Source organism: Aspergillus homomorphus (assembly GCF_003184865.1).
Source record: "Aspergillus homomorphus CBS 101889 unplaced genomic scaffold BO97scaffold_26, whole genome shotgun sequence".
Classification (NCBI taxonomy): Eukaryota; Fungi; Ascomycota; class Eurotiomycetes; order Eurotiales; family Aspergillaceae; genus Aspergillus; species Aspergillus homomorphus.
The window spans coordinates 1-252839 of NW_020291912.1; the positions used below are offsets into that span (position 1 = coordinate 1).

General features: G+C 52.0%; 86 protein-coding genes and 3 non-coding genes across 89 annotated transcripts; 47 read left to right on the forward strand and 42 right to left on the reverse strand.

Annotated features, from left to right (window-relative positions):
- Nucleotides 1-1111: 1111 nt before the first annotated feature.
- On the reverse strand, nt 1112-3159 carry BO97DRAFT_371601 (threonine synthase THR4). Its single transcript, XM_025692830.1, has 2 exons — nt 2980-3159; nt 1112-2909 (listed from the first exon to the last, which is right to left on the reverse strand). The coding sequence occupies exons 1-2, from the start codon at nt 3031-3033 to the stop codon at nt 1347-1349; spliced, it is 1617 nt and encodes a 538-aa protein (XP_025549941.1). The 5' UTR covers nt 3034-3159; the 3' UTR covers nt 1112-1346.
- A 343-nt stretch (nt 3160-3502) lies between these two features.
- Nucleotides 3503-4773, reverse strand: BO97DRAFT_348504 (NAD(P)-dependent alcohol dehydrogenase; the record flags this gene model as incomplete). The annotated part of the gene is made up of 3 exons (XM_025691889.1): nt 3503-3799; nt 3879-4487; nt 4603-4773. 3 exons carry the CDS (start codon nt 4771-4773, stop codon nt 3503-3505), a joined length of 1077 nt encoding a protein of 358 aa, XP_025549942.1.
- A 796-nt stretch (nt 4774-5569) lies between these two features.
- On the reverse strand, nt 5570-8069 carry BO97DRAFT_371605 (tryptophan synthase beta chain). The gene is made up of 3 exons (XM_025692831.1): nt 7696-8069; nt 7333-7636; nt 5570-7258 (listed from the first exon to the last, which is right to left on the reverse strand). The coding sequence occupies exons 1-3, from the start codon at nt 7829-7831 to the stop codon at nt 5620-5622; spliced, it is 2079 nt and encodes a 692-aa protein (XP_025549943.1). The 5' UTR covers nt 7832-8069; the 3' UTR covers nt 5570-5619.
- Nucleotides 8070-8239: 170 nt separating this feature from the next.
- BO97DRAFT_444287 (putative AP-1 adaptor complex subunit beta) lies at nt 8240-11467 on the reverse strand. The gene is made up of 7 exons (XM_025698440.1): nt 11122-11467; nt 11039-11059; nt 10829-10960; nt 10129-10766; nt 9505-10073; nt 9079-9440; nt 8240-9021 (listed from the first exon to the last, which is right to left on the reverse strand). The coding sequence occupies exons 1-7, from the start codon at nt 11196-11198 to the stop codon at nt 8580-8582; spliced, it is 2241 nt and encodes a 746-aa protein (XP_025549944.1). The 5' UTR covers nt 11199-11467; the 3' UTR covers nt 8240-8579.
- Nucleotides 11468-11621: 154 nt separating this feature from the next.
- Nucleotides 11622-12068, forward strand: BO97DRAFT_112907 (DUF5310 domain-containing protein). The gene is made up of 3 exons (XM_025689916.1): nt 11622-11719; nt 11789-11866; nt 11928-12068. Exons 1-3 carry the CDS (start codon nt 11717-11719, stop codon nt 12012-12014), a joined length of 168 nt encoding a protein of 55 aa, XP_025549945.1. The 5' UTR covers nt 11622-11716; the 3' UTR covers nt 12015-12068.
- A 28-nt stretch (nt 12069-12096) lies between these two features.
- On the reverse strand, nt 12097-13556 carry BO97DRAFT_478925 (putative transcriptional regulator). The gene is made up of 2 exons (XM_025700657.1): nt 13037-13556; nt 12097-12946 (listed from the first exon to the last, which is right to left on the reverse strand). The coding sequence occupies exons 1-2, from the start codon at nt 13292-13294 to the stop codon at nt 12122-12124; spliced, it is 1083 nt and encodes a 360-aa protein (XP_025549946.1). The 5' UTR covers nt 13295-13556; the 3' UTR covers nt 12097-12121.
- Nucleotides 13557-13735: 179 nt separating this feature from the next.
- On the forward strand, nt 13736-14960 carry BO97DRAFT_444289 (flavin-linked sulfhydryl oxidase). Its single transcript, XM_025698441.1, has 2 exons — nt 13736-14094; nt 14217-14960. Exons 1-2 carry the CDS (start codon nt 13886-13888, stop codon nt 14686-14688), a joined length of 681 nt encoding a protein of 226 aa, XP_025549947.1. The 5' UTR covers nt 13736-13885; the 3' UTR covers nt 14689-14960.
- On the reverse strand, nt 14961-19422 carry BO97DRAFT_393211 (coatomer subunit alpha). The gene is made up of 8 exons (XM_025693912.1): nt 19245-19422; nt 19099-19148; nt 18723-19042; nt 18334-18669; nt 17308-18274; nt 16653-17248; nt 15516-16600; nt 14961-15458 (listed from the first exon to the last, which is right to left on the reverse strand). Exons 1-8 carry the CDS (start codon nt 19272-19274, stop codon nt 15204-15206), a joined length of 3639 nt encoding a protein of 1212 aa, XP_025549948.1. The 5' UTR covers nt 19275-19422; the 3' UTR covers nt 14961-15203.
- A 178-nt stretch (nt 19423-19600) lies between these two features.
- On the forward strand, nt 19601-20852 carry BO97DRAFT_112991 (uncharacterized protein). The gene has a single exon (XM_025689917.1). It carries the CDS (start codon nt 20016-20018, stop codon nt 20667-20669), a length of 654 nt encoding a protein of 217 aa, XP_025549949.1. The 5' UTR covers nt 19601-20015; the 3' UTR covers nt 20670-20852.
- Nucleotides 20853-20995: 143 nt separating this feature from the next.
- Nucleotides 20996-24715, forward strand: BO97DRAFT_435677 (uncharacterized protein; the record flags this gene model as incomplete). Its single annotated transcript, XM_025697742.1, has 7 exons — nt 20996-21209; nt 21355-22180; nt 22244-22394; nt 22510-22594; nt 23059-23281; nt 23342-24558; nt 24621-24715. The coding sequence occupies 7 exons, from the start codon at nt 20996-20998 to the stop codon at nt 24713-24715; spliced, it is 2811 nt and encodes a 936-aa protein (XP_025549950.1).
- Nucleotides 24716-25184: 469 nt separating this feature from the next.
- Nucleotides 25185-26672, reverse strand: BO97DRAFT_435678 (MFS general substrate transporter; the record flags this gene model as incomplete). Its single annotated transcript, XM_025697743.1, has 3 exons — nt 25185-25304; nt 25367-25757; nt 25819-26672. 3 exons carry the CDS (start codon nt 26670-26672, stop codon nt 25185-25187), a joined length of 1365 nt encoding a protein of 454 aa, XP_025549951.1.
- An 893-nt stretch (nt 26673-27565) lies between these two features.
- BO97DRAFT_454873 (pyridoxal phosphate-dependent aminotransferase) lies at nt 27566-28928 on the forward strand (the record flags this gene model as incomplete). The annotated part of the gene is made up of 4 exons (XM_025699124.1): nt 27566-27637; nt 27672-27936; nt 27978-28170; nt 28227-28928. 4 exons carry the CDS (start codon nt 27566-27568, stop codon nt 28861-28863), a joined length of 1167 nt encoding a protein of 388 aa, XP_025549952.1. The 3' UTR covers nt 28864-28928.
- Nucleotides 28929-29888: 960 nt separating this feature from the next.
- Nucleotides 29889-31031, forward strand: BO97DRAFT_435680 (DUF1917 domain-containing protein; the record flags this gene model as incomplete). Its single annotated transcript, XM_025697744.1, has 3 exons — nt 29889-29940; nt 30037-30226; nt 30284-31031. The coding sequence occupies 3 exons, from the start codon at nt 29889-29891 to the stop codon at nt 31029-31031; spliced, it is 990 nt and encodes a 329-aa protein (XP_025549953.1).
- A 170-nt stretch (nt 31032-31201) lies between these two features.
- Nucleotides 31202-32443, reverse strand: BO97DRAFT_113006 (uncharacterized protein). Its single transcript, XM_025689918.1, has one exon. It carries the CDS (start codon nt 32260-32262, stop codon nt 31372-31374), a length of 891 nt encoding a protein of 296 aa, XP_025549954.1. The 5' UTR covers nt 32263-32443; the 3' UTR covers nt 31202-31371.
- Nucleotides 32444-32560: 117 nt separating this feature from the next.
- BO97DRAFT_113011 (OB fold domain-containing protein) lies at nt 32561-33546 on the forward strand. Its single transcript, XM_025689919.1, has 2 exons — nt 32561-33465; nt 33541-33546. Exon 1 carries the CDS (start codon nt 32678-32680, stop codon nt 33428-33430), a length of 753 nt encoding a protein of 250 aa, XP_025549955.1. The 5' UTR covers nt 32561-32677; the 3' UTR covers nt 33431-33465; nt 33541-33546.
- On the reverse strand, nt 33519-38043 carry BO97DRAFT_478933 (SKI complex subunit tetratricopeptide repeat protein SKI3). The gene is made up of 3 exons (XM_025700658.1): nt 37889-38043; nt 37626-37826; nt 33519-37562 (listed from the first exon to the last, which is right to left on the reverse strand). The coding sequence occupies exons 1-3, from the start codon at nt 38002-38004 to the stop codon at nt 33587-33589; spliced, it is 4293 nt and encodes a 1430-aa protein (XP_025549956.1). The 5' UTR covers nt 38005-38043; the 3' UTR covers nt 33519-33586.
- A 160-nt stretch (nt 38044-38203) lies between these two features.
- On the forward strand, nt 38204-41209 carry BO97DRAFT_393233 (sterylglucosidase 1). Its single transcript, XM_025693913.1, has 5 exons — nt 38204-38397; nt 38471-39026; nt 39083-40014; nt 40060-40378; nt 40439-41209. The coding sequence occupies exons 2-5, from the start codon at nt 38643-38645 to the stop codon at nt 41090-41092; spliced, it is 2289 nt and encodes a 762-aa protein (XP_025549957.1). The 5' UTR covers nt 38204-38397; nt 38471-38642; the 3' UTR covers nt 41093-41209.
- An 886-nt stretch (nt 41210-42095) lies between these two features.
- BO97DRAFT_393235 (karyopherin MSN5) lies at nt 42096-46010 on the forward strand. The gene is made up of 2 exons (XM_025693914.1): nt 42096-45152; nt 45208-46010. The coding sequence occupies exons 1-2, from the start codon at nt 42134-42136 to the stop codon at nt 45879-45881; spliced, it is 3693 nt and encodes a 1230-aa protein (XP_025549958.1). The 5' UTR covers nt 42096-42133; the 3' UTR covers nt 45882-46010.
- Nucleotides 46011-46023: 13 nt separating this feature from the next.
- On the reverse strand, nt 46024-47256 carry BO97DRAFT_371643 (putative NADH-ubiquinone oxidoreductase subunit GRIM-19). Its single transcript, XM_025692832.1, has 4 exons — nt 47149-47256; nt 46866-46972; nt 46616-46768; nt 46024-46541 (listed from the first exon to the last, which is right to left on the reverse strand). The coding sequence occupies exons 1-4, from the start codon at nt 47197-47199 to the stop codon at nt 46493-46495; spliced, it is 360 nt and encodes a 119-aa protein (XP_025549959.1). The 5' UTR covers nt 47200-47256; the 3' UTR covers nt 46024-46492.
- A 189-nt stretch (nt 47257-47445) lies between these two features.
- Nucleotides 47446-52036, forward strand: BO97DRAFT_478937 (uncharacterized protein). The gene is made up of 4 exons (XM_025700659.1): nt 47446-48769; nt 49122-49232; nt 49399-50960; nt 51017-52036. Exons 1-4 carry the CDS (start codon nt 47542-47544, stop codon nt 51836-51838), a joined length of 3723 nt encoding a protein of 1240 aa, XP_025549960.1. The 5' UTR covers nt 47446-47541; the 3' UTR covers nt 51839-52036.
- Nucleotides 52037-52048: 12 nt separating this feature from the next.
- BO97DRAFT_371652 (putative oxidative stress response protein Oxr1) lies at nt 52049-53843 on the reverse strand. Its single transcript, XM_025692833.1, has 2 exons — nt 52528-53843; nt 52049-52453 (listed from the first exon to the last, which is right to left on the reverse strand). The coding sequence occupies exons 1-2, from the start codon at nt 53691-53693 to the stop codon at nt 52309-52311; spliced, it is 1311 nt and encodes a 436-aa protein (XP_025549961.1). The 5' UTR covers nt 53694-53843; the 3' UTR covers nt 52049-52308.
- A 361-nt stretch (nt 53844-54204) lies between these two features.
- Nucleotides 54205-55514, forward strand: BO97DRAFT_393252 (uncharacterized protein; the record flags this gene model as incomplete). Its single annotated transcript, XM_025693915.1, has 2 exons — nt 54205-54425; nt 54482-55514. The coding sequence occupies 2 exons, from the start codon at nt 54205-54207 to the stop codon at nt 55512-55514; spliced, it is 1254 nt and encodes a 417-aa protein (XP_025549962.1).
- Nucleotides 55515-55729: 215 nt separating this feature from the next.
- BO97DRAFT_435690 (subtilisin-like protein) lies at nt 55730-58963 on the reverse strand (the record flags this gene model as incomplete). The annotated part of the gene is made up of 6 exons (XM_025697745.1): nt 55730-56008; nt 56173-56768; nt 57253-57404; nt 57459-57736; nt 57821-58881; nt 58912-58963. 6 exons carry the CDS (start codon nt 58961-58963, stop codon nt 55730-55732), a joined length of 2418 nt encoding a protein of 805 aa, XP_025549963.1.
- A 1006-nt stretch (nt 58964-59969) lies between these two features.
- Nucleotides 59970-60642, reverse strand: BO97DRAFT_113115 (uncharacterized protein). Its single transcript, XM_025689920.1, has one exon. It carries the CDS (start codon nt 60454-60456, stop codon nt 60031-60033), a length of 426 nt encoding a protein of 141 aa, XP_025549964.1. The 5' UTR covers nt 60457-60642; the 3' UTR covers nt 59970-60030.
- A 178-nt stretch (nt 60643-60820) lies between these two features.
- On the forward strand, nt 60821-62245 carry BO97DRAFT_444307 (NAD(P)-binding protein; the record flags this gene model as incomplete). The annotated part of the gene is made up of 5 exons (XM_025698442.1): nt 60821-61207; nt 61265-61354; nt 61554-61890; nt 61940-62154; nt 62219-62245. Exons 1-5 carry the CDS (start codon nt 61001-61003, stop codon nt 62243-62245), a joined length of 876 nt encoding a protein of 291 aa, XP_025549965.1. The 5' UTR covers nt 60821-61000.
- Nucleotides 62246-64149: 1904 nt separating this feature from the next.
- On the forward strand, nt 64150-67775 carry BO97DRAFT_371666 (uncharacterized protein). The gene is made up of 5 exons (XM_025692834.1): nt 64150-65027; nt 65085-65765; nt 65827-66513; nt 66563-67012; nt 67071-67775. The coding sequence occupies exons 1-5, from the start codon at nt 64410-64412 to the stop codon at nt 67656-67658; spliced, it is 3024 nt and encodes a 1007-aa protein (XP_025549966.1). The 5' UTR covers nt 64150-64409; the 3' UTR covers nt 67659-67775.
- Nucleotides 67776-68501: 726 nt separating this feature from the next.
- Nucleotides 68502-70437, forward strand: BO97DRAFT_406600 (putative tubulin-specific chaperone c). Its single transcript, XM_025695446.1, has 3 exons — nt 68502-68877; nt 68943-69674; nt 69754-70437. The coding sequence occupies exons 1-3, from the start codon at nt 68731-68733 to the stop codon at nt 69958-69960; spliced, it is 1086 nt and encodes a 361-aa protein (XP_025549967.1). The 5' UTR covers nt 68502-68730; the 3' UTR covers nt 69961-70437.
- Nucleotides 70438-70795: 358 nt separating this feature from the next.
- Nucleotides 70796-73233, reverse strand: ace1 (putative C2H2 transcription factor (Ace1); the record flags this gene model as incomplete). Its single annotated transcript, XM_025696399.1, has 4 exons — nt 70796-71756; nt 71810-72070; nt 72122-72327; nt 72385-73233. The coding sequence occupies 4 exons, from the start codon at nt 73231-73233 to the stop codon at nt 70796-70798; spliced, it is 2277 nt and encodes a 758-aa protein (XP_025549968.1).
- Nucleotides 73234-74560: 1327 nt separating this feature from the next.
- BO97DRAFT_113567 (uncharacterized protein) lies at nt 74561-74956 on the reverse strand. The gene has a single exon (XM_025689921.1). The coding sequence runs from the start codon at nt 74852-74854 to the stop codon at nt 74651-74653; it is 204 nt and encodes a 67-aa protein (XP_025549969.1). The 5' UTR covers nt 74855-74956; the 3' UTR covers nt 74561-74650.
- Nucleotides 74957-76098: 1142 nt separating this feature from the next.
- On the forward strand, nt 76099-76659 carry BO97DRAFT_415605 (uncharacterized protein; the record flags this gene model as incomplete). The annotated part of the gene is made up of 2 exons (XM_025696400.1): nt 76099-76198; nt 76232-76659. 2 exons carry the CDS (start codon nt 76099-76101, stop codon nt 76657-76659), a joined length of 528 nt encoding a protein of 175 aa, XP_025549970.1.
- A 702-nt stretch (nt 76660-77361) lies between these two features.
- pex6 (AAA family ATPase peroxin 6) lies at nt 77362-82293 on the forward strand. Its single transcript, XM_025692835.1, has 3 exons — nt 77362-77744; nt 77840-81587; nt 81643-82293. Exons 1-3 carry the CDS (start codon nt 77570-77572, stop codon nt 82166-82168), a joined length of 4449 nt encoding a protein of 1482 aa, XP_025549971.1. The 5' UTR covers nt 77362-77569; the 3' UTR covers nt 82169-82293.
- A 779-nt stretch (nt 82294-83072) lies between these two features.
- BO97DRAFT_406603 (GABA permease GabA) lies at nt 83073-86299 on the forward strand. The gene is made up of 19 exons (XM_025695447.1): nt 83073-83478; nt 83563-83596; nt 83717-83786; nt 83926-83998; nt 84055-84083; nt 84203-84267; nt 84316-84387; nt 84446-84560; nt 84620-84698; nt 84747-84781; nt 84834-84862; nt 84914-84946; nt 85003-85027; nt 85080-85281; nt 85336-85413; nt 85472-85600; nt 85658-85805; nt 85857-85935; nt 85986-86299. Exons 1-19 carry the CDS (start codon nt 83396-83398, stop codon nt 86162-86164), a joined length of 1557 nt encoding a protein of 518 aa, XP_025549972.1. The 5' UTR covers nt 83073-83395; the 3' UTR covers nt 86165-86299.
- Nucleotides 86300-86433: 134 nt separating this feature from the next.
- Nucleotides 86434-88334, forward strand: BO97DRAFT_444314 (questin oxidase family protein). The gene is made up of 4 exons (XM_025698443.1): nt 86434-86907; nt 86965-87110; nt 87166-87293; nt 87357-88334. Exons 1-4 carry the CDS (start codon nt 86701-86703, stop codon nt 88100-88102), a joined length of 1227 nt encoding a protein of 408 aa, XP_025549973.1. The 5' UTR covers nt 86434-86700; the 3' UTR covers nt 88103-88334.
- Nucleotides 88335-88611: 277 nt separating this feature from the next.
- On the forward strand, nt 88612-90934 carry BO97DRAFT_444315 (HECT-type E3 ubiquitin transferase; the record flags this gene model as incomplete). The annotated part of the gene is made up of 3 exons (XM_025698444.1): nt 88612-89675; nt 90287-90571; nt 90638-90934. Exons 1-3 carry the CDS (start codon nt 88746-88748, stop codon nt 90932-90934), a joined length of 1512 nt encoding a protein of 503 aa, XP_025549974.1. The 5' UTR covers nt 88612-88745.
- A 541-nt stretch (nt 90935-91475) lies between these two features.
- On the forward strand, nt 91476-95057 carry dapB (dipeptidyl aminopeptidase dapB). Its single transcript, XM_025692836.1, has 3 exons — nt 91476-94124; nt 94185-94454; nt 94521-95057. The coding sequence occupies exons 1-3, from the start codon at nt 91763-91765 to the stop codon at nt 94637-94639; spliced, it is 2751 nt and encodes a 916-aa protein (XP_025549975.1). The 5' UTR covers nt 91476-91762; the 3' UTR covers nt 94640-95057.
- A 4564-nt stretch (nt 95058-99621) lies between these two features.
- On the reverse strand, nt 99622-102096 carry BO97DRAFT_393282 (putative MFS sugar transporter). The gene is made up of 10 exons (XM_025693916.1): nt 102055-102096; nt 101797-101980; nt 101530-101729; nt 101274-101464; nt 101139-101223; nt 100892-101085; nt 100795-100836; nt 100682-100738; nt 100241-100625; nt 99622-100161 (listed from the first exon to the last, which is right to left on the reverse strand). Exons 2-10 carry the CDS (start codon nt 101879-101881, stop codon nt 99820-99822), a joined length of 1581 nt encoding a protein of 526 aa, XP_025549976.1. The 5' UTR covers nt 101882-101980; nt 102055-102096; the 3' UTR covers nt 99622-99819.
- Nucleotides 102097-102587: 491 nt separating this feature from the next.
- BO97DRAFT_348479 (uncharacterized protein) lies at nt 102588-104249 on the forward strand (the record flags this gene model as incomplete). The annotated part of the gene is made up of 3 exons (XM_025691887.1): nt 102588-103034; nt 103112-103484; nt 103570-104249. 3 exons carry the CDS (start codon nt 102588-102590, stop codon nt 104247-104249), a joined length of 1500 nt encoding a protein of 499 aa, XP_025549977.1.
- A 59-nt stretch (nt 104250-104308) lies between these two features.
- Nucleotides 104309-106613, reverse strand: BO97DRAFT_415613 (Zn(II)2Cys6 transcription factor domain-containing protein; the record flags this gene model as incomplete). The annotated part of the gene is made up of 5 exons (XM_025696401.1): nt 104309-105000; nt 105057-105429; nt 105505-106089; nt 106226-106380; nt 106532-106613. 5 exons carry the CDS (start codon nt 106611-106613, stop codon nt 104309-104311), a joined length of 1887 nt encoding a protein of 628 aa, XP_025549978.1.
- A 677-nt stretch (nt 106614-107290) lies between these two features.
- BO97DRAFT_348493 (putative phosphoinositide-specific phospholipase C) lies at nt 107291-109507 on the reverse strand (the record flags this gene model as incomplete). The annotated part of the gene is made up of 4 exons (XM_025691888.1): nt 107291-107456; nt 107510-108110; nt 108171-109023; nt 109109-109507. 4 exons carry the CDS (start codon nt 109505-109507, stop codon nt 107291-107293), a joined length of 2019 nt encoding a protein of 672 aa, XP_025549979.1.
- Nucleotides 109508-110391: 884 nt separating this feature from the next.
- On the reverse strand, nt 110392-110837 carry BO97DRAFT_348464 (uncharacterized protein; the record flags this gene model as incomplete). Its single annotated transcript, XM_025691886.1, has 2 exons — nt 110392-110611; nt 110725-110837. The coding sequence occupies 2 exons, from the start codon at nt 110835-110837 to the stop codon at nt 110392-110394; spliced, it is 333 nt and encodes a 110-aa protein (XP_025549980.1).
- A 273-nt stretch (nt 110838-111110) lies between these two features.
- On the reverse strand, nt 111111-120558 carry gtb3 (glycosyltransferase family 4 protein). The gene is made up of 3 exons (XM_025698445.1): nt 120159-120558; nt 120003-120092; nt 111111-119941 (listed from the first exon to the last, which is right to left on the reverse strand). Exons 1-3 carry the CDS (start codon nt 120222-120224, stop codon nt 111461-111463), a joined length of 8637 nt encoding a protein of 2878 aa, XP_025549981.1. The 5' UTR covers nt 120225-120558; the 3' UTR covers nt 111111-111460.
- Nucleotides 120559-121736: 1178 nt separating this feature from the next.
- Nucleotides 121737-122498, forward strand: BO97DRAFT_114009 (uncharacterized protein). The gene is made up of 3 exons (XM_025689922.1): nt 121737-121772; nt 121938-122069; nt 122134-122498. The coding sequence occupies exons 2-3, from the start codon at nt 122015-122017 to the stop codon at nt 122343-122345; spliced, it is 267 nt and encodes an 88-aa protein (XP_025549982.1). The 5' UTR covers nt 121737-121772; nt 121938-122014; the 3' UTR covers nt 122346-122498.
- A 518-nt stretch (nt 122499-123016) lies between these two features.
- On the forward strand, nt 123017-125147 carry agd3 (putative extracellular serine-rich protein; the record flags this gene model as incomplete). The annotated part of the gene is made up of 2 exons (XM_025697109.1): nt 123017-124822; nt 124881-125147. 2 exons carry the CDS (start codon nt 123017-123019, stop codon nt 125145-125147), a joined length of 2073 nt encoding a protein of 690 aa, XP_025549983.1.
- Nucleotides 125148-129872: 4725 nt separating this feature from the next.
- On the forward strand, nt 129873-131725 carry BO97DRAFT_406612 (endo alpha-1,4 polygalactosaminidase). The gene has a single exon (XM_025695448.1). It carries the CDS (start codon nt 130310-130312, stop codon nt 131273-131275), a length of 966 nt encoding a protein of 321 aa, XP_025549984.1. The 5' UTR covers nt 129873-130309; the 3' UTR covers nt 131276-131725.
- Nucleotides 131726-138489: 6764 nt separating this feature from the next.
- BO97DRAFT_415618 (spherulation-specific family 4 protein) lies at nt 138490-140171 on the reverse strand (the record flags this gene model as incomplete). The annotated part of the gene is made up of 3 exons (XM_025696402.1): nt 138490-138813; nt 139343-139700; nt 139948-140171. The coding sequence occupies 3 exons, from the start codon at nt 140169-140171 to the stop codon at nt 138490-138492; spliced, it is 906 nt and encodes a 301-aa protein (XP_025549985.1).
- A 1172-nt stretch (nt 140172-141343) lies between these two features.
- BO97DRAFT_114327 (NAD-dependent epimerase/dehydratase family protein) lies at nt 141344-143303 on the forward strand. The gene is made up of 2 exons (XM_025689927.1): nt 141344-141560; nt 141617-143303. Exon 2 carries the CDS (start codon nt 141779-141781, stop codon nt 143063-143065), a length of 1287 nt encoding a protein of 428 aa, XP_025549986.1. The 5' UTR covers nt 141344-141560; nt 141617-141778; the 3' UTR covers nt 143066-143303.
- A 622-nt stretch (nt 143304-143925) lies between these two features.
- Nucleotides 143926-144727, forward strand: BO97DRAFT_114298 (uncharacterized protein). The gene has a single exon (XM_025689925.1). The coding sequence runs from the start codon at nt 144021-144023 to the stop codon at nt 144432-144434; it is 414 nt and encodes a 137-aa protein (XP_025549987.1). The 5' UTR covers nt 143926-144020; the 3' UTR covers nt 144435-144727.
- A 317-nt stretch (nt 144728-145044) lies between these two features.
- On the forward strand, nt 145045-146217 carry BO97DRAFT_393309 (mitochondrial 54S ribosomal protein mL54). The gene is made up of 2 exons (XM_025693917.1): nt 145045-145675; nt 145760-146217. Exons 1-2 carry the CDS (start codon nt 145195-145197, stop codon nt 146011-146013), a joined length of 735 nt encoding a protein of 244 aa, XP_025549988.1. The 5' UTR covers nt 145045-145194; the 3' UTR covers nt 146014-146217.
- Nucleotides 146218-146305: 88 nt separating this feature from the next.
- Nucleotides 146306-147279, reverse strand: BO97DRAFT_444327 (uncharacterized protein; the record flags this gene model as incomplete). The annotated part of the gene is made up of 2 exons (XM_025698446.1): nt 147171-147279; nt 146306-147084 (listed from the first exon to the last, which is right to left on the reverse strand). The coding sequence occupies exons 1-2, from the start codon at nt 147220-147222 to the stop codon at nt 146306-146308; spliced, it is 831 nt and encodes a 276-aa protein (XP_025549989.1). The 5' UTR covers nt 147223-147279.
- A 178-nt stretch (nt 147280-147457) lies between these two features.
- BO97DRAFT_393316 (putative transporter) lies at nt 147458-150055 on the reverse strand. The gene is made up of 6 exons (XM_025693918.1): nt 149309-150055; nt 148923-149251; nt 148030-148870; nt 147855-147973; nt 147712-147801; nt 147458-147656 (listed from the first exon to the last, which is right to left on the reverse strand). Exons 1-6 carry the CDS (start codon nt 149573-149575, stop codon nt 147632-147634), a joined length of 1671 nt encoding a protein of 556 aa, XP_025549990.1. The 5' UTR covers nt 149576-150055; the 3' UTR covers nt 147458-147631.
- Nucleotides 150056-151062: 1007 nt separating this feature from the next.
- On the forward strand, nt 151063-152506 carry BO97DRAFT_348559 (TauD/TfdA dioxygenase family protein; the record flags this gene model as incomplete). Its single annotated transcript, XM_025691891.1, has 6 exons — nt 151063-151268; nt 151325-151530; nt 151603-152057; nt 152116-152152; nt 152207-152340; nt 152393-152506. The coding sequence occupies 6 exons, from the start codon at nt 151063-151065 to the stop codon at nt 152504-152506; spliced, it is 1152 nt and encodes a 383-aa protein (XP_025549991.1).
- Nucleotides 152507-153270: 764 nt separating this feature from the next.
- Nucleotides 153271-153857, forward strand: BO97DRAFT_454960 (uncharacterized protein; the record flags this gene model as incomplete). The annotated part of the gene is made up of 1 exon (XM_025699125.1): nt 153271-153857. One exon carries the CDS (start codon nt 153271-153273, stop codon nt 153646-153648), a length of 378 nt encoding a protein of 125 aa, XP_025549992.1. The 3' UTR covers nt 153649-153857.
- A 3350-nt stretch (nt 153858-157207) lies between these two features.
- BO97DRAFT_454965 (uncharacterized protein) lies at nt 157208-157720 on the reverse strand (the record flags this gene model as incomplete). Its single annotated transcript, XM_025699126.1, has 2 exons — nt 157208-157662; nt 157714-157720. The coding sequence occupies 2 exons, from the start codon at nt 157718-157720 to the stop codon at nt 157286-157288; spliced, it is 384 nt and encodes a 127-aa protein (XP_025549993.1). The 3' UTR covers nt 157208-157285.
- A 1250-nt stretch (nt 157721-158970) lies between these two features.
- BO97DRAFT_t181 lies at nt 158971-159042 on the forward strand. Its single transcript has one exon. It is a non-coding gene; the product is annotated as a tRNA-Glu (tRNA).
- Nucleotides 159043-160276: 1234 nt separating this feature from the next.
- Nucleotides 160277-160348, forward strand: BO97DRAFT_t182. Its single transcript has one exon. It is a non-coding gene; the product is annotated as a tRNA-Arg (tRNA).
- Nucleotides 160349-160810: 462 nt separating this feature from the next.
- On the reverse strand, nt 160811-161560 carry BO97DRAFT_114494 (uncharacterized protein). Its single transcript, XM_025689928.1, has one exon. The coding sequence runs from the start codon at nt 161368-161370 to the stop codon at nt 160957-160959; it is 414 nt and encodes a 137-aa protein (XP_025549994.1). The 5' UTR covers nt 161371-161560; the 3' UTR covers nt 160811-160956.
- Nucleotides 161131-162892, reverse strand: BO97DRAFT_444330 (glycoside hydrolase family 16 protein). Its single transcript, XM_025698447.1, has 2 exons — nt 161755-162892; nt 161131-161691 (listed from the first exon to the last, which is right to left on the reverse strand). The coding sequence occupies exons 1-2, from the start codon at nt 162549-162551 to the stop codon at nt 161394-161396; spliced, it is 1095 nt and encodes a 364-aa protein (XP_025549995.1). The 5' UTR covers nt 162552-162892; the 3' UTR covers nt 161131-161393.
- A 3017-nt stretch (nt 162893-165909) lies between these two features.
- BO97DRAFT_444331 (uncharacterized protein) lies at nt 165910-169264 on the reverse strand. The gene is made up of 11 exons (XM_025698448.1): nt 168820-169264; nt 168635-168756; nt 168429-168575; nt 168246-168366; nt 167676-168194; nt 167533-167623; nt 166921-167462; nt 166780-166868; nt 166662-166732; nt 166514-166606; nt 165910-166460 (listed from the first exon to the last, which is right to left on the reverse strand). The coding sequence occupies exons 1-11, from the start codon at nt 169100-169102 to the stop codon at nt 166091-166093; spliced, it is 2448 nt and encodes an 815-aa protein (XP_025549996.1). The 5' UTR covers nt 169103-169264; the 3' UTR covers nt 165910-166090.
- A 400-nt stretch (nt 169265-169664) lies between these two features.
- On the forward strand, nt 169665-171834 carry BO97DRAFT_393324 (uncharacterized protein; the record flags this gene model as incomplete). The annotated part of the gene is made up of 5 exons (XM_025693919.1): nt 169665-169821; nt 169874-169928; nt 169992-171125; nt 171178-171464; nt 171524-171834. The coding sequence occupies exons 1-5, from the start codon at nt 169752-169754 to the stop codon at nt 171832-171834; spliced, it is 1857 nt and encodes a 618-aa protein (XP_025549997.1). The 5' UTR covers nt 169665-169751.
- A 112-nt stretch (nt 171835-171946) lies between these two features.
- BO97DRAFT_406624 (sterol desaturase family protein) lies at nt 171947-173197 on the reverse strand. Its single transcript, XM_025695449.1, has 3 exons — nt 172797-173197; nt 172215-172720; nt 171947-172150 (listed from the first exon to the last, which is right to left on the reverse strand). The coding sequence occupies exons 1-3, from the start codon at nt 173024-173026 to the stop codon at nt 171981-171983; spliced, it is 906 nt and encodes a 301-aa protein (XP_025549998.1). The 5' UTR covers nt 173027-173197; the 3' UTR covers nt 171947-171980.
- Nucleotides 173198-173744: 547 nt separating this feature from the next.
- BO97DRAFT_t183 lies at nt 173745-173835 on the forward strand. Its single transcript has one exon. It is a non-coding gene; the product is annotated as a tRNA-Leu (tRNA).
- BO97DRAFT_114756 (uncharacterized protein) lies at nt 173791-174308 on the reverse strand. The gene has a single exon (XM_025689931.1). It carries the CDS (start codon nt 174153-174155, stop codon nt 173886-173888), a length of 270 nt encoding a protein of 89 aa, XP_025549999.1. The 5' UTR covers nt 174156-174308; the 3' UTR covers nt 173791-173885.
- Nucleotides 174115-175367, forward strand: BO97DRAFT_114747 (CSN8/PSMD8/EIF3K family protein). The gene is made up of 2 exons (XM_025689929.1): nt 174115-174402; nt 174696-175367. Exons 1-2 carry the CDS (start codon nt 174233-174235, stop codon nt 175267-175269), a joined length of 744 nt encoding a protein of 247 aa, XP_025550000.1. The 5' UTR covers nt 174115-174232; the 3' UTR covers nt 175270-175367.
- Nucleotides 175368-175992, reverse strand: BO97DRAFT_114748 (uncharacterized protein). The gene has a single exon (XM_025689930.1). The coding sequence runs from the start codon at nt 175867-175869 to the stop codon at nt 175465-175467; it is 405 nt and encodes a 134-aa protein (XP_025550001.1). The 5' UTR covers nt 175870-175992; the 3' UTR covers nt 175368-175464.
- Nucleotides 175993-176111: 119 nt separating this feature from the next.
- Nucleotides 176112-177860, reverse strand: BO97DRAFT_371738 (small subunit rRNA maturation protein TSR4). The gene is made up of 2 exons (XM_025692837.1): nt 177606-177860; nt 176112-177532 (listed from the first exon to the last, which is right to left on the reverse strand). The coding sequence occupies exons 1-2, from the start codon at nt 177729-177731 to the stop codon at nt 176255-176257; spliced, it is 1404 nt and encodes a 467-aa protein (XP_025550002.1). The 5' UTR covers nt 177732-177860; the 3' UTR covers nt 176112-176254.
- A 161-nt stretch (nt 177861-178021) lies between these two features.
- On the forward strand, nt 178022-180126 carry BO97DRAFT_444336 (putative prenylcysteine lyase). Its single transcript, XM_025698449.1, has 2 exons — nt 178022-178394; nt 178449-180126. Exons 1-2 carry the CDS (start codon nt 178235-178237, stop codon nt 180050-180052), a joined length of 1764 nt encoding a protein of 587 aa, XP_025550003.1. The 5' UTR covers nt 178022-178234; the 3' UTR covers nt 180053-180126.
- Nucleotides 180127-180218: 92 nt separating this feature from the next.
- Nucleotides 180219-182286, reverse strand: BO97DRAFT_393337 (glycine hydroxymethyltransferase SHM2). The gene is made up of 4 exons (XM_025693920.1): nt 182118-182286; nt 182006-182056; nt 181573-181937; nt 180219-181508 (listed from the first exon to the last, which is right to left on the reverse strand). Exons 1-4 carry the CDS (start codon nt 182151-182153, stop codon nt 180545-180547), a joined length of 1416 nt encoding a protein of 471 aa, XP_025550004.1. The 5' UTR covers nt 182154-182286; the 3' UTR covers nt 180219-180544.
- A 1150-nt stretch (nt 182287-183436) lies between these two features.
- BO97DRAFT_114787 (RNA polymerase II mediator complex middle subunit MED9) lies at nt 183437-184515 on the reverse strand. Its single transcript, XM_025689932.1, has one exon. It carries the CDS (start codon nt 184271-184273, stop codon nt 183653-183655), a length of 621 nt encoding a protein of 206 aa, XP_025550005.1. The 5' UTR covers nt 184274-184515; the 3' UTR covers nt 183437-183652.
- A 46-nt stretch (nt 184516-184561) lies between these two features.
- On the forward strand, nt 184562-186685 carry BO97DRAFT_444339 (2,3-bisphosphoglycerate-independent phosphoglycerate mutase). The gene is made up of 5 exons (XM_025698450.1): nt 184562-184728; nt 184840-184882; nt 184940-185677; nt 185741-186323; nt 186378-186685. The coding sequence occupies exons 2-5, from the start codon at nt 184852-184854 to the stop codon at nt 186586-186588; spliced, it is 1563 nt and encodes a 520-aa protein (XP_025550006.1). The 5' UTR covers nt 184562-184728; nt 184840-184851; the 3' UTR covers nt 186589-186685.
- A 518-nt stretch (nt 186686-187203) lies between these two features.
- Nucleotides 187204-187729, reverse strand: BO97DRAFT_348363 (tubulin-binding prefolding complex subunit YKE2; the record flags this gene model as incomplete). The annotated part of the gene is made up of 3 exons (XM_025691884.1): nt 187204-187303; nt 187368-187563; nt 187669-187729. The coding sequence occupies 3 exons, from the start codon at nt 187727-187729 to the stop codon at nt 187204-187206; spliced, it is 357 nt and encodes a 118-aa protein (XP_025550007.1).
- A 457-nt stretch (nt 187730-188186) lies between these two features.
- Nucleotides 188187-189908, forward strand: BO97DRAFT_444340 (AAA family ATPase VPS4). The gene is made up of 4 exons (XM_025698451.1): nt 188187-188551; nt 188732-189064; nt 189133-189583; nt 189642-189908. Exons 1-4 carry the CDS (start codon nt 188253-188255, stop codon nt 189861-189863), a joined length of 1305 nt encoding a protein of 434 aa, XP_025550008.1. The 5' UTR covers nt 188187-188252; the 3' UTR covers nt 189864-189908.
- Nucleotides 189909-195252: 5344 nt separating this feature from the next.
- Nucleotides 195253-197208, forward strand: BO97DRAFT_435729 (putative regulatory factor Sgt1; the record flags this gene model as incomplete). The annotated part of the gene is made up of 3 exons (XM_025697746.1): nt 195253-195517; nt 195574-195773; nt 195838-197208. 3 exons carry the CDS (start codon nt 195253-195255, stop codon nt 197206-197208), a joined length of 1836 nt encoding a protein of 611 aa, XP_025550009.1.
- Nucleotides 197209-197983: 775 nt separating this feature from the next.
- On the forward strand, nt 197984-199735 carry BO97DRAFT_393357 (AMMECR1 domain-containing protein). Its single transcript, XM_025693921.1, has 2 exons — nt 197984-198858; nt 199017-199735. The coding sequence occupies exons 1-2, from the start codon at nt 198350-198352 to the stop codon at nt 199516-199518; spliced, it is 1011 nt and encodes a 336-aa protein (XP_025550010.1). The 5' UTR covers nt 197984-198349; the 3' UTR covers nt 199519-199735.
- Nucleotides 199736-199830: 95 nt separating this feature from the next.
- Nucleotides 199831-201772, reverse strand: BO97DRAFT_393359 (serine/threonine-protein kinase). The gene is made up of 5 exons (XM_025693922.1): nt 201746-201772; nt 201331-201651; nt 201145-201235; nt 200741-201071; nt 199831-200652 (listed from the first exon to the last, which is right to left on the reverse strand). The coding sequence occupies exons 2-5, from the start codon at nt 201508-201510 to the stop codon at nt 200040-200042; spliced, it is 1215 nt and encodes a 404-aa protein (XP_025550011.1). The 5' UTR covers nt 201511-201651; nt 201746-201772; the 3' UTR covers nt 199831-200039.
- Nucleotides 201773-202238: 466 nt separating this feature from the next.
- Nucleotides 202239-209130, reverse strand: BO97DRAFT_471431 (DNA polymerase epsilon catalytic subunit POL2; the record flags this gene model as incomplete). The annotated part of the gene is made up of 4 exons (XM_025700042.1): nt 202239-208156; nt 208190-208281; nt 208329-208468; nt 208523-209130. The coding sequence occupies 4 exons, from the start codon at nt 209128-209130 to the stop codon at nt 202340-202342; spliced, it is 6657 nt and encodes a 2218-aa protein (XP_025550012.1). The 3' UTR covers nt 202239-202339.
- Nucleotides 209131-209536: 406 nt separating this feature from the next.
- Nucleotides 209537-210336, forward strand: BO97DRAFT_444346 (cytochrome oxidase biogenesis protein, Cox20 subunit). The gene is made up of 2 exons (XM_025698452.1): nt 209537-209963; nt 210035-210336. The coding sequence occupies exons 1-2, from the start codon at nt 209609-209611 to the stop codon at nt 210289-210291; spliced, it is 612 nt and encodes a 203-aa protein (XP_025550013.1). The 5' UTR covers nt 209537-209608; the 3' UTR covers nt 210292-210336.
- A 90-nt stretch (nt 210337-210426) lies between these two features.
- Nucleotides 210427-211638, reverse strand: BO97DRAFT_406637 (uncharacterized protein). Its single transcript, XM_025695450.1, has one exon. The coding sequence runs from the start codon at nt 211394-211396 to the stop codon at nt 210581-210583; it is 816 nt and encodes a 271-aa protein (XP_025550014.1). The 5' UTR covers nt 211397-211638; the 3' UTR covers nt 210427-210580.
- Nucleotides 211639-211898: 260 nt separating this feature from the next.
- Nucleotides 211899-213926, reverse strand: sik1 (snoRNP complex protein NOP56). The gene is made up of 3 exons (XM_025695451.1): nt 213609-213926; nt 212420-213539; nt 211899-212358 (listed from the first exon to the last, which is right to left on the reverse strand). Exons 1-3 carry the CDS (start codon nt 213770-213772, stop codon nt 212080-212082), a joined length of 1563 nt encoding a protein of 520 aa, XP_025550015.1. The 5' UTR covers nt 213773-213926; the 3' UTR covers nt 211899-212079.
- A 107-nt stretch (nt 213927-214033) lies between these two features.
- BO97DRAFT_393373 (chaperonin-containing T-complex subunit CCT6) lies at nt 214034-216234 on the forward strand. Its single transcript, XM_025693923.1, has 7 exons — nt 214034-214203; nt 214273-214367; nt 214424-214445; nt 214504-214545; nt 214597-214617; nt 214671-214844; nt 214902-216234. Exons 1-7 carry the CDS (start codon nt 214162-214164, stop codon nt 216126-216128), a joined length of 1623 nt encoding a protein of 540 aa, XP_025550016.1. The 5' UTR covers nt 214034-214161; the 3' UTR covers nt 216129-216234.
- Nucleotides 216235-216496: 262 nt separating this feature from the next.
- On the reverse strand, nt 216497-217992 carry BO97DRAFT_406640 (putative histone acetyltransferase (MysT1)). The gene has a single exon (XM_025695452.1). It carries the CDS (start codon nt 217670-217672, stop codon nt 216599-216601), a length of 1074 nt encoding a protein of 357 aa, XP_025550017.1. The 5' UTR covers nt 217673-217992; the 3' UTR covers nt 216497-216598.
- Nucleotides 217993-218930: 938 nt separating this feature from the next.
- On the forward strand, nt 218931-221889 carry BO97DRAFT_348624 (RNA recognition motif domain-containing protein; the record flags this gene model as incomplete). The annotated part of the gene is made up of 2 exons (XM_025691893.1): nt 218931-219128; nt 219181-221889. 2 exons carry the CDS (start codon nt 218931-218933, stop codon nt 221887-221889), a joined length of 2907 nt encoding a protein of 968 aa, XP_025550018.1.
- Nucleotides 221890-222342: 453 nt separating this feature from the next.
- Nucleotides 222343-224222, forward strand: BO97DRAFT_471437 (asparagine--tRNA ligase SLM5; the record flags this gene model as incomplete). Its single annotated transcript, XM_025700043.1, has 3 exons — nt 222343-222611; nt 222677-222797; nt 222878-224222. The coding sequence occupies 3 exons, from the start codon at nt 222343-222345 to the stop codon at nt 224126-224128; spliced, it is 1641 nt and encodes a 546-aa protein (XP_025550019.1). The 3' UTR covers nt 224129-224222.
- A 1516-nt stretch (nt 224223-225738) lies between these two features.
- On the reverse strand, nt 225739-227546 carry BO97DRAFT_444353 (transferase family protein; the record flags this gene model as incomplete). Its single annotated transcript, XM_025698453.1, has 1 exon — nt 225739-227546. One exon carries the CDS (start codon nt 227544-227546, stop codon nt 225876-225878), a length of 1671 nt encoding a protein of 556 aa, XP_025550020.1. The 3' UTR covers nt 225739-225875.
- Nucleotides 227547-233839: 6293 nt separating this feature from the next.
- Nucleotides 233840-234450, reverse strand: BO97DRAFT_415650 (uncharacterized protein; the record flags this gene model as incomplete). Its single annotated transcript, XM_025696403.1, has 4 exons — nt 233840-233890; nt 234000-234127; nt 234157-234208; nt 234367-234450. The coding sequence occupies 4 exons, from the start codon at nt 234448-234450 to the stop codon at nt 233840-233842; spliced, it is 315 nt and encodes a 104-aa protein (XP_025550021.1).
- A 3633-nt stretch (nt 234451-238083) lies between these two features.
- Nucleotides 238084-240033, forward strand: BO97DRAFT_115173 (camp independent regulatory protein). The gene is made up of 2 exons (XM_025689933.1): nt 238084-238105; nt 238292-240033. The coding sequence occupies exon 2, from the start codon at nt 238565-238567 to the stop codon at nt 239921-239923; it is 1359 nt and encodes a 452-aa protein (XP_025550022.1). The 5' UTR covers nt 238084-238105; nt 238292-238564; the 3' UTR covers nt 239924-240033.
- A 2668-nt stretch (nt 240034-242701) lies between these two features.
- Nucleotides 242702-244366, forward strand: BO97DRAFT_426113 (uncharacterized protein; the record flags this gene model as incomplete). Its single annotated transcript, XM_025697110.1, has 5 exons — nt 242702-242768; nt 242832-243121; nt 243196-243482; nt 243971-244115; nt 244175-244366. 5 exons carry the CDS (start codon nt 242702-242704, stop codon nt 244364-244366), a joined length of 981 nt encoding a protein of 326 aa, XP_025550023.1.
- An 898-nt stretch (nt 244367-245264) lies between these two features.
- Nucleotides 245265-246608, reverse strand: BO97DRAFT_478987 (Zn(II)2Cys6 transcription factor domain-containing protein; the record flags this gene model as incomplete). Its single annotated transcript, XM_025700660.1, has 3 exons — nt 245265-246232; nt 246322-246403; nt 246500-246608. 3 exons carry the CDS (start codon nt 246606-246608, stop codon nt 245311-245313), a joined length of 1113 nt encoding a protein of 370 aa, XP_025550024.1. The 3' UTR covers nt 245265-245310.
- Nucleotides 246609-247412: 804 nt separating this feature from the next.
- On the forward strand, nt 247413-249176 carry BO97DRAFT_435741 (tubulin beta chain; the record flags this gene model as incomplete). The annotated part of the gene is made up of 9 exons (XM_025697747.1): nt 247413-247424; nt 247494-247517; nt 247576-247601; nt 247653-247694; nt 247749-248259; nt 248310-248542; nt 248578-248643; nt 248703-249047; nt 249140-249176. 9 exons carry the CDS (start codon nt 247413-247415, stop codon nt 249174-249176), a joined length of 1296 nt encoding a protein of 431 aa, XP_025550025.1.
- A 2613-nt stretch (nt 249177-251789) lies between these two features.
- BO97DRAFT_406648 (uncharacterized protein) lies at nt 251790-252306 on the forward strand. Its single transcript, XM_025695453.1, has one exon. The coding sequence runs from the start codon at nt 251839-251841 to the stop codon at nt 252013-252015; it is 177 nt and encodes a 58-aa protein (XP_025550026.1). The 5' UTR covers nt 251790-251838; the 3' UTR covers nt 252016-252306.
- The last annotated feature ends 533 nt before the right edge of the window (nt 252307-252839 follow it).

Here is a 252839-nt window from a genome sequence, read left to right on the forward strand (position 1 = left end):
CTGGTGAAGTCACTCCCGGACAGCCTGGACAGCCCGGTGAAGTTACGCCCGAGCAGCCCACCGGCGTCTCTCCGGCCCAGCCTTCGAGCTCGAGCTTCACCGGTGCTGCCTCGAAGATGCAGCCCATGGCCGGTCTCCTCGCTGCCGTCATGGGTCTGATGGCTCTTCTGTAGATGAGTTCATCATCTCCAGTCTTGACCGGATAGAGCTTTCCATCTTCCCCTTGGCAAAGAAGGAAACAGTCAACAACCCCCCCAAAAACTCAGAACAATTGGTGCTTGGAGTTTGCTTTGCAATGTCTGCTATGTTATCGATTTTCTTTATGTCATGAAAAAGACTGCCTTTTGATATTTGGTCAGGACTACAGCTGGAGATACTCGACGACTAGGACACTGCACCCTGATCTCTCTTCTGGTGCTCCGGTCCAATTGGCGGGAAAGACAAGACATATCTCTGCGCTTAGGCTCTGGCTGGACTCACTGGCGGTCTTTTACATATTACTAGTTTAATAATATATAATGAGTACGGTACGTGGAATAAAATGGCTTTTCTTTTCTTTTTCTTACAGACTTGGAACTTCTTCCCTTCTTTCTCATATTCGATCCAGCTACCTATCCTCTTCACGGGAGAACAACTGCCGCCTGGCCGAAAGACATTCACAATCAAATATTCCGCAAACGGAAAGTCCTGCCAGAGGATGTACTGACTAAGACCCCTCACTAGTTATAAGTCACAAGGAGTAGTGGATGAATGCAACCCAATGATAAAGTACAGTACATACTAAGTGATCACGCAAGCCAGCAATCCCTCAACAGGCAACGATCAGCAAGTGAGTCAAGCAGGCTTCTACTACCATGGCACACGTTGACTGTATGTAACGCTCTGACGACATCCTTAGTCATAACCAGTCATCTTTCCCACGCTACAGCTACGGCTCAGATGTCGACGGTGCGTGAGGTACATACCATCCGCTCATCAGATTCACGTGCAGCAGTTTTTCAAATACGTCGTGGTACTAGGGCCGATCAGGCTGCGCGGGGCTCTATATAAGTATTGATGGGTTGAGTCTGCTGCCACTACCTTGTACTCCTTCTTCTCCAAACTGTACCTAACTTATACAAAGGGAGATGGGAATGGGGAATGGAAAGATACAATACTAAGTTCGGTAGGATTGGACGCAGTCGTCATGTCTATCGACGTGGCTTTTGATATCACAGAGTAGAACAGAACAAGAAGAAATATGAACAGTAAAGGAAATGGGGAAGAGGGGGTTGGTTGTTATGTATATCTAGTGTATAATGCGAAAGTGGGAAAAAGCGCCCGGGGTTGGGAGATCGAGTATCTGTCTACCGCTTACCCTCCAGCTCCTGCTCGACCTCGGCCTTGACGATCTCGCGGACCTGCTGCCACCCGGCGCCGGGGCCGACGGGGGTGACGCGGCTCTCGCGCTGTTCCAGGCCGATGAACTCCTGGGGCAGGACCTCGGTGAAGTCGTAGCCGTCCTCGGCGCGCAGGGCGAGGTCGACGGCGCTGGCGAACTTGGCCGGGTGGGCGGTGGACAGGGCGATGTGGGCGGTGCCCGGGTTGCGGTGGATGGAGCGCAGGGCGGCGGCGACGCCGATGGCGGAGTGCGGGTCGAGGATGTAGCCGCCGGTCTTGGAGCTCTTGGCGCTACCAGGACCCAGGTTGGCGGGGAAGGAGGTGCGGTAGGTTTCACGGATCTGGGCGATGGTCTCGTCGTTGCTGACGCGCTCGGACTCGAACTCGGCCTGCGCGCCCTCGAACACGGCCGGGGACACCTTGAACCCGCCCTCCGTCTTGAGTTGCTGCAGCCAACCGCTGACGCTGTCGCAAGCCTGCTTGCGGCGCGCGTCGGCCGACTCGCCCGCGTCGCTGCTGCTCTGGTAGGCCAGGAACCAGAGGAGGCGCTCGAAGTTGCTGCTGACCAGGATGTCCATGGCCGGGCTGTGCGTCTCCTTGACGCCCGTGCCGTTGGCGTCGTTCTTGGTGTACGCGCCGCCGCTGCGGAAGAACCGGTCCAGGATGTCGTTCTCGTTCGTCGCGATCACCAGCCGCTCCGCGGGGAGCCCCATGCGCTTGGCGAACCAGCCCGCGAGGATGTCACCGAAGTTGCCCGAGGGGACGACGAAGCGCAGCTTGGAGTCCTTGTTAAATGAGGGCGACTTGGTGAGCGAAAGGTAGGAGTAGAAGTAGTAGGAGATCTGGGCGAGGATGCGGGCGAAGTTGATGGAGTTGACGGCCGCCAGGTTGTGGGTGGAGTTGAGCTCGGGGTCGGCGAACAGGGCCTTGACGAAGTCCTGGCAGTCATCGAAGGAGCCCTCAACGGTAAGGTTGTGCACGTTCGCGTCGAGCACGGTCGTCATCTGGGCCTGCTGGATCGGGGATACCTTGCCCTTGGGGAACATAATGAAGATGGAAACGTCCTTCTTGCCGCGCAGACCGTAGATGGCGGCTGAGCCGGTGTCACCGCTGGTGGCTCCGACGACGGTCAGGTGGTGACGGTCCTTGCCCTCCTTGCCCTGGTTCTTGCGCACGAGGAAGTACTCGAACAGGTTACCGAGGAACTGAAGCGCGACATCCTTGAAAGCGAAGGTGGGGCCGTGGAAGAGTTCGAGCAGATGGAGGTTCTGCTTGCCGTCCAGCTCGATGGTGGGAGTGCGTTCGGGGTGACGGAAGGTAGCGTAGGAGCGGCGGATGATGTCTTTGAGGTCGTCGCGGGGGATTTCAGACTCGGAGATGTAGAGAGACATAATACGGAAGGCAATGTCCTCGAAGCTCAGATCGCGCCATTCGGACTCCCAATTAGCGGGGAGGGAGGGGATCTCCTCGGGAATGAAGAGACCACCATCGGATGCCAGACCTTTCAGGACAACCTCCTCGAAGGAGAGCTAGACGAGAGAGTAGCCATATTAGCCATTGGATTGACGAAAGACTGTTTGAGGAAATTTAATGCCATACTCCGTAGGAGGCACCCCGCGTGCTCAGATACTTTTGCGACAAAGTATGCGACATTGTGATTGACTCTAGAGTGAAGGATAACGAAGGAAAACACAGCGAGGACGATCAATCGAAGACCGGAACCCTTTCTGACGAAGATGACACCGACAAAACGACAGATATGGAGAGAGACAAAATGAGGGGGCGAAGACAAGAGGCGATGATTCACTCTCCCAAAGAAGTTCCTGGGAGGGGTTTTGCTGCTTTGGGCTTAGTGCCTCCGATGGCGGAGTCTGCCACGTGATTGCCACATGTCTCCGAATGTACAGTACAGTACAGTACAAATAAGCTTACGATAGACAACAATACACCTCCGTACAATACGAGAAGATAAGTATAATAGTATGGAAATATATGTTGATAGCACGCATATCGGATATCCTTTCGAGAAGGTCCAGGTGCTAGAGAATCTTGTCTAATTTATCATCTATCTCAGTAATATTATACAGTCTATACAGTCATCATAAATCATCGCCAAGCCCTCCTAGTGCGCCTCGTTCACCAACACGTAGCGGTACCTGGCCTTACCAGCGTGCATGTTAACAATCGCCTCGTTAGCGTCCTTCATGGGGATCTCCTCAATCCAAGGCTTGACGCCCTTGTTCAGGACAAGCTGGAACATCTCGCGGATTTCTTCTGGGCTACCGACCAACGAGCTGGTGACCTTCAGGCGACGAATCAGAGGCTTCACAGGCGCCACGAGGGTGCCATCCTCCGGCAATCCAACCTGGCACAGAGTACCATCGACGGCCAGCAGACCGACATACTGTTCCAAGGGCATCTACAGCGAAATATCAGCAAGCCGTCCCCACAAATCTCACTTGATCGCGGCAGGGAAAGCAGCAGAAAAGAAAACATACCTTGGTCGAAGAAACCGTCGAGACAATCAAATCCAACGACTTAGCATACTTGGTCGCCCAATCCGGCTCATCGTCCGTAGCGATGTACAGATCCGCGCCCATCTTCAGCGCATCCTCCGCTTTGCTGCCCTTGCGCGAGATAGCGACGACCTTCTCCGCGCCCATCGCCTTGGCGAACATAACGCCGAAGTGGCCCAGACCACCGACTCCAATGATCCCGACGCGCTTGCCGGGGCCGCAGCCGTTGTGCTTCAGCGGGCTGTAGAGGGTGACACCGCCGCACAGCATCGGGGCGGCCTCGGCGGAGGGGATACCGTCGGGGATCTTGATGGCGAAGTGGGCGGGCACACGGTTGTACAGCGCATAGCCGCCGTAGGACTTGCCGCCGTTCAGGTGGACGCTGTTGTAGGTGCCCACGAACTTATGCGGGCAGTACTGCTCCCAGCCCATGGCGCACTCGGCGCAGTCGCCGAGGCGGCCCTGGCAGGAATCGCTCTGGGCGCCGACTCCGACGCGGTCGCCGAGCTTGATGTCGCGGACCTGGGAGCCGACGCGGACGACGGTACCGACTATCTCGTGCCCGACGCAGCAGGGGTAGAGGGTTGGTTTCTGTTGGGAGTGGATCAGTATATGGACACCGACTCGATGACAGCCAGCCAGCCAGCCAGCCAGCCAACTACAAAGCTAGACCCGAAAACAAAAAGAAGCAAGAAAGCAAACTTACCCAGCCACTGTGCAGAGTGTGCAAATCCGAACCACAGATACCGCAGTGCGAGACCTTAATGTCAACGTCGGTCTCTTCCCAAGGCTTGGGCTCAAACTCCTGCCAAACCATCTTGCCATCGACCGAGTCTCTGTCGAGGCCCATCCATCCTTCGAACTTGTAGTCAGTCATGATGCTTGATATTCTTGGCAATGAAAGAGCCTGTCCCTCCGTAGCGAGTTGTAGACTACAGGACCCCAAAAATTCCTGGGATGTCAACTCCAACTTATATCCATACAAGCCGACAACGGCCCTCTCGCGGGTCCCATCCCTCCTGATCCACTTTTCGAGACAAATTTCCGAGTTGGGCGCCTTTTTCTCTTGAAGCCGATTCAAATCCGGGTGATCCACAGGGACGGAAAAGCCAAGAAGAAGGCAGAAGCATGGAGAGAAGACGGAGCCAAAGTTATGGGTCCTGATGGGCCATCATGCCCGTATGGGGCAATCATCTTTCCCAGCGGAGTCTTTTCCCTTTGCGATTCTAGATGCTTAGAAATGCGCTGTCAATTCGAAGGAGAGTTTCCCTGAAAGACCTTCATGGCATGGTTATCTTTACGAATAGCTTCATGGGGATTTGGGGATTGAATGAAAGAAATCGTCCGATGTTTGTTTCCATCGCGGGATTCGACACGGTTTTTGGCGCAAGGGAATCACTCAATGGCGTCTGAGGACTCCAACTTGCGGTTTCTCCAAATCGTGAATTGAAGGTAAGGTGCTCCATAATCATTAGTCAAGCAGAATCGCCGGATCCACTGCGGCAGACCGAGAGAACGAAAAGTAGGGAAGTAGAGAAAAAGTGGTAGATACGCGGGAAAGCAGATAGGAAAATGCTCTTATCGCCAACCAGTTAACTGGTCGGCACACCCGATCAGATACTCATTGACTACAGCAAGGGAAAGAGAATGGTAGTAGGATTAAATCTTGTTTAATGCCATTTAACTTCTATCTGTTACTCACAAGCATAGACCAGTATACCCATCAGTTCTGTCCACCATACTGCGGCAGCTCGTCCATCACCGTCTGCACATCCTTATCACCACGACCACTCAAGCAAAGCACGACATCCTTCCCTGGGCCCAGCTCGCGAGCCACTTGCATCACCCCCCAGACCGCATGCGACGACTCCAGCGCCGGGATGATGCCCTCCAGTTGACTGAGCAGCTGGAACCCCTCGAGCGCCTGCGCATCGGTGGCCGCAATGAAGGTCGCTCGATTGCTATCCTTCCAAGAGGCCAGCTCCGGCCCGACGCCCGGGTAATCCAGGCCCGCGGAGACAGAATGGGTGTCACTGATCTGACCATGGCGGTCCTGAAGCACATATGTCCGTACACCGTGCAGGACCCCGACGCTGCCGCCGCCGAGCGTAGCCGAGTGCTTCGTCTGGCCATCACCGCCCGCTTCTACGCCCACCAGTTGCACCGACGGATCCTCGACGAAGGGGTGGAACATGCCCACGGCATTTGATCCACCGCCCACACAGGCCACCACGGCGTCAGGCAACTTCCCGATCTGCTGTTGCAGCTGCGCCTTGGTCTCGGTGCCGATCACGGATTGGAACGTGCGCACGATGGTTGGGAAGGGATGCGGCCCGATGGCCGACCCAATGATATAATGCGTCGAGTCCAGCCGAGTGATCCATGCCCGGAAGGCCTCGTTGACCGCATCCCGGAGTGTGCGCGAGCCTGCCTCTACGGGTACGACGGTGGCCCCGAGAAGGCGCATCCGGAAGACGTTCAATGCTTGACGTCGGACATCCTCGGCGCCCATATAGACGGTGCACTTCATCCCGAACTTCGCACAGACTGTTGCAGTGGCTACGCCGTGTTGGCCTGCCCCGGTCTCCGCGATAATCTCGGTCTTACCCAGCCGGCGGGCGATCAGGATCTGACCCAGGGCATTGTTGATCTTGTGAGAACCCGTATGATTCAGGTCCTCACGTTTGAGCCAAATGTTCGCGCCGCCCGCCGACTCAGTCAACCGCGTAGCTCGGTGGAGTGTCGACGGCCGACCCATGTACGGATAATAGGAGCGATACTCTTCCCAAAAGGCCGGGTCGTCCAGCGCAGCCTGGAACCCCGCCTCCAATTCGTTGAGGCAAGTGGTCAGCGCCTCAGGAACATACTGTCCGCCAAAATCACCGAAGCGGCCACGTTGAGATGCTGAACCATTCGTGGTCACGGTCGAGGACTGCGCAGGCTTCTCCTTCGTAGCAGACGTGACTTCCTCCGACGAGATAGAGGATGGCTCAACTGCCGTGCGCGAGACTTTCCGTCCCGTGATCTGAGAGCAAAACTCTTCAATCGTGCGGGCCCCCTGTCCAGCAGGGGCATTAGCCAGCTGATTAATGATTTCGCTCCCGATCACAGCGCCGTCCGCAATCGAGGTAACACCAAGAAAATGTTCTCGAGTGCTGATGCCAAAGCCGACAGCCACCGGGACTCCACCAGAGAGATCCTTGACGCGCTTCATCAAGTCGGGAAGCTGATTATTCAGAGTACCTGTGGCTCCAGTGACACCCATCCGGGAAACCAGATAGATCCAGGTGTCAGCAATCCCACACAGCGTCTTCATGCGGTCTTCAGTAGTGGACGGAGCAATCAGAGGAACATATGAGAGGCTGTCATCCGCGCAGCAAGCATTAGCCAACCTGACCCCAATCCTGACGGCGGACATAACAGAAGACAAACATACCCAGCATGCCGACATTGATCGCGGAATCGTACAGCCTCCTCCGGCGGCAAGTCGACAATGATGAACCCATTCACACCGGCTGCTCTGCATTCAGCGAGTAGGGCGGTTTCACCGAAGCGCAGAACCGGGTTATAGTATCCCATGAAGAGGACAGGAATGCGTAGTCCCTGTTGGCGTGCATCCTTCACCATCTGTAGCATGGAGGTAATCGTGACCCCGTTCTTGAGTGCTTTCAGATTGGATTTTTGGATGGTAGGGCCATCGGCGATGGGGTCTGTGAAGGGAAGGCCTAGCTCAATGACATCTAAGACAGCATTGTCAGTCCATCCGCATCGATTGGCTTGTGTTGGGAGGGTGAAGTACCGGCACCTCCGGCTTGCATGGCCAGCATGATGTCCGGGGTTTCTTGCGCTGTCGGAAAGCCAGCAGTGACATATGTCACTAGGGCTGGGCGGCCCTCTTGTTGGCATTGAGCGAATGTTCTTTTGAGATGATCCATTTTGTTAGCACGGAGTCAATTAGAACATGAATATTAAGATGAATTAAAAACAAAAATCAAAAGTCATCAAGTGAAAAAGAGAAAAAAAGGGGAGGGGTTGTGTAGACATCGGGACTTTATGCAATTTGTGCTGTGACTCACGCAGTCAGCACAATAGCTGAACGAACTAGTGGCAAGCTGGTCTGCAATTAATCCCATTCCAATTCCAGCCATCGGTGCCTTCGGGAATTTCAAATTACTCCGGCTCTCCGGTTACGAACAAACTTTTCATGAGTGAGCTCTCATCCCTTTGTAATTCGGACTGTGGTCGTGGTGTTGCTAGGCTCACGGGTTGTTTCCCCCCGAGCATTGCTTAATTGCCAGATTCCTTGCAACATGTGACATCCTTGTGTGACGAAGCAGCAGAATGGTATAGTACATTACCCAGTCAAGAGACCAGAGGAACGAAGAGAGAAAGGTCAGTTAATTTACAAAGACGCAACCGTGCCCCAAGGTTCAAGTAGGGGGATATACAGACAATTGGGGACATAAATCAACACAGAAAGAGACAACAACCACGAAATGTGAAGATAAGAATAAGAATCAAATCCAGCTTGATCACGCCGGTATAACGAGGCAGAATAATCTATTTGAAAATGCATGGACTAAATTATGTGTGCTTTTGTTAAGCGCTCGCCTCCTTGGTTTCTTTCGCTCCCAGTCCTACAACGTCGTTCGCCATCATGCAGCCATAGCCTTCTCTCCTTTCCTAGAATAATGACATAATATCCTCGTTGGTCTTCTTTGGCTGACTGCCTCCCGGAGGCGGTGATGTCGTGCCATTGCCCGACAAATCCAGGCCAGCAAAACCGTTCATCAAGTCTGCCCCCGCACCACCGCTGCTGCTGGACGGGGCCGTTGCGCCTCCCCCATCGCCGAAGACCCCCAAGAGGTCGTCCAAGTTGTTGCTTCCAGCAGGAGCACCTGCAGCGGGCGATTCCACTCGCACCGGTGTCCCAGCCAGACCTTCGAGGCCGGACATACCACCACTGGGCTCTTTCTGAGCAGAGGCTGGAGCTGTCCCGTCGAAATCGATATCCAACAGATTTTCGACATTGTTCTGGCTTTGGGGGGGAGGCGCGCTGCCAGTGACTGCAGCTGCAGCTGCAGCGGCGGCCAGTGGGTTTTCGCGTGCATTTTGAATTTGTTCCCTAGGAAGATAGTTAGTCGCAGAGTTTAAAAATTGAAGGAACTGGGTTCAAACATACTCAATGGCAGCTCGCTGGACGGCATCGGCGCCGAACCTTCCTTGGCCGACAAATTGCTCTGGGGGCTTGTGGTAGACCGAGGCGAGAGTCGACAGCTCAGTGAGCAGCTGCTCCAGAAGAGCAGGGGGGAGGGAATGGATAGTGGTCACGATGGGCGGCTTCTCGGACAGAACGATATCCTTGGTAGCATTGGGATCACTGGTATTGGATAGCAAGCGCCAGTAGACATAGGCTCGATCGCGCACGTCTGGGTTATCGTTCTCTGCGGTGGCTGCCTGCAGCACTTTCTGGACGAGCCCTTGGGCCTTTTCAGGCCGCTTCAAGAAAAGCTTAACAACAGCCGTCAAAATTTGTAGCTGGGTCTACAGAGGTTGTGGTGTGGTGATCAGTAAACATTGTATCGCCGGTAAACAGAAAGAGCCATACCTGAGAGAATTCTTCATTGAATCCTTCCACAAAGCCAGCCAGAATGTCGCCCGCATTACTGATCTTCTCCGCGTACTGACCCACGATCCAGATGAGAGCCGCACGGGCGTTTGGTTCGTCCAGCTCATCGATGCACTTGCACAAGGTAGGAATGATACCCTCATAGCCAGGGTATTTCCGGAAAATGTCCTTGATGACCACAATAGCTTCTTGCACCACATAGTTCACCTTGGTATTGATGAGATCCAGCAACGTGTTAACACACTTCTCGCTAGCGCTCTCGATCTTGATCGCAACCTGACCGATTGCCCGGACAGCACGACGCACGAAGTCCATATCCACCTCCAGTGCGTACTCCTTCAGCTCGGCCAAAAGCTGGTCGACGTTCCGGTCATTGGCTATTCGCACCATGATCTCTAGTTTCTGGAATTTGACGTATGGGGGATCGTTGTATTTGCAGAAGAAGACGCGCAGCTCTTTGTTCAGAATTTCAGGCTGTTTTTGTAATAGAAGATCAATGTTTCTCAAGGCCACATACTGCACCTCAGGCGCAGAGGACACAAGAGTCACTTATGATTGTCAGCTAAGTTGAGAGCATACCACGCAATGCAGGCACATTCTTACCTAGAGGGGGAGCCATTTTCTTCAAGTAGTTACTAGCCAGCTCAGGCTTGACGTTCTTCATGTGAAGGAAAACGACCTTGACGGCGGCCAATACGACACTGGGGTTGGCATGCTGGAATTGGGGCGCAACACGTTCACAGATGTGCTCCGACTCGGTCACTTCGGTCGTTTTGTATTCCGCAAGGGTCGTAAGGATGGTAACACGACCCCACTCCGTACACTCATTTAGCGCCATGAGAAGCTTCCGCAGTGTATTGGTGGTAACTTTCAAGGCTTGTGTTTCGGGAGCAGCATGGTAGATTTCCGACAGCGCAGTTACCGAATTGGCGACGACCATGGGGTTAGGGTCACCAATCATGTCCTGTAGCATCTCCAAGAATCCATTCTCCAGACACATGGCAGGGTTCAAATCGAAAAGCTTTGCGACACAGATAGCCGCCGTCTTGCGCACATACGGCGACTCGTCCCGGAGAGTCTTCCGCAGCGGCTCCTCCATGTAATCCACCATCTTGTCCACCCGGATGCATCCCATTGTGCGGATGGCCAGCGCTCTGATCAGAGGATTAGGATCTTCGGAATCTTGAACAAAGGTGTTGACGGCGAGAATACAGAGGTCGGGGTGGGACTTGGCGTAGTTCCTGTGAGGCGGGGAAGCAATCAGCGTGAAGCTCGTTTAGCCAGGCAAAGCAGGGGCACTCACATGAGGTAAAGATAGACCAGCTTCTTCTGTTCGAGATCGCTAGTCGCAATGTTCTTGAGAACGTCCGGGAATAGCGAGGAGACATCCTTGCCCAGCGTCATGGCCATGATAGTCTTCTGGATCGATTCCTTGCTAATGGTGTATTAGATTCCTTGCGCCAAACCAGGATATGTTGCTATTCTCCGATGAGCAGGTTTGTGCAGGACATACCGTTCATATGCATATTGGGACCTAACGGATGGTGAGTGTTAGTGATCGTTCAGCAGCTTAGACAGGACAGATAGATCTCATACACAAGACCAGATCGCAACTCAAAAGTCTCTCCCTTTCTGGGGACCGCAAAGGCCCCCCGAATCCTACTCATCGCCATTGTGCCAAGAAAGCTCTAGCGACGACCGGATCGCGCCGTCGCTGGGGGAAACTGAAGTCGGAGGAGTGAATGCAGGGGACTGCGGGGAATGGCGACAGCTTCAGGGTGAGCCGCAGACGGAGGGATTGAGCCGATCAGCGAGGGGCTCTTTTCCCGATAGTAAAGTCCGAAAGGAAACTAGAAGAAATAAGCCAATAGAAGCAATGCAAAAGAAAAGAAGAGAATGGGGTGAAGGGAGAAGACGAAGGGAGAAGAAGCAGTAGTTGATGATCAGGAGGGAGAGGGAGAGAGAGAGAGAGTGGAGGGACGGAGTGTCCCCATCATCATCAACTGCAGCCAATCCGCACCGTGGACAATGCGGCGCCCAACGACTAAGACTACTAAGCCTGCTAAGTCTCTCCCCAGCGGTCTGGACTGTCAACCTTCCTTTCTTCCTATTCAATAACTGTAAAGTGCTTCTGGACTGCGCTATCTTTTCCCTCACTTTCCTTTCGCTAGCTCTCTCAAAGCATAGACTAATGGTAGGCTATTATCACCTCCGCAACCAATATGTAACCATCATGACAGCATGACTTACCTCTTTCCACCAGGCAAACCTCCCCAATCTCCGACGCTTGTTCGTCGAGGCCCGCACCGAGGCCGAAGAGAACGAGCACTCCAGGACTGCGGTATGCTGCCTCCGTCATTGGAGCCCATGGAGGAATCCAAACTCATAACATCTCTACACAGTTCTACAATCTAGTCCTCTTTATCTCCTCGGTCGCTGTCTTCAGCTTGGTGGCTCAACGCATGGGCGGGACAAAATCGGGCAAATGAGGAAATGCTAGTGGTATCTCATATATCTCATACTTCTGAACAACTGGATCACCCGGAGCCTGCTCTGGGGAGAGTTTACACAAATCAGCGACATCAATCCATGACCATCAGTCCGTCTCGTCACCACCCTCATCTTCCAAGAAGGCTAGGCCTCGACGCCCGCGATTCAACCTCCGTTTAGGCCGGCTGTCCTCACTGTCGTCACTGCCACCATCCTTGCCCCATCGCTTGGCGCCTTCCTGCACCAGCTCAAGGTCCGCTTTGAGCTCACGCTCCTCGCGGATGCAGTTGGCTTTTTCCACGGAGTAGCGCCCTTCCATGCCGGCATCCTTCAACATGTCCTTGAGGTGTTTGATTTTGGCCTTGGGGGTGTCAAAAGGAGCCAGCTCCCTCGCCCACATCTTGCGAATCCCGCACTTGATCAGCCAGCCCTGCAGTCGCTTAATCTCAGCTTGGTTGGGATCCTGATCCGCATCTTTGCCCTTGGCCGCAGTCGCCTTTTTCCCTTTCCGTGAGGACGTCTCGGCGCTCTTCTGTCGCTTGCGCACGGGTTTCGGCTCTTCATCAAGGACCACCGACATTTCACTCTCAGAATCGACTTTATCTTCCGACTTGGCTTCTTTCCCCTTGGTAGTGTCAGGAGAATCGCTGAGAGAGGGCTCTTCACTGGACTTGGTCTGCTTTTTGGCGGTGGCCTTTGTTTGCCTCTTGGCGGAAGGCTTTACTTCGTCCCCATCATCTTTCTCCAATGCGTTCGAACTTTCGTCTTCCTCAGCGTCCGACGGACTGGTCTTCTGGCGTTTACGCGATGCAGCGGTATTATTCGATTTTGTTCTTTTCGCGGGCTTCGCGTCTTCCGAGGACAATTCACTTTCCGATTCACTTTCAACCTTCTCTGGGGCTGACCGTTCGGCGGCTCTCTCTTCAATTTCCTATATCGAATGATAAAATGTTAGAGCGCAGTTGTAGAAACAAGGCATGAAGACGTCATAATCCATGGGACACGACGGGAAGAGACAAACCACTTGATCGCGAATGACCTCCTCACTTCTAGCTTTCCAATCTCCCTGGGACTTGAAAAATCCCTCCTCTAGCTTTAGCGCGTTCTCAGCAGCGAGACGGACACGTTTGACGGTCAATTCCTCCAATTTGCCCGATTTGTAGATCTTGGCGACGGTGTCGCGTAAAGCTTGTTCCAGCGCGTCCGACGGGACGGCCGCACGGGCAGACGTCGATTCGGACTCAGACTCGGACTCCGAGAGCGCATATTTCGGCGCCATTGTGCAAGGCTTGTTGACGTGATCGCTCCGAGACAAATGTCCGATACGATTAGGCAACGGTCCGGTGGGAGGTCGCGTGGGGGGTTCGAATAACGCCGCGCCAAACGGGGCGCGACTGATGATAACGGGAAAGCAAGCTTGCGATGGATGATGATATCGATGAATTGTATCACGCTTGTGATTTGTTAGCCGATGCTTGTGCACAGCCACCAAGCCTTTGCTAATCTTGAGCTTGCTTCAACCCCTGCCCTGGGAATAGTAGTACAGAGCAATTGGAATAGTAACTAGGCAAGCTGCCGGGTCGGGGCTCGGTTGGCTTCGGTCGGAGAGTTTCGTGGTTGGTTGCAGGTGCACCGCGACCACCCGCTGACAAAGCGCTTATCGGGGGTTGAACTGTCGATAAACTCGGAGATCGATGTGTTTCATTACCAATCAGCGATTATTATCCCACCTGGGACTCAACTATACATTCTTTTTCACCTGTATAGATTCATTCTTTCTGTTAATCTCTCGGCGTTCTTCCGCATCTTGTACAATAATCTTACAATCCACTCCTTCCTCACCACTCAATCACCTGTTACAACCATAATCATGACGGACAGCCACCCAGACGCAACAGACACAGCGCAAAAGAAGCTCTTCGCGCACCAGTTTCAAACCCCAGCAGCACCAGCAACAGCATCCAGCTCCACGCAATCGCCCAAAGTGCCAGTAAATGAAAAGAGCACAACCGGCGAACACATCCCACCAGGATACACCAAGCTGCCAAACGGCGTGATTCTCGACAGAGAAGGGAAACCGTACGTTCGCCCCCAATCTTATCCTAATTCCCAAACACCAAGCAGCAGCAGCAGCAGCATAGTCCCCTACATATATACCCCCCAAAACCCAAAACTAACACCCGAAACCAAAAAAAAAAAAGATGCCGCCTCTGCACCTCCGCCGCCTCCTGGCGCGCCATAACCCAAAAAGCCAAAGCCCAAAGTCAAACCCAAGCGCCGAACACCACCATGAAACAAGCCCCCACGAACACTCCCGCACAAAAACCCGAATGCCCACCAGACGTGGAAGAACTCGGCCGCTCAACATGGACATTACTGCACTCGCTGACGGCAGCGTACCCGGCGCAAGCGACAGCGGCACAGCAGACGGAGATGCGCACGTTTCTGGGCCTCTTCTCGCGGCTGTACCCGTGCTGGGTGTGCGCGGGCGACTTCCGGGCGTGGATGGGCACGCCCCAGAATGAGCCGCGGCTGGCCACGCGCCAGGAGTTCGGGGACTGGATGTGTCAGGCCCATAACGAGGTGAACCGGAAGCTGGGGAAGAAGGAGTTCGATTGTCGGCTTTGGGAGGAGCGGTGGCGGACGGGTTGGAAGGATGGACGTTGTGATTGAGCTTTTGGATCTCGATTCCTTGGAAGTTGACTTGGTTTGTATGTACAGTACATTATGTGAGGTGTGTGGTTATGGTGGTTGGACTGGACTGTCCTTGTATACTCTCTTGTGGGCTGATCGTGCATAGCATGGCTTTTCCATTCGCCGAAGTCTCTACTCTTTTTTTTTTCTTTTTTTTTGATGAAGTTATTGCCAGGAGGATTTATATAGATACCATCTCTCCTCGTTCCTTCTGCTTGTTCATCTCTTTTTACCATAGTTGGAAAATATGGAACATATAACTCAGAAAAGAAAAGTATGGCGATAAAACCTAACGTCGCTGGACAAACTTATGAGAAACAGAACAGGGTTCCATCCATACATCGAGTGTGGCAAGCACCAACCAATTCACCAAAGGGTTGGTCTTTACCTCCGGCCGTACCAGTAAGAAGAAAAAATGTTTTTCTATCAAATCTGCACATCAAGAGACGGGGAATTACAGTATAAAAAAAAAGAAGAGCTCGTCATCATCATCCTCAATACTGGCCGGGAACAAACAACCGGAGTCCGCTGGCGGGGGCTCCGATCTCCGTCACCTCCGAAACCCGACACACCGTGCCCTTGTACTGTTCGTGGTACTTGGCACCCGTGAAGGGGTCCGACACACTCGGCGAGCCGCCGTAGATGGGAGTGTACGATGCAGCGCAGATATCGAACTCGGCGAACTGGTCGAACTCGATGTCGACCTTGTCTTGCGGACTGCGCTCGCTCTGCAGCTTGATCTTACGAGCCTATCATGGTGGGTTAGTCTTTATGGTCCTTGTTTAAAAGGTTAGAAAGCGTCTTACCTGCTCCAGAAGCTTGGGCGAGCCACCGTTGGCCAGCATGCGGTTGGCGAAGCTGAGGGCGGAAGAGTAGTTCTTGTTGGCAAAGGCGAACTTCATGGCTGCCATCAGCGCTAGCTGGCGGTGGGCCACTTCCAACTTGGGAATAGTGAAGTAAGCCGAGAGCTCAAGACTTCTCTTGAGACCCTCTGGCGTATCGGTGGACAGAGAACGACGTTCCAACTCAATCGACATGGCGAGGATGTACTCCCGCGCGGTGGCGATGATTTTCTTCGCTTGCTCGACTTCGGCCTCGGATGAGACAGTGTTAAGCAGGATTGAGTGCAGGATACCCTTAAAGATCTGAACACCTTCCTCCAGCTTGTTCGCTCTCATAGCGGCATAACCCTCTTGGAGGTCAACATTGGCGATCGTTTCCAGGTCTCTGGGGATGACAGGCAAGACCTTGCGGCTGTCCGTCTCTTCAACGGTGCGGCGCACATAGTTCACCAATGGGGGGAGACTAGCACTTGCCGGGAGGTAAGTCTTAGAGCCCTTGTAGATCTCCAAGAATCGCGGCTTGAGAGGGGCGAAATTGACGGCACCAACTTGCCGGTTCAGAAGCTGCATGGCCGTCTCGAAGGAGCCGGCGGCAACGTGATCTGCTGCCAGAGGCGAGTTGCGAGCCCAAAGGTCGGCTTCCGTGCTACCGGCGCCAGCCTCCGCACTCTCGACATTAACGAACTCTGCATCCTCTTCAACGTTGATCTCGTCTCCCATGTCCCATCCCGCAACATCCTCCTCCTCATCCTCGAAAGTATCGCGTCCGGCAACAGCCTCGTCCTCTTCCTCGGGCTCGAACTCAATCGCAGCCGGCTCATCATCGCCCGCACCAACCTCTCCGAGCAGAGCCTTTTCGAAAGAAGAATGGGCAGCGGCCTTGACGGGCCAGTTGGCCTTGAAGGTAGGGACAATAGGCTGGGGCACCCGCAGGGGTTCGTCAATCGTGGGAAGAGTGATCTGGTCCTCCGTGAGGCCGCAGGCTTCGAGGATCGATTCGGCCTCGTCGGTCAGCCCGTGGGACTTGGCAGTGAGGTAGGCGAGGGGATCTGCACCAGGTTAGACATAACGACTTATTGGCGGCATGAACAGGTGACTTACAAAGGTCGACTTCCTTGAACATCTGGATTCTGTCTTCCACATCACCACGGTAGATCGCGTTCTGGAAGCGCGACGTGAAGTCACCTCGGTGCTCAGCGATCTTAGCCATGCGAGACAACTTCTCCTGATCACCGGTCGACAGGTACAAGAAGGACAGCTTATCGAAGTTTCTCTGCTTCTGGTAAGCCATCTCGACGGTCTGGTGGTTACCATGAGCGAGGGCTTCCGCCCCAAGTCTGTTCCACAAGTTTGGCCGATCCAGCTCCCGAGCCATCTCAATAGCCACCTCAAGGTTGCCGCACTCGAGAGCAAGCTCGAAGCGGGTCTGGGGGTCCTGCACGAACTGCAGCGCAATCTCGGGATAGCCCTTCTTCTGCAGGTACGAGATGATGCTCTGGCCCACCAAGCTGGAAGTCTTGATGATCTGCAGCATCTCATCATAATTCCTCTTCACAAGCGCAAGCTTGAATCGGTATTCAGTAGGGTCGATATCCAGAACACGGGGCTTAGCACTACGATCTAGGCAGTAGACGCTCCTGCCCTTGACCTTGACGAGGTAGACGGTTTGGTCGAGAGTGCGGATGATACCGTTATCACTGTCCATGTCAGAAAGATGATGTTAGAATGTTCAGGGCGCGAGGTACAACAAACATACCCATTCAGAAGAGAATATTTGACGTGGTTCAGGGTAGAGTAGAGAAGGACGCCAGCGTCATCCCAGGCTGCACTCTTGATACGAATCGTCTCATGCAAACTGCTCACCTGCTCCAGAGTCTTGGTCACAATGGTAACGTTGTGTTTGCTGAGCAAAGCGGCGTAGAGACCATCGTTGGACCAGACAACGTACTTGACGCCGCTAACAGCGAGCTCCGCCAATTGCTTCTTCTGTTGAATGTCGAAGAGAACGACCGAGGTAGGAGTAATGAAGAGGAGACAGCCCGTTCCACCGAAGTAGATATCCGTGGTACCAGCCGGAGGCTTGATCGACTTGGTTGTCGCATTGCTGAGGTCTTTGATGTCGACCTGCTGGTTGCCTTGGCTGAAGACGGCGAAGCGATTGCGCGCAACGAAGACCGCGGACGACCCCTGACCACGCTTCACATCGGTAGGCTCCACAGCTCCCGTCGCATCCCGCGGGAGGTGGATCAGTTCGTATACGCCACCATCGGTCGGGGACGTAACCAGGATGGCACGTTCGGCAGGATTGTATGAGAGAGTACGAGGGGGCACCCAGGGTGATCCAAGTTTGCGCAATGAGAGCATGGGAGGCGATTCAGCATTCTTACCGAAGTCATAAGACTTCACATGCTTCTCCTTGGTGATGTAGAAGAGTTGGTTCTGGTACACCGCTGATGCAGGTCGCTCTCTCTCCAGCTTGAAGACCATGACACCGGTATCATGGCCGGCAGCAAACAGGTTAATCTCGGGGTGGGCAGCAATGACCCAGAAGCGGTCCAAGTCACGCTTGAACGATTGCACGGACGTCCTCTTGTTCAAATCCCAACATCTGATAGTCTTGTCTTCGCCGACGGAAAGGATCAGGTCCTGGTGAGGGTGGAACAAACAGGCAGAAGCGTTCTGGAAATGCCCGCGGCAGGTGTCGACCTCCCAAGCTTTCGTGTCTATAGACTCATGTCAGCCACTACCACCATTACGTTCCCGGGCAGTTATGTCAACATACCACTCATCCTCCACAGCTTGATGAGACGATCATCGCCGGCGGAGACGATCAAGGGAAGGGTTGGGTGGAAGGAGACCCAATTGACTCCGCGATCGTGACCCTCGAGGACAAATTTCACCACTGCGTCTGTGTTGCCAAACATATCTGCCTGACTGGGGTTGGCTCGGGCCATCTGATCTTCGAAGGAGATTGTCGTCGGGGCGGAGTGCTTCTTGCGCAAGCCGGAGATATCCCAGATGCGGACCGACTGATCCAACGAGGCAGATGCGATCAGGTCCTCGGTGGGGTGGAATTGTGCGCACATAACGTAGTGGTTGTGGCCGGTCATGGTGCAGACTACAGATCTATTGTCAGCTTCCCTCCGGACAGGTGGCCAGAATCCAACTCACTCAGGGACCGGTTCTGCCAGTTCCAGATTCTGATCGTCTGATCGTCGGAGGCAGAGAGAATCCAGGGCAATTCATGGTGGAAGAAGACCGTCCGCACGTAATCCAAGTGGCCATTGAGGGTGAACATGCACCGGCGGGTCTGGTAGTTCCAGACCTTGATCTTGTAGTCATCACCTCCGGAAACAAACATAGGCTGTGTAGGATGAAAGTCAATGCCACGAACGGGACCATCGTGCTCTTCAAAGCGATCGATCAGTGTTCCCATGCGGTAGTCCCATAGCTGGATGGTGGAGGAGTGAAGGGAGACTAAGATCCATGGCCTATTCCGGGGGTCAGCGTTTGCGACGCGTTGTACAGACGACAGATAACGACGAACCGCTTGGGGTGAAAGGCAATTCCTTTAGCGCGGGAAGATTTGGACTCAAACTAAAGGTTGGATGTGTTGTCAGTTATGGATCTTGAAGGGCCACTCCGTCCCGGTTAAGGGGGGTGGGTGCATTGAGTATGGAGGGGACGGCGGACCTTGGTGAGCATGTTTGGGGAGGACTGCATCTTGAAGGAGGGTTGGCCGGAGCCGCACCATATAGAAGCAAGCTCCGCACTTGAGTATTGAAGAAAGGATCAGAGGAATGACCACCACATCCACTGATTCGGAGGAGGGGGAGGAGGGGGAAGGAGGTGTAGTCGTGGGGAAGCAAGCAACAGCAGCAATAGCAATGAAGCGGGAGTGTCTCGACTCCAGTCTGGTCCGTCTCGATGGCGGTAAACGTGGACTTATTGTGTCGGCAGCCAATAAGCGAGTCCCGCGGGCCAATGATGGGCCCCGGCGGTGAGCAGCTGCCAGGGGAAATGGCTTCAAACAAGCTAACAACACTTCCATTTCTCAGGCCTAATACAATCTTTTCTTTTATGGAAGTTGTATTGGTGAGATCTCAGAAACAAGTATCATGGGTTGATTGATCTCTCGTCGTCGTCGGAGCGGTGGGATCCCATGGCTTGGGGAAACAATACTGCAACCCAATGCGACATCTTCCCCAGCCCCATTACGCCTCTCTCCGACTGGGTCTATTGAGCTCTGTCTGCCTTTTTCTTCTTGGAAATCTTCTTCCTCCACCTCCAGATCTACGGAGTGAAAATACACTATTACGACGAATTCGTCTACATAGTCAGCACCTCAAAGGTCTTTTATGTGCATACCGGCCTTAAAAACGATTTCCAGAGCAAGCATATACACTCCATGACGACAACACCGTTCCGTCTAGACAACTGCTTCGCGACTCGGGTTGAAACACCATGATCAACATTGGAAACGACTCGATCCCTCCTTTTTCTCCGCCCTGGGATGAGCAGGTACGCTTTGATCGAGACATTCCCGCAGCCGTCTCGGCCTCACAGCAATCTGTTGCGCACGACACGCCTTCAACCACCAGCCACGTCGATGATCAGACGAAAGTGATACTGCCATACGCGATTGAAGAACCCGATGATGAGCCTACCGACGGCTGGGAAAATTCAAGTGAACGACCCAGATCGGCTTTACTTCTTGTCGGAGGTTTGGACAATGAGCAAGGTGATCTGGCGGATTCAATTGAGGGCCTTTACTGTGATTCCGACCCTACCAGCCGCCGGTCAAGTTTCGCCGCCAAACGGGGAATGAAGCGGAAGCCGTCGAGTGCGCCAATCGCATCGAACCGTCCGATTCGGCCGCTTTCCACCAACAACGCAACAGTCACTTCAGAAACAGTACCCAGTGGACGTGCTAAACGACAACGTAGGCGAAGCCAGCATTCAAGGAATCAGTTGGGCTTATTCACTGATGTATTCTGGCATGGGGACGGCAGTGAGACCGGATCATCAGGCGATTGCGACTCTCGATCGCCTTCCACCGACTTCAGTAGTCCCCGTCCTCATGAGCCCACCCCCACAGATCAGATGGACATCGACTGAGAGCGCGTAACAATAGCTCCCAGGGATCGTCTATCTAAGCTATACAGCTCGCTTATTGCTTGCTGGCTCTCGCGCATCACAGCATGTGACACGTGACGTAGTGCGGCCGCGCTATGCCGGAAAGGGCTGGACCCTTCGATGACGTCACGAGATTCTCATCGTCGTCACTTAACACTGCTCTCGTCGTGGCTTCTGGCCAACAGCTTACTTCCTACCGTCTCCTTCTGATTCTTATCATACGTTTCGATATATCGAATTTCGTCCTCGTTTTTGCGTCTCAATTGGACTACGGAATCGCTTGCGAGGCCCCATCGCGCATAGTTACAATGGCAACCCGAACCTCCACGCGCCAAGCCGCTCAGAAGGCGAAAGAAGCCATTGCGGCGGCTCCTGACGTGAAAAGCCGAAGCGCTGCTGGCACTAAGCGCAAGGGAAGTGCCGACAAAGGCGTAGACTCTAAGCGTGGCAAAAAAGAAGCCGATAAGAAGCTGGACGATGCCCAACGGCCCGCAATTGGAACTGATGCGCAAGCACCTAAAGGTAGAGTCTTCCTGGCCAATCAGTCTGACTGCTGGCTGACTCCATACAGATCATCCCGAGCAGCTCGACAAACCTGAAGCGAAGCCCGAGCAGCCTAGCGAGAAGCCTGAGGAAGAGCCGGTGGAGAAGCCTCAGGAGGAGCCAGAAAGCAAGGCAGAGGATAAGGCAGAGGACAAGGTAGAAGACAAGGCAGAGGGCAAGCGGGACGAGCAGTCAGAGGCAAAGCCAGATACCAAATCCGAAAATGGAGCGGCAGAGAAAGCGGAAGAAGATCAGACTGAAGGCAAGCCTGAAGAGAAAATGGAGCTGGATGACGAGAAGAAGCCGGAAGATGTTCAGACAGAAAACAAGGATGCCGACACGGCTTCAGCCAAGGGCACTGAAGCTGGTGTGGAAACGTCACAAGCGAGAGAGGAGAAGGTTCCGTCAAACATCCTGGAAAAAGGCATCATCTACTTCTTTTACCGATCCCGAGTCAACGTGACTGACCCGCAGAGCGTCGATGATGTTGCGCGTACTTTCATAGTGTTGCGACCGACCCCCTTGGGAGCTACGTTGGATGCGAATCAGGGCTCAGTTGACACTGGCGCCAAGTGTCGCCTGATGGCTCTTCCCAAGAAAAGGTTCCCAACATCTGGGCGGGAGCGGGTAATGGGATTCGTCGAAAAATCTGGGCAATCCATGAAAGCACTGCAGGAAAGCTTCATCGCTGGAGATCATTACGATACTGCCACTCAGGGCGAACGCACCGTTCCTGAGGCCCGACCGTACGCGGAAGGTGTTTACGCAATCACGTCTACGAAGCGAACTTCCCACTTAGCTTATGTTCTTACCATTCCTGATCATATCGGAACTCTTCAGGAAGACTTTGGTCTCCGGGCCCGCGGCAGCTGGGTTGTGCAGTCGAAGAACCCCAAACACCCTGGGCCTTCGTACGCTCAACTTCCCAAAGGTCCTGAATATCCCGACAGGTAAGGGTTCTCTGGAAAGCTTCTCCACGCAGATGACCTGTATTCGCTGACTGATTACGACAGTGTGCTTGCCAAGTTTGGCGATTACCGCTGGAAGCCTGTGGAACCCGAGTTCATCGATTATCCCAATGCGCAGTTCCTCGTGGTTGGGGAGGCTGTGGACGAGCTTGGAAAGGCTGCAACTGCGGAGGAAGATGGCAAGAAGGCTGATGAAGTGCAGCCTGGAGAAGAACTCGAACATCTTGAACAGGAAAACGAGGAACGGGTAGAAGCCCTGCGAGGTGAGTGTCTTAAGGATGTCCTCAATGCGCGAAGCTGACAATCACTAGGCGACGACACGATCTATGAGGATCTGGGACTCGATGCGAAAAACTATCCTGCCGTTCCGACAACCTGGGAGAGTCAGTAGAGGATGTGTGTGACTGCAATGAAAAGGCAAAAGCGTATTGTGTATGATATGAGCGGCGATGACGCGGAACGATAGATGATGACGACGATGAAAGTCTGTGGAGATCGCAGCTGCTGCTGTCGAATGAAAATAACCTATGAATGATAATTATGATGTTTCTTGGCTATGCTCTATCTTAGTGGTTTCCGCTCTCCAACGAATTGCAGGGCTGAAAGTGCCCACGTTCTCTTCCTTCTCTTGGATGATCCTTACTCATCTCCAGTCAGTCCACTAGTTAACTAATTAACTGACTACACTACACTTCACCCACTCAGCTTTATTTAGTCTCGGTACTTCCCTCTCTCGTCCTCTTACTCTGACTCTGCAATGGATGTGATCTTCTAGTATTACTCCACCAATTGCAAATCACCCTCCATGCGACGCGTACATTCTTGGTTGTATACTCTCACGACTCTGCCCTGGACTGCAGCTGCAGCCGGCGGTGATATTGTGAATCAGACCAGCTGCGGCAGCCATACTTACGCCTACACCGGTCTGGCTGGATATGGCTTCATTCCTTCCAACGCCACCGACAAATACGGCGACACATTAGGGGGCTTTGGCAGCTCGGCCGCCTTTGACTTAGATTCCTGGCGGCGCATTGGGCCTGAGACCTACACGGGGATCCTATACTGTATTCCCGACCGCGGTTGGTATGTTTTCTTGTGCCATGGGTTCTTCTTCTAAACTTCAATCGCTGACTACGGGGACAGGAATACGAATGGCACGCTCAACTACCAAGCCCGTGTTCACACACTCAACGTCACCCTTCACTTGGCCCCCGACAATATCTCCGCTCAGCATCCATCCCCGCCAAATCTACAGCTGACATACCTTGACACCCTTCTGCTAACGGATCCCACCGGTAACCCTCTCACCGGCCTCGACGCCTCGGCCGATTTCAACGACACCCTCAAATTCCCAGGCTTTCCGCCTCTGCCCGCAGCGATCTACAGAGGCAATGGCTTCGACAGCAACAGCACCAGCGGCGGAGGGCACCGCGTCTCCCTAGATGCCGAAGGCCTAGCCCTCACGGCAGACAGCTTCTGGATTTCGGACGAATACGGGCCCTACGTCTACCGATTCGACCGCCGCACCGGCCGAATGAAGACCGCCATCGCACCACCACCCGCCTATATCCCGCACCGCAACCAAACCATCAGCTTCAGCGCCGACAGCGCCCCGATCTACGATCCCAAGCTGACCGCGATCCCGAAAGACCCGGTCACCGGCCGCGCCAACAACCAAGGCTTCGAGGCATTGACGCTCTCCCCAGACGGGAAGACACTCTACACGATGATCCAGTCCGCGCTGGACCAAGAGGGCGGCGGGAGCAAGAAAACCCGCCGTCCCGCGCGGCTCCTGCAGTACGACCTGTCCTCCCCGTCCGGAACGCCGGTCTACGAGCACGAGTATGTCGTCATGTTACCCACGTACTACAATCCCAGCAAGGGCCACGACGTCGTGGCCGCGCAGTCCGAGATCCACCTTCTCCCGCAGTCGGGGAAGACGCAAGACAAGACATTCTTGGTTCTGGCGCGTGACTCTGGGTTCGGGCACGGCCAGGACAAGTCGTTGTCTGTGTATCGGCATGCGGATATCGTGCGCATCACGAGTAATACCACTGACCTTAAGCGCTGGCGCGGCGCGGATGCGGTTAATGGGTCCATTGCCTCGGCTAAGGGCGTGTTGGATGCCGGGATCACGCCTGCCGAATACTGTTCCTTCTTGGATTTCAATGTCAATGAGCAGCTGGCTAAGTTCGGGTTGCATAACGGTGGGGATCAGGATGATCGGCTGCTGAATGAGAAGTGGGAGAGTCTGGCGCTCGTGCCTGTAGAGCCCGGACAGCAGGCGGCCGCGGCTACGGTCCGGGAGAAGGAGTACTTTCTGTTTAGCTTGAGTGATAATGATTTTATCACGCAGGATGGTAAGTAAATTTTTCTCATTTTATTGGGGTCAAATAATCAAATTGCTAATTAGTGATAACAGGCCGCATGAATTTCGGGCGCTTCAGGTACGCGGACGACTCGGGCTATAACCTTGATAATCAGGCGTTGGTCTTCAGGGTGAAGATTCCGGTGTAGGAAGCTGCGTTACTCTGTCTGGCTTCTACAGTAGCCCTGTCATCAGTAGACAGAATTTGGTCCATTACTAAAGAAGAAGCAAAGCCAAGGTGGCATTTATAGGTGTAGACGGTGCCGGACCGCAAAGCCAAGGTGGTGAGCTCTCCCAGCCAATTGGGTAAGTAGACGGTTTCGCTTGAGAAGACAATCGAGGGCTGGAATTTTGAAGAATGAGGTAATATGTTCAATCTGCATAAGGTTGATGAAGCTCTAAGAGTGGATCGAAATCCATGCTTCTTCAATGTATCCTGCACTTACCCGCGACCCGCTGCTGGCTACGCGTGCGGAACATTTATATGTCTAAAAATGATACGTTATCCAACCACCGAGAAAATCAGAGATCTATGCAAATATCCTTGATCAAGAAGTCCTTCTGCAACAACCTCCCTCTTCTCCTTTCATTTACTGTTTATTCCAATTTTCCAATCAATCAATCCCTCTTAACCTCAAGCCTCCCAATCTTCCTCAACCCAACGAAGTTCACAGCAATAGAAGCAAAGCCCAGGGCACAATTATACCACCAACCCGCGCGATACCCCATCAACAGCGCCTGATAATGGGTGTCTGCACTCTCCCACCACCCGCACCCTGCGTAATCCGCTGCGCCAGCACAGCCGACGATGCAATCCAGACACTCTTCCCGATCTGCGCAAGAGTATTAAAGACACCCCCGGCCAAAGCCTCCATATTCGCCGGGAACGCGGCGGTGGTGACGAGGTTAGCGATAGTGTAGATGAGGTCTGCGCCGACGGGGTTCAGAGCCATAGCCTGGAAGACGCCGTGCCAGTACCCGGGGCCGTTGACGCGGCAGAGGCAGGCCAGGAGCAGCGGGGCGAGGCCGCTGATGGAGCACGCGGCTGGGACGAGCCAGGCGGGCCGGAGGTAGGGGAGGAAGACACCGATGGCGATGCTCATGAGCAGACCGGCGACGGGGGCGGGCAGAAAGTAGAATGCGGAGGTTAGGGTCGACAGGCCGCGAACGTCGTGGAAGTAGCGCGGCGGGCTGCTCGCTGGCGTTCAGGGAGCCTCAGACTAGGAATACCGTTAGGCAGATGCTTGTGAACGCTGGATTGCGCCACATGTGGTTCGGGATCAGGGCGGGACGGTTGAGGCGGGTTTGTCGGTGCACCCAGAGGGCGAAGGCGGGGAGGAGGGCGGCACCCAGGGCTAGGAGGGTGATGGTCGCAGAGGGCCCGGAGGCGACGGCTAGGATGAAGGAGAGGAGCGAGAGGGAGGCGCTGATGAGGAGCGCGCCGACCCAGTCGATGGTGCGGGCGAGGCGCGCCAAGGACGACCGGCTGAGGGGCGTATCGATGTCGCGTGGGAGTGCCCATAGGCCCAGCGCGATCACCGCCCCGTTGAGGATCGCTGTCATGTAGAAGGCCCAGCGCCAGCTGGTGGCGCCGGTGAACACGCCCCCTAGCACCAGCCCCAGCCCCAAGCCGATGCACTGGCCGCCGCCCATGGAGGCGAACGCGATGCTGCGCTGGCGCAGGTCGCTGTTGGCGGGGAAGACTAGACCAGCGACGCCGACGGTGCTGGGGAGGCAGAACGATGCGGCTAAGCCGGCCATGGCGCAGAGGGCGATGAGCTCGTCGAGCTCGTGGCGAGCCCCGAGCCCGGTGCCCAGCACGCTTGCTGCTTGGAGGAATCCGCCAAAGAGACTCGCGCGCCGGTAGCCGAGGATTTCTACCGCCGCTCCGAAGGGGATTAGAGTGCAGCCGCATGCGAGGGAGAGGGCTGACGTTGGCCAGAGCTGCTTGTCTGCGGGGATGAGTAGGTCGCGCGCGATCACAGGGATGACCACGGTGAGGAGCCCGGATAGAAGTTTGCCATTGCCCGTGATGCAGGTAATGCAGGTGATGATGAAGAATGCCCGGCTCTTGGAGACCGGCCTGGACGGTGCATCTTCCTCCATGGACAGACGGTGCATCATGCCCTCAGCGGTTGACTCTAACCCTAGGTCGAGGTATTTTGTGGCATAGTAGATGAGATGTCTCCGGCTGAACCGAAAGTTGTGAGGCCATTGACCATTTCTGGGGCTGAGTCCGTGGTAGATAGAGTCGATAGTCTTGACTGTGTGTTTAATGATAGATATAGGCACAATTGAGGACTGATCGAAGGCGTAGAAGCCAGATATTCTTCCCTGGAGCTGTTCTCTAGCCAGCCCTACCGCGCTGGGTATTTTACTGTATTGATGAAAACGGAAACTTTACCTGAACCCTTGGTTAGGCCCAAACGGGCTAGTAAGTCCGATGCTTCGGCCGCCTGTCATTTTAAGCAATCCTGGGACCCATATGGTATAGCTTCTTGGTCCGGCCATGTAGACCCACCTGTTACAACTTCCTAATTCAGTTAGCAGTAGATTGAGCCTGAGGTGGTACCTGCACTGCAGATCTATATTTAGACAAGGTGAGGTTCATTCGAGCCTCATGAACCAGCAAAAGGAAAACAAGAATTTTTGGGCGACATCTCTGTTCAATGTGCTGGAGGGATGTAGAGATGAGCATGTTGTTGGAAGGCGCACGGCGATGCAATCCACTTTACTTGATTTTACCACTTCATTACTACTGTACGATACTATACTCGTCTAGGTAATCAGCTAGCCGCAAAGGGGAGTGACCCCCGAGCCCGCGGGCTTTAGGTTTGATCCAGATACGAAGTATATTCTATAGCGACCTCCAGGATGGATTCAACCGGCATATAAGAGATGGGTTCGTCCATCTGCACTATTCGCTGCTTCGTTCAATGCATTCTATACTCCATTAGACCAGCATCGTGCATCACACATCGCCCCCATTAGACTACGACATGTCACACCACCCTGCGTCTCGTCTATCGCAGAGGGCAACAACGTCGCTGAAAAAACACCAGCAATGCTCTGTGGGACACCTTCAATGATCTCTGGCATCCTAAGACGAGCCCACACGGTTATGTCTCGCTCGGACTTGCCGACAACTCTCTGATGCAGGAGCAGCTCCTACAGCGCATGAACACCAATGCCGATGCTACAGTGCGGTGCCTCTCGTTGGGCGATACCATCACCGGACCTGTCCGATTGAAGACTGCAATCGCACGGTTCTTCAACCACTATTTCCACCCTGCAAAGCATCTCCAGCCCTCGCAACTTATCACCACCAATGGAGTGACCTCAGCAATCGAGCATTGCTCGTGGGCGATCTGTGACCCGGGCGAGGGCATCCTGGTCGCCCATACTACCGAGCATTCGGCAAAGACGTTTCCCTCCGGCCAGCGGCCAAGCTCGTCCCCGTCAGCTTCGAAGGCGGTGACCCTCTCAGCGTCCCCGCAGTGTCCCGATACGAAGACACTATCGTACGCTCCGGGGGGCAGGGCTGCCCTATCCGCGCTATCATGCTCTGCAACTCACACAACCCGCTGGGCCGGTGCTACTCTCGGTCCTATCTGATCGAGCTATAAAGCACTGTCAGGGATATGGAGTTCATTTGATCAGTGACGAGATTTACGCCTTGTCTGTTTGGCGACACGGCCAGGATGAGACCACCTCGGTTCTCTCCATCGAAACTGACGGCATTATCGACCCGAGTCTGGTTCAAGTATTGTGGTGCGTCAGCAAAGAGTTCGGGTCGAACGGATTGCGGCTTGAGGTGGTCATTTCCCCGGGCAATCCAGACTTGCTTGAATCGGTACGGGACGTCGGCCAATATAGCTCGATTTCGGGGTTGACTGACTCTCTCGTAGCGATGGTCCTCGAGGATGAAGAGTTTATGGACGGCTATACCAGAGAGAATGGCCAAAGATTGGCTGAATCTTATGCTTATGTGGTTACATTCCTCGACGCCCATGGGATCCCTTTCGCTCGAGGGTCGAATGCCGCCTTTGACGTCTGGTGTGATCTGTTGACGCCGTATCTGAGGATTCAACCTGGTTATTCACCCGAAACCAGCGACGTTACGACAAGAGAGGCCTCTGGCGAACTGATGCAGAAGTTGAACTCATATAAGCTGCATCTTGGGAACGGCGATGATTTCGGTGGTGAGCAGCCTGGATGGTTCCGCATCACGTTTTCTCAGCACCGCGAGCAGCTCGACGAGGGACTACAGCGGATCGTCCGAGCTCTTCATTCCTAATCCAAGTTGAATTAGGTTATATCTCCGGCTGGAATCTTGGATCTGGTTGATTTACACCAATGATGTTCTTACTATCGATTAGTAGATATAATACGCAGTTATTTGCAAGTTAGGAAGCAGAAGTCTGCATTCAAGCCCAGAGACATCGCCTACCATTATATATACACGACAAAATGTCTTTCCTAGTTACTTTGCTCACTGACAGTGTGCTATTGTTCGGTTGTCCGCATATAACATTATCTCTCTAGTACAATATGCATAGCTGTTATTATCTGTCCCATATTGAACCATGCTCCTATCCAGCCATCCAATGTTATACTTCTAACCAGAATATAAATTATTTTTTCCACATGACTCTTACCATCGCCTTGCCAGGTCTCCAGTGATCCAATACTTCTAACTACAACGAACCTAGATTTCCGTTTACCTAGAGAAATACAGTACAAGCAACAAAGACGCTAACCCAAATCCCAACAGACAGTCACCAAGAGTGCAAGAGAGCAAAAGCAGGAATACGCACATAAACAAACAAACAAACAAACAAACAGCAAATTGTACCACCCTGACTACCTGTACTCGTTCCAATCCCTAAATCTAAGAATACCATATACACCATGTGCGACGAAGAAGCACCAGAGCGCAAACGCCGGCGTGCGCAGATGCATGTATGTATCGCAAGCGTAGCGTGAAGTGGGGAACCCCTGAAAGTCGACGAGTCTAAGTATCATATCACCAAACATCCAACCGGCAAACGACTAAACATCCCATAGAATTGGACAGTACGTAGAGGAATATGAGCCGCAAATTAAGATTGCGTCATGTTTGTGACTAGCCAAGTCCCACTTTTTACTTAGTATCTTCTTGTAAGTCTGTCTGTCTTCTCTTCTCTATTTTCATTCTTCAACCCATTTCCTTGTCTGGATTACAGCGGACCCCCCCCACAGAAACACAGCCACAGTCGTGTTTTGCGTCGCTGTGAACCATCAACAAAGAAGGACGGTTTAGATACGAGAGGTCCGCCCGCTATGGATGGGGACGTGGCGGTTGCTGAGTTGTCGGATGAGTCGAGTTTTTACGGTATGTTGGTGCCTATTCTTTTGCCCGTCGGGTTGGTCGGTTTCTTTGGGAGTCGGTTTCGGAGGGAAGAAGTCTTGATACTGATATTTAGAATAGGTGATGACAGCGACGACGAAGTCGGCCGGCTTGAAGATCTCGTCGCGCGATACAACCCTTATGAGTACTGGGAACTTATCTATCCGTATTCGCTGAACACTATTCGCCGGAAGGCGTTGAATGTAAAGAAAAGAGAAGAAGAAGAAGAGAAGAAAAAAATGACGGATACAAGTGTGCAAGAAGTTGAGATGTCTACTATGATTAAGCAAGAAGAGGAGGCGGGCGACGCCGCTCCAAGGTGTTACAGCTATCCACCACGGGGCAGAATTCCTTCGCATACCAACGACTCGGTGAAAGCGGAGGACGAAGACACAAACATGATGGATATCTCCTCGGAGTGCAATGCGAAACGCACATCCTCCCAAACGGCGACTGGGTTGACACCTTCAAATACCCCCGCTGATGCGGTGGGACCGTGGATTTACGTCTCTGCACCCGGACAAAGGCTCCGCCAGGCTGATACTGCCAGGCTGGTGACTGACGGGACAAGAGCGTTACACAGATTCGAGAACGACAAAGCGGCGTTGCAGTTGCAGCGAGACAGGGCCGCGACGGGTTCGAAGCAAGCGGCAACGCGGGCGTTGCTCCTTCGACGGCAGGAACTGGAGAGAGAGCTTTTTGCCCTGGCGAGGCTGACGGGTGTCGTGTCGGGGAAGTGGATGCTGTTCATCACGGCAGACCGGGTGGATGAGGTCTGGGCTGTGGTGGCTGAGGCAACTGCTCGTGGAGAGTTGGGCTTTGGGGCCAAGGTCGCCACGGATGATGGACAGGGAAGGGCGCGGCTGGTCGCCATTTACACCCACGATCATGAAGATCGGGAGGATGTGGCGCGCGTGCTCAGACAGATGGTGGAGTTGGGGCTGGTGAAAAGGGAAGAAAGCCCCATATATTACAAAATCGATGCGTTCACCCATCTAGAGATTATGGCGAACAATCCCTGGGGATTGAAAGCAAGTCGATTTTCGAGTCGGGATGTGTTGCGAGACGCGAGATGAGATGTGAGTCTGTGTTGCGATGCTGTATGTTTGAGTTGTTGGTACAGAACGTGTACATGAGTGGGTTGTTTCACGATAGTTATGGAAGCATTGGACCATAGCTTGGGCCGGGGGCTGACAGCAGGTTGTAAGGATATGTCCTAATTCCGTAGTATAATCCGGTGACCGATTCACGAAGCCGATAAACAATCCGGCTCAGTTCCGAACAATGTAGGCCAGCTTGTCATTCGTCTCCTCGCAAGCCTGAGGGCCGACACGCTGCCCGCGCCTTTGGCTCCTCAAAGTTGAGCCACAGGGGCGGGCAATCAAGCTTCTAGCGCATCTCGTACTGACGTCCATCTCAAGACGACTCTTCCCTCTCCATCACCTTTTCGCAAGCCTCCCTCACCTGAGCCACACCTTTGACACCCTCCCACTTGGCCAACAACGCCCGCACTTCCTCCCAATCCTTCTCCGCCTCCGCCGTCTTCCCCTCAGCAACCAGCTTCTCCAACCTCTCCGGCGCCCCCAACACCCACTGCACCGTCATCCTCTCAACCTTCCTCCGCTCAGTGCCATCCTCCGCCTTGGCCTCCCGGATCCGACGCTGCTGCTCCTCGCCCTCCTGAATCAACCCGCCGGCCGTCTCCGCCACGAACGCAATCGCCGGCCCCAGAGTCTTGGTCATGGTCAACGGCGCCCCGCGCTCATCCATGCTGCGCCGCATCTTGCCGATGGTCTCCACCGCCCGGATCAACTTGGAGTAGTTATCGTACACGAGGGCCTTCCGCTCACTATCAAGAGTGCGGATGTCGCCCACGAGAGTGTTCTCGGCTTTGAGGACGGTGGACAGCGACGAGGTCGCCAGGAGTTGGTTGACGTAGCGCTGGGGGTCGAAGTCCGGGCTGTCGAGCTCCGTGCCCGTCGCCACGACGGAGGGGTTGTGCGCCGCAGGCGCATCGCCGCCTTCGCTCTGACGTGGAATACTGCGTGAACGGCGCCCCGCGCCGGCGGCGCCGGCGGCATCGGAGGGCCGGAGATTGTAATAGTCGCGGAGGGCGGCGCGGTTGCGGCGCAGGTGGAGTGAGGGCGAGACGGCTCGGGCTGTGGATGGGGTTGATGAGGCGCTGAGGCCCCCGTTGCCGAGGTTGGTGTTCAGTGTATCTAGGGAGGGACGGTGGGAGGAGGTCGGGGTGGGAGAGTGTGCCCGCGAGGATGCAATTGATGGCCGGGGGGAGGAGAGGGTCGACATGGTGGGTGGGCGTATGGTAGTAGAACTGTACAGTCGTGACGCTATGCGAGCAATGAGAATACTTGAAGCTCACAAACCCGCTATCAGAAAAAAAAGGAGATACGGAATCGACAAGGGAAAGGCAAGAGAGTTCCAAGGCTATAGTAGTAGTAGTTGTTGTTCTTATTGAATTGTCGATAAGGAGAAGTTAAGGTTGAGAGTCCCGCCCGCCGCCGTACGTCCAGGCGGTCAATCTCCCCGGATTCCCCCTCCGCATCACCGCAAACCAACCAATTTTCTCCAAATTTACTTCCCCTCCCCTGTTTCTTCCCCTCACTCAGCACAAACACACAATTCCAAGCCAGCCATGCTCCTCGCCTCTACCTAAACCGCCTCCCCACTACCTTATACAACCATTCCTTGTCACACCGTGAAAATGGCCGACGCGCAAACCCAAATCGCCGCGCAGCTCCAAACCACCAAGGCCCTCCCGGTCTCCCCAACCTGGCTGCACAGCTTCATGTCCTCCTCCTCGACAGCGCTGCAGCGCAACGTCCCCGTCTCAGCCTTGATCCAAACCGCGCTCTTCCGCGTCCTGGCTTCCGACTTCCGCGACTCGCTCCAGACCACGAACCCCTCGACGCTGCTCCCAACCGATATCTTCGACCCCACCGTGCAGGAAAGACGGCTGCAGGGCCCCATCCCTGTCCAGGTGCTGGATATCGAGGACATCGGTACGAGTCTCTGGGGCCAGGTTGAGGCGATGGAGCGCGTGGAGCGCGGGGAAGCGGTCCGCGGCCGGGAGATTGTGCGCGCGGTGAATGTTGGCGACGACGATAATGAGGACGGAGGGGGCGGTGGTGGCCCGGCGAATGATGCTGCTGGCCCTGCATCCGAGAATGAGAGCCATGGGCCGCATCGGTTGATTGTTCAGGATGCGGCTGGGACAAGGGCCGTGGGGATTGAGTTAAAGCGCGTGCAGGGGATATCTGTGGCTAAGCTGGCGATTGGGGCGAAGATGGTCATACGTAATGCCACCGTGGCTAGAGGGATGATCCTCCTCTCGCCGGACTGTGTGAAGCTGCTCGGCGGGAAGATTGAGGGGATGGACCTGGCGTGGAAAGAGGGACGGAAAGCTAGGTTGTTGGCGAGGATTACGGAGATGCAAGGTGAGGGTCAGACAGGGTGAAATGCCGCTGTTTCGGGCGGAATTGTTGCATTGTGGTATGCTTCTTCTTTACTCTCTGTCGTGTCTTTTTTTGTCTCATCATTCGTTTCTATCTAATACGCTTGAGCCAGGTCTTCATCTAATCACAGCTTGTATGTGGAGTAAACGCAGCAGCTACTACTCGATCGTCGACACTGCATGATCCAGCTCTTCCCATCCGCCTTGTTGCCACGGTGCGACCATAATGGCCCGCAATGCGTCGCTCGCTTTTCCGGTCTGTGCGTATGCAGCAGCGAGATCCACAGCTTCCAGGTTGCTGTGCGGAGGGATGCTCCGCAAGGCCCTCTTGACGGCCATCTCAGCCGGGTACAGCTCATGTGTAGCCGATGACAACTCTACCCAGCCTTGTGGTTCGGCGGGCGATCTCATCACTGCCGCTGTGGCCTCTCCAATCCGCCTGATATCTTCCGGAATATCTGCGTTTTCCGCGTATCCCAGAGTAGACACCGCAGTGAGGAGCTTGATCAGCCTACCCCGCTCGTGGATCTCGATATCATCACGAGTGATCATATTGCGGAGATCGGATTCGACAGCTTCGACAGCATCCTTATCATCGTCCAGTAGCGCAATAGCTCCGAGAAGGGTGACGGCGCCGATGTGGTCAGGGTACTCTTCAACACAGGCAAACAGCTGCTGGCGAGCGACGCCTCGTTCCTCTTCTCCGCCCTTGGCCCACAGTACTTGCGCCAGGAGACAAACCACCTCGGGAGCGTTGTCCGCCTCTCCAAGCGCATCGCGGAACATATCGATAGCATTATCCATGGACTTCAAGTAGTAGTGTGCCAATCCAGCCGTCAAATGAGCGGACAGGCGCAGTCTCTTGTTTGTCTCGGGATCAAACTTCTCTGCATCTTCTTCACCAGAAAGCATCAGTGCTGTTTCTGCCTTCTCGGCAGCTTCTTCGTACTCGTGACGAGCGAGAAGGACACGAGCGATATCTGCGTTGGCCTGCGCATATCGAGAGAGGGATGCCGCTGACTCCGAAACTTCATATTCGGCCTCCATGCCTGCACACACAGTCCGCAAGCTCACTTCAGCATCAGAAAACTCGCCAATTCGCTCCGCCAGAAGGGAAGAAAGGTGGACGAAAGGCAGATCGGAAGGCTCTTGGCTGGAGAGCTGGTGGAGGGCGAAGAATGGCTGGATAAGTTGCGAGATCTCGTTGGAAATAGAAGAATCGGACAGTAGATGGTCGAACAAGCTCATTGTATAATGCTTCTTGGGCAAACGGGATGACGAGCTGGAAATGTCGAAGGCGTGCTCGAATAAACCTCTTGCTTCCCGCCTATCGCCGAACAAAAGAGCAAGCAAGCCCTGGCCAACCCAGGCCGGAGCGTAATCAGGATCGGTAGACTGCGCCCGGGTGAAGGCCTCGTTGGCTAGCTGAATATCATTATGAAGGAGATATAGCGTTCCGAGGTTCGTCCAAACCTGAGCACTGCGGTCGTTCAGGTGCAGACTTCGTACAAACGCATGCTGAGCAACCTTGGGACTCATGTTTGTCGTCACCACACCAAGTGCATTCCAGAATTCGGAGTTTCCGGCTTCCAGTTCAATGGCACGCTTGAAGCAACGCATGGCCGCCTTGGCGAATTTGCGAGTTTGTTTCTTGTTCTCGGAGGTCGAGCTGAGCATCAAACTCCTGTAGGCTCTGTATTCCGCCCAACCTAGGTTGTACCAAGCAACGGCCTGAGCATGAGTATCGCGGAGTGAGACCTGGATGGCACGCTTGTAGGCTAGGATTGCGGCATATAGGCATTTATTTGACGGGCTAGTGCTTTCATCCTCGGCTGTTAGCGACACAAGGGACTCCGCACCCACTTGGTCAACATCAGTCATGATGTCCAGGGCCGATGGCTCCAGTTGGGCTGTGAGTAGATTCTGCAGCTCGTCGATCGGTAGTCTGTCTGCCTTTGATTTCACGTATGAGAACAGGCTGCATGCGTCTCCAATGCCCTTCCAGAGGTTGAATATGTCGACTCTCTCCATAGCGAGTGACTTTGCTATCATAACCCCTTGCCGTGCAAGTTCGATGCAGTCATTGTACCGTCCCAGTTCCAGACTCTTCCAGGAACTTTCGGTAAGCGTCTGAAGCAAGGCAATCAAAACTCCGATCTCGGTTGGCCTGACTTTCAACACATCCTCGTACCTAGCAATGGCGTCCTCATACTCACCCAGCTCCCGTTTGACGTTTGCAAGCATGTACCTCGCAAACCAGATCTGCTCTTTGTCAGAGTTCGAGAGCGTCTCCTCCAAAGCCTGTGCGTGCTCGAATGCTTTGGTCGCAGCGATATACCGTCCAGAGTGATGGTAGCTCTCGCCCAAGCCGACCCACGAATGGTAATCATTAGGCGAGATTCTCAACGCTGCCTGGAACGACACGATGCTCTTGGGATATTGTTGTTTGTTGATCTGAACAGTGCCCAAAGCTGCGTAGGGCCAACTGTAGCCTTTCCGCTTCGAGCCCGGAGCTGGTTTGGCTTTGCCTGAATCCACCACGCGCTGAGCAACGGCTTCGACGAGATCCCAATCCCGCTGGTTGGCAAAAGTGCGTGCCAGCCTCTCTGCGGCTTCGATCTCTGACGGAGACAGTTCAAAGGCTTTGTGGAAACATCTCTTGGCTCGCGTCCTGTCTTTCTTGTAATCTGCAAAGTACAATCCAAGGCTGGTATAGGCAGGAGCGAAGTTCATGTTAGTCTTGATCGAAGCAAGGAAACTGGCATAAGCACCGTCGCGATCCTTGCGGGCCGCCGGCGAGGGATCGATCTCCCACTGACAGTATCCTATCCGATAGTAGATCTCGGCCTTAAAGTCTCGGTTTTCCGATTGCGCCTCCTGGAGATCTGAGAGCACCTCCCGGAGACCCTCGAGACCAGATTCAAGGTCACCGTTGAGCGCCCTGCACCAGGAAAGCTCTCCGCGAACCTTGATATTTGATGGATCCCGCGCCAGTGCACGTTCCAGAAAGTTCACAGCCTCTGGGTAATCCTCATCAACCTCGAGAATGAGGCCGATGCCAAGCAGACAGCTCGTCGAGGTCGGTTTCCGTTTCAAGATCCCTTCAAAGATGGCTTTCGCCTCCGGGTGATGACGCGGGGACTGATAATAGATGAGGGAATTGGCAAGCATGATATTGATCGCATCGGTGGTGTTTACGAGATCAAGTCCCGCCCGTTTGATTACATCCTGCACATTTCGGAGACCCTTGCGGCAGATATCTGCGGCGCTTTCGTACTCTTCAAGCGCGAGATAGAGCTCCCCCACGATCCGATGGGCCACGATGGATGTGGATGATGTCTCAAGACCTTCGACCATCAAAAGGAGATGATCTTGTACAGCCAGTTCATTGGCCTCGCCATTGTTGTCGTCGGACTCGTGTTCTTCCGCTTTGGGATCTTTGCTACCCTTGGCTTGCTTAGACTCTTCTTCTTCTTCTTCCTTGGTTTCCTTTGGAAATGGCGAGATATCGCTAGCAAGGAATCCCTTGAGAACTTTAGAGAGCCCATCTTCGGGAAAGAACTCAATGAAGTCGTCGAGAAAGTTACGATCCCATTCCCGGAAATCCTGAATGTCATGCCACTCGAGCACGATCTTCCAGGCTAATTCGAAAGGATGTTTGATGATAACCATGTCACGAGCAGCCTGTACGACCTCCACTCGCTTGGCATCCTTTTCATTTGCTGGAAGAACTGCAAGGAAGTCATATGCGCGCTGTAGAGACTTCTCCTCGTAGGTGCGTCGGACCTGGTCGTCGTGAGACCAGTCTACAATCCCACGATAGAGCTGTTCGAGCTCGCTACGCTTGAACGCCTCCCTCTTGACCTCTAATGTAACCTGGTCGATTTTCGCGCCGAGACGAGTACGTCTCTCGCCTATTTCCCGGTTTATGAACTCCTTCTCTTCCGCTTCGGTGATCTCGATCAAACGGAGGTAGGTATGGGAAGGGTGAGGGATTCTTCCTTGGAGGTAATCGTAGAGCGGGGATGAGGGGAGGTGTAGTTCAAGAGCTTTCTTGTATTGCGATCGGGAGCCGTTCTTCTTCGCGAAACCGACATACTTGTCTAGAAGGTCTTGACAGCGATGTTTGTCGTCACTAAATTCAATCAGCAACTAGCTCCAAAAACAAGCCCGGCAAAGGGCAAATTTGTACACGTACACTTCAGCGAATAGCAAGCCAAGCTTTATCACCGCCTCGCGATATTGATCAAGCTTATGCGCGCCTTGTTTTTCGTACAGGTTGATGAGACCTTGCCAGGCTGTCTTGTCATTGTCCTTCACACGGATGGCTGAAAGATAGGCTGCCTCTGCTTCACCATTTTTATTGAGTTTGTCGAGCGCGAGGCCCAAGAAAACGTTTCTATCCAGCACATGAGGTTAGAAGGCGCAGCTGCCGGAGTGAGGGGATGAGGTAATTCGCACGCATGGTAGATTTGAGGGTCTTTCTTCACAATCTCTTGGGCTTTTTCGGCTGCAAGCTCGAAATCCTTCGAGTCCAGCGCTGCGCGCACTGCTTTAAGAGCCGATTTGCTTGCCATTCTGAGGCAATCGCTTCATGGCCTTGCCGGACTCAGGCAATTTGCTAGGATGAGGTGTGAACAGCAGATTGGAGCAGGTTGAGAAAAGGCCGGGCGGGCTTGTGTGGGGAAACCCAAGCGGGAAAAGGTACGTCAGAGCTTCCGGCCGGCTTTCGTTATCGCTCTAGTGCCAGCTGCCTCCGTACTTCATAGTGATGTTTCGATGTTGTCGCTGTCGCTGCCTGTTTGCGTGTTTCATTTAGAGCAAAACAAATAGATCCAGCGTGGTGCGGAATTCTACGAACCAGGATAAGGAGGGACTTCTCTATTCACTTGACCCCTCAGACGCCAAGTCCAGTGCCGTTTGCTCTTAACTGGCGCCGCCGCCAGCCATTAACCAGCTGTTCCTGCAAGGTTAGCGCGGATGTGATCGATACCTCACTTGGTCCAGCTGTGTCTGCTGTCGATACTGATATTTGCCTCCTAGTCATTCAAGTTGTTTGGGTACTGCTTGGTTCGGTTCGCAACCCTCATTCTCCCAGTTTCACCATCTTGACGCTCCCTTATTACGCCTTGTTCTGCCCTTGCGGACGTCCGCAATCACCTAGCTATCTACTTCCGTTTCCTTGCCAGGAATTGTGTTTTGGAGCTGAGAGCAAATGGGTCCTCTTCGGCTTCGAATCGATGGCCAAACCCTGAAAGATGCGAACAATCGGGAGATAACCCTGAGAGGAATCAACGTCGCCGGAGAGTCGAAATACCCGAAGAATCCGGACACACCTTCCTACGTCTCCGATAGCTTCTTCGACGCCGATAATGTCTCATTCGTTGGTCGGCCCTTTTCTATTGACGAAGCACACACCCACTTCGCCAGACTACGCAAGTGGGGCTACAACACGATAAGATATATATACACATGGGAAGCGATTGAGCATGAAGGGCCCGGGAAGTATGATGATGAATGGATTGCATTTACCATCGAGGTGCTCCGCGTTGCGAAGCAATACAACTTCTTCATCTTCCTTGACCCGCATCAGGATGTGGTAGGTTTCTATGACCCTTTCGGGCTACCAGGGTCGTCGTGGCTGATAGCTTGAAGTGGTCCAGACTATCGGGAGGATCTGGTGCGCCCGCCTGGACTCTCTATGCGGCGGGGTTCAATCCCCGATCTTTTAAGAAGACAGAGGCAGCTCTGGTGCAGAACACATATGACGACCCAGCTGAATTCCCGAAGATGATATGGAGCACGAACTATACGCGTCTGGTCTGCCAAACCATGTTTACATTGTTCTGGGGTGGTCGAGACTTCGCCCCCAAAGCAATCATAGATGGTATGAACATTCAGGATTATCTTCAGGGTCACTTCATCGCGGCATGCAGGTACTTTGCTCAGAAGATTCATGAGGCCGGGGATATCGAAAACGAAGTAGTCATCGGGTGGGAGAGCATGAACGAACCTCATCGAGGTCTTATCGGGTTCCAGGATATTTCCGTGATCCCACCCGATCAACAACTGCAACTGGGCACATCACCTACCGCTTTCCAGGCTATGCTCACCGGGTCGGGACGGGCTTGTGAGGAGACAACTTGGGCTTTTGGCGGCTTTGGCCCTCATCAGACCGGCAGAGAACTGGTAGACCCGGAGGGTGAGTCTGCTTGGCTGCCGGAAGACTACGATGATGAGAAGTATGGCTGGAAAAGAGACCCGGGTTGGAAGCTAGGAGAATGTCTTTGGGCTCAGCATGGCGTCTGGGATCCGTCATCCGACCAACTACTGCAGAAGGACTATTTCGCCAAACACCCCCGCACGGGCGAACCCTTGAACTACGACGTATTTACCAATACATACTTTATGGAACACTATCGGGCTTATAGGGACGCTCTCAGGAGCGTTTGGCCCGGCGCAATCCTGTTCTGCCAACCTCCTGTCATGGAGGTCCCGCCTGACTTGAAGGGGACGGTGGACGATGACCCCAACATGATCCATGCGGCTCACTACTACGATGGTCTCACGTTGCTGACGAAACACTGGTAAGTGATCTGGCCTCAGTCTCTAAACGCCGCTGACCCCTATAGGAATCGACTGTATAATGTGGACGTGATTGGGGTCCTTCGTGGCAAATATCTCACACCCGCCTTTGCGATCAAGATCGGAGAAACGGCCATCCGCAACTGTTTGCGTGATCAGCTGAAGTTCTTGAGAGATGAGAGTTTGAAATACATGGGCAACCATCCCATGATCTTCACGGAAATTGGCATCCCTTACGACATGGACGACAAACATGCGTACAAGACTGGTGACTACAGCAGCCAAGTCAGTGCTATGGACGCGAACCACTTCGCGCTGGAGGGCAGCACGGCGAACGGTTTCACGTTGTGGCTTTATACCACCACGGTAAGCGAGCAATACTGCCACCAAGATAGCTGAATCTATTTCTGACTAGAAGTAACGCAGAACAATCATGAGTGGGGCGACAATTGGAATGGGGAGGACCTATCGATCTTTTCGATCGATGATTTTGAGCTACCAAGTGGCAAATACTCTGACCTGGAGACTGACTCTCAGGTGGAAACCGACCCTCACTCACCGGCCTATTCCGAAAGTCAAGGCAATCTTCAACATCAGTCGATAGGCCCCGACAATCTGAAGAGTGCACTGTCGGCTCCCTCTATCAGTTCGGAGTTTAGTCAGTCCAACGAGGACAAGCTCGGGTTCCGTGCGGCGGAAGCCTTCGTTCGACCGAGTCCAATCTATACCAATGGGTTGGTTTCGAAATATATGTTCGACCTTCGAAACTGCACATTCACGTTGTCGTTGATCGGAAACGAAAGAACACTGGGTGAGGAGACTGCGACCGAGATCTACATCCCTGAGTTTCATTTCCCCGCAGGGCACACCGTGGTTTCTGTCAGTAGCGGAGAATGGACCCTTGACTCAAATGAGATCAACTCGGTCAAGGTCCAAAGGTTGCGTTGGTGGCATCCAGTGGGGAATCAGGATATTAAAATCCAAGGGGTCAAGCGTAAGCCAGGTGAGTCTGTCACCTCGTCGAGTGATGAGTTGTCGTACCTGGAGCAATGTCAGAGTAGCGGGTGCAGTATGATGTGATGAGATGATGCCCATCTGCCACGGGTTCTTGGACCCTATCTTTTGTATGCAAGCGTGTTCTGGGTGACTTCAATTTCTTTTTCTTTTCTCTAATGATGAGATGCGTGTTCATGATGGTTTCATGTCTTGATTATAAAGTAAGTGAATATTAAGATCATTTGAATACCCGTGAGGGGAAATACTTATCCTCGTACAATCATGGATAAATACTCAATGATCTCTTATCGATAAGAACCTCAAACCCCCAGGAAGCGGTGAAGACCGGGTAGCGGGGGTGGTGATTGGAGCGGGAGCGCGTGGAAAATTCTCCTGGGAAGGCGGGCCTGATTCAGTGATGATTATCTATCATTTCTCGCCGTTGTTGCTGCTGCTTGCTTTCTCTTTCCCTCTTCCGTACTTCCTTCTTCTCCTCTTTCTCCGAACTTCTTCAACAAGCATCAGTGTGGTAGATTGTCCCTCTTTCTAATTCTTTGCATCTACTTCTCTCACTCCCCCTTAAACCCCTTTAACCAACTTACAAATCATCACAAAGAAAGCAGGCAAAGAAAACAAAGCAAAAACACCCCAACACCAAGTATAAGCAAGCACTCCACTTCAGTTTTAGGCAGAAGATCGGGAGCCTCACCAGGAACCATTCACCGAGCCGCAACTGCTTTCCTCCCCCCCATTCCCCCCGGACGGCGGTTGCCGTGAGTACTTTGCGTGTTCTGCGTGTGTTGCCCACCTTTTGGACCGTGGCTGAAAGTTAAGGCGGGTCGGATTCTTCTATTATTACCTTCCCCTTAGTTCTTTCCCCTGTGGTCCCAAAAAAAAAAAGAACGTTGCCCAACTCATCCCGCTTCCACCACGGAAGATTGAGGAACCCAGAGAAGAAGAAGATAGCACAAGCCTGGAGAGGCATCTGCAAGCGATTGAAGACCATGAAAATACAGCTATCACTGCTTGTCACTTCATCAAGGTAACCATAACTTTTTATTTTTCCTTTGCACATCTATTCGTTCGGAGCAGGGAGGGAGCTATACCTCTCATTTCAAATCACCCATGGCGGCCGAAGGAGATCTATCGGAGGGTCGTATGGCCGACATCATTCGCGCCCTGGAGCTTATCCACAACCCATCCTCTACCAATGAACTCCGCAGAGAAGCTTTGACCTTTGTGGAAGCTCAGAAGGAGAGCAAGTCGGCTGCTCATAATGGTTTCTTACTTGCTTCGCCCGAACAGACCAACCCGCTGGTCCGCTATTTCGGTTTGGGTTTATTGGATCATGTGTTGCGCCACACTTCTTTTGAGGCCCAGGACCAGATCCTGGCTATCCGGGACCTCGTTCTGAAGTTGGCGGAGTCGATTCGACCTGAAGATCCAGCTTACATTCGCAACAAGATCCCGCAACTGTGGGCCGAAGTTGCGAAGAGGAGCTGGGGTCTGGACTGGAATACGATGGACGAGACCCTACTCCAATTCTGGAATGCAAGCCTCGTGCATAAAGAGTTGGTCCTTGCAATTCTTGAGACCCTGTCGGAAGACATCTTCTATCGCGAAGATACGGTTTCATCCTTGCGTGGCACAGATCTCAACCGGGCCCTAGTCGAAATCTGTACGCCGCTGACAGTCTTCGAGGAGATTCATCCCAAGAAGGAGTATGTTGAATTGCGTTGCGGGCCGGAGGGGTGGATGTCCCGGATCTGTGCATTTCTGCATGAATGTATTGGAAACATTCAAAACTCAAAACAGGCACGGGATTCTGCGCTGAAAGCCTTGGCCCTTCTCAAATCTGTTTTGACTTGGGCCATTCCCAAAGCTGTTCTCTCTTCCAACTGCGTCCCCTGTATTGCCAGTGCCTTCACCTGCAATGATGAGCTGGTGCTCCTGGCTGCTGTTGAAGCTCTGCATGCGTTGTACAGCAGGTCTCATGTCGATATTGACGGATTCCAGCCCTTGGTTCACCTTATGTACGAGACCCAGGCCCTCAGTGTGCTCCAGAAGCTGTACGAATGGTCTGTCGTGGGGCCGGACGATGTGGACGACACCAAGTATACTATTTGCAAAAAGCTCTCTGAGATGATATCATACATCGCTGGGTTCCTTGAAGAGAAGGCCTTCTCACTGGAAAGCACACAGGGCATGGACCTTCCTTTCTTCTTCCATCTTACCATTACTGTCATTCAAAATCAAAGTCTCACTATCTCGATCCCTGTTCTTCATGTGTGGTCTAAATTGATAGCTTCCGAGAGGATTGGGAACACAGACCTGGTCACCGGTCTGATCCCTTCGCTGCTGAGCATTTGTACTGAGCGGCTCATTCGCTGGGAGTCGCTCCCCACAGACTCCGAAAATTCTACAGTGTTGTTCCTCAACGAGGATATTGACACAGTCCCCGAGAGACATGCCTTCGTTGGAAATTATCGGCGATACTGTTCCTCCATCATCGAGACCATCGTCCAAAAACGGCCTCAGGAGGCGATCCCTCATATTCTTGCAGGGGTCGACGCCAATCTGGACAACCTGTACAGCGGCGTGGAGCCTTTTACCATCAAATCATTTTCCAAATCCTCCGTCCCCCTTATGCGAGCCGACACGCAGTTTGCAGTCGTTGAAGCGACGCTGAAGGGATACAACAAGTGGGTATCGGCTCACGGAAAAATGCCGCAGCAGGATGAACAGAAACGCAGCGAACTAGAGCAGATATTGGAGGCATGGGCTTTCAAACTAATGCAGCGCAATTTTGAGGATCCGATTTTGAAACAAAGAGTCATCAAGCTCGTCGTCGATATTTCTGCTAGAGCGCTTGATAAGACCCCGAGCTTTGCACTTAAGGCACTAGAGTACATCTTGATGACCCGCTTACCTGATCAGTCCGAGTTTCCAGTATATTCGGAGTCGGTCAAGGAGCTCCACGGTCTTGCCAGCCATGAGCTCCGGCGGTTGGCCATGCGCTACGCGGATTACTTCTCTACATTCTACGACATACTGGAGCCCAAGATCAAGGAGATTTCCATGGCTAACCGCGTGGATGATAAGCTTCATATGGAGCTTACTTCCATACTGCTCATTATAATGCAACGTGCGAACAATGTCGAGCCGTACCTTCGCCAATCTCGTCTTCTGTCTTTCGTGGAGCCGATCAAACAAGCATGGCAGGAAGAAGAATTCCGAACTGTGAGCTCAACATTCGAGGGCTTCTGTGCTATGCTCGGAATGCAGAACGTGGGGGCATATATGCAATCCCGACAGGCTCAAAAGCTTGAAGACTGGTCATCTGTCCCTCTGGATAACGAGGGCAAACTCATCCAGGAAGAGATGACTAAGAAATTCCAGCTACTACCTCTGAGAGGTACCAAGACAATGCTGGCCGTTTCCACAGACAAGCTGAAAAGGTCGGAACCAGCATATGAGCTTGCTTACAATGTTTGGCACGACCTTATTCCCATCATACTGCCGACACTGCTCCATTTAGTCAGTAATGCTCATGCATTCCACAACCCTGGTAATTGGAACGGCTTGCCCGCGGACATGGGGGTGGTTGTGGAGCGCATCTTGACTGATAGATTCTGGCAAGCGGGGATTTCCACCGGCAGCCGTGACGAATTTTACGCTAAAATCACTGCCTCACGGGGCTCACTTGAGGGCTTTGCCTCGTCTGTGAGAGGCAAGATTCGAGCTGTGCGTGAAGCGTGCTACTCGATGCTGTTCAGCATGAGCCGGCTACGGGAGGTCTTCTATGGTTTTACGGAACTTCCAGGTCCGCTCTCACAGGCTCTCTTCAAGGACTCTGTGCACCTATCCTCGCATCAGTTCTCTGTTCTCCTAAACATCTCAAGGTGCTTGATCGACGACTGTCCGGTTCGCTTCCGAAGCAGTTTCTTGCCTCCGATGCTGGCTGCTCTCTTCACCAGCATCGACAAGAAGGTCACTTCGGAATGGGAGCTGATTGAACAGAGAAAAGAGGGACTTGCCGAGTCCGAGGATCTAACTGACGAGATGAAGTCGGAAAGTATCCTGCGGCAGTTGACATACTCTGCGGTGATCATGGTAGCAAGTCTGCTTGATCCCCAACGTGGTGGTAAGTTATGGAGGGTTGGCTAGGAAGTCTGGAACATGCTAATCTTGAAACCTAGATCCTGACGAGGAGCTAGCAGATCCGAGCGCACTGCAGCCCGCACCAGCACTCTCCGACTCGATCCGACACTTTATTCTCTCCTCGCCCGAAATCTTTGAGCCAGTCATGCTTTTCTGCACACATGCTCTTCGTATGCGGGATACCCGTTGCTGCAGTATCATCACCCGAGTCATCCGTTCCATCCTGCAAGACTTTGCCCCTCCTAACAACACGCCTACCACGATCACTATCCGCGAGTTTATCTCTTCTGAAGTTCTGAAGGCCTGCATCACGTCCGTGCATGAGCCCTATTTTGTTGACATGCAGAAAGACCTTGCTCAACTCATTGCATCCATCTGGGTTCTCTACGGCTCGAGCAGTCCCACCCCCCGCGCAGTGATCATGAGCCTTCCTGGTATGACCGAGCAGCGTGTTGCTAATGCAGAGGCCGCTTTGGTCAGATCAACTGCTGCAAGACAGCAAAGAGCCCTCATCTTGGATCTCTTGGAGAGCCTGAGAGGTGTGAGCATAGCCGAGCAAGGCAAGATCTTGGGGTCGCGCGAGGAACGCCGGAAAGCCCGGAGTGCCCTGCAGGAAAGGTACATGACGAGCGAAATGGAAGGCCAGCAAAACCAGAAAGTCGATATCAACGACGGACCGGATTTGGCCGGAGTAGCGGACTTGTTTGGTTAGCAACAGCACTTTATAGATTTCCGGAGCGGTGGTCGCTTCACGGCCTACTCCTGTGTATAGTATGGTGGTGCTCCACAGCCGTTCGTGTCACGACGACCTCTCTCTTGATTTGCATAATTATCACTCAAGAATATAGACAGGGCATCGATGTTCCCTAAAAATTTAAAGGGAAAATTTGATCAAAGATCGAGGCATGACTTACACAGACGAATGACCCTGAAATCATGTAGTATTACTGCCCATAGACTATCGCCTCAATATACAATCCCATGGCAGCTCGGTGCTGAGTTGATTCTCATATCCCGGTGAAGGATGCCGCAACTCACGCGTTCCCCCCGGTCATCCCAGCCAGAAGGCGATTGCACACCATACGATAATTGACCGAGACTCGGGTCATATTATTTCGAATACCACCACCAATGAACTCGATGAAATGAATGAGAACTTCCTTCTTGAGGTAAAAGCTTGAAGAAAATGGCAAACATTTAACGAGATAAAAGTACACACGCACAATACAAGAGCAGAGAAACTAAGCGCGAAGATCACAGAAAAGCAAAAAGCTATATCGATTTACGGAAAACTTTCAAACTTTCAATTCAATTGGAGAAGATTTATTCAGTAACCTTGGCAGGGGTATAGGCGAAAGTAGGGCGGACGAAGCTAGAGTATCCGAATTAGTTATGTCATGTCCTCCAATCTGGAGCAATTCACAGCCAGGAAGGTGGAAAACGTACCGATCAGAGTTATAGACCTTGATTTCCGCTCCCAGGAGCGACTGCTCACGGGCCTTGTCGGCGTAGTACCGACGGACCTGATCCCGATCTTCTTCCGCCTGGAGGAGGGGGAGGATGTGCAGGCGAGCCCACATCTTTTCGCGGCCGATTTCACTGCAATGGGGTATTTGTGGTTAACTTTGTGGTTGTTCGAGCTAGAACTGGAGCTGGAGCTGGAGCTGGGGATTGTAAGGGGCGAGGTGGCACGTACTACTGCTCGCGCGCGGCGTAGTATTGCTTGTAGAGACCGTAGGCTACGCAGCCGACCATGCCGGCGACGTAGACGATGGGTCTGAAGCCGCGGACGGGGATGTTGCGCTTTTTGTTCGTGTTAGCTTGATTCAAATTCTGCGTACTGTGTGCAGTGACTGGGGAGGTGGTGGGTTGATTGTGGTCATTGATTCGATTGCACTGTGCTGAGGTGTAGGATAGGTTCATTCGCATTCGGATTGCGCTGGTTCTGCTGGATTGGGGCTGGAGAAGGGCCTTCCCACCTTGTATTGCACCTGGTGGTAGCCCCCTGCGGGGGGCATGTCCTGAGGCATTTTGACCGGTGTAAAAGAGGAATTGACGCTGAATCGTAGTACCTTGACGGCCGGGCCGGGCTTCGATTTGGAGATATGATGCCGTTTGGCTGAAGTTCCCGGGCTCGGTCACGTGCGGAATATCGCTGTGGTCATGCGGGCTGGGTGCGCTGTGATTGGCTGAACCACACCCTCTGGGGGTCCGAATTCTGGGTTGATTGATTGCTGCGCCGGGTGGATTTTGTTGCTTACCCTGAGGTGTGCTGCGACGATTACCACTACTTCTACTCCTTGAGGGGTGTTCTTGAGGAATCTATCTGGGAGTGTTTGTCTTGAATTGACTGTGGTTTTTGAGCGAAAAAAATGGAGGAAGAAGGTCGTCCCAGGAAATTGGTCAAGCTTGATCACGACGATTCAGCTCCTACAACTACGATGGCCGAGCCAGTTCAACCATCCCCCCACGACTCGGCTGCTCCTGCGGAGGAGCCCCGCGACGATACCGTGACGTCCGCAACGGAGAAAACTGGCGCCCCCAACAACGACGAAGCGACCGACGAGACCGCCGCCGATGCCCCCGCCCTATCGAAGCGCGCCATGAAGCGCCAGCGCCGCCGCGAGCAATGGGAAGACGGGCGCGAGCAGCGCAAAGTCAAGCGGAAGGAGCGGATCCAAGCGCGCAAGGAGCGGCGGCGGGCAGAGTTGGAGGTCGCGAAGCAAGAGGGCCGGGAGGCAGAATTCCGGCGCGAGCACGAGCGCACGCCCGCACGGTTCCGGAAGGGCACGCTGTTGCCGCTGACGTTGATCCTTGACTGCGGGTTTGACGAGCTGATGATCGAGAAGGAGCGCATCTCGCTCGGCTCGCAGTTGACCCGGTCGTACTCGGACAACAGCCGCTCGCCGTTCCGGTCGCACCTGGTCGTCTCCTCGTTCAACAAGCTGCTCAAGCAGCGCTTCGATACCGTGCTGGCTAAGACCTACGAGAACTGGAAGGGCATCCGGTTCCTCGAGGAGGACTTTGTCCAGGCCGCGGAGAAGGCTAAGGAGTGGATGGTTGTGCCTGAGGGAGGTCGCTTCGAGGGCGTCTTCGCCGACAAGACGGATGCGAAGCCTGAGGATGGCGAGATCGTCTACTTGAGCAGCGATAGTCCGCATACCCTCACCGAGCTGAAGCCGTTCAGTACCTACATTATCGGCGGTTTGGTCGACAAGAATCGCCACAAGGGCATCTGCTACAAACAGGCCGTGGAGCGGGGCATCAAGACTGCTAAGCTGCCCATTGGCGACTACATCCAGATGGCTTCGCGCCAGGTGTTGGCTACGAACCATGTCGTGGAAATTATGCTCAAGTGGCTGGAGGTCGGCGATTGGGGTAAGGCTTTCATGGAGGTCATCCCTCAGCGCAAGGGCGGCATGTTGAGGGAAGCGGCCAGTGAGTCGGGGGAGCAGGATGCAGAGGCAGAGCAAGGGGAGGATGGTGACGAAGGGGAGGAAGAGGCTGCAGAGGAAGAGGCTATTGCGAGTGCGAATGCTGCTGCGCAAGAGCAGGAACAGGAGGAACCCAAAGATGCAGCCGAAGGCAACCCAGAAAAGAGTAATTAGATCCCTGTTCAGCACTAGTCCAGTACTCGTACTGAGTACATTGAATGAATTGTAGATATGATGATTTTCACATGATTGGAATGCACCGCCACCCGCGCCACTGCAGTTTCGACGCCACAGCGGTTGCCACTCGATGACGGCAGAAAAACAACAACAACATCGGAATCAAAACATTTTATTTTCGACTTCACTCCAAGACTTCTCGTGCGTTCCACAGTCAGTCTCGCAGTCGGCCTGAGACAGCCTTTCATCGACTAGTCTCTGCCACTGCTAGGACGTCTTTTCCCCTCTGCAATATCGACTACCTTCCACTTCTCTTATCGTTTGCATCTGCGTTTGATCAGCATCCCTGCTCCCCCAGCAACAGGATCTCCCCTCCTCATCAGCCGAACAAACAACCAGTCGGTGTTGCTGCGACGCCCGGCCAACTGCAGCCATGTTCATGCTCCGCAACGGTAAGCCTGAGTTCACTTTGTCTTTTCCCTTTCAGTCACTGTCCCTGTTCACTATTCACTTTACCCCACCATCAGCCCCTCTTTCCCTCCTTCCGTCCACTTTCATCTTGACCTCATCCCCTCATCACATGCTAATTACCTGATCTTTCATTTTCTTCACCAACAGTGAGCAAGTACCTCTTTGGAGACACTTCCAAAGAATCCATCATCGAAATCCCCCAGGGACAACTCTACCTTGTTCGACCTCTATCACCCAAAGGATACTCGGAGCTCATCTTCAAGGACGCCGCTGCCTCCATCCGACGGACTGGCCAGGACTTCCAATATCAGCTAGTCATCCAACGTGCCTACGAAGAAGGCGAGGAAGAGCTTGCCGAAGACGAAGACGAGCAGGCGAGCGACAGCCTGGACAAGGACGAGAAGGTTTTCCTGCTTGACCAAGCCCTTCACTTTCGTTCCGAAGTCCGTGAAGGCGGCGCGAAGATCTTGGCCTGGAGAGACCTCAGTGGCGACGTAGGTGATCTCTTCGAGTTCGTCTGTGACCCATCCGTAGCATCGGACAAGGTCTCGACCTTTGAGTTGGCCGCCCTCCAGTGTCAGTACGAGCGGACGTATCGACGCAGCGCGCAGGGTGTCACTCGTGCGGAGCTGCAAGAATTCTCGTTTCAGGAGGAGAAACCTATTCCGTCGGCAAGTCCGATTTCCTCACCCACGAAATCTCGTGATCACTCCCTCGATTCGCCCGACGCAACAACCGCCATGGCGAAGGACGTGGTATATTCAAAGTCCAAGGGACACATCAAGCCTGCCGTTTCTGAGAGCGAGTCTACTGTTGCACCACCATCCGCTGCACAACCCGAGGCTCGTGAAATTCTCACTCAGGAGAAGGCGGAGCTACACCTCTTCGATTTTCCCACCGGGACCTTTGTTCAGCAAGATGCCAACGTTACTGCGACTGTGTCAGAAGTCGGGGATTGGCAATACTGGCTTCAGATCAGCGGAGAGGACAAGGAATGGCTAGGCCAGGCAGTCGTTGCTGACATCAACCCCGTCTTCAACTTTGAGTACCTGTCCTTCATCTTTAACGCCTACAGTCAGGATGGCTCGGCCTTCTCTTGGCTCCTTCGCTTCCACGATCAAGAGACGGAGGAGAGATTTCAAGAGGGTCTCATGCAGGCACTTTGGGAACAGCTGAATGAAATGAAATGGGCTAAGGTCAAGGAGAATGAGAAGGAGTATGTGTTGGATGCTTTCCAGGATCTGACCATGGAGGACTCGGAGGAGCGCGAAGCTGAGGCTGAGGCCGAGGAGGAGGAAGAGTCGGAAGAAGAGGATCAGGATGACGGCCAGCGCAGCGAGCACTACGATTCGGATGAGGAGGAAGACGATGTGATAACCCGTGATAACGACGGCAATGTCAACTCCCAATTGGCCGTCGGTTATAAGCACGATCGTTCGTTCGTCGTTCGTGGCTCTAAGATCGGCGTTTTCAAGCACACCCCCAACAACAACCTCGAGTTCTCAACCAACATCTCCAAGGTTGAAACCCCCAAGGGCAAGCTTTTCAGCCCAAAGAAGGTCATGCTACACGCCGAAGATTCGAACATGATTCTACAAAATAGCGACGACCCCAACTCCCTCTACCGTATGGACCTGGAGTATGGTAAGATTGTGGACGAGTGGAAGGTGCATGATGATATTCCCGTGCATACCTTTGCCCCTGAAAGTGTAAGTTGATTCCCGCATGCACTTCATGACGCATAGATCGCTGACTCTTCCCTCAGAAATTCTCCCAAATGACTTCCGCTCAATCTTTCATCGGTGCTTCGAAGAACGCTCTGTTCCGCGTTGATCCCCGTGTAGCCGGAAACAAGCTGGTAGAGTCTGAACTGAAGCAGTATGCCAGCAAGAACGACTTCTCGTCGGTGGCCACTACTGAGAAGGGATACATTGCCGTAGCATCCAACAAGGGTGACATCCGCATGTTTGACCGACTCGGTATCAATGCCAAGACGCATATCCCTGCTTTGGGTGAGCCCATCATCGGTCTGGATGTATCTGCCGATGGTCGCTGGGTTTTGGCCACGTGCCGCACCTACCTCTTGCTCATTGACGCCCTACAGAAGGACGGAAAGAACGAAGGCAAGCTGGGCTTTGAGCGCTCCTTTGCTAAAGACTCAAAACCGCAGCCGCGTCGTTTGGGTCTGCAGCCCGCTCATGTCGCTCAGTTCCAACATGAAACCAAGAAACCAATCGCCTTCACTCAGGCTCGCTTCAACACGGGCGTTGATGCACACGAGACGTCAATTGTCACGGCCACCGGTCCCTTCATCATCACCTGGAACTTGAAGAAGGTCATTGCCGGCCGCAAGGATCCGTACACCATCAAGCGCTATGGAGAAGAGGTCATGGCAGATAACTTCCGGTTCGGCTCTGATAAGAACGTTATTGTGGCTTTGCCCAATGAGGTTAATATGGTGGCCAAGAAGAGTCTGTTGAAGCCTACGCGTGAGAGTATTGCTGGTCCCTTGCCTATGACGCCTAGACGCCGTACACAGTGGGGAAGTCGGCTGGGAAGGGATGACATTGTCAACTCACCCTACTGATACGGCTGCTGACTTGGTGGTTTTCTTTTTCGGTTTTTTGCACTGCATACCCCTCTGTGTTATTTATTTTCGAGTCTATCCCCTTCACACTGTGTGTTGATCTTCCTGCTTTACATGACGGGTTGTAATGTCTCGCTGGGATCCCTGATGGTCGCGGAATTTATGTAGTGGTAATCAAAGCATACGATTCATGAGATGACGATGGATTATCCGAGTACAGCTTTCAGTACACGTAGATGGGCGCTGCCCTATACTGCCCTCAGTCGGGCATCGCACACCAACATCATCCTTCAATTATACCACCTTGCCGGGTCAACTTTCGAATATATTATGGACCATTCTGCCCGCAGATCATGATCCGCCTTCCCCTCCAGTACCAATCAATCTTTTTTTGCTCGGATTGCTCAAAGTTTTGCAGATGACGTACGTATCACCAAAAAGGGACGATCCAATTCGTTCGCTCCATCCATTTAAGAGCCAACATACCAAACCTCGACCCCGAGGATATCAAACTTAATGCCCTCATCCGAAAGCGGCTCATTACCAAAGGTCTGAGAAGCGGCACTGACACCTTTCTCCAGACTCGAGTCTACCCAGAGACCGTAATGTCCATCCCTGTAGTGTTAAAACCGATTAGCGAACCAGTCACGCCCAAGCAGTTTACATTGATTTAAAGGGGAGATACTCACCCGCCACCCAAGCTCAGAAACCCGGTCTCACAGAACATCATATAATCGTTCACTCCGCTGTACGGGAACGCCTTGAAGCGGATCTGCTCCGGCGTGGCCGTGCCACTGTTACTGGTGGAGGCCGGACCCGGACCCCGGGGCAGGGGACTCCAACTGCGCAGGGTGGTCGACCGGCCGGCGTGCGTGGTATCCGCGCTGGGCGGCAACGGTAAGCCTGCGCGTTCGAGCGCCGCCAACGTCTGCTGTACATCATTTTCAGTTCCCGGCCCGGCCCCAGTTTGCATCCCAGGGTCCTGGGTGTGGTGACCTGCCGCCGCCGCCGCCGTCAACTGCAGGAGCCGATCAGCCGAAGGCGGCTGCACGACCGAGGCGCGCCAGAGGAAACACTCGCCTGTGCCGAAGTAGTGCGAGTCCGGGTGCGGGGGATCGGTCATGTAGGCGCCGAAGACAGCGCCGCCGGGGCCATTATTCGTGTTGGAGAAGGAAGAGGAGCCGCCGGTGGCGGAGTACGACGACGAGGAGCCGGTCGACGGCGAGGCGTCCCGGATGATCAGCACGTAGCCCGCCCGCGGGCTGCGCTGCGAGATCGCTCGGCAGTTCTCGTATAGTGTGCTCAGTGAGGCGCCGTCCCGCTCTAGGCTGTATGCTAGCCGCCATGTGTCGCATAGCTGCAGGCGCGCTGGCACCAGGAGTCGGATTTCTTCGGCTAGCGAGCGCGTGAGGAGGTAGTCTTGCGTTTGGGCGCTGTGCTGGCTGTGGTTCTCTGGGTCGGTTAGGGTGAGGGGCGTGAGAGGTGGGGGTTGGAAGGGTGAGGCCGTGCGGATGGGCGTGAATAGTGTGCTTGTGTTTGTTGCTGGGTTGGTTGTTGTTGTCGTGCTGCTGATGCTGCTCGTGCTTTGGAATGGGCGACGCATTGTGCTGCTGCTGCTGCTGCTGTTGTTGTCTTGGTTCTTCGTGGATTGCGGGTCGGTGAAGCGGCGGTAGAGCCCTGAGACGACGTGGGTTACTGGGTAGGAGAAGTAGGAGGCTGCGGATTGTTGTAGCGAGGAGGATCGCCGCTGTTGGTTTTGAGGTTGAGGTTGTTGAGTTCGTGGCTGTTGTTGTTGGCGCTGGTCGGGAGGTCGAGGGGATGAGGAACTGCTGGACGACTGCGAGTATGACGACATGCGGACGAGGAAGGTCTCGACTGCTGCAATTGAGGTTTCGAGATGGAACGTGTGTCAAGATAAAATTAGGTTTGAGAAATGGTGGAGTTAATCAGATTCAAATATGGAAGGGGGGAGAGAAAGAAGCAGAGAGGAGAAGGAGGAGAGATGATGCTGAGGTGTGAAGAAGATACGAGGGAGCTCGTGCGTTAATCAATCAATCAATCAATCAATCAGCCCATGCCAATTCGAGATCAGATCATCACCGACAAGTTATACGCTCAACGTCCACGATTGTTGATTGTGTCAGATTGCATTACATTGCTAGGATGTACAGACAAATTCTCTGACCTCTTGTGACATCCACAGTGGTCTGAGTTAATTCATCATTCGCCATGTTCCACTTCTTGTCCATAGATTGATTTCTCCTCCGCATTGTCTCCATACTATTTCCGGTCTCACAAAATATCTTCAACTCCACTCCCTCCACACAGCTCTTTCCAGCCATTGAGTCCGGACACAACTCTGCAACATGGCTACATCTCCTCCTTTGCAGCATCCTGCCTCCGACACAACTGTCTTCCTCGACCAACCCCCGAGCTGCCTGCAATTCTGCCCCGCAATTCCCGACTGCTGCATCATCGGCACCTACTTGCTGTCCGAACAGAAGGATGAATCGAACGACTCGAACATCAAACAAACAAAAACAGGCTCTCTACAGCTCTGGCGCATAGACCCCTCCACTAAACAACTGTAAATCTCCCTTTTCTGTCCCCAGCCGCGAGACGAACTAACTGACTTCTACCCAGCACCTTCCTCTGGAAACACCCTTTGCCATACGCCGTCTTCGACCTACATTTCCACCCTCGCGATGCCTCGCTCCTTTCCATCGCAACGAGCGCAGGCTCAGTCGCCTTCTTCCGTCTCACGCCTGACGAGCACAACCGGACTCCCACCCTAACCCCACTCCTTACACAATCCGTCCACGAGGACCCCTCGATCCCCGCGCTCTTCCTCGCCTGGACGCCCTCAACCTGGCCATCGCCAACCCCGAATGGCACCACGACGACAACCCCTCTCGACGCATTCGCCGTCACATTTTCCGACAGCCGCACCACGATCTTCCAATACACCCCCGGGCCCTCCGCTCATGCACCTCCGAAGATCACCGAACTAGACACCTTCCCCGCCTCCCAAGCCATCGAAGTCTGGTTTGCCGCTCTCGCGACCTTCCCCGAGTCTACTTCCAAGCAGGAGATCCCCTACATCTTCACAGGCAACGACTTCGGCGCCCTCCACACCCGCCGTTACACCATCACATCCGAGACCAATCACCTGTCCGTTCTGCTGGACCACCACGACCGCGCCCGCCACCACACCGCAGGCGTAACCTCCATCTTACCCTTACCCCTCCCGCTCAAAGACGACAGTCCCGTGATTCTAACGGGGAGCTACGACGAGTCCCTCCGCGTGTATCACGCGACCAGACGGGGGGAGGTCCTCGCGGAGATAGGGCTGGGCGGGGGCGTGTGGCGGCTGCAGCTGCTGTCAGCATCGTCGTCGGCCGAAGCGGAGGAAGAATGGACGGGGCTGGTCTTGGCGAGCTGCATGCACGGGGGCACGCGAGTGGTGCGGGTGCGTTGTTCCGGAGGGTCAGAGTGGGAGTTGGAGGTGCTGGCTGAGTTCACGGAGCATGAGAGCATGAACTATGCGACGGATGTGTGGAGGCCTGCCGGGGGCTATGAGTTACCGATCCATAGCAGCGACGAGCAGCAGGAGGTTCTCTGCTTGTCGAGTAGTTTCTACGATCGGCGAGTGTGTCTGTGGCGGGTTCGGGTATAGATAGACATCACGGGCAATCGCCATAGAAGTAAATAAATAATGTATACTCTATCCGCAATAGATACCAATCATCCCCAATCAGCCTTAGAAAGACAAGAATTAACCCACGATCATCATTTCCCAAAGAAATCCTCATTATAATGCAAGTATAACAGACAAACCGTCTTGATTCTTATTCTCTCTAGATACACCACCACCGCCACACCAGAAACCCCTCAAACAATCGTCTCCAACTCCCGCGCATACCCGATGGCATTCTCAATAATCGTCCCACTAGCCACCAGGATATCCTTCTCCGAGCGCGCCGCCGCCTCAGGCTCAACAGGGAAATAGATGCGGCCATCGCGCAGCACCCAGCCCCGCTGCTGGGCGAACTCGATCACGGCGCCCTCCGAGTCCATGAAAAGCAGGTTCTTGGCGTTGGAGATCGGCAACGATGGGTAGGCTTTTTCGGAGCAGTCTGCGATTTCGCTGCGGATAGTGCCGACGAGGACCTAGATTCATAGCATATCATGTTAGTTATCAACCCAGCATAGCCATCGGCAACATCATCAAACACCAGTCATAGTCCCAAACCTCAGCCCTACATCCCCATCCACCCCATCCCACCTCAACACCAATCCTCGCGAACAGGGGTAATGGTAGAAAGGAAACATACACTCGAAAACAACTCAAAGTCCTCCCCAGGAACCCTCTCAGAATTCGTCTCCCGCCACACCTTATCATAGCTCCCCTCCATAAGGTTCCGTTCCAGCTCCACAGGATACTTAATAAACGGATCATCCTCGACGCTGCGACCCTGCAAGCTCGCTTCTTCCACCAACCCTTCCAACACGGTATGGAAGCTCGTGCTATCGCCCATACTCAGCAGCAACAGCAAATACAACCCTGTGATCTTGCTGCGTTGGCTATTGCTGCCGCCACCCCTGCTGGTGCTGCTCTTCTCATCGGAGGCGGGGTTCGTTTGGCGCTCTAGATCGTAGAACGGCTGGAGCTGTTGGTAGTAGCGCGTGAAGCCCGGGGCGTCGGTTTGGCGGATCGAGGCGAGGGCGCCCAGCTCGAGGATCTCGCGGGCCACGGGGATGAGGTCGGGTGGGGTGGATGCTGTTGGCAGCAGGGAGTTGTGCTGTAGGAGTGCCCGTTTGGCGGTTGTGAGGAGCGCGCTGGCTTTTTCGAGGTTATGTGCGTTCAGGCTGTTGTGGAGCTCTGTGAGCAGTGTGCGGAGGTCGGTGGCCATTTTGGGGGACGCTGGCGCTGATTTTGGGTTGGTAGTAAGTGGTGGTATCGGATTTCGGGGTCGGGAAGAGAAGAGGTTCGAAGGGTATGTCGGGGTTGAGCAGTATGGAGGATGAAGGAGAGGGTCAAGGTTCGATTGAGAGGTGTATAAGGATGAGGCTAGGCTGGCTGGCTGATGGACGTTGACGTTGATGCTTGGATCTGCCGGAAAGAGCTGGCCTGGGCGGTGAGTGCTCGGTCACGTGGAGAGCTCTGAGCATTATTCCCGATTGGGGGTGATTACATGGACCCCGTCCATCATGGATCCGTAACGGACCTCGGACTGTCTGACTGAGCGGTCGTTGATTTAACCGTTATATTGAAGAATCATACTAGAACTACGCTTCTAACGCAAGCTCCAACAGTGTCCCATAGTACGGTGTCCCCAGCCCCGTCACCGGGTCCCAGCCTGGCGTCGCGTTCCATCCAGCATGCGGGACTTGCGCTCCAGTGGGTTCGTCACAACCAACAGATCCTCCATCGACAATGTCAGTGAACCCCTTCTGTTTGAGCGAGTATAGCCACGGGTTTAAGAATCCCAGCGTCGACTTGCCCTGCACCAGCCGCGCTGCATTCAGCCGGGTGATGATGGCAGCAAAGACAGGCGCCGCAGCACTATATCTCGAGTCAATACTCTGTGGCTTGGTCAAACTGAACAGAAACGCTCACCTGGTACCCCCGGTCTTCATCCACTCACCATTGTCGCGAAGAACAAAGTTGTTGGCCTGCGTGGAAACATCAGGAATGCCACGTCCCTGAGGGTTGTACAACCCTTCGAAGCTGCTTGCCAGGCCCTGCAGGTAGCTTGTGACGCTGGAATCCTGGTAGGAAGGCCGAGCAAAGATTTCCGAGAAGCCACCACCAGAGAATGAGATTGCCGACTCTGGACTAATCCCCTCCGTGCCTCCCACTGACGTCACAAAGGGACAGGACGCTGGAAAGACGGGCTGGAACCGAGTCCGACGTGTACCGTCATGAGTGATACATGTATCTCCGGGGCCCCAGTCGCCACTGCTGAAAATAACAGATACTCCCCGTGCGCCCAGCTGTGCAAAGAGGTTGCAGACGGCTTCTGCGTACGCCGTTGGTACCAATGGTTCTTCCTCGCCGTAGGAGGTACTAAGGACCGCTGGAAGGTCTTTATCTGGCAGGCTAAGGAGATAGTGCAGTTGCTCCAGATAGGGCTCATTCGTCGAGTCATCGATGGTCAACGCCCCAGAATCTTGCACCATCGGGCCACGCCCACCAGTGGTATAGTAGACAGCGGATGCATGGTATGCCAGTGACAGCGCGTATTGAATGTCGAGGGAGGCCTCACTAGACGGACTAAGCGAGTACTGTAGGTTACGCCCGCCATTGATCGAGACCACCGAAAAGTTGGCGTCGGCTTGATCAGGCGCATACGTTGCAAGGAACTGCTCCAGATCGTCGTAACGTGCATATTCCTCCAAAAACCCCGAAATACCCAGCCGGTTGCGCTGATCGGGCGTGATATCGGTGTCATTTATTCCATAGAGCTGCCGCAAACAAGTGGGGGTCACTATCATCGAGCAGTTGCCCGCCAAGTCCTCTGCAGTGAGAGCGACCGGCACCATGGTTTCTGGGCTGTCCTGGGCTTGTGGGGAGCCGAACCGCGTTGTAGGTTGAATGAGCTGGACGAACGGCCAAATCTCCTCTGGCACTGAGTACGTGAGCGTCCGGACCGTTGTTGTCTGCGTCTTTGGGTGGTAGAAGTGGTAGAATTGAGTCTTCATCATCGACTCTGCCTGCGATAAAGGAATGGTGAACGCGAGCCAGTCACCGCGATCTTCGATAGACTCCGCTGGTACATGCTCCCATTCCAGCCATGAACGAACTTTGGCTATGGCCTCGTCGGAAGGGCGCATAGACGCCTGAAGCTCTTCCCTTGTCAGATGGCGGCCATAGTCACGATGACCAGGCGTCGACCAGGCTATCACCTGCTCTTCAAAGCCGGACAAGTCCGGCTTGCGCATCGCCAGCCAGAATCTCATCGGAGCTGATGATGCAGGACCGGACTGTCGCATCCACCCATCCGGCACATTTTGCAAACGGTCCACGACGGAATACCGACCTGTAGGGATAGCGAGTGTATCTAAGCCACAGGCAAGCAGGGACAGAGTTTCCAGGATAATTGTCAAGCTGATCTGTCGCATTATTGCAACTGTAATAGAGAGCGCACGGTTAGATCGAAGGACTGCATGCACGTGGCTCATGCGGAATGCGGGTCTCGCATGGCTTTTGAGCCATTGAATAGATGGCTAATGTCTTTTGTCCATCCTATCCCCGCAAGGCAATTACGCCTAAGCTCCCTTCTGCGTGGAGCCTGATGGGAGCTATTCCCCGTCAGATTGGGTATAAGCTCAAGCCTCAACCGAAGTCCGCAGCGGTCGTTTCTTCAGCATAGTCAATACAAACAGAGTATCTGATTGGCGTCACCGAAAGTTCAATCTGCTGAAAGTTTTGACAATAAGACTCATTCCCTGTCGGTCAGCCAATACATCGTCTGGCTAGACATGATGCCAGAGTTCTCATCGGCCGAAGTTAGTCGATTCCTTGGGTCGCTGCTGTCATTGTGTCCCAGCTGTGGTGTCGACCTCTAGGAATGAGACTCGTGGGAGAGTCATGAAGCTCGGAGAACTGGAGATGGGAATTTGAGATAGGTTGAAGAAGAGTGATTCGGTCAGTTTTGTTATGACGAGGCCAATCAGTTGTGCCTTGCAGTCTATTGAGATTGCCTGGAAGCTTTATTGCTTCCGGATGGGGACGGGCCGGTTGATTGAGACCCACTTCTGGAAAGGCCCAGAGCTCGCCGCCCGACGCGGGGAGAGTCCCGCTAATCCTGCTTGGGAGCTTATATTGGCCTCAGGCAACCAAATCAGAAGTCTGCCTGAGGTTGTTAGGAAGTTAAATATTGCAAGGATCTTTGTCTCAACTCTCGTGGGCTCTATCTCCACGCGAGACATCCAAAGAAGCTTTCTGATCCCACGGAAGCTGAGCTATTGGCGACCAGGGTGCGATGGGGTGACGTGCCCAAGGTCTTTAACCTCTATCAAAGGCACTGATCCTCAGTCCAAAGAATCCATTGTAATTGAATTATGATCAAACGACCTCGCACCACGTGCCAGACCCAACATACTTCAGAGGTTCATGAGCATCCCCAAGAATGCTCCTTCATAATTCACGAAAGTCTTTGACTAGAGGTCATAACGAGGGCGTTGCTCTAAATTGCTTCCCGCAAGGCGAGTATGGTTTGAATACGATCATCGGCACTGCAGCTTAGCACACGCCGAAGAGCCGGAGACTCCTGCCTTGTGCGGTTAGTAATCCACCAGATGTCTGCATGGCGAAGAAGCTCCAGCCATAACATAAGGAGCAGCATGGCTCGCTCATCTCTTCCCAGCAGAAGATCCCTGTAAGCAGCGGATACCTTGGGTCCAAACGACAGTAAGGAATTTGTGTCTCCGACCTCCAGAGCGCTCCGCGGCAGAAAGGGAGCAATGACACTGAATGGTATATAGTAAGGGTTACTCTCTGGATCGATCGTAGTCCCATGGCATAGATCTTCAAGCGCATGAAGCAATGTCTGAGAGAGGGCTAGATTGCTTCGGCTGGAGAAAAGGGTGGCGGATCCGGGCCGCTTTGGCATCTCGACTTTCAAGCGCTAGAAGCTGTGCTGCGGGTTTTGTTCCATCACCTTGATAAATGCCCTAACCCAGATTGTACGGACCCCAGCTAAGGTAGTTCACTCTAGCCGCCATAGTGGAGTGAAACACCCAGGACCTATGGGGTGAGTTATCGTGCGGAGTGAAGGAGAACATGTTCACAAGCAGCGCTGTGGCATAGACAGGGTCTAGATTGTGTATCTCTGTTGAGCTTTGCGCAAGCGATTCCCGCAGCGAGCGCGTTGCTGTCTGCGTATGGAGCCAGCATGCTTTCTGGTGCTCAGCGCTAGCAGGGTGCAGATGCTGCAGATGTCGGGCCGAAAGTGCAAGGAGCGCATGAATAAGCATCGGGGTGGATGCACATTTGTGTAGCAGAAAGTGATCGAATATCCTCCTTCCGACTTGAGATGCCAAAGTTGCATCTAGGTACCCGTCAAGATGCTGGAACAGATGGATGTGAAGATCATCGCACTAATCTAAAAAAGGCGATTATTGTATCCGGTGGATCATTGATCAGACGGACGGACTATGAGGACAAAAGCTGTTGCAGTAGAAATTCAAGTTCTTCTTCCTCTCATCTTTCCCTTTGGGAGTCAATTCACTTTCACACAAGCTTCTCCAAGTCACACAATGGTTTATGTTGCTGTTGCTGGTGGTCATGGCGGTGTTGGCCGCACAACTCTGGAGGTGCTGCAAGAGTCCTCCGATCACAAGACATTTGTCCTATCCCGCAAGGTATGGGTCATTGTCTATATGATACTGGGCTCACGTCGTACTGATAGAGCTGCGTAGTCCGGTAGCAAGGACGGCAGAACCATACAGGTCGACTACACAGACGCTGAGCAGTTGGTTTCCGTGCTAGAAGCACACGCTATCCACACGGTGATCTGTTGTTTTGCCGTAGAAGGAGATTCTCTTGCCGTATAGCAATTGAACCTCATTCAAGCTGCAATCAATCAAATCAAAGGCCACCCAGCGCTTCGTGCCCAGTGGCTTCGCAATCTCATACCCCAAGAAGTAGGTCTTGCCATAGCTCAAGGACGGCGTGCTATAGCAGCTGATCATTTCTGGTGCAGTGCAGGTTTTGTCACAACTCGAAGACTACTTCAAGGCGATTGAGGTTCTCAGGCAGTCTGACCTTCAGTGGACAGTCTTTCTCAATGGTATCTTCCTTGACTACTTCGGTCCATCAACTCTCAGGTTCTACCTGAAACCGAATGTCTTCGTGATGGACAGGAAGAACAAGGTAGCAGGTATTCCCGGGGACGGCGAGGCTAAGGTCACATTTACCTATACCTTCGATCTGGCCCTGTACGTTGTTGCCATGCTTGATGTGGAAGACTGGCCCGAAGAAAGCCGCGTGATTGGCGATACTGTCACCTGGAATGTATTTGTCAGGCTTGCAGAGGAGATATGCCGTAAGTCTGGTTATCACTTTCGCGTTACGTCTATCCTAACCAGAGGCAGGATGTCACTTCGAAGTCCACTATGACAGCGTGGAAAAACTCAAGAGGTTCGAGATAACCGAGCTGCCCGGGCATCAAGCCTTGTACCAACATCTTCCCAAGAGAGCCTTCCAGTGGTTTATGTCAATTTTCGAGCTGTACACCCTGGATGGCTCGTCGTGTGCCACGACCCAAGGCTCGTTGAATGAGCGCTTTCCCGACATTCAGCCGCTTACCGTACGGGAGATGCTTGTTAAGCATTGGAGTAGGAACTGATACCTCGATGGACACATATACATAGGCCGCGCTGGTAGTCAAATACAAATAGTGTACCGTGACCGTCCACCTCAGTCGGGAGGTCAGTTGGATCAGCTGGCGAACTTGAACATGGAGGAAAAGACAGTCAGCAAGACAAATGAATAGCTAGCCAATAATTAATGTTGTATTATTCTTCAATGTAAGCAGCATTCATTGTGTTTGAGGGCTGACATAACTGAGACTCCATCATGATAGCGGAGGCAGACAGACATTCAGGCTGTGTTCAATTGCACGGGAGCCACCGGGAGTCGGGAGGTGGAGCAGTGCAGTGGGTCAGTCTTGCGAGCGGAAAGTGATCCGTCCGCCGCGGTGCTGGGGCCTAGAACGGGGCCGTCAACCCTATCCATCCCAGTTCCACTCTCTCTGAATGCCCGGTAGAGCCCATGTGGTACCTGATGGTTCATTATAGACAATAATCTCCTCTCTCGGCCAATTCTCGCCAATGTGAAATGATGTGTTGGATGCTCGTCGGACTGTCTAGTTGCATGTTGCATTGTATCTTTTATCATCTGTCAAAGAGTGAAGGAGGTCTGGCGATTCTTAAGCGGGTCGGTAAGCAAGTGACGGGTCGTCAACGCGTGAATGGCATTGGATAGTGCAGGAGCCACTAATCGCAGGTCGGCCGAGCGGACCGTGGGGTCCAAAAAAGAAAAGAAACGGCGTGATATGCTTGGTTGAGAGATTGGGAATAAGAGGCCTGGTCGGAGACAAGTCGAGTACAGTAAGTGTAAGATGGCGGGGTAGACCGATTCTCCTCCGGGTAGGCGAGTCCGTGTCTTCTTTGCTTTTCTTTCTGGATTTTGCCGATATGCCAGTTAGTTCCAATGTGACCTTAATGCAGGTCTTTCGACCCCAAAGTCTAGTCTAATTAAGCGAGAGAAGACCCCTGAGAATCCGAGGAAAGCAAGTGTCCCTTGTGGTCGGGTCTGAAAATGAAAGGATGCATATCCTGGGGGAGATGGTGAGGTGAGGGGAAGAGAAAGGAGGAAGTAACTTGGCACGGACCGGGGAAGGAAGCCAGGCTCAGGCACGGACTACCAAGCAAGTTGTTGGCCTGACAGGAACAGACCCATCTTACAATAACTAACTAACTACACCAATTCACAACCCCACCACCCATTATTTATCATTCATGGCTCTTACAGAACTCGAAGTAGGGGGTTCCCTCCCACCTATGACAATTGCAGATACTGAATTAGTGAGCTTGTCATTAGCCACACACACACGCACCTCAATCAACCAAAAAGCGATGCACGGGACATCACGGTAAGTGTCAAGGGGTTCCTTGAAAGTCATTCTCCCGCTGATAAATCGATCAGCGCAAACATAGTGGCACTCGAACATCGCTTTCTCCTACAGTCTCCTTGCAAATTCATTGAAAATGATTTTCCCGCTAGTTCTCGTCTGCATGCATCCACCCAACCCACCCATCACCACCACCACCGCGGCCACCACCACGAGGAGGCAGAGAGTAGGGACCGACCCGTCTTCGAAATCGTAACTACCCATCCATTCCATTTTGCAGCTCCCAAACTGAGCTCGTTACGATGATGACTTGTCCGGAGCAAGACTACTACCAATTAAGTACTAGTCCGACGACAATCTAACGACACAACCAGCACCAGCACCAGCACCAGCCCGTGAGGCTGGGGCGCTTGTAGCCCGTGCCAATAGCGGGCCTGAAGGCAACGGACAAACCACATGTAAGACAGACATGCAGCCTCGCATGTTCATAAGCTGGAACCCCTACTAGACCACCCTTCAACCTGACTACCGCGAATTGGAACTGCACCACCCACATAAGGCACTTTTTTCGGCTCTAGCATGGCTCGCCATTCGTCTTAATCGGTCCCGGTCACCTGCCAAAAGTAGGAAACCGCCGCTGTATCTTTCCCTCTCTCTGTCTGGCGTTCCCTCGGCGCTCCTCACTTTCCTTCTCCCACACGCACTCTCCCACATCTCTGTTTTTTTTTTTTACCTTTCACCAAACCTGATCGGACGCCCTGCCTCTCTTGCGCCTGGCCCTCGATGGTCTGGTCTCCGCCTCTGTTCGTCCATCCTAGTCCTCAGTAACGCCTTTATCTCCAACGTCAGCCGTCTGCGAATTTGTTCCCTTCGAGTTCGACTGGACTTGCTCGCTCTTATGTCCGAGGCTTGCCATCCCTGTTTCCTCCATGTCACATCCACTGGTGGCAGCCGTGTGGGAACAGCTAGGGCGCCGTGATCTAGCAAATATCCTTCGTGAAATAATAGGCGAGCATGTGCTGGAGATCGCCGTATCCCAACCGGACGGCCAGTCTGCATCCATTGAGCCACTGGCCCGCTCTGTTTTCTGGATCAAGACCATATTTGATGCGCAGCGAACCTACCTTCAAGGATTGACGAATGTCCACGAATGCCACCCCTACTTTCTACCTTACCTACTGCCATCGGATACAGTCTTTTCGACGTTGATGTACTTACTGAAGGTGAAGCTGGAACTTTTCCCTTGTCACAGATCGACCGATCCAGAACTCGCCGGCTACCGGCATCTGATTGCACATACTTTACTCGCTGGAATTCGGGTCCTACTGCTGCGCGGAGAGCCCATTCAAACTGATAAGAAGTTCCGGTTCGAGAAGGCGATGCGAGCCGCATGGCGGCACTCGGACCTGTCAAACGTTGAACGCTTCCTTATTAGTGACCTTCTCCCCAAAGCAATCGACTTTATCGGCTCAACGGAGCTGACAGCCACTCAAACTCTCACAATCAATCGTGGGAAAGCCTATCTGCCGTCGTTCGCTGCAGGGCTGGTAAGTGCGCCCAAGTGAGTTTGTCGGTTCCAAAGTAGAGGCTCACGATGTCAGTAGTATCCAGTTTCGGGTGCTCCAGAAACCCTTATCACCGATCTCTTGACAGGTTTGATGAAAAGTAATGCCGACCAATTGGTATCCTTCAACCTCCTCCTTGATATACTTTGGGCAGTAGACTCCGCCCTCATTCAGTGCCACATAGATCGCCGTCGTATTTCGCAAGAGCAGGGATATACAAGCTCCGCAGCGCTGAAGGTAGACGAGGCCTTCACGCAAGCCCAGGAGGTTAAAAAGAAGTTGACTCGGACGGTCCTGGCGGCATACGATGATGAATTCAATACGGCACCGCTTCAGATATTTGCTACCACCATCCTAAGCCAGACAGCCGATGAGTCCCCTCCGTTACAGACGCGAAGAATTCGAGACACTTGGTCGCAACTTGGTCGCATTCGAGAGTCATGGGAGCGGGCCTTGGGCCAGTTTGTACGTTGGCTCATCAATCGGCGGGTGCAGATGTGGGATTGTAATGGTGAACTGGAGGCGTTTTCGCACGATTACCAACAGCATTTGACTCAATGGTTGCAAAACTCATCGCCCGCCGATTTCGATCCGTCCGCACCGATCAAAAAGGGCCGGTCCAGCACAGCAGTTTACGTTGTGAACTGTCCTGCGGTGCATCCTGTGCCGGGTGCAATGTTGGAAGAACAGTTGAGGAACCATGATCGGAAGGCTTATGAGGTAGGCAATGCCGCCATCCCTCAAGCACCTGGACCTGGCATAGAACCTGATTCTTCGTTAGCAATTTCAAGGAAGTCCCGAATTTCTAGCAATGGATATCACGTGCCCTCTCTGTCCGGGCAAAGCACGCGTCCAACATGCTCGTATGATAGAACCTCTCGAGCAAGTTTCCGACGGCCTACACCTTTTCTCAGATTCGGACGGTGAAGGACAGCCGTCCCTACCGGACTCTGCATCTCGAGCGACGACTTCTTGTTCAAGCTCGCTCAGCCACTCTACAAGTCACTCCTCCCGCCTCGACTCGGTAGAAATAGTCAAAAGTCCGACATCACCAACTCCTCCTGCGGCGTCCGCCTCGAAAGCGAATGGCAAAACTCCCAGTGTTACGGCATCAGAAATCTTTAACCCGGTTCTCTCGCGAAGTCGAACAGATCAGTCATTTGACAAGCAAGCAATCAAGACTCTGTCACGCGATCTCAAGAATGTGAAGATACCTTTTTCCAGCGGAACGTCTCTTTTTCGGAGAAACTCCTCGAAAGGGCAGCAGTTGCCTCGTCAGCCTCGGTTTTGTTTCTCGGCCACTGGGAGTTGTCTGCTCTTCTGGGGTGCGGGCAGCAACTGGGTTATGCGATTCGAACTAGGTCAGGGTGAAGGTAAAAAGCCAAAAAGTCACAAATATGACATTCCGGGCGTACAACAAGCTGCAGCGGGAGATCAACGATGTGCTGTCATCGCCTCAGTAGGACAAGTGAGTAGCTTGCATCACTAATGTGTGGGAAATGCTAACAGGTACATAGCGTTACGAGCTTCTTGTGTTTGAGAATGACAGTGACATTCCGGAGGCATACTTGACAATCGAAACTGATCACCAATCGATACCAATCACATGTATGGTCATGTCACGCAACGATCGATATGTAGCATTCACACTTAAAGACCAAGTTCGTGTCTATGAGATCTGCACCAGGACTATCCAGAGAGTTTCTCTCGGAAATGGAATTGATCGAGTGTCAGACTTGGGGAACCGATCCTTGATGGGTACTTTTTCTGGCGCGAAGGAGTCTGGGTTTGAGGCTCAGCGACAAGAGGCTGTCATCGAAAGAAAGCTTCAATTCTCGGCCGATGGCAAACATTTCGTTATCGCCACCCACCTGGGTGACCACTACGCTTATGTCGATGTTTGGAACTGCACGTTCCAACAGTGGAATATAGTCCCCGATAGCTCAAAGTCCTTCAAGCTTCCTCCCGTGCGTTCTCCCTAGACGTGTGATCTCTGCTACTCTGGCCATGCTAACGGAAAGCTAGTGGACGACGAATGACGGGGACCTGACTGGTGTGTACTACGATAGCTCTCATCATGCGGTTCTGTTGACCGCATTTTTCGGCAAGGAATATCCCTTGTCGTTCTCCATGACGGACAACAAAATCACCAACGATCCGTTCAGTACACGGATCGTACATGCAGCACAGTCGCCATCTGGTTCGAGATTTGTGATCGCGAACGGCATGTGCGATATCCATATATGTGATGCGAAGGCTTCTGGGGGTCTGAATCGCTCACGGTTGAAAAAGGCCTCGTATAAGATGAATCCTGCAGTATTTCGGCCCGGGCAACTTGCGCTAGCTTTCCCCCAGGAATACGAAATGCTCGCATTCTGGGTGAAGACAGGCAAGTTGATGCTGAGGACTGTGCGAATGCAGGGTGGCATCGAAAGTGTCAGTGACTATGACCTGCGGCCCGACTACGATCGACTGGTAGTGGAAAGACCGCTTGTTGCCGACTTCCATACACAGCGCAGACGGCATTCGTTGTTATCACACGAGCTGGTGGCAGAGATCGATGGCCTACCCTCGATTCCCCGACCAGACCTGCCTGAGCTGTCTTCGACATAAGAGCGCATTAAACAAAGGTGGGAAGGACGATGCACGCTGCCTGTGCTTCAGATGGTGTCATTATCATTGATGCGATCACTAGCGCTGCAGCTGCCCTATGTATTTATGTGTGACGAGAAATAAGATATAAATTAATACAATAATGTTCGGTTGCTCCATGAATGGCCTGATTTGCCCCAGGCACCACCGGGGCGCCCGGCGCGAGTGGCAGCCGTCCGGCCTGAAGGGGATTAGTGCGGGGAGAAAGAAAGCGGAGAAGGAAATCGCCGAGCCCCGACGGTAAGCGACGTCACCACCTTTCTTCCTCTCATCGCGTAATGAGCAAGGCGAAGCTGAATGCTCCAGCTGTACCAAGTCGCTGCAGTCGCTGAAAGCTCCCCTGCGGTGTGTATATCCTGATTCTGAGCCAGGTGGGTTTTCCCATTGCCCTTTTCCTTAGACTCCCCCAGATTGCCGCTAGTGGATCGCGGCGGGTGATCGACTCCGGCCAGGAGAAAACGCCCGGTCGAGGTGGTGGACTGACTTGGCTGCCTGCCACCTGCGTGAGCCCTCAAAACTGACAATGTGCTCTCCTGATCTTAGACTCTGTCTTCGGTATTGGACCTATCTCACAAATCCTCTTTATTTAACGAAGCTGTGTTGGGAAAGCAGCTCTTGAAACGCCATACTCCAAACCGGCTTGGGAAACAGAAGATCAGACGACGTCATCAATACACTTCTTTCTCCCGTCTCCATTCCATACCAGAGATTCCCCTCCATCCAACTGCAACCTTTGGTCCCCTTGTCCCTCCGTCCGTCCGTCCGTCCGTCCCTCTTTCACCTTCTCTGTCATCAGTTGTCTACCAATATTCACCATGTCTATGCCTGACTTTGACACCTCTCGTCGGCCTTCCCAGGCCGAGAATCAAACCATCCTCAAGTCCGAAATACCGTTGAAGGAGCGATTCTTTCGCTATTTCCAGCATGAAATCACCGGTATGGCTTGGCCAATCTAGTTGATGTCTTGCGAACTAGCCTTGTGGCAAGGGGAGAGAGTCTGACACATGTGCTCTCTGCAGCTCTTCAGGAACAGATGGATCGATTGGCGGACACATCGCTAATAGGAGGGGAGCGGGCGGATGCAACTGATCACTGTCTGGCCGGGATTGCGCGCTTGTCCAATGAAGTCAAGGATGCAGCTAGCTATATCCCGACGTACGATCAGCGGATTTACGCAGAGGTAAGTCTGCATCTCTCGGGTCGATGCTTGCTGGGAGTGCAGCTCTGATCAACAGAGTGGTCCAGGCCATCAAAGCGTTGCAGGACAAACTCATCGAAACGCGGGCTGCCGTAGAGCCGCGCCCCAAGTTCAGCTTCAAGACCAAGAAAAATGCCTCGGCCATCTCTCTGTCTGATGCGGCCCAAATGGCTGCGCAGGTTCGCAGTATCCCCGGCTTCGCCTCGCCCGAATCGTCCTCCGTCGGATCGTCCGCCGCCCAAACCCCCATGTATCCGTCGACTCCGCTCAACGAGCCCGACAACCGACTCCATATGCTGCAACGACCGGAGATTGCCCCCACATCCATCCCAGCTATCCCAGTCGACGAAGGAGCGGGCGACAAACTCCTCAAGCCTGAACCACCTCATCATGGCTTCGCCGCGACGGCTCTCACCTCGGTGTCGGTGAACAACCACCATAACCTCCACATCATGCTGCCCTCATCAGGGTCAACACCCAACGTCCCGGCATCGATCACCTCGCTGCGCCATTGCGTCGTCGACATGTCAATTCCCACCGTCAACGGCAAACCGTACGCCAGCCTGACAGTCAAGAACGCGAGAGAGAGCCTCCTGGTGTGCGGCCAGATCAACGGACCCGCCCACATCACGGGCGTGGAACACAGTATTGTGGTGGTGGACTGCCGCCAGTTCCGCATGCACAACTGCTCCAACGTAGACGTCTACCTAAGTGCCTCCAGCAACCCGATCATAGAAGACTGCACCAACATCCGCTTCGGCCGCATCCCCCGCATCTACGTAAGTATTTATATATACCCAGCCTCCGACATCAAACACCCTCAATCACCCCACTAACCACTCACACTCAAACAAACAGACATTGAACCACGACCGCCCCGACGACGAAGACAGATGGAGCCAAGTCGAAGACTTCAAATGGATCAAACCCGAACCAAGTCCTAACTGGAGCCTCCTCGCCCCCGAAGACGCAGTCCCCGAAGAAGTCTGGGCGGAGATCGTCCCCGGCGGTCCCGGCTGGTCACTGGAAGATATCCTACGTGCCATCAACATTTCAAATGTTTAACAAAACTCTGGCGTTGATCCGAGGGGAAAGAGTTTGCTGTTGAGGGGAGCTATTTTCGGCGTTCGGTTTTATTTAGTTATTTATGCAATGCACTTTGCCTCGTTCGTAGTTGACTTTAACTTCTTTTTAATTTTGAGTTTTTTTCTTCCTTCGATTGCATGATTTTTCCTCTTTTTTATGAAGGGATGGGCGCAGCATATACAAACAGACAGACACACACAAAGAGGGATTGGATTCGGAAATGGGAATGGCAGCTTTAACCGAACCATCGATGGCTGGATTCTGTTGCGTTCGTTTGGGTCTCCTGGTCAGCGTGCTTTGCTTGCTTGGTCACGTGTTGATGGCGTTGGTAGTGCTTGTGGAACCCTTTAGTTTACTCTTCAATTCTAAGCGTACGTCCTCTCCGCTCAGGATGTGATGATTCATGTTACTCCAACTGTGAAGTGTGCTTCGGGAGCTGGACACTGATGCCATCGGGAGGCCCAGTGGGTGGAAAGGTTGACAACGTCACCGCAATAAATGTACTTACTGTACGTCGCTCCACTGGCCCACGCTCGTGCAGTTCTAGAATATTACAATACCTGATAATAGTAGCCCATTCATCGTAAAATTTAGATTGCAAAATTGCATTCCTCGATCTCAACTATTTCCATGACTAGTGTGAGAGGGGAAAGAGCGCAGGAGACGTGATAAATCGCATATGTATGATACAATAAGTCAAAACTTGACAGGCTAGAAGCGCTAGATTGAAGAGAATTTGGTTTTGCATGATCAAGTAGAAAAGTAAGAAATGCTCGTTCGTGTTTTAGAAGCGGAACCAGAATCCAGGCAGAATCTAAAATGGAGGCATGCCTCCTTGGTTGAACGAAGGGAACATGCTCTCATCGGTACCGGTTCCGGTCCCAGTGCCAAAAGTGTCCAGGAACATGTTGTTCATGTAGGGATCATCGCACAAGGCTTCGATTGCACTCATATCGACTGGGCCTGGTTGGTACATTGGGTCCGCGTAGCCGAAGGAGGCATCCTCGAAAAAGCCAGACGTTCCGTTGTTGAACGCGGCGAAGTCATTGTCCATGTACAAAAGACAGTCCTCATTCTTCAGCTGGGTGAAAGGGTCTTGCAGCTGAAACATCTGGCTTTGCGCATAGTTGTTCATAAATCCAGTTGGCGACTGGATAGGGCCCGATGCAGGAGTGCTCACTTGGGTGTGACTCACTTGAGCAGGACTGAGTTGGCCGGAGCTTATCGGAGCAGGACTCAATTGAGCAGAGTGCATCTGAGTGGTGGGGCTGTACTGCTCCGGACTGTAATGCTCAGGGTTGTAGCTCTCCGGGCTGTAGTGCTCGGGGCTCATGTGCAAAGGGTCCAGGTGGTCTGGAATCATTGGAAGTGTACTTATGTGATCAGGGCTCATCTGCAGAGGAGTCATCTGCGGCGGTGCGAGAGGAACAGAGCTCGCTTGACCGGGGCTCGGTTGTTGCGGGCTCGGCTGGGCAACACTCTCCTGGGCAGGGCTGGCTTGCACCGGGGAGGTACGGCGCTTTGCATTGCGTCCATTGTTCTTGGCGCGCACATAGTTCCAGCCGTGGGCCTTCTCCATGTGCTGCTTGCAGTTACTCTCTCGCTTAGACTTGTATGAGCATCCATTGAAGGTGCATGCATACATGCGAGGAGTGACGGAGTGCCGGTCGTTGATGTGGCGCTCGTTCTCCTTCTCGGTGGGCCAGCCGAGCTCATAGTACTTGCATCCCTCAAACGGGCACTTGAAAGGTCGCGAGTGGGTCTTCTCGTGTTTGCTGGATACGAAGTCAGTAATTGAAACCTGCATCCATGTAGGATCGGGACTCACGTCAGGTCACAGGGTCTCTGGAAAATCTTGTCACAGTGAGAGCATTTGGTGTTGATGTTCATGGGTGGGGCGTTCTTCTTGCGTCGAGCCATAGAGCGCCTGGCGCCCTCATCGGTGGCTCCCAGACTCAAAGTCCGCTTCACGGAATGCGCATCGTAGGGCTTTCCAGTCTCTAAAGAGATCATCTCGCCATCCTTTTCGACAACGAGCTCGAGAGGACGTCCGGTTGCAGCCATGCCGCCTTCCACGACAAGCTTTGGTCTAGATTCAGTTAGTGATATATCACCTTGCTGAACAGGGAAGAATACGCACGTCTCCTTCTTGTGCTTGCGAGCCTCATCTCTCATGGCCTTGAAACGGTGAACCTGGGCGGTAAGATCAAGGAAATAAGAGTTGCTATAAGGCAGGTCGGTCGGCATGCACAGGTCACGAGGGTTGATAGTGGTATAAGTCTCGTGAAGACACAAGATGGTAGAGTTGCAAAACTGATAGTAGAAGCTGAGTTCCACATCGACATCCTATCCAAAGACATAGACGTAAGTGCGGGCCCAGAGATTAAGGTGCAGGAGACTTACTGCGGCTACGTAGAGCAGCGCCTTCTCGAGGTCACGCAAAGTCCCGATCTTTTCGCTCTCGATCTGCTTACGAGCACCCTCGACGATGTGACGGAAGGGCTTGCATGGCTCCGACCCCAGGAGAGGCTTCAAGATACGGTTCTCAATCTCCAGACAAGAGGCCGCACTGAGCTTGTGCTTAGGTGTGGCTTCATGTTCAGTAGCCACGGTGGAGCTAGTAACTGCGGACTGTGTCTGGGTCTTGGAGGACGACTGTCCGACTTTGTCTGCAGGATGGGTCAGATCTACCCGACAGGTAGAGATATTGGGCGATGAGAACCAACCTTGCTGCGAAGACGTGGACTGACGGCTGCTGATCGAGCTTCCCAGCCCACTGTCGGAAGCGTGGCAGTGCGCTCTGCGGGTTTTCGACGAGGGTTCTCGTGGAGACGAGCGTTTCGATTTGGCAAATCGCTGGTCAAGATCTTCCTTGCTCAACTTCAACCGCTGCAGGTGGTCTTCCAGGTGACCCTTGGGTACGGGAAGTTCATCATCCTCGTCAAGCAGGCTCCGCGTACGGGAACCGAGTTCGAGGCGACCCAGGATCTTGGACATACGCTCTTGACCAGCCGCAATAGCCTGCAGGGCTCCGGGGCAGGTTGGAGAGCGAGGCAAGAGTGGTAGGTCAAGCAGACCGTTCTTAGGCGGAGAGGAGGTGTGGTGGAAGGTCTCTGCCTTCTTCAATCGAAGACGGGGTCGAGAAGCCGACTGCGCATCTGCCGAAGCGAGTAAAGATGGAGGTGAGTTGAGAACCCGGCCGCGACGGGGATGTCGGGACGTCATGGTTTCGGTCGCTTGAGGGGTCGACATTGTCGTTGGAGACAGAAGGGAATCAATATGGTGATGTGAGGTATGGGTGCTTCTGAGGTGTTAAACCACGTCACTCATGCCCAGTCACTATCCAGACTCACTGTGTGTTGGTCTGGGAATGGTTGCGAGTCGGGACTGCGATGTGATCGCAGTGACGTATAGAACCAAAAAGGAGACTAGACTGGCGTTGCTAGAGAGATATTAGTTGCTGATACGATTCCCATGAAAAGGAATAACCGTCAAGCACATACGATTGTCGAGAACTGTCTGTCAGGTCTACAGAATTTCTCAAACCCACGTAAGCGCCCCGATAAAAAGGGAGAAGGGGGAGGATGGAATGCCCCAGGCTGATAATGGGATCACGCAAGCACCACCCGTTTCACCGAAACGGGGATCAACAGTACAAACAAATCAACAGGAGACTATTGAATGGAAGAAGAGACGACTGTGGTGACAGGCAATGGATTCAGGTAACAGTCTAATGAGATAGAATAGATAGGCTGACAGACGGGGGACTGATGAGAGTAATAGCGGAGATGATGGGAGGGAAAGGAGGGAGAGATTGGGGGATGGGGGGGGGGAGAGAGAGACGGGTTCAACAAGAGTAAGTCAATAATGAATGGTGAGGCTGTTCTGTTCCTTCCTTCGTTCCTTCCTTCCTTCCTTCGTTCCTTCCGGGCTGAGTCCGCGTCTTTGGATGTCTGCCTGATAGACGAGCCAGACTATACCTAGACAGGTAAGGTGTATCGATGACCTTCGCTGTGCAATGGTGATTGGGTGTAAGGAGAGGGGCTTGGATCTTCTCCACAGCCACGGTCTGTTTTGTTGTTAAAAAGATTACACTTCGGCCGGAGATACTGTAATGAGCATACTAGCCTGGGCTCGTTCTTGTTGCGTGCTTATGCATGTGACTGTAAACCCTTACCAGTCTCATACGATAAATACCAGTGAAGTCGGGGTTTTCGGGGCGGATTAGGCCCGTTTGCTCCGTTTGTCCCGTTGGCCATTCAGCCATTCAGGGGGCCCAATTATTCCCTCATGGCGGGCTCCCGCGGATGCCGGCCTTTCCGAAAATAGTTGGCGGATCCTCGAGACTCGAAGTGGCCTCGAGTCAACTTCCACTTTGCCCCCTTTGGGCTTTCTCCTTACCGTTTCTGCTTCTCCAGCCGCGCCAGGATTTTACTCTATTGCGTTAGTTCATAGTAGTCTAAGAGGACGGGGCAGCAGTTCTTTCTAAACTTCTTCTGTCCAGCTGCCCAGCATAAACAAATGATCGGTCGGGGCTCACTTGTCTCGAAAAGGGAGACATACCACTGCCAGTGCCTGTCTTATGCAACCAAATAAAATGATCCAATCAACATTCAATTGCACTTCTTGGGAGGATCAGGTGCTCATCATATGACGGGATAATAGATCATCATCCTTTCGGATGTCCTGTCAGCACATCCTGCTCATCTCCCAAAGAGGAGGCAGTTAACCCCCTGGGCGCTCTGAGAGTGCAGACCCCTGGAGCCGCCGGGGATGTGCATCGTCGAGGGACCGTTGCGCGGCTCCGAGGTGTTTGACTGGGGGGTTCTGGCTCTGTTGCAGCCAGCATCCAACGCCTGGTTAACACATCCATGATTACGGTACGGACTTCCTAGGCGACCAGGAAAAGGCAATAATTTCTATTTTGGTACGGGACAGACTTGTCCCCTTCCAATCAGTCAACTGCAGGAAATGTGAAGAAATTTCTGGCCTGTTGGCCGAGCGAACCAGACAAGCATCGAGGACGATCAGTCTTTTGGTACGGTCTCCACGTCAGCCTTATCACTTCCGGTCGGGGATGTCATCGCTGCCATGTCTGCATATCCGGTGGACTGTCGACACGACCACGTTGGACTCGGAATCAAAGAAAGCGGGTGATAGGCGTGATTGCCCTGGATTATATCTGTTGCGATGCAGGCCACCGTCAACTTTGTTTCAGGGTTTCACTACGGAGTACTCCGTACTTAGAACTCAATTCGATTCTGTTTACCAGTCTTCCCCTTGGAGCACCACGATCATCACGATCGCCCCCCCAACAATACATACATCCAGGCCCAATTATAAGAAGCCACATACGTAGAGCGACACTCCAGCCCAGGAGCCTGTTCTAATGTTTGAGCCTCATTGGCATGACGTTGGCCCGCATACGTTCGGCACTCGCTTGGACCGCCGCGCAAACCGTCCAGGCCACCACAATTCATCGTGACTGGATTGGTGCAACTGGCGCTTGCACTGCAACCAGAGAAGATCTTATCAAAGCCTCCGGTCTCATATAACTCAGTTACTGTATTCTGGCCGGCTTGAAGTTATTTAGAGGTCGTTATCTCAGTGGATCTGATAACCTATGGTATGTACTGTACATGTCTCCGCATTGGCTCGGTTACTCCCTCGCTCTGAAACTCACGGTGATGGCCAACAACGAAAGATCGCTGGAGTCCCCGACTATTCAGCATCTGCTGCACTCTCCAGAATAATGCTCCGGGGGTATCCTTGATGTCTTTCCGACCGAGCTGGAGTAGATCGCCTTCATGGTGACGGTCGATGCTGGCATCCTCCGACTCACCATCACCTGCTACAGGAAACCCCCATACTTGACAGAGACTTCCCAGGCTTTCCTGGAGGCTCTCTTGATCATGCTGGAGCTCTTCCTCTCAGCTGTCGGCGATCGCAACGTTGTACGAAGCTATATAATGCTATCGTCGATGCTTGCAACGATGGCTTAGTACCTCCCAAGCCTCTCAAGCATCAAACGTCGACTTGACAACTTCCACGGACTCGCGACCCTCTATCACAGACAACAGACAACCTTGAAAAGATCATTCACTGCACCTGGCAAAGATGAAGCTTTTCCTAAACTTCTTGTTGGTTATTTGCCTGGCTTGTGGCGTGATCGCTGGTGGCGAGGGTAAAACCGGTACAACCGACTTGAGCTACAATTGTAAGTGCAAGAATGCCATTTCTTCTCCTAAAGGCGGCGATGGCCACTACGTGATGTGCGATGTCAATGCTAAGGTGAACGGAGGAGAGCTTGGCTATGAGATGCTATGCAACGAGACTCTTTCCACTTCTGAAGACGGTATTGTTGGTTATGACTGCGAGTGTGACAAAGTTACGCCTCAGGAGGGCCGCGGCGGCTACAACTGTGTCCAGTGTGATGAAGTTACTCCCCAGGAAGGTCGCGGCGGCTACAACTGTGTCCAGTGCGCTGAAGCTACTATCCAGGAAGGTCGCGGTGGCTACAACTGTGTCCAGTGTGATGAAGTTACTCCCCAGGAGGGTTGCGGCGGCTACAACTGTGTCCAGTGTGCTGAATCTACTATCCAGGAAGGTCGCGGTGGCTACAACTGTGTCCAGTGTGATGAATTTACTCCCAAGGAAGGACGCGGTGGCTACAATTGAAATGTGAGGTCGCTGCCCCCGAGGACGTCGGCTGGGATGTACTGGATGCTTTATTATGGATGACTCTCTGTCTTGTGCAGGTGTACTGTTCATAGTGATAGCACCGTCATCACAGCATTGCTCTACGGCTCCTCTTTTGCTCTCGACTCAAGCTAATGATAATGACTCCAAGCACGGTGGTTATGACATTCAGCATGAGGAAATAAACAAGTAAATCCTATCTATTACTACAAGAATGAAAAGACCTTGAACTTGGAAGAATATTCTTGATATTAAAGTAAGAGTAAAATCAATCACTTAACAGTACGCGGGCTATGACTAGAAAATATAACAAGTCTCCTCGGAGTAACATCAAGATGATGATGATGATTTCAAGAATAGTAGTAGTAGTATGAGTGCGCAGAGAATGATTATATATCCGGGATTGGATCTTTTTCCCAGGCGGAAGTTTTCCATATCAACGAAACATAGACGTGATTGTTCCATTTCATCTTTAGCTAGGTCTAAAGCTCACCGTTATGATACTTGTTACTGCTTCGATGCATTATAAGACTCTGGTCCTCAAAAGTGAGGACTTTCCCTCGTGACGGGTTGGACCTCGGCATCGGGAAAGGGCAGAACGAGACTCAGCGGGCGGTGCCGAGCTTTGGACGGCCTTCTCTCCTCGTCTTCCTCCCCCGGATTATTCTCCAGCTTGTTGCACCACGCACCACGCACTACGACGTCCCGGGGTTGGTTGGTCTCGCCAGTGCATTGTTTTCCCTCGGTTCTTCCTGAATTGAACAAAATATGCTTCGTTAGTCGGACTTCTCTCATCATTGAGTCACGAACTCCAATTCCTTCCCTCACTCTCCCCATCGCTCCCCCGCTCCAACAACGCCAATCGAGCCCACCTGCTTACTCCTCCATCATGGATCACGACCACCACGATCCCAGTCCAGAGCCGCCTAGGCGGCGAAGACGGAACATGCTGCGCCGGCGCATGCGCAATAGGGCCCCGATATCTGCTCGTCTTTCTCTGGATCATCAGCTGCGTGGGAACATCGGCGTTGTCTCCGATGACCTGGTCGGCGACCTCTTCAGCAGTAAGTCGAAAAGAGCCCCCCCCCGCCTTCTTCCCTTACGCTCAACACTTATCACGACTCTTGCGACCCGCGAAGATCTCACAAGTGTATCCTAGAGGACAATCAAGATGATCTAGGAATTTACTATGTCGCAATCTCGCCGTATCTCCCGGGTTGCACCTCGGTCGAGGACCTGTCTTGGACCATCATTCCCGTGCGACCGCAGCCCAAGGATCGCTCTTATCAGTCACCAATTCCGCATTCCACCGTCCTCTTCCCCGACTCCGCCCTTTCCTTACAGCCATTTTTGGAGAGACTGAGCAAGTTGGACCCCACCCGCCATCCCCTTCAGTCACAGCGCGCAATCGAGATACGGGTGTTGGATGCTGTGCCTCTGCCTCTGGATACAGTCTATGTGACGGTGGAGCGGAACCTTCTCCGGAATCATGATGATGTCCAAAACAAATTTGGGGGTGGTTTTAGCTCCAACAATATTTCATCCAATGGTGGCTGGGTAAAGGGCGCGAAAGTCGCCGACGGCAAGAAATACACAAAGAAGGCAGCAGCAGAGGATGAAGAGAGACTCACGGCTGCCGTGCGCGAGGCTCTGGGAGCTGTGAAGGTCCTACACACCGGCGATGTCTTGCCGCTTCCATTACCGCCGCATCCCATTACCTATGCTCCATCCCCCCCTGCTCGAATTGCGCTTTGTGAACCGGTCTCGCAAGGTCTGCTCATGCCCGCCACGAAAGTGGTCCTAATCCATGCGCGTCCCAACGGTCATCGGACGCAGAGAAGCCTTCGATCAGGCGCCGGTCTTCTCAAACAAGTAGCGGAAGACGAGGCCGATGACACATCCAATGAACAGTTCTATTCGGCGGCCGAGGATAAACCCGTTGAGAGCAGCACCGAGATAGAAGGCAGCACTACTGCCGACGAGTCGGAAACAGATGCATCGGGCGGTAACACGAGTGACACATCGGACGATTCTCTGGAGGATATGATCTCGCTAACAGCCCCGGAGCTCCCTCAGCCGGCATCCGGTGTGATGTCTGCCATGACCGCTGCTACGCCCCGTGCCGGAGGGCGTCGGCCGGATGGCACTCATACTCCTGGCTCGGTCGCATCGAACTTTACTTCTGCCACGATGCGACCAGGTCGAGTTGGCGGGGGCAAGGTGCTCAAGACTGAGGGCCTTCTGCGCCAGGTGCCAGGCGATCTTTTGCATCCTCGCCCGCGAGAGGACGATGACCCGGAGTCTTTCATCTTCGTAGATATAGGAACGCTCGCTAAAATTGGCTGTTTCTCCGGCGACTGGGTTAGGATCGAGGCTACCGAGGAGCCGCAGCACAACCCTTTCGCCTCGATCAGGCTTAATAGCTTCAATGACCGTGAAGAGGATAATGGCGACTGGCGTGCGGTCAGAATCTATGGCTTGCCAGGCTTACAGTCTACCAAACCTCGATACTCAATCAATCAGACGGGACACCGGCGCTCCAGTGTCTCTCAACTTCCTGCCGCGCGCATGAACTCCTCTGTTTTCGTTTCACCATTGCTCCTGAATAACCTCGACAATCCTAAATACCTACGCATCTCCCCGATGACCTTCGCTAGTTCAACTGGCGCAAAGCCTAATCTACTTCACCAAGTGAAGTCCAGCTCCGTCCGAAACCCGCCTTTGGCCAAAGAGGTTACGCTGCTCAAGGTATCGACTCCTTTGTCTATGGACCGAGTTCTTCAACCTGCCCTGTTTGCTGGTCTCAAACAGTATTTTGAATCTCGGAGACGACTTTTGAAGGGCGGGGACCTCGTGGGAATTAGCATCGATGAGGGCCTCGGTAGAGCCGTATTTCAGGGAAACGCCACCGGCGACAGTAATGTTCAAGAAGACGATCTGACCACGAGACTAGGCCAGGTATCTTATCCCGATCATGCCGTGTCGAGAAAGGTCGGAGTCGCATGGTTCCGGGTCGGACAGGTCGTCCCCAGTCTGCCTGAGGACCAAGATGAAGCGGGCGACAACCAGTGGGGAGGAGTGGCCGTGATCGACTCCGCAACTACTCGAATGGTGCAGGCTGGCAGTGATGTGAGCAGGGTTCCAGGTACGACAGATAACGGCTGGGAATATTGGCTTGGAGTGAAAGCTGTCCCGAGAGTTGCCACTGAAGCTCAGACGAGCCATGGCCTGGTAACAGATGTGCCACACTCGTCCATCTCACCTCTGCAGCAGCGCCTTCGGGAGTTGATCTCTGTCGCTACCAGCCCCCGTGCAATCCAGCTCGGTATGAAGCCAGTCGTCATCCTCCTGAGATCTCAACAAAGACATATTGGCAAGGCTACTGTCGCGACCCGCGCGTGTGCAGACATCGGCCTTCACACATTTCCGATCGATGCTTATGATATCCTTACAGAGGGTGGCGCCAATGGTGGTGACGTGAAGACTGAAGCATACCTGAAAGCCCGAGCAGAACGTGCCTTCCATTGCGGGTCCGACTGTACTGCACTTCTGATCAAACACATCGAGGTTTTGACTGCAGACCGCATAGTGTCGGCTATGGCCGAAATTGTGGCCGAGGCCCGGGTTGTGATCGCCACTACGACGGACGTCGAGCAAATGCCTGAAGGCATTCGAAGTATGTTTACTCATGAATTTGAGATGTCTGCCCCGGAGGAAAAGGAGCGCGAAGGCATCCTTCACAATGCTGTCTCCGAACGTGGCATTCGACTCTCACCTGACGTGGATTTGGGATCAGTGGCTCTCAAGACCGCTGCCCTGGTCGCTGGTGATCTGGTGGACGTGGTTGAACGTGCGTCGTCTGCTAGAACAGCGCGCCTGGAGAAGCTAGCAGAAACATCGAGCAAGCAGTCAAACCAAAAGATTGGCATTCGCGATATTCTCATCTCGGGCGGTGACGCGGCTCGCGGTGTCACAAAGCTCGATTTTGATGCTGCTGTGGACGCGGCAAGGAAGAACTTTGCGGACTCCATCGGCGCGCCCAAAATTCCTAACGTTAGCTGGGAGGATGTGGGTGGCCTGTCCAATGTTAAAGATGCGCTGGTCGAGACCATTCAGCTACCGCTTGAACGGCCTGAACTGTTTGCCAAAGGCATGAAGAAACGTAGCGGTATCTTGTTCTACGGCCCCCCTGGTACCGGAAAGACCCTCCTGGCTAAGGCCATTGCTACGGAGTTCTCACTGAACTTTTTCTCCGTCAAGGGGCCCGAGCTGCTGAATATGTACATTGGTGAGTCCGAAGCCAATGTAAGACGCGTTTTTCAGCGCGCCCGAGATGCCCGTCCCTGCGTTGTTTTCTTTGACGAATTGGATTCCGTGGCTCCAAAGAGAGGTAATCAAGGTGACAGTGGTGGTGTGATGGATCGAATCGTCAGTCAACTCCTTGCTGAGTTGGATGGAATGAACGGCGGAGAAGAGAACAGTGGCGGTGTCTTTGTTATCGGCGCGACCAACCGCCCTGATTTGCTGGATACGGCGCTTCTACGTCCTGGTCGCTTCGATAAGATGCTCTATCTTGGTGTCTCGGATACACACGAAAAGCAGAGAACCATTCTTGAGGCGCTAACACGGAAGTTTGCCCTCTCCCCGGATCTTTCCCTTGCTCGGGTTGCTGATCGGCTTCCTCTAACCTACACGGGTGCCGATTTGTACGCTTTGTGCTCTGATTCAATGCTCAAGGCTATTACGCGCAAGGCTACAGCGGTGGATGAGAAGATTCAGCAACTTCCAGGTGAACCTGTCAGTACAGCGTACTTCTTCGATCATCTCGCCACACCGGAAGACGTGGCGGTGATGGTGACGGAAGACGATTTCCGGGAGGCTCAGGACGAGCTTGTGCCCAGTGTTAGGTAAGCTACGATGGACGCTCCGCCGGGTATCTTTCCCATCACTAACAGCATACAGCGTCAAGGAGCTCGAACATTTCGAACGGATTCGACAAACATTCGAATCCGTTGACAAGCAAAAGCAGGAGTCGGCGAACGGTGCATCCGGACCACCACGAACAATCCAGGATGTGTTGGATGCGCTGAACCTTGGTGGGGACCTGGAATCTAGCATAGACGGGCCTGTTGCCAACGGGGACTCCCAATCCGCCGCGGGCAATAAAGGAAAAGGCAGGCAGGTCCCGTCTATGGTGCGGAGTGCGAGTGGCCACTCGACCAGTAGCAAGGGCAAGGGGAAGAGTCCTGCGGGGCCCGGCGGGAAATCGAAGAATAAGGCTATCAGCATCCCGAACGGCGACTCCGATTCCTCCCTTGACGGTCCCACATCCGGGCTGCGAACGGATCGAGGAGGACCGCGCGGATACAATGATCTTGGAGAGGATGAAGAGGACACTGTGGAAGACGGGGTCACTTACAGTGGCGATGAAGACGACTACATCGTCCGGACAGACCATCTTACTCCAACGGGTGGATCGGGGGCTTGATTGGTATCTCTTAGCCCTTCGACGGTTTTTTGGGGGGGAGGCGGGCCAAAGAAAGCGGCGGTAATAGGAGACTTGGCGGTTGGATTGGTGTGTGTACATATGACTTGCCATGACTGCATATGAGCATTTATTGTTTATTTTGTCAACGAAAGCGCATTGCCTGATGCGGGACCGCGGATAGCCGCCTTTTACAAGTGTTCGGGCCTCAGACAGTCCTACTAATCTGATCTAGATCGTCTAGTGTTTCCTATGCTTTATAGTGGTCTCAGCCATTGCACAAGGGAAAACATGCAAAGAAGCAATAGAATATTCTAATGATCAGGGGAGGGAGGGGAGGGAGGGGGGCAAAAAAGCATGGAAGGCAGGCCTCAGGGGCGATAGGGCTAGTCTACCGGGGGTAAGTGAGCTGAAGCTGATGCAATGTGACGGAAGGGAAGACGGAATCTCGGAGAAGGTCCGCGGGACGGAGGAGTGTATAGTACGGAGGGAGCATTGTACTCAAGGTCACAGTTTAGGGGCGGGAAGGATGCTTATCGGGCCTCTTCCGTCCTCTCACTCACACACTCTTCTAAGACAATAAGCGCCAATCTCTATAGGATTCGGCCCTGTTTTTCACCGACCCTCAAATTAAGCTTCAATTCCCCCCAGACCCGCTGATTGTCACGCTCTGACTGGCTATCGGTGCCTTTCTGCTCGGTGATTCTGACCAATCAACACGGTGGACGACATTCTTATCTATTGCGGGACTGATAATGAATGATTATCTTGATATACATGTAAGTTCTGGTTAGCACCGTCTGTTACCCCATATCCATTAGGTAAATTGTTCAATCCGCCACTCTTCCCCCCCCGCAATTATCCCTCTCTCTACTCGGTGATGTTCCATCATGTAACTGTTCGGACTCTTTCCTCATGGTGGATTTGCCTGCTCCCCAGGAAAAGACAGGAGGAAGATTGTCTCATGGTGGAGGCTGTCGTAGTTGCTCCGTATCTTACTCAGTAGTTAGATAGCAGGCACTTGTAACCCTTTGCTTGCTTTTCCCCCTCCCCTCTCTCCCTTCTTCTTCCTCTCTGCCCATAGCAGTTTTCTTCCTTCACCCTTCTCTCCCTATTTTCTTCACATCTACCTAAAGCTTCCTCTATCTCTCAACCCGCTTCCTGTGTTCTCTTCCTACCTGCCTCCCCAAAATTGTGTCCTAACCGTCCGCAACTCGATAACCCTCCATCATGAAAGACCTCCGGGGAGATGATGACGCGCAGCTCGCAGCCTTGGGCCACAGAGCCGAACTGAATCGGAACTTTTCAATGCTGTACGTTCCCCCGATCGGATCGCCCATTCATGACTGTCTTGCACGTGGCCAATAAGTTAATGCCCTTGATTTCAACTCGACTAGATCAATGTTAGGCTTAGCCTTTGCCATCCTGAACGTACGTTTCTTCGACGCTCATCACTATCCCCGCGTGCCGTTCAACAACGCTCCCACGCCGCCGAACGCAAACTCATTTGCGACGATTGCACGGAAACTAATAATACCGTCGACTCTCTAGTCATGGACTGCTCTATCTGCAAGTTTATCGATCAGTCTGCCGTCTGGCGGGTCTGTGAGTGTTGTCTGGGGTAAGTTCACTCTCCCGGAGGTTGGGGCCCGCGCGCCCGGAGTACCGCTCAAATAAACTCCGTGGGAGGAATGTGGCTTTTTCTTGGTAGTACCTTGTTTTGTGAAGTGGTTTGCTGATTGTTTTGCTCTCTTTTGTAGGATTGGTCACGGCGGGTATCTGTAACCTTTGCATGGCGTCATCTCTGGCGGAGTTCTTGTCCGCTTATCCTACGTGAGTACACAACGTCCTGGTCAAGAAGGATGATGGGGACTGATTGAGGATGATAGCGCGGGTGGACAATATCATTGGGTTGCAGGTAAGATAAATTTGTTCTGTCGCTTATGAATGATGAGTTGCGTGGTACTAACTGTTCTTTCCTTGCAGTCAGTAAGTACAGCTTGCCCGCCGATTTTGGGCGCTGCTAAACGGACAAAGTTGCTCCGCAGAGATACATGCCCATTCTCTCATGGATTACCGGCTGGGCCAATGTATCTGGCTGGGTAAGCATGCGACTTGGTCTGTTCATAGATTGACGCTTACTGGTCTAGGTCGCCTTGGCTGCTACTGGTGGATCTCTAGGCAGTGAATTGGTCCTGGGTGTGATATCCTTGATGCACCCGGTATGTTCTTCCATTCATTCGTTTTCTTGTCTCTCCATAGCTAATTGACCTTCTAAAGACATATGAGTCGAAACGTTGGCATCAGTTCCTCGTTTACATTGGATTCTGCCTTGTTGCATTCCTGATCAATGCTTTCTTGAACTCTATCCTTCCGCGCTTGACTAAGGGAGCCTGTATGAGGATATTCAAACTCTTTATGGAAGAGAGGTTCAGAGAAAGCTAACCTCTACAGTCATTTGGTCACTAACGGGCTTCGCTGTTATTTGCATCACTGTACTTTCATGCTCATCGCCCAACTACAACTCTGGAGAGTAAGGATGTCAATCTCCATCGTACCTTGTTTTAACTAACCAAGTCAGGTTTGTCTTTGGCGATTTCATCAATGAGACGGGCTGTAAGTCGAGACTTGATCCGTTTGACTCATGGTCAATGCTAATGGAACATAGGGCCTGATGGTCTCGCTTGGCTTCTGGGGGTATGTTGTGACCGACACAGCTTGGAACCCTTGTCATTAACCGATCAACAGCTGCTTCAAGGAGGTTTCGGTCTCACTGGATTTGTGTGTTGCCCTTACATAGCAATTTTACGGAGTTCTTGGTACTAATTCTCTCACAGGATGGAGTTGCGCACATGATCGAAGGTACTATCGCGATGACTCTAATGCATTAGACCCAGACACTAAGCATAAACAGAGATCCCGAACCCTTCTGTTGTCGGTCCCAAAATCATGATTGGCTGTGTTGCCATTGGAACTTTTACCGGTACAATTTTCTTGATTGTGCTTCTCTTCGTGGCTGGGGACATCAACAACGTGATCGGCTCGGCAGCGACTCCCCTTCTTCAGATCTTCTATGACGCAACTAGGAGTCATGCTGGGTCTATCTGTCTCTTGATGTGTGTGATCCCGTACTGGTCTGGTAACCTTCATCGATGCTGACCAGGTTGCAGTTTCCCTTTGGTCTGTGTCCTGTTCGCCGCTGTTACTATTACGACAACCAGCAGCCGCATGGTCTATGCATTCGCAAGGTACATAGTCGTCTTATTTGCGTCCAAATACTGGTTCTCTTGCTGACGAGCGTTGCAGAGACGGTGGTATTCCTGCGTCTCCTTTCTTCAGCAAAGTCCACCCGAGACTACAGTTGCCTCTGAACGCTTTGTATCTGACGAGTTTCTTCTGTGTTGTCTTCGGATGCATCTTCCTTGGCTCTTCTAGGTAAGCAAGCAGCAAGTATCAGCGAAGCGGGAGGCTTTCTCGCTAACATATAACCAGTGCATTCAACGCTATTCTGTCTTCGTCTGTGATTCTGCTTGACATTGCATATGCTATTCCGATCGCCGTGAATTGCGCTCGGGGCCGGAAGATGTTGCCCGAAAGGCCTTTTGTCCTGCCTAGCACGTTTGGCTGGATTGCCAACATGGTATGTCCATGGATTTCGAGTAGACGAGACGCGGCACTGACTGTATGCTAGGTCTCTTTGACCTACATCTCGATGACCACTGTCCTCTTTGTCTTCCCTCCTGACCGTCCCGTGACTGGTAGCAACATGAGTAAGTCCGCGACCAAGTATCCACTTGTTAACAACTGCTAATCAATCTAGACTACTGTATTGTTGTTGTGGGAGTGGTTACGATCCTGTCGGTCGTCCAATGGTTCGTTGACGGCCGTAAGAATTTCTCCGGGCCCCGGATGGATGTAGATGTGATCTCTGGACAGATTGCCGCTGGGGGTGAGCCGGCTGACTATGCCGTGGAACATGGCATCCCCCATGATAAATGAGCTATGAGATTTATAGATGAATTATAAGTTGGCCTTCGAGCACAGGTGCCAGAGGACCGATTTGATATGATAACATGCCACAGAATGTCATTAAAGAGATGATTTTGACAGCAATGTACTCTAATTGTTGGGAAGCGGTGTATATTGTTTTAGGACTAGCCTGCGTAACTGTGCTCTGCCTGCTTACATAAGAGATCATAATGGGGTACGAAATATGTCATCATTTGCATCATTCGGCATCATTTGGTAGACGGTTGAATACCTCTTCCCCGCTCTCCCAAATATGCGCTTTGTTTCAGATACTATCTGAACTCTAGCTGCAGATCAGAATCTATTATGCACTGAGATTGCTTCAGGGCTTGAAGTGTCGTTGCGGACTTACATGTAACCCCTTGGCGCATACCGAGTAGCATATCGCCTGATCTCAACGTTGAAGACCCACCGGACACCAACAAACCGATCCGCTTCCTTGACTTTATCAACCTATCAGTCATTTCACTACTTTTTTGTTGTTACTGTAATTCAATATAACCAAAATGGACATGTTCTCTTTCCTCCCGTCATTCGGTCAATGGAGACTATGGGAAGACTCCAAAGTTATCGATATCCCTCCAGTTGAAGTGCATGAGATCGAAACCGCCCAAGAGAAGCCCGCCCGGGCTCTAAAGCATCTACTCAAACTGAACCACGCCAACTACGCTTTCTTGTGGAACGAACGCAAATTCCATAATCATGCGCCTCATGTTCGTCTTCATTTGCTTAAATTCTGGTGCTCTGAGGCGGTTCACTGACTGGCACAGATTCTTAGTTCAGCCTTCCTGCAAGGCGCAGATGCGGATGACTTGAACCGTATCTATGAGAACGAGTCCAAATCTCTGGATCCCTGGGAAGACTCTCCCGGTGAGATCAGTACCTATGACTGGCGAGACTATCTTTCGCGCCGAGAGTAAGTGGGATGCCGCCTGTTCAGTGAACAGTCCCAGCTGACTCGGGGGCCTCAGGTATCAACGTGCGTTCGTAGACTTCTTCGAGGATGAACTTGTCCGCCATAGTTACGACTGGAAGGCAGTTGTCTTCCAGTACATGTTCTCAGGCAAAGAGCCCATATTCAGCTCTCTTGTCGCCGATCGTGCGTGACAATCTTCAAGATCATTCCGGTCCATTTTCACTCCTCACTAACTCGACAACGCAGTCGGCCACCCCCTTATCCACCTCGCATATGCGTTTGAGATGTCCAGTCGCGAGGTAGCCATGGAGGCCCTGGGCATGACGGCCACCTGCTACGGCAGCATCCACAAATACCTCGACGATCCCTCCTACTCCAAGATCGAGCCCTCCTACCGCACCACCTCTCTCCTCGACATCCTGGCCAAAGTCCGCGCGGACAAGCAATTCCACGACCTCTTCACCACCTCCGCCGAAGAGAACATCAACGTCCTCTTCCGCAGCCACGAGGCTGCCCTCCTCAACCACTGGAATGCCTGGACCATCCACGACCCCGTCGCCCAGTTCCGCGACAGCCAGGAAGCCGCCGCGGCGCTGCTGGTCGCCACCGTCTCGCCCGCCCATCCGAAGTACAACTTCTTCCTTGTGCATATCCTCACCACCAGTCACGCCGTCCGCATCCTTCTCCCCCTCATCCCAGGTAAGTTCCAGCTGCCCCTCGTCCGGCAGTGGTGGCTCATGACGCTGAGCGTCTACGTTGCGGGGCTCCGGCCGGAAATCGATCTTAAGCGCATCAAGGGATATGATATCCAAGGCCGCGACTGGAAGTGGACGGCGCACATGGCTGTCAAGGGGAAGTATGCCACGGACGCGCACTACGTCAAGGCTATCCGGGCGTTGAGGGAGGCGGCGAACACGTGGGGTGATCCGGAGGAGTATTACCTTCGGGCGGCTGTTCGGTTTGCTGAGGAGTTTGATGATTGGGAGTTTTAAGGGAGGTTAATGGGGTGTAAAAGCTTTATCTATCGTATTCTTGGTTTGCATTGTTGCATGGTATGATCGTGGTGGTCTTTCTCTTCTTCTTTTGTCTGGGTAGGCGCGTTTAATCTGCTGGGGGAATGCCATATGCTCGTTACTGTAAGGTGTTATACTGATACAGATTGTATTTGATGGGAATATCCTCAACTGCCTTCTATCCTATAGTTTGAAATTGGATATCTCTAGCTCGTTAACAACCTCAGGCATCAACCATTCCCAAATAGGGAAGCCAGCAAATACTGGCACCCGGACTCACAGACCGCCTCCAGCGGCAGAATTCCACGAACCTCGCGACAAGAACCGCGGAAATAAGCGGAGATAAGAGGTCCCAGTCCATGCAATCCAGTCAGTGGAACTGTTGAAATCAGGCGGGCGGTGGCAGAAAAGCCCATCCCCACGCGTCACAACACTGCAGCTTCGAGGGAGGCCCGACCTGACTTAGAACCAAAACAACTCACCAATTTTCTTTTTCAACACACGCAACGCCGCCTCTTCAAATCAAACCCTACTAACTTGAAGCTGAGATATACTAACGCTACATATATTACTCAATACGTATTAGAAGCTATTCATCCCGCCAGCGGCGGAAGCAACAAAAATGCAATCCTTCCCCAAGGACAAGGACCCGAACCAGGACTCGAACTCCCCCGAACCCCCCATCTACCTCCACGCCGAACTCCTCCCGCATATCCGACACATCACGCTATATGTCTCCGTTCCTGATCGCATAGAGCTACATTTGCACGAGGGAGTGCAGGAACCGGCCGTTGAAATCTCGCTTTCGGAGTCCCGGCGTGCGGTTTCCGTGTCTGTGTCGGCCTCGTTATTACAGGATTGTAGCTCTGCTCCCGCGGAGACGGAGCCACAGGATGGGACAAGGGTAGAGACGACAGAGACGATGAAACTCCCCGCGCGCGTCACCGAGAGCGCGAGGTCAGTGCTTCGGTCGCTGAACTGGCGGGTCACCACTGGTTCCTCGAGGAGGCGGGAGGTCTCGTTTCGGATGATCGTTGATGATGATGATGGTGGCTCTGCCGGTGCTGCGTTGCTGGATGAGGAGCTGGTCGGTGGGTTCGTGCCTTGGCGGGCTATGGATATGCGGGCGGGAACGAGAGTGAGGTGTCGGCTTTGTGAGGTTGTGGTTCTTGATCGGCCGGGGGGCTTTGATCGGGGTCTTGGGAGTGGGAAGAGGGGGGAGGAGGAAGGTGAGGGGATAAAAGGGTGGGTGTGGAAGGATCTGCCCAGTGGGAATTGGGCTGAGATGATGGACTTTTGGCATTGTCATAAGCCGGATCCTGTGGATGGTCGACATGGTCATGACGATGGGGATGGGAATGATGATGAGGAGGGCAATGGTCCTGGAGATGGCGAGAAGGGGGAACAAGGTGCGAAGAGCCGACTCGAGGATCCGAACGCCACGGTCAAAGGGTATGGTGCTGCGAATCAGGTTGTGGCTACCCTGGGTACGATCCTCGTCGATGTCGCGACCTTTCTGGTGGCGGAGGGCGATTGGTTGAGGATTCAGAAGGTAAGATATTTCTATTCTTCTTGCTTTGCTTTTTGTTTGGGATGGCTGCTTTCTCTGAGGGATGAGTGGCCTGGCTTGGGATATTCTTGTAAGAGGGCAACAAGAAGGAGACCTTCGTTCCGCCATTCACCTCCATGGTATGGTCTCCGATACAATTGCCCAATATCATTTATAGAGCCTTGATCCCTTTTTCTTTTATGGTGCAAGAGGAAGCAGGGACGGGAGGCATCTGATAGCTGTGCATGACTGGTGGCATGTCTGATGTTGTACTCATCCTCTTTTCTCGCCTGAGGGGAGATGGATTTCACAGCATTATTCTTGACATCGGTCGTTTGCTCGGTTGCTGGAAACTTTCCCTGATTGCTTTTTCATTGGGTTCAAGGCTGGCGCCTCGCACAAAGTTCCTTCGTTGTCTTTTGATCCCGAGTTTGATGGGAGTCGACGTGATCATGGCGAGGTACATCTCTGGTGTGCTATAATGCAGTTAGAATTAGATCTATAGAATATGCAACTTGATTCTGAGCCGGCTTTGATTTCGAAGCATTTCTTCTCTTTTGCAATTTACATTCAACCATAGTATTACTTGCTAATAGATGGATAATTCTCTCTAGGACCCGGAATCGGACGGTATCCGCTGTTGCAACTGCAATGCACTCCTCGGCCAAGCCGATCCCATCGCCAACGGCTGGCGACTTTTCAAGACAGCCCTCTCTGCATCTATTCCTGCTGCTGCTGCTGCTGCTTCTACTACCCAGGCGGCTCCCCCCGACAACGACCAATTAGAGTGGGAAACCCACTACGTCGAGGTCATCATCGCAGCACAGCTTCTGGAGCTGGTCGAACGCGAAAGCGCCCGCCGATTCGTCGTTCATTGTGGGCTCAAATCCGGCTTGCTGGTGTGTTTTCTTTCTCATTCCCTCGTTCTACTGCGTTTGCCAGGTATGCATGCTAACACACAAAAGATATGGGTCTTCAACCCAGATATGCGGTACTCCAACTCCAGCGCCGACCATAGCATCGCTGCTCGACGTGCTGTGAAGGTGTTCTTCCAGACGCTTGATGATGTCGAGCAAACGCTCCACCCGGAGGTCGGCAAGCCGTCCACTACGCTGGCGTTGGAGGAGCTGCGCTTGCCGGCTGAGACGTATGGTGCTTTGAAGGATGTGTTGGAGGAGAGGAATGCCATGTTGCCGGAGTCGGCGAGAGAGTTCAGGGAGTGGAGGGTGGGAATATTGCATCGGTTGGAGCGGAGAGCGTGAGAGATGGCATTGGAATGGGATCAATGGATGTGCGATGGATCATCTACAGTTCGGATGTGCTGAGCTTGTGCAAGGAACATAGCGCATCTTGCCATCAGTAAGCTTGAACAACAATCTACTGCGGATGGATTTGAGCTTTTGTGAGCGGACAACTATGATATTCTTCAATCAGGTTTCCTCAAGATAGTGCTTTCTGAGCACGCCGTGGTGTTGCTACATACATGTCATAAACCCTTGTATATGATTATGCGATAGTCAATAGGACTGCGTGCAACTACACGATTTTCTTGTCAATAAAGGTGCCAGGCATTCGCATGGATTATGAGTCTCAGAGGTTTTCTTAACTGCAAGATTGTATGTCGAGCGACATACAAACCAGTAATCAACGTATTGTTGTCCAGTGCGGCCGGGGCGATTGTCCCGAATAGGCCGTCAATAAGTAGCGGCCGATCGTGTGAATAGTAGATCAATTGATGCCTCGGGCTGCCAAGGCGTTCCCCATCTCCGCTGGAACGATCAACTTCCCCCCTGTTTCGAATCTCCCTCACACACTAACACCTTCCGAACTCTTATCTCTCCATTGCAGTCCCTTTTTGTGTTCTCAAAATCTCATAAAATTATTCCCAAGCCCAGGACTCGTCAAAGTCAGCCGAGAATCGCCCACCTCTCGATCGCAACGCATGCCGATCCTCCTCCGCCGATAGCGAGCCTCCGATCTTATCAGCCTCCTAGCTACCCCAGCCATCTGTCCTGTCCTACGTGCCTCCCACCAGCGCATGTGTCGCTCCCAAGCCCGCCAATTCGCAACCTACATTTGTCTCTCCCATAATGGGGACATACGCAGATGATGGCAACCCTGAATTCCCACCCATGAGCCGCTCGCGGACCGCCTCGCAGTCATCCTCTGATTCCGGCCTCTCCGTCGACACGAACTTCCCAGAAGAATCCAAATACACCACCCACACGAACGATCCCTTGCGACTGGATTCAGCCGTCGATGCGAGATATCGAGACGTGGAGGAAGGGGATCCGCAGCCTGATGAGCCATTTCTACCCTCGTCGCAGAAGAAATCGACCGCCTCTGGGCGCCGGACCTCTCGTATAATATGGGCGTTGGTTATACTGTGCGTGGCAGGCTGGCTTGGGGCGCTAACGCTGTTCGTGACCCAGAAGTACTCCAGCGACCTCGCTGTCTCGGAAGCGCTGCAGTCGCATGATTCCAGCCCCTTCTCCGATAGCACAAGCTCGGGGAAGCCTGTCACGCTGGAGCAGGTTCTCAGGGGACAATGGCAGCCCATGTCTCATGCCATCTCTTGGATCGCAGGACCCAATGGTGAAGATGGTCTGTTGGTAGAGCGTGGCGAGGGGGAGGGAAAGGCATATTTGCGTGTTGAGGATATCCGCAATCGCAAGAAGGATGCCCAAAGCCAGGAAAGTAGGGTGCTGATGGAAAAGCCCACTGTGCATGTGGATGGGCGCCAAATCGTCCCCACCATGACATGGCCCAGTCCCAATCTCAAGAAGGTGCTGCTCTTGTCGGACCGCGAGAAGAATTGGAGACATTCCTACACAGGCAACTACTGGGTCTTCGACGTGGAATCTCAAACGGCGCAGGCGCTGGATCCGAGCGAGCCTGACGGACGTGTCCAGCTTGCGGTCTGGTCGCCTGCTTCTGACGCTGTTGTCTTTGCGAGAGGGAACAACCTGTATCTCCGGAACTTGTCGTCGGATAAGGTAGTCCAAATCACCAAGGACGGCGGCGCGGACCTTTTCTACGGTGTCCCTGACTGGGTTTATGAAGAAGAAGTTATCTCAGGCAATAGTGTAACCTGGTGGTCCAGTGGCGGCGAGTTCCTTGCTTTCTTGCGCACCAACGAATCTTCAGTGCCTGAATTCCCCGTCCAGTACCACCTCTCGAGGCCGTCTGGGAAACAACCGCTCCCAGGACTCGAAAACTACCCGGAGGTCAGAGAGATCAAGTATCCTAAGCCCGGCGCCCCCAACCCAATCGTTAACTTGCAGTTCTACGACGTCGAGAGACAACAAGTATTTACGGTGGATATTCCCGACGACTTCGAAGATGACGATCGCATCATTATCGAGGTGGTGTGGGCAGGCGCAGAAAAAGTTCTTGTGCGAACAACCAACAGAGAAAGTGATATTCTCAAGGTCTTCCTGATTGACACGAGAGCTCGCACGGGCAAACTCGTCCGAACTGAAGACGTCGCTGGTATTGACGGCGGCTGGGTTGAGCCATCCCAGTACACCCGATTCATCCCTGCGGATCCAAGCAATGGTCGGCCACACGATGGCTATCTCGATACCGTGATTTACAATGGCTACGACCATCTCGCATACTTCGCGCCCCTTGATAACTCTGATCCAGTGATGCTGACCACAGGCGAATGGGAGGTGGTCGAAGCTCCTGCCGCCGTTGATCCCCACCGAGGCGTTGTCTACTTCATTGCCACAAAAGAAGCCCCTACCCAACGCCATCTCTACCAGGTCAACTTTGATGGATCCAACCTCAAGGCTCTCACAGATGTTTCCAAACCAGGCTACTACGATGTTTCCTTCTCCCAAGGTACCGGGTACGCACTTCTCAGCTACAAGGGCCCGTCCATCCCATGGCAAGCGATCGTCAATACCGAGACAGACAAGATTATCCTCGAAGAGACCATTGAAGACAACGCTGGCCTCGCTCGCATGGCTGAAACATATGCGCTCCCAACAGAAATCTATCAGAACGTCACCATTGACGGCTTCACCCTCCAGGTCGTCGAACGTCGCCCTCCTCACTTCAACCCGGCCAAGAAATATCCTGTGCTCTTCTATCTCTACGGTGGACCAGGCTCTCAGACCGTGGATCGCAAGTTCACCGTCGACTTCCAGGCATACATTGCTTCGAGTCTGGGCTACATTGTCGTCACTGTTGATGGCCGAGGCACGGGCTACATTGGCCGCAAAGCACGATGCATTGTCCGTGGCAACATCGGCTACTACGAAGCTCACGATCAGATTGCTACGGCCAAAATCTGGGCTCAGAAAACCTATGTCGATGCAACCCGAATGGCGATCTGGGGCTGGAGCTACGGCGGATTTATGACCTTGAAGACGCTCGAGCAAGACGCAGGACAGACATTCCAATACGGCATGGCTGTTGCACCGGTGACTGATTGGCGGTTCTACGGTAAGCTTTCCATTCGCGGAGACTAGCAAAAACCCTATCGCTAATGACTGCTTCAACTAGATTCTATATACACTGAACGCTACATGCACACCCCCGAACACAACCCCACAGGATATGACAACTCCTCGATCTCCGATATGTCTGCACTTCAGGAAACTGTGCGATTCCTAGTTATGCACGGTTCCTCTGATGACAACGTCCACCTCCAGAACACCCTTGTCCTGGTGGATAAATTGGACTTGGCCAGTGTTGAGAACTACGATCTGCATGTCTACCCGGATTCGGATCACAACATTGCGTTCCACAATGCGCATACCATGGTTTATGAGCGTAAGTTAACCTGCCACAGCAGCTTGGTTGTCTTGTTCTCTGAGATAGGGCTAACCCGTCGACTAGGTCTTTCGAGCTGGCTCATCAATGCATTCAATGACGAATGGCATCGTATCGACCATCCGGTTCCGGATGAGTCGATGTGGGGAAGGGTCAGGCGCTCGTTGCCCATTTTGGCACATTAACCTAGATTTTCGATGTCGCTGTTTGGATGGGCGTTCGCTTCATGGGAGATATCCTAAATTTTCGTTGCTTCTTTTTGTATATACCTATTGGGATATGGTTTTCATTCAAGCTTCTGTTACAATGCACTTCTCGACTTCATCTCGATCTTCTCGTTGAATCCGTCATCGTTGATCAAGCAGAGAAGAAGCAAGTCCACCGTCAGCGCCGGGCCTTCTGCGCTCTAGCGAGATTACCGCCACGCGCCCACCGCAAAGCAAGCGGGACGAGACGGGGCCTCGCGACAGGTTGACGAAAGGCATGCCAAGCGTGACAGGTGACGATCCTCCAAGAGCACCAAACCGAGAGCAGGGATCCCGCTCCCGTCCTGAGTCACGATAGTCGGATTAAAGTGCTGGCCCTGACCGCTGGGATTGGAGGAATCGTCATGCAAGGACCCTCGCGCGCCGCTGCATGTCGCCTATCATTGCCGGGACCATTGTCACTGGCGTCGGTGTCAACTAGTCGCGATCTTTCTATATGTCGAGATTTGCAATCCACCCGGATGAATTATCCCAACCTATCGTGAGGTTTGGCGTAGAGTCGAAGGATCCAAGGATGAGGCGGGGAACAATGATGGATCTTGGGACTGTTCGTGGTCAGGGACCGATTTCAGTCAGTCGCTTGTTGGAAAGACCCTGTCTGGAGAGTGTCCGTGACGTGACTGCCTCAGGCCAGGCTTGTTCCCAGATTCTGTAATAGGAAAGAATGCATGGCGCAGTATCAACTAGGCAAGACGAACTCTTCCTCCCTCCAGTCTCTTTCCTTCTATCACGACATAGCATCAGTCTACGTGCTACGACTCTCTCTCTCTCTCTCTCTCTCTCTCTCTCATTTTCGTTTCCTTCAAAGCAATTGATTTCTTTGTGATTTTAGCCTTCACTATCGTACAATGAGAAAGAAACCCCTTCTCCCTCCCGTCATCGATACTTCTGCAGTCGCCTGCCAGAGAACCTTTACTGCTAGAGAGCACCCAGTCGCCCTCAATCGATATCGTATGCCATCTGGATCAACCTATGAGGCCCTGTCACTTCCCCAATTTCCAATAACGAAAAATGAACCCAGAAGAGAGAGAGGGATGATAATCCCCTAGATCGATGCGCCGTGATTTCTTCCTTCTCGCAGGAAGTGGGTGCTCTCTCTCTCCTCTCTATTATTCCCGGACCCGGAAAGGTAGAACGAAAAGAAATTATTTTGCCTCCTGGAATGTTACCACAATGGGGTTTTTTTTTCCTTGAGAGTCGCTAATGGTCATCTATTAGTGGTGAACTCGTTCTAAAAGATTTGGGGGATGTCCTCACTTGGTTGTATCAGCCAACAGCGGTGCCGCAGATGTGGCAGTTCTTGCCGGGAATCACCCAGACTTCTTTTCCCTGCGCGGCGCAGGTTGGGCAACGCGCTCCTGGCATCTGTTGAGTGATAGTGCTGTTAGAGAGTTGATTCGTTCACCAGTGGTTTTCGCAGGGGAAAACACTTACGGGCATTGTGAAGAGTCGGTAAGTTTGATTTTGTGGAAGGTGTTTGGGGTCTCAGAGGTCGATTAAAAGACACTGGGCTTGTTGGTTTTCAATTGCTTTGGGGGTTGTTCTTCGGGAAAGGAATCGAAAATGGGCAAGGTGGAATTGGTCGAGTGTTTGAAGTGTGTGACTTTGCCGAGAATTGCACCGTCTTCCGTTGATGGAATTGACATTCGATGCCAGATACTTTGTCCTTTATATACCTGGGCTTGTTGGCTCTCGACACACTCCTTAGACTGGAGACACTGTGTGTATCCATCGGGAGATCGTCACCATAGCTCAGACCCGTCGACTGGAGACACGACTAGATTGATTTATGCATCCAAGGTACCAATCGACATGGACCCTGGTTATCAAACATGTCATGTCGGCTGCATCGATTATTCGGGTTACTCGGATCTTCCCGTTCATGTCTTGCATCGCTGAACCCCGCCAATGAGAATTTTCATACGGGGGTCGACTCCAGCTGAGAAATTGCGATATGTGATAGATACATGTTCTGCTATCCTCAATGTGACTAGTGATGATGGGAAGCGCCGGGCAAAAGAGAAAAGCCAAATCGAAAAGGTTCCAGGGAAAGGAAAAGACAATGCGCTACCTGTGAAACGCGAAATGGGAACCGTTTATGCAACCAGATAAGTGGGAATTCGGTATTCGGTATGCTCCACTCGGATTTACAGATGTGACTGGTGCAGATACATTAACAACCATCCCAAAATATCTATACATAGCTATCGGATTCAAGCGGCGCCGGGTGTTGCGACTCAGAATGAGCCCTAAGTTTGACCGCCTATAACTGACAGTGTGTATAGGTCACTTTCATCTAATTTGGTGTTCGGTCCTAGCGAAGTCTCTAGCCTAGAGACTTGGCGCCGGTTGCGATGCATCGCTAACATGACAGCGCAGCTGCTTTGTACTCCATATCCGGTCCTACACAACAAGAGCGAATCGGGACGCATATCATCTTCCTTTAATGGTTGATTAAGCCGCAGCCCCTCCGCAATGGCCACACTTTCTCGCTACGCAAATCCAGATGATCTTGACTCGGTGCTAAAGTTGGCGCAGAACCAGAGGTCGGGGCCTGAAACCCTCTTCAAGCTGGGTCGGATTATCGAGCCTGTCAGGTAAGACTGGGGTTTGCGACGCCGGGCCCACAATTGAGGGCCTAGCTTCGCTAACTGCGCCAAACCCAGAGAATGCCGAGTGGTATGAACTTTGGTGCTTCAGATTGAGTTATCTCCATCATGGGTAGCGCAATTGACAAGTGACGTTAGCAGAGCGAGCTATTCTCTGTTTGCTACTTCGTACTCATTGTCTTTGTCGTCATCCAGTCGCTGCGATTTGTGACTACATCCAGAAAGAACTAATCGACACGATCGCGGGTACATGGGCCAATGATCGAAACGGATCAGCTGCAGTTTGACAACCAACCTGTTGGGTCAAGAAGATCCCCTTGGTGTTTCTCAACTGTACAGTAGACTGCTTGTTGTATTTTGATGCCCCCGGGCACTGCAAATGTAGAACCTGAGCGCCCCTCCTTTGTTGTTGCGGTCTCAACGTTCGCCTATCCTTTCCTTTGTTCGGCGTCCCCACCTGGGATAATATTTATTTTCTCCATTCCTTGTCATCTGAGATTTCAGTCCTATTCTGGCTTCAACTGCAACTACTCTTAAGAGGCATATGAGTAGGGAGCCAAAGGGAGACCGATCCTATGCCATGTCTTGCATCCCCACCGACTGTGCTTCGCTGGTGGAGCGTTGACATATGGAAGTGAACCTTATCGCAACTTTCTTGCACCCACAGCGGGTTTTCATCGGTCTATCCCTCAGATCTCAATCACAAAAGAAGCGCGACCGGTGCTACGAAACCCAGGTGATACCACTTATCTGGGGCAGTGCTTGTGGTGCAATCGGATACATAAACTGTGGAGCCGCTACTATTCGTTTGTTTGGTCCAAGTTCAATCCTCTCCGAGTGCCCCATCGGATGACAGGAGATCGTCGATCGAGAGGTTGTTTGTGCCTCAATCCGGTTTATTGCGAACGGCCGAAAGACCGTTCACAAAAAGCGACAAAGATTTAATTCCGGGGGGCGAGTGATTTGCTCGAATTGGCCGGCATTGAGACTAGCTGAATTGTCTGTCACACCAAGTCGGCAAATCCGCCAACATTCCAGCACCGAAGCGGCATTTCTGATATTCGTCAAATATGACCTGTCACTTTTATGCTTCCTCTCCCCACCTCCCCGCTCCTTCCTCTCCGGTCAAAGACTGACAGCAGCTTGCTTTTCTCAACAACTCTCTCTCCACTATTGCCACAATCGGGTTTACCCCTCCTCACCAATTTTCTTTGTCGAGGTCTCACAAACTCCTCTTTCTTTTTTCTCTTTCGCTTCCCTCGTAATTCTATCTTGCACGCAAAGTTTCATAATATCCTGCCCCTCCCTTCTTCCATTTCATCCGCAGAAAGAGAGGGGAATGAACCCAACTGCCCCTGGCTTTTCAGATCCCATCCGTCCGCCTATTCTCAAATAATCTCAATCATTTCATCCCCGATAGAAACAGTATGCACTTAGTAGCGCAGAAGCAACAAGAGATAGATAGATGCAACCAATCCGAGCCTGCACCCACACCGGAAGAGGGGCGCCACACCGCAATTCTAAACAATGAAAGACAGACCCGGACACCGCAGCTGTACTTTGGTGCCTTGGTGCCTATACCCGTACGGTTCTGAAGAGTGGCCGCCCCTGCAAACCCCCCTCCCCCCCTGATCCTTCCCTCATTCCTTCGAATCGTAATTGAGCCCCGGAAGCGATGGGGCTTTGTGGGCTTCCTTTGTGAGATCGAAGAACGGGATGGACGTCGCATCTTGCATATGTCTGCGAGCGCTTGGCGTTCCTTTCCTACATGCATGTTTACTTACATCATGAGGAGTCTTCTATTTAACTACTTCAGTACTTACATTATACCCAATCCACCCCCGGTCCTGCGGGAGAAGAAAAGATATCGCATGCATGATACATAGGTGCCACTTTGTTTTTTCTTTGCTCTTTGGTTATCAAGCACCAGGCGCTTCGGACATAGGCTTGCATGTAGTATTTTCTCTCCTGTGGATGAGTTGATGGGCTACAGGTCACTACGTACTGTACTGCCGACTTGCGCCCTCGCACATCGAATTTTTCCTTAGAATATCGTACCATAGACCCTACTAGTAGCTGCTTGACCCCTATAAAGAAAGGTGATTGGCTAGTCTTAAGCATGTGGCTTGTCCGATGACTGGACGTGTGTGTCCAGTGATTGTGTTATTCCTAAGGTACTTCTCGGTGCATCTCGGGGCAAGAAACGCCTCTGGGAGTGGCTGCGGATGTCTAAAGTCTAATTGGCAGGGGCCTGATAAAGTCATATCTACAGCACCCATACGGTATATGCACCCTGAACATTTCTTCGTAGCCCAATGTCACCGCATCTGCGGTTTCTACCAGTGATAGTGGCTTGAAGGGCGATGATCCTAGTCGCAAGCACATAGCTAGTAAAGCAGCACCGATGTAGGGAGTAGCGCTGTTGCACTTGATGAAGGATGCAAGAATCCTGGCATAGTGTGCCCTCGACGCTCCTCTTCTTCCACTTTCTCATGCATCTTCAGCATGCTCATCAGATATCCTGGACGTGATACTTTCTTTGCCCTTCTCTTTGCTGGGCTGGACAGCCTCGCTTACCTGCGAGACAACGACTTGGGATGGGACGACGCCGTGTCTCTTCCTCTGCTTCACGAGCTCTTTAGATGCTTGCACTGCACTCTTTTCCGGGATGGTGAACAAATAGTCAATCTCCTCGAGTGTAAGATTCGCCGTCTCGGGATAGCAGAAGTAGATCAGCGGGACAAACGCCAGATTCGTACACATGAAGATGAGGTAGGCCTTCCACTGCAGGCGATTGATGATGATCGGCGTGATCATGACGACGAAGAAGTTCTTTGCACCAGCAGCAGCATCAATTAGCATTTATTTGGAGACCATATGGGAACAGCCTTGGACAGGAGATGAAACCTACCCAGATCCAGTTGGACGAAATGCCGATAGCCGTCCCCTTCGCGCGCGCATGGAGAGGCAAGATCTCAGGGACATAGCACCATGGGATGCAATTAACCGAGGCCCCAAAGATGAGCATGTAGAGGAAGAAGATTGCCACTGCGGCCGAGGAAGTGGCGTGTTCGTTGGCGTGGCCCTTGAAACTGAGCAGGATGGACACCATCATCATGCAGAGTCCCAGGCCAAAGGAGCCCCAGATCATGGGCGCCCGGCGACCGACCCGGTCAACGAAGAATGTTGGGAATATACTGCCCACGACGAACATTATCTGGACGCAGCCTCCAAGAATCATGGACAGGTTCTTGCTGAGACCGACGTTGCTGTTGAGGACCGTGGGGATGAAGTAGCTGGGCCTCGTTAGCAGAGTTGTTCTGAAGTGATGTACGGGCTGTGCGGACCATACACGACGAGATTAATGCCGCCAACTTGGTTCATGAATTGCATTCCGTAAGCAAGAAGACTGCAATCGGTAAGTATAATGATAATGCAACGTAGTAAGGAGTAGACTAGACTTACACTCGATGGCCCGTTGAGACTCCATCATGTTTGAATATGTTTCTGTGTGATGTTCAGCTGGCTGGTCGTTCCTTTGAGCGGCATAGACAGAAAATACCTCCACTGAAATTCGCCGTGCTGTGTCTCCACGGCAATGGCTTCGAGGATGTCCTCCTGTTCGGCCAAGATTTTCGGGTCATTTTTGGGACGACCGTAGACGTCACTGAGAATCTGCAGACCTTCCTCATGACGACCTTCCTTGTAGCAATATCTGGGAGACTCGGGCAACCCGAAAACGAGAACGACAACCACCTGTTGCGAGTGAGCCCTGGTATCAAACCCTTGAACGTAATCTCATCACTCACAAACGCAAAGATCATCTGGCATGCTATAGGCAGCCTCCAAGCGATATGCCCGCCCACGAAACCCATGCCATAGTCGAAGAAGTAACTAGATGTAGTCAATATGGGAAAGCGCTGCCATGGTCCAGAGCTGCTCACCTAATGACAATCCCAACGCCCACTAGAAGCGGCTCGCTACAGACAAGCCTTCCGCGCTTGCTTGCCTCACAGAGCTCGGCTTGGTACATGGGCACCGTTGACGTCTCAATTCCCGTGCCGATACCTGTGACAAAGCGACCGATCATGAGGTGCGGGACCGAGAACGCAGAGCATTGCAAGATAGCGCCAATCTTTTTGTTGGGGGGGGGAAGTTTAGCCGAGTAAGATCACGTATGGCTCAAAAGTGAATACTTACGATGACCCAGACCATAGCAAACCACATTGCTCGGCGTCTCCCCAGCCAGTCTGCCAGCATGAAGTTGATAATACACCCTGTAAAGCAGCCCAGGTTGTAAATGGAGACAATGATGCCGGTGAGACTGTCATTAGGGTGATTCATCGTGTCGAGGAAATCGTCGTTCTCCACAATCCCGGAGAAGACACCCTGGTCGTAACCTGGAAGAAGCACAAGGGGGATTAAATATCCTATCCGTTCCGGTAGCAAAACACGAGCTGAGCGTACCGAAGAGAATGAAGGCCATCCCGCAAGCTGACCAGATGGCAGCCTGAAGGGCAAAACCTGTCCCAAACATGTTGAGTTTCACCATGTTGTTCTAGTATTGTGTGTTGTGTGTGTGACAGTCCTGCGCAAGGTATCGTGTTCTGGCCTGTCTGAATCATGATAGCAGGTAGTATTATGTAGCCCCCTTGGAAGACGCGCTCTCTATCAGTCATCTGGCAACATGACGGGCACTCGACCTGGAAGACCTGTCGATCCCACCTTATCTCGACAACTTGATATCGTCATTGATGTCCCGTCTTGATTCACAGGAGAGTTGGACGCGAGAAAGCAGGGAAGACGAAAGAGGAAAGAAGGTAACATCCGCGCCAAGTCACGGGATGTCCCAAACGGGGAAGGGGAGCCAAATGTTACCCCGGAGTGCTGCAACAACCCCGCAATAGGACTAAACTCATCCCGCAACACCCATGGGGGATCTGCACTTTGGCTGTCATCCTTGCCCATGATACCACGCGGAGACTCAGTCCCCAGACGAAAGACACGGGACAATTAAGGGGATCTAACGATCTGGGGAAAACGAGGAGTCGCGACAACAATTCCTGCCCCGCTGTCGATCGTGCGCGCTACAGCCGAGGCCCTTCCAAACCGATTGTCTACCAAGGAAAGAACCTCTTCCACGTCGCATGGCAGCTCTCCCAGCCCGAAAGCCATCTGATCTCTTGTTGCATCCATCATCAAATCGTTTAGCGTGATTTGTATGAGAGAAAAATCAAGGAAGCTTGGACAAGCGAGTCATGTCGTTCGCCGAGCCTGCCCCGAAGCGGCAGCGACTTGAGGCTCAACAGAAGGAACCCCAGCCCCCAGATGCAGAGACCCCGGGCTCCTTGAATCCTCGCAGTCTCTATAGTACATGCAACCTAGACGATACCAATCTTCACAGTTCCCCGAATACAAGTGGCGAGTGCGGCTCGTTCCAGTCACCGGCGGCTGGGAGCTGGACGCAAGATGGCTTCTCCCAGGATCCCGACTTTCTAGCGTCCCAGGAAGAGTTGCGATGTTTTCTTTTCTCCCTTGCAAACTCCGCTGTCCCGACTCGCGCGTCTAGTCCGGACACGGCCGGAAGAGGGGATCAACTGCTCAAAGTCCTGACGAATGACGGTGGGGACTCATGGCGCTCCCCATTATCTGATGGCGAACATATCCAGTACCTTAAAAATTATGTCACAGAAGTGGCGCCGTGGGTATGTGAGACCATATTGACAAAGCGTACTATGCTCAGGAGTCAGACAGGCTGACGATGCCTTCTATTCATCTTCAGCTCGACATGTTTGACTCACAATGCACCTTCCGCCATCAGATACCTGCTCTCGCTCAGGAATTCCCGGCTCTTTTTTATGCCATACTTGCACTTTCGGCAAGGCAGTTCGAGCGTAAGAATGGCGTCCGAAATTGGTTCGATAGTCTTGAATTGTACCAGGAGGCCATCCGACGATTGGATCCACTTCTTCAGGTCAGGGATTCAAAGGTTGTCGCTGCTTGCGTGCTCCTTTGCTGCTTGGAAATGATGTCAGCTCGAGCGCAAGATTGGCGCCGTCATTTGGAGGGCTGTGCCGCGCTATTTGATGCGTTTGGTATCCACGGTTTCAGCCAGGGAGTTTTACAGGCGGTGTTTTGGTGTTATGCAAGAATGGGTAAGTCCTGTGCCTCTCGCAGCTGTAATCGCGCAAAAGGAATCCGCTGGCCTCTGTTGGGCAGCATACTAATACCCTGGGTTAGATCTTTGTGGTGCACTTATCTCTGACGGAACACAAACTACACTTCTACATCCTTCTAAATGGCTGCCGCCAGGCTGTCAAGAGAAATATGCATATCGGTTGTTCCAGAATGTCACATCTCCAGACATGCACGCGAACTACGCAGTCTATCTGTGTGTGAAAGCAACGCACCTTCTTTCGGATCGCACCAGGTTCGTCGAACTGGGTGAAGAGAATGGGTGTTCTACAGAAGAATTCCAGTCCCGTTGGTTGCTCCTCTGGGATGAACTCCAGTGCTGGCTGTCGGAGCGGCCGAGTGAATTGCTCCCGGTCCAGACCGTCAATCGTAGACCATTCCCCCACATTTTGTTCGTCCACTGGGCCGCAATATCGTCGAATCAGTTGTACCACACGGCATGTATATTGCTGTTGAAGGTCCTGCCGAAGGGTGTCCGGCTTCCGCGGTCACCGGCCCTTTTTCCACTATGGCATGCACGTCGCATCTGCGGTATTTCTCTGGCCAACCCGCATCAAGGATGCCTGAACAATTCAATCCAACCGCTGTGGATTGCGGGACAGCTCTTCAGTCACACATCAGAACACAGAGAGATCATCAACCTGATACGTAGTATCGAGACGGAGACTGGCTGGGGCACGTGTTGGCGGATCCGTGATCTGGAAACCGCTTGGGGTTACCGATGAGCATTTTGTGACGAGCTGCTCGTGGTACATCACGCCGAGGACACTGCCAGGCGAGCAACTCAAACACCGTCAAGAAAAGCCCAATCCTGCTGAAGGTGACTCAAGTATCGACCTATATGCCAACCAGTGATGGAGTGGATGCGCTCGAAGCCCTGCAGGATAGCCTTTTGCTGGGATTCGTGCGTCATAGTCCGCGCGGAAACGAGGAAGGAGGCGACCAAACAAGGATCCCAACAATCGCGGCCGTCATTGTTCAGTGCAATACCACAGATACGCTGAGAATGCCAGAGAGGCGATAGAAATCGAGCCTGTGAGTTGAGAAGCGCAGTACGTGGCTTGCATTGAAGCAACAAGAGCACAGCGGTGTGGTACAGCTGATTACAGTATGCGCCCACCCCATTCGCAAAGACTACTAAAGGAAATCCGCTCCCTGGGTTGGAGAGGTCATTGATACCCTCCAGCTCTACCAACGGCCGAAACTCCTGGGGCCGCGACTTGTACCATCGGTCGAGTTCATCAGACACTTGAAGCCAGCTGTCCAGAAGTTGATGGCAATCTGGGAAATGACGTGGGCTGGGTTGTTCATGGCATACCATCAATGCCTTCCCACAGAGCCAAAGAAGGACACGAGCATAAAGTGAGACTCTTTCATGCGTGTCGTGGGTCCTTGAGAGCAGTTCCAGATTTGGCACGGGACCGGAGGGAAGTGGGATCTGCAGACCCGTATCGTTCGCGAGCGCTACACTCAAGTCTGTATGAAATTAGGAAAGACCCGCATTTCCCCCGGACGCAACACGGTCGGCCTACCTAGTCTGAGAAACATCCAATAAACAGATGACTCAATGTCCAAAAGCAACGCATGTTCTATCAAAGGCTCCAACGAGCCAAGGTTGTAGTTCTGCAAGGTTTTCCAACCGTGAGAAAGGTCGGACACTAAGAATCGTAGCCTCTCCAGAACTGACAGAAGTGTCAATTCCTTGAAATCCGAAGCAAGACCGGATTCGAGCTGTAGGCGTTGTGGTAAGGCCTTATCCAGGGTGACCGCATGTGCTTGTGGATAATCGCGGTGAATCATACAAGCCTCCGATAGTGTTAACAAAGCCGACAAGATCTGCTCCGAGCGTGTTGCCATTTGCGTAGCTACGATCCCAAAGGGGTGTTTCAGGTCGCATATATCCATCTGGTATTTGAGAGAAATTGTTGGTCAGATACTGTTTTGGTTGTCATCGAGAGAAGTAGTAGGTAGATGGCTTACCCAGGGAGCGACAAAGTACCGATAGTGGCGCAGAAGGTCCAATGTTCGCTCCTCACTGGTGGTAGTAGACAACGGCGACGCCCCAACCACACCCCCCGAGAACTTCGATTGTCGTCTCAGAGCCCTCCCATCATCTGCCGGCCCCGCCGTAGTGATCATCATCAAAGGCAAAGCGTCTGCGATCGGAGCAGATGGTGTCTCGAGGCATGAGATGTCCGGGGCAAGCGCGTGCTGAAGGTCTTGGGTGATCAAGCCCGACCCCAGCGCGAGAAGGCCCTGCACGGCAGAGGTGTCGCGGTCACTGAAGGCCCCGTGGCTATCGAGCGAGGCCCCTCCGTTCAGGGAACCATCTGGACCGCCATGGCTAGAACCATCATGATCTCCAAGCTCTGCGCTCTCAGACCCGGCATTTCCACCCGTGACGGAATGGTCCTCGCCTCCCGCCTCATCCTCAGCTCGATCCTTAGCGGAATCAACTAGCCGGATAATGGGCGAGGACGACTTTAGTCCGGCTTCCCCATCCTCTTCCCCTTCCACAACATTGGCATCGGTGCCACTCAAAGTCAATGGATCTTCTTCAATGAACTAGATAGCAACCCACCCAAGCGCAAATCAGCGACACGCATATCAAAGGACATCCCAGCACACAAATGTAGACCCAGAATGTAAAAGAGAAGAAAGAAGGGAAGACAGAGGCGGAAAACTCCAAAGGCAAACCCACCCTCAGATTCTGAAACCTCCTCTTCGACCTCGGCGCGCGCACCTCCTTCGCAGGCACCGTGTACGTATTCTTCGACAAGAAAGTGACTTGCATCCCATAGCTGCAGACGAAGTTCTTGTCGACGCAGTTCTGGCAGCGTGGTTTGCCTTCATCGCCTGTTTTCCAGGAGCAGGATGCCAGTTAAAAATCGTTTGAGCCTTCCCTTCTGTTGGACAGGTTTGCAAAGGCTAAGAGGGTAGTTTATAGTTTGGGATAGGTGTGGTAACCGTGGGGAAGGATTCAAAGGGAGAGGTGGAGGAAACTCACATTTCCGACGTCGGGTGCGACAGCGTAAACATCCTGTCCTGCATCTCGTAAATTTAGGCGTCGTTCTGGTTGAATCGGCCATGTAGGCGGGTTCTGTGAGGGACTCGGTTTGTTCTTTGCAGGGTATCAGTTTGTATGATGGCTGGCGGTAGTGGTGAGGTTCCACCGATCTGGGAGAGAGGAAGACAGAGAAAGAATAAGGTAGCAATAAGATGGGGAGGTGAATTCAGTAGGCGTAAGCGCGGGGTAAAAACAAATCTTGGGGAGAGGAGCGCGCTTCGAGTTGCCATTTTGGGAGGCATTTTACCCCAGCTTTTCGGTTAAGTCCCGGGGGGGGCCGCTCGTTCGCTCGGTCGGTCACCACGTCATATGGTTGTGTGTGGTTTAAGGCACCCTTTCATGGTTTGATTTATATTCAATGTATTTTGATATGATCTCCATTCGAAATTTGTGCCATTGATGCCATGTCTTGGAAGTAAATAGCACAGGAGCCCAACTGGCAGCTCTGAGAATTCCGGCGAAATGCAATACTGCACTAAGAATCTAGGACAAGACGCGAGCGAGGACTAAGCTCGATGAGAATTCATTAAGAAGCCATCTTTTTCTTTTCGATAGCCCGGAGATATATGAATCAATAGTCTCATGGCTAATTCATGGCCTGCAGGCCCTTGCGTGTGCACCGCTTTCTACTCCACAGCCTAGGGATAATTCCTGTTCAAATCTCCGAACCTGACGCAAATTGAACTGCATATCCACAGTTCAACTCATGGTCTTGGTGATCCGAACCAACAGAACACCACCAGTATCCGCTCCTGAGCGATCGTATATATGAATGAGTCGGTAGCCCTCTTGGAGTCGGTTCAAACGTATGCACGCCCATCCGGCAAGCGAATCACGGAAGAATTCGTCATCCTTGATTTTGAACCTATCCATAATCAGTGCCTACATTCTTAAAGATAAGATCCAAAGAGCACAAACCTGACATAGCTAAGATCCTCAACTACGTTTGGGATCGGGGGAAACTCGATCTTCTGGCCCTCAAAATCTGGATTCGACCCCGTGGCACTCTTGGTGGCTCGCTTGTAGCCGGCCTTCTCGGAGTCGGATTCGTCATCGCTCGCTGAATCCCCGGAGTCGTCTTCGGGGGTGTCGAGATGAAGGATACACGACACATAGGGATGGAATTTCTTCTCGTTCGTCTGTCCTGGCGGCAGGGGCAGATCTTGGCCGGCAATGAACTCAATAGAAAGGTCGAGCTGTCGGCGCTGGACGATGACGGAGTCTGCATCGGTGCTCCGATAGCCCGGAGGCTTGAGAACCCACCCAGGCTCGCCTGCAAACATCCCCGAGTTGAGCATCATTCCCTTGTCGAGATTTTGCCAGTTCAGGGCCACCATTTGGGCGCCACGCCGCCAGAAGAATCCAGGGTCCATATTTGAGGAGCCCAGCCGTAGGCCTTTCGGATAGACACGCATGAAGTAGTGGCGGTTATGCTCGAATAACGCATTCGGGTCTTTCACATGGGCCTCGCGTACTGCATTCTCCGAGAGCGAGAATACATGGCTCGGTACCTTGGCCTCTGTAGTGGTCCAAGTCAGTGATCGACTCTAACTAACCAATGTGATCAGCTTGGATATACCTGGCTGCGTGAAGTCCTTGAAGTGGAACCCTTTGGTGAAGACGGCCAGCTTGCTCAGAGCATGAACGATTTTGGACGTTTTATGAGGCGCTGGAGCAGGAACTTCGGGTGTCTCATGAGCTGTGCTTGCGGGTGTCGACAGGTCGCCTTTCTGTTTCAAAGTTTGGACATGTTTCAGATACACTTTCTTCTCCTCTTCCTCCGGATCTTCGTTCTTGTCCTCGCCCGTTGGCGCGACATATTTCACCTTGATGAGGATCTTCCTCTTCAGGTCCGCCAGGGGAGGCGGCATCCTGGTCGCTTCGATCTCGGGCGTTACTTCGATCAGCATACCTTTCCACGCCTCCTCCATGATCTCCACCATCGTGTGCTGCTGCTCGTGACAAGCATGCACCTCGAGGCTCACGATGACCGGCAGGTCGCTGGTCACGAACGCGCTATCACGGATTGCATAGCACACATCTCGGAAACTGGCCTCTTTGGTCAGGGTATGACCGTGAAGCACCCGGGGCTCTGGACGCGCCGGGACCTGGGGTGTTTCTTCGGGTGTCTTTACGGTCTCCGGGCGCTTACTCCCAGAAAGCGATCGACGGTGACCCAGGTAACCCTCCAATTTTCCCATCTCCTCGGAAATGGCATGGAGACGTGGGTGGCTCTCGGTCGCTTTCCTGAGCCTCTCCATCTTTGATTTGCGACGGCGGGGCATCTGGGGTCTAGTGGCTTCTTCGTCAGAGCTCGAGTCGCTACTGCTGCTGCTGCTACTGCTACTGGTCTCCTCGTCCTGCGAGCTTTCGGAGCTGCTTTTTCCGTCCCAGATGTCGATCTCGACACATCTTCCTCCGCGAAGCAATACCTAGCATAGATCAGCCGCCTGATTAGTCCACTTTGTCCTACGTCATATGCCTAAGAGAAACGGCAGCAGTCAAGAAGCAACCTACATTGGTATAAGCACTGGCATCCGAATCACTATAGAGCTGGTTCCCCGTCAAGTACGTATTATGACTCGAGGAGATATAGTAGTCCGTTATTGGGGCGGAGAGATCGGGCGAGCCGGCCGGCTTCATCGCAGAGGCTGCCGGACTAGCCATGTAGGCGTAAAACTCAGCTGGCGATGTGAGCGGATTCGCGCTGCCCACCTTGCCGGCCGCATCTTGAACAAAAGCCTCATGTTGAATATCCCTCAGGAAATCCGGCTGGGATAGCGAAGTCAACGACGAGTAGATCTTATCGAGGTATGTGAGAACTGGGGGTGAGAAGCTGGAGGAAGTTCCCGCTTTGGTAGCACACTTGGATGAGTCCAAAGTGACATTGCTGGTCTGTCTCGTGACCTCCTCCATATCTGTTTCGCGATTTCGTCGTCTCAGCTTAGATTGTAGCCTGGTCCACACCGACTGGGTTTGAAGTTTGCGGGCCGTGGTTGACGGTGGGTGGGGGATCTACTGTAAGCAGCTCCGATCGGAATGCACCAAAAATAACCCACCGTATGTGAAATGCGGGGGAGGTACAGGAGAAGTGACGGATGGACGATTGAAGACAAACCCAGCAGAAGGGGATGATGACTGGAATAAAGCTGGCTGGTGGAAGAAGGTTCCGATGCTGTCTTTTTGGCTTGTTCGCGTGAGTTTTTTGTTTCTCCACTCCGCGTGGGGACGGCCTGTTGTTTCAACCTTTTGTTGACTTGGCTTTGTGAGACCACGGATTGTGTTTTCCCCTAGTAAATGATCTGATTATGAGTATGGTGAATGACTGATCATCGTGATGTCTCGCTTGGTCTCTCCAAGTAGCAGCAGCATTACAGCAGCAACAGCGAGACGAAGTACACTCGAGATCGATCAGGCATCTGGAGCGCTGTAAGGCTGCCTGGCCAGAGAGTAATACGGGAGTGAGTGCGGGGCATCGCATCGGAGGACTGACTGCCCAAGACACTGTCTGTCTATCTGCAGCGACAAGAAAGAATTTTTTCTTCTTTTCTTCTCTCCTGATTCTTTTTTCGACATTTCCTGCAGCGATCATGCCAGCAAGAATCTACCGCTGGTGAAGGTGAAGTAGCGGTGAAGAAACGAAGTGGTTCCGGCCGGTTGGTCGCAGATCAGATCAGATCAGATCGCAAAAGAATTCTGTTCCCACAAGAACATTGCCATCACCATCATCATCATTAACATCATCACTCATTCATCACTGATCACAAAAAGGGTACAGAAAAGACCTCTCTGTCCCAACTCTATTCACCAATAACATACTCACACCCCTCCTCCCCAACCCACACCTCATGCAGTTTCCCGGCTGGAACGTCCAACCTCGCGCCCACGCCAAACGTCTCCTTCTTGACCTCTCCGCCGTGAATCCCAGCGTTATCCTCGGGATATGTGATGGTCAGACTGCCCTGAAGGATCAGATGTGTCGTCAACCCGGAATGCGAATGCGGTGGGTAGTGCGCATGACTGTTGACTCCAATCAGTTGAATCCAGAGCATTTTCTTTTGCGAAGGTGAGAGAACAGAGGGGTATAGATATTGTAGATATAGATAGCTCTATCATAAGGTAGTTAGACGTACCTCCCATCCGACCAGGTGAACACATGGCCGAATCCCCAGTCCCGAACCATGCGCTCGCATTCTTTGCGGCTGCCGATGGGGTAGGTTTCGGTTTCGGATCCGGGAGTGGCCATTTTCGTAGTCGATTTTCTTGAATCCCTATACTTGTCTCTGATCTTCGAAGGAGGTTTTCTGATTCGGATGGAGCTTGTGTACTGGGAGGGTTGATTCTTCGACTTCTTCTGAATGGGGCGGGGAATATGACGTGTTGCGTCATCACGTGTTGTTTGCCATACCAACTACTACAGTCGAGAGAGAACCAAAACCAGATGAAACAGTCCAGTCCATTGATTTTGCCGTTCTACTATCTATGATATATTCGATCGGAAACAAGTCATCCTCAAAATGGTGATATATTTAGTCTATCAACGACAGTGACGTTCCAGCAATTGTTACCCCATCGGGTGCGATTTTTATACAATGAGGTATGGGGTGCAAGCATGTATGGCTGAATCGCAATGTGTGTTTTTTTAAAAAGCGAGAAACGTGTATGGGGTTGGTGATACGGAAGCTATGCAGTCACAAAACATGAAACAGTAATGCGCGAGAATATGTACAGTACAGACAACAGGGATATCCCAATATATGTGGAAAATCAAGAGGTATGGACAGGTTGAGAAGTGTGCATCGAGCTAGGGGAAAAGGGGGTATGGGCTCGACTTGGCAGCGGTAAGGAATAAGAGGAAGTAGCAGTCAATCAGACATTGTTGCCACCGTCTTGACCTCGGAAGTAGCTGGATTGGAGAAACTCGTCTCGCATCACCAGACTCACGTCCGAGTTACGGTATTGCCGTAGGTCCTCGCGCTGAAGCCCCCGCAGCTGCTCCCGACCAGCAGTAGAAAGCGAGTGCGAGCGAGAGCGATGCCCGCTCCGATTGAGCACGGGGGAGCGCCGGCCGGTCGGGGAAAGGTGACCGGTGGACGACTTGTTACCCGTGAGACCGGAGAAAGAGAGGGTTTGGCGGGGCGCAAAGACAGGCAGAGAGGCATTGCTCGGGAGAGGAAGGAACGAGCTGGCGTCGGTGGAAGCATTGCTGAAGCTGGAGCGGATTGACGAAGGGCGCTGGTTGGCATTGAGCATAGGGAAGTTGGAAACAGAGCTGTAGAAGCTTGACACGCCCGAAGCGGCTGAGGAGCGCCAGGAGTTGACAGCACTGCGTGGGATGGTGATCACTTCTTCATCAATGGTCATAGTCTGCTGTAGAGCGGTGGCAACATCGGCGGGCTCGCTGAGAGCGGCGTTAGGGCGATTGGCCATGATCTTAGCAGACTTTCCAATCCAGAGCATCTGCTCGTGCTCGCGAAGGTATCGATCACCGCTGAACGACTTCTGCACGATCTTGCGGGTCATCATACCCAACTTGCGGCGGTGCTCACTCTTTTCATACATGCGACGCGTGATCTTGGCAACGTCCTCGGGAGTAGGCGAAGATGTCAGGACTGGAGCTGGCTCGGTGTCGTCAGCATACTGACTCCATTCTCCAAGAAGTCCAAGCATCGTGATCTGCGCTCGAGCGAGTGCCAAGGCATCGTTGGGAGCAACCACAGCGCTGAAGCGGGAGAAGTCATCAGGATCACTCAACACACGAAGGGACGCTCCGACATCGGTACAGACAACAGGCGCACCAGTAAGCGCAGCTTCTCCCAGCGCCAGTGGTAGACCTTCAGACAGAGACGAGTTCAGGAAGAGCCAAGTGTTTTCCAGCACCTTCATTGGGTCAGCACTACCACGCAGAGTGACTCTGCCACGGAGACCCTTGGAAGCAATGATTTCTTGACATTCTGTGGAGTATGTTGGGGCCTTGTCGATGGCTCCGTAAATGTCAAGATGGTAGTCATCGAATTTCCATTGGTTGATGATGATATCGGCGGCAAGAAGCGCTGTCTTGATGTCCTTGGCATACCAAACGTGCGACAGCATGGTGACTGTAGGGCGCTGCGATTTGATCTCCTTCACAGGAGCGAACTTCTGCATGTCGGTGATACCATTGACGACGGGATCGACCTTGCGACGGAAGACATTGCGGTGTTCAATGGTGCCTTGACAGGTGCCAATCTCAACTTCCCAGCCTGGGTTGAAGAAGTCGGCACATGGCAGGATGATATCGGCATGGTGCAGCGTGAGAACAGACGTGACTCGCATCAAGCCCAAGAGACAATTGCGAACAAAAGGTGAAAGCTTGCAGAGGGCAGAGGAGAGACAGAGGTTCGTCTCACGCCAGCTGATGGCATGATCCCAAATTTGCAATGTACAGTTTCTCTTGATCTTGCACACGACTCCGTAGGACGCACTCACGCTGTGATGTGATGCCTGGAACACGTTGGGGATCTTCTCGGGAATCGGGATGGAGAAGATAAACAGATACCGATACCAGAGTTCCAGAGCTATGTCAAGAGACGCTAAGGTGGGAAGCTCAGTTTCGTACCATTCAGACGAAGGGGTAGCGTTGGGCATCTCCTGAGTAAGCCAGAGATCGCGCCAACTTTCCTTGACAATCTCACTGTTCCAGATCTGAGTCCAATGGCGCGAGTCCTGGAAGTAGGTGTTGAGGTTCACCAAGGCTCTAGTTGCCTGCTGGATATCAGCCTTGGACAGGCGAACAGCGCGGGCGCCTTTCACCAAGGCTGTCAGGATTGGGATGAAGTTCATCTTGATATCCATCTCGCTGGCGGAAGTAACGTTCTCTACTTCGGAATCAAGCTTGTTCTTGAATAGACCATGCGTGGGTGTGAGGAAATCGAGACCCCAGAGAGGAACCACTTTGAGAGACAGAATGTTCTGCTCTGTCTGATGCTTAGGAACACCGAAGTCGTTCGCAGCCTCACAGATCATGTGCCATTTGATGGTTCGCAGAGAGTTGATCATATCACGGCGGCATGCAGAAACACCACCTCCTTCGTTTGGCCAGGTACCGGTATCAGCAGCCATGACGTGCAGTGACTTCTCGGTATCAGAGCCGAAGTCCTTGGATCTTGTGTTGACAACAGCATCACCACCTGGCCCAAAATTGAACAAGTCACTAATCTTGACGGCTAGTGGAGTCCAGCTGGAAATGTTGTCATCCAGATCGGCACTGGCCGTGATGGTATCGGCACGTAAATCCAGGTACTTCTTGGCCGCGGCAAGATTGCCGCGATCTCTACTGCGCCAGTAGGGTGTAAGTGTCTTGTCTCTTCTCAGAAGTCGTTCGTCCATCCACCGGACAATAATGCCATCGAAGTCCACACGGTCCTTCCAAGCCTTCCAGATCAACGAACGTGCACGAGAGGTAGACACAGGGAAGCGTTTTGTTGTCAAGCCGAAGAACCGGGTGAAGATACTTGAGCTAAGGCTGTCGCAATACAAGAGAGGGTTGTCATGCACAAAGCTCGTGTAGCGAGGCTTCGCAAGAACAGCGAGGTAATCGTGCTCGATCATTGGCGGGGTCTGTATCTTTTGTCCATTGAGAGTGGTGAAGATCGTGGGATGGAACTTGTGATCGTATAGCCAGCGAGACTCATAGACGTCTGCGCCTTGAACGAAAGACGCTTCTGTCACCTTGGAATGGGGTATCCAGCGATCGACCTTCTGGGGATGACGAAGAGGAGGTGCGCACCAAGAGACAGTGCATGTGATGTGCGAGAGAGCAAACTCGGCTCGAAGTAGCTCGTCTCCAAACCGAGGGTTCTTGCGGTAGTGATACTTGAAGCGAATGAGGTTACCATCCTTCATGTAAGATCCTGCTTCGATGAGACCCTTCTTGTTATACTGCACGCTCTGTAGGTGATTTTCTCCGCGAACACAACGTCGGCCCATCGGAATTTTGGCGGAAGAAAGCTTAGACAATGAGAAACCCTTCTTGGATGGGGCACGATAATCATAATGGTACTCGTTGATCACCTTTCCACCCTTAAACTCCTGTCTCACCATAAGCAACATGTCCTTGGAGTAGACGCAGACATAGCTGAGACTTTTCGTTCCTTCCGGCTCTGTCTTGTGCTGTCCCGCATAGTAGTAGATCTTGAAACCCCCATCGGCTTCATCGTGCTTGAAAGCAGAGAATGTTCCATCCAGACTCTGAATCACAAAACGGCTCTTCTTGATACTGATAGTCATTCCCTTGGTTTCATTCCAGAGCTGCTTCACATTGCTGCGGCCGTAGAATAAGAAGAACGAGAGACCCAGGTTCTGCACGATCCTAGAATATGACCAAAGCGAGCTCAATGCCAGGGTGACCGGCACACGGATGATAGCGTGACGATGACTCATGACATGATCGAACTCCCGTTGAAATTCAGGTTCAGCGATAAGAGCAACGACGATGAACTTGATAGTGGCTGCTAGCGAGTAATAAAACGAGTACCAAGTCTTTGTAAAGAGATGAACAATTGCGGGAAGCTTCTTGGACACATAAGGAATGTAGTCCGGTGTCTCTGGGTCCTGGAATACAACGGCTTCACCCGTGCCGTAGTGTGCATAATCGAGGATGCTGACAGCTGTAGCAGCCCCAAGATTGCAGCGCGCTACGTGAACGTCAAGATCGTTCGTGTCGAACCGACAAAGGCGTTCCTCGAGCCATTTCCGGTCCTCACTTGACAGCTGCCCGGGTTGACCAAGGCAGCGGTTCAAGAGAGAGTTCCTGATATCTTTGGGTAACTTCTCCCAGTGGGCATCACATTCAAATCCGAGGCACAAATGTTTGAGTAGTTCCTTCTTAGCCCAGCGAATCACAGCTGAGGTGTTAGGTTCTGCTCGCAGTTGGCGAGCCATGGTTTCAGTCACACCCGCCGTGACAAGAGACTCGGACAGGATAGCATACTCGTGGGGGACGTGCAGCATGGACTCCGCGACAGCGTGGAGCAATGTCTCGGCAATGACCTGACAATTGGCACTGACATCGATGCGCTGGTCCAATCCACGTCCAACACCAATGGCAATACTTAGGTGTGTCGTTGTGCTGCAGCTGAGTGCGTGGATACCAGGGCCAAGTGACCCCAAAGGGACAAGCTCCACAGTAATGTCTCCCTTTCCCCACGCTCCGAGGGCCAGATTGATAAGCTCCTCTGCCCTAGGAAAAGCTTCCTCGATTCTGACCTCCTTTCTGCGAGAAAGCAGAATTTCCTTGACTTCGACACCAGGGTGGTTTTGTGGACCCAGCTTCAAGCGTGCGTCCGAAGGTATTTGCGCGATTCTTTCGTAGAAGGTTTGCAATTCTTGCTGAGACCACTCGGGGTCGGCCCATGGAGCCGTGTACGCATGGAACGTCTTGCCGAGTTCGACAGGCGAGTCGACCTTCTTAGGCATGCCCATCTTGGCAGAGAAAAGGGAGAGGAAAGCGACAATCCAAGTGGCCGAGCCAAGCCCAATGACCTGAGAGTAGAGAAAACCCGGCAAGTGAACCCTGAGGGCGATACCAACGGTCAAGCCGACACCACATCCGATGAGAAGGGTCTTGAAGGCGTGAGGACCAGAGAAAATCTTGGTATATTGGTACCAGAGCAACCCAGTGTAAGCCAGAACATAGGCACAGAACATGATCATAGCTTCGATGGTAGACTGGAAGGTCCATAGTAGAGCTGTAGCAAGAGCAAGACTCCACACATGCCACATGAGGAACTTGAACAGGGTTTTCCAATAGATCTTCCTCTTAAAGCGCACGTCCCGTTTTTGTGCCACGCGGATATCCTTTGACATATGGACGGCTACAGCTGAGTGCTGACCAACGAGGTCGTGCAGCTCTTGAGCCTTGGTGTCAATGAGAACAGCTCCAATAAGATAATATGCTAGGCCGAATCCTACAGCCATTCTCTGGGAATCCGTAACGGCAGCGGACAACAAACCGACGCCGTGGCCACCAGACAAAAGCTGCACCCACTTATCCAGGAGAGCCACGATGAAATAGAGGACACCGCAGCCAATTTCTCTGCTAGATTGCCGCCACTGGATGAAAGCATTGTGCAACCGAATTCCCTTCTGGGAGTTTCTGAGCACATCCAGACCGACTTTGGTTTGAATGTTCCAAGAAGAGCTGAAAGGAATCGGCCTGGGCACATCCGCATATCTGCAGTACCAGTCCAGGAGGAAGTTGGTGGCATCCCAGTCCCTAGCTAGCTCAAGAACCAGTTTATCTGTTGTGGGTTTGGTATAGAAGCGGCGGTTTTTTTCCGCCATGACGTCCCTTAGGAGTGCCTCTCTGGACAGCTTCAAAACAGCGGGATCGCTGAGGTTTCCGAAGACCTTCTCATCGTTATTGCCATAGGTGGCAATGTACCATTTGCGAATTTCTGTGTCATCAGTCCTTCTCAAGCTTTGGTACCAAGTGACCCACTTGGAAGCAATGGATCGTAGACCAAAGAGTAGGACAATGATGAAGACATAGATCACTGCGAGGTAGATGGCTGAATCGTGACCCGTGAAAGTTGTAACGATAGGCGAGATGAACAGGATGGGAACACACGCAAAGATGATTTTGCGGCCTGATAGGAAAGTCGACCCAGGATAGCTGAAGCTGGCGAGGGAAGCGAAGGAGGAAAAGTAGATGGTCAATGCAATCAAATACAAGTAAAAGATGATTCCCGCCCGTGCGCTCTCCGTGGCAGAGATGGCAATAAACCCGATGAGACCTCCGGCAACTGTGAAGGCGATTCCCGCAATCAGTCGGATGAGAACAAACATGTTAGCGGCAGCGAATGCCATTGAGATCAGATAATAGGGACCTCCACAAGCGATCCAAGTTCCAATAGCACCAGACAGCAGAAGCGAGATCATCAAGGCGATGGTAGCGCTCTGCTGCTCGTCATAAGTCATGAAAGCAGAGAGGTACAGCCCGCGTCCGATGATAGTGAGCAAGATGATATCAATCAGCGCAGGGAAAGCAAAGACACTGAGGAACGTGAAACGCTGGTAGCCACGCATGGGCTTGACCTTGTGAGCTGGGTTGACATCGATTTGTGCGCCAGCGTACGACGTAGCCATATCAGGAGCACCATTGATCCAACTGGGCAGTTTCTCGTTTGTGTAACTCTTGCGGAAACGATTTGACAGCAGCTTTCCGAAAGCACTGGGAACCAGGTCAAAGTAGGCCTCGCAACGAGATCCAAGGGCAAAGGATTCGGCGAAAGCAGCGGCTTGGTCGGACTGATTGTTGAAGAGCGGGTTTCGGTCGGTGACTTCTGTATAGATTTCATCCAAGGCACCCTTCCTTGCTGCGCAGAACAGAGAGAGAACCATCATGTCCGTGTGAGCATCAATAGAGGAGCCTTGAACGAGCTGGCACAGTGCCTGGGAAATTTGAGCAAGATCTTGCTCTCTTCGTTCTCGCAGAATGTTAGTGAAGACAGATTCAGCCTCGTTGAACAACTCGAGACAGAGAGCAGCCGAGGGGAATCGACAGCCCTGCTCTTTATACCAGGTGAGACGGGTATCGACCACCATTTCAGGAGTAGCCGATCCCTCAAGGTAAGCAGTAGTATTTAACTCCTTGAGTTGGGTCAGGGAAGGCATGTCGATGAGTTGCCTGCGGATATAAGCGCAAATCTCTTCAGACATCTTACTCGCAGCGTCAGTCAGAGACAGATGCTGCAACAAAAGGAGACGCTCTTCTGGACTCAAGGCGTCAATATCCTGTACGATGCGACGGGGTAGACCGACGCCCTCGACCAGGTCCTTTGACCATTCTGCTAGAGCGGTTTCTGCCTCGAAGCAGATATGGCGCGGAAACCCTTTTGCCGATAGAAACGTGTGTAGGACGGTACCCATTAGCCCATGAGCATTCTTGGACAAGAAGATATCGATACCATCCGCATCCATCTGATACACGCCCCAGAATCGGACTTCGGTACTCTTGCGAAGACCCGAGTCTAATCCGAGATACACTCGCAATTGGTCGGTGGAGGCGAATGTCGCAAGTTGCTTGATCGCTGCTGCGAGCTGTTCAGATGGGCTCCAGTCACAGGAGGTCAAATTGTCATGGAACTGCCTAAGAAGAACTCCCATGCTTTGAAGTTTCGCTGTAGGAACGGGGTGGAGCAGGTTATGCGACTTCAGTCGTTGCTGAGATTGCAGAATCTCAGCGAAAGCCAAGGGTGTGGTCTCAGATCCTAGAGGAAAGCATCCTAGCTCCTTGAACTCAGCGCCAGCCATGGAGATTGACAACGGGCTACCTTGGGACTTGACTTGCGCAACCCACTCTGGAGGTTCGCAGAGAGAGCGTGCCGACTTGGCGCTAAGTTGTGACTGGTATTCTGACGATGCAAGAAGTCTCTTCAAGGTAGGGAAAAACGAAACTAAAGAAGCCCAGGAGTTATTGGGAATAGATTCGCGCTCGATGTGGAGATTTGTGCGCCAGCGGTCATGGGCCTTCATGATTTCAGCGTCTTTCAACCATCCAAAAGAGGAAAGAGGCTCCAAGATCTTGACATTGAGAGCAGCGTTCTCGAGCGCAGATGTGCGGCCTATCCACGGAATTGCACTGTAGAAGTTGCACCACTGCATCGATCTTTGGATAACGGCATTGGAGAGAATGGCATTGTCGTCAATGGTCTCCCAAGCTATAACCAAAAAATCACGCATACAAGCCTCGGAGACGAATGCTTTGATAGTTGGGTGTAGATTGTCGAGTTGGAAGTAGTCACGCTTCTGGCCGTCAGGAAGAATGCTCGCATTCTTGATGACAAGTCCTGAGATAGCAGCAGTCTGCAGAACATCACGGTCTTGGAGGAATTTTGGCGGGGCTGTCTCCAGATATACGGCCAGGCCAAGATTGTTGATTGCCTCGGCCAATTTCACTAGTACTGTGGGCGTGAACTTGTCTTCCCAGTTCGCAAGCAGAATCCCACTAAAAACCGTTTGGTGAAAGCTTGAAGCCAAGACATTACCGATCTTTTCGATGGCAGTTGACGTAGTCTCTTGGTTAAGCAGCAGCGTGAGGTCAAGTCTACCGATGAACTGCTTGCCTTGCATCTGCGAGATTCCAGATATTACACCAGGTTTCGAGGGGTCCACAATAGCAAGGTCCCAGCGATCGAGCATTCGACGGTGAGTCTTAGTAAGCGGACTGGGGAAAGACCCCAGATAGACGCCCACAGAAGACGGCTTCTGTTTGCTTTGATGCGCAGTGGTCAGGGTAAGCGGTTGGTTGGAAAGCTTGTCCAGCTGCTGGGCTATATTGGCCGGTACCGCCTCTTTGCGGGGCCGCGACTAGAGACTGTGTTAGATCAGAGCTCTTCGTGGATGATGCGAGCTTGCGAATCAGTCCTACCTTATACCATTTGATGAATCTGTTGGAGCCGGAGTATGTGAGATAGAGACATCCACAGGTCACACTTGCCAGCAAGATGCCAATCAAGACCTATGATAAATCAGTGAGAAATATCCCCAAGCTTTACCGAGAATCCGGTGCACACAGTTTACATACAAACTGCCACCAGTGGTTCTTCATCCCAGCCCACCCGACGGGTGAGACGTTGAGGATCTCTGCCATCTCGATTAAAGATTAAGGCGTCCGCAATAAGTGCGTGGTAACGAGGGACATGTATGATGAACAGAGTAGAGCAGCGAGCGGATGCGATTACTATTAAGAATATAGATTCGTATATTCGGCGGAGGAGAACGTCATGCACTAAGTCATGGTTGAATGTCTCTGTGTTTGTGGCGTGGGAGCACCCAGTCTCGACCAGGGAAGAAGCGAAGGAATAAGAGACGGTTACTTTTGTAAATATAAACGAATGGCAAGAACTTATGAGTAAGAAAAGAGGTCTGAAAGAGTCGAACAAACGGTGGCCAAAAGGCTAAAAAAGCAAAATGCGAGGAGAAAATGCGAGCAGGAAAAATAAGAATAAATGAAAGCCCAGGTATAGAGGCGGGAAAAGATCTGAGAAGCGTGATCGAGCAGCCGACAGCCAGCCTCTCCTGTATGTCTGACTCGATGACTGAGCAGGAGGCAGGATGTTAGGTCAGCCGCTGCACGATGTCAGTTCCAGATATTTTTACTCGAATTAGTCTGATTAGAGGATTGTGTTGGTGGTATCTGATCGGGGGCCACCTTGGTCTGATGCAATCAGGACCGGTGGCGCCCAACGCAGCTTCGGCCTCAAGGATGACCGAAATAGCAAAGCGTGTTTAAAGTCTCTTGATTTAGTTCGGCGCTAAAAGATTAGGTCTGTTTGAGGGTGAAAGCGACAGCTCCGTATCGAGTAAGAGACGAGATGGTCTCGGAGTGATTGCCATGCCATGCCATGGGGATGGCGATGGGGTCTACCCGATAGCGTGGCACCCATCAGCTCTTTCGTCTGATCCAAACCAAAATTGAAGAGTCGAGAGGCAAATGGAACGGTACCATCAATGGCAGAGATTGACTACTCTCTCTGTCTTTCTACCAGAGTGGGGAGATGGGGGGGGGGAAGGAGGGGAACGCGCAGCACAAGCACACACACACAGAGGTCGTTGTTGATGCATCCATGATGGCCATGGCGATTGTTGCACCACTGGGGGCCGGTACTGACAGTGCGGTGGAGATTTGTCGCATATTCCATTGGTCCATTGAGAAATTTTCAAAGTCTGCCAGCCAGTGTTCTTCCTTGCGTTCGAAGTAGTGGTGGGTATTGCAGAGACAACCAGCCGGTTTGTCTACTGTACAGTAGACTGAAGGGGGAAAAGATACTGGATGAACCAAAAAAGCAAAAGTGGAAAAGAAGGCGGGAAAAAAAAAAAAAAAAAAGAAAAGGACTGGATGATTTTGGTGGAGAATATCGGGAGATGATGCGGCTACTCGAACAGGGTTAGTGCGGTATCAGTACCTTCAATAAGTAACGTACATAACAGCCTTGTATTGGGATGCTACCACAAATACGGTACTGTCATCAGCATACTTTTACAAAAATACTCCACTGTCACAGAGTCTCGTATTACGAGACTCTCCTCTCGTATCAGCTGTTCCTTTCCCCCTCCCTCACCCACTGAACAGTCTTTCTCATCATCGACTCTCGGTTAGTCGATCTCATACTACTATAGTATGTCGGCTCATGGAAAGGTCCTTTATCATCTTCCCCACACCAGCAACCCAAATCTTCATGGTCTCCATTCCTTTGGTCCCCTCCTACCCCCCCCCCTCCTCTTCCTTCCTTAGCTTCCAGGCTCTGAAGATTCTCTCTATTTTGGGAGCCTGATGGCGAATTGATGCTAACTGGTGCTTTAGCGTTCCTCAGTATGGGCTAAATAGGGAAATCTACCTCCGGCGCCGAGCCTCTTGTTTGACGGCCAGACTCTTTCACTATGAGGCCCATGACTCTTCAGGGTGGGCTCGTCTATTTTTTCCTCGTCTCTCTTCGTCAGTTGCTCTGTGACTTGGTGTTGGATGGAGCTTGCTAAGCGAATGGTATTGGCAAGGTCAGGTACCCCCCATCCATCTCGGAAAAAGTTTCAGGGCAATTTCCACCACGCATGCCATGGCCAACTTGGTGACCCAGATACGATGAACCCACAAGTCAGAATTGATTCATCGCCTCTGGCTCGAGTCGGGACCCCTCCCATCCAGGGACCTAACTCTGTGGAAAGCGGGGCTGCAAGTACCCATCGGAGACCAAAGTGTGCCATATCTGAGTGAATCGTGGAACCATCGGCTTCGGACTTAAGGGGTATGGCTCTGAAAGAGGCGTGAAACGATAGGCTATCAAGCTTTTTTCACGAGCTCTGGGGAGCAGGCACCCCGGGCAGCTAATATAAACACACAGGCAGGATGTGATTGTGCCCGCAGAACACAAACCGCGCTGATCTTTAGTCTACAGCTGACGACTCACCAGGGGTCCTGAAGTCCAGGTCCACCCAGTCACTCGCTATTATTCGCCTTCGTCGGGCTGCCATTCCTTTTTGTATTTGCGCAGGATCGGTTGATCAGACTACATTGCAATCATGATTCCGTCCTGGCTGGTCGATGTGGGTTGTTTTTTCGGATTTATAACCTGCCATACTCCCCCAGGTGTTTGGCCTGATCAGGGTGCGACGGTCATTTCATCCACTGCAGCTCCTTTGACAACTTCCGCCATTGGAGTTTCAGGAACGATTGTTCCTGGCACTACTTCAATTGTTCATTCGTTTACTACCACGGCTTCTCTCGCTTCGTCTGCTACCACTGCTGCACCCACTACTTTGGTCACTTCGTTCAGTTCGACCGATACAATCGTTGCTTCGCTTCCCTCGTCCTCTCTTTCCTCCTTCTCTTCTTCTTCTTCTTCTTCTTCTTCTTCCTCCGTCGTGTCAGTCGACGCATCCACCACCATGTCTCTCAGCTCGAGCATTGTGGCGGCTCCGTCTGCCTCGGCCTCCGTCTCCGCCTCTATCGCGGCAGTTAGTGCGGGGTCTGTCGCAGCCAATATCCTGGTTATCGCCCGAGACACTGCCTCGGCCAATGTTGCGTCCTCTGGACTTAACGCCTATGGCATTCCCTTCACCACCCTTCTGGTTCCGCAGTCGGGAACCAGCCTGCCCGCACTCAACACTACCACCGGAGGAAACTTCGGAGGTATTGTCGTTGCCAGCGAGGTCAGCTACGACTATGGCAGCGCGGGCTTCCAGAGTGCGTTGACTACCGACCAGTGGAACCAACTGTATGCCTACCAGTTGGCGTATGGTGTGCGCATGGTACAGTACGACGTCTACCCGGGGCCCAACTATGGTGCCAGTGCCGTTGGAGGCGGGTGCTGTGACACCGGTGTGGAACAATTGGTTTCGTTTTCCGATATCAGCGACTTTCCCACTTCGGGCCTGAAGACGGGTGCTGGTGTCAGCACCAGTGGTCTTTGGCACTACCCGGCCACCATCAGCGACACCGAAACGACCAAGCAGATTGCCTCGTTTGCCTCCAACTCAGTCGTGTCCAGTGACACGACTGCTGCAGTGATCAACAACTTCTCTGGCCGTGAACAAATGGCATTCTTCATTTCCTTCGATACGACCTGGAGTGCTACCTCCAACTACTTGCAGCACGCTTGGATTGCCTGGCTTACACGCGGTCTCTATGCTGGATACCGTCGTGTCAACTTGAACACTCAGATCGATGACATGTTCCTTGAGACGGACATCTACTATCCCAATGGAACCACCTTCCGTATTACCGCCTCGGACTTGGAGGGCATCACCAGCTGGGTGACCCAGATCAACGCCAAGATGAACGCTGGTAGCAACTACTATGTCGAGGTTGGTCACAACGGCAATGGCAACATCGAGGCTTCCGCCAACACTGGTGATGCCGGTTATGATGCCTGCAAAGGCGGTGGTATCGAATATGACTCCCCCCCTGACACTCCCTTGGAGTTTCAGAAGCCTCTGGGGACCGGTACCGATCTCTGGCCCTCCACCCCAACCAAGTATGACTGGACGAGCGCCTGCACTAAGCTTGATTCCCTTTTGAACTGGTGGACCACTTCTGCCAACTTGAATGCCTGGGGCCACATCTCCCACACTTTCACCCACGAGGAGCAGAACAACTCGACCTACTCTGATGTCTTCAAGGAGATCTCCTTCAACCAGGCCTGGCTCAAGCAGGTCGGCATTGATGCTGCCCAGCACTTCACCTCGAACGGTATCATCCCCCCAGCCATCACCGGACTGCACAACGGCGATGCTCTTCAGGCTTGGTGGGACAACGGCATCACCAACTGTGTCGGTGACAACACCCGCCCGGTGCTCCTCAACACTGAGAACGCGATGTGGCCGTACTTCACCACCATTGCCGCAAATGGCTTCGCCGGTATGCAGGTCAACCCGCGCTGGGCTACCCGTATCTACTACAACTGCGACACCCCGGCTTGCACTGTGCAGGAATGGATTGATACCTCTGCTGGTAGCGGCGACTTCAACACTCTGCTGGCAGTTGAGGAGGCGGACACCATGCGTCACCTGTTCGGTCTTTACCACGACCCCTACATGTTTCACCAGGCCAACCTTCGCAACGCGGACGTGACCGCCATCACTGTCAACGGCGTGACGGCGAAGTACTCCATCTTCCAGGCTTGGGTTGAGACCGTGGTGCAGGAATTCGTGCGCTTGGTCGACTGGCCCCTTGTTACTCTGAAGCACCAGGATGTGAGTCAAGCTCTTGCCCCATTGTTACTTTAGTACAACGACTAACTAGTTCCTCTAGATGTCTGCTGGCTTCCTCGCTCGTTACAACCGCGACAAGTGCGGCTACTCTATGAGTTACGCGATCTCGAACAAGAAGATCACGGCCGTGACCGTGTCCGCCTCCGGCAACACGTGCAGCGAGCCCATTCCCGTCACCTTCCCCGTTGCGCCCACCAGCACGCAGGGATTCACCACGGAGCAGCTGGGCAGCGACCCGCTGACTGTGTGGGTGAAGCTCTCGGGCTCGCCGGTGACCTTCACTCTCTCCACCCCGATGGCGCTGTAAAAAGCGCGAGCGGGATAGCATTCGCTCGTTTGTTTGACGGGATTCCGATCCTCTGGACATAATCTGTAATGTTATAATGGTCATGGATATACTAGTAGAATAGCTACAATACGATATTGAGTATCACTAGGATGAGATACGGTACGAATACGATCGCTAGTGTTTTTACCTATATACCCGCCTGAGAGTACCACCACCATAGCACCACCCACCGTACCTGGGACCTGTACCTGTACATGTAGAATCCAGCACCCAACGTCCACGACCACAACAGAAATCCTTGTTGACTCTCATCTCTTACGTATCCATGACGCTGTCGGTAGGAAGCGAACATGCGATCATCCAAAACCTATCCAACCAAACCGCACCAGCACATCCTCCCTCAAAACCACTTCGCGGGGTGTCCAAAAAAAAAACCCGGGGGGGAAAGACATCCATCCATCCGCCTCATCAATCCCCAGACCCTGCAGGAGCAAGCGGGATGAAGCGAAGCCCAAGTTTCAACACAAAGACAAAACAAAAGGCAAAGAACTCTATCCCGCTCCCCCATGCTCTGGGCTACGATCTTCGCCGGGCGTAAAACCTACAGTACCTCCCCTCGAACCCGGTGTCATATCCGTCAAATCCGTTCCCCGCTGTCTGCCCATCTACGATCCAGATCTATTTTTTTCCTTTACTTTTGACTTTCAACCCCTCATCATTTTGCTCCTGTCAATTTCAAGCGATAGGACACCGTATCTGGTTTTTGCTTGCTGCATCCTGCCGGTCGATCTTGGCGCACGCACTAAATTTTAGCCTGAGGAGAAAAATCTGATTCGTGTGGTTTTCTGATTTAGTAGCGGTTTGAAAATCGGGGTTTGGTTTTCAAATTCTTGGAGGGTGTATCTACTGTAGGGACCGTAGGGGTTGGCTTGCTTTGCTTGGGTACTCTATATGGCACTTGAGTTTGGATTCGGGTTCAATTGTGGGGGAGAAGGAAAAAGGGAAAGGGAATGGGGAGTGACGGCTTGAGCTTGGGAAGTGGGGAGGACGGGAAGGGAATGAGTTGGGGCCATGTTTGAGGTCTTAATTAACTAGAGCCGGGCATTATTTAGTCAGTTTAGTTGGGCTTCTGATTGATAATCCAGATTATAGATAGATGCTGAAGAGAAAGGCAATGTCAAGCGATATTCGGATCCGGAAGACCACGACAACGACGAGGCTATACAACTCTAACAGACTTCCAGGTCAGCAAAGCTGCTAACAAGCTGCTAAAAGGCCATGCATAGCTAGTTGATGCCTCCGGTGTGTCTGGACTGTGTGCTATATCGCCGGACCAAAGCCGACTAGTCTAGCTGGCTAGCTCTTAGCAGCTGGCTACTAAGTACGAAGACACACAGCGCAAGGAATAGATAGATACTTACTTAGTAGGTGTTTAGTTAAGTTTTCCCCACAAAAAACTCCTGTCTGACTTGCAGACAGCTGCCCTAGTTTTGAGTCCGTTAGCCGATGGTGGAGCATTCGCTCCCCGCGAATGGTCCTGTCATATTTTAATTCTTCGGGAGCTTTTGTTAGCGTGGCCTCGTATTTCGATGCATCATACATTTTGGACCCCACTCTCGTTGCATGTTGTTTCTCATGAGGTTTTGGAGAAGAGACTCGGATCCAAAAACTGGTAATGTGTATGGGGTGATGGATGTGTGAGATTGGCTCATATTGTGTCTAACTAAAATCATCGATTGCTTACCTCACGACTGCTGGCAAGCGCAAGTCGAGTCCGTGATCTGGTCTGTACACGAGCCTAAAGGCTCGCTCTTGGGCGATGGCAAAATTGCGACCTAGACTTTTCTTCCCTGTTTGCCCAGGCTACAAGGCTGATCGGCGCCGACCTCGGCGGGGGAGGCGAAGACGAATGTAACGGACATGCCGAACTGCTGCTACTGTCTTCCTGGATGAATGGGCAACGAGCTTCTGCTTTGGGGAGATTATTATCCTTCGTATTCATCAAAGGCAGTGAGTTGGCAATTGCATTCATCGCCCCCTGGGCCGGATTATAGCAAGATGGCGAGATTTTCATATCATCCGGAATAGAAAATGCTATGATTAGGCTACAAGGCTAGTTACGGAGATCCCCGTTGGGCGGGGATTGGGGATTCGGGGTTAGGGTTTTTGTTGGGGGGCAACAAGAAAAGTCATGATGCCATCCAAGCTCGTAGAAGCGAGAATCCCAAACAGCATGCCACTTCCTGCGGTGATCCTCTTCACCGAGCCAACAGCATGGCCAGTATGTACTGTACTGTACCACCTACTGACTGCAGACAGACATCCCTTTACTGTAGTGTATACCGCCGGCGGCCCCTTTCAGCTCGCCCAGCCCCTTCACTGTTTATTTATTTTGCGTGTGTGTGTCTCTGTGCTACGCATCCCAACATGTAGACCTGACAACCGTGTTACCGTGAGCACCTTGCTCCGGGTGAAAGGGGAGAGGAAAGAAAAAGGAAGATTCTTGCTTGACTCCTGCAAGTCAAGCTTAGGTTGACACCTGCCAGGGTCTGTCAGGGACGGCGGTGGGTGGCTGGCGAGGCATGAATGATTGGGGGCCCCTCGAGCCTCCTGCATCTACCATACTAATCCTAGAATCTTCCGCTCGTCGAGGGGTCGAGGGGAAGGCAGTAACGGGCAACTGAAAAGTCTGATTCTCCTTCAAGTCAGCAGATCCGCTGCAGCGAATATCCCTGTAGGGTCCAGACGGCTAGACCAGTCGGGTGGTGTCGAAAAAGGAGGCAATGCCCTCTACCCCCCATGCCATGCCACGCCAACCCCAACCAGCCAGGCCGGTTGGAACCTGGACGCAGGGACGGGGATCGGAGGTCGGAGGCATCATTTGGCGTGGTGTTGTTGTTCTTGTTGTCGGAGATGCCAGAAGTAACGCTTGAAGGATGGCGCGCTTCCATTCATTATGCGCTAGCTGGCTGACGAGATGGCCACTAGTAGCGAGGCATCTGGGCACGAAAACAGTGTCTGATGATGGAGGATGATGAGCAATCACATCCGCTGACTAACTACTTGTTTGTACTATCACCAACATGCCAAAATCTCCGCCACCGAAACGTGGGAAACAGCGAAGATGTCATGCGGGCCAAGACCACTCGAGTCAGGTAGTCTCCTGCGTGCCAAGACGAGAGGATACGAGACGTAAACGCGTAAGACGGACGGACGGTTGCGAGTTGTGCACATTTTGCATAAGGTGCTCTCTGGTGGGTAATGATCGAGAACTTGTTCGGGAGTCTTAAGTCCGAGTCTATTTTAGGGTTGAGAAGGGTGGGGGTGTTGTGAATTCGCGGGATGAGATGGCTTTTCGCGGAAGTGGAAGAGAATGGTCAGGAGTTGTCCGAGTTGTTTGTCTTGGTGGTCTTGGTGGTCTTGGGGTGTCATGGAGGTCTTGGAATTCCAACGCAGATCTTGGCAGAGCCTGCGGGTGATTGCCAAGCCGGAGGATCGAGAGTGGTATGGTTTTTACCGTCGCTTTGCAATATACCGCACTGAGAGCACGGCTCGAGCGTTGTTACCATTTCTTGACGTTGTGTAATTTACAGTACATAGTCTGACCGTCTGACCCGTCTGACCGTACCTGATCTCGGAAGGAACGGTTAGTGTCCGTGGAAGTTTTATCGACAAGGTGGCTTGCTGGGACTATCCGATTGGCAGCGAGGGGAGGATTGGCAAGGTTCCGGCCCGATGGGAGAACAAAAGGACAATGCAGCCATGGAGGGAGAAAAGGCCAAGAAAATGAGCAGGGCAGGAAAAAAAAATTCCCTGAAGCAAGATCATGGTGGCTTGGGTTTTACCGCGGCCCCCCCTTCTCTATCTATCAACTCCGTACTCATTAATTTTCTTCAGCGATCAGAGAACCAACGGACTCGGTGCTCGAAACCTTAAACCGACTCGGCTATAGCGTGCTTGACTTGAGTTCTTTCATCGTCCGTCGTCATCGTCCCATCGCTGGTCTTGTTTTTGGGCAGCTTGCGACCGGAAACCCGGCCCTTCGTTTCCTCCCATCCAGCCAGATTGGTCTGGAACTTAGTTACTCCTTTATGTTTTACCTTCGGACTTCTTCGTAACTCGAAACGAATAGCTTCAAGGGTAGACCTGGTCCGAGTCCTCCTCATACTCACTCAGTCCTCACCGGAACAAACAAACAGAAAGGCAAACAATCACCAGCCATGGGTGGCTGTGAAGGGGAAGGTCACGGGGTGGCTGGACTCTTTTCCAGCCGATTCGGAGTGGCTTGCTCCATTCATCCATCAAAGAAAATCATTCCATGGACAATATTACCATCAAACAGATTCATAAATCCTCTGGATTGTTCAGCATGAGGTGGGCACAAGATGTGAATCAGAATTAGTCAGAAAGAGGAGCCTGCCCAGACTTCAGTGCCGACGCGAGCCCCAATCCCCGGTGATAGTTCTGTTCTGGGCGTTCTAGGCTTCCGAATTGAGAGTCCCATGTTTGTGTGTTTCGTTCTTTTTTTCTCTGCTAGAAGAATGATTCCAGCACATCCAACACAACAGAAGACGAAAGGTAAGTGGTGAATAGTGCAGTGCCCGCGGGATTGACAGGGTCCAGTCCTTTGGAGAGTGTGTGGCAGAGTCAGCCCTGAGGGCCACAGCAGCCGTGGCGGCGCTTCCCCTCCCTCCATTCAGGGTCCAGCGCTCTGCTATTCAATCTTTCATCTTTAGACTAAGACTGGGACTGGCTCTTATCCCATCTTAACTACCGTCTGATCCCACTCTTTTTCTCTCCTAAGAATAATATCTCCTACCCATCAAACTTCTCCCCCCTGATCGGCCAGGCCTTCTTTTGCCTCTTTTGCCTCAGCGCGACTACTGCAACATGAATTTGGGTCTTGTGTGACCCTGATGAAGCTTTCATAGACTTCATCCTTAGGCATCTCTATTTCCCTTCTCATTCATTCGCTCATCGCTTGGATTCACCCAGTTTGATTGATTGCGATCGGGCTGAAGAGGCTGGACACGGGCGTTCTCTCCACCCTTTTAATTCCCCATCTCCCCGGATCGCCCTCGTTGCTTGAGCCGACCTTAATCAATCCTTAACCCGAGAATAAACCTGAATCTACCTCCCTACTTCCCCTTCCCTTATCTATCGCTCCCTCACTCCTCCCAATGGATTCTGCCGGGGAAACCGCCCTTAAGGGCCACTCCGCGCGAGGCTGGAAGGCCTGGACTACCAAGAAGAAGCTCATCGTGGTTGGTTCGATCATCGGTGCGATCGTGGTGATTGCTGTTGCGCTGGGTGTGGGCCTCGGAGTTGGGTTGAACAACGGCGGTGGCGGCGGTGGTGAAGAAGAGCCCTCACCCCCAACCAACACCACAGGCAACTACACGACCGCCAAATGGCAGCCGGCCGTGGGCACGAGCTGGCAGATTGAGCTGCTGTACACGCTCAACGACACCTCCGTCGACGTAGAAGTTTACGACATTGATCTCTTCAACAACAACCAATCCATCATCAACGAACTGCACGATGCGGGCCGCAAGGTCATCTGCTATTTCTCGGCCGGCAGCTACGAGAACTGGCGCCCGGACAAGGACAAGTTCAAGTCTGCAGACCTGGGCAAGGACCTCGATGGCTGGCCCGGGGAGAAGTGGCTCAACATCAGTTCGCCCAATGTGCGCAAGATCATGCAATCCCGCCTGGACATGGCGCAGACCAAGAGCTGCGATGGCGTTGACCCCGACAATGTCGATGGCTATGACAACAAGAACGGCCTGGGTTTGACGGAAGCGGATTCAATCGACTTCGTCAACTGGATGGCCAACGAGGCGCATGCCCGGAACATGTCCATCGGGTTGAAGAACGCAGGAGCCATCATCCCGTCCGTCATCAAGAACATGCAGTGGAGCGTCAACGAGCAGTGCGCCGAGTATGAGGAGTGCGACACCTATGCCGCCTTCACTCAAGCGGGCAAGCCGGTGTTCCACATCGAGTACCCCAAGGGAGACGATACCAACAACAACAACGATGTCACCGCCAGCCAGAAGAACAATGCCTGCGATTTTAACGGGTCTGGCAACTTCTCGACCGTCATCAAGAACATGGATCTAGATAACTGGATCCAGACCTGCTGATCGAGATCGGCTGGTTCGGAGGATAAAGACAGGTTGCTGCGGTTGTCTCGGGAATGAACGATGGTATTTTGATCTTGCACTGAGCATGGGCGCCAGGGAGTTTGGAAAAACGCATTGTCAGCATAAATCACGGGACACATCTTGTATTGTAGTTCTTTTCGCTTGCTATAGCACAGCTAGCCAATCATGTAATCTGACGTTTGGATACCAACGGTCATCTGTTCCGAGTTGACCAGTCTGCGAATGCTTGCTTCCTTTCAGGTCACAAGGGATTTGGATTTTTGATGGAGAATTCGCAGCGCAACCAAGAGCAAAGCGCATGCCTCAGTTCTATTCCCTATCATACGGTCCCCATTCAAAGCAGTGTCAATTGCGATGGAGAGGCATCCTCAGACAGCATGTCTCAGACAGACTTTATCCATCACAGATCATCCCCTCCGAATGACCATAGCATGCATCTCGACTCATAACAGTCTCATTAAGACGCCCGAGAGATTTGATAGATCACCCTCCGACCACCATCAATGGCACCACCGCACCATCATGTGGCCCATCCGAATCCCCGACATGCATCCGAGTTTCTCTCTCTCTATATCGCCATTGCAAAAGACAGGGAGGCATGAGAACGGACCCATTTCATCCGACCATCATCATCTCCGTCTCACGGTGGGTCATTCTCTAGCAGAGCTCAAACGAACCAAGAGGTAGACATACAAAATAACAATTCCCGAACTCTGCCCGAGTCAAGCATGTCAATGGTTTCCATACAAGGACATCGTACCTCGAGGCCTTTGGGCCTCTAGATCCCGGAGATTGTTCCCATCAATGGTCTCGCGCGCGCACGCACGCACACTATAGTCGACCATGTCTCACGGCCAAACCATGGCGCCACAGCTTGGCATTAGCGAACAATATAAGCAGCCTAAGTAACCAAATAATAACTTAGTGGCCTACCTTTTACATTACGGGTTGGCCTTTCCGATATACTTCGGGTCGATGGAGAAGTGGAGGAAATACCAACTCATCATTGCAGGATGTCTCACCCGAAGAGGGAGGAGGGGGCCCAGAATCACATAGGGCATACACAATAAGGTACAACACGAGTCAACCCCAAGGAAAAAACAAACAGTGATGATGGTGATGATGATGAGATGACAAGACTTTGAGAGGGATTGTTTGTAAACACTTCATCATCGCCACCTTTACCCCCCCCCCTCCTCCTCCCCCGTTCCTCTCTGTCGCAGTGTCGCCTCATCTGTTTCGGTGCCAGTATTTATAACCTTCCTAGTTGAGCAGCAGCAGCAGCAGCATTATCGGCCTCGAACCGAGGTAAAAATTTAAAAAGCTTCGAGGCTGCCAGATTCCTGATGTGCTATTATCCCGATCCACGGTTGAGCGGAGTGGGGAGGAATGAGATTCTTTGTTTATTCTTGGGAAAATCTACGCGACCACGGGCGACCTTATCTGAGCCCATTGCCATGCGCGTTTTCGCGGAACCGTGGTACTGGGTAGGTTTTGGGACTGTGACGTTATGATGACTCGGGTGATCATCCATCCAACACCGGAACAATCAGCCTATCCGTGAGATAAGTTTATCGATCTCTTTACGTGGTGTTTTTGTTTTCTTTGTTCCTCTCCCTTTCCTCCGCCCTTTTCGTGTCTTTTCGCTAGTGTTGTCCAGATAGATGAATGTCTGAAAAGTTTTCCATCTTACCTGCCTACTAGTAAAACTTAGTCTCTTAGGGATGTTTGTTTCTGGGTTATGGCCGGGGGAGGGCCGATCGGCGTGTTTCCGTTCGCATCAGCTTCTCTTTCAACTATACTCCGTACTCTCGCAGAGAAAAAAAAAAGAAGAAAATAAGGAAATCACTTCGAGATTGACCTAAAGAAAATCTGGATGCCGCTAAGCGCGATTCGACCTGTTTCTTAGCGCCAAAGTGGACTTTTTTCCGTCTGACTTGCGGGTACGAGCTGGAGACTGTTCCTTCGAAGTCACTAAACGCTTTTGGGTTCGGTAAAAGTCGCAACTTTGAAGTTTAGTCGCGAAGAGGAGGCCGTGCACGAATCAGTGAAGAGTCAGCTTAGACTAAGAACGGGCTCGCTCCGACGCTCTTGGTTGCTTTTGGCGAGTAAACTAGGTAGTAGTCCCAATGTATTGTTCAGTCTCAATCGTGTATTCTTTACCGCCCCTCTGGGGTGGGTATATTTCCAGCTTGTAATTTTCATCCGCCTGGTAAGATTCCACAATCCAAGCCTGAAGAACCAGATCTCGGTACTGGTCCTAAAGATAGCAGGAAAAGAAGACATCTGATACACACGATCAAAAGAGAACCATGGTCTTTGATCTGATAGTCTGGCTCGATCGACAAACGGTTCCCGTGATTCCACCGAGAGACAATTGACTAGTTCGATGCGTGCTAACTAATGTTTAGATCGGTGGCGCTGGCAATCCTGGGCTGTAGGTGAGTACCTACTGTAAACATCATGCATACAGCAACTAGGGTAAGTCTAGTTGACTCGGGGCGAGGGGGGGAGGGGGGTCAGCGATCTGGCTCAAGATATGATAGAGTTTTAAAGGATTTTGGCTCATTTGCAAATCTTACGGCCCCTTCGCTTCCTGGCGCTTCGGTTCTCGCTACTCCCTCTTTCTTGCTGTTCGAAACCATTCATGCTCGAATTGTTCCCTGCTTTCAATCCGAACCAGCAAGTATCCCGCCCAAAACAAAAGCAAGAAACGTGGGTTGCCCGCACATTTGAATCGACGGCTGTTCCTGAATCGACGACCTAATTTCTGAATTAGGTTTGGTGTGCCTTGTTCCTGACCCAAGTTTTTCGAACTTCTGGGCTTTTTTTCGGTCTAGTGTCCACTCTGTGAGAATGGGCCAAGGGGAAAGGAAAAACACCTCCTGGTCTGACCAGATCGGGAAGATGATCGCCCAGCGGGGGGAAAGTCAGTCTTTTGGGCTGAGTGGATCTTGCCCAGGCCCCTTCAGGCACATCCTCTCCCGTCCATGTTTTTGACGCAACCAGGCTAGTCTTCTAGCCTCTTAGTCTCGCCCCTGCACTGGTTCGCATCGGAGATGATGCCTACTTGGTTCTTGTTCGCCTGATGGAATGGATGAGCGGATGGGAGGCAAGAGGCAAAGGCGGAAGAACACCTGAAAAAGCAAAAGAAAAGGGCTCCAAGCGAAGGTTCGATTGGGAATATTCTTCGTTGTGGTTTGGGACCGGTCTTGGCAGATCGATTTGAATCCGCTGGTGTTGGATTGAGTGTTTTGGAAGTGGATGTAGTTCTAGTCTAGTCAGTCAGTAGTAATGGTCTTGGCTGTAGATGGGAAGGAGGGGGGTAGAGAGACGGCAGGCTGCAGAACTGCTGGTGGACATGATCCAAACAGTGGTGGAAGCCGGGCAACTGACACTGACACTGACACCGGCACTGGCAGCCTGTCTTTCCATTCTTCGATGAGACTGCCATTGTTGCAGATTGAGTATTCTGCTCCATTCTCTGTTTGGTGCGGGTGTAGAAGTCATAGTTCACTTATGCTTAATTGAAATCTGATATATGACAGTTAGTTGCCCCTTGGGTAATTTAACCCGAGGTTTCTGCCTTGATTCCTTGCGGGAGACCGAGCTGGTGTGCCTCAGGAACCAACTAGTGCCTGAGCTCGGCCCAGGTGTGACTTTCCATATTAGGCAGGTACGCACTACTAGGTTACTACCTTAGTATGAATTCCTTGGCATGCAAACCTGCTTCAAATCAATTCCTTCTTGCTTCAAGTCTCTCTACTTGACACAGTCTAGCCCCGGAAAGGAGCAGTCCGCTAGACCATCGAACTGAACTCGGTCGCCGGATGGTCACACCAACAGGGAAAATTCGAGCTGTAACCAACTTTATCGTCGGTCACTCGGGCATTCCTCGCCAGTTTCTCGCGGACGTGCTGCTCTCATCCCTCCAGGTCCCACCGCCGATTCTCAGTCTCCAACGGAACACCTCTCTCGCAGTTCCGCTTGGTCTGTTCCGATACAGATCTAATGTCGCTTCTCCGAATCCCGTGCGATCGGCGGTGGAGCAAGCTTAGCTTACTCCCCTTCGGCAAGCTGAAAGCCGGAGCGATTTCCAAACCTTCGAGTCTCATTTCCGTGCAGCCCCTTCGAACTAGAGTTCTCGTTGAGTAACCTCATTTCAAGAGCATCTGCGACAATTCAGCGTCAGGCTCTGTCGTCACGGGACGACATCGTTCGCGTCAAGACAAGGCGAGTCGGTGTAACGTACCCCCAGGCACCCGGATCTCGAGGAGATACCCAGACCATCAAGGAGAAACTCCGAATGTGACATGCCTGAGAGACTCACGAGACTCACTCGTGCTTTACTTTCTCGTTCGCGGGCCTCCTTGTCGCATTCACCGCAATGAGGCGGTCGATACAGTACCGTTGCTTGCATTCACTCTCCAGCTAAGCTCAAACGCTGCTCGCCCCCGACATACGATGATCAGGGATCGGCGGGCTCGGGATGTGAGGAAGACGCGGAGAATATGCTAGATGACACCCGAACCCAGCGACCACGGCTCTATAAATAAAATCCTACTTTCATCCCTACAGAACAGCGTCGTCTTGGCCTGTACCTCACACCCAGTAGATAGACGTCGAGGGTACATGCTCGATATGTATGTCTGACCAGGAACCCCGTCCAGGCCACTCATCGGACATTTTTGTGCTTGGATCCTCCAACCGGCTCGGAAGCCCACGGTGTACATCCAGCCACCCTGCAGGGTACATCCTGCACCTCACCCATGGATGGATACAAATTCAACGCACCCGTATCACTTCTTACCTCCGCAATCTGACTGACCCTCTCACCTCCGTCATTCCCGACTCCCTCAGCTTGCCCCGGCAATACATCCAACTCAGCAGGAGCCAACTGTGGAACAAATCATTCCATCTACTGGCAGGACAGTGAATCTCCTAACGCGGGAAACTGTATTGAGCTCTCCGGCTGGCTTGGCGCTCCCCGTTCGTTGTGACAGACACCAACAACATTCTATCATCCACTCTTGTCCTTTCTGCATGATCTCTGCTAGGGTCGCAGCTGGCGGAAAAACCCAGCCAACCAGCCCTACTAACATGTTCTCTTGTTGAACGAACACCTCGCATACCCACTCTTGCTACATGTTCGATTTTGGTCATGTTCGCTGGCCCATACTAGGAACCACGATCGCGGCCGTCCTTAGTCCCTGCTGTAGTCTCAGTAGACTATAGCGCCTTGCCCCATCGCCGGACTTCAACTTACACTTTAATTGGTTGCGGGCATGGTTTAGGTGCAGATTCGCCACCTGGCTGTTCTCACCAGTTCCTCTATCATCATGTAACAATGTCAGGCAAGTGTTCATCCCCCCAGCGACCACAACTTCGTGCGGAATCAGCTGAATCGCTCTGAGGTAACACAAACTTTGTTCATTGATTTCGCAGCCGTGAGTACATTATGATTGGAATCATAGTGTCCCTCCAACATCATTTGTATGCAAGGTACTCCATATACTAAAAATTTATCCGTCTAAAAACCGTGAGTATCTGGCCAAAGTAAGCCGCCATTGGACCCATTCTCAACTCTGAGCCTCTTTCGACCATACGCATAAGGCACCCACGCCAAAAACATCCATGTCTCTGGCCAGCACCTATTTCCAGAGCTCGGCGAGCGGAGGGGCTCGCGTGAGCGATTTGCACATCTCTCTATCATTACATTTCCACACCACCCCCACGGCGCCAGCTGAGTGCGCAGTCTAGACTGACTGACTCCCTCGCAAATGAGGAACTACTGTCTGATCTAAACTCATAGCCTCATAGACGTACAGCCCTAGACGGCCCCTTTCTCCAGCGTCCATAGGTCAATCGCACCTTAGCCGGATGCCATGCATTTAGTCTTTTCTACTCTGGCTTCCGTCATCTTTCGCCTTCCTGCTCGCTCGTCACTCTAGCGTGGGGCCAAGATCGGTGCAATTCCCAATGCGTCCTAGCCAACATGGATTCGTTGTCTGTCTTTTGTTCCCAGTCATTTTGTTCTAACTAAACCCCTCCAGGATAAGTAAGATGCAGAGCACCACCACTAGCACTGACTTCATAGGTACCAGGTAGATGCAGAGATCGGTTTGCGCTAATCCGGAGAAAGTCTAGTGGCTGTCGATGCGCTAGCATCAACTAAGCGCCCCGAGCTCATTTTTATCTGTGTTTCTTATTTTTGAGGTGGAGTTTTTTATTTTACTCCTCTCTGAAAATTACCCCACCTTACATCCTACCTCTGAGTGGGGGGTCCACGGTAAAGATCCAAGCGGGACGAGTAAATAAGATGTCGTCATGTAAAATACATACAGTACAGCGAAACGAAACACCCGGCATCCGTACCTGCCGTTGCCCTAACTTCTTACACTAGAAGGGAGGGGTGATGGTTACAGATTTTATGTTTAGGTTTATGGTTTACAAGCAAACGAGACATCCGGTCCTAAGACAACAGACACAGCCAATAGGAGATTAGATGATCGAGATCATATCGAATCACTTTTGATTTTCTTTTTGTTGTATGTGTGCGTGTTGGTGCTTTGCTTTTTTCGCATGTTGGTTTTCTGCCTGAACGAACAGGATGGTCCTGCAGGGCTGGGCTGGGGCTGAACTGGGGTCTGCTACGCAGTACCTAGTTGTTGTTTTCTTTCTGGTCGGGTTCGAGAAATATGTTCCGTCAGGAGCAAAGTTCCAGCTCATATGACGTTATATGGACTATACTTCATGTGGCTTAAGTCGGATTGCCTTTGCATTTGTAGTTAAGTCAGGTTAGTTAGTTGGTTGGTTAGGGACGTCGCTGACAAACTAGCTACTCGTATCGCAAGCTCCAGAATTGAGTTTGCGAGTTCTTTGTTGTTGACACTTCTACCGTTTCGTATAGACGTCATCGTCGGAGATCCAAGCATCATGATATATAGAAGTATACTTTGCTATATATATATATATACAAACTATAGTTCTCATCCTCTCACCCGAAGGGCAACCGTCGTTAAGGGGTTGATTTGTATGAATAGTAACATAATAGGAAATCGTAATATATACTGTACTCTCTTCGTCCCGTTGATAAAACAACTATAAGAAACATAGCAGATCAGACTGGGCCCGCCGCCAGCCACATCAAACCCCCCCACCCCAGGGGTCGTGGTCATGGTCATTAAAGTAGCTCAGGACTTCGCCATCAGATCGACGAACTGCTCCCATTGGCCGCCGAAGCTAGCATAGTAGTTCGTATCGAGATGGGTGATGAAGACCTCATCCGCGACCTTGCGCACCTGCTTAACCAGGCTGCGAAAGTGCGACCCCTCAACGCTGGCGGGCACCGAGTGCACGACAGCCGTGAGCTGCTGGCGCGTGCTGTTCGGGATCTCCTCGAAGAGCTTAGCCCCGTGGCGGTCCAGGAAGGTCTGGTAAGTCGCCTCGAAGACGACGGTCGAATCAGCGGTGTTCAGGTACCGAGAGTCGGGGATCACGCCGGGGTTGTGGACGACCTGAGGACACGAACGAGCCAGCGAAGTTAGCCTCGTTTGAGTAGTTTATTTAGTACGTAGTGACGATGTTCAGTGGACGATAGCTTTGGGCTCAGCTCAGCTGGCTAGACTGCGCTCGAGGGAAAGGGCCGAGAGCGCTGGAAACTAGCCGAGTTTCTCTCTTCCCGCCTGTTTCAATCTTTCCTCATAGAGGCAAAGACAGCGAACAGTCCAGACGGCGATCCGAACCGGACCGAGTGGAAGTTCGGGACATAAGAAAAGGGGAGTTCATTCGACATCGAAGCAGTTCGTTGTCGACATATTTTTTTTTCCAGGAAAAGATGGAAAAGGAAAAAGAAAAACGTCCAGAAAAATAACAATAGAGCAAGGAAAATCCGGAAAGGGGTGGTGCCGATTTTCGAAAATACCGGGAATCGAGATTGTGGTCGGTACGGTATGTATGAAAACCATGTATTGTTGTTGGGGGATGGGATCAACCCGCTGGTCTGGTAATGAGAATACGGGGAGAAGGAAAAAACGTCTCACATACATAATTATCCGGCCCAAGGCCCGGATGGCTTTTCACCACCTCAGTCAGCTCTTGGAGATATGCCAAGGTATTCGCATCGTATTGCTGAGGCGTTTCGTCAAAGAATATGCCCCGAACCGCGAGCTTCGGGTTGGAACTGTTGGTCGGCCACGCCGCATAGGTCTCGATGTCGTGGCGCACCAACGAGATGTTGCGGTTCGCGTACGTGGTAGCGACATAACCTAGTAGACGGACATTGTCATAGGTGGCGAGCTTGGGAACTTCTCGCGTATAGTTGGCATCAGGTAAGGCATTGGGCCCAGGGCCGCTACCGGGGTTGACGACAACCGTGAAGTTCACATCGGGATGTTCAGAGACCCTGTGGCGCTTAGCTGAGTCCACCATACAATGAGGTTACCTGTATCATGCCACGGGGGTGGTTCCAGTGGCTGACATCTGGCGCGATCATGGACCGAAAAAAAAAGAGTATGTATGGTTGGCTGGGGGGGGTCAGAGGGGGGTGATGGGACTAGGGGAGGGGTGTATGAAGGGGTGGTGGATGGTGGTTGATTCGATATGGTGCTGATAAAAGCATGAAGACCAGACAGACCAAAAAAAAAACGTACACTTTTTCTAGCGGATCCCAGGCACCGGGAGCAGGATACACATAGAGCGGAACGAAAACCGAGGCTTTGGGACCCATGCTGTTCTTTTTGTGTAGAGTGACCACAACGGCTGGGGGAATGACGACGGCGAGAATGGCAATGATAACAAAGACGGCCAGGATAATTCGTGAGCGAGTGCTTTGGAGACAACGGCGGTCTCTCACGTGTTTTCCTTGCCCCAGCATGATGATGATGATGCTGATTGTGATGAACCAGGAGTAGAATAATGAAAGACTGAAACCGTGCGCACCAAATTGCGGGCGACCTAAATTAGTACTGCGAAGTGGATTCGGCTAGTAATGGTTGGGGGTGGTGGTGATGGTGGTGGAGGGCTTCCAGGCTCCATAGTGGGGGAGTGGTGCCAGAACCCGGGCCTTGGAGGACTAGAATTAAGTAGTAGTCTAGTCAGCCTTCTAAACGTAACTAAATTAATTGATGATGGTGAGTCGTGAGTGTGGGAAAAGTGAGAGTGTGTGAGTAAAGGAAGGGGGGGAAAAACAGCAGGTAAAGCGCAAAGAAGCAGACATTGGCGCGCGCGAGCCCAAAATAGAGCGGGGCAGGGTTTCGCCCATGCAGCAACAGCAACCAAGCACTAGCAAAAGCAGCAGCAGCAGCAGCAAGTACCAGCAAGTACCAGCAAATTAGTAGTAGCAGTACGTTGCAGCAAGAGCAGCACCAAGCAGCAACATTTCATCTCCTGTTGTTGGAGCAATTCCTTTTTCTGTTTCTGATTTTGCCCCTACTTACCTACTTACTGTACTTTCCCTCTCTCTCTGCCTGTGTCTTCTCCGTACTCTCGTTTCGTATAGGATAATCAACAATCAATGATGATGTAGGTACGGTATGTACTCGAGATTGCTGATGCTCCCTGACGGTTTCTCTCTTGCCGATTCTCTTGCAATTCTTGCTGCAAGTAGTCTGTCTCGGTGGAGGCGTCTAGAGTTCGATCGAAAATCGAGTCCAGTCCTCCAAGTCATCCAACAATTATAATAAATAATAAAAAAAATAAAAATATTCACCAAGGAGGCGAGATACCCCAAACCTGAAGGCTAAGTCGAATCAATCACTCACTTACTTACTCACTCACTCAATCGCGCACTCATTCAGTCAGCCTTCTAGACCCCCGATTGTTCCCCATCCCAATAAGATCTCTCGCTGACATCGTCGACTCTTTATATTTGCTTTTTTTTTCTCTCTTTTCCTCTTTCTCTTTCGTCTTCGTCTTCTTCCAGATCCTCTGGTTCCAACGCTCGCTCTCACCCAATTCCTCTCTTCAATTTATTTTATTCTTTTTTTTTTCTCCTTCTTCTTCTTCTCCTTCTCCTTCTTCATCGTCTTCTTCTGTTTTCTTTTTTTCTAATTAATTATTTCTTCCTCTTTCAACCCCTTCCTCTTACTCCTCGTCTTTGGCTTCCTGTCTCTGGTATCCATTCGCTTCGCATGGCCATGTTCCCTGGTTGTAAATAAGCAAGTCACCGATCACGATATCATCGCCCAACCTAGCTGGCCAGATCCAGCACCGGTTACATCGGAGAACCCCATAGCATAGGGCCGCCACTCGTTCTGCCAAAGGGATATAAGATTTGTGAACTCCTGTCTCTTGGTCCCGATCTTGTCCGGAGTCACCCACCATCATCTACCCTCGCTCGAATAAAAGTCTTTCGTTTCCTTGTCATTGTCTGACCAAGGCTTCTCTTATCTGCTTCACCCACCAAGTTGTACTTCCTATTCTTCTGGCACTTACATCCAAACCCCCTCCCCTCCCTTTCCCCCTCCTTCTTCATTGCCAATAATGGAGAGCCCTCGACAGTCCGACGCAAGCTCTCCGGTGGAGCTCTGCTCCCCGGGCTTCGTGGATACGCCAGCGACGCAATCGTCCGTCTTGTTTGATGGCAATCTCGAAGAGTTGCTGCGCAACTTTCCCCTCGATCAGTACATCCTCGTTACAGGGGGTCTCGGGTTCATCGGAAGTCACACAACATTGGAGCTACTCAAAGCCAATTATAATGTAATCGTGATCGACAATCTCAGCAACGCCTTCCAGAGCGTCTTCGACCGCATCAAGCAGCTGGCGTCCAACCATCATGAGCAACAAGGAACATGCATGCCTTCCTTGCAGTTGCATGCCCATGATTACCGGGATACGGCTGCTCTCCGCGAGCTGCTCGATCAATACCAGGCGCCCTCGCGGTGGGGGTCCCCCAAGTCCAAGATTGCTGGCGTCATCCACTTCGCTGCTTACAAAGCAGTTGAGGAGAGTATCAGGAACCCTCTGAAGTACTATGCCAACAATGTCAGTGGTCTCATCGACTTCGCCACCACCTTGGGTGACTATGGCATTAAGACCTTCATCTTCTCGTCGTCGGCCACCGTGTACGGCACGCTGGCAACCTCCGGCCTACCGCTGAAGGAGGAACTCTGCGTCCACAAGGAGGAGACCTTCAAGGACCACACCGGAACCGAGCAACTCATCAGACCCGGATGCACGGGCATTACCAACCCTTACGGGCGCACCAAATGGATCTGCGAGGCCATCCTAGCGGACCTCGCGGTCTCCGATCCCGAATGGACCATCGTGGCCCTTCGGTACTTCAACCCCATCGGATGCGATGAGTCAGGCCTCCTTGGCGAGGATCCTCGCCAAATACCTACCAATCTCCTCCCCGTCGTCGTGAAGGTTATGACGGGCCAGTATGCGGAACTGCAAATGTTCGGCACGGACTGGGACACCGAGGACGGCACTGCCGTCCGCGACTTCATCCACGTCACCGACCTTGCTCGAGGGCACATCGCTGCCCTCAGTGCCGCCAACGAAGGCAAGTTGGTCGAGAACTTCCGTACCTTCAACCTGGGCACGGGACGTGGCCACTCGGTGATGGAGGTGGTGAAGACCATGGAGAGCGTGTCCTCCAAGCCCATTCCCCGCAAGGCGGCTGGACGTCGTGCTGGCGATGTGGGCTCGTGCGTCGCAGTGGCGACCAGATCCCAGAACGAGCTTGAGTGGAAAACGGAGAAGACGCTGAAAGACGCGTGTGTGAACTTGTGTAATTTCCTAGATGTCAGTGGCCTCTCCTCGTAGGCCTCGGATCTTGTTTTAATCATCCTGTTTCATCTATGTGGCGCTTGGTTTGGTGTTTCGCTTTCCATGGTTTTCTTTTCGTTTGTCATCCCGTGACTGTCATAATCTTCTCTTGGTTACCACCTTTCATATATCCTTCGCTAAGCCTCCTCGTGTGTTGGGAGATAATTCGACAGCCTGAAGCAACTCATCTTATTTTGCATGATAGAGACGAACGCATTCGGTACATTCATTCCAGAGCACAGTATGCACTTGAAATCACTGTACATCTGACTTTCGTTCCGCAAGACTGGTGGTTTGTTCGCTGAGTACGAAGCATTTCGTATTCCTTAATGGGTAGTGCTAGTAGTCCGGATCAACGATGGTTTTCCGCTTTTGCTGAGGACCATGCGATATGTGGTCAAGGACGCTGTAGTCCATCAGCATGCTACCTATAGATAAGCTAAGTCCAATAAGGTAGGTAAGACGAATGCCTTCACCAGATTAGACATGCTACTTGTAGCCACCAGCAAGCACTCTCGTCACAGTAGTAGGCAGGGCAGGTAGGTAGGTGGTCTTGGCTATGATGGAGGGGGGAAGAGGGGAGGTGGAAACATAAGCGAGAAAAAGCATAGAGGGGAAGGAAGACATGTTCGGGTGACTGATTAGTCAGACAGCCTGTCAGCCTCGTTTCCTTTAGGAAGATGCCCTCTGTGCAGGGCACCTTTGCTCTTAAATGTTGAGAACCGACATATCTAAGCAAGGAAGGGACTCCAGGAAGGGCCATCAGTTCTTATCAGACGTTCGAAGCAAGATAACACCGCTCAGACGACCATCCCGGAGATGAACATGAGAGACTAGTGCTCACAGGGAGAACGTCTAGAACCAATGGAAATTCCAACTGTCAGACAAGCAATGTGAAGGATTCTGGAGAAAATTGCGTAGCCTGCCTTAGCTTTGTCCTTTGTTTCCAGTAATGTGCTTCGCGCTGGACATCCTGCAGGCATTGGCTGGACGCCACGGTATACACGGCAGTCGACATGCATGGGATGTGAGTGATAATGCACAAAGCCCTCCAGGGACGGGATGGCATGATACACGGTTCCTGCATTGTTCGTTGACATTTCCGTTGCGGTCGATGAAGGCGAGGATCCTGTGCGGAAGTTGTCCGCGCGGGGGCAATTGTCACATAACAGGTTTATTAGACGATCGAGACATGACACATCTGCACTGTGGGAGCCTTGTAGTGTATCAACAAGCGCTCGGGAATTATCGACAAGGTTGTAGATTCATAAATGCCGCATGCGAAACTGCCTTGGACCCGTTCGGCACATGTGCAGCTACGTTATCCGTCGGATGTCACAGTATATTCCCATCCTTTAGCCCATGAGATTGCTTCGACCGGGGTAGAAAAGAGTGGCCTCAATGATGAGCTCTTCGTGATTCATAGAAGGTTTAGTTCAAGACGGGCGAAAGGTTGCTGAGGAAGTTCGTGTCACAGTTGATGTCCGTGGCATATTTTATATGTGAACTGGTGTTGATGGCAAACGGAGAGAACAGAAGACGGTTGAAGAGATAGGTGCAAGATTATAACTAGGATTAGTGTTACAAAGGTAGTAGAAGCGATGGAAGATGTCAAAGGAATCTTGTTGGAAGATCTGAATTGAAGTATATCGATCGGGCCGTCAGGATGTCCAAATCGGTTTATCGAAAGCTCGGACCTTCGGCTCAGTTAAGAAAATCACATGACTTTGATATGATTCGATGCTGCCCATATACGAATAGAAAATGCACACTCAACACTCTCCGAATATGTCACTAAGCAAGATCCTTCTTAAAAAGCCTCCTAGACACCTACCTGTTGGGGTTCGACTCTCTAGCTTGAGAGATTTTCGCAATGTTGTTGGATCCTCGCGCATGGATAGTCACGTGATATATTCACCTCCGGCTTGGCATCAAATTCATGCCGCAGTTTTCTTGACAGTGCACTGCGTGTCGGCCAGTAGCATCTCATTACACAGCATTCAATTCAGCGTGCACGGCTTTCATTTGGGCTGAGAACGGCATATCCCTGATACTGCAGAGCAAGTCACCTTCATACCTTTTTCCCGTCTCGACGACAGTCACAACCCGCCAGACACACGCCCAATATGATTTGCCAACGATGCCGGACCGGCATCCTGTCTCGATTCCAGCAGCACACGGTCACGTCGCCTGCCCTGTCTGGTGCACGCCAGCTTCCTCTCCCCATCCAGCGGTCTCAATTCCGCAACTACAGTGACGGCAAGCCCACCGTGTCCGCCGCGCCGCCGCCACCTTCGCCCCGACAACCTGGCGTGGCCGATATCACCGTCGCGTCCGCCATCTCGTCCGCTACCCCTGGGGTGTCGCAACCATTGAGCACTCCGGAGGGCGTCCACAGCAATGCCCACCCCGGCAAGCCTCGAAAGGCCGAAGTAAAACGCCCCGCCAGTATCTGCGTCGCTGGCACGAAAATGAACGGGCTCAACTACTTCAAGAACAAGCCTGATGTGGTCGCGCTGGACGACTCGGAATATCCCGACTGGCTGTGGGGCTTGTTAGACGACAACAAGAAGGGGAAGACTGATCAGGGCGGTGTTGATCCAAGCAGTAAGCAGAGCCCACCCTCCATCTTGCGCAAACTTCTTGCAGCTTGACTCGTTTGCCTAACTAATTTTCTTTTCTGTACCACAGCCTTGAACAAGAAGCAGCGCAAGCGCTACGACAAGAAGATGGCTGCCCGCGCCGCGACCCTTCCCCCCGTGATCCCCATCCACGAGCATGCCACCGACATCACACCTGCCCCCTACAACCGCGCCCAGGGCGAGGCTCAAGATACATTGACCGTCGCCACCGAGAGTCTCGAGAAGCGGACCGAGATCACCCGGAGCGCGAGAGACGCACGGAGGAAGGGTATCAGAGAGGCCAACTTCCTGCGCGGGTTGTAAACCTAGAGTGTGTCTTTTGGGCGATCTGCGAATTTCTCTGTGGGAGGTCTATTTACGTTGGACGGGCCATTGTCCAGACGACTCACAATGTACGATGGTGTTGATAACCCCGGGTGGAAGGCAACTGCTCTGAAGAGAGCCATTTCTCATTGTAACTCATATTTTCATTTGCTTATTATGTACTATTTTCCCCCAGACCAGGCGCGAAATGGAATGCTTTCTACACTTCACACAACTCTCACTCCCAGCCACCCAGACCCTTATACTCCGAGAGACCTTCAAAAAGGCAGATTCACCTCGGAATCACCCACTCTTCGTCACTCATCTCCTCCCCCTGGCCCTCCACCCACGGCAAACAAGCCTCCCACAGCGCCTTAACCTCCCCATCACCCAGCCCCAGCATCTCCGCCCAGATCGACCTATCGGCCCTCTCGAACCACGCCAACACCGCTACGACCAAAAAGTCCGCATAACCGGGCGTCGCACCTTCAAAGAACGGGCCACTCCGCTCTTTCGTGCCCCGACGGCCGCGCAACATCATCACGATGACAGTCATCTCGCGTTTCATGGCAGCGACCAGGCGCTCGACCTCGCGGTCATCGCGGGGCCGGACCTCGGAGAGCGGCATGCCGAACTGCGCGGAGCGCGTCTTGATGAAGTACTCGCGGCCGCGGGGGTCGAGGAAGTCGGCGACTCGGGGCACGATCAGCGGGACGGCGTGGGTCCAGACGGCGCCCATGAGCTTGCTCACGGCCAGCGCGAGGGCGTAGCTGGCGTCTCCCGACGGGAATATGGACGGGGTGGGGAAGGCGGCGTCGAGGTGCGTGGCGATGGCGAGCGAGTCCATCAGCGTCGTGCCGGAGGAAGGGCTGTCAGCGGGAGGGAGCGAGGCCGGGTGGTGGATGGCTGGCAGCGTGTAGGTGCGGCCTTCGGCTTGCGGGGCTACGCCCATGTGCGAGAGCAACGGCGCGATGTCCGGGTATGAGATGAAGGTCTGCGTGTAGGGGAGTTGCTTGTAGTTGAGCACCATTCGCGTTTTGATCGTGTTGGGCGACCAGGCTCGCGCAGGTCCTGGTGGTTGGCGTTAGTTTTGTTGCTACCTAATACGTACCTATGTTTTTTGGTGTTCTGGATTGGGAGGGGCTTGGTCAATATACCGGAAAGGATTGACTTGATGTCGAAGAAGTGGATCGGTGTGGGTTTCGACATTGTTTCGTTCTATAAGGTATGTACAGTATGTCTCTGAACTGGCATTGATTGAGGTGCTTTCGAGTACTGATGTTATGATGCGGGGAAGTCTTGTGGTGGCTGGCCGATGAATTGACAATCCGGTCATCTCCGCCTCCGCCCTACGCCCTATTTGCTTATCCGCTCGCGATCAAAAGCAATTCGCGCTCTAGCTATAGCTCGACACTTCTACGTCTGCCTTGGTTGTTTATCTAACCTGGTATTGAATTATAAGCTCTATATGACATGAGTCATCAAAGATGCTGGTCTGTATAAGATGCTAATCTATTCATCATCTATTTTTAAGGTCATTAGCAGTCAATTGAGCCACATGATCGCTCTGGCAACCGGCATGTGCAGATGGTTCGTTAGGTATATACAGGAGTTCGGTTCAGTGGGTGAAGCGGAAGTCGAGACTGCGGTTTCGTTAGATTGAAGATGAAATGTAAGAGAAGAGTCAAGGGGCCTAACCGTTTGTTTCCAAGGTCTTTGTCGGCGACATCGGCCAGATATGCCTCTCTCTCGGTGCTGGACATAGCGTCCCATATGGCGGCCCTGCGTCTGAGTGAGGATGTTAGCAGCAATCTAGAATAGTCATCGTTGGGACCACATACATGTTACGCCACATGTAGTAGAGCTTGGCTCCAACGAATGTGAGCATACTCCACACCGCTATGGCGATCAGCACCTTATTGCCGGTACGGTAGTACGGTTTGTCTTTCTCTTGATAGATCTGTGCGAAATGTTAGTTGACTTTCACCACAAGCTAAGAGGATGGGGATCGCTTACTTGACTGCCAATAATGTTAGACACTTGCACCATCATATTGTACACAGCGCTAGCCACCGTGCGTGTTCGGACCGAGCCTGCATTTCTGGACGTCATGGCCACAATGACGGCATGAATATAGGGTGCGCCGATCAACAAGATAAGAATAACCCATCGTCCCCATGTGCTAGCCTCGTCCGGCAAGGCGACTAGTGCAATGAGCAAAACCAGGGCCCATACTTCATACACAAGACCAAGCAGCAACCGCTGGTTGAAGCGCTCGGAGACCCAAGTCCAGAAGAGAAGGTTGATGATGAAGATGACATAGGCAGGAATGGTAAGAAGGTTCGTTTGGAAGGTACCGAAGCCGAGTGATTTGAGCTCGAGGGTGATATAGCTCGTTGCGGGTGTGTTAGGAATCATCCATGTAAGACCAATCAAGTATATCGGCCACATATCGTAGTCGCAGAGAGCGGTCCAAAGCATCTTGAGCGATACAGCCTGACGATTGTGCATGCTCCCCTTGCTGGGATCGTCACGCAGCACGCGATTGACGAGAATCTTCTCTTCGTGCTCATTGAACCAGCCATCTTTGCCCCGGAAGCCTCCCTTGGTCTGCGTCGGTGAAGCAGGCATCCAGAAAACAGCGATGATTCCGATGACTCCAGTGATGAGACCCTCAAACGCGAAGAGGTACCGCCAGCCACCTTTACCGTCAGAATTGTGGATATGAAGAAAGCCAACCGCCAGGAAAGCGCTAACAATTGAAGTGGCTTGGTAGGAGACCCAGAAGTAACTGAGTCTCACTGGCAACTCCTTGGACTTGTAGAAAAAGGACAGGAATAGGATAGTATCCGCAATGCTAGTAGAAATCAGCTCGAACCATCCGTCTTCAGAATCCAAGCTCAACTCACAATCCACCCTCTAAACATCCAAGAAGGGCTCGACAAATGAAGTATCCAGTCCTGTTCTTCAAAAATGCCTGGCATGCAGCGACCAAACTCCATGAAACCATTTGAAAAGGAATCCAGCGGTCTGGTCCGACCTTCTTGGAGAGCAATTGCGACGGTAGCTCGGCAAACAAGAATGTGAGGAGGAAGATCGTCTGTCCGTTGTTGTAATCATTGGTGTTCATCCCCAAATCCTCTAGCATAGAGTCTGAATTAGCTTGGACGACATTGCCTCTGTCGAGTTGGAGCGCGAAGAAGGTCACGCATGCAAACGTGCAAATTCGCCAGTCAATCTGCATGCCATTAGCTCGATGCATGGATAAGAACACAGTCCATTGACCAAAAAGTACCTTCTTGATGAGAGCCTTTTCTTCGGCCTCTGTCCACTCAAAGTAGGGATCCCATCGGTGGATGCCCTCATACTCTGGGATGGGCTTGTAAAGCCGGGGGTCCTCCGAAGTGTCGAATGCAGCGTCGCACTTTACCCGCCGCACAGCAGAAAGCTCGAGGGAGGATGTTGATGAGCCCGATGCCACTGCAGCGACTAGCGTTTTCTTGGTGTCGTCCCCCACGGGAGCTGTGTCCACGAGAATGTCGTGAACGTTGTCCGAGCCCATCTTGCCGATAAAGAAGTTTGATCGCTGGGAGGCAAGTTATAGTTGCTCGTCTTTTTCTGGCAATCGAAGAACCTTTAAGGGATGATTGCAGGCCCGAGAGAGCTCATTTAGATACTCATCTTGAAGCAGGCAAGCATGAAGCTCCATCACGCAATCTCTCGGCAAGCAAGTATGCAGATGGTCTAATGGCTAGTTGAAGTTTTGTGTAGAGTTTGACGTAGCCAATCATGAATTGAACGTAATGAGCCAGAAAAATCCAGATATCTCGGGCGATAGGCGATGGAGTAAGATTGCCCGTGGTAGAGAGGGTTATAGTATCAAGACTAACGTTAAGCGTAGCCATGGCGGCGGGGTTTGGGCCGTCAGACTGTGGATATCGATACAAGATTTCAGTGCTTTGCGGTCTCCTCTGGTCTCACATATGTGATCACGCAAACGAAGCATAAGTGACGTTATGGGAACAAGTCAGGAGGAGCGAATGAAGTCCGGGAGTTAATTAGCGTCGAGTGTTCAAGACGGTAGTTCAAATCTCCGCCGCTGCGGGAAACGGCCGAAGCTGCCTACTTAGCCGGAATTCCTTAGTTAGGCGGTGGCTGCTCTTTACTTTTACACTATACCCGTACTTGCACAATCGTACAATCTTACAATCTCATCATCACACTGGTCGATGGTGATATGTTTCGCCTGCGATATGACAACATCTGCATCCATTCTCATTAGGGCGAATATTCTTTGTATACTGTGAGTTCCTCCCGGACCGATTAAGATCAATGTAAAGTCACTGAATTGACATGCACTCAGCAACATCGGATGAACTCCGCTCCACCTTATCTGCGACTACATCGCAAATAATTCCGTCGCGAAACAGAATACTTCTAATTCAAATCTTTGATCGAGCGTAGACGAGCGATTTCTCCAGCACTGATGGTGGAACAGGTGGAATTGAGCTTGTTTGAGCTTTGGAGGGGTCGAGTTGCGCCAGGGGCCATCGCTATCACGCCATGCTGCACTAACCACGTTCGCCTCAATCAGCATCAGCCATGCGGAACGCGGTCTCGCCTGCCCCAGAGTGGCGGCTACTTGGAGTGTACTTTCAAGAAAAATAAGTCTACCAAGAGCTGTTGTACGAAAATCACCACCAAATTGGAAACTCCGTCCATAGACCATTACGCCACCTGTACGATAATCTTATCAACGTCCATCATTCCTCCTCGAGACGAGCACGGATGCCTATATGTCGTTATCGTTCGAAACCTTGTATCTAATTCTCTACTGCTGGTTCGATGATACCTCCCTCCTTGCGAACCAGCAACTGACGGATTTCACTTGGACATGCATACCCCGCAGAGATTGCGTGACAGCAGGTCGGATCTTTGTGCGAGGGATGATGAGTATATATGACAGTTTACAGGGTCGCCTCATCAGCCTGGAGTCAGTTCAAGAAGGAGCAATCATTGACCCAGATTATTCCATTTCAATCAAATACCATGGCACCATCTATCACTGAAACCGCAACCCTTTCTCTCCGGGCAAAGCCCGTGTCGGAACTGAAAACCGATTCTGGTTTCAACAAGGAGAACTCAATCGGATATGCAGAGATTTATAAGCATGACAAAGAGATCAAAGGCACAGAGAAGCAGCCGCCCGCATCGTTTCCGAACTACCTCCCCGTCTGGGACAACGAGACAGAGAGGTTCGGCGTTAACTCTAATCTCTTGCACGCCTCAAATCACCCACTGATCCTCGCAGATACCCCCCACTGCAATCATTTGAGCATTATGATCACGGCAAGGATGCGGATCTCTTTTTTCCTGATCTCCTTCCCAAGGACAAGGTCCAAGTGGACGAGCTCACTCCCACAATCGGCAGCGAAGTTCGTGGTGTCCAACTGAGCCAGTTGACAAAGGAAGGCAAGGACCAGTTAGCTCGGTTCGTTGCGCAACGAAAGGTTGTCGGTAAGTTATTGTCACGAGTCTAGTTGCACGGTAATCCGCCTGGCCTCCTGCTGATGCTGGATTTCTTTATAGCCTTCCGTGATCAAGATTTTGCGCATCTTCCAATCGACATAGCCCTCGAATGGGGTGGCTACTTCGGCCGACACCACATTCATCAGACATCTGGAGCCCCTAAGGGCTTTCCAGAAATTCACCTCGTTCACCGTGGAGCTGACGATACGAGTGGCGCCGACTTTCTGGCGACGCACACCAACTCGATTACCTGGCATTCCGATGTAACGTTCGAGAAGCAGCCCCCAGGCACCACATTCCTATACCTCTTGGACGGGCCGTCAACTGGAGGGGACACTCTTTTTGCGGATATGGCGCAGGCTTACCGACGCCTCTCACCAGAATTCCGGAAGAGGCTGCACGGGTTGAAAGCAGTTCACTCCGGCATTGAACAGGTCAACAACAGCCTCAACAAGGGTGGCATTGCACGACGGGACCCTATCATATCTGAGCACCCAATCGTTCGAACTCATCCAGTAAGTCTATTTCGAGATGGGGTGAGATGAAGAAGATTTCTGTTAATATGCTGCCAAGGTTACTGGGGAAAAAGCGCTGTTCGTCAACCCACAGTGTAAGTTATGGCCGCCATCTATATCATAAGGGCTAGCGTCTAATAAAAGTTCAGTCACTCGCTACATTGTCGGATACAAGAAGGAGGAATCGGAATACCTCCTGAAGTTTCTATACGACCATATTGCGCTGTCTGCAGACATTCAAACACGGGTTCGCTGGCGCCCAGGCACCGTCGTTGTGTGGGATGTAAGTGCCGTTGAACCACTATGTATGATATTGACAGGGCTGACTATTACAGAACCGGGTGGCGGCGCATAGTGCCCTCTTCGATTGGGAGGATGGTCAGAGACGACACCTCGCTAGAATCACGCCACAGGCTGAAGCGCCTTACGAAACTCCATTTGAGGGATAGATGAAACTGTGTATTGCACGGTGAGAGGTATAGCTGAGAAAAGAGCACCGACTTTTCAAGAGGCAGCTAGCATATCCATTGTCAGGAGGGAATGAATAAGGCTTTGATTGAACTTTCAGATGCATACCTTGTTAGGGATCACTCATTGAATGAACGCCATATAGCCATGCCAGTGCTTGTGATTTAAAAAGGCAGACTCGAGTAGAGGGTCACCGTATTTCATTTCGTATTTCGATGAAGACGCATTGGCGCAATAGGTGTGACCGTCTCGTTCCAACACTGCCCATTTTGTCATCATCTGGCAGCCTGAAGGCCTGAGAGCCTTTAAATATACCTCCATTCCGCTACATCATCGTCGGTCAACACTGTGTATGAGTCACATTCGTCTAGTTCTAGTCATCATCGTTCTACCTACTGAAAAGAGACCCTACTGTAGTGTGGAAATGAACTCATAGGACCATTGATTTGCAATCCTCAAAGCTAGTAAAATCATAAGAGAAATCAGCTCCTAATGATATTGTGGCCCTGGGTTTACCCTCCACCCCTTCCGTATCTGTTCCATCCCAACACTACCTTTTCCCAAGTGCCCTTTTCCAATTTTCCAGATCCTACACTTCCATCCAAGCACTTCTCATTATCACTATCGTTATCACCACTATCATCATCGTCTCCCGCATCATCTCCCTCATCATCATTTACCGCATCACCATCTACTGCATCATCAACTCTCTTCATCAGCAACTCTCTTCATCATCACCAATACAATGTCTGCTCGGTCCCAAAACACGCGTCGGAATTCATCTCAAAACCGCCGTCAAGCCTTAAACAGCCAGTGTCTGAACCACGTATATGTTCAAATGGACACCATGCAAAGACAATTCAACACGGAACTCTATTCCATCCGCCAACAGCTTAATGTCCTGCATGAGCAGATAGCCATCTACATCAACTCCATCATGCAGGAGATCAACATTGTCACGCAGGACATCACCCGCCTCACCATTGATCCCACCAACCAGCAGTTGGGGCTCACCTCTTTGTGGAGCGAACTGCACGATATGAAGCAAACCATTCACAGTCTGCAGCAGGGGAACTCGCAGCCCTCCACATCGGAAGCCCACCTTGAGATCATCAGGGGGTGACATTCAAATTTGTAAACTTCGGTGGGGCATCTGCGGCTAAAGTCGCTAGAGAGCTCCTCCGATGGCTGAACGGGTTTGATTTGAGTGCGTCCACGTGGAAAGAGCTTAATTCGCGCAAGTTTCAGTTAGGGGATTTATAGGTAGAAGAGAGAGTACATGAAAGAAGATGGGGAACCTGGTTTGTCGATTGGTCTTTAAGCCACTATAGCCATATACCCTTGCTTGTTGAACGTGATTGAATTATAACATTTGCTGTATTGAAATGAAGATACCCTGTTTTTCTTAAGTTCAGTATACGTACAGTGCACTGCAATCTGCTCATAGGAAGGTACGATGATGCCTCAGGCGACTCTGGGAGCATCTGAACTCAGTAGGTGCTACTCGGAACTTGAACCTTGAACTTGGAACTTCGTCAATATCCCCGTTTCTCCTCCCTCAGTCTCCATCAACTCTACAGAGCCCATCCACATCCATCGACTCATCAAGGATCAACGGAAGTCACGAAGACAATTCCCGCCTGACGCGACGTCATAGCATGCTCACGCAATTGAGCCCGTTTTTTTTTCTTTTCAGTTACATGCAGTCTCTGCCGGGAGTTGTACAGTAAAGACTGAAGGGCTAGCAACTCAACAAGACTTGTCGATTCACCTGTAAATCGTTTTCTTACCTTGACACAGAACGTGTTGTCTAACTTCGAAAAGTAGCAGATATCATCGTGAAGCAAGACCCATGCGTTTGAGGCTTTCCCGTGTGTCGTACCAGTGACGGCTGGTTCAAGCAAGTATAGGCCATGGTGGCGCGTTTCCCCAGTTGCGTTGCATTTAACGTTCTCTGTCTCCAGGCATTTCATCGTGATATACGCAAAGGTCGCGGAATCATGCGAGTCAGCCAGTATATTAGCCCAAGAACTTTTGTCCGTCGAGGGAAATTTTCAAGCAACGAGTCAGATAGCCGTCGAACGGCCACGCTATACAGACATATTTTCCCGTTGGATCCAAGCCTGTGGGCCTCAGGGTCTCAATTATTCTCCGGATCAAGCCTGATAACTTTGCCCCTGAAGCTTCTCCCAACGTCTTGAACTAATTTTGAAACTCATACGGCTTGGAGACCCCGTCCCTGAGTCTCTGCACAACACCACAGTTTGTGTCGATACCCAAGCCAATAGAGAATTACCACACGAGGCCTGTCCCAAGCGGCTCGTAAGGGCACCCTCCTAGCCATGCCTGTGCAATAGCTTACTTGAACCCCCAGTACTCGTCGATGAACTGGAAGACAAGCTGTTGATCCGAACTTGTGAAGGCTACATCTTTGACCGGTATACGCCTCTGCTTGTTCCAGGTTCAGACCACTGGCCAACCACGTATTGACCTCCCTGAAAAGCGAATTGTCGCTGTGACATTAACCAGGTAGATTGACTCGTTCCTAGGTACTCCATAGCATTGACTGAAAGCTCAAGGTACTTCGTTTCGCTTAAGCTGCATTTAGTATTCTCCTTGGCCAGAGCACCAATCAAAAGTGGTCGCTCGAGATCTATGGCGTCCAGATCGACGGCGCCGTCAACAATTTGAAAACCAATGAAACGTCTGACCTCTGAGCCTGTAGATAATGCGTCCACATCTCTGACAGCAAATGGAACAGGTGGTCTATGAGAACCACTGTTCACTGACATGGACGGCGTCCGGCAATAGATCACATTGCCTGGGCCCCATGTATCTAGTATGGCCTGGACGTGACCGAGGATGTCAAATTATTCAACTGCATTCCCATAGTTTGACCACTGTGGGTGTCTGGACGCATGAAGCATCAGTACTGGGCCACGCCTCATATCGCCGAAACAGGTGAGATCAAAGAGATCAGCTATAAAATAAGGGAAACAGTCTTCCTTACCTAGACCTCTTAGCCTCACTTGCCTCAATGGCGCGTCCAGGAAAAAAAGGACGTATAGGGCCAACATGAGCTTGAACATAGGATATGAAACCCAGGCAAAGGGACTGGACTGCTAGGGGGCAAATATGAAGAAACCATATTATGTGTCCGTTGATTGCAGTCTCGGTCCCGCTAGGCGAGACATAATCCAATATCGCCTTGGAGGGCTCGGCTCGAAAAGCTCACTCAATCCGGTGCAATTCTCTTCCCATGAACCGCGCTCTACCGACGCTAAAGCATCAGCTAGGGCAATGACCAGCTTCAAATTCACCTGGATCAACTCTCCTTGGAATGCGGCCTGAGCCTCATGATTCGAAGATCCGACTTGATGACTGTGAAGCAGTCGCAGCGCATGTTATGCGCCTGTGCGAATCCGACGGCGGAACCCAAGCCTCGAAATGCTTTTAGTATTCTGGCTACATAGTCAGTTAGAGGTGTTGCGTGTGTGTGCGATCGCCTCCATAAGCACTGATAGGTGATGCAATAGTTTCTCGCTGGAGGCGGTCTTGAGACTGCTCTGCTTAGGCACTGTCTTCATCAGTTGCCATTTTCAACATCATGAGGCCTGCCGCTGCCTCAGCGTCGCTATTATCACTGCACGCTTCATATCTCGCATAGTGGCCTATTTGAATGGTATTGCTTCGACCAGATGAGGTGTCTCTTTCGTCGGGTGAATCCCGATGAGACCGAAGTTCTAGGTGGGCAAACGTTTGTTCGAAGTGGCTGTCTTCAGTTGAGCAATCCGTGGGGAGTTTATAAGATATCGAGACGTTTCGACCATCCTTGTCGAATTCAGCATGTCCGTTCCAGTTGCCTTCTATCCGAGTGGTTGGAATAATTCCTGCGATACCACACAGCTCTTGCATAGTATCGATAGCATTATCTGAGTCAAGCTCCCGGTTGGGAACGATGTCTGACGACTCGGGTAGGAGCCCAATTGTTATGGTAAACAGGCACCATGACAACACCGAGGAATATGACGATCAGGTCGAATATCGAATGTGGGTTTGGGGCTGGGCTCAAAGTAAATCCAGGGTGAGTCGCTCACACTCTCAATAAGAAGATCAGTCAATTCGTCCAAGCTGTACCCAACAGCCTGGAGTTGTCGGACTCAGGCGTACTCGTCACTTGTCATGACTTCCTTATCTTCCAGCAGGGCGTACAGTAGCTCCCTTTTATCTTTTGTCGCTGCGGCCTTTACCACATTCTCTGTGATCCGCCACTTGTGTCCGTGTATCCGAAAGAGGACGCTCCTTGATGCCTCGCTGAGCTTAAATTCAGGTCCACCTGTCTTTGAGGAGAAGATCCAACACTTGACGGCTATTTTGCGCATATAAAACAACGACCATGAGTAAGTCCTCGATGCTACTGATCTCATCTCCTCGTTCTCGAATCAGTAAGACAAACATTTGTCTTTGAGTATGGGTTAGAAATTACCGCCCTGACCAAGCGCTTGCTAGGCTTGATCTCATCTCTTCTTTCTCGGATCAAGAGTTCCAGAATCTCATCTCTACCACTATGAACTGCCGCCATGACCAATCTTCAGTAATCTTGATCTCACTTCCTCGCTCGCGAAGTAACAGGGACAGTATCTCAAGGCCGGCCAATCGGTTAGAGATCGCTGTCTCAAGGACAGCATGGTCATTATGAATTCCATTTCTTCGTTCGCGTAGCAGCATGCGCAACAATGCAGTACCCTTACTGCCTGCCGCTATCTTGAGTACAGCGGGCTGATCGGTAGTCTTTGATGCCAGGAGGTGCTCTCTGCGCCATCCGGAATGGGTGCAGACGGGAATTTGAGGAGAAAAGACATGATATCTTCTCCACTCCCCCGACTTCGTGCTGTTATTTCGACCACTGAGTCAGAGATAATGAGCTTCTTCCCCAACCTCCGTATCAGAACGGCCATAATCTGGGCACCACTCGTGAAATTAGCGGCAGCTGCTTCGGCCAGTTTGCCAACAGTCTCGGAGTCAATGTCGTCCGTGGCATTTTGCAGAATCCCATCGAGGACCTTAGCTCCGTCTGGCTGTTGTGCCGCATGTACAGTACCATAGCTTCGTAGCGATCTGCGTTTTCGTTTTCCTTCTGTTTGGCTTGTTAGTGACTCAAGCTAGTATTTTCTATGACATAGAATACTCCCCATTTTGGCGGCAATCAACCGTAGCTCTGCCTTGCAAGCCTTCTCAAGCTAATTTTGAGTCTTAGACAGGGTTTTCCTACGATCGTGGCTCTCGAGGAAAACTCTCTAGGAGGATTGCGGATGACAGGGGAGCCCCGCCTCGGAGGTGAGACGAATTGGATTTTCTTTTTCTTTTTGTTTTTCTTTTTTCTCTTTTACCTTCCGAGGTGAACTGTGCCTACATGGTGACACAGTACTGGGCTGGCCTTTTCGTTATTGGGAAGAGTACTTCGACGCCCGTCAGCGTCTTTGTCATACAGCGCGGAGGAGATCCCCGTGTAGCATATCAGGACGCACTCGAGGACTGCACCTGGGACGCTTAAATGCTACAGTGGGTATAATCGAATTGGCTTTCGCTCTCCAGATCCAGGTGAAACAATCCCTCGTCAGTCGGAGTGCAGGTTCAATGCTTGTTGTCTGCGGGCGACCTCTGGCTGCCCTTGAAAAGATCACCATCACCACTATCTCTCAGGGCGATGACCGACTAAGCTAGGCTTAGACTGTATGGTTCCAACAGTTGTGCTCGGGGATAATCTCTCCATATACTCTACCTTATTGTAGGTCTGGAGTGGAGGTTCCAGTTCATCCCCGACTCCCTCGACCACTGGTATACTTGCCCAACCTAGCCTACCATCTCTTGAAACAAATCTTGACTCTTCTTCCTTTAACATCTTGGTTGATCACGTCATCTTCTCACATCCTGTCAATTCTGCTCTCCCTAACGGTTTGCCCTTATGATTCCCACAGTTTGATACCGCTCGGAGCCCTACCTCGCTTCTTCCCCTCAATTCAACCCACGCAGTGACAGCGAACGGTATTGGAGTTACTTAACTAACAGATCCCATCTTCGAGGATACTCGGGCTATATATATATCTTGGGAAATAAATCTTTGTTGAGGTCAGTAGTATTCGAGAATAGGCTATCAACCCCATCTTTACCCGGAGATTTATATAAACCTAAATACTCGGAAACGCGGCATACAGCGCACTTACTTATCAAACTTGCTCACAATTTATCTAATCTTGAGCTCTAGATAAATACGCTAAATTGTGTATGAAAGCGATCCGAATCATCGATCAATTTTCCAAATTCAATATCAACTATCATCCATGAGCCATTACACCACATCGAACACCATTTGAAGCTAGGCACTAGGCTCAATGACCTCATTGTAGCATCATGAAGCCAAAGCTCATGTTATACTTCAACAAAGTCCGATGTGGTGTAATGGTCAACATCGCTGTCTCTCACACAGCAGCTCGGGGTTCGATTCCCCGCATCGGAATTCATTTTTTGCTTGTACTTTTTTGTCGTGATCATCCTGCGAGGCGAATAGTGGGTGGGGATGGAAATTTTGCGGCGGGGCTTCGGAAGATATGGTCCGTGCGCGAGCGTACCACTCCGTCGGGCCTGATTGGGACCGCGCTGCTGCTGCCGTTTACCCGGCGAATGGGTTGTATGTGTTGAAGACGAGACATATTGTTCATGCCGAGTTCGCAAGCCAGCCATGTTCGTTATTTTGAATATGAATGTCTCTTTGAGGGAGGTTGAATGGCTCGCTGTCAGATGGGCTTGGTGGCAAAGTCAAGGAATTATTATTTTGTTCCTTATGGATGCAATAGGCAGCGGTCTCCCTCACCCTTATCCTCATATCAAATTACCCCGTTGGGAAACTCTCGTGACCAGAATGAGCCAGACGTGATGCTGAGGGCTTAGCTGCTGTACCACATGGTAGGCACCAGATCCGTCACAACTTCCCGTGACGATTACTGTTGGACCGAAAGAGGGGCATAAGGCCTGAAGGCAGCAGCTACTCAAAGTCAAGTTCCATCTCTAGCAAACCCACCTACCTCGGAATACACGAGGGTTTTTGAATGATCAGAATGAACCAAGCTGGAATTTTCCTACCACTTGGAGCTCGGTGAATGGCCTCGAGTCGATGGCAACAGGTCTATCGTCGGGTTTGGATCAATGGTAGCGAACGGACAGTGGTCCGCGAGACAGACTGGTGCCACATGCACGAAGCAGAACATGTCTGTAACGGACTAGTCAGACCTGCTCTATGATGGCCACGGACTCTACAGGCCGGTGGGGTCGTTGATTTGGTGTGTTGGCCTTTTTGGGGACTTGCTTGGTATGATATTGCGGGAGCATAGGATCTCAATGTTCTATAATGTAACCCAGAGAGAGTTCCCTATACTAATATTAAAACATCTCGTGACCCAGTGGTGCTCCGTAATATGTGTCTGCTTCCCCAGCGAGAAGGAACTGGCTCATAGCATCCTAGACATATATGCTAGTCTCCTAGATGACCTCTAAACTTATAGTCACGGTGCTGCGTCGTAATCATTCCCCCAGAACCATGGAAATAGTGGCATATCGTGCAGTATCCGGCCAAGCGTGAGAGATAATCAAAGGAGAAAGCGTGAGAAGTATGAAAAGAAGGGAAGATGAGCAGCTTCCTAGCTGTTTGAAATGCAGTCATGATGACAAAATGCCAAAATATAAATTCAAGAATTGGTCTCGTGGCGCAATGGTAGCGCATTAGTTTCCGGTACTAGAGGTTGTGCGTTCGAGTCGCACCGGGATCGTTTTTTGCCTCTGTGCGAACTTCTCTTGTTGCTCCACGAACGACACATTTTTTATCCCTTGTTGGTATCTTTATCTGCGCCCAACTCCAGCCATATTGATATAAGAAGTGGATGATGACGCGTGATGACTTTATCAAACCGTGCCCATGGGGGCCCATGGTTCATTTCTGATGAGGGCGATTTCCCGCTTATCGATCTATCATGCCGGCCCCCAATCTGCATCCATCACACCAGCGTCGCACCTCTGCTTCATCCTCTGCGGTCCAGCCCGGAACCCCACGGCTGTGCTTACCTCGGCGAAAGGCTCAGTATGGCCCCTCTGTGAGAACATCCTGCGCAGATTCCATTGATCGATATGTGGGTCGATGCCACTGAGAACGGAGGCGGCAATAGAATAGTCAGACGTAGAAGGGAATATTCAGAAATGGCCCGATGTCCCGAGCCAGCTTAGACCCTAACATAGAAAAGAGTTGACAGGAGTTGGAAGTCTATTGAGATCTATCAGGATGTGAAAAAGTGGTACGATATAGCAACCTCGCCCGATTCCGTGAACAAAAAGGACTCCTGCGCGCCCACTCTGGAGAATGAGTCGAAGTAATGGCGTGGCTTTATCGGACCACACGCAACATAGATTCGTATATACAGGAAGTAGAGGATAATGGTTGGCCGCGAGGCCCTTGGAGATTTGAAAGAAGGGGGGGGGGGGGAGGGCGAAGTTTGAATGAAACAAAAAAGGAAGAAGTGTGAACCGTCGCAAAAGTGTACAGGATGAAAGAAACAAAAAAAGACCAAGGAAGGTCGAGAGAAGAAGTTCGTGGCAGTAACAGATGCACGATCACCAGAAGCTCAAGAGGCAAGAACGGCTCGCGCGCAGCCTTGGCCAGCAAAGCAGGAGCGAGGCTGGTCCGTTTTGTCCCAACGATACCGTGCCGACCGGGGCAGCAAGGAACCAGAGATCGAGACTTGCGCAACCAGAGTGTGTAAGTAAAGCCTTCATTTTCATCGTCGAACGCGGGGCCCATCGGTCTAGATGACCGAAACCCGGCTATGCTACCGGTTTGTAGCCCGATCTACTTCTCCATTCACTCTGTTTCCAATTTGATTGGAAGTTGTCCATCTCCGTCCGCTCGGTGTTCCACTTGGCGTCATCCAATGCGTGTTCGAGACGGCCCCTCTTGCGCTGGCGCACGAAGAAGAGAATGAAGCCAGCAAGGAGCATGGCGCCGACCGCTGCAGAGGCAGCATAAACACCAATCTTGGCGCCGTTGGGCAATTCAGCCCATTTCTGAGACAGTGTCTTCTTGGGAGCCTTGTGCAATTCCTCCACGGCCGTAGAATTGCCCCTTGAAATTCAGAGTCAGTCATCCGTCTCTTCAGTGTCCCAATGGGGAGGGAGGAGGACTTACGATACGACCTTGATGCTCTCCCACGAGCCGGTATGGTTGGTGTATTGGTACTCCTTACCGGTATGGAAGTCCTGCACGCGGACCTTCTGGACGACCATGTTGTATGGACCGGCGCCGTAGTCAATCTCTCCACCCGCCCATTCGATTGTACCCTTGGGCTCGCTCGGGTCACCACCCGGCCAGACACCGTAGCGGAGGTTACATGGGGTTTGCGGATAGTTCTTGCCGTCCAAGGCATCTTCGTACTTCAGTGTTCGCACCAATGTCCCGTCAATCCACCACTCCAGTTTCTCAGAGGTCCAGTGGGTGGTGTAGTTGTGAAATTCGGTATCGGCATTGGGAACGTAGTGGAAGCCTCCGCGGTCAAAGGACGTGTCGTTACCCTTGCCAAAGTAGTTGGACTGTACCGAGCTAGTGTTGTAGCCTACCCACTCCCAGTCGATCTCATCCAGGTCATCAGATTCCAACACGATACTGCTGATCACACCGCCACCTTTGGCCATCTTGACCCAGGACTCGACGACGCCGAAGAAGATATAAAAGGTCGACTTGATGGTTGGGGAGTCCATCTTCTTGGCGATGGTGAAATTCGCGCCATCGTCGGTGATAGCGATCTCGCCGTTGGTGGTTTCCCAAATCTTGGAGTCGAGCGTCGAGTTGAATTGCCAGGAGAATGTCGTACCCAAGGCGGGATCCGCAGGACATGTGGTGTTGAGGGGGTTGCAAGTGGTCGAGGTCTGAGCAGCCACTAAGTAGATTTGGGCCACGATGAGGGCCAGGATGTTAAGGAAAGACATGACGGGCGATAAAGTCCTTCAGGGTCACCACTCCCCGGGATTGTAGAATAGTTTTCTCTTGCTTTTGGCAAGATAGTATCCAAGAGAGCGGAGGCGAGTCAGGACAACTGCGGGTCACACAGGTAGGCTTGCTTCCTGGCAAGATAAGGCGCGATAAAGGGGTTCCCGACAGTGCACGCGGATTCCAGGTCCAGTCTCTAACGGTCAAAAGGAGTGAGACCGATGGCGTGTGGAGGGGAAGAGGGAGGGTCAAGTTTCAAAAGAATGGCAGTGCGATCGAGTCGCACGAGGGAATTGAAGACCACCCAAAAGAAGGGATGAGAGGAAGGAGGGATGAAGGTGATGCGGAGGGGAAGGAAGAATGGTCAGAGGGGAAGAAAAGAGACATGACGGCGAGTGCTTTTTGCTTTAATTAACTACTAACTAACCCCAACCACGATGGCTACGAGGCTAGTTTTTTTTTTCTCACTCGCTCTTTCTCTTGCTGGTCCGATCATAATAATTAGAATTATAGTAATTCTTAATTTTAAATCCGAGATGGACACAGACAAGACGCATGTCTCTCTTCAAGTCTGCAGACGATGCCACTAGTTTTGGGCTTTCTGGCCCTAATCAATTCAGGGGCTGTTCCAAACAGGAAATCACCGACTCATGAGGGGGAGACTAGTCCTGATGGGGACTGGTATGCTACAAATTTACCCTGGTTCGGTTGGCTAGCGTAGTCCCTGGCCCTGAGACTAGCACAGAAAAGGCTTAGGGCGCCTGCAGCCGGTCGAGGGCTCGGATTGTTCCATTGACGGGTCATGATTGGATGAGTTGGGGTTGAAGATAGACCCGAACACCAATCAAGTCTTCATCTCAGGGGAACAAGGGGTTCACTGTATGACAGCGGATGAGAACCTGTTCGACTGGATGGTTAAGATGATAAGGATAAAGCCGCTGCATAGAAACTAATCGAGGAATCGATCCTCAACAAGGAATCATATTATCATACTAGTGCTCCTTACTACGCGGGAAGAACCAATTGCACTGACATCTCCTCAATCGTTTCATGCAGTGTACCTGCAGCGCTGTCGAACTCCTTCTCATGATTGCCCATCGGATGATCTTTGCGTTTCAGACAGCTGAGGCATTCATACTCCGCAACCCTGAGGAGATTGTCCAAGAGACAAACACCACTGGTGGTATGGATTTCCACTCTTCCTGACTAGTTCCGGCACCGGCTGGTGAGGATCCATTCTTGGTCTCAGCACAGCACACAGGGTCAATGCCATGGCAGTCGACTGGAGTTCGGTGATTGGTTAGTGGCAAGTCAGTTAGCTCAGGTCTGCGGCAAATTCTCTATCGGGATTGTAACACCGCGAGGGGGTTGTGGGAAAAAAGGGGGGCAAAGGGCAAAAAATCCCAACAGTGTTTGAGATTGTTGCGTCGAACAGCACAATCACCACGCCTCCAACTCGCCAATCCTTCTCCCACCCCCGCAGTCAGCCAACGGTTTGCTTGAAGGTCCCAAAGCCAAGGTAAGGGAACGTAAGCGCAGATAAATTCAAAACATGGAGAGGTCGTGTAGCCTGAATCCATGATCATGCCAAGCTAGCCATCCCCCGCGACAAGCAGCCGTTTTTTGAGGGAGTGAATGGTTGGAGTCAACCTATTAATGTCACTGCCTACAGATGGGGATGACAAACAACCCGCGGGGAGAATTGGAGCGGTGTCGAGCGTCAACACGAACATGCTCGGCGGCTGTCTTGCCTAATTCCCAGTACCAGCAGATTACCCACTTGGCTTGCCTTTGCCTAATTCCTAGAAAGGTAGATAGAAATTGCATGAGAACCAAGCAAGCTAAAAATGGAAAAGATGGAACCGTTCCAGTTCCACTTCGCAAAGAACAGAACAAACACCACAACTGCTTGCAGATCAAATTGATTCTGAGGATGATCATGAATCAAGTCCGATGAAAAAGGGTATTGATTACATAAAGGTCATAACTACATACATGTATACGTGATTAGAGATTAGACGAACAAAAAACGTCCCCAAACTTCTCCCTCTCTCTTCCATTTCCCTCTCTCCATCCCTTCCATTCCTTCTTTGCCCCCTCTCATCAATTAACTGAGATAGACTTTGGCTGGCCTCCTTACCGAGCTCCTCGGCTTCTCCACATAGTAGTATGACGGGCTCCGTCGTTGTCGGTGTCGATGGCGCGCTCGGTTGGTAGGTAGATTGGTCTCGCCATAGTCAGGCTCGCTCTCCATCTCATGGTTCATGGCACATAACTTCCACAGCCAAAGCAGCAGCAGGGTGCCAGCCATAGTCCCCAGGACGATTCCCGCGATGCCACCGCCCGAGATGGAATTGGGGCAGTTGGAGTCCGCCCGACTCTGAAGGAGGTGAACAGGTGCCTAAGGCATAAACGAAAAAAATCAGGTGTCAGTTTTCAGTCTGAGCTTTCTCTTTCTTTCACTTCTCGGAAGGCCTCGGGCCGCCGCGCTCCCACGATCCACGGAACACAAGAGCCAACTTACCATGGTGTGTGTGAGGGTGTTCAATGGGCAATGGTGCACCAGCAATGCTTATTTGTCTGTGTTGTCTTCAGCACAACAACTCTCCCGGGAGGAAACAGAACTCGACTCACGAGAAGGAGGGGGTGAGGGAGGGGGGGAGGGGAAGTTGACCATATATCATCATCATCATACTCTCTCTTCTTGTTCTTGTGAGCATGCTTCCACTTCTTCTTACCAATACTGTCATCCCGCGGCGGCTGGGATTTCCCCCTCATTGACGTCAACCGTACGTCTTTCCGACCATGAATCCTTCTCGGCTCTACACAAACTCCTCTCCTCCCGCCCTCACACAAAAACCTCGCTTGGCTCCAGATCTTGATGCCGGGAATGCTTATCCGTCCGACCGCCTACCAATCGGAAGATGTGTATGCATGCCACGACCAAAAGTGTCTTGCGCGGACGGTGAGCTTACTTCACGTGCGGTGGGGAATGGCACGGATTATCTCGCTTGGTTCATTGGATGGGTTACAGCTTTGAGCCCTGTTTTTGAGAACATACTCGGTAGTTATGAGTAAATCGCGCAGTCGAGGAGGGGGAAACCCCCGGCTTGCATCTCGATTTTTTTTTTGGCCTTTGGGGTGGTTCTCCGCATGAGATACGGTGCACGTCAGGCCAGCGTCGTGTCGTTGAGATGCTACGATGTGCTACCCACCTAATATGTCGTAGGACATTCAATTATTGACTTGATAGATCTAGAACAGTCCAACTGGCTCAGCTATTTTTGAGGACGGTTCATCAAAAGCATACGGAGCTAGTGGCTGTACTTTCATTTGGGGACGCTCTCCAACACGCCCCAACTAGGTGACCAAAACACCAACTAGGTGCGCCATCGACAGCTAGTCAGTGCTTGTGGTTGATGTTCTTTTCATACAAAGCATTTTTTTTTGGCCCAATTCGGCTCTTCGAGAATAGCATCAACACGAGCTTTGAGATGTAATTGTGGCCGAGTAGCCAACCTGACAAACAAAGTTTCCCTTACAGGCTCCGATGGCCCGGGGACGGGGGCCCGCTGCCGGTGTCCCACGCCGCCATGTCGGGCCCCAGCTCGAATTCGATCGTTCCGCCACGTGCCATGATATCCTCGTGCTCGAACCAGTTCTTCGTCCAGGGCTTCCCGTTGAGCTTCACGCTTTGCACAAAGTAGCCCTCGTCCAGACCGTTCGCGATAATTCTCAGTGTCTGATTCCCATTGATGGTCATGTTGAGATCCGGGAACCAGGGCGACGCTATCAGGTACACTGGCTGCGTGACTACAGGGTAGATCCCAAGCATCTGCCATAGCAGCCATGAATTCATTGCTCCCGCATCGCTGTTGCCGGGTACCCCATATGGAGCGTCGTTGAAACTGTGCGCGCGATTAGTGTGCTGTATGGGAATTCAAAGGCAGAGAGTACTTGCTATTGGTATCCGAGCCCCCTCGACTGCTGGACACTTTTTGCTTGCTTGTTGATGTAATTATAGAGGTACGGCGTGGCGAAGTCGGGTTCGTTCCTTGATCACCGTCATTAGTTTTGTTCCCGCTTCTAATGCAGGGCGGAATGCGTACCCTATGTTGAGGATCGTGGTGATACCAGCTCCATTGGGCCCAAGGTCTTGAACGGACATATTTGGCGCGAACTGCCAGCCAAGTTAGACAGAGCCGTCTGGCGACCTGAGAGACTTACCATCAGATCGAGCCGAGACTCGAACGTGTCCGCGCCGCCCATTAGATCAATTAATGTCTGCATATCATGAGGGATAACGAAGGAGTATTCTAGACGTGGTACACGTAAGTAAATCTTCTGTATGACTTTGGAGACACTCACCCCAAGGCACAGCTTCGTATGTATAGTCTAACCACTCGCACTTGTCACAGTAGCGCGGGTCATATGCACTACTGTTGAACGAGCCATTTGAGAACCTGGGTGCCATGAATCCTGTGAAGTTCAAGCTGCGGACATCGGGATTCCATATGTTCTGCCACCCAGCCGATCGATTTAGGTACTTCTCCTGGTCGCTGGGCATCTCTCCCGAGGCGACCTGACTGAGCGCGAAATCATTCAGGCTATACTCGACGGTCCTTGAGATACATCTCGTATTGCGATCTTGCGAGACGTATCCGAGCTCAAGCCAATCGCCCAGAGCGCCGCGCCCTTCTTTTGTGCTCGCCGACGGGTCCGTCGGGTCCCATGTGTTGTATGGAATCACCTCCGCATCGGTCTTCATGGCAGCGTAGCCGTCGGTCCAGTTGATCGCGCCGCGGAGACCCTTGACGTATGCATCCGCTAGGACATTGTCGGCATCAGAACCGCCCTGCACCAGCCCATTCCAGTTCCCTGAGCGCCCGTCTGGCAAGAAGCCTTGATGTCTGTCGAATCAGAGCCATTAATAATTCTCTTCTTCAGCCAGTCAGCGTTACTCGTTTTCTAGAAGCATACCTCCATATGTCGATCAGGCCTCGAATCATGGACTCGTAGTACTCAGGCTGATATATTTGGTAAAAGCTGACGGTGCAGCGGAAAATGTCCCCTGATCTCATTCATCAAAAGATATTCCCGAAGAAGGGGGACCTTCAACTGACACATTGTATAGAAATCGTCCCAATATGGTTCGTCCGACTGCCATAGCGGGTTCTCACCCGTCCGATCAGAGGGCATCAGGTGCATAAAGTAAAGAGAACTGTAGAGCAGCCGCACATGCGTCATATTTGCTGTTTCGTCCAGCGCAACCCGGGTCTTGCTGAAAACATCCCGGTTCCACTCCTCCACGGCAGACTGCACCGTATCGTTCAAAACCCACGACGGGATCTCCGCCTCGATATAGGCGCGAGCTCTCTCTACGGAGATAAAAGATATACCGACTCTTGAGGTGATTTGAGCGTCTGAGGTAGAATTCCAACTGAATAGTGCCCCGACGCGGTCGTTCATTGGTCCCGATGTAACTTTCTTATGGGTCACGTTGCCATATACTGGCTGGCTGATGCCTCCATTGGCTAAGCTCTGGTATCGTGGCATGGGCTCGGTATTCTTGCCTGAGAAGGTACGAGCTGTTTCTGGGGCAGTCGAGAACTCGCCGTAAAAGTACACGGTGAACGGGGCGCCTGATCTCCACTTAGGTTCTCTAAGGACCTATGTTGCAGGATGTTACTCACCATTGTTCCAGCCACCGATGTACGTTCCGTAGCCAGTGTATGCCTGTCCGTCGTCCTCCAGCTGGATTTCGCCGGCAACGTAAAATTGGCCGTTGGGGTCATGGGGCGACCCGGGAAGATACTTGGATATGATACAGTAAGTCTGAGTTCCCTGGAAAGGTACATGCGTCGTAAGTGTCATACATGCGAAATGTCTACCAGTATATGCTTTTCACCCTCGGGAAAGCTGTACTGCATGATCCCTGCGTGGCGAGAAGCCGAGAGCTCGACCCGAACGCCGTTCTGCAGGTTTGTCGCAAAGTAGCCCACGCTGGCTGTGTCATTACCGACCTGTGTCGTTCAAGATCTAATGTGTCAATGCTTCCTTATGTGATTATAGCCATGCTTACTCTGGGCTGAGAGTACGTCAAGTTGTCGAGAAGATTCACTGGCGGCGCAATGGATGTGAGCGGCATCTGGGGTATGATTCCATACTTCGGTGCGCCTCCAGTACCGCTCTCATGCATCATCGCTAGGTAGAATAGACTTGATCAATGGCCGATACTTTTTCATCCAGCTTGACAAATCAACTCACTGATAGCCGTGACATTCCCATCTGGCGTCCAGCCCCCGTTGAGAACCGCTAGGCTCCAATTCGCCGCTGTTGTGTCGATACCTACCTTGGCCACGCCAAATGGCCGAGCGCCCCCAACAAAGATATCGCCTCCTCCGTAGCCTTTGCCTGGCATGGGGCCTTCTGAGCCCATTAAGGCGTTCACATACTGAGAGTAGTCTTCTTGTGTGGCAGCAATGGCTGGAACCAGACTACATAGCAGAGCTATCAGGTGGATCCTGGGGGGTGTGCATAATAATCGCATGTTGAGCTGGATAATATCGAGGAGCCTTCAATTGTCTTACAGCAGGAATCATGGACTTGAAAAGAGGGGGGGGTCTGTGGGGTAGAGCTGCCTTTATCCCCCGCTGGGGAGGGGAATGCCAAAGATCAACGCGGAGACACCTGCATTTCATCCCTGGCGTGCTGCAGCTATTGGCCACTAATGATGTTGGCATTGCTCTGGACCGGAAAGAGCGGAAAAGGATGAAGTTGAAGGTGCCAGAATTATTGTTGCTCTTCCCCGCATTATCCTGTAGGAAAATTGCCTGACTATCCCGGCAGGGATTGAGACTTGCTCGTGTCACTTGAAATAGCATATAGAAGCATGGCTGTGTATCACCGATCTGCCCCCCTCGGGATCCGGGTCAGCAGTTTAAAACTAAGAAAGATAATCATCATGACGGCAAGTGAATGTACATCTATTTTTCCCAAGTTTTATACTTGCTGGCGTCCAAAGGCTAGAGCGATGACTAATCTGACAACGGCTGCCTTCCAACCCCGGATTGGATCCGACGTCTCCTTTCTACAATCTCTACAAACAATCTGCAACTCTTCATCAGGGTGATGATGCGCACTCGATCGATCTCTTTGATGACTATGTGACACGTTAAGCTCTTAGTGGCAACAGCATCATGTTCCAGTGTTCTCATTGCGACAAGTCATATCAAAGAAAGAGCCACTTGCTTCGGCACGAGGCGACACGTACGCTCCCCCAGCTAGGCAGCTCAGAGTAGAAGCAGGCTGACAAGCTTAGATACCGGGGCTTCGTCTTCGATATGTCCATTCTGTAACAAGGCATTCTTGAAACAGTAAGAGCTTCTATTCATGCTAAATAATACCAATGGTGATGACTTCCTCCTGACGTCGCCTAGGGAGGTTGCGCGAAGGCATAGTAAGCTATGCGCCAAAAAGTACAACCGACCCCCTCCGCCACCATCCAGACCGGGCCGAAAAAAACGCTCCTGTGATGAGTGCTCCTATGCGAAAACAGCATGTGACAAGCAGTCTCCATGTTCACGTTGTCAATCTCTGGGACGACAATGCTCTTTCGGAAGTGAGGCGTCTTCGCCTACAGACACTCCGTGCTTGACACCAGCGCCGCTCTCACCGACGCCCTCGCACACGTCTCTCACGAACAAGAGGCCCTTCTTCTTCCTGTCCCACTTCACAGACCCATCCGTGGTGAAGGATAAGCTTGCAATCGCAGAGACAGCAAGATGCTCCACCAAAAGGAACCTGGATGCCCTCAACCTTAACCTCGAAGATGCACTCAGCCCTTTCTACGCCATGCAGTCATTCATGAACTCTTTTGCACCTGTGGATATGTTCTTTCAACCCCCTTTTCCACTTGGGCAACATCATCCCATGGATTTCATGTCTGAAGGGGCGTTGTCTTCCCGGCTTGCAAAGCAACTCAACGACCTAATGGCAGACTTAGTGGAAACGTCAAACTCCATGGGCTTTGAAAGTGAAAGCCACCAGAAGCGACTTGATATATCCGATCTGGTTCCACTGTTTACGGCCCCTAATCTTTCGATTTTTATCTCTGCTTACTTCCAATCTCTCCACTGGCATTTGCCAATTGTCCATTTCCCTACATTCGACCCAGGAAATGTGTCAAATTTCCTTCTCATATCGATCTTTCTTGCCGGTGCAACATATGCAACTTCTCATGATGGGACTGTGCTGCCACTCGGGCTGCTTGATGTAGCTGAGGAGTACATCTTTCGGCGCATGGCGAATCTGTCGACGCCATCACTCAGTGACAATCATCCTTCCCAATTCTTTCCAGAGCTGGAAGTCGTGCAGGCAGCTCTGATTATTGAGATGCTTCAGTTCGGACAGGGAGGAATGCAGACAAGACGACGTATCCGAATCATGAGACATCCCTGCGTCATCTCTACGATACGATCACTGGGTATCTTTCAATTCAAGCGAAGTATGACTCCTCAGGTCTCTGATGAGCCTACTTGGAGACAACTCATTGCAGAAGAAGTTCTTGTACGGTATGTAGTCGCCATTGGCCATTATCGAAGTCATTTCATTGAGAATTTTCAGAGTATCCTGTTGGGCTTTCCTCGCGGATGGATTCCTTACGGTGTGCTTCAACAACCATCCCGCATTGTCAATCTTTGAGATGGACTGTGACTTCCCGTGGGACTCTGCGCTGTTCGAGGCTGAAAGCACGTCTGCATTCAATAAAATTGTTTCCTCGGCTGGCATGACACGCCCGCCACTTCCATCTTTGCGGCAATTTATCACTCGTTTGCTTGATACGGACATTGGCGACTTGATAACGTGGAGTCGGTCACTCGCGGCGGAGCATTTCCTGATGCTGATGTACGGTATGTAGATGCCAGGATAAACACTATGATCTGATTGTCTTGCTAAGAGTTGAGTTTAGCAATGCACTCCTTGGCATTTCAAGCGAGAACTGGCCTGCTTGGATGGATATCTCCCAACGCTATCAAGCTTGCTGCCGACAATTGGAAACGAATCTGGGATTCTATCGGCGATATTGCCGACAAGGAGAAGACACAAAGCCTCGGCTACCCCAAACATGCGGAAGAGCTTTGGTGGCTACTGAACGCCACGCTTGACCGCACCGGTGGTCGCGACAAGAGTCTGGGCTACTTAGACACCGCGGCTACTGACGACTTGGGCAAGCTGAACGAGTTCATCCAGAACGTTGCGACGGAAGAAAGGACACCATAGCGGTTGCCCATATTAATAATTACTCATATCATACAGTTATGTACAGTACATCATACAATCAAGCCACGTATTATCCAGCCGGAAACGCCTTGGCAGCCCTAGCCTTTATGCTCCAGTTCCAGACCAGTCATCCAATCTCCCCCATCTTACTCGCCCTTGTGCTTCAACTCGTCGCCCTTGGCTTTGCGATATGTGCCGCCCAATCGGTCCCAGAACGTGGTGAATTGACCATAATTGTAGTTGAAGTACAGATGGTGCAGCGTATGACACTCGGGTCCGTTGATTACTGCAGACCGAGAAAGGCATTCAGCGTCGTCTATTCGAGCTATTAGCGACCTATTCTGTGACATTTCACACCTAAAGGGGGAAGAAACACATACGGATAGCAAGGGTCCACATGGTGACGAAGACGAACAGCCCGATATACGCCCACTTCTGCAGCGGGAACAGCAACGGGAAAATGTGGTAGGGCAGGCTCTGGGCCCAGCCGTCCACGGGGTTGAACGCATAGCTGGCGTACGGGGTCGGCACGATCCACTTGTGGTGCTTCTTGTGCAGGAACCGGTAGATGGCCGGGTGGTGCTCCCATCGGTGGATCCAGTAGACGCCGGTGTCTGTGAAGAAGATGAAAAGTGGGTACTGGAGATAGGAGTATCCGGGGAAGGGCTCCTGGCTTGAGAAGTCGTACAGCTTGGACCATCCGCGGATCTCGAGCAGGAAGAACGGCACGGTGAGGATGGACATGATCGGCATGGCGATGAGACCCTGCTTGATCTCCTGTCGGATCTGCTGGTGCAGGATCCGTGGGTGTTTCATCAGGGACTTGTCAAATACGGTGTGGTACAGGATTGTGCTGCCGACGAGGTACATGACGAGGCCGAATACCCTGTTGCGCAGTGGCCATCCAGGTCAGTACATGGACGGGTGGTTTCTGATTTGACCGCAAAAGGGGGAAGACGTACCACATCAGGAAGAATAGTGACAGTGCCTGTCTGGGGAGGTAGTCACGCTTCCACTGGCTCCCATTGGCATATTGAGACGGTTTCAGCGGATAATAAAGGCCAATGTGCTGGTTGTAGAGCGACTGGCTCTCCATGGTCGCGTTGCCGGAGTACATCTCATAACTCGGAAGTACCGATGCGTAGATCCGATCGAAGACGAACGTGTCGAGGATGTCAAGAAGGACGTCCATGGTGACGGTTGGGTGGTTGCTGTTGTCGCTTTGCGGTTTTAGGGCTGGCTCAAACCAGGTAGGTGTGGTGGATGATGTTGGGCTTTATAGGACAGGATCTGTTTTGGGAAAACTCGTTCCTTGCAGACGCAGATGATATCATTAAGGTTGAAGCAACACGAGATCTCCTGCAGGTTTGGTCATACAGAGGTCCAGGGTACTTTGTATTTAAATACGGGGTATACCTACTTGCTATCCACACTCGGTGAATCCCTACACGGCGATTCCCTACCGCGGGAATTCCCTACTACGGGTGCCGGCTCTTCCAATCAGGCCACTGGCCTACCAACATTTTACTTTCGGGTCCAGGGGCCATGAAGTAGTGGCGTGATAATGATGTGCATTGTTTTGGCGGCATAGGATCAAACTATCCTTGATTAATGATAACACTAAAGGGGGTGCTTAACTCATGGGGTTAAGTGACTAGGCTGCGATCACATGTATATTTGGCTAGGAAATTCGAGGTACCTCGACTGCATGTATCCACTTGGCTTCAACAGTCGTAGCCTCGGCCTAATCTATCATATGAGAGACAAGCCATGCGGTTACACGGTGATAGTTACATTGATCAGTCGGTCTATATCCTTCTCATTGCGACGCATCTGCTCATCCCTTGAGAAAAGGGCTTGATAGGCATAACAGTATTATTTGTTTAGCCACGCAATTTAATACATCAAAGGGCAAGATGGCCGAGTGGTCTAAGGCGCTAGTTTTAGGAAATTCCGAAACACTAGTTCGAAAGAGCGTGGGTTCGAATCCCACTCTTGTCAAATCTTTTTGTTTGTCTGTCCTCGGAGCAGTTTTTGCCCACCAAGCCTTTCTACAACCACTTATGGATGTCGTTCTTCTTTTTCTTCTTGCTTGGAACTACCTCAAATGTCTTATCATACTTCTCATGAACCCTGTGCTTCATATTGAGCGTCCTGGTTGAGACGAGTATATGCTTCCTCGGGTAAACTATCCGTTTCCGGTGCCTCCCGAGCATGCCGCACAGCGAGACAAGCGCGAAAAACCCACCAAAATCCGAAAGGGCCAGAAAGGAAGCCACACCAGCCAGGCCAGATTCAATCAATCCCGCACTTCGCAACATCTCGATCCTCCTCCACTCCGCCTCTCTTCTCCCCTCCAATTTCACCTCAACCCCCCCCTCTCAAACCTCTCGTCAAAATGGGTGTCACCTTCGACAAGTGCGAGACTCGCCCGGCCAACATTGATGCCATCCTCAACGGCCTCGACAGATACAACCCGGAGACGACCACGGTATTCCAGGACTATGTCACCCAGCAGTGCGAGGACCGCACCTTCGATTGCTACGCCAACCTGGCCTTGCTGAAGCTGTAAGTGCGCTTTCATGAACCTGCTGTCAATCACCTGCCCCCTCTTTCCCGAGAACCAAGCGCTCCGACGCGAGGATAATAAGAATAAATGGTTTTTATATGATGAAGAAAACTTCATTTACAATCACGTTTCCTATTACCTGACACCCTATTATTGGGCATGTCGAGATCTCATTTCTCCTGAAAATAAAAGCCACTCAAGCTTCTATTGTCGCATACCACACCGACCTTCCTCCTTTGGCGATATATGTCATGGCTAATACGATCTCTCAAATTGTCTTGGACCCCGACAGCTACCAGTTCAACCCCCACCTCCTCCAGCCCGAGACCGTCACCAACGTCCTCGTCAAGGCTCTCACCGTCTTCCCCTCGCCCGCGTTCTCCCTCTGCCTTGCGTTGCTCCCCGCCCACACCCAGCCCTTCCAGTCCTCCAACCCCGAAGCCCAAGCCGCCGCTCAGACCTCCGACTTCGTTGAGTCCGTTCAGAAGCTTGCCCGCCTCTCCACCCTCCTGGAGTCCGCCCAGTACGCCCAGTTCTGGTCCACCCTGAACTCGGACGACCTGTACGCCGACTTGGTCGCCGACGTCGCCGGCTTCGAGGAGCTGGTCCGCATCCGCATCGCCGTCGAGGTCGGCAAGGCCTTCCGCGAGGTCAACGCCGAGGTTTTGGAGCAGTGGCTCGACCTCCGCAGCCGCGAGGCTCTCGAGAAGTTCGTCGCCGAGGTCTGCAGCTGGGAGGTCGACGGTGCCGTCATCAAGGTGCCCACCAACAAGGAGAACGAGGCCCGCAGCGAGGTCAAGAGCGAGCGCGTCGGTGTGGATATGTTCGGTCGTGTAATCCGCAGAGGGTTCGAGCAGGCCGCATGAGCGGAGAGTTCCTGATTAAATTCTTGAGGATTCAAAATCGGATATCTGTTTTACCCCTCAGATTAACCCGAACCCGCATTCATCGCGTCTTCCTTCTCGTTTTCCTCGTCCAACCGCATTTTTGTCATCCTTCCGATTCTTGCTAATAACTTTTTTTCACTTGTTCTTATTTCTTTTTTTCTGCCTTGAAAAATGTTACAGGACTCTCAGTTTTAGTCCTGTTGACCTATTTTCTAGGTCTCCTTTTCTATCCGCTTCTCTCCTCCGTTGATATGTGAATGATCCGGGAGAAGAGAGGGGAACAAAGAATAGGAGAGACAGGGCATTTGTCCGAACTTCAACCAATGACGTATGAGTCATGAAGCACCCCCTCAAAACAAGTCGATGACGAACTCCGGGAAGGGGATTGGGAGGAAAGAGAGAGAGAAAGAGAGAGAGAGAGAGAGAGAGAGAGAGATAGATAGACCAGCATGCGGGAAACAAGGGGAGAAAAGCGGGTTGGGAAGTCAGGAATCTGGCGCAAATTGGCGTTCTGAGTTTGCTTCGCTGCTTTTTATCATAATCGTCATCATCACCACGACCACCACCATCCTCATCCATTATGAATATGTCTCCCCCCCGCGTCGCAACGGTGTCAACCAAAGCATTCAGTCCTTAACCCAAAGATATCCCGTGAGTGTAGAGATGAATGGAAGAAGAAGCGAAAAAGAAAAGAGATTACTACGTTAATCATGTATATTGTAAGCCGGGATGTTGGCCCCCGACGATAATAAGAAATTGGGTAGAGGTATGTATAAACTTTTGTGATATTGATTGGAAAGCTCAAGAGGCGGTGTCTATGAACATGGTAGAGTGTATATAAGTAGTCATCATCAACGTCAAACATCGTGGGTCGAGCATTAGGTGTGTGTGTAGTAGAGGACTCAAGCCCTTTTCTCCCTCACTGGGGAAAGAGGAGGGACAACAGAAGTAGGTATGGATGTATCTATTTGGCAGCCTCCTCCCACTGCACACCGGCCCATTCCTCACGATAACCCACGACGCCCACTTCCTTCGGTCCACAGTCCCGGTTGCACACGGCCAGCATGATAGTACCCCACTCCATGCCAGCATCGCCCAGCCCGACGCCCTCCAAGCCGTCCTCAAGCACGCTGATCGCATGCGGCACGAGCTGAAACTCGAACACGCGCTCGCTCCCGCAGTACTCGCAGCGCGGGAGACGGCTGGAGACGGAGGCGCCGGCCGTGGCCGTCGCGACGTGCGCGTTGGCCGGCTTGTGCGCCAGGATCTCGTGCAGGCGCTTGCCGATCGCGTCCGTGTGCGAGTACAGCAACGGGTTGCCGCGGAACTGGTACCGGAGGATCTGCTCCGGGTTGTGCGCCAGCCGCGTCGAGAAGCGCATGAATGCTTTGTCGAGCTCCGACTCGAATGCGTCTTTCAGGTCCGCGCCGCCGCTACCGCCAGCGCTGTTGTCCTCCGTGTTGTCAATCGTCACGTTGTCTGGGATCGTGGGCGTCGAGGGCCGCGAGAGTGTCTCGTATTCGGCGTCCAGGTAGAATTGTGAGTACGGCGCTGGGAAGTCGGAGTCTGCAGGCCAGGGGGTCTGAGGGCCTGCGTTCTCTTCTGGCGGTGTTAGGGTTGGGTTTGATGTTGCTGCGGCGGCGGGAGGTGGTGGGGAGGAGACCCGGACTTTGTCGGCGAAGGAGTCCGAGAGTGTGTTCGCCGCGGTGGCGGTGGCGGCCGTTGTTGAGGATGATGGTGCTGCGGTGGTTGGTTTTGCGACTAGACCTGGAGATGGGGCGGGCGCGGCGAAGGGGTTGCTGTTGCTGTTGCTGTTGCTGGAGAATGGGTTGCTAGCGCCTGCACCTGCACCACCGGAGGAGAAGGGATTGGCGTTGGCGGAGACACTGCCGATCAGGGAGGAGGAACCGAACAGGCTTGCGCCGAGATCTGGTTTGGGGGCCTCGTTCTTTGGCTTCTCTTCTTCCTTCTTGGGCGCCTCGGTTGGGATCTCCTCGACTTCCTCCTTAGCAGGTCGGGGTTGTTCGCTCTTCAGCTTACGGGTAGCGCGCAGGGCTCTGATGCTACCAGGCTTGCGGTTGCAGGGTTTCCTGGGGCAGGCAAAGACGTACAGACGTCTTTCGTTGTCGGGGAAGTCATCCGGGAGGTCGCCGTGCAGTTCGAGAAGGAGGAGCATGGTCGAGTTGCAGACTTTGCATTTAGCGAATTCGCCGGGGGGCGGGGTAGCGTCGTCGAGCCAGGTCTGGGAAGTTCATGATGGTTAGCAAGCGTGATCTTGTAGCAGCCTCAAGAGGTCTGTAAGTGAGCGTACGTACCGGACGCCCTCCAAGGTGACTGATTGTGTCGTCTACAATCTCGTCTGCGGCGTAGCCCAGCAGCACGCCGGTCTCGGTGAAGTCCCCCTCATCGTCGAAAGAAGAGTCGCTGTCGTAAGGGTCCATGGTCAGAACGTCAACTTGGCTAGATTGAACTTGTATTTGATCAGAAACGATATGCGCGGCTGCAAAGAGGCAAAGCACTGGACTTCAAGCACAATGCGATTGAGTGTCTTGTACAGTATGAGGCCGAACAGCAACGCGGTGATTTTTCGGGCAGTTGAAAAAAGTAGAAAAGGCGATAAGCGATAGAGCCCCAGAATACACCATACCCGATAGGGCTTAGTGCCATATGGGTTGGCTCGATGCATCAGCTACCTACTACTTATTATTACGACTGCCATCGTCTCCCTCTCCTTCTTTTCCTTCTTCTCCTTCTTCTCATCCAGCATCCATCATTGCTTCTGTTTGAGTACAGGCTTCTCATCTCATTGTAATGGTCCATTGACTTCTTTGTTGTTGTGTAGCTTAGCGTGTCTAATTGTCTGCTCTCAGAGCACCTCAAGGGAGCCGGTCCCTAGTGGAAGCACGGAGCCCATCTACTTTGACCGATTAAGAATACTGCAATCATGAATCTGCTTCCTAAATCTTTATTCACCCATTGTCTCATGTATACTCACCTTATATACTATGTGTATCTCGCGTGTTTGATTCCTGGCGGCAATGCCGCTCTACAGAAGCCATTGAGCTCGCTCCAAGAGATAGCCCCAAAGAAAGTGGCGATTATCGGTATGACCACAAATCCTGGTAAACCAGGTCTTTGATGGCTGACACGTTAGACAGGAGCCGGAGCCGCCGGAGCATCGACTGCGTACTCTCTCCGCCAGTATGCAGATGCCCAGCATATCCCTATTAACATCACTGTCTTCGAGCGTTCCTCGTATATTGGTGGCCGCTCCACCACGGTCAATGTCTTCGATAACCCAATTTATCCGATTGAACTGGGTGCATCTATCTTTGTCAGCGTCAACTACAACCTCGTGAACGCATCCAGAGACTTGGGTCTGATTGCCCGAAGCGCCGACTATGCACGACCCAAAGAGACTGACGATACCATCGGCATCTGGGACGGCGAACAGATGGTATTCGTGTTCACAGACAGCTCTAGCTGGTGGAACCTCGCCAAGTTGCTCTGGCGCTACGGGATGGCGCCAGTCAACGCCTATCGTTTGATGAAGTCCACCGTCAATAAATTCCTGCAACTCTACGATGGACCCATGTTCCCATTCCAGTCGCTCACTCTCGCCACGCAGGCCGTCGGGCTCCTCGACACAACCGCCCTCCCCGGGCTGGACTACCTCAGACGCAACGGCATCTCGGACTTCTTCTCCCGCGAGATCATCCAAGCCAGCACACGCGTCAACTACGGGCAGAACCTGGGGCTAATTCACGGCCTCGAGACGATGGTCTGCCTGGCCACCGACGGCGCCATGGCCATTGAAGGCGGCAACTGGCAGATCTTCGACGGCATGCTCAAGGCCTCCGGGGCGGACGTGCGCATAAACCACACCGTCACATCGCTCAACTGGGCCGCAGATGACGATGACGCCCACAAAACCCCCCCTCATCCAACAACCCTAACATTCAAGCCCAACAACCCCTCCGCAGAACAAGTCGAAGACTACGACGAGATCGTCATCGCAGCCCCTTACCACTTCACCGAGCTCACCACCACCCGACCCCTGGAAACCACCCCCGACAAAATCCCCTTCGTAACCCTGCACGTAACCCTCTTCTCCTCCCCGCACCGCCTCTCCCCAGAACATTTCAACCTCCCCGGCCCCACCACCCCAGAAACGATCCTCACCACCTTGCCCCTGGATCTCGATGCCACCGTCGGCAAAGCCGAGAAGGGCGTCGGCCCCGCCAACTTCTGGAGCATCAGCACCCTCCGCACCGTGACTCCTCCTTCTCCTCTTGAAGAAGCCGACGGCGAGCAGCAGCAGGAGCAGCAACAGCACTACGTCTACAAGATCTTCTCCCCCGAGCGTCCAACCGCGGCCTTCATCCGCTCGATCCTTGGGCTCGCAGACCAGAAAGACAAGACAACGAGGAGCCCACCGTCCGGACATGGGACTTCCAATTCATCTATCGAGGACCTGCCCAGGGAGGACGTCAGCTGGTTTCATGAGAAGGTCTGGCGGCCGTATCCCTTCGTGTATCCGCGGGTGACGTTCGAGGAGGTGGAGCTGGCGCCTCATGTGTGGTATACGGGGGCCATCGAGAGTTTTATCTCGACGATGGAGACAAGTGCGTTGATGGGGAAGAATGTGGCGGCGTTGATGGTGAAGGGGTGGGAGGAGGAGAGGGAGAAGGCTGAGGCGGTATCGATGGTTGGGTCGATGGGGTTTAGGCAGTTTGAGGATGATGGTAGGGTTGAGTTGTAAGGGTATTCACCCAGAGCTGGAGATAATAGGGGTGGGAGTGGGAAAGATCACGAGATTATACTGCGGGACGGGATAAGAAATGCTTTACTGTAAGTGTCGAAGGAAGAGCGCAGTTATTGCTTAGGAGTATTACTACGGAAGGCAAGCAAGTAGAGAAGTTGAACTTCATATATTATTAACGTTGAGTTATCTGATACTAAACCCAATCAAGGCGGTTAAAGCCCTTCTGATTTCAACCACGAACTTTTCCGGTCCTGTTGAAGAAAGTGTTGAAGTAAGCCCTATCCCGGTGCTTATGTTTTTCGATTCATTCACACATGCTCTTGCATATCCATGTCCCATGACCCGCGTAAGGTTGAAAAAGCAGTCCTGTATAAAACCCCTGTATAAAACGACACACCCGGCTAGATGTTGAACTAGAAAACCAAAAATAAACTGAAAAAAGAAAGATGTGGTATCATATTGAAGGCTACCCCGGGGTGGCGATCACACTTAGACGGGGAGGGGGAAGGTGCTGGCCCACTGGGCGATCTCCTTGCGGAGCTCGAGGATCTCGGGCACGGTCTCGGAAGCGACCTTAGCCTTGAAGTCCTTGAGCTTGTTGGCGCCCTGGGGCAGCTCGCTTTGGACCTGCTTGCAGATGTTGATGGACTGATCAATGTAGCGGGCAATGCGCTTGAAGTCGTCCTCGGACATGCCACGAGTGGTCATGGCGGGGGCACCGATACGGATACCACAGGGGGTGAGAGCAGACTTGTCACCGGGGATGGAGTTCTTGTTGCAGGCAATGTTGATCTGCTCAAGGACAGCCTCAACACGAGCACCGTCGAGGCTCTTGGGGCGGAGGTCGACAAGAACCATGTGGCTGTCGGTACCGTCAGAGACGAGCTTGTGGCCCAGGGCCTTGAACTCGTTCTCCAGAGCCTTGGCGTTCTTGATGACCTGCTCCTGGTACTGCTTGAACTCAGGAGAGGCGGCCTGCTTGAGGGCCACGGCAAGGGCAGTGATGGTGTGGTTGTGGGGACCACCCTGGTGACCAGGGAAGACGGAGAAGTTGATGGGACCCTCAAGGTCGTACATGATGTCCTTGCCAGTCTTGGCGTCGGTGCTGCGGACACCCTTGCGGAAGAAGATCATGGCACCACGGGGACCACGGAGAGACTTGTGGGTGGTGGTGGTGACAACATCGGCGTACTCGAAGGGGGAGGGGATGACACCGGCAGCAATCAGACCGGAGATGTGGGCCATGTCGACGACAAGGTAGGCACCGACCTTGTCGGCAATCTTGCGCATGCGCTCATAGTCAATGAGACGGCAGTAGGCGGAGGTACCGGCGACCAAGATCTTGGGGCGGTAGAGCTCGGCGTTGGCCTCGAGGGTATCGTAGTCAATGATACCAGTCTCAAGGTTGACACGGTAGGGGAAAGTCTCGAAGTAGGTGGAGACAGCGGAGATCCTGCAAAAGTCAAAGTTAGCAAGTGGTTTCACATGGAAGGTTTTGAAGAACAATGAAGACGTACTTGCGAGCGGGAGTCTGGTAACCGTGACTCAAGTGACCACCGTGGGGAAGGTCGAGACCCATGAGGCGGTCGTGGGGGCGCATCAGAGCCTGGTAGACCTGCAGGTTGGCAGGGCTACCACTGAGGCACTGAACGTTGACACCCCACTTCTCGGAGTCGAGGTTGAAAGCCTTGAGGGCACGAGCCTGGCAAGTAAGCTCGATGGCATCAATGTGCTGGTTGCCACCATAGTAACGAGCACCGGGGTAACCCTCGGAGTACTTGTTGGACATGGGAGAACCAAGAGCATTGAAAACGGCGTGGGAGGTGAAGTTCTCCGAGGCGATCAGGACAATGGATTCACGCTGACGCTGGATCTCTTTTTCCTGCAGAATTGCATATTAGTATTGACATTGTTGATGAGCTATGCATAGTAGACTAAGGCAGGACGTACCATGATCTGGGCGATCTCAGGGTCGGTCTCGACGAGAGACTTCTCCATTTGCTGTAGCGATGAGTCAGTGATCTGGGGTCGACTCGTTCCAGAAACTTGAGGAATAACTTACCTCCCGGTGGGACTGGGAAAGGGCGTAGGTGGCCATTGTGTGTGATGTGAGGATGGAGGATAGGCAGAATAAGGAGGAAGAGAGGAAGGGGATGATAGGATGAGGAAGAAAAGAAAGAAAGAGAGAGGTTGGAAGGAAGAGCAGAAGGAAGAGAAGAAGTAGAAAAGAGGAAGAGGGAGAGAGAGAGGAATTGGCGGGGTGGGGGGGCGGCGGGCGGAAAGGGAAAAAGTTGCCTCAGGACCTTCTTCACCACCACTCATCGCAGCCCCGCTGTTGTTGGCAAAAGAAAAGAAGAAACGGAGGCGGTCGCAAGTCCGGGACGACATCGGAGCCGTACTGCGAAAACCCGCCGACTCCGTTAGTATTGCCTTTAGTTAGTCGCCGTTATTATTCATCGGCTTGCCTCCTTCCTTGGGATTTGGTTCAGTTACCGGGGATGATTGCGCATCACTTCCCTCTGATTGGTGCTCGAATACGATAGTACGAAAAGAATAAATTGTCTGGACTCTAAAAAACTGTTTTACCAAATAGAAAAAAGGTCCGCCAGTTAAAGCGACGTACGAGGTCTGACTCAGAGTCTCAGATATCCACCAGAGCTGAGAGCAAGCAAGCAAGCAAGCAAGCAGCAGCAGCAGCCTAGTTTTGACAGATGATGAAATCGAGCTACATAGTACTGTATGATGTTCCTAGAAAGACTGAAATCGGAATTTGAAACGTACAGACAAGGCTTACAGTTAGGGGAGAGAACCACTCATGAAGTATCAGAAAGCTTCATCAATTGTCCCCCCAGATTGATGAGTATACCCGCCTCCCGTAAACCGCAAAAAGAAATTCTTGAATTCTTGAATTTCCCCATGGTCGGGCACCGGTCCAAGATGACCTCAGAAGTCCTTCCTTGCAGGTCAATCCCATATAGAATCTATGGCTTTGCATCTCTCAATCTCATAGCCCAACGAGGACCGTGGGGGCCGAAGCGGGGTTGTCCAGCGTACATGGACAGCAGTCTCCAGCTGCAAGGTTCCTTGATAGCAATTTTTTTGAACCCACGCTCTGCCAATTGCATGCTAATTGCGCAGCGGTTGAACACGTCACCAAGCACGTAAAATGCAGGTAAGGGACAGGACGGCCAGAGCGGCATGTCCTCTCGAGCTGTCGCAATTATTGAACAACAGCAATGACGACTTATCGTCTTGAGATCTTTGCAGCTTCACGCAGAGTATGCGGGCCGTTTCATAGCTCACCGGTAATCGAGTAACAGCACACTGAGCCAGGTGACCATCTCAGAAGAAAACCAGGGACTCCATGAAGAACGCGCTACTTTGCAGTGTGTTGCCGCTACTGATACCAGCTTCTGATAGTACTCAATCCAAGAATCAACATGAACCGTACCTGGATGCTCCGGTGTGACCAAGGAAGACTGGCCATACCTGATTCCAGTCGCCTTTCAGAAAATGCGCCCTGCTCCGCTGGGTAATAACCGGGTTCACGGTATCTTACTCCATCACTGCTGATCATGTATCCAAATCTCCGTGCTCTCAAGATTCAGTGGTCTTTGATCTTCCCACGCTCCGAGGACTGGCTCTCCGGCCAAATTCAGAGATGACTGATTTGAGCTTGGCGATACGGTCTTCGAGCTCTTGGATCTCCATCTCTTGCTCTGCGACCGAGCGATCAACATCCGGTAAGCTTTCCACCACTGCCTGCGCCTTCTGAATTCGAATTTTGATCGAGCTGACCTCGGTCGGAAGGTCTTTGATATCAAGTGGAGGGGGTGCATTCGATCCCAAGGCTGCAAGTTCCGCAGACGCGGAAACCGGGCCAGGTCCTGCGGATGGGACAGTCACCAACACTCCAGGATGGCCGTGATTATCAGTTCCGGGTTGCGAGTGAGGCTGACCAGGAGCGCTGGTGAGTTGTCCGACGGAAGCCGAGCCTCCACCGGTATCCTCCGCGGCCCTGACGCCATTGCCAGCATTGCTGGGCGATGCGAGCAGGCGAAGCAGAAGACCGTGTAAAGGCGGGATGATGTCGAAAGTCTGCGGGGAAGGAAAAGGAACCGCCTGAGGCGTAAAGGGAGCGTCCTTCACGACGGGGGTCTCGGGCGCGGAGGTCGGTTTTGGTAAGGGCGTGAAGGCCGTCGGGGATCTGGACGCCATGATCGGAAGGGAGATTGGGGACGGCAAGAGGCGCTTTAGTCTTTTCCTGTGAGCAATCTGAGGAGTGACGAGAGTGAGTGGGAACTGGACAAGCCCGGCAGACTATGGGGCCCCTGATTTTCGGGTTGCTGGGTAATTGTTTAGGGAAGAGTCGGAACGCGCCCGTGGAGGTTTGTTGCGGGCGGATGAGAACGGCAGAGAGAACAAGATGAAGAAAGAGTTAAGTGACGTCGGGAAAAAACAACCCCAAAGCGTCACCGGGAAGAAAAAGGAAAAGCTGGAGGGCCCCTCCTCGGACCTCCCCCTCATCCAACCTCAAGCGATTGTTTTCACCGGCCAGCCTTTTACTCTCTCCACCTTCTCTTCCTCTTTCGTCCTTCTCTTTCTTCCTCTCTCTTGATTCTCTTTCCCATCACTCAAATTCTTATTCCCTTTTCCAAATCATTCAATTCGAAGTAAGTATTTGTTCTCAACTATACCCCAATCAGAATGCTTGGAACTATACATTGCCCGCTACGCTCTGCCTGCCCCGCCGTCGACTCTGCTAATCGCATGATCTCATTTAGCATTACTTCACCATGGTCAAGGTTGATCAGAAGGTCGCGCTGAGTAAGTCATCATCGAAAAAGTCCTTATTCGGTCCTTCGATCTAACACACTTGCTCAGTCGTTATCGATGGCTGGGGTGTCGCTGGCCCCGACTCCCGCAAGGATGGTGATGCTATCCTCGCCGCAGAGACGCCCTTCATGTCCGGCTTCGCTGAGGCCGACTCCAAGACTGCCCAGGGTTACACCGAGCTGGATGCGTCCTCTCTCGCCGTCGGATTGCCCGAGGGTCTCATGGGTAACAGTGAGGTGGGCCACTTGAACATCGGTGCTGGTCGTGTTGTCTGGCAGGACAGCGTTCGCATTGACCAGACCCTCAAGAAGGGTGAGCTCAACAAGATCGACAATATTGTTGCCTCCTTCAAGCGGGCTAAGGAGGGCAATGGCCGTCTGCACCTGTTGGGTCTGGTCTCGGACGGTGGTGTCCACTCCAACATCACTCACCTGGTCGGTCTGCTGAAGGTCGCCAAGGAGATGGAGATCCCCCAAGTCTTCATCCACTTCTTCGGTGATGGTCGCGATACCGACCCCAAGAGCGCTGCCAAGTACATGCAACAATTGCTTGATTCGACCAAGGAGATTGGCATCGGTGAGATCGCTACCGTTGTTGGCCGCTACTGGGCCATGGACCGCGATAAGCGCTGGGACCGTGTTGAGATCGCCATGAAGGGTATTGTCACCGGTGAGGGCGAGGACAGCGAGGACCCCGTCAAGACCATCAACGAGCGCTACGAGAAGAAGGAGACCGACGAGTTCCTGAAGCCTATCATTGTCGGTGGCAAGGACAGACGCGTTCAGGGTAAGATCCTTATTCAACATTTCCGAGACACGCTTAGACTTACTGACGGATAACGTGCGATAGACAACGACACCCTATTCTTCTTCAACTACCGCTCCGACCGTGTTCGTGAGATCACTCAGTTGTTGGGTGACTACGACCGCTCCCCTAAGGCCGATTTCCCCTACCCCAAGGACATCCACATCACCACCATGACCCAGTACAAGACCGACTACACCTTCCCCGTTGCTTTCCCTCCTCAGCACATGGGCAATGTGCTGGCTGAGTGGCTCAGCAAGAAGGACCTCAAGCAGTGCCACGTTGCCGAGACCGAGAAGTACGCCCACGTCACCTTCTTCTTCAACGGCGGTATCGAGAAGCAGTTCGAGGGTGAGGTACGCGACATGATCCCCTCGCCCAAGGTTGCCACCTACGACCTGGACCCCAAGATGAGCGCCAAGGAGGTTGGTGAGAAGATGGCTGAGCGCCTTGGTGAGGGCAGCTTCGAGTTTGTCATGAACAACTTCGCTCCCCCCGACATGGTCGGCCACACCGGTGTCTATGACGCTGCCATCCAGGGTGTTGCTGCCACTGATAAGGCCATCGGTGTCATCTACGAGGCCTGCAAGAAGAACGGTTACGTTTTGTTCATCACCGCTGATCACGGGTGAGTTGTGCTCGCAACCATGATCGTGACAATTAAGCTAAATCATTTTTATAGTAATGCTGAGGAGATGCTCAACGAGAAGGGTACCCCTAAGACCTCCCACACTACCAACAAGGTTCCTTTCATCATGGCCAACGCCCCCGAGGGCTGGAGCCTTGAGAAGGAGGACGGTGTCCTCGGTGATGTCGCTCCTACTATCCTGGCTGCTTTGGGCGTTGAGCAGCCCGAGGAGATGTCCGGACGCAGTCTTTTGGTTAAGGCATAGATTTAGCGTATAGAGTATATTTGAGGTTTCTAGATACGGCTATTTATGAAGCGATGAATATTAATGGAGCGCCCACGGGGCATCAAGCGAATCGTAGAGCGTCATAAATTGCACCTGTGAACGACTAGTTCTGACTAGACAAATGCCCAATGGATCCGATAGTGTTACTTCGAGCGGTCGGTATGGATTGCTCGTCCCTGTCCCCAGGGTGACGGGACCACTGATGGATCAATTGGTGAGAAGGCAGAAACCACAAAACTAAATCATTGCGAGGGTATCTAAAACCACATACTTCTCCCATCGACCGTAACAAATAGGTGGATAAAGACCCTATACTGTATCCCTTACCAGTTGTCTCGTCCCCTCGCTAGATCGGCTTATGCAACTATTTATGTTGCTTAGGTGTCAGCCATGACATCTCGAGGCCATCGACATCGCGGGTACAGTTGGCTTCGTCGAACTGAAGCACATTCCCCTGCCATGCTTCGGGAGCATCAACGCTGTCCATCGTCTAGATCGAACCCAATACATCTCCCATCACCAATCAAGCAGAAGCGGTGGCGGCCTGCTGCTGAATCTGTGTCTGGAACTGAACAATCTGCACGACCCATCAGATTACTTGTCACATCTTCGCCAACAACGGTCAAAGCTCACCTCGGTACGCTTCTTATCCGCTTTGTCCTGATTCTCCTTGATTTGCCCCTCGATCCGCTTACTGCAGCACATTCATTAGAACCTCCGTCTCTGATCGATCCACGTGTAGGGAACAAGAAGCCTACATTTCCTTTTCAATGAACTCCAGACGTCCATTGACAGCCATGACAGCCTCGGTCTTCTCTTGCTTCAACAGAACGGGGCCGACCAGCTTGTAGATATTGGAGTCATCATCGAGCGAGTCGAATTCCTTTTGCACACCCAGGTTCTCCTGTTGCTGGGACTCGAGCTTCTGGCGCGCATCGACAAGACCATCGAGTTCTGAGTGGGTGAGGGGTCCGTTAGCAAGCAGCTCTAAGCAAATGACGCGATGCGATGGGAGATCATAAGGGCGGGCGGAGTGGACGAGGGAGCTCCATGACATACCCGTCTGCAACTGCTGGAACTCGTCCGAGAGCGCCTGCATCTTCTTCTGAGCGTCCGCCATATTTACACGCGATTGATCTTTGATTCGTGAAATATGGAGGGGAGGGAGGATAAGGTAATTTGAGGGCGGGCGGCTCGGAGGGGCAAAATGATTGATGGGCCAGGCGGAGCGGCAGAAAACCAAAAAACGGGTAAACAAGCCAGTCATGGAGTGGTTGCCATCTCGACCTCTACTCTCTCTCTCTGTCTTGTTCATTCATTCCTGCTCAGATTGTTTTCTCTTCAGCACGATAGATTGCGGATAAACACAAACAATCAATCCACTTCACATTTTTCTCTATTCCTACTACCGTGAACGATCCGCATGCGAACTCCCCTCCAATCATCAATTTGAAGCCAACGCAACCAACCGCACCAGCCACTCACTCCGACTCGCTCTACTCTCTCCCCGCCTTTCGCTCTCCGTTCCTTGTCTATCCCCCCCCCCCTCCCCAAGCATCCCTACAATTACGTAGCGCCAAACAACAAAACGACACTCCCCCAAAAACCCCGCGCCCTCCACTTTGCCCCAAATCTTCCCAGCGATGAGCAACACCGACTTCCTCGGCCGGGCAATTGACACCGTCAAAAAGGCCATCGAGAACGACAATGAGGGCGAGTACGAGAAAGCCTACCAGCTGTACTACTCCGCACTGGAGCTGTTCATGCTGGCCCTGAAATGGGAGAAGAACCCCCGCTCCAAGGAGATGATCCGCGCAAAGACCGGCGAATATATGGACCGGGCCGAGAAACTCAAGAACCATCTCGCCTCGCAGGAGGGTCGCAAGAAGCCGAGTGCGGTGGGCGCCAATGGGAAAGTGGCGCAGGGGAGTGGGAAGGGAGGGTATGTTTTTTCCCCCCTAAACCCGCTGTACTGGGAGAGAAGGGGTGGTCGGGAGAGGGACGGGCGGAGTTGTACACATACACACTCTCGCTCGCTCGCTCGCTCTGCCTTTTACTAGTTTGTAGCTTGCTGTTTCTGTTGCTGGATTGGTACTGACACTCGTTTGCTCTCTTTGTATAGGAAAGAAGATGACGATGGTGAGGACGCCGATGCGAAGAAGTTGCGGTCCGCTCTGGCCGGAGCGATCTTGTCGGATAAGCCGAACGTCAAGTGGGAGGATGTCGCGGGTCTCGAGAGCGCGAAGGAGGCATTGAAGGAGGCGGTCATCTTGCCGATCAAATTTCCGCATTTGTTTACAGGGAAGAGACAACCGTGGAAGGGTATCTTGCTGTATGGGCCACCTGGTACGGGTAAATCGTATCTTGCCAAGGCGGTTGCGACGGAGGCGAACAGTACCTTCTTCAGTGTCAGCAGTAGTGACTTGGTGTCCAAGTGGATGGGTGAGAGTGAACGGTATGGATGCGCTCCCCAATTGTCGACGGTTCAAGATCTGGAGGCTAACTGTGCTTCTTCTCTTGCAGACTCGTGAAGCAGTTGTTCAACATGGCCCGAGAGAACAAGCCCGCCATTATCTTCATTGACGAAGTCGATGCCCTCTGCGGTCCTCGTGGAGAGGGCGAGTCCGAGGCGTCTCGCCGTATCAAGACCGAATTGCTCGTGCAGATGGACGGTGTCGGAAAGGATTCCAGGGGTGTCCTGATCCTAGGCGCAACCAACATTCCCTGGCAACTGGATGCTGCCATCCGTCGTCGTTTCCAACGGCGAGTGCATATCAGTCTTCCCGATATCAACGCCCGTATGAAGATGTTCATGCTGGCCGTCGGCTCCACGCCGTGTGAGATGACGCAGGCCGATTATCGGACCTTGGCTGAGATGAGCGAGGGCTACTCGGGCAGTGATATCAGTATTGCCGTACAAGATGCGCTGATGCAACCCATCCGAAAAATCCAAACCGCGACACACTACAAGAAGGTAACTTCCTCCCCCCTACATCTATCATATCGAACGCGCCCGACTAAATCGCAATTAGGTCATCCTCGACGGCGCGGAGAAGCTGACCCCGTGCTCGCCCGGCGACCAGGGCGCCATCGAAATGTCATGGACAAGCGTAGACGCAGAGAAGCTCTTGGAACCCCCACTTGTCCTCAAAGACTTCATCAAGGCTGTCCGCAACTCCAGACCAACCGTCAGCCAAGAGGATCTCCAAAGAAACTCCGAATGGACGCAAGAATTCGGCAGCGAGGGCGCATAAGCTGTTATGTTTTCATGCTTTCCGCCTTTAAACCCCCCCCCCCCCACATCTCCCTTTATATTTCTCCTAAACCATGATCCCACTATAGAGTCAAGCTTACATGAGCTTGCCCTTCTTCGTTGGCTTTGCAACTGAAACGCTGATTTGAACCTCTGATCTATTCTACTGACCCGAGTTGGATGAACGAAAGGAATGACCCGTGCTTTGTTTGCTCGCTATTTGTTTTCTATACATACACTTTCCACTACCTGTTTTTCTGCCCTATCTGTGCCCTTCGATGATGTCACTCTGCAAATCCTGCGACCCTTCTCACCATGACCTCGGTGTTAGGAGCTCTTTTCTGTTGTTTTTCACTTTTCTGATCTGAAACATGTGGCAAGGCGAGGCGTTACCCTGATGCTGTTACTTCGATTCGAGCTAAACTCTATTGTCTACGATCTATCATATCCCTTCCTTCTCCTTGGATGCCTCTAAAAGCATACCTCCCATTGTTTCCTTTCCACTAATGGTTTCAAATATCAAGAAAGCATTTTATCTAGCATTTCTCATGGATACTCAGATTTTTAATTCTAACCTTTGTTATTTCCAGAAGCGAATAGAGTCAGAAGTCAGTCGAAATCCAGCCCATAACGAACAAATCAGTACGGACATATATGCATTAGGCTGGAGGAGGATGTTCCGAGCTAAAGCACGCACCAACCAACAGCTCGGTACAGTCTAAGTGAGGTAAATGTAATGCAGTCCATGTACTCGATCAAAACACCAACCAGTTTGTCAACACCTATTCATCCATCCTATGGCAAAAGAAGGAGTAAAAAGCGCGTAAAGGGCAATAAACGCCAGGAGGGGACCACAAAAACTTCATGAGATTAAACACGTCGGGGAATCTATTCATCATCAAAGGTGCCAAAATTGGGGAGTTCAGCAAAAGCAAGGTGAACGTCAAGGCAGAGAGAACATGAGAAACGAAGTGTGAAGCAACAAAACGCTTGAACGAGCGGTGAGACAACAAGAGCTACGCCAGAAGACCCAGGTGCGAGCTAAGCAAAAGACAAGAAACAAAAAGGGTTCTATGCAAAGATTCTACCGGAAGGTAGCGAGCGAGCGAGCGGGCTAGCTAGCCTGTCTTCAGTATCTGTTTGAAGACTCCCTTCGCTTCATGACATCGTTCTTAGCCCGTCGCAATCCTTCGCCGATCTTCTTTGTCTTCTTCCATTCTTGGCTCATGCGTTGCATGCGCACGATGGCCTTGACCATGGAGATGGCGGTCTTGAGCTTCGCCTGGGGGGTTCGAAGGGCGGTGCGGTCCCGGGGTTTGACGCCCATGTCGGAGATCATGCGGAGGTCGGCTTCGTTGCTAAAATGAAGAAGATCACCAAGTTAGTTATTTGCAGAGTTCGGAAAAGCGTGGATATGTGAAAAGTGTATACGAACCATGCAACCCGGACGCGCTCGCCCAGCTCCATCAACCCCTTACTCCAAGCCAAATCGCGACGGAACTTCTCCTCTCGCTTCAGACGAGCACGGAGCCAGATGATTTCTTTGCCAAGACCAAGAATCTCCTTATCGTGCCGGGTCTTGCTGTCGGTCCTGGTTCCCAGCTTCTCGACAAGCTGGTCGTAACGATCCTGCAGAGCCTCGAGTTCCTTGAGAGATGTCTCGGCTTTACGCGCGCAGAATGACCGCTCGTCGCGGATTCGGCGCATTTGGGTTTTGAGCTCGTTCAGGCGGGAGTCACGCTCCGATACCTTGAGGGCGAGAGACTCAGCCTCGAGAGTGGATGACTTGAGTAGTTCGTGGAGGTCACGCTGGTCTTCTTCTCTCATTACTGCCCGCTCGAGGTCGCGGTTCTTCTGCTTCACTTCTCTTAGTGTTCGGTGTGCTTCGGACAATTGCTTCCGCATGCTGCGGAGTTCGTCATGGAGCTTGTTTGAGGGAGAAGACGAGGGTGATTGAGTTTCGAACTTCTTCATCAAGGACTCATGAAGTTCCCTCTCGAGCTCGGCAATTCGTGCCTTGTAGGCGCGCACAGACGACTTCTGCTCAGCCTCCCGTTGGAGAAGGATCTTCTCGCGCTTCCGTGCTTCATCAAGGCCATGACGAAGCATCGACAGGTCTGCGTTGGCGGTTGAATGCTCAGGCTCGGATGGCGGGTGCTCCTGGAGAAGTGTTTCCAGTTCCTGGATACGTCTCTCGTAGCGTTGTACCTTGCTTTTGGCAAGAGCAAGTTCACGTTCTCTGCCACCAGATGTCGTGTGGAGTTTATCTTGAAGTTGGTCAATTTCAGATGAAAGACGGTTCTCTTCCAGCGTTGCACGCTCAACTTCAGTGCTGAGTTGCTTCTCCAGTGTCTCCTTCGCCTCAAGTAGAGACGATCTGTCTTCTTTGAGCCTTTTGAGCTCGCCTTCGAGACGCAAAGTGGACTTTCGAAGCTCGATCTTTTCTTTGTCAAAGCGTGTCGTGTCAGCCTGGTTTTGCATTTGATCGAGTTGGCTCTGAAGCTCATCACGTTCGGCCTCAATCTCAGCAACCGAAGCACGCACATCATGTAATTCTACATGAGCATTGGCAAGCTGATCTCGAAGCCTTTGCTTCTCCGTGATAAGCTTCTGCAGTTGACTATCTTGATCGAAAGCTCCTTTCTGTGTGCGACCTTTGGTATATTCCTGTTCTTCCAAGTTTGCTTGCAGGACCACGATTTCGTCCTCCAACGCTTGAACCTTTTCTTTCAAGGTTGTCTCTGCGCGTCGTGCAAGTCTCAGATCTTCCCTGGCAGACATAAGCTCATTTCTCTGTTCGTCAATGATCTCTCGCTTCGATGTCAAGTCATCGTTCAATTCCTTGACCTGTCGACTCAGAACAGCCTCCGAATTGAAGTGTCGCGTCTTCTCGCTGTCGATGACTTCTTGAAGCTTCATCTCCTTGCCGGACAGAGTGTGCTCCAGTTGCTCAAGCTTCTCAATTGTACGCTTGAAGCCAGCCGCCTGGTCTTCTGCCCTGTCCTTCTGTAGTTGCATTGTTCGCCTCGCGCTTTCCCATCTATCCTGTTCGAGGGCAAACTGCCCCTCTTTATCTTCGATCTCATGATGAAGAGCCTCGATCTCTTCTTGCAGCCTCTCGACTTCTTCCTTATACTGGGCGCGGATGGTAGTCGCTTCGTCCAGCGCACGATGCCTTTCCTCCTCGACCGCCTTTTGTAGCTCACGAACCTTGTTTTGTGCGTTGGCCAAGTCATGCTGTAAACCGCCAGATTCATCGGTCAGGGCATGGTGTCGAGTTTGTAGTAACTCTTTCTCGTCGGACTTTCTCTGGATTTCGTCAAGGGCTTTCTGCAACTGGGCTGCCATATTATCACGCTCCTGCCGAGAAAGGTCACGGTCGCGTCTCGCCTGAGCGATATCATCATGGACTCTTCGCTCCTGGTCATCTGAGCTTCGCTGGACCTGCCGGTACTGCTCCTCGAGTCGGTCCTCATTTCGGGACTTGTTGTCAAGTTCTTTCTTGAGCGTGCTGTTCTCCTGCTGAATGGCCCGCAGCTCCTCCTCAAGCTTGTTCGCCTTCTCTTCGAGCTGGCGAGTTAACCCGCTTGTGCTGATGGATTTGTTCGCCATTTCGTCATGCAGTTCCTGGAGGTCGTGTTGGGCCTGCTCCTTCTCCTTGACGGCCTCGAGCCTAGCATCTCTCGCATCTCTCGCTTCCTGTTTCGCCTGGTCCAGGGAGTTTTGCAATTCTTCCATCTGCTCTTTTGCACGATGGAGTTCTGCTTCCAGCTCAGAGAGTGCATCGCGCTCCTGGCTATCTCGGTCCTTCAATTCCTCTATCTCCTCGTCGCGTTCGTCGATAGTGCGATCCTTCTGCCTTAGCGACGCCTCAAGGTCCTCGATCTCATCTCGAAGTTTCTCCATTTCTCGTGATTGTTTGTCCTTTATGTCTCGCAGCTCATCTGCAAGCTCCCTTACTTGGTTGTCCCTCGCTTCCACCTCCTCCCTCATCAAGTCCATCTCGCGTTGTATTGTGTCGTCCGACCGTCTTCTCCGTGCCTTTTCCTTGAGCTCTTGAAATTCAATACGATGGGATTCAAGCTCGCGTTCGGCCTGTTGGAGGTTCTTTTTGTATCGTGAAATGTCGCGTTGCATGGTCAATTTCGAGACTTTGAGTTCGGTGTTCTCCTTGAGCGCTGCTTGGTTATATGAGGGACCCGCCTTCTCCAGCTGTTCTTGTAAAAAATGGATCTTCAGTTTTAATCCGAAGTTGTCCTTCTCGAGTTGATCAATCATCTAAGAAAGGTCAGTGAACGTTCCGTTTGCAAAAGATAGCGCGTTTTGTATTTGAGACGCGGGGAATTACCTTTTCTTGTTCCTTCAACGACATCATGTTCTGGCCGTCCATGCCTCCTTCCCTAGATAGTCCCGGGAGCGGCGTACTTTGCACGCTACTGCTCGCTACCTGAGGCATGGGGGTCCGCTGGTCATCCGTCGCGTCTTCTTCATCGATATCCGTCATTTCCATCCCCGGCAGCCCGGGCGTGTTGGCGGTGCTCAGAAAACTCGTTCGCGTGTAACCGGGGGTTTTCGGATTTCCATGCCCTCGCGTTGTGGACACATTCTTCAGGTAATTGTTCTTGGTCGCGCTTCTCATGAGGGGTGTGAACTCGCCCCTTGGGATCGCTGCCGTTGGAAGACCATGTCGGCTGTTCAACGCGCTCCTGCTGGACTTCGGCCCGGATCCCGCTCGCGGCGTGTTGAGCTTGAAGCCCGCGGAAGAGCGTCTCCGGTTCTCGCCTGCTCCTCCTCCGAACCCCTTGAGCACATCGTCATCCTTCGAGGGGGTGTGAAACGAATTTTCTACCGATTCGAGGGCAGTCAAATTCGGTCGGCCTACGCTGCGGTAGCCGTTGGTGAGATATGTCGCGTTTCCGTCCACTTCGGTGCGCGGAGTATCGATGTACGGGTACGCCATTGTTGGCGTTGTTGGCTGTGAGAACACGCAATTAGTGCACGGATTAATAGCTGGTCTGGTGTACTAGTGAGAGCCATTCAAGGAACAACCATCCCCGATGGCTGGAAAATCATTCGGGGAACCAAAAACACGCGACGAAGTTCGCGGGGGGAGGGCGAATGCGACGATGCGATAACTACGGGAACTTGCAATGGACGTGTTTTGGGCGGTGAAGACCCAACGTCTCGTGCTTGTTGACATCTAGCCCAATCCGGCTTAGTGTCAACAGCCCAAGAATCCGGGCCGGGGGATTTGCCGCTGCTTTTTCTGTTCCCGAGAGGTATGAAGTCATGTTTCACTGTAATTTATTCTACGGCTCATTTCCCCGACTGAAGACAACTTGATAGCTCACGAAGACGAGAACAACTCGCATGCGAACTGGTGATTCAGCATGGCACCTATGTCGCAGGAGGACCTGGAGTGGTTCAAGTCCACTTTCCACCCCATTCCCAAACCAGAGATTCCGGACGATACCGTTGATTATGCGCTCTATCATATCCCTTCCAGCCCCGCCCCCGCCACTATCGACGAGGTCGCAGAAACGCGAGCGCGACTGGTCGAGGTACAACGGACTGCTGCGGAATTGACTAAAGACTTGTTGAAGGATTACATTTGGCAGCGCGAAGGTTTTCGGTTGGAAATCACTAAAGATGATGGTATGCGACGCCCAGCCATCCATACCTAATGCGCCACGCTACTAACTACATTGTAGGGGTAACGTCTCTGCACGGGCGCACAAACTTTGGAGACTCTATTGAGGACGAATGGGTCATAGTGTACATGTTGCGTGAATTAACCAAGAAGCACAAGGATATCTGGGCTAGGGTTGTCGATGGTGATGGCCAGTTCCTTCTGGTGGAGGCCGCTGCTACACTGCCTGCGTGGCTAGAGCCCGAGGTCGCTGAGAACAGGGTTGGCTACTCTCTGCTATTCTTCCTTACCGGTTATATCATGCTAATACATGCGTCCCCCTCAGGTATGGATCAACAAAGGCGAACTCGTTATCATCAAGCCGAAAAACGATAAGAAGGACAGAGTGACGGAGAAACTGTCGTTTGCGGATGCGAAGAAGATCATCATCGAGGAGCCCGCACGACTCATGCGCTCAACCATGATTCAAGAGGAGGCATTCTATCGTCTACGCAACTACCCTAAACAAATAAACGAGAACCTCCATTCCGCACTGGTCACCCTTCCCCGCAAGGTCGCTTTCTTGCTACACCAAAAGCCTGCCTACATATCCGCGGCTGTCGAGGCCTTTTACCTGCGAGATCCCATCGCGTTGCGGCCCTTACGTTCGAAGGATATCAGCAATTTCATCTTCAAGCCGGAGGACTTTGTGACGGTCAGCGTGCGCTTCACGCGGGTCGGTTACGCACAACTTAAGAGCCAGGACTTCCCGATTCCTAAATCCTGGGTGGATAAGCTGCCATCGAAGGAAGACCAAAAAGCATATGACAGGGCAGAGATAGGCATGAAGCTGGCTTGCGGGTTTGAGATGCTACTCAACGACCCTCAGAACCAGGACAAAGCTAACGTGCGAGAGATGCAAATCATCTTGGAGGATTTGGAAACCGGAGATGAACAGCTACCGACTGATGAAGAAATTCAGACTTGGGACCAAAGGGAAGACGACGAGAAGTGGCTCGACATAAGCTTTGAGGACCTGGACCAGGAACTGAAGGGCAAAGGCAAGGGCAAGGACAACGACCCGCGTGCGGGAGGCGCCTTTGGAGACTCTAATGCGCAGGAGAACCTGCAGCGCATCGTGGCGCAATTTGAAAAGTTCTTGAACGACGAGTCAGCTGGCTTTGAAGGCGCGGAATTCATCGACGACTTCAGCTCCGACGAAGATGGTGGCGACGATGAAGAAGACTTGAGTGACGAGGGTGAGGACAAAGAAGCTTCGTTCAATGAAGAGGAATTCTCGAGGATGATGGCGGAAATGATGGGAATGCCGTCTGGCTCTGGCGCCAGCCACGGTCAAAGGGGCGCGTTTGGCCACCCGCCCCAGAACAGAGTCCAGGAGCTGGACAATGACTCAGAGGACGACACCGAGCAGATCAAAGAGTTATCAAATCAGATGGAAGCGGAGCTTCGGGGCACGGGAGTTCTTGATTTGAATCGCCCAGCTAAAGCAGCCCAAGATAAACGGATAATGGAAGAGGGCAAGTCCGCTGAAGCAAAAGAGGATGAGATGCCGGATCTTGATGAGGGCGACATCGACATCAATCTTGCGAAAAATCTGCTGGAGAGTCTCCATGGTCAGGCTGGTGCTGCCGGGCCCGCCGGGAACATGCTCTCCATGATGGGCCTCACAATGCCGAAGGATGACCGCCATCGCTGAGAACTTGACGGAAAGAATTCGAGTGACACACACAAACAAGCCCATTTTGGAAAGCGCTGAGAGGCTTCGAGACTCTAGATACCTGTGGCACGACAATGAAACTCTCCGCCGAAGCCTGAGAGCAGATGCCTATACGGCAGCCATGTGAGCTTCTGGCAACAGAATCGAGTCGGAAGACCTTCATGCATACTTGCAAGTATATATTGGTACACTATTCAGCAGTACCAGGAGATGGCCTTCTATACATGTGTCGATGCACCAAACCTAGGCGTTGAGAGCGACGGAGAATTCGACTGGCTCTACCACTGCTTTCGATTGCTGTTTAACCTAGATTGGTGGGAGACAGCAACACAAGCTCCAGCAAAAGTAAATAGAAACGAGGTCATGCAATACAACAAATGGTTGAAGCGTGCGGAGGAATATATCACTCCACGCTGTCAGTATATATCCCACACGTCGCGACATGAAGCTTGTTGGCATATTTTTGAAGACACTCTTAATTTATCTACCAAGCTTAGGACTTACTAATAAGGATACAGTAGTAACTACCAAACAATCCCCCAGTCAAGTCTTGCGCATCATGTACTGTACTTCTCAGCTGTTACAGCAGTCAGTGACAGCAAAGGAGATCAAATGACGGATAAACCCGCGCCAAATCACGGGACGGATGATAAGCACCGCCTCGCTTCCTATCACGTGGGATAGAGGCTTATCGGGAATCCTGTCGTCAGTTCCGGTGATTTCCCCCTCTTCTTTCCCCTCTCTCTCTCTCTGACCCGCCTTTGGCCTCCAGCGGACCCAATTCCCAGGCGGATTCTAGGTTGTGGGCTGGGCTTTACGGGCTTTCTGGTCTTTCCTCTGATCGTTTCAAACTGCGGTCGTCTCAACATTCCGAACTTACCCACTCATTAGACCGTTGATTCGGGTAAATATCTCAAGCACCGGCGTATTCCCATCGGACGGAACTGGTAGCCGTACTATACTCCGTCACGACACTCAATTCCCGAGAAAACAAAGGAGCAAAGCCCGCCTGATCCAGAGGCCAGATCGAACAGGAGATAAAGCATCCTAGTCTGTTCCAAACGAGATCTCAAAAGTGTCACAGCAGTCCTTGTGAAAAGCAAGAAAGCAAGCAAGCAAGATGGCGACCACGGCTCACTGCTACTACTGCTTCGAGAGTCTCGCAGCCTCCTACCAACGCAGGAAACCCATCGACCTTGCCTCCGTCGAGGAACTCTGGGAATGCCACGAGCAGTTTAAAAGACTCTCTGTGTTGCAGGACAACGAAGAGACAGAATCACTCAGCGTAGACGACGATGAGGAGCCCACGGGTAATGGACGGCCCCAGAAGATCAAACTCCCCGGCGTCAACCGACTGCAGTCCGACTCCACTTCAACCACTACACCGTCCTCCCTCAACTCCTCCCACTCGACGCTGACCACATCGACCACGTTAACCACACCGGGGTCGTCCTCTCTATCCGACACCGCGAGCGGACGCTCCCGCCGCGAGCCCGAGAAGCAGGAGTACCCGCTCTTCGTAACCTGGAACACCATCTCACGACACGGTCACAAATCACTACGCGGTTGTATCGGTACCTTTGAAGCCCAGGAGCTGTCGGAGGGCCTGAGAGACTACGCTCTAACCTCGTATGCCAACCACTCCTTTCCCCCTTCACGCCCTCCGCCCGCCACCTTCATCTCCTCCACCCAAGAGAATCGCTTCTACACCCCGAATGAACACAACACAACCCTCCCACCTCCAAACCAACCCCATTAAACCATCCAACTAACAAACTATGAAACAGTGCATTCGAAGACACCCGCTTCGCACCCATCCCATCGACTCTCCTCCCCTCGCTCTCCTGCTCCCTCACCCTCCTGGGCACCTTCGAACCCTGCACCAACGCCCTAGACTGGATCCTAGGCCTCCACGGCCTCCGCATCTCCTTCATCCACCGCGGCCGCCGCTACGGCGCCACCTACCTCCCGGACGTCGCCGTCGAACAAGGCTGGACCAAGGAAGAGACCGTGAAGAGCCTGATGCAAAAAGCCGGCTGGGATGAAAGCAGCAGTAATAGCGGCGGCAGCAGTAGCGGTAGCGCCGCGAGGCGGTTCCTCCGAGGCGGTGGCGGTAGTACTTCCAGCGACGGGACTTCGGTTAGGTTGCCGCCATGGGAACTGGTCTCGGACTTCCGAGCGGTTAAGTATCAGGGTCTGAAAGCTAGTTGTACATATGCGGAGTGGCAGGAGTGGCGGCGGTGGGTTTTGAGCTTGGGTGATGGGAGTGAGAAGTTGTTGGTTGGTTGATCTTGTTCTCACTCCGCCTGGGAGCGTGGTTTCTCTTGTGAATAGACTTTGTGTCGTTCTGTTCAAGGGAATTATGGGGTATGGAATATGGGGCGGATTTAATGATGATGATGATCGTGATGATATAATGATGGGGGTTAATGTGGTGGAGATTGGGCGGGGTATCATTTTTCGGACAATGGGTTCAACATCATGGATATCTATGGATAGGAATAACATATACACTTTATCATGACGCCCGGGTTATAGGATGGACTGCGAGAAGGGGGCTGAATGTAGTTCTATAGCGATGGAGCTGGTACAAAGCAGACAGCCATAATGTATAAGCAACATTTATATAGAAATACTTTGCTCACCGTGCACTCCAGCTCTTGCTACTGTTCCTGGCAGTTGCTCGACATCCAAAGTATATCAACCCGACGGGGAAGGAGAAAAAGGAAAGACCGAGAGCATACAAAAAGAGGTATCTAGGCTAGTATTGAGCATTCATTCCACTGGCACAACAAAAACAGTCATCGGTATCATTTCTTCGCAGACTTGCTCCACAACCCTGCCACCATCTCCTTGACCTTCCGTTCCTGCGCGCGGATCTGCTCCTCTGTCTGGCCACGGGCGTTACCGCGGCCATCGATCTCCATCTCGCCGTCGTGATCGGCCTGATCATCAGGGTGGTGATGCTGTTCCTCGTAGACGTCGTTCCCGACGACGCGTTCGGGCTTGGGGTCGACGCTCATCACACCGTCCATCATCAGGCCGCCGCCCTCGCGGAGCTTGTTGATGGCGCGCACGGTGTCGATGGCCTTGTGGAGCGTGCGCCGCGCGTTGAAGTTCTTCTTCACAGTTGGCAGGAGATCCTCGCCCGAGCCGAGCTTGTCGGCCGCCATGTCGTAGGGGGGATTGACCCAGGGATGTTGGAGGGCGGCGTGGGCCGTCATCCGCGCGGCCGGGTCGATGGTCAGGCAGCGTTTGATGAAGTCCCGCGCGTCGTGCGAGACACCGCGCCAGTATTCGAGAGGCGTGAAGGAGTAGTCGGCTGCAAGGATGGCCTGCATCTCTTCCAGGTTGGAATCGCGGTCGAAGGGAGTGTAGCCGCAGAGTAAGAAGTACGTGATGACACCGATGGCCCAGATATCGCTGCAGAATAGAAGGTCAGATATGTATTCAACAACTGAATGAATGCAATGTCTCGAATTGGAGATAGCTCCTGGGGGTCAGGACGTACACTGGCTTGCCATGACCGCTCTTCTTGAAGATCTCGGGGGCCATGTACCCGGGTGTACCACACGTCGTGGTGAGAACGTGGAACTGCTCCTCGTCCATAATCCGAGACAGGCCAAAGTCCGCGATCAACAGATCCGCATTGTCCTCGGGGGTGCGGAACAGAAGGTTTTCCGGCTTGAGATCGCGATGCACGATGCCGTGATCATGCAGGTACGCAACCGCGGACAGGATCGCACGGATAAGATCCGCTGCGTCGGACTCGTAGTAGCTGCCTTTGCGGCAGATGCGATCAAAGAGCTCTCCACCGAGTGCAAGGTCGGTGACTAGGTATACTGCGCGTCCGAAGCACAGATTAGCATTCTGGAATCTGCGCTGTCCACTTCAGGACCCGGGGTTATTGCATACAGTTATTCATGGTCTCGAAGTAGTCGACCAGGGTCAGGATGTTCTGGTGGCCCATTGATACTCTCTTCAGCACTGCGATCTCATTCCGTACCTGTCAAGATGCATGAAATGCCCTCATGGTTAGCCTCTGTGCAATCGCGTTTTGATCCCTCCATATATGGTCTTTTCAAGCTCAGAAAGAATTACCATGTGCTCACGGCCAGCCATCAACCGTTTATTGATCACCTTTGCCGCATAGTATCGACCCGTATCGATGTGCACGCATTCCTTGACCACGGAGTAGGAACCGGCGCCTAGCGTCTTGCCAGTCTTGTAGCGACAGGGCTGGACCTTGGGGCGCTGCCCCGGTTGCGCTTGGGAAGCCATTCTAATTTAGAGCGACGCAAGGGGTCTAAGGCGATCTAGAGCCGATGGAAGAGGGTGTATATATAAGCGAGACGCGACAACAGCCGGTGCTGCCACGAGTTTAAACGGAGATGGAGGAGGAGAAAGCGAGCCGATAAGTGCCTGTGAAATGCGGCCCCGCAGTCAGCTAAGATGAACGGGCAACAGCCGCAACACGACCCTGAAGAAACGGCTTGAACTGGGAAGATCGGCGTACAGAGAGAACAGGATTCCGAGCTTCTGGTTCAAGCAGGGGGAAATGGCAACCTCTCCGGGAAAAGGGGTGAACAAGAGGGAGGGACAGTTTCGTCCTATCGCGATCGAGTCAGTTGGTGGGGAGGGCGTCCGACTGCGGGGTCCGCGGTGGAAACTTGACCACTGACAGCTCAGGCACACACCAATTAAAAAAAAAAAGGTGATGTATAGACTAAAGAGCGAAAGGGACAGCTGTTATCTGCTGATTGATGTCGAGCATGCGAGAAAGTAAGGTAGCAGGACGGAGAAATACATCAGGACCACATCCATACTTGGTCGGATTGTTTTGGTTGCGCACGTGCAAATGAACCCCTCCTCTCCGTCGAATGGCAGATACGCTCAATTACAACTACAAATCACCAGGAAGAACAAACAACTCTAAGCATACTCATAATGCAGTAACTATGCATTTTATACTTATATACATTTTCAAGTCTTGCGCAAGGCTATGCTAACCCCCCTGAACGCCAAGGTACCCAAAGCTAACTATTATCCTCGTATCAACGTTTTCCAAACAGGGTATAGTCATCAGCAAACGCTCAGCACAAAGACCATATCAAATCTGCTCTAGAACCTCCCCCACCACCGTCTCCAGCAACTTCAGGTTATGGAACCTCGCGACACTGTCTAGAAGTCGCAGCTTCTTCTCGATCTCGCCGCGATTCATTGTTTCCACCCACGCCCCACTACACGAGCAATGCTCCATGAAATCACTGACCTTCAATCCCCCGCATTTGGAGCACTTGAGGTCCTGAGTCTGCCACCCAACAATGAATCCATGTACCTGGCCAATGAGAATCTCTTCCTGCGCGAGCCGATCATACTCAGTTTGACAGAAGGGACAACGCCAGGCTTTCGTGGAGGTCTTGTTCGACTCCGTGCCAGGATCTGGAAGCACATCTTCATCTCGGCACAAGTCCAGGTCTCGTATCAAGCAACATGCGTTGCAAGTGAGCTCAGGAAGTTTCAAGCTCGCACCCGGGTTCTCGAACCGACCCTCTTTGCTGAACTCACGGATCTCGAAAAGCGCAAGTAGCTCGCGACGTAGCAGTCGTGTCTCCATTGTAGTAGTTTTGGACAGACTCAGTACCTGCATCAGCAGCTTGACCAATTCCAAAACAGGGTTGCGTTTCTCTTCATTAGGATCCGAAAGCACACCGGGGAGAACAGGGAACGCATAGTCGGATGCCAGCTCTGGGTGTAGGAGTTCATCCCGCTGTCGGCGAATTAGACCCGTGATCTGCTTCTTCAACGGCTTGGAAAATTTCTCGGAAAGAATAGCGGAAATCTCCTCACTCTCCTCATCACTCGGACGGCCGATAGGGATTTGTGTCATCCGAGGAGTGGACGAGTTGTTATCAGGGCGTTTGAGACCATGCATCAACTCGATGTACTCGACTACCCAGTCATGGAAGATGGCCTGCATGGGCGTGGGTAGGAAGCGACTAAGTTGCCAGTGCATTACCGTCTCTAAGGGCTGCTCGTCGGATTCGACCACTTCCTGACATCCTTTGCCGCCATAGTTGTACTCATCATACCAGAGTAGGTAGTCCCAATACTCCTTGATCTCCAGGTCGATGAAGTGGAACGATGGGTTCGCCCGAATCGATTTCAGGACATATTGGCTAAATGCGTACGCATTGCCTACTTCCGTCTTCGTCGTATGAAGCAGTAGGCGAGTGGAGCTTGCGAAGATGACGTTCGAACCGACCCGTCTGAACTCGGCCATCAGTCTCTGGAACGACTTCCGTGAGAGCATGCGCACGTAATGGTGCAGTGATTGATCGTATAGGCAGGAGGCAGGACTTTCCACCCATCGAATCAAGTGTTGAACCATGATGTCGGCCATGTTGTTCCCATCACAGGCCTGGGTCCACCAATTCTTCACCATTTCCCGCAGAACAATGGCGCCGGCTGATGTGAACGCCTTCTCGGAGTAGAGGACGCCGCCATTTGCGTCGGCTGACGTGCCGGACGATGCTAGAAGCGTATCTGCACCCTCCATTTCGTTGATGATGGACGACGTCAAGATTGTGTTGATAGCGAGATTGCGCACTTCCAGCTCAATGCACACAGTTGTGTACGCATTCGGCATGTTAACCGACGGCATGGGAACCTTTTCCAGAGGACCTGTTATGTCGTCCTTTTCATAGCCTGCATGGTCTGGTCTAGGGTTCGAGGACCACCAGAGAACAACGTTGTTCTGCTGAAGACGTCTGGCATAGGAAATATCGATGAGGAAGCGAGGATCGTCGTTTTCCAGATTGCAGAGAGGAACATCACCATATCTCGCGAGTAGAGTCATGTGCTGAACCCAAGCAGAGAGATAGAGGTAATGAGTGACCAAGCGACGTGCGACAAATGACTGCCAGCCCAAGGGCGGAAGCTCCATATCTGACACTTCTGGCTTCACAGGTAGGATAGGATATTCCCTCAAAATGGGCACGTCGTGACACAGACGGCTTCGCTGATGAGATTGAATTACCATAATGGCGGGCTGAGTCTCCTCGGATTTTAGCTTTTTAATCAAATCTCCCACTTCCAAGTGAGCTTTCCTTCTTGTAGTAACCTGAGTGGTCTTGAAGTGGAGTTTCTCTTGGTATTCAAAAGCACTCTGCGTATTATCCGCAGCCAAGTTCTGCAATCTGCGTGCAAGGAGTTCCGCGTAGATTTTGTCGACGTTCGGAAGGCCTTGAACATCCCGGGTGCGATTAAGAATGACGATGTGGGCCTCATTTTTCGTTGTCGAGAAAATAGCAAATATCTGCCTGTCGCCAGAAGCAACATGATACAGATAGTGATATGCCATGGGAGCATCTAGAAGATAAGGCTGCTCTGTATCTGTACGACAAAGGGTAGAAAGGTCGAACCCTTTGTCCAAGCCCTCTCCGAGGACACCTCGCTGTTGCTCATCGAAGGTGCAAATACTGCCAATCTTTAGTACGGCCCGGATATTGGGAGGAATGCTCCTCTCATAAACACCCTCAACACTCGGGTGTTGAAGAAGCATGTCAATCTTATTGGCTTCGCGAAGATAGGTTTCTTCCGACAATGTCAACTTAAACAGATGGACTGAAGGATGTCCGTTCGGCAAAGTATGATTGACTTTTTCAACTTCACAATCAGGGACGTCCACATCTGGAAGAGAATCCTGTTTCAAGTTGACGTATATTTGCCGGGGGACTTTAACGGTGAGCGCGTGGACTTTCCGATCAATCAAGACAAATGCTCGCACTATGCCGGGTCTCGATGTTTCGGAAAGCTGTAGAACCTGCCATGTCTTGATGTACAACAGCTCTGCCTGGTTTCGGAAGTGATTGCTTAGAGAATCCGTAGCCACGTTGACCCTTTCTCCAAACAGCTGACGGCGACGAATACGAGCCTGTTTCTGGATCTTCCATTTCTGTTTCTGGTAGTTCAAAAATCCGACGTAATCATCTGTAATCGATGGCATCTTTGCCGGTAAAGTAGCGAACGGATCAAGCGAGGTCTTAGGAAGACCTTCAGGGTGCTTTCTCTTCTGGGAAACTTTGCTTTCAGGTGAGGATTTCAGCTTCTGTGTTGAGCTGGCAATGACCTCATCCAGGTCACCAGCATGCTGGACGCGATGATCGAGGATATTGGCTGAAATGTCGGTCAACGGGGTCTTCTCTGATTTAGTGAACATGTCCGTCATTTTCGTCTGCTTGAATTTGTCATCCTTCTGATTGATACGCCTTTGCAGCCAGTCCGGATGGGCGACTCGGGGCACTGGATTACGAATCTTTTGAAGTGCAGCCGGAATAGTGATGAGCTTCTGTACCACGGATCCCAAGCGCTCGAGATAGTAATCCCAGTCAATCACCGTTCGAGGGTCCATATCACCAGGGTCATCTTTCAGCCACTTCCGCAAGAAGAAGCGCTTGACGCTTTCCTCGGCCGAGAAGATGGCCACCGGAATGGCTCGTTCTGTGACAGGCGTGTTTCTCGGTCTCGAAGAAATGATGTACTTGCAGTTCAAACCCTTGTCTTTGACCATTTGCTCTCCGAGGAATTCTGCAAGTCGCCGAGCGGTTGTGATAGATGTCGACTTCTGGTTCCCATACTCCTCGAGAGTCTTCGTCATGCTTCTGTTCTCAGAAATGAGATCAATCAGTTCCTCATCCGCAAGAGTTGCACCATGCTCATAGAGCACGTCCAACCACCGATCAGCCACTTTGGCTACTGCAGCGTAGGTCTCGGTAAGCGTAGCTCCTTCCAGGAAGAAGCGGAAGATCTGGGTTTGGAAGATCTTGATGAGCTTCAGCTCTCCTCGACGCTTGACCTCGAAGCCCTTCAGTTCCGCCAAAGACCCGTCATGGTTGAAGACAGCATAACGTTTCTTCAAGTTCTTGTCTTCCTCCTTTGATGTGGGCAAGATCATGGCTTTGTAGGGCCCGTCGACCTCGAAAAAGATAGAGTTGTCACTGTGAGTTTCATACCTGAATGAGGCTGGGTCGACAAGGGTCTGGTACTGGTGATTGGTGTAGCTTCCGTGGACGAGATGATTGAGCATGACACAGGGGTATGAGATACCAAGCTTTTTGCCGTTCTTGAGAGTGAAGGTAAAATTCTCGGGAAATGACCCAGGAAGCATACACCAAATACCGTCAGTATCCAGCTCAAGAGGGCGACCAATTCGTTCAACCAACTCTCGTGCCATTTGAATAATTCGAGCTCCGGTCAAACACGTCACGCCAGCCATCTCCATGGAATACCATCGAGAACCCTTTCTCATGACATAACCGTAGAAACTGTTCAAGATGACCTTGTGAGCAAGCTGAAGGGAGTCGTACAGAATGATCATTTTCTTCGCCTCGTCAATCTCCGCGCTCGATGCGCCAGACGATTTGAGAGCCTCAGTCTTGCCTTTCCAAACCTTCTGCTTCCCCTTGAAGTCATATCTTCGATCACGGAAACTGCGAACAGTATCCACATAGAATGGGTTCTCTCGCTGACAGATGATGGCCTCTCTGACTATTGTTTTGCTGTCGTGAATCTTGTGGTAGATCTTCTTGCTGTAATCTTGAAGCCTCTTTTTGACGATGCCGGCTTGCTCTTCGATACTCAGATCACCAAACATCCTCATCGGGCTATTTTTGTATCTTCCAGGAAACTTCTCATTTGACACCGCCTGACGAATCATGTTGTATTCGTCGCGCTTGGCAGGAAGAAATTCACCTCTCCATGCCCATGGCATTCGTCTATCGCAAGTCTTACCAGGCCGATTGAAGTCACATGCAGCACAGTTTGACTCTTCAATCATAGAGTCTGGTTGTAACCGGTTGGTGATCATGATATTCGGGTACATAGAGGCGACGTCCAAGTGATAGATGAACGGAACCTCGTCCCTATGAGGCTTTTCTTTGAGGCCGATCAGCTTTTCGGAAATCTGTTTCTTGACTTCGTCGTAGTTGGTGATATCATCCATAGATTTCTTCTCTTCGACCTCGATGCTAAACTTCAAAGCTGCATCAAGATCGCGGAGAAGCTCGTCCACAGCAGTAGGGTCCACCTTGAATGTGACGGGTATATCGCTTCGGAAAACACCAGCCTCGATACTTTCGACGTGTCCACCAACATAAGTCTCTGATTCAAGCAGGTGACCTTCGTAAAAAGCCTCCGGAGGATCTTTGTGCTTGTTGGGTAATACGATATTCCCCTGGTATGCTTGCACCATCAAAAGCATCTCGCAGAGTGTTCCGGTTCCCTTCCGCAAAGTGTCGTCCGGATTCAGAGGAAGAATTGTGCAAAGAGAGAAGATGAAAGGGTGAACGTATTTCATATAAAGGTAGTAGGTCGCGACGGCATCGGATACCGAATATTCCGCCAAAGTCTGCGGACGCTCACTCGCATATGGAGTCATCAATTCCGGATCTAGCTCGTCAGGGTCGTATCCGAGCTTCGCGACGGTGACGGCTTTCAAGCCACGACTTCCTTGAGGAAGGTAACTGTCACGGTTGACCCAAGCAAAGCAGTCCATGTGCACGCAGTGGTCGGCCTGGTAGATGTCTTCGCTGTTCTTCCGAAACCCGATCTCTTTGTACATGTCGATCCCTAAAACGCTTGCTCGCGCCTCAACGAAAGGCCAATCGAAGAAGTCACCGTTGTAAGTAGCGATGACCGTAGGCTTTGCTTCTTTGATGTGCTCGAAAAACCGTTCGATGACACTCCGTTCGTCGGGTTCGTTGAAGATCATGAATGGCCCGTTGTATTCGGCCTTTGGCGTGTACTCAAAGTCGTTGATGTCTTCGGAAACAATTTCTCGATTTGTGATGAGGAAACCCTGACCGTCGATCATGTAAGATATCATCATAATCTGGTCAATCACCGAGTCGGGAAATTTGAGCGGTAACTTTGTTGTTTCGATATCGAACGCTAAGATAACAGGATCGGCACGAGTAAGCCGCTCTTCTATACAACTCAGAGAAATAACTCCGTGTCTCGACTCTACTGTGTACCATTTTCCTATACGGATGTCTATGGCAGGATTAGCCGGGCTCCCTCAATCAGTGCGAGCGACAAACCTTTGTCAATAGAAACTCTGACATGATAAGGAACATCGTATTCCCTTATATCAACAATAAAATCACTCGCGTTCATATTGACATTAGATCGTGACTCATTAATTAGCTCATCATCAAAAAGATCGAAACCAGCGTTTTCGCTGCAAAACTTGGTTAGCTTGAATACATTGGGTGCCGGGGTTGGCAGACCATACCTTGACATTTCCACATAAGCATCCATTGCCGTTGCATTCTTCCTATTCTTCTCCGCCAGAGGCAAGATTGTTCTCCGTACCTCCAACAAGTGGCTGACATTGGCGAAATTCAACTGAAGATAGTTCCGGCGGTGCCCAAGTAGATGGTTTGGCAGCGAAAGATCCTCCTTTTCCACACGCGTCACCTTCTTGATGAGCCCCTCGAACATCCTTCGACACCACTCCTCAACTTCCGTTTCATGTCCCCTCTTCACAGCAATTAGGAAGTAAGGATCGTATTCGACCGTCGCCTTGAAGCTGGTACCGCCGTCCTCGAGGAAATAGTAATCGACACCGGCGCGTCCACCGGGGACATTCGGATCTTGGATCGACGTGCTGTGCATGTTGATGAGCCATCCCACCCGCTTCTCGCCGGCCTCGAAGCGCGGGAAGCCCAGGGACTCGTCGATGCTGTTTGCCAGCCGGATGGCCTCGAATTTCTCATCTTGAGACGTAGCCTCGGTCGATCTGAGGGATGCGAACTCGACGGTCTTGGTTCGTCTGGGATTGAAGGAAGCGCCACCGGATCGAAACTTGTTGCCGAACTTGCTGGGTTTTCTTGAAGGCATTGCGACGACGCGCCCACCGGCCGGGCCTGAGGATCACTGCAGGGTTCGGAGAGGTTGTCGATTGAACATGGGAAAATAGAAGACGATATGAATTCAGCACAGGACAGAATGGCACATAACTCCGCAGCCTTGCTATGAAAATACACTTCTTGAAGGAGAATTGAAGAACTGCCCTGTAAAGTTGAATATCTCGATTGCACCTGGATTGGCCCCGATCCACTCTATGCTGAGGAGCCCAGATTTCGACCTGCGCCATTCCGACGCGTTCGCGTTTCTACTTTACGCGTGCCATTGGTGGGACCGCTTTGATCCGGAGAAACTATCCGCTTTAGCCGCACCCCCGGAGAGATCTTCGGATCATGGAATCGTCCGATTGCCCGCGGCATTATTGTTTCCCTGCAAAGAAGTTCTGGCCGCGACATCTCGAGAGTCGATTGTTGCTATATCACAAAGCGGAGTATAGAGAATATTTCACATCATGGCCGACGATACGCGGGGCGCCACCACATCTGCTCCCGAGCAAAGGAATCCAGAATCGCCGAACACCACATCCGAGTTTACGTCGCAAAAAAAGTTGAAGCATGAGATCCCTCAATCACAAGTCGGAAAGCTATGGGACGCATTTGGAAACCCTGAGGAGCCTGTCAACATGCTCCCATCTGCTGGTGTCAAGTCCGGAAAGAAGCATGCTGACATCACTGTCACCGAAGCTATGAAGTCGATGTCACTGGAGAATGCTTCGTCTTTTTACAAAGCACCTTGTGCCCGGGATTCGTTGCTCATCGGAATCGGAGCCGGGTTCGGTATCGGTGGAGTGAGGGGTGTCATTGGAGGTAAATACATATAACCAGTTCGCTCCAGCCATTTTCTGAGCATTGACTAAGCCATTGTTCCTTGTTTTTAGGGTTACCCAAGATCTGGACCGCCTGCAATTGGGCCGTCGGTGCGTTTGCCATTACTTCCCTCGCAGCACATGAGATCTGCCAGCGACGTCGAGTGCAGGAGTTGGACGGCATGAAACAGGCTGTCGAGCTTATGAAAGAGCTCAAGCTCAAGAAGCAGCGTGAGAAGGAACAGAAGGAAAAAGAGGTCGCCCGTCTCGCGGAAGCAGAGAGGCAACGGAAGAGTTGGACCAACCTTTCCAACTATAAGTTCTGGTAGATTCATTAGTCCATTGCGCGGAGTCTTGGAGTATGTTTTCAGGATATCATTGTATTTTATTATATGTCATGTGGCATGCACGTTAAGTACATACATATTGCTCTATTCAAGGACTCTAACCTTGTCCTTGCGTTTGCCCCATCAGATCGATACCCCACTCCAACGCAGCAGTGATTTCTGTGCCAATGCTCACACCGTGCAAAAACGTTCAGATAGAGTTGAAATGATTAACTCCCCAGTGGTCGCGAAAATGCATGAAATCGCGAAGTACGCATCATAGCCTGTGTCATCACATGTTAAATTTGACTCTTTTTTGGATAGCGCCACTCTGAATGCTTCTGATTTTATCGAGATCAGCACCATCGCGTCGTTCCCTCCGCTTTTCTCGTGCTTCCCTTGCTTCGCGGGATTTCCAGTCTGCAACCTGCTTCTGCCTCTTCTGCGATCTGGCCCATGCCATCGCTGCAGTGGGCTTGAACCCAATGCCATTTATGCCATACCCATCATCATTCGGGTCTGTGGGATCGTGTCCAGTGATCTCCGAGTCGTGCCATGTAAGCGGGTTTTCAAGCGCATCGCCCGTGCGTGGCGGCGGGCTTCTCGCCGCGCTGCGCATTTTGGATGTGACCGATGGATTCTTCTTCTTGCGCGGACTCGAGGTCGGCGGCTTTTTCCTAGGCGATGCGGAAGAAACACTAGTCTCAGGATTGTCAGGCTGAAGATGGCCTGTGTTCACCGTCGTCGACGACTCGTCTGGCTTCGGCTGGTTTCCTGCGAGGGGACTACCAGTTTCGGGCATTTTGCGAGGCCCAAAAATCGAGTCGTATAGGGTAGGCCAGCATCCCGACTGCACTGAATGCGTGACGGTGCCTTGATCTAACCCATATGGAATTGGGGGCGTCGATAGACTGTCTCCACGGATGGCCAGTTCTCCTAGGCGACCGGCGACTACCGCCCGGGGACTATACCTCCCTAAGTCTTCTGTTTCTCGGAGTCGGGCCTCCTGGAGGCTCAGGATTGAGACAGTCGATGTTGGTGATGACGGGCTGTATTGATCGGTATCTTCTGATGATGCCCTCTTGCGCTTGAAAGAGTTGAAGGGCATCGTCGTCAAACTCGAGGACATCATCGCGGGGCTAATTCTGCAGACGGATGTGGGGGCATCACAGCGCCCGGGCGCCAGTAGTATTGCGTTGGAAGAAGTATCCAGCAAATCTTAAGGCTTCGGGATGATGCAGATCAGCGTTTTATCGATCGAGATCAGTGGAGATATGAGAAGCCATTATGGCGGAAATGTTGCGGACGATCCGTTGTCATGGAGGGAAGAAAGGGGGAGGGGGAGAGAGTACAACAGGGTTGGATTATCCTTGGAGCTGAGGTGAAGTGAGGGGGTTTCCGGACTGCTTGGTTGGTCTAGATTATAGCACGCAGTTTCCCCGAAAAAAGACACTGAATAAGCAACATTATCTGACAGGGCAAACGTCAACTTGCAGCTGGTCCTGCTACTGCTGCTGCTGCCAGCAGTCAAGCATGGATACCTGTTCAGTCACCAAATCACTTGACACTTGATCAGTTTGGCACTAAGGACGGAGAGGAAGCTAGAACAATCCCGATTTAGATTTGCAGAACTACAAGGAAATTTTAGAACGACACAGGCCTCAATCGAATAATTTACAAATACCCAGCCCGTCACGTCGTGAAGGAGAAAACAGAACATAGATGGCAAGAATAACTCAACCCGACAACGCCTCGAATGACGCCCTCCTGTCCCAAGACTTGGTGGTGCTTCTAGACCTTCTTCTTCTTTTTGGACGGCTCAGCATCGCTGTCGTGCTTCCGCTTCTTCTTTTCCGACTCACCCTCACCAACGTCGGACTTGCGCTTCTTCTTCTTCTCCTCCTTCTCGCCCTTCTCCTTCTTCTCCTTCTTTTCCTTCTTCTCCTTCTTGTCCTTCTTCTCCTTCTTGGCCTTCTTGTCCTCCTTGTCGGACTCAACATCCTTCATTTCATCGTCGCTCTGCTCAGCGTTGATGTCCATGTCGGCCAGGAGAGCATCCATGGCGTTTTTCTGTAAGCGATGTCAGTATTAGTTTGCTTCTTATAGGAGTATCATTGTCTGTATAACGTACCATGGCAACTTCGTTCTTGGTAGGTGCGGCACCAGTGGCGTAGAACTCCAGGCGCTCCTCAACCTGCGCCTTCAGGGCCTCTCCGAACTTCGTAGAGGGCTCCTCAGAGAAGTTATCAATTCTGGAGGCGATAGAGCACTTGTTGGCAAGGAAGCGCGAGATACGACCCTTGTTCTTGGGACCAGCCCGTCCAATGAAGGAGGAGTGGTAAAGAAGACCGTACTTGGGGGTGTTGCCCTTGGTCTTCAGGGCTCTGAAGAGCGCCTTCTCAGCACCGAGAATTTGAACAGTAGAGGCGGGGTACTTGGAAAGGTTGGTCAAGCTTCCGGCGTGAGAGATGAGACGAGCACCAACGATCTCGCCGATCAGAGCAGCAAGGTTGGGCGCGACAACGCTCATCTTAGAGACCAAGTAGGCGTGAAGAGACTTGCGGTACTTGGACAGGCTGACAACGCGCTGAGCGAAAGAGATGACGTTCTCCATGTCAGTCTCGGAGATCTCCTGACCCATACTGTGCTTAGCAGCGTCGATGATGCTCTGAGCAACACCCTCATCATCCTCAACGAGAGCGGCAACATCGTGCAGCTTATCGTCGGTCAGATCCTTCTTATCCTTGACGAACAACGCGACCTGAGCGTAGCGCTGGTTGTCCGAGACAATCTTGATAAGTTCGGGGAAGTGCCAAGAGTACCATTCGCGCACTCTCATGGAGAAAGTGTTGATGGCCTTGTCGAGCTGGTCGAGAATAGCAATGGCCTGGATAATGTGGTTGTCGTCGCGCTGAACGGAGAACTTGACCTTGGCACGCGAGTATGCGTGACCAAGACCAAGCTGGGCAGTGTCGATATCACCCTCACGGAGTTGCTTGAGCAGCTTAGTGGCGTGCAGTCTGATACCACGGAGCATATCCTGAACGACCTCGCTGGTATCGCCGGTTTCGCAGTCAACGAAGTCGAAGGCAGACTTGATGCTTCCAGCGAGAGCCTTATCCAACAGACCCAGAACGACCTTCTTCTTCTTGTTGGGCTTGGGAAGATTCAATTCGAGGAAAGAAACGAGTGTATCCGAGGCGACACCTTCCGAGATGTCGTTGATTTCACTGAGGGCCTGCTTGTTGTTCCTGAGTTTTGTCAGTATCCTGGCGAAAAAAAAAAAAGCGAAAATCCCCCCCGGGACCCGAGCGACGTACTCGAAAGGCAGAAAACTGGCCAGCTCGACCATCTTGCCGAACTTAGCAAGGTCATCAACGCCTTCCTGAACCTCCTTTAAACGGTTGCCGACGCTGTCGCCCTGGTGGGCGACCTTGAAAAGAGAGTAGCCGATGGGGCTTTCCCAGAGAAGATAGTCGGCCATTGCGAAATTGAGGTCGAGGTCCAAAAAATTGTAAGAAAAGGTCCTTCACGTGCGAGCAATTCAGCCCGCTTCTCAATTTCCCAGGATTTTGCGACCGTAGACCGGGCGTGGAGCGACGTGGAGTTGGAGAAAAGCCTGGGAGGGTAGATTTGCAGAGTCGAGGAGCCGTCGGAGCTCTTTTTTTTCGCAGCGGCGGCGCTAGTGCGAACACAGAATGTGGGCGGGCTTTTTGCCAAAACCAACGGCTCACCGCATTCACGGCAAACACCACCACTAAGGTTTCTGGCAGCGCGGGCATCTTCGATCGGGCCCAAAGCAATAGCAAGTTTGTTTGATTTCAAGTCCTCTCGTTAGGTTCTTGTTGCTTGTCATTCTTTCCTCTGCAGAAAATGTCTGCGACGCAATTACTTAACCCCAAGGCCGAGTCGAGGGTATGATATCCAGTTCTTCCCCTCCAAAGTTAGCCCCTCAGTCACCCAGCAGAGACTAACAGTTCACAGCGGAGAGCGGAGGCTTTGAAGGTGAACATCAGCGCTGGTGAGGGTCTCCAGGATGTCTTGAAGTCCAACCTCGGTCCCTCTGGAACGTTGAAGATGTACGTTTGGTGTCCCTCGATAACTGTCACAGCCATGAAGAGCTAACGAATTATAGGTTGGTGGACGGTGCTGGCGGAGTATGATTGATCACTTTTTTTATCAGTCGAGTGTTCGGGCTAACTCAGTTACAATTAGATCAAACTGACCAAGGATGGCAATGTTCTGCTTCGTGAGATGGTAAGTCTTGCTCAATATATCCTCCGGTCGGCCAGAGACTGATTGTAATAGCAAATTCAAAACCCCACGGCTGTAAGCTACCTTTCCCGCTAAGTTTCGACCACCCGTTATTAATCGGCGGAAAGGTTATGATTGCTCGTGCTGCAACGGCTCAGGATGATATTACCGGTGACGGAACGACGTCTGTCGTCCTGTCGGTCGGAGAGCTGTTGAAGCAGGCGGACCGCTACATCTCTGAGGGACTGCACCCTAGAGTCATCACGGATGGTTATGAGATTGCAAAGAACGAGACTCTCAAGGTATGCAGTATAGTGGACTCTTTGGTTGTCATGATACTGATGTACGATGGCATACAGTTCCTCGACCAGTTCAAGATCGAGCGTACTATCGATCGCGAACTCCTTCTCTCCGTCGCCCGGACATCCTTGAGCACAAAGCTGAACAGCGCCCTTGCCGAGAAGCTCACCCCTGATATCGTCGATGCCGTTCTCGCTATTCACAGAGCTCCCGAGAAGCCTGACTTGCACATGGTTGAGATCATGACCATGCAACATCGCACCTCTTCCGACACCAAGCTCATCCGTGGTCTCGCTCTCGACCACGGCGCCAGACATCCCGACATGCCTAAACGCGTGGAGAATGCCTTCATCCTGACGCTCAACGTCAGCTTGGAATACGAGAAGTCAGAAATCAACTCCGGTTTCTACTACTCTTCTGCCGAGCAGAGGGACAAGTTGGTGGAGAGTGAGCGCAAGTTCGTGGACGCCAAACTACAGAAGATTGTGGAATTGAAGAAGCTTGTGTGCGGCAACGACCCCAAGAAGAGCTTCGTCGTTATCAACCAGAAGGGTATCGATCCCCTGAGCTTGGATGTCCTCGTCAAGAACGGCATCCTGGCTCTGCGGAGAGCCAAGCGGAGAAACATGGAGCGTCTCCAGCTTATTTGCGGCGGTATTGCACAGAACAGCGTGGAAGATATGACCCCCGATGTTCTCGGATGGGCTGGCCTGGTCTATGAGCACCAGCTCGGAGAGGAAAAGTACACGTTTGTTGAGGAAGTCAAGGATCCTAAGTCTGTGACCATCCTTATCAAGGGACCCAACCAGCACACCATCGCACAAGTGAAGGATGCTGTCCGTGACGGTCTGCGCTCCGTATACAACACCATTGTCGATGGATGTGTCATTCCCGGTGCTGGTGCGTTCCAAGTGGCTTGTGCCGGTCATCTGTCGTCCGACGCTTTCAAGAAGACCGTTAAGGGCAAGGCCAAGTGGGGTGTCCAAGCTTTTGCCGACGCTCTTTTGGTCATCCCCAAGACTCTTGCAGCCAACTCGGGCCACGATATCCAGGATTCTTTGGCCATGCTGCAAGACGAACTTGCCAACGGCAACAACGCCGGTCTGGACCTGACCACCGGTGAACCGATGGATCCTGTGCAGGAGGGTGTGTTTGACTCCTTCCGTGTGTTGCGCAACTGCATTGCATCCAGCACAGGCATCGCCTCGAATCTCCTACTTTGCGATGAGCTGCTGAAGGCCCGTCAAATGAGCAGACAGTCAGGACCTGGCGGCATGGACGAGTAATGTGGCTCCTACACTCAGGGCGGATTATGTAAAGCACTTCTGTGAAATTCATCGGACTGCAGGTTTAGAAAAATACTCTACGTCGAAAGTATACTCAAAATTGGCCATACTAATGACTTTTGGCACATCCTAATTGAATCTAATTCACAGTGCAGTGCCCCAACTCCATCAGATGGTAACACCCGATGGCTGCCTTAAGCTACAATATAGGTTTGACAGGAGCTAGGCAGCAGGGATATGCTCATTTGCCCACGGAGTTTCTCTCTTGCCGCGTGCGATGTGTCTTGCTACAAGGTCACAGGCCCCAGGATTCATGTACACGTAAGTCCTGTCTCTTGGGGTTTTTCAATTGGGATCCAGTCATAGATGTTGCTTCCATACGGTCAGTAGCGTACGTAGATAGTAATACACAAGGCGCTCTTCCACAAGCGCGCATACAGAGGGGATTTTAGCAGCCGCACAAGAGACCTCTATCCATCACCACTTTCGCTGCTGTCCCCATCGCTCTCTTCGTCCGAATCAGTCGGAGCCCATTTACCATGGAACCCCTCGTCTTTGACCGGGTCCCATAAGGCCATGTGATGAAGCCTAGCCCATTCGAGAACGGTTGTCTTTCGTACTGTTACGACGGCGCCATCCCCGGCTCCCGATGAGTCCTTCGACTTTCGCTTCTTGGCGGGCGTGGCCGGCTGCACTACTCCCAAGCCCTTAAGAGCTGTAATAACGTCCTCGGTCAGCATGCCTGTTGCTAATCCAATGTCCTGCACTGTCATGAGTTCATGGGCATGCCGCTTCTTCGACCCTTTAGGAGACTTGGACTTCTGTGACACTACCGCTTCCTCTGCGTCGTCGGCCCTCCAGCCATGTAAAAGCAAATGTCTGGCCACACGTTCCTCCCAGAAGCGCGCATAGCTCCTGCAGCCCATCTCACTCAACGGTCGCTCCGGCCCGCCGATCAACCCGCTGTCGCGCTCCCAGGAGCTGATCTTATAGCTGACGCCCATCAACAGTTTTCCGAGCTGCTTGTGTTGGTAAGGGGGAAAAACCAGGATACAGGCAAGGTTGTTGGCGTCCCAGGAGAGCTTCTCCTTCGAGAAGAAGCCCAGCACATGGTAGGAGTCGTTAGGGTTGTCGGGGTCGGTGAAGACGAGGAGGTAGTAGAGGAAGGACACGACGTCGAAGAAGACGGACTTGTGATCGAGGAACAGTTTCGCGAACAACGACAGGTTTTGCGCGTAGAGCTTGTGATGTTCGCCGTCCAGCTCCCACACTGAATATCCGCCCTGGTCGTAGACCTTGACCCCGGGCGGTGATTTCCGTTGCGGGCAGAGGCGCGTGTGTTTCGTGTAGGCGTGCGCGTTGCACGAGTACCGGAAGCACCAGCGACAGACGTACAACCTGTCTGTATCCTTGCTGACCAGATCTTCCGGGTAGATGGACTGGTACCAGGTCTGGAAGAGGAGGTCACCGAGTACGACGTGCTTCACGTTACGGTCGGTGGAGGATGACGGCTCAGCACGCGTCGCGGAATCGTTGGCGGCCATTGAAGACAAACGATTCCAGATCGAGTAGGGATAGGGTGATGAAGAATATTGTGCTTGAGAAAGGGGCAAGGAAGGCCCCTATTGTTTTGGTGAGAATGAATTGCGAACGTGTTTCCGTGGGTTGGCCATTGGAATGGGCGTTTGGCTGTAGGTGTAGTAGTAAGAAGTACAATACCAGGCCTGGGGCAGGAAGTTATGGATTGATTAGCCTGAATAGGAACTGAATCCTATTCAACCAACACGCATGGGTGTTTCCCAATTCGAATGTTCGCCTGGCTGGTCGTACCTTTGTCTATAGTCTTAAATATAATATATCTGCACATGCTTGAAATGAGCCAGACCCTGGTAGTAATACTTTTGATACTTAGTATGAACAAGTTACGTAGTGACTTAGTAGAAAGTCATGATGAACGGGTCATTTGATGGACCTTCCCCCAACCAATCAGCAGACCCAAAGGCGGGGGGTGAATTGGAACAAAGAACGGAGCTTTCCCCAGTGAACTTTCAACTACTCGTAAAATGACTGATTAACTGTTAACTTTGACTGACTAGCTGAAGGACCAAAGAAAGAGTTCAAGTAAGTTCACCAGTTCCATATGGTCTATCTTCTCCATGGGCTGTCCGCCTCCCGCCCCTCATTGAAGACTTTCTCCCCATCTCTTCCTTTCCCAACCACTACTCCGAAGGAATCAACCACTCCTCTTGTCTTTCACACAACTCGCTGCCTGAATCCTGTTGCCTTGTTTCATCGTTCGCTCGCTCGTTCTCGTATCGAGTTACACTGCTCCTGTCTCCTCGTATGACGATGATCGGCCCACGGTTACCAGATTCCTTTTGTCTCAACTGAGGCAAATCCGAGCTACTACATTACAGTTACATACTACAACTACTATTACTACTACGACTACTACTAATCGCCCGCTCATAGGCAGCAACAATAGCGACGACTATTGGCTTCCTCTATCTTTGCCCCCTCCGTCTTCTCGACTTTCTCCTCCTTATCACCTCCCCCAGGCTTTCCATATCTTTATCCACACGTCTATTCCACCTGGCCATTTTTCTACTCCGACCTTCTCAGCTTTCATTTATCTAGTTTCTGGTTGCCTTATCCGTTCGGTCAACCCCTCAGCTACCGACCAACATCGCTTTTTTGCGATTATCCGCAATACACTATTCCATCGTCATTGACTCTTATCTTCTTTTTTAGCGGCTTTGAACTGAAGCTTCTCCATACCGCGACCGCTCACTAGCCCCAGAAATGTTGAAGCCTTTCCAGATCAGAGATCTCCATAGGTCTCCGTCACCCTCGTCTTCAACCGAGGCCGCAGATCACTTGACTTCGTCGAGGCGTCGCGGTATCGTGCAGTTGTCGGCTTCTCAATATGATAACCTATCGTCCAGCCATCCGCGGGCCCGCTTGACATATTTTGACGAAGATGATGAAGAGATTATCACGGTATGCGTTCACACTCCTTGGTTTGGGTCTGATTGCTGACATGTAATGGCAGGTCGGCTCGTCTCTTGAGCTCTCCCAAAGACTCGATGAACCTATTGATGTAATGATCGACACTATGCTGCTTCCACAAACGGCCTCCGAACCAATGCATATCTTCGACATTCGACGGTCAAATTCAGTCACGGAGCTATGGAAGAAGTACGAATGCAAGCCAGACACACAGGAGGCGGTGGAGACGGACGATGGACCAAATAAATCCACACCTGAAAAAGCCTCATCAAAAACCACTATCCAGGCACAAGAACGCTCCGACTCTCCCCAGGAAAATGCGCACTCAGCGGGGACCGATGAATCTCAATCGCTTTTGGCTGCATTCGAAGCTGAGATGACTAGGTTCCTCAATACTCCCCAGCCTACTACTGAATCCACACCTTCCGCAGAAGCCTCGACCGCTTCCCAGTCAAACTCGGATTCACGGCCGACGAGACCTCAGAATGCAACTGAAGCATTCACACATGCAATGCAGAGCTTGGTTGACGGGGCCGAGTTACTCAGCTCCGGGGTGATGTCAAGGATCCCAGAAATTGAGAGACAGCTGCAGCACGCACAGAGGGCCATACCTGAAAATGTTGGATCCTCCGTGCAGGGCGCTCTTGCGACTCTGGAAGCTCAGCTCAGACAGGTGACCAGTTCCCTGAACAAGTCTTCGGCAATGAGTGCACAGGCGGCTCACATATTCGAGGGTGAGCTTCCCACGGCCGCAAGCACGGTTGAAAGCCTGCGCTCTATGGCGTCCGAACTCGGCAACGTTGGCCACACCTTGTTTGAAGCTTTTGAGGCCGAACTTGGATGCAATCGGACCAGGCCACAGAATTTGGAGTCGGACCGGGATCCGGATGCCACGCAAGCAGACAGCATGGAGGCCAGTTCCGAACCGTGCGAATCGACTACAGACCTTGACAATGCGAAGTCATCAACGAAAGAGAAAAATGAAGCGAAAGATGCCGGAGTACTGGAAAATCCAAATCAGCATAGGATGCCTAGCGATCCCGACACGAGTGGTCAAACATCAGAGCCGTCTACTAGCCATCCTCAACCCGTTCGCTTGCCTGATGTCCAGTTCTCAATGCATCCCCTGCATCATCCGCCACGCCACCCTCATCCTCGCCCACCTCCCAATCACCATCATTATTCCCACGCCCATCATCATGCTCCTTTTTTTCATCACCCCCCGCCTCATTGGTCACCGCTTCCAGTAAACCCCTTAGCAGGTCCATCATGGGGGATTTCAGGGCCTTCGAGGCTCGACACTTTCGCTCACCCTCCTGCACCGCCATCACCTCCTTCTTTACAAACTCTTATCAATCATTCCTTGCCCTCACAGTCACAGTCCCATCGAGGTCCGCGTCATGGCCGACCCCGTGTCGGTCGCACGATCTCTGCGGATGCACCGCCCCACAATGCAAAGGTCCCCCAGGACGTTTCTCCCATCGCGCCCAATGCTCGTGATGTGCGTTCATCTGAGGTTGCAACTCTGTTTATCGGCAACGTCGGATTCGGCGTCAGTGAAAGGATGATCAGGAATGTCTTCGCCTCAAAAGGGTTTTTGGTTGACGTCCACCTTCCACAAGAGTCTGGAACTGGGAAACATGCCGGGTTTGGTTACCTGCAACTTCCGTCCATGCACGCAGCAAGGGCAGCTTTGGATGCTCTACAAGGAGAGCATATTGACGGACATGCCATCAATTTGGAGTTTAGTGATCATTCGCCTATCCTTGGATTGCCTCCACAGAAAACTCAGTCGCAGCCCGAGTCAAACAATCCGCTGCCTAACGTCACCGCCCATACAATACGGCCATCGGAACCCCAGGGTTCCGCAGCGTCATCTGCAGGGAACGTCGCCAATGAGGCTTCTCTGAAGCGCGCTGTGCCGTTGACGGTGGCTGACCTTTGCCAGAATGACAACCGCAAGCATGGCGATGGGGAGTCCTCTTTGGACGGTTTGAAGAAGTCATTAGATCAGGGTGCTGAACGGCTCGACTCCTTCCGTTCACCGCACCTGTCCGAGGAGACTTTGCAGCCTTCGAGTTCAAACAGTAACCCATCAACTTTGCCAGGTCTAACCACAGAGGTTGAGCAACTTCGCTTCCCGCCGGTCTCACAGACATCAGCGGAGTTCTGTGCTATGCGGGATCATTCTACCACATCGGCTCGTGGCAAAGCACCTGAAGGACGTCCGGAAGATCTAGAAGCGGGAATGAATGTCGCATCCTGGGACATACCGGGTACATTTCACCAAGAAACCAGCGACGATACTGCCAAGCCGTCAGACATTTCTTCCCATCATCAATGTGTGTCAGAAGGGCCTGGGGTTTCTCTTGGGCCTCATCGCAATGGGCGACGCTCTGGATCCATGAAACACCATCGGTCATCCTTGAAGGGACTTGGTGCTTCTAATTCCGCAGGAATCGGGCCGTCTCGCCATCCATCGGGCCGCCTGAAGCCAGGATTCCATCTTCGTGGCAAACATCACGGTAATCCCGAAGGCTCTTCTTCTCAGCGAATTTCACCCGAAATGCATCAAAAAATGGTGGATGCATGTATGGCTACATTGGTTGATCTAGGGTACGGCGGTGCAAGCGAGGGCGGTCTCCAGCGCATTGCCGTGTATGCTGCAGCTGCAGACGGCAATGTGCACGACGCTATTGACATGATCGAGGAGGAACGGAAAGCCTATGAACAGCAGGGGTCAACGAAATAATGATCCATGATTTAGCAACAATTTTCTGGTTCGTGTTATTTTGATATGACTGCGATTCGCAATGGATGTGTGTTCCGGCTGGACTGAGGACTTGTATTTTGGGGATTTGGATTTCAAGACTGATGATCGCACTCTTCTCAGCAGTACTACAAACATTTTAGTGAATACCCAGTGTCTTGCTCAAGCGAATAAGGATCTTAAGCTCGTACATAATTATCTGAAACATTCAAATCAAACCATTTTGTGGGGGGGAGAAACAGAAATTAATATTGCACGATACCGTTTTGTGTAGATATGGTGGTGGTGTTGAAGCCTTCGGCCACGGCGGGCGGAGCTGAATCACCCGGGCCGTGCGACCTCCGGCCTTTCTCCGCGATGCGCCTCGCAGCTCAGAATCTACAGCTCAGCACCTGCTCCGCTCTTCCTACAGCTGGAGCCACGGCTTTCCCGAAGATGCAGATCTGGCGTCGGTCCTTTGTCACATCGGTCGCAAGGCTAAACTCCAGGCCTGCGACGACGGCGTGCGGGCCCACGCTCCTCCGGTGCGCGCAACTCCTCGACAAGAGCCGCACATGCCCCAAAAGTGTGGAAGAACATGAAATCAGACTTCAAGGACATGTCGATCATGTCCGACACCACAAGCGCTTTACTTTCATAGAAATCGCCGATGGATCGACGACCGAGCCTGTGCAGGCGATCATGAGCACGGAACAAGCCTCCAAGTATGCTCTGCCTTTCCTTCCGAGTCGACGGGCTAATCAATCTCAATTTTGTTCTGGCTGCATAGTTTGACCGGGGGAACAACAGTGGAACTTACAGGATTGTGGAAAGCATGTCCTCAAGGCAAATTACAGGCGCATGAGCTACGAACAACGTCGGTAGAAGTTGTGGGCAAAACGTCTGCTGAGGTAGGTTCATGTTCTTCCTGACAGCGAGAGTCTAGAGTCCAGGACAGCTCCGTTAACACGCGATGCATATATACATATAGTCCTATCCTATCCAAAAGAAATTCCAGACCGCCGAATTCCTCCGACAAATACCCCATCTCCGTATGCGAACGCCCTTCAACTCCCTTCTCGCGCGGCTCCGGTCAGAGGTCCTATACCAGCTTGCAAATGTATTCCGCAGTGCTCCGAATGGGGGATTCGTGCAGGTGCAGCCACCAGTTATTACATCGTCGGATTGCGAAGGCGCAGGGGAAACGTTCACCGTCATACCACGCGAGGCATTGAAAGGATCAGAACACCCAGCCGGCAGCGAAAACTTCTTCCGCACACCCAAGTACCTTACCGTGTCATCGCAGCTGCATCTGGAGGCCTACGCAGCCGAGCTAGGTAACGTGTGGACATTGTCGCCCAGTTTCCGGGCCGAGAAGAGCAATACGCCGCGCCACCTCAGCGAGTTCTACATGTTGGAGGCAGAGGCGTATTTCATGCAGGACCTAGCCTCGCTGACAGATCTCGTCGAACACACACTCCGGGACCTCGTGCGCCGGCTTCACGACACCCCCGTCGGACAAGAACTCCTAGACTACAAGCGACCGAGCGAGACCGGTGAGGGGTCGACCACGCCCAACCTCCGCCAGCGCTGGCGCGACCTGATGGACGGGCCCAAGTGGCGACGCATGACCTACACCGAAGCGATCGAGAAGCTTCAGGAGGCTGTCGCCACGGGCGGCGCCTCATTCACGCACGCGCCCACGTGGTCGAAGGGGCTCCAACTCGAACACGAGAAATACATCGTAGATGTGCTCAACCACGGTCAGCCGGTCTTTGTAACAGACTACCCGAAAGCCATCAAGCCGTTTTACATGGCACCGTCCAGCAGCAGCAGCAGCAGCAGCAGCAGCAGCAGTGCCGCCACCGAGAGTGGCAGCGGCGAAACCGTCGCGTGCTTTGACCTCCTTCTACCGGAAGTCAGCGAAGTTGCAGGCGGGTCCCTCCGCGAGCACCGCCTCCCAGAGCTCATCCAGAACATGCGTGACCACGGCCTGCTCAAGCACACGGCTGCCGAGGAGGGCGAGCAGCTTAACTCCCCTTCGAAAGACCTTTACCCTCATCTCCAATCCGGGGAAAGCCTAGCGCACCTCGAATGGTACGCCGACCTCCGGCGCTGGGGCACGGCGCCGCACGGCGGATTCGGAATGGGCTTTGATCGGTTCTTGGGCTACTTGGCCGGGGTATCTAATGTGCGAGACGTGGTAGCGTTTCCTCGCTACACTGGACGAGCAGATTGTTAGCCCTCGTTCGTTTCACCTCTCTCCCTCTTCCCCCCAATGCAAATAGATGTATGTATCTAGGAACGAAATAAGACCCTCACCAGTGAGAATGCACAGCAAATCCCAAGAGGCCACGCGGCTTCAGAATTCCCTCTACCTCTTCAGAAGAAGGCTGTACGCACATCCACACATCCTAGTAAGAATGCTGCATGACAAACATAAGCGTAAGCAAAGCAAATAAGCACTTGCATAAGTATTACGGTAAGTAGGCAGATAGCTGCAGAACCACATTTGACCACCTATGAAGATAGCCCACATAACTAAACCATACAATCCTTGTATCTGGCACCTCCCCACCTGCATTCAACAACACATTACAAAGCAACCAAATCAAGTAACTGGTCCTCAAGGTTCCTCAAGTAAGTACAGTGACTCAACCCAAGATCAACCCCTTCCCAAAAAAAGAAAGAAAGAAAGAAAGAAAGAGAGAAAGCAAATAAAGTACCATGCACCCCCCTATCCCCATCTAGGCAACACCTTTTCCAACCTTAACCCCCCGGACCCTCAATCAAAGAAACCTCTTCCCCCGGCAGGATCGGATCATATATTACTTTTACGAACCCCCTCCCCCCTAGGCCTCCTCGTTTATTCTTATCCAGTTATAAGATTAACCAAGGAAACTCAAGCCAAATAGAACAGGACTTCAGCCACGGCCCCCCTGCTCTCCCCCAAATCCACGGGAAATGAAAATCCCCGCCACAGGTTCTTACCAGCCTGACTGTTTGACTTGACTGACTGACCTATAACCTTTCGAGGGGGGGGGGAGGGGGGGGGGGGGGGGAGGGAAAATAACTTTCCAAGAAACGAATAGCACTCCAAGGTAGCGAGTTAATCGATGTGTAACATGCAAAGATCCAACACATTTTCTTAACGGGATTTAAAGTTGGTTTTGACGGCGTGGTTTTGTTTTTTCTGTTTCTCGTATTCTGGGGAGGAAGATACCGCCACGTCTTTTCATGTCCACGTTTTGGCCCCGGGGAAAGGATTTCCGCTTTGGGCTCGAGAATTAAGTCGCTGGGTATGATTAGTTATCGTCATGCTGATTGTGTACTTCGTGCAATGTGGACATACATACATGCCCTTGGGTTTGTGGAGGTGTCTCGTTTGATCAGTTGGGCTTACTAGACTCATCACGTAACGTTTATTTTTGGATGACTGTGAGATTAGCATAGGTAAAGGGACGAGAAGTTCCCGCTTTGAGGCTTAGTGAAATAAACCATGAGTTAAGATAGATTCATATAACTAGGGAACAATACTCACTATCTCGTCTCAAGTGATTGTGGTGGTGGTGTCGTCCCCCCTGGTTTATGCGATATTCCACGCCAAGAATAAAGCTTATGCATCTTGATTAGGAGGGTAATATAAAAATGGCAGTTATGGCTGGTTGGGCTGCCTACTGGCGTTCATTTACACTAATATTTATATTATGCAGTGATAGCTGTAGGGCTGTGGGGGCGGGAAATTATATCTAATCGAGTGGCAATTGACTCGGTAATGATTTTGAATGGATGACTTGGATTATATGGGAATGCATGGGAATGACTATTGTTTTTGGTTCATTGACAATAGGTCAAGTTTTCATTTTTGAACAGCCAGGCGTGTTTGTCAACAATGCTGCGCGCAATTACAGCCGGTTAATGAGGTTCGATGCCTCTACGAGTACTGTACATGGGTTGGAACAGTGATCACCCATCTCTGCTAAATTGCACTAAGTGCCACCCCTCTTCGGTCCTGGAAACAGCAATGGGTCCCGAAGAAACCGCTCCATATCCTCCGTCCGAAGATGGACGGAGATGTCCACCCCGTGCTGTGTCCAACCACTCGTCGACGGTGGATCTGCGATCTCCGAATCCCGAGCTGGCGGTGCCTCTTTGACCAAGACAAGCCCATCCAGATTCTCAAGGACACCTTCAGCGTAGCGAATTATCCTTTCTGCACCCCGTCCCAGTCCGAAGTCCACCTCATACAGGCCGGCACGTGCCCAAGTCGTGACCATCATATGCCGTTGACCCAGGAACCCCATCCAGATACGCTGCGGAGACTTCTCATACGCCAGCCGGTGTAGATAAGCTCCCAGGCCTGCTGGGTCATTGATACGCGTGATGGTCTCGCGGATGCGCTGCGCAATGCGCCCGAGAGGAAGCATCTCCTGCCCACCAGCGGCGGCGGCGGCTGTCATCGTCGCTTCTTTCCCGGTCATCTCCACGTTCACCATCAGGATGGGTGACCCCAGGAAAGCGTCGCTCAGATGAAACACCGACCGGAGTCCACATGCGAGATCACAGTGCACCGGTCCGTTGTCGTCGTGCATCTGCCGCGCGCGGTTGATACACGACCAGAGGTGCGCCAAAACGGCATCATGCCGAGTGAGTTGACTATCGCTAGAGTCCCTCAATTGCTCGAAGATGATCTCCACCTGGTGTCGGGTGAGATGTACGACGTAGTGGGATACGGGCGACTCCCGGTCCCATTCGGACCAGGGGATGTGTTTGCCTGCCGGGATGATCTTCTCGCGCTGAAATGCTTCAGGAACGTCGGATGGCCGGGAAGATCCAGGCTCTGGATTCCACCAGTCATAGCGATGAATTGGCAGGTCCTCGGTTTGTAAAATGATTGCCTCATCTGGCGCATCCCGGTTGATGTCTCCCGCAGCCAAAGCGTCGACCTGGTCCGGTCGGAAGACCGGAGTCAAGATAGGTAGAGGATCCTTGCGCAGTATCGCACGGCTAATGCTGCCCCAGTCCTTGGCAAATTGTACCAAAGTTTGTGCATCCGCCAGCGGATGTGCGATCTTCACTGCTAGGACGAAGCCTCCGCAAGCGAGCTGAGTGAGCTGGATAGCTAGCGTGGGCAGACAGGCGCTTCTATCGTGTATGGCAGCTTTGCTGAGTGGATTAGCGAGTTGCGTAGAGGGAATATGCTCGGTCAGATGTGTAGTGTTCCGATCCCACAAGGGCTGCGTGGATGTCCGCAAGGCAGGGTGGAGCTTATCTAAAGTCGTCGTGGACTGTGCAGTGATGAACACCACGCCGGGGTCATCACGAGTGCCATAATGAACAGACACGCGACCGAATCGTTGGGTGTGAGACGCTTGATGACGACCGCGATCTGAGCTGTTGTTGACTGTGGTAACTGCCTTCAGCTGCCCGCACCATTGAGGATAAGCGTCCAAAGTGATGATAAGGGTTTGACGAAGATGGTCCACCAAATCGAGTTGATGTTCACGTGCAGGACGCTCAAAAAGCCAGGCCGCGCAAGTCGCGGAGTAGCCCACAGAGGTGGCGTCCAATAAAGACAGTGGCACGATTCGCTCGGAGCTTAGCTTTGCGTTTGGGTAAAGCCTCTCGCACGTCAATCTCGTGGTTTCATGGGACGCCATTGTGATTGGTTCTGGGCTTGTTTGATGCAGGGATCCTTAAAAAAGCGTAGGCACCGGGCGCATTTGTATTTGGCGCGATACACGCTCCCATCGCATCGTTTTATTTTCGAATGCATCCCCATATTGGAGTGGTTTTTTGCTGCGAGGAATCCGAACTCGTTGAGCCGTCATGGCTACTCATAATGATGGCGGTAGGTGTTGTTCCAATCCCGTAGACGCCATGACTCATTTAGTTGCCTGCTCTTAGGATGGCGCGAGTAATAGTGAGCGCCAAGGTGGAATAGACTGCTCGAGACTTCATAGCAGCAACTAGGTTAGTGCCATGGTGCGCGAGGTGGCTGCGCTACACAACGCTCTGCCCCAACTTCTGCCTCAGCCCATTGTTTTGCAGTTTGATCGACCAGAACGTAATGTGAAGTCGTGATAAATCTCCTTCTCGACGTATCAAGAGTCAGTGAATCACGACATCAGAGGACAATATGACGATCAGCTGATGGAGAAAGCGCGACAGCACGGAACCCCAATAAGAGGGGGGCGGAGTTTATACTTCGTGGATCTGGCTGGCACTGACACTTTTGAAGTGCACGTGAGAGGGAAATCACGAAGCGGGAGGATCAGCGGTGAGATACTGCCGCATGTTCACATGATTCCCGCTTCACCCACTCATCAGGCATCAGAACCTGCCCTTCAGATCAGTTCCAAAGAAGCAAGACTTGCGAAACGCCATGAAAGAGAAGAAGAAGCATAAGATCATCAATCCACTCAAAGGGGGCCAAATTGCTCTAATTGCTTACCCCCCCCTCTCCTCTCCTCTCTCCGCCCCATGTCTCTCTCTTACTTCCTTACTAATACGGGTGATACAATTTTAGAACCTCGCCTGCTAAGTCCGAAAACGCACACCCACACCCACATGCAGCACAACAGCCAAAGTGGGCTGGGTGGTTACATTATCACCGTCCCTGAACTGGTGCCTGGTAAGTTGGTATCGGCTTACAGCGGAAGGAGGGGGTGGGCATGTTGGCGGATCAGTCGGAAGATCCGGTCTGGGCGTTGCGCGCGCATGTCCAGTCCATCCTTTTCGTCGAAGATTCGATTTCTGGAAGGTCTTTCTGTGAGATCCATCGAAATCGAGGAGGGGTAGAGGGGGGACCTAGATTTGGTAGTCTGGCACTCGGGAGCGGCGGATGCCTTTTTGAAGACAAGGATATCCACAAGGGCAAACGCCTTTCATGGAGAGAGGACAAGGCCCCTCCTTGTCTTCTTGCTTCTGTGCCCTCCTTCTCTTTCCTTTCCCCCTTTTCATCTCGACGACTTTGGTTCCATCGCTCAACATAGAGTTAACTCCATGAGTCAAGGGCTTGAGAGAGAAAGTTACCACACCTCTGGGATTCATGTCGAGAGAGGGGAGGAGTGGATAAGAGGGGCACATAGGAGAGGCGCGCCTCTAACCGACCGGGAAACTCTAGGGAAAGAAAGCCGTAATTATGATTTGGCGCGCATCCATTTGCTCCCTCTGGCTCTGTAGCAGTCGACCCCACTCCGAACGGATACTTTATTCCCTCCAAGCTGCGGTCTGGGCGGAGCCCTTCGCTAAGTACTGCGAAAACAGAACCAGATTGAATGGAACCCAAACCCATTCCCCGAATCAGGCTCGCTGGGCCACGGTCCACCCTCCTCCCCTTCGTCTACGATGGGATTTCCTTGGGTGCTCGGCAGAAACTGTTATGTCCGCGGCTTTCGCCCTCTCATTTTTACACTTTGAATAGGCGGTTTCAGACACAAACTTAACTTGGGCTTGTCACCTCAGGGCTCTTGTCACCAGATTCCCGAAAGGGTCATCAATCAATAAGTTCAGACTGGTCTAGAGCAGAACAAGAAACTCAGTAAACGTCTCTCTACAACCGAAATGAGACGAGGGCTCGATCATCGGGTTCGGCACGAGGTTCCATCGCCGCGGAATTACAGTCAGGGTCCTCTTGGGTTTCGCCTAGGTTGACAGATAGGTCTGTGATAAGACAAGTGTAGAGTTAATAAGGCAGTATATACTTTTAGCAATCGATAGTGGGATCACGCATAGCATCGGGTCATACGGTAGGTATATCTATATTAATCTATCTAGGACAGTTTGATTGACATAGAGACCCCACACTCACTCGGCTATACCCTGACAGGCTGAAGTCGTGCGCACCATCGAGGACCCGACAGCTTGTCAACACGATGAGCCCGAGAAAGGTGAGGAAAGAAAAGAAAAGATGTGCAGACCAAGTACTGCGAATGGAGGAGGGGAGAAGGGAGGGAAGAGGGTCAAGTCAAAATTGACCACGCGGGAGAAGGGGGCACTTGGAGGGGAGGGGGTTGAGGGGACCGGGCAGAAATGCCAAGTTGCCAACCTTACTGGTGTTAAGCATATTTATTCCCTTCGGTCTTTCTCCGGGCGTCAGACGGAAACCGAAAACAGACAGTCGGTCAATCAGTCAGAGATCCCTATCTCGGCCATAATAGACGACGACGCTGACACGAAAGCCTTGGCTCTCGAATCATTTGACCTGGCCACTATGACTGAGAAAGGCAGTCCGATGGAGAGAAACAAGGACGATGATGAGGATTGTTTGTCTCATGTTAGGATTTATTTCTTTGCCTAGAACGGAGACCCGTGGATCGCCTCTTCGTATCGGCTGGACTTGCTCGGCAACCTGACTAACAGCAAAGCCTAAAATAAAAAGAAATAATAAAATAAAATTCCCCGATGATGAGGACACCTGTACACTTACGCTTAGAGATTGGGTTCGGATTTAAATGCGAGTTTCCCTTTTCTGACCTCCTCCTCCTTCAGCTGGGTTGTCACCAATCTCCGAAATTACATAATCGAATCACTTGCTTTCCTTTTCTTGCGATTTTCTTTCCCCTTTTGGCCCTCATCCGCGGTACGGGACTGTCGGCTCGGCACCGCTGGGCTTCCTTCCCATCTGTCCACATCCCACCTAACCCTGGAATCTTTCCGTTCGCTTGTAAGAGAAGACGATTTGAAAGGGCGGGGATGTGAATAGAGGTCAAAGTTTCAGATAAATGGCCGATCAAGTCGCCACCTTGATCCATATGAGAGAGAGTCGTAGGATAACGGTTGCGAAAACCCAGATCCCAGTTCGTCTTCCAAACAAACAATTGTGTGTGATAATGCATACCCTGGATAGGAGAAATAAGGAGTATGTATGACAGTGTTGAACCCTATTTCACTTTCTGATTTAGCACAACGCTTCCTCTTTTTCTCTTGCGTAAGAAAACTGGGAAGCCTGATGATTAGTACATATCAGACACAAGACAGGAGGGCTAATAGGGATTGGCTAAGCCTTGGCCTAACTATCTTACCACTATAGAGTTAAGCCTATAGCCACATTGAAGAGCGAGCCAGCCAAGCGTAGAGGAAAGGGACCCCCAGTCGGAAAACTCGTGTTACATCAACCTCTCACAAGCAAGTGCCTACGGTAGTCAGCGGGGATGGCTTGGCTTCTGCAGCGCTTTGACGCTTGGGCTTAAGTTTGACCAAGGATAAGGGATTCTCGGTTATGGCATCTTAAAATCTTATACAGCATGCCTCCGGAGGCGAATACTGGACTTGGAGATGGTATGACTACTAAAAACAACAGTCAATTCATAGGCAATAGCCTCGGAGATTACACAGGAGGCAAGAACACACTGTACAGATACGAAATAAGTAGTAGGAGCGCGAACTAGACAGGGGACAGACAGGGAACAGGGAACATGAAAAAGCCTAAGAAGTGGTTAGTTTGGTTTGATTAACCCCCCATCCTCCCCTAAGCCTTGGGGCTTGTACGGACTACGGAGTATGTCACTGACTCAGGCAATAGTCCAGGAGACTAAGGCTGCAACGGTGGGCGCCCAGAGCGACGGCCTCGGAGTGTTATTGAAGTAAGCTATAAATATGTTGTTTTTATTTGACCGTTCGTTTGATTACCACGATGCACTATTGGACTTTAGTGTCATGCTAACCCATATGGCTGGCAGGGAGAAACCAAAGCTTTTTTGTCTTTAGTCGCTCTGCTTAGTGTTTGTTTAACTTTTGACTTCTCGAGCGTCACCCCCTCGCTGCTCCGTACCTTAACCTAATTCAAACACACTATGATTGATCATTATGCCTAAAGAATAATACTCATCGACCTGCAAGATGGGGAGGGGAAGGTGAGCAAGAAGATCCTAGTCCGCAATATCTAACTCGGGTAGTTGATCTGCGAAGTGCAACGATCAATGCGAAATGTCGGTTTGACTTTGACGACTATGACAAGATGGAACCGACGAAAGAAAACCCTGCCATTTGGATTTGCAGTTGCTCTCTGGATGCTGAAGAAACACATCTTGCCACTTGACTTATTCCCTACGTACAGCACGGCAAAATGCAGCTGAAAGCCAAAAAGTGAAGGAAACGGACAAGAGAAAACACAGAACTCATCGACCCAACTCTTACTGTATGTACTTCCAATGGGGAAGGAAACTGGGAAGTTGGCCATGAAGCAGTTGGTCGGACTTTTCGCATTGCAATCTACTTTAAACCAATTATGCTAGTGGAGATAAGCCCGTGTAACGTTTCACAAAATGGCGCCCCTTGAGCGATTGGAAAATCTTCTCGATTCAAGGGTTGCATTGAGGAATGACCATACCAGTTGACATCAGATGTCGCAACCTGAATAGATCTTGACGCGAAAGATTCCAGGCGTAATCTCTTTCTTTTCCCCGTGTGACTTGAACATGCAAGGGATTTTTGTCCCAAGGGAAATGCTTCCAGAGGGAGGGTGAGAAGAAAGAACGGGTACTATGTCCGATGACATCTAACATGTATTTGCTTCTGCTAACTATCACATCTACCTATTTATCCGCTATCCGCTCATCCTATGAATGTTGGCAACAAAGGCGCATTCTAACTGTATCGCTCAGCTAATGTGATAGACCCCTGCCCTCACACGGCGGTTAGCTGACAGTCTAAACCGAGAGCGAATGTGATATTTCGGTCTGACCATCCTGGGATGATTTAGGGTAGCTGTGGCCATAATCCAAATCTATTGACAGGGATCGATCGTCTAGTATTTGTTCGGTTGTCGGCCTTAATGGAGGGTAATTCAATCGATTGGGATTGGCTGCCTGGGGGAAGATCGCAACACTTGACCCTAATGCCATGGTACCTTACTCTGGCGGCAACAAGGTTCTTGTACAGATTACACTCACTAGCTGCATTCTTCGGTAGGGACCAAAGCTTGATCGGCTGCCCTATGGGACGAACCATAGGGAACACTGTGCTTATGTATCCGACGGTGCCTCGGTAACTTTCCCAGTACTTGGTAGGTAGCAATTTAGCATTCTACCTGGCGTCGCGAACCAGGAGCAAGCAGGGCACAGAAGTGATACGGACGCACAAGGAAGGTTAGGGTTGAGGGGTAAGGGAGGAGGGGACTATTTTCAAGAAATCGAACTCTGCTGATTGACATCATTCGCTCATATGATCGATTATGCTTTAGAATCTCAACAGGAAATACTTGGTATCTAAATATACTTAATATCACTGTCGCCCGTTGTGAACGGGTGCTGATGGTGGACCGATCTGGTCGTACTTTGCATCACCTTACATGGCCCAGATTTCCTGGTTCACAACCGAGAGAGACAATCGACGATGCGGGTGATATGTGAGTGCTATCCATCTTGTCCGCCATACCCGCCAGTGTCGTATGGAGAACGTCCAGACTGCAATTGAGTCAGCAGAGTGACACTATAAGTTTGTGCATACGTACGGACCCTAATGTGCAGTCCTACGGACTACTGCATTGCAGGGTACATAGAATGTAGCACTGAGCACAGCCAACTTGCGGAGGCTGAGGGTGATTAGTAGCTGCTTACAAGCCCCCATATGCCTCCCTGAATGACGGGATCTGTGGATATAGCCCAGTTCATCAGCTCAATCTACCTCGTACCTAGCCTAGGCTTTTCCAAGTTGCGTTGCCCTCTGTTATAGGAGAGTAGTAGTCACAGATTGTTCCAGGTCCGAGCTGAGACAGAAAATCGATAATGCAAAACCATGCTACCTCGGAGTGTCGGATATCAACCACAAGCACCTGATCGGGTGACACCTTCCTAGCCCTTTTCAAACGAGGTAATCATAACATTTAATCTAAGTTAATCTATTACGGATGATTTCCTGAGATTTTGAGGGGATAGTCTATCTTTGCTTTTTTCTTAGTTTGCCATCTTACCCAGTTTTCAAGATTGCCAAAGGGAGTTTCTCTCACGATTTATCTCGCCCACTTTTTGCCATGTGAGACATCAGCTGCACAGGGCCAGCCCTGTACATACTAGTCGCATTTTAGTACTTTACTAGGTACGAGTATCAGGACTCCTGACTCCCCCTCCCCCCTCCAAAACCCACTCTATCGCTTGGCCCGAATAACTTACGAATCCTGAAGTGGGCCAGGCCAAGGAGAGCCAAGGAAACCGGGCCAGGATGCGACCGACTTTGTTGGCGATACGCTTATCCTGAGTGCGACGTACTAACTTAGACTGTGCTCCGTTCGGCTGCACTACTAAAATCAATCACGGCCTTAGCTCTTACTTAGTATTAAACATGGGGGGTGGCGCTGTGAGGTCGTACGTCTTCCGGGAGGCTGCAAAAAAGGATTTTAGCCAGACGATGAGGACTTGACAAGGCTACAATGGAATTACCCATCATGTATGTACAGTACAGTACTTCAGGCTCAATGGTCCGACCGATGCAAATCAATCTGGCAGCCTAGACAAGACTGCTTTGCGTCGGCGCACTGACAGTGACAACGACAACAACAACGACAACAAATGAGCCGATTTCTTGTATTGGTCTCTCTTGAGTATGGCCCATCATATGCGACATGATGTTTCTTTCCTGATAGGCCGAGGCACTCCCCCGCCCCCCGTCTGCACACTTTATCCTCCCCGAGACGGATGAGCAGATAGACTTGATGATGGCTGTGCATGTCCCAAGGAACACGATTAACACTAATCATTGTCTCCAATGCCATGGCTTTTCTTATTCCCGTATAGTTTAGTTTAGACCCAAAGGAAAAGAGTAAGCCCAAGCGACGACGGACGGACGGACGGCCAAAGCTCGACCTTGCGCCCGCAACTTTATCACCGGGGGGGCTAAGATTACTGGACAAATAAGCTCCGAGTGCTTTTGATGGGCCTGGCTGGCGTATGTGGTGAAAATTTTCCGAGGTATGAGTAAGTAAGATTTAGAAAAAAAATAATAATAATAAAAATAACAGCAAGAAAAAAAAAAGAAGTCAAAAAGGACGGGGAGGAATCAGCGCAGCAAAGTAGAGTTTAGTTCTGTTGATAGGAGAGTGAGAATGATAAGTGGCCTAGCCCAGCAAGAAAGAGAGCATTAGCATTTGGTTTGATTCTTGCTTGGTCTTACGTGGCCGATCGCTGTGCATATGACTGATCCTAGGGTAGTTTAAATTGTCGTTTTCGTGAGAGTTTAACTTCGCCATTCGAAGTCTAATAGTACCTGCTTGCTGTCTGACCATGGTCAGCTATCGTTGGGATCCACTATCTTACTGATCAGACAGTGGTGTCAGGCGAACCAGTGTTCTGGATAAGATTTGTCAAGCTTTTCATGGATTGGAATTTTCTTGCTGTCCGGTTGCCAGCGGCGGAGAAATTTACAGCAGAAGGCAAGAGGAGCGAGAAGGTGCAAAGGCAGCAAGCAGCCCAGCCTTGGGACAGTTCGTTAAGCAGTACTATACATCGGAAGTGCCAGGGTAGGTAGCCGAATTACCGCTCGCTCCAGCCGAACGATCGACCCCTGCCTGCTACTTGGCTGCTTTCTACCAGGATGGGGGGATGGTTTCAGGAGTGGCTTCGGACACTCTGGGGGCAAAATTGGCGACGCGATGGGGTTTAGAGTCCGGGAGCTCCGTGATGGCGGATTCAAATCTGATCTTCGCGATCGCTGGGTCCTGTCCTGTATAGCTCGCTGTTCCGTCGTTGCGCAAAAACAGAAATTGCCCCCTTTAAATCTATCGGTCACTCCCTCACACGCGCTTTGTTCCAATTCATTTATTATTGACCGTTCAGTCAATTCCCAGCAGACACAGGCAGTAATGACTCCGATCTTGGGGATCAGATGGCCAAGTAATACGAGTACGAACCGCCACAGTGGCTGTTACTGGGTTGCCGATAGCCGGTAATCCGAGGGAATGGACAATTTCAATCTGAGTCAAGCAATCAGACTTGGATGGATTATATACACATTACACCGGCTAGCCCGGCGGGCTAAACCCAAGCGCGGAAAAAATGTCGTCAGCTTTGGCCAGAAATGGTCACTTCTGTTCGGGCAGAACCGCTGCGTAACTCGGGGAATGGTTCAACCCTAATTCATTGAGAATGTACCTAACTCTCTAAGTCCGGGTGTGTTATTATCGAGAAGGATGGAAGGAATGGTCCATTCATTGCCTTTGGGTTGAACCTTGACCCGTCATAAAACTGATTCATGTCTGACAGTCGGGTTCCCTTCTAATCTGTGGGTAAGAGATTTGATAGCTGGAGTAAAGTCGACTAGCCGGCAGGATGATGATTTGATGCATGCAATGAAGACAAGAATAACAAGGCAACAAACAGTGAGATGGACATATCATCAAGACAGGAATTATACAAGACTTCATAAGTTCATAACACAACTCAATCCAACGACAGGTACTACATAAAAAAAAAGTCGGCCATGGAACAAGTGGATCCCCAGCCACAGTGGAGGAGAGAGAGCGAGAGAAGGGGGGGTGGGATTAAACGGAAAAGTGGAAGGGAAAGACCTTGTCTGTTTTTCATTTTTCTCTAAGCGAGCTTAAGGTTCCTCGTGTCGGATTAAGCTTAAGCTTCAGAAAGTCGCGCACTAATCAGTTTCTGGCTTGATTCAAGCGATCAGAGCGCCACTGGTATCTTACTAGTGTATTTCCCGTGTTTGATTACTGATTATATTCTCAGTTTCTCTGAATCATGAACTTCCACGGCCAAGACAAATCTCCCCCGCCCCGAGAGACTAGCCGAGATTTGATCTGTGGGCTCTCATCTAGGATGGTAAGATGGTTATCATGGTAGACTATGAGCAAGGAGAACTTTCCCGGGTGCTATGGTATCATTATCCTTGGATGTTATCCGATCTCAACCTGCTGAGGAATGAACCTTCGGTATGTGGAAATCCTACAGCCCTGTAGGCAGGAGTTTGTACTACCCATCACGTATGCAAACGGTTACTCCAGATGTCGGTCAATAGACGGAGTATACATGCAATTCAGAAGATGGTCGTGGTGAGAATGACGATATTTAAGGCCATGTCGTACTAGATTGCCCGTCTGGGCTTAGACTCCACCCGTGGATAAGCTCCCTGTTGTTAACTTTGATGTTGACTATTATACTATTATGATAGTGTATAACTTGGGCTGATATCACCGAGGGTTTGGTGCAACGCAGGTAGAGGGTAGATAGATTACCTAGAGCTTAGCTAACACGACCGCCATGTCCAAGCGACTACGACTGCGACTGCTAATCACAGGGACTGGAAGGACTGGAGTAATCTGATTCTCAGCTATAGCGGAATGGTAGGAAGCGAACGAACCCACCCACCAGCTTTGCTCCCCAGTACCATGGATGACCCTCAGGCGAAAGAGAAAAGGTTAAAAACAAGGTTCACTTTGTTTGTGATAAATCCAGCAACTAAATATCAGATGAAATCATTTGCTGCGGCCTCCTCTTAATTCGTACCCACTTTTCTTGGCCGTTCAATCTGGCTGGCTGATCTTGCGCATGGCGCCTAGCAAGAAGAGGTCCAAGCCATCATCCTCTGACCCTGTCTGGGGCTGAATCACGAATGGGTTAGTATGTATTACACTAGTCATGGTCCCGGGAGACTATGAGGCAAAAATAGCAGAAATAGAGAGAGGCGGACACCGTGAGGATTGGAAAGATGCTGTTGCTGTTCAGTGTGCTTTATACTCCTACAGGATGATATCGGACAGTCCCAGTTATTTGGTTGACTCTAGCCGACGCTTATACTGATCCAAACACGCAATAAATCCGACACAGATATTCTTAATAATATCTCATCTCCTTTCAATAGACCAAAACACAACTGCTTAACCCTGTGGGGTTCAAAGTTAGGTTAGTTCCCCACCCTATCTCTGATACTAATTCTTCAGTTATTATTTTTATTTCCATTTTTATTTTATTTTTATTTTATTTTTTGATTTTTCTGGTCGGAATTTATTTGATCTTATTTCAACTTAGTTATCCGGTTTATAATAATCCTTTTTCCAGGTATTCCTCTGCCTACTCTTTTCTTCTCTCCTACCACAATCTGCTGCCATTTTCACAAACCACCATCTCTCTCCTTCCCTCACTCTCCAACTCCAGATTCTATCTGTGACTGCAACAACACTTTATCCCACGCCCATCTTACTGTAAGTAATTGACTGTCTGCATTATGTAGCTCCTTGTCTCAACATCCTTTGTATAACTTGCCGCTTGACTCGGTCCGCTTGCCTGCATTCTTCTTTATTCTCCTATCCGTTGTGCCCACCCCCACTCCCCTACTTTCCTTTCCCCTTGCTGCCTTGGTTCCTTCTACATTCCATCCCCTCTGCTCCCTCCCCTCGAACATCCCCTCATTCCCTTCATAATACACATAGATAGGAAATTAACCTCACTCTTCTCGTCAGATTTTCGTTCACTGCCCGTGGGTAGTGTGTCAATCTCAAAATCACCTGCGTCAAGTTCCCTCTTTGGGAAATATCCGCCCCGTGCCCGTGATTGCTGCTCAACCACGCACAGGCAACACTGCGCGAAGAGTAAATTCCTCTGCGACCAGGGGAATCAGAACTAAATAGCCCGGGTGCTGCCCAGCTTTCAATATTCTCTACCCTACGAATCACCCAGCCCTGGCGCTCAAACCATCCGTCATCACGGGGCACTACACAGATCACCGAAGGTGGATGGAGACGTATCACGGCCACGTCCGCACCCCAGCGGACGCTATCATCCTCTTCGAAGCTTGTCGCATTGGCCTTCTCCCCCGAGTACAACGACGACTGTCGGAAAAAGAGCGCCAGTTGATTCGCTCCGGGTCGGTTTTTGTCTGGGATGAAAGGGAAGCGGGCATGCGAAGATGGACCGATGGCAAATCGTGGAGCGCGAGTCGGGTTTCCGGCAGTTTCTTGACTTATCGCGAAATGGAGGGCAAGCGAGGAGGAACGGGCGTGTCGCAGTCGACCATGTCAAGAGGTGGCAAAACCCCTGACAGTGCGCGAGGCAGCGATGATGACCGGGCGGACGGTGTAGACGAAGGGCCCGACGGCTACCGATACAAGCCCGACGGGTTGATGAAGCAGTCGTTCAGCATCACCACTTCCACTGGACAACATCTTCATCTCATCAGCTACTATTCGAGATCGCACCCGTCTGCGGCCAACCTCCAGCAGCCTTCCACAGATCCGGCCTTGCGACATGTTCGACCGCAAAAAGGACTCTATCCAGAATCTACGGTCAACGATCAGCAGAATCTTCCTGTTGTGACTCGCGGTCCCATGGCTGGTGCTGCCTACGTACCTCCTCATCCGATGGGACCATATGCTCGCGCCGCTGCCACGCATCCTCCGTCTTATACAGCTTCGTATACGTGGCCACCAACGCCGCTGGCCACCCCGCCCGTCCCGGTTCATCACTATCCTTCATATCTACCACCGGTTCCTGCCGCTAGTCATGTCGCATACGCTCATCATCCTGCGTCTTTACCTCCTGGTACTCCTTTGCCGCCACCTCCGCAACCCCCTGGCCTGCAAACGCCCCATGATAGACCAGTGCATGCGGTTGAAGTTGCTATGGCTCCGAATATGCCACCTTCTGTACAGATCATTGCCAGCCGGTCGCCACGCACACCAGTGGAAGCACACGAGATGCTGCATAGAAGCCCCTCGGAGCTCGCACACCATGCAGACATTCGACGGGCGTCTCCACGCACGCAACCGCATCCTCTATCGCACAGCAACGGTCTTGGCCCCGCTGGGCGCAGCCCTCGACTATTGAACCAGCCTCCGTCCAACGCAATCCACATTCCTCCCCCGACCGCAATAGTCTCCAAACCTCTCGAGCCTAGCAGCGCCGGCTCCGCTGTACCTAGCATCGGTGCTCTGATGAACGGCGCACCGTCTGGCGGATTGCCCTCGATCACCGCTGCCCCAGTTCCGGCCACGGGACGGGCGGAGGGACCCAAGGACATCCCAAGCGAGAAGATCGGATTTGGCGGAGAAGATATGAGGGCACTCAGGCAACTCGACCGAGTTTTCACTGCTTAAGCGATCAGACGCCGGTCTGTGGTGAATGATGGATCACAAAAATCTCTGACTGCTGCTCCCTTTCGATGTGCCAGCGTCGGTTCTCTTACATCTGCCCTATATCCTTTGTTTCTTGTATACGATTTAGCATTTTGTGTCTCCTTGTAAGTCCAGATTGAGATGTTCATGTCCCCCCACCCCACGACTTTGTTTTTATTTTTCATTTGATTTCATTGATCCATGGTTTCCGGTCAACTTTGCACGGGATCGGCGTTGTACAAAGAGGTGCATTACTATACAGCATGGGCGGGGTTTTTCTATACGTCACGGGTGACATTTCAGACCTGCATCGAGGAAGAGAATTGCATTGGGTTCGGTCAGTCCGGTGATAAGTTTATGATGGTACAGTTGAATTTTTAAAGAGATCTTCAATTTCACTTCACAAATCCATATAATCAAGCACGACACCGTTTCTGCAATACTCAGAAACGTCGCCGTAGTATTAAGCAGCAACTTGACTATGCCATCATCCCTTCTAGACATCTATACCGTCGAACAAGGCCATTTGATGGCATCGTATCGTAACCGATCCATTTTAACTAAATAATCTGGATTCCTGACTCAACCCGGCTTCCTAGTACAGCATTTCTACAACCTGCTGTCTCACCTGGCACAGCAGACAACTAAGAGCTCAGGCTCATCTGCACGTTGACTGGGTTAATGCACACGCATTATCCAGGATCGCGCATACTAGATGTGTTTGCAACATGCGCTATACAATGCTATAACTACACGACGACAGAGTGGCGTCGTGAATTGGGCGGTAATCTGGTCCGTCCTTCATTGCCGACTCCTGGGGCAACACTTGATTGGAGTGTATCGGGATTGAAATTAATGGGTTGAGGTATCCAGATAAGTTGCCCGGGTGGAGTTCACTAGCAACGCAGATCGAACCGCCCACGGCCGGGACTCGTGCATGTTAGTGGTTATAGCTTGCTCCATATGTCTGATACAAAGGTCCGGGCGAAATGTTGGGTAGACCAAGGCCCTGGACTGGATCTGAATACGAACGAAGAAAGAAGTATTTAACGCAGCACTGCCAGAGACTAGACTAGTGGTGGGCACATGACTCGATATCAGATCCTCCTCACTGTGAGCGGCGAAACGCCCGCTTTTTCAAACCTCATCCTCGATTTACAACAATCATTATTACTAAGTATTTACTTAATAGCGGCTGACAGTCAAAGTTCCGCCACGTTGGTTCTTGAGGCAGCTTCCGTTAATGGTCGAAGCCAGCACACTTGGCCTGTCTGATTTTCCGAGGCAGCTCATATGGCGATATGTTGCTTCTGCCGCCGCGTTCATAGGTGGACACGAGACATCTAGTCGTATCGAGCTAATGTCTAGCATTGCTCGGTGGCTTTCACAACGATGATGGCGAGCTGCGAAAGGCATGGCTTTCACACTAAAGCCCTTGAATATAGGTTAGATGATCGGCCTGCACCTCCCTGCCCCAGCGTCGCAAGAACGGCTACAGTCTCTGCGGCGTGCGCAACCATCTGGAAACGCATCATTTACGCGGATCGATATCTCTCGCTCGTGTTAGGATTGTATCGCGATGTTAGTGATGCTGCTGTAGACGGCTTGCGACGAAGTTATGGCCATGGGCCACCTTGCCTGCCTTGCCGGCTCGATCATCGAACGCGATCAAGGCTTTTCATACGGCCATTTTTGCAATGATACACGCAACGCAGACATTTGATTTCGGGTTGGGACTCACGAACTCTCTTACAAATGTGCATCGAATTCTGGCATCAGTAAAGACATGAGAACGTGCTACATGCTATGCGAACCTCATGACGCAGATGTGACAACACCAGCTGACTGCGTGGCTGCATCTACCTCTGATATTGGCATCCGGGAAGTCAGAGAGATATGACTACAGTCGCCAAACTTGCCGTGGACCCAGCTAGGCGCAGCTTGTTGCCAGCCACCGGCAGAGCTTGTCGACAGCCGCATATATGACTGGCTCGAGCTTGACGACGAAAGACTTGGAGAAAAATTGGTTCAGTGCTATGGTGCGTTCGATGGAGCTGATGTAGGACGGCACCGAAGATGCTCTGAACTGCTTTCTCAGCATATTTACATTATTAACGAAGACTGCCTGCGTTGGGGATCTGCTTCGCACATATCTCATTTAACAGTTTCGGGTATAGATTAGAGATAAGCTGGAATATACGCCTACCCTAACTGCCCCGTCCTGTACGCATACCCATCGCGCATCTTCCCAGGGCCCGGATACAGTTCCCTGATGAAATAAGGCTCATTGATATGGAGCTGATGCGGACCTGGACCATACCTATCGGAAAGCCGCCAATCTCCAGTGTACTGATCGCTTTCAACCACGTCAACAGAACTCGTAGGTGCTGATGATGGCTGCTAATCTGAGGCTCGGAAAACCTGGCCAGCGGTGGAGGGTCAGACCATTGATTGCAAAACCAACACGTACAAGCCTGAAGACGAAATGGAAGGGAAGCCATGAGATATAGCATTGCTACTACCAGTTACTAGACAAAATTTGGCGGGACTGGACAGCTGGAACCGCCAGCGCTAGAGTGGCTTGGCTCTTTATCTTATACGAGACACTCTCTACTCAGCCTGGTCCAAGTCTGGCAGCCGCCGCTGAGGGTGCGATCCTACCATATTAATGCGGCGGTATATGGCTTCCTTTCATTCTACTTTGGGATCAAATTGCTTATTATCTCCCTCTGTATTAAATTGTCGCCTGAAGCTGGCATAATGACTTCTCTAACTATTGCTGACCACGATATCCCTGATTGCTCCAGCAAGACTGTCGTTATCACGGGTATGCTTCTGCACTTCAAATACGTCGATGTCCGATGGCTAATAATTAGTTGATAGGCGGCAGTTCCGGGTCGGATGGGTCGCCGGTCGAATCTTCCAGACGCACAGGGCGTTGGTCTATCTCCTGGACTGACATGCTCCTCACGAGAAGCTGTCAAAGAATACCGCATATATCTCCTGCGATATCACGCATTGGAAGTCCATCACGGCCTTCGCGGCACGCTGAATGTCATCAAGGTCGCACTTAGCATGATGCGACGCACCAAGACGGCGGAGAGCATTATGATCACTTCCAGCGCGACGGCTTACTCCCCTGAGCATTCGTTACCGATATACAGTGCTTCCAAGCTCGGGGTTCGTTCTTCTCCTGCGTGTTGATTCTAAGACTCGGTACGTACAGTACAGCAATGCTAACGATATCCTGCCAGTTGATCGGATTGGTGCGCGCGTTACGCAGTACGCTTCCTCTGGACAACATCACTATCAACGCCGTCGCCCCCGCGACAACCATCACGGGCCTTCTGCCCCCGCACCTCGCGGCGCCCATCATCGCAGCGGGGCTGCCGACCAGCTCGTCGGAGTTCGTGGGGGCTAGCGATCGCCCACTCGGCCACTGCGCAGCAGGCTCGTCAGGTGGAGTTATATGGGAAGGATCCCGGGAGCTCGGTAGAGGCGTGTCCTGGCCGGTGGAACGGACGAGTCATTTTGACATTGGGTGAGAACTACACGGAGTTGGAGGAGGCGACTGCGGATCTGCGGCAGCAGTGGTTTGGAGCGGAGAATACGCGATTGACTTGAATGCAGCAGATAGTGACGGACTTCCGGAGGAAGATTGATTAGATAGGTGTAATTGTAGGCTACGTTATCATGCTATTCCGGCTGATCTGCTGTTAATTTTGGCGAGTCTGCCTGTAGGCTGGTAGGTATTTACTACGGCCATGACATAGATAAATGCCAAAGCAGACCACACAAGCCTCTGCTACTATGTTCAGATTCGCATAAAGAGACGAATGCAAGGGGACGGTGCCCATGATAGTATGAAATCGGAGGGCAGGCAGTTGCTGTACTGAATATATTCTTCGTACCAGTGACGTGTGGCTGTTGTGCCAGTCGCGGCGAACAGATGGCCCTGCAAATATTATGAGCCCTCCCAACATGCATGCTATCCGTTCACATCCTCAATTGACGGCATGACACAGGTAGATACATCATCGGCGACGTTTTTGGAAAAGGCGAACAGGACGTTTTACGTGAAGATGAGGCCGGAGGCGCGATTACTGTGGACGGAGACACGAACGGGTTCACTTTGCCCATGACTGTTACGCCCTTGGTCCTCAGCATGTTCTTTGTGAGTCAATTCTGAATGAGCTAATCTTTCTTTTGGCTGACTGGTGCCGTTTTAGAAAGATTTCGCTGGAGAATGCCATCATCGCCTCCCCATCAATGCTGACCGACACAGACATCGTCACGACAGCCGTTCCCATGATGGAGAACAAGTTCGGAGACATCGAACTCAAGGGGTGGTATGCATCTGCGCTCCTAATTAACCTTGGTGGCTTCGAGCTCCCTTGGGGAACGTGTACAAATTCTCTTTGCTGAAGCCTTCCTTCCTGGTGTTTATTCTTCTGTTCGAAGTGAGCATATACAGCCAGCGCTTACACGGACCTGTGATAATCGGGCGTCTATTCACCCGCAGCGTCGTCATGGAAATGGTGTACATGTACATTAATCTCCTAGTGGAGACTTTTCCCTGCTCGTCTACTACCTTCGCACCTATTTTCAACTCGTGTCGGGCGTATCCGCATGTTCACGTACTGAGGTATATTTCACCTTTTCGTGTACCCGTCTAGACAATCAGAAGAGCAGTTTTTGTGTCTTCAGGTCTATCAGCTCTCTATAATGTTCTCCAAGCCAGCTTTTTCAATCCTCCTTCGAAATCGGTTCTCTCCGGGTGACCACGACCAGGGCTACCGAGCTGCGGGCCTTGTTCTCGGCTCAGCGGATCTCCGTGCTCCTGTATGCATACATGGATGGTCCGACGGCGGTGTTTTTAATTGCTGTGGTTGCTTCAAGCTTGGTGACGGTTATTGGCTTCGCCTGTCATTAGCAGAAGCTCCATGTTGGGAACACAGCGGCACACGGCGGCTTGATGTGTGCGGTGTTTCTGTGCACTTGTTCAGAAGCATATGGTTAACGTATACGGTATGTCGTGCGTTTTATTAGAGCACCTTGATAAGCGAGCAAGTGAAGGGCACTTGCAATGACCAGGTGAGATTTGGTATGACACACCTGCATTGTACTGTAAGTAGGAGTGTACGAGCTCAGGGGGGTTGGAAACTACATTTGCATCCTTAATATTGGGTGTTTTCCAATCAAATATGTACATCAGCCGACACTATCCCATCATAACTTACATGCGATTGTGCCGCTTAAGAACGTATAAGTATAAAGGAAAAGGCTTATATATTGTAGAAATCTTTGATTCCATGGTTAAAATAGCTAGTTATATAAATTTATACTGATGCTTCCGCCTGCCACATGACCTAGTTATATAGGCTCATAGATATCGACAACATCTTGTTTATGAGGGTGGTCATCAGAAATGAGGCTTCTGCGATGCTTTCAAGGTCCATGTTAATGCTGCTGCTACTGCTGCTACTGCCAGGGCTCGTGACATCGGTCGGGGTATATTGATCTATCGTTGACTGCGCCTCCGGCAGGGTCATGAATTTCTCGAACATTGCCAGCTTCTCATCAATTAGCATGAATACTTGGACCACCGCCCCCTCCAACGCGGCCCCGGGATGGAGCGGCGCAGTAGGCGGCGGCGGCGGCGAGTGCTGTCTTGTGGTATGCTGCGCCAAATACTGATCGTGCTGCGCGGCGAACTGGATTCCCCGCCGCAGATGCATGCGTGCAGTCGTGTAGTTTCCCTGGAACAGCTCGATGCAGGTGAAATTAATACTGCAGAGCAGCGCCAGCGTCCGGACCTGCGGATCATTAGACGCCAAGCGTCGGCGCAGCAAGGCCATCGCCTTGCCGTACTGCTCGAACGCGAATCGAATAAACGGGTCATGCAATGCCATCGTCTTGCAGACGGCCATGCCGCGCGTCTCGACGTTCTCCTGAAGCACGCCCAGGGCCACGATGGCGTGATAAGCCGCCGGCTCCGCATTGCTCACCTGGAGCACGTCCCGCTGCCAGACTTCCGTGAAGTCGAATCGGCTGGCCTGCAGCGGCACCGTGTGGTTGAAGAAGCTGTTGAAGCAGCGGCGTTCGTCGGTGTTGGTATCTGGGCGGCTGCTGGGGGCAGCGACTGGGACACCCGCGAGTTGGGACCAGATGGCTTTGGCGATGGCCCCCGAGGCGCGTGGCAGTCGGATCGCATCGTATTCGCACTGGCGGCCGGTGGAGGTGCATCGTTTGCACGCCCCCGGTGTCTCGTCACATTTGACATGTCTGGCTCTGTGTCGATCACAAACAACCGTGAGTCAGTGAGGGTGGGCGGCATGATTGGTTTGATTGTAGTTCTGGGTTGAAAGGTGGATACAAACCGACAGGTTCGACATCCGTTCCGGGATCTGCGAGTGAGTTGTTTCTGTCTCGCTTGGTCTGCCATCTGAGTCGGATGCTTGGCTATGGGATGATCAAATGAAAAGGGATGACAGGATCGGAGGTGGCGTATTTGCTAAGAGGAGGTGATAAGTACGGGCTTAGTGGTACTGTACCTACTAGTAATGCTGGTGCCTGGGTGCCTGAATGTCAAGCGGGTCGGCCGGCAAGGCTGCGGGGACGCGGGCCGCTTCCGAGTGGGCGCAATCATCGCCTTCCTTCCCGTCATTTCTCTTGTCTTCTTCACCCACTGCCAAGTCTCTTTACTCCAGTTTAGTTTGCACAGGCTATTTATCGATGCTTCACTTCAAAGACCTTCTTGCAGTTGCAGAAGACGGAGGGAGGCCGGAGCTCTGAGGGTTTCAGTCCTCGGTAAGCAGCAGCAGCTCCCTCAATTCAATTCTTGATGACCATCGGATACTGCAAACACAGAACCGCATACTGAGACAATTTCCGGCTCATACCCAACCAGTCAGATCTAAGACCTCCGCTGGTCTCTGCAATCTTCCTGTCCCTCGTCTATACGCTTTTTCACTGCTATTGGCCTCAGAGTCTGACTGCCTAGGTATGGATGTAACACATGCTCGGGGATCAGCTGAATGCCCGCGGCTGTCTATGGAGTCAATCAGTGGCTCTGTCTTAGCCGGAGGGTGACACCACTCCTTACCGTGCAACCAGAGCCAGAGCTGTTTTGTGAGGGTGCGCAGCAGGTAGGAGCAAAAGTATGCTCGTTCGTTTGCGGGCTGCAGCTGGAGACAATGCCAGGACACTCGGAAACTGTGACTCTGAGTGCCTGGATGGGATCTAAAGATTTCGACAGCATGCGATATTGTGTTAGTATCCATGACTAGTCGCTACATCTGGCTTGCAAGGAGAACTCGGCGTACTAAGCCCGTCGCTTTCTGGGGAAGATGTCGCGAGTTGCTCTCATACTTATCAGCCCATCGGCCCGCTGGTATGAAGAAGCATCAGCATTCGCACCGCATCCTTCCACTCGTATATCATCAATCGCTTATACCATCGTATCCGCAAGATGCGCGAGATTGTTAGTTTACCCTTCACAGATTGTGTCAAAGTGTTGGTCAATATACCATGCTAACTCGAGCCATGGAAGATTTATATCCAAACTGGCCAGTGTGTAAGTCACTAACTGAGTCGGGACACGATACATTGCTTGACTAACATCCCCCGATCAGGGTAATCAGATCGGCAGTTCCTTCTGGTAAGTCTTACGCTCTATCTCTGACACTCTTGATGTCTGACATTCCCTAAGGCAAACGATCTCCCGCGAACATGGCTTGGATGCCACCGGCGTGTAAGCAAACATACTCGGTTTCTTTGTGAAACTACCTTCCTGACAACAAGCTAGGTACCGCGGTGCATCTGCTTTGAAGCTGGAGAGGATGAACGTCTATTTCAATGAAGTCGCCGGCAGAAAGTATGTTCCCCGCGCGGTCCTCGTCGACTTGGAGCCAGGAACCATGGATGCAATTCGATCCGGTCCCATCGGTTCTCTGTTTCGGCCCGACAACTTTATATTTGGGCAGTCTGGCGCGGGAAACAACTGGGCCAAAGGCCAATATACCGACGGTGCAGAGTTAGTGGATCAAGTCGTCGATGTTATTCGCAGAGAAGCAGAAGCGTGCGGGTGCGTCCAAGGCTTCCAGGTCTCCCACTCGCTGGGTGGCGGTACAGGGTCCGGTATGGGCACCCTCTTGATCTCAAAAATCAAAGAAGAATTTCCCGATCGGATGATGGTCACATTCTCTGTGATGCCTTCCCCCAAAGTGTCTGATGCTGTCGTCGAGCCGTATAACGCTATTCTCTCGGTCCATCAGTTGATCGAGCATGTGGACGAAACCTTTTGTCTGGATAAGGAGGTGAGATGAAAAGTGCCTTTAGTGTACGTCAAGCAGGCTGACAGCCATAGGGTCTCTACGATATCTGTACGCGCACGTTGAAGCTGGACTGCCCTAGCTATAACGATCTCAACCACTTGGTCTCAGCAGTTATGTCCGGCATCTCGGTATGTCTTCGATTCCCTGGCCAACTCAACTCCGACCTGCGTAAATTGGCTGTGAACATGGTCTCATTCCCACGCTTGCATTTCTTCATGGTAGGCTTTGCACCGTTGACCAGCCGCGGGGCTCATCCTTCCGGGCAGTCACCGTCCCGGAACTCACGTCCCAGATGTTCAGTCCGAACAATATGATGGTTTCCTGCAATTTCAATCATGGCCGCTTTCTGACGTGCTCGGCTCTATTGTGAGTCCCCTGAGCCCCATCCGATTTGAGAAAACTGTAGCGCTGACTCTCTACGCCAGTCGCGGCCGGATCTCCATGCGTGAAATCGAGGACCAGATGAACCAGGTCCAGAACAAACACGCCGGAGCCTTCGTCGAATGGATCCCGAACAGCGTGCAGACGGCCCACTGCTCCGTGCCGCCGCAGGGTCTCCGGATGTCGGCGACGTTCCTGGGCAATTCCACCGCGATCCAGGAAATCTTCCACCGGGTGGGCACGGACTTTGCGAAGCTGTTCCGCCCCAAGGTGCTCCTACACTGGTACACGGTGGAAGGAATGGAGGAGATGGAGTTCACCGAGGCGGAAAGCAATCTGCATGACCTGATCGCGGAGTATCAGCAGTACCAGGATGCATCTGCCGCTGCGTCTCCTTCTTTCTCCGACGACGAGGCAACCGTCGTCAGCGACGAGCTGCAATCGCTTGGCTAAGTGCGTGCCCACTCCGGCACCTGAATAGTCTGTCAGAGGAGGAAATCTATCGTTCAAGAGTCTAGGACTAGAATGCCAGCCTTTCATCTCGCCTCACGCTGTCGCATCCCAAGTACTTTCTAGAATAAACCACATCCCATGCTGCCCCAAGCAACACACAACCCTCAAACTAGGTAGCTAACAACCGAGTAGGTACTGGGTCTAGCCCAGCATTTACCCCATCCATCCATCCACGTGCCCGACCCCCGTCCCCTCCCCCAAGACCTGAACCAACCAGCCTTAGCCCACCAGCATCCACCGCCATTGAACCCAAGCCAAACTCTGTTCCAGACGGACTAGCATACTGTGTGTATGTAGGTCCATCAAAATAGGGTAAAGCGGCCAAGCCATAGATTGAGCCCAGAGGCTTCTTCCATCCACATGCAGCGGGCGGGCGGGGCACTTCTTTTCCACTTTGTAACCTAGTAGACTAGTAGCATACGCCTGGACTCTCCCGGGAGCCAGAACACAGGCAAAGAGAAAAACCAAGGTCGGGTTGGGTTGGTCGGTGCGTGATGTACGTATACCCGATGCCCTCGTACTGTAGGTATGTAGGTCCTAGTTATGATTCCCTGGAGGTGTGCGGACAGTGGACACTGTGGAGTGCATGCGGGATCGCGGTCTACTGTAGCTGAATCGGGATTTCTTTTAGGAAGGATCGGGTTGTTGCCAGTAGGTGTGAGGGTTGAATTGGTTGTGGATGTGCAGGCTGGGCTTGGATCCTGTTGTTGTTGGGATGGGTTTGGTTACAATTTGAGATTGACTTGGTGATCGAGTTGGGGAGAGAGGGTTGAGTTGAGGGCTCATTTTTGAGGTTTTGGATAATTACGGAGTTCTAATTGACAGAGAAATAGGTAGATGATTCAATAGTTGAGTAGAAATTAGAGAAAGTTCTATATTATTGTATGTTCATGCTGGTCTGCCCACCTGCCATCATAGTTAACTTATCATATTGCTAAGCAAAATGGCAAACAGCCAGAGTACCTTCAGTTCGGAAGTCATTATCCCGTCAATACCCGATCTCGCTTAGGACCGTATAACAGTCCGAGCCATCCCATCTGATTTACACTCTTTAGTCCAGTCCAGGCCCGCCCAGTTCCAGCCCGACTATCTTTTTCCTTGAGTGATAATTGGAGAGCAAGAGCAAACAAACAAACAAAGGAAAGAAAGAAAAATGGGACTCTAGAAGAATAGAACCAGACAGTAGTGTAGGTATGTAAACCGGTACCTTAGTTTCAGTTTCCTACCCAACATGCTGATTTCCCAATTCGTCGCCTGGCAGATCGATGATGGGGCGCGCCCGCGCGGACTCACTCACTCCACTTCTCCCCTTCCCTCCTTCTCCTCCTCCATCATCCCGAGCCGTTTCGAATCACCGTGGACCGTGCAGTGGCCGACTGACCGGACTTGGAAGTGAAGAGGTCCGAGCACTCGGAGAAAAAGCCATCCAATGGTAGACATAGAAATTGAGGCGTTTTCGGTGGGTTACTAACTGGAGGTTCCCCGCCCTGCTTACTCTCTTGGAGTCGATTGCCTTTAAGCGATTTGCATGGTGGGTGACTGACTAATGGTAATTCCTGATGGTGAAGGTTGAGTGAGTGGCTGTGTTGCCACCCCAGATAGCTAGCTATAGCTGGTGTTCTGGGTTAGGAGAGGTGAAAAGGTACGGAATGGTGGTTTACTGTAGGTACAGTACACGAAACTAGCTACATGCCAGTAGTAGCTGGAGCTCAGGCGCCGTGCTATTTAGTAGTACTGTACCTAGCTTGGTGGCCGATCACTCCTTCTGTTTTACTCGTAGTTTTTGCTGACTATTGGCTAGAATCACCGGACTTCAGTTCTCCAGATTACTGTACTCCTGGAAGTGGAATCCCGGTTCAGATCGGTCTCCTCAGTCTCATCTGATCATGTATGTATGTACCTACAGTAGGAGCATGTTCCGCAGTGGGCGAGGAGAAAAGGTGGCTAAGGTGTGTGCTCGCACCGAGAACCGAGCATAAAAATCGGATATGATAAATTATCTACTGCTGGGGCTTGATCGATGCTTTGCAGCAGCAGCAGCACCCGAATGTCCGTGCTGGGGAGCACAAGAGGGAAGATCTGGCCCACTTTTCCCCAGATTGTCCGGATAATGAGGGCTTTTTTTTCTCCCAATGATTCTCGCGGTTGCGTCTTTGCTTTTCCGTCCACTCATTTCCTTCCCCTTGCGGAGGATGTTCGGATGCTGCGCCATGGAGGAGGAGGGGGGATTTCCTTTCCCCCTCCGATCCGATCCCTGCGACGTCATTCTTCTCCGCTTCATCAAGGAAAGGAGAAAGTTCATGGTCAGACTGATCGATCAGTCTCAAGCGTGCGGTGCGGTGCAGGAAGTGGCTGGATTTCCCGAGCAAGGCAAGTGGCCGGTAAGATCACTGCCCGAGCTTCTGGCCTTCTCTGTCTCTTTCTCTTCTTTCTTTCTGTCTCTCTCTGTCTCTTTCTTTGCTCTCCGCATTTGATGCAACACAAAGAAGACTAGTAGCGTGGGGTGTGGCGTCCAGCTGAGCCTGAGCCGTGTCATCCCGGCATGCAAGTAATACGCTCACTACATAAGACCCCGACTGGGAACACTACCTTACCTACGTTCGGTCCGCCTTCCACCCCGTCATCTTTGTGAATTGCTGCTTGCAGTAAACAAGAAGCCACGGTTCTATGCCTTCCTCCCCGTATCTGGTCATTGTACTGCTGTCACTCCTGCTGTCGACCATCGAATTGGTGTGGAAAAGGAGGGGAGGGGTACAGCGGACGCCTCGCACCGGACCATATGGCATGCTTCCGACGTGTCCAGTTTTCCGGGGAGCATATAAGATTCAATGTTGCCTGAGATAGATCCCACGGCCCGATAGATCTCGACTTAAAATTGAATGAAGGGGATTATCGAAAAAGTCGGAGGGGCGGCGCCGCCTCTGCTGCTGCTGCAAGCAAGAGAGAATTTTGACTTTCTGCTTGTGTAAGCTATGTGGGCTACAGGCGTGTTATCTATACGAGCTTCCTTCTCGTCAGGAGTCCTTGTATCATGCCTCTAACCCTTCCCCATGACCAGTGATCAGGATGTGCACGGCGCGGGCAATGGACCCCCACTCATAGCGAATCCTTTCTCGAACGGATCCTGATGTGTCTGGGGGAAGGGAGGGAGGGAGGTGGGGAATGTGTCATTAGAAGACGACAGCTTCGGGGAGAAAAGTTCCGACGGGGACGGTAGTTCGTAATCGCAAGCTGATGGAGATGAGGTGTGTGTCTGTGTGTGTGTGTGTTGATGGTCCTGCGAAAGACTGGCGAAAGACCTGTACCACGTTGATCTTCGGTGGTTTTCTCTTTTTGTCCAGGCCATAGGGGAAACCAACCGAGAGCCTCAACGGGTCAAACAGTATACCTACAGTACAGTCCCTTCTGTCAGTGCTGGTGGAAAGACTAGCTAAGCCTAGGTGTATGTAACTAGTCCGTCGATCAGCTTCTAGCACATATTGGTGTTTGTGCTGAGTCTGCAAGAGAAAGAGGACGAAGAGGGGGTGGAAAAAGAACCATATTTTGGCGCCGAGAAGAGCAAAGCGAGGCAGCTAAACCCCCGACGACGCATCGCCAGGAATTGTATTTCGGACGGGGGGGGGATGGGGGATGGTGGGTTTGAGGAGGAATCATCCATCCAGGCATCC

Coding starts and splice junctions, on each gene's coding strand:
- BO97DRAFT_371601 (XM_025692830.1), bottom strand. CDS start 3,033: ATGTCGCATACTTTGTCGCAAAAGTATCTGAGCACGCGGGGTGCCTCC. Junction 2,910..2,979: donor CGCGGGGTGCCTCCTACGGA/GTATGGCATTAA, acceptor TCTCTCGTCTAG/CTCTCCTTCGAGGAGGTTGT.
- BO97DRAFT_371605 (XM_025692831.1), bottom strand. CDS start 7,831: ATGGATCATCTCAAAAGAACATTCGCTCAATGCCAACAAGAGGGCCGC. Junction 7,637..7,695: donor CATGCAAGCCGGAGGTGCCG/GTACTTCACCCT, acceptor ATGCTGTCTTAG/ATGTCATTGAGCTAGGCCTT. Junction 7,259..7,332: donor GATCAATGTCGGCATGCTGG/GTATGTTTGTCT, acceptor CGCGGATGACAG/CCTCTCATATGTTCCTCTGA.
- BO97DRAFT_444287 (XM_025698440.1), bottom strand. CDS start 11,198: ATGGCGATGAGTAGGATTCGGGGGGCCTTTGCGGTCCCCAGAAAGGGA. Junction 10,767..10,828: donor CTGGTCTATCTTTACCTCAT/GTGAGTGCCCCT, acceptor CCCGCCTCACAG/GAACTACGCCAAGTCCCACC. Junction 10,074..10,128: donor GAAAATGGCTCCCCCTCTAG/GTAAGAATGTGC, acceptor GACAATCATAAG/TGACTCTTGTGTCCTCTGCG.
- BO97DRAFT_112907 (XM_025689916.1), top strand. Junction 11,867..11,927: donor ACGAGCACTCCAGGACTGCG/GTATGCTGCCTC, acceptor ATCTCTACACAG/TTCTACAATCTAGTCCTCTT.
- BO97DRAFT_478925 (XM_025700657.1), bottom strand. CDS start 13,294: ATGGCGCCGAAATATGCGCTCTCGGAGTCCGAGTCTGAGTCCGAATCG. Junction 12,947..13,036: donor AGGTCATTCGCGATCAAGTG/GTTTGTCTCTTC, acceptor CATTCGATATAG/GAAATTGAAGAGAGAGCCGC.
- BO97DRAFT_444289 (XM_025698441.1), top strand. CDS start 13,886: ATGACGGACAGCCACCCAGACGCAACAGACACAGCGCAAAAGAAGCTC. Junction 14,095..14,216: donor CTCGACAGAGAAGGGAAACC/GTACGTTCGCCC, acceptor AAAAAAAAAAAG/ATGCCGCCTCTGCACCTCCG.
- BO97DRAFT_393211 (XM_025693912.1), bottom strand. CDS start 19,274: ATGCAGTCCTCCCCAAACATGCTCACCAAG. Junction 18,275..18,333: donor CAAGCTGTGGAGGATGAGTG/GTATGTTGACAT, acceptor ATGAGTCTATAG/ACACGAAAGCTTGGGAGGTC. Junction 16,601..16,652: donor GTTCAAGGAAGTCGACCTTT/GTAAGTCACCTG, acceptor AACCTGGTGCAG/ATCCCCTCGCCTACCTCACT.
- BO97DRAFT_112991 (XM_025689917.1), top strand. CDS start 20,016: ATGATCAACATTGGAAACGACTCGATCCCTCCTTTTTCTCCGCCCTGG.
- BO97DRAFT_113006 (XM_025689918.1), bottom strand. CDS start 32,262: ATGTCGACCCTCTCCTCCCCCCGGCCATCAATTGCATCCTCGCGGGCA.
- BO97DRAFT_113011 (XM_025689919.1), top strand. CDS start 32,678: ATGGCCGACGCGCAAACCCAAATCGCCGCGCAGCTCCAAACCACCAAG.
- BO97DRAFT_478933 (XM_025700658.1), bottom strand. CDS start 38,004: ATGGCAAGCAAATCGGCTCTTAAAGCAGTGCGCGCAGCGCTGGACTCG. Junction 37,827..37,888: donor GACCCTCAAATCTACCATGC/GTGCGAATTACC, acceptor TGTGCTGGATAG/AAACGTTTTCTTGGGCCTCG. Junction 37,563..37,625: donor GGCTTGCTATTCGCTGAAGT/GTACGTGTACAA, acceptor GATTGAATTTAG/TGACGACAAACATCGCTGTC.
- BO97DRAFT_393233 (XM_025693913.1), top strand. CDS start 38,643: ATGGGTCCTCTTCGGCTTCGAATCGATGGCCAAACCCTGAAAGATGCG. Junction 39,027..39,082: donor TTGACCCGCATCAGGATGTG/GTAGGTTTCTAT, acceptor GATAGCTTGAAG/TGGTCCAGACTATCGGGAGG. Junction 40,015..40,059: donor ACGTTGCTGACGAAACACTG/GTAAGTGATCTG, acceptor TGACCCCTATAG/GAATCGACTGTATAATGTGG.
- BO97DRAFT_393235 (XM_025693914.1), top strand. CDS start 42,134: ATGGCGGCCGAAGGAGATCTATCGGAGGGTCGTATGGCCGACATCATT. Junction 45,153..45,207: donor GCTTGATCCCCAACGTGGTG/GTAAGTTATGGA, acceptor CTTGAAACCTAG/ATCCTGACGAGGAGCTAGCA.
- BO97DRAFT_371643 (XM_025692832.1), bottom strand. CDS start 47,199: ATGCCTCAGGACATGCCCCCCGCAGGGGGCTACCACCAGGTGCAATAC. Junction 46,769..46,865: donor TACGCCGCGCGCGAGCAGTA/GTACGTGCCACC, acceptor ACCCCATTGCAG/TGAAATCGGCCGCGAAAAGA. Junction 46,542..46,615: donor AAGGTCTATAACTCTGATCG/GTACGTTTTCCA, acceptor CGGATACTCTAG/CTTCGTCCGCCCTACTTTCG.
- BO97DRAFT_478937 (XM_025700659.1), top strand. CDS start 47,542: ATGGAGGAAGAAGGTCGTCCCAGGAAATTGGTCAAGCTTGATCACGAC. Junction 48,770..49,121: donor CGAAGGCAACCCAGAAAAGA/GTAATTAGATCC, acceptor GCGTTTGATCAG/CATCCCTGCTCCCCCAGCAA. Junction 49,233..49,398: donor CATGTTCATGCTCCGCAACG/GTAAGCCTGAGT, acceptor CTTCACCAACAG/TGAGCAAGTACCTCTTTGGA.
- BO97DRAFT_371652 (XM_025692833.1), bottom strand. CDS start 53,693: ATGTCGTCATACTCGCAGTCGTCCAGCAGTTCCTCATCCCCTCGACCT. Junction 52,454..52,527: donor TTTCTGAGCTTGGGTGGCGG/GTGAGTATCTCC, acceptor TTAACACTACAG/GGATGGACATTACGGTCTCT.
- BO97DRAFT_113115 (XM_025689920.1), bottom strand. CDS start 60,456: ATGCCAAAGCGGCCCGGATCCGCCACCCTTTTCTCCAGCCGAAGCAAT.
- BO97DRAFT_371666 (XM_025692834.1), top strand. CDS start 64,410: ATGTCACATCCACTGGTGGCAGCCGTGTGGGAACAGCTAGGGCGCCGT. Junction 65,028..65,084: donor CGTCGTTCGCTGCAGGGCTG/GTAAGTGCGCCC, acceptor CGATGTCAGTAG/TATCCAGTTTCGGGTGCTCC. Junction 65,766..65,826: donor ATGATCGGAAGGCTTATGAG/GTAGGCAATGCC, acceptor ATTCTTCGTTAG/CAATTTCAAGGAAGTCCCGA.
- BO97DRAFT_406600 (XM_025695446.1), top strand. CDS start 68,731: ATGGATCGATTGGCGGACACATCGCTAATAGGAGGGGAGCGGGCGGAT. Junction 68,878..68,942: donor ATCAGCGGATTTACGCAGAG/GTAAGTCTGCAT, acceptor AGAGTGGTCCAG/GCCATCAAAGCGTTGCAGGA. Junction 69,675..69,753: donor GCCGCATCCCCCGCATCTAC/GTAAGTATTTAT, acceptor TCAAACAAACAG/ACATTGAACCACGACCGCCC.
- BO97DRAFT_113567 (XM_025689921.1), bottom strand. CDS start 74,854: ATGGATGTGTTAACCAGGCGTTGGATGCTGGCTGCAACAGAGCCAGAA.
- pex6 (XM_025692835.1), top strand. CDS start 77,570: ATGGATCACGACCACCACGATCCCAGTCCAGAGCCGCCTAGGCGGCGA. Junction 77,745..77,839: donor GGTCGGCGACCTCTTCAGCA/GTAAGTCGAAAA, acceptor AGTGTATCCTAG/AGGACAATCAAGATGATCTA. Junction 81,588..81,642: donor GAGCTTGTGCCCAGTGTTAG/GTAAGCTACGAT, acceptor AACAGCATACAG/CGTCAAGGAGCTCGAACATT.
- BO97DRAFT_406603 (XM_025695447.1), top strand. CDS start 83,396: ATGAAAGACCTCCGGGGAGATGATGACGCGCAGCTCGCAGCCTTGGGC. Junction 83,787..83,925: donor GTCTGTGAGTGTTGTCTGGG/GTAAGTTCACTC, acceptor TCTCTTTTGTAG/GATTGGTCACGGCGGGTATC. Junction 84,782..84,833: donor TTTCATCAATGAGACGGGCT/GTAAGTCGAGAC, acceptor AATGGAACATAG/GGCCTGATGGTCTCGCTTGG.
- BO97DRAFT_444314 (XM_025698443.1), top strand. CDS start 86,701: ATGGACATGTTCTCTTTCCTCCCGTCATTCGGTCAATGGAGACTATGG. Junction 87,111..87,165: donor GACTATCTTTCGCGCCGAGA/GTAAGTGGGATG, acceptor CGGGGGCCTCAG/GTATCAACGTGCGTTCGTAG. Junction 87,294..87,356: donor CAGCTCTCTTGTCGCCGATC/GTGCGTGACAAT, acceptor TCGACAACGCAG/TCGGCCACCCCCTTATCCAC.
- dapB (XM_025692836.1), top strand. CDS start 91,763: ATGGGGACATACGCAGATGATGGCAACCCTGAATTCCCACCCATGAGC. Junction 94,125..94,184: donor GACTGATTGGCGGTTCTACG/GTAAGCTTTCCA, acceptor TGCTTCAACTAG/ATTCTATATACACTGAACGC. Junction 94,455..94,520: donor GCATACCATGGTTTATGAGC/GTAAGTTAACCT, acceptor CCCGTCGACTAG/GTCTTTCGAGCTGGCTCATC.
- BO97DRAFT_393282 (XM_025693916.1), bottom strand. CDS start 101,881: ATGGTGAAACTCAACATGTTTGGGACAGGTTTTGCCCTTCAGGCTGCC. Junction 101,465..101,529: donor TTGCTATGGTCTGGGTCATC/GTAAGTATTCAC, acceptor CCCAACAAAAAG/ATTGGCGCTATCTTGCAATG. Junction 100,739..100,794: donor GTCTCAACGGGCCATCGAGT/GTAAGTCTAGTC, acceptor TACCGATTGCAG/TCTTCTTGCTTACGGAATGC.
- gtb3 (XM_025698445.1), bottom strand. CDS start 120,224: ATGGCAGAGATCCTCAACGTCTCACCCGTCGGGTGGGCTGGGATGAAG. Junction 120,093..120,158: donor AGAACCACTGGTGGCAGTTT/GTATGTAAACTG, acceptor GATTTATCATAG/GTCTTGATTGGCATCTTGCT. Junction 119,942..120,002: donor GATTCATCAAATGGTATAAG/GTAGGACTGATT, acceptor CACAGTCTCTAG/TCGCGGCCCCGCAAAGAGGC.
- BO97DRAFT_114009 (XM_025689922.1), top strand. CDS start 122,015: ATGAGGCCCATGACTCTTCAGGGTGGGCTCGTCTATTTTTTCCTCGTC. Junction 122,070..122,133: donor TTTTTTCCTCGTCTCTCTTC/GTCAGTTGCTCT, acceptor TGGCAAGGTCAG/GTACCCCCCATCCATCTCGG.
- BO97DRAFT_406612 (XM_025695448.1), top strand. CDS start 130,310: ATGGATTCTGCCGGGGAAACCGCCCTTAAGGGCCACTCCGCGCGAGGC.
- BO97DRAFT_114327 (XM_025689927.1), top strand. CDS start 141,779: ATGGAGAGCCCTCGACAGTCCGACGCAAGCTCTCCGGTGGAGCTCTGC.
- BO97DRAFT_114298 (XM_025689925.1), top strand. CDS start 144,021: ATGTGCTTCGCGCTGGACATCCTGCAGGCATTGGCTGGACGCCACGGT.
- BO97DRAFT_393309 (XM_025693917.1), top strand. CDS start 145,195: ATGATTTGCCAACGATGCCGGACCGGCATCCTGTCTCGATTCCAGCAG. Junction 145,676..145,759: donor GGGCGGTGTTGATCCAAGCA/GTAAGCAGAGCC, acceptor TCTGTACCACAG/CCTTGAACAAGAAGCAGCGC.
- BO97DRAFT_393316 (XM_025693918.1), bottom strand. CDS start 149,575: ATGGGCTCGGACAACGTTCACGACATTCTCGTGGACACAGCTCCCGTG. Junction 147,974..148,029: donor CTAACATTATTGGCAGTCAA/GTAAGCGATCCC, acceptor CATTTCGCACAG/ATCTATCAAGAGAAAGACAA. Junction 147,657..147,711: donor AAAGACCTTGGAAACAAACG/GTTAGGCCCCTT, acceptor ACGAAACCGCAG/TCTCGACTTCCGCTTCACCC.
- BO97DRAFT_114494 (XM_025689928.1), bottom strand. CDS start 161,370: ATGGGCCCCGCGTTCGACGATGAAAATGAAGGCTTTACTTACACACTC.
- BO97DRAFT_444330 (XM_025698447.1), bottom strand. CDS start 162,551: ATGTCTTTCCTTAACATCCTGGCCCTCATCGTGGCCCAAATCTACTTA. Junction 161,692..161,754: donor GAGAGCATCAAGGTCGTATC/GTAAGTCCTCCT, acceptor CTGAATTTCAAG/GGGCAATTCTACGGCCGTGG.
- BO97DRAFT_444331 (XM_025698448.1), bottom strand. CDS start 169,102: ATGCGATTATTATGCACACCCCCCAGGATCCACCTGATAGCTCTGCTA. Junction 166,869..166,920: donor ATACGAAGCTGTGCCTTGGG/GTGAGTGTCTCC, acceptor TACCACGTCTAG/AATACTCCTTCGTTATCCCT. Junction 166,733..166,779: donor AGTCTCGGCTCGATCTGATG/GTAAGTCTCTCA, acceptor CTTGGCTGGCAG/TTCGCGCCAAATATGTCCGT.
- BO97DRAFT_406624 (XM_025695449.1), bottom strand. CDS start 173,026: ATGGACGTCCTTCTTGACATCCTCGACACGTTCGTCTTCGATCGGATC. Junction 172,721..172,796: donor TCACTATTCTTCCTGATGTG/GTACGTCTTCCC, acceptor ACTGCGCAACAG/GGTATTCGGCCTCGTCATGT. Junction 172,151..172,214: donor CATGTGGACCCTTGCTATCC/GTATGTGTTTCT, acceptor TAGCTCGAATAG/ACGACGCTGAATGCCTTTCT.
- BO97DRAFT_114756 (XM_025689931.1), bottom strand. CDS start 174,155: ATGTTGCGAAGTGCGGGATTGATTGAATCTGGCCTGGCTGGTGTGGCT.
- BO97DRAFT_114747 (XM_025689929.1), top strand. CDS start 174,233: ATGGGTGTCACCTTCGACAAGTGCGAGACTCGCCCGGCCAACATTGAT. Junction 174,403..174,695: donor AACCTGGCCTTGCTGAAGCT/GTAAGTGCGCTT, acceptor GGACCCCGACAG/CTACCAGTTCAACCCCCACC.
- BO97DRAFT_114748 (XM_025689930.1), bottom strand. CDS start 175,869: ATGGATGAGGATGGTGGTGGTCGTGGTGATGATGACGATTATGATAAA.
- BO97DRAFT_371738 (XM_025692837.1), bottom strand. CDS start 177,731: ATGGACCCTTACGACAGCGACTCTTCTTTCGACGATGAGGGGGACTTC. Junction 177,533..177,605: donor GTCACCTTGGAGGGCGTCCG/GTACGTACGCTC, acceptor TGAACTTCCCAG/ACCTGGCTCGACGACGCTAC.
- BO97DRAFT_444336 (XM_025698449.1), top strand. CDS start 178,235: ATGAATCTGCTTCCTAAATCTTTATTCACCCATTGTCTCATGTATACT. Junction 178,395..178,448: donor AAAGAAAGTGGCGATTATCG/GTATGACCACAA, acceptor CACGTTAGACAG/GAGCCGGAGCCGCCGGAGCA.
- BO97DRAFT_393337 (XM_025693920.1), bottom strand. CDS start 182,153: ATGGCCACCTACGCCCTTTCCCAGTCCCACCGGGAG. Junction 182,057..182,117: donor TTTCCCAGTCCCACCGGGAG/GTAAGTTATTCC, acceptor TCATCGCTACAG/CAAATGGAGAAGTCTCTCGT. Junction 181,938..182,005: donor CTGAGATCGCCCAGATCATG/GTACGTCCTGCC, acceptor GCAATTCTGCAG/GAAAAAGAGATCCAGCGTCA.
- BO97DRAFT_114787 (XM_025689932.1), bottom strand. CDS start 184,273: ATGGCGTCCAGATCCCCGACGGCCTTCACGCCCTTACCAAAACCGACC.
- BO97DRAFT_444339 (XM_025698450.1), top strand. CDS start 184,852: ATGGTCAAGGTTGATCAGAAGGTCGCGCTGA. Junction 184,883..184,939: donor TGATCAGAAGGTCGCGCTGA/GTAAGTCATCAT, acceptor ACACTTGCTCAG/TCGTTATCGATGGCTGGGGT. Junction 186,324..186,377: donor TTCATCACCGCTGATCACGG/GTGAGTTGTGCT, acceptor TCATTTTTATAG/TAATGCTGAGGAGATGCTCA.
- BO97DRAFT_444340 (XM_025698451.1), top strand. CDS start 188,253: ATGAGCAACACCGACTTCCTCGGCCGGGCAATTGACACCGTCAAAAAG. Junction 189,065..189,132: donor TGGATGGGTGAGAGTGAACG/GTATGGATGCGC, acceptor CTTCTCTTGCAG/ACTCGTGAAGCAGTTGTTCA. Junction 189,584..189,641: donor CCGCGACACACTACAAGAAG/GTAACTTCCTCC, acceptor AATCGCAATTAG/GTCATCCTCGACGGCGCGGA.
- BO97DRAFT_393357 (XM_025693921.1), top strand. CDS start 198,350: ATGGCGACCACGGCTCACTGCTACTACTGCTTCGAGAGTCTCGCAGCC. Junction 198,859..199,016: donor AGAGACTACGCTCTAACCTC/GTATGCCAACCA, acceptor ACTATGAAACAG/TGCATTCGAAGACACCCGCT.
- BO97DRAFT_393359 (XM_025693922.1), bottom strand. CDS start 201,510: ATGGCTTCCCAAGCGCAACCGGGGCAGCGCCCCAAGGTCCAGCCCTGT. Junction 201,236..201,330: donor TGGCTGGCCGTGAGCACATG/GTAATTCTTTCT, acceptor GCATCTTGACAG/GTACGGAATGAGATCGCAGT. Junction 201,072..201,144: donor CTTCGAGACCATGAATAACT/GTATGCAATAAC, acceptor TCGGACGCGCAG/TATACCTAGTCACCGACCTT.
- BO97DRAFT_444346 (XM_025698452.1), top strand. CDS start 209,609: ATGGCCGACGATACGCGGGGCGCCACCACATCTGCTCCCGAGCAAAGG. Junction 209,964..210,034: donor AGTGAGGGGTGTCATTGGAG/GTAAATACATAT, acceptor CCTTGTTTTTAG/GGTTACCCAAGATCTGGACC.
- BO97DRAFT_406637 (XM_025695450.1), bottom strand. CDS start 211,396: ATGCCCTTCAACTCTTTCAAGCGCAAGAGGGCATCATCAGAAGATACC.
- sik1 (XM_025695451.1), bottom strand. CDS start 213,772: ATGGCCGACTATCTTCTCTGGGAAAGCCCCATCGGCTACTCTCTTTTC. Junction 213,540..213,608: donor GCCAGTTTTCTGCCTTTCGA/GTACGTCGCTCG, acceptor GACAAAACTCAG/GAACAACAAGCAGGCCCTCA. Junction 212,359..212,419: donor CCAAGAACGAAGTTGCCATG/GTACGTTATACA, acceptor CATCGCTTACAG/AAAAACGCCATGGATGCTCT.
- BO97DRAFT_393373 (XM_025693923.1), top strand. CDS start 214,162: ATGTCTGCGACGCAATTACTTAACCCCAAGGCCGAGTCGAGG. Junction 214,204..214,272: donor ACCCCAAGGCCGAGTCGAGG/GTATGATATCCA, acceptor AACAGTTCACAG/CGGAGAGCGGAGGCTTTGAA. Junction 214,845..214,901: donor CAAAGAACGAGACTCTCAAG/GTATGCAGTATA, acceptor GATGGCATACAG/TTCCTCGACCAGTTCAAGAT.
- BO97DRAFT_406640 (XM_025695452.1), bottom strand. CDS start 217,672: ATGGCCGCCAACGATTCCGCGACGCGTGCTGAGCCGTCATCCTCCACC.
- BO97DRAFT_115173 (XM_025689933.1), top strand. CDS start 238,565: ATGGAGACGTATCACGGCCACGTCCGCACCCCAGCGGACGCTATCATC.
- BO97DRAFT_406648 (XM_025695453.1), top strand. CDS start 251,839: ATGCCTTCCTCCCCGTATCTGGTCATTGTACTGCTGTCACTCCTGCTG.